The sequence below is a fragment of the Podarcis bocagei genome, assembly GCF_964188305.1.
Source record: "Podarcis bocagei genome assembly, chromosome: 2".
NCBI lineage: Eukaryota > Metazoa > Chordata > Lepidosauria > Squamata > Lacertidae > Podarcis > Podarcis bocagei.
This window is the reverse complement of record NC_138126.1, coordinates 7161976-7416146: the sequence shown is the minus strand read 5'-3', so window position 1 is coordinate 7416146 and position 254171 is coordinate 7161976. Positions and strand designations below refer to the sequence as shown.

General features: G+C 45.2%; 10 protein-coding genes and 3 long non-coding RNA genes across 26 annotated transcripts in view; 7 read left to right on the top strand and 6 right to left on the bottom strand.

The window, feature by feature from the left end:
- Window positions 1–20498: 20498 nt before the first annotated feature.
- LOC308581432 (uncharacterized protein) lies at window positions 20499–31928 on the top strand. 3 transcript variants are annotated; one of them, XM_081183801.1, is made up of 7 exons: window positions 20499–20661; window positions 24919–26591; window positions 27366–27492; window positions 27612–27715; window positions 27824–27950; window positions 29284–29373; window positions 30329–31928. In XM_081183801.1, exons 2-7 carry the CDS (start codon window positions 24969–24971, stop codon window positions 30904–30906), a joined length of 2649 nt encoding a protein of 882 aa, XP_081039927.1. In that variant the 5' UTR covers window positions 20499–20661; window positions 24919–24968; the 3' UTR covers window positions 30907–31928. The 3 variants fall into 3 exon arrangements, with proteins under 3 accessions (XP_081039927.1, XP_081039928.1, XP_081039929.1); XM_081183802.1 differs by lacking the exon at window positions 20499–20661 and adding an exon at window positions 21803–21918; XM_081183803.1 differs by lacking the exon at window positions 20499–20661 and adding an exon at window positions 21851–21939.
- Window positions 31929–52868: 20940 nt separating this feature from the next.
- LOC308580345 (alpha-2-macroglobulin-like) lies at window positions 52869–112673 on the top strand. The gene is made up of 36 exons (XM_081181737.1): window positions 52869–53026; window positions 54182–54365; window positions 55113–55278; window positions 57461–57513; window positions 59102–59122; window positions 61569–61737; window positions 62242–62326; window positions 64226–64373; window positions 65688–65802; window positions 69724–69833; window positions 70611–70772; window positions 71644–71868; window positions 74336–74399; window positions 75925–76067; window positions 76616–76765; window positions 78121–78294; window positions 79426–79495; window positions 80574–80733; window positions 82411–82696; window positions 85702–85825; window positions 88531–88640; window positions 90071–90122; window positions 91090–91176; window positions 92672–92848; window positions 94424–94508; window positions 98268–98424; window positions 99837–99911; window positions 102448–102613; window positions 103932–104164; window positions 105061–105279; window positions 106664–106791; window positions 108170–108260; window positions 110456–110524; window positions 110677–110779; window positions 111918–111959; window positions 112374–112673. The coding sequence occupies exons 1-36, from the start codon at window positions 52935–52937 to the stop codon at window positions 112397–112399; spliced, it is 4521 nt and encodes a 1506-aa protein (XP_081037863.1). The 5' UTR covers window positions 52869–52934; the 3' UTR covers window positions 112400–112673.
- A 9290-nt stretch (window positions 112674–121963) lies between these two features.
- LOC308581374 lies at window positions 121964–123086 on the bottom strand. Its single transcript, XR_014005027.1, has 2 exons — window positions 122742–123086; window positions 121964–122599 (listed from the first exon to the last, which is right to left on the bottom strand). It is a non-coding gene; the product is annotated as an uncharacterized lncRNA (long non-coding RNA).
- Window positions 123087–123254: 168 nt separating this feature from the next.
- LOC308580900 (uncharacterized protein) lies at window positions 123255–129881 on the bottom strand. Its single transcript, XM_081183184.1, has 3 exons — window positions 129821–129881; window positions 126488–126651; window positions 123255–124583 (listed from the first exon to the last, which is right to left on the bottom strand). Exons 2-3 carry the CDS (start codon window positions 126618–126620, stop codon window positions 123436–123438), a joined length of 1281 nt encoding a protein of 426 aa, XP_081039310.1. The 5' UTR covers window positions 126621–126651; window positions 129821–129881; the 3' UTR covers window positions 123255–123435.
- Window positions 129882–130173: 292 nt separating this feature from the next.
- Window positions 130174–136140, top strand: LOC308580748 (uncharacterized protein). Of its 3 annotated transcripts, none has more exons than XM_081182879.1 (3): window positions 130176–130439; window positions 132432–132514; window positions 133805–136140. In XM_081182879.1, the coding sequence occupies exons 2-3, from the start codon at window positions 132481–132483 to the stop codon at window positions 135256–135258; spliced, it is 1488 nt and encodes a 495-aa protein (XP_081039005.1). In that variant the 5' UTR covers window positions 130176–130439; window positions 132432–132480; the 3' UTR covers window positions 135259–136140. The 3 variants fall into 3 exon arrangements, with proteins under 3 accessions (XP_081039003.1, XP_081039005.1, XP_081039004.1); XM_081182878.1 differs by having other exon boundaries at window positions 132393–132514; XM_081182877.1 differs by lacking the exon at window positions 132432–132514 and having other exon boundaries at window positions 130174–130439.
- Window positions 136141–136908: 768 nt separating this feature from the next.
- LOC308579930 lies at window positions 136909–138650 on the top strand. The gene is made up of 3 exons (XR_014004644.1): window positions 136909–137172; window positions 137666–137764; window positions 138597–138650. It is a non-coding gene; the product is annotated as an uncharacterized lncRNA (long non-coding RNA).
- Window positions 138651–145644: 6994 nt separating this feature from the next.
- Window positions 145645–149716, top strand: LOC308580853 (uncharacterized protein). Of its 3 annotated transcripts, XM_081183085.1 has the most exons (3): window positions 145645–145834; window positions 147818–147880; window positions 148439–149716. In XM_081183085.1, the coding sequence occupies exons 1-3, from the start codon at window positions 145735–145737 to the stop codon at window positions 149665–149667; spliced, it is 1392 nt and encodes a 463-aa protein (XP_081039211.1). In that variant the 5' UTR covers window positions 145645–145734; the 3' UTR covers window positions 149668–149716. The 3 variants fall into 3 exon arrangements, with proteins under 3 accessions (XP_081039211.1, XP_081039213.1, XP_081039212.1); XM_081183087.1 differs by lacking the exon at window positions 147818–147880; XM_081183086.1 differs by lacking the exon at window positions 147818–147880 and having other exon boundaries at window positions 148436–149716.
- Window positions 149717–158095: 8379 nt separating this feature from the next.
- LOC308580444 (vomeronasal type-2 receptor 26-like) lies at window positions 158096–170773 on the top strand. The gene is made up of 6 exons (XM_081182096.1): window positions 158096–158350; window positions 158549–159963; window positions 160802–161596; window positions 164109–164336; window positions 166121–166247; window positions 168633–170773. The coding sequence occupies exons 2-6, from the start codon at window positions 159646–159648 to the stop codon at window positions 169532–169534; spliced, it is 2370 nt and encodes a 789-aa protein (XP_081038222.1). The 5' UTR covers window positions 158096–158350; window positions 158549–159645; the 3' UTR covers window positions 169535–170773.
- A 5838-nt stretch (window positions 170774–176611) lies between these two features.
- LOC308580562 (uncharacterized protein) lies at window positions 176612–185824 on the bottom strand (the record flags this gene model as incomplete). Its single annotated transcript, XM_081182395.1, has 5 exons — window positions 176612–177879; window positions 181650–181776; window positions 183662–183744; window positions 184201–184306; window positions 185435–185824. The coding sequence occupies 5 exons, from the start codon at window positions 185822–185824 to the stop codon at window positions 176612–176614; spliced, it is 1974 nt and encodes a 657-aa protein (XP_081038521.1).
- Window positions 185825–199885: 14061 nt separating this feature from the next.
- Window positions 199886–202720, bottom strand: LOC308580962 (vomeronasal type-2 receptor 26-like). The gene is made up of 3 exons (XM_081183316.1): window positions 201778–202720; window positions 200421–200648; window positions 199886–200165 (listed from the first exon to the last, which is right to left on the bottom strand). The coding sequence occupies exons 1-3, from the start codon at window positions 202513–202515 to the stop codon at window positions 200031–200033; spliced, it is 1101 nt and encodes a 366-aa protein (XP_081039442.1). The 5' UTR covers window positions 202516–202720; the 3' UTR covers window positions 199886–200030.
- A 6117-nt stretch (window positions 202721–208837) lies between these two features.
- On the bottom strand, window positions 208838–242798 carry LOC308580415 (vomeronasal type-2 receptor 26-like). 6 transcript variants are annotated; one of them, XM_081181996.1, is made up of 9 exons: window positions 238282–238389; window positions 236177–236409; window positions 234737–234863; window positions 219049–219164; window positions 217207–217498; window positions 215507–216301; window positions 214069–214296; window positions 211908–212034; window positions 208838–210270 (listed from the first exon to the last, which is right to left on the bottom strand). In XM_081181996.1, the coding sequence occupies exons 3-9, from the start codon at window positions 234818–234820 to the stop codon at window positions 209360–209362; spliced, it is 2553 nt and encodes an 850-aa protein (XP_081038122.1). In that variant the 5' UTR covers window positions 234821–234863; window positions 236177–236409; window positions 238282–238389; the 3' UTR covers window positions 208838–209359. The 6 variants fall into 6 exon arrangements, with proteins under 6 accessions (XP_081038122.1, XP_081038123.1, XP_081038124.1 ...); XM_081181997.1 differs by lacking the exons at window positions 234737–234863; window positions 236177–236409; window positions 238282–238389 and adding exons at window positions 217983–218123; window positions 228375–228504; XM_081181998.1 differs by lacking the exons at window positions 234737–234863; window positions 236177–236409; window positions 238282–238389 and adding exons at window positions 217983–218123; window positions 228156–228496.
- On the top strand, window positions 229511–231507 carry LOC308581428. Its single transcript, XR_014005081.1, has 2 exons — window positions 229511–229747; window positions 230800–231507. It is a non-coding gene; the product is annotated as an uncharacterized lncRNA (long non-coding RNA).
- Window positions 242799–247723: 4925 nt separating the features above from the next.
- LOC308580883 (vomeronasal type-2 receptor 26-like) overlaps window positions 247724–254171 on the bottom strand; it is a 7155-nt gene continuing 707 nt past the window's right edge. Inside the window, exons 2-6 of one of the 3 annotated variants that reach the window (XM_081183153.1) lie at window positions 252669–252960; window positions 251420–252222; window positions 250661–250893; window positions 249758–249884; window positions 247724–248647 (exon numbers count right to left, since the gene is read on the bottom strand). In XM_081183153.1, coding sequence (XP_081039279.1) covers window positions 247746–248647; window positions 249758–249884; window positions 250661–250893; window positions 251420–251426 — 1269 coding nt within the window. In that variant the 5' untranslated portion in view covers window positions 251427–252222; window positions 252669–252960 and the 3' untranslated portion in view covers window positions 247724–247745. Of the gene's footprint in view, window positions 248648–249757; window positions 249885–250660; window positions 250894–251419; window positions 252223–252668; window positions 252961–254171 lie in introns of those variants that run through there. The other 2 variants (XM_081183152.1, XR_014004854.1) reach the window with 2 other exon arrangements.

Sequence of the window (254171 nt, the reverse complement as noted above, 5' to 3'; positions counted from 1 at the left end):
GCGAAAGGATTTTCTCTTCTTCTTTTTTTATAAATATTTTATTAAGGTTTCAAATACAAAGTTAGAAACATACACTGAAGAAAAAAGTAAAAGAACAAGAAAAAGAAAAAAAGAAAAAGAAGAAAAGAAAACCAACCATTCAACACATTTTTTATATAACTAACTGGACTTCCTCGCATCTCCCTTACCCTGCATTCTTTATAATAAAGATATCAGCAAATTATTACCTTGTTTCGTACCTTATTTTGTACTTTTCAAATACTATACCTCTAAATTTAACATACTTTTCATCAGTTACTTATATCTTAAATTAAACATAGTATTACCTTAGATTTTGACCTTTTCTTACTTAAAATATAATTTCCTGTTTCCCAAATCTAATTGCTGAAGCTATAGTTTCCGAATCGTGTAAATTTTTAACATTCATACAACTTATATTGTTTTTGTAAATAGTCCTTAAATTTTTCCCAGTCCTCTTCCGTTGTTTCTTCTCCCAAATCTCGGATTCTGCCAGTCATTTCAGCCAGTTCCATGTAGTCCATCAATTGCGTCTGCCACTCTTCCAGTGTGGGCAAATCTTGTGTCTTCCAATATTTTGCGATAAGTATTCTTGCTGCTGTAGTTGCATACATAAAGAAAGTTCTATCCTTCTTTAACACTTTCTGGCCAACAATGCCCAAGAGGAAGGCCTCTGGTTTCTTGGGAAAGGTATACTTAAATACCTTTTTTAACTCATTATAGATCATTTCCCAGAAGGCCTTCACTTTTGGACAAGTCCACCAGAGGTGAAAGAATGTCCCTTCAGCCTCCTTACATTTCCAACATTTATTATCAGACAGGTGATATATTTTTGCAAGCTTGACTGGGGTCATGTACCACCTATAAATCATTTTCATAATATTTTCCTTCAAGGCATTACATGCCGTGAATTTCATTCCGGTGGTCCATAACCTTTCCCAGTCCTCAAACATGATGTTATACCCAATATCCTGAGCCCATTTTATCATGGCTGATTTGACTGTCTCATCCTGAGTGATTTTCTCTTCAACCTGCCCTCCATCCTCTTGCAGAAAACTCTTTGCCTGCCCTGCCCGTATCTCGTTTTTGCTTTTTAATTCCACACACGCACCCTTCGGACTTCGTGGCAATCGGGCGCGCGGGTGCGTTTCCTAAGAGAGTGAGGACCCCCGCCTCCTCCCCACCTGCTCCCTCGCCAGCCAGCCAGCCGCGCGCCCTAGCCGGAGAGCCCCGGCCGTCCCCATCGCGCAATCGGCTGGATCTCCCTTCAGCAGGCCGTGCTCACAACTCGGCCCAGGGACCCCCCAGCAGCGGATCTCCGGCCCAGCTGAAGAATCCGGCAACAAGCCCCCTCCTCCCCAATCGCTCCGCCGAAATACGCTCCAAAACCCCCCAGATAGGCCGCCGGCCGCCAAGTCTAGTGGCGCCCTGAGCGAGGGTCTCTCCCCAACACCGCCACCTCGAACTGCGTTCTCCCGGCTACCCGAGCGAACCAGCGGCAGGACCCCGGTATGGGCCCCCCCAATATTTTTTATAAGTCGGCGCCCCTGCATTGCTTTAAACAAATGTGCAGGAATCAATGTAGGCTTATGTGGTTCTCCTAGAGGACATAGGACCTTACCTCAGGTTCAGTACTTAATTCGTTCCCGAGGTCCATTCTTAACCTGAAACTGCTCTTAACTTGAAGCACCACTTTAGCTAATGGGGCCTCCTGCTGCCGCTGCGCTACCATTTCTACCATTTCTTTGCCTCATCCTGGGGCAAAGTTCTTAACCCGAGGTAATATTTCTGGGTTAGCGGAGTCTGTAACCTGAAGCGTATGTAACCTGAAGCGTGTGTAACCTGAGGTACCACTGTACTTCTTCAAAAGTGAAAGCTGCTGCTGCTTTGGTGAGCACTCATAGTTGAGTAAGATTGTCTTCCATAAACACGGTTCTAACAGTGGGTCTGTAAGTGACTGTGGAGGCCAATTCTGGATCCACACGTCCTTCCACAGTGGGGACATAGGTTTCTGGGCGGGAGTTGATCATGGTGAGGCTTTGCCAAGCGTGCCTTCCTCTTGGCACGTTTCTCCCTTTCGTCCTGAGTTCGAGCATCTTCAAAGTCCAGGTACCTTTGGTAAAGGCTGTTCTCCAATTGCTGTGCTCAAAGGCCAGTATTTCACAATTGTTGGTGTTTATACTACATTTTTTTAAAGATTTGCCTTGAGAGAGTCTTTGCACCTCTTTTGTTGACCACCGGCATTACACTTTCCATTTTAAAGTTCAGAATAGAGTAGTTGCTTTGGAAGATGATAGGCACAACATGACCAGTCCAACGAAGTTGATTTTGAAGAATCATTGCTTTGACAATGGTGACCTTTGCTTCTTCCAGTACACTGGCATTAATTCGCCTGTCTTCCCCAGTCATGTGTAAAAATTATTGGGGTCACCATTGGTGGAACCTTTCGAGGACTTGGAGATGGCGTTTATAAGTGATCCATGTTTCACAGGCATACAGTAATGTTGATGGTACAATAGCTTTGTAAACAAGCATTTTGGTTTCCCTGAGAATGTCCCAGTCCTCAAACACTGCACTTCAATCAGGAGAAAGCCGCACTCGCAGAGCTCTGGCGATGCTGGATTTCGGCATCAGTGTCAGCCCTTGTGGAAACATAACTGCCCAGGGAGGAGAAGTGATTGACACTTTCCAATGTAACACTATTGAGTTGTTTTGTGCTTGTTGGTGCAGCACTTTGGTTTTTTGGATGTTGAGCGATAGGCCAAGCTTTTCATAAGCTTCTGTGAAGATATTTAGTTTAGTACTTTAATAATGAAAGCTAAGAGTCTCTTTCCCCTGCTAGTGCTGCAAATACTGCTCCCCCTCTAATTTGCCACCTTGGACCATGACCCCATTGCTCCACTCATAAATACACTTCTGCTGGTGAGTGTATGTTTGCAAACACACCTAGCAGTAGAAAGGCACTGGAAATGTATGTGACAATTGTCAGGTTTTGCAAGACTGGGTTACTGCAATGCACTCTGTATGGGAGTGCCCTTGCGCTCAGCCATATTAGCCAAATGGAGGATGTGTTTGCAATTGCAACAGGTTTGTAAATGGGTTGCTGGCAGCTTGGCTCAAAGTTAGCAGTGCCAGCAGCCCAAAGGCATCCAACTGTGCAGAGACAAGACAAGGAAGATCATCTTTTTGGCTAGAACTCAAGGCCCGGAGATTCTAATCTCAAACAGTAGGAAAATCAACTGTTGCCTTTGTAATAATTCCATCTCACCTACTCCCAGAATGAAACATTGCGTCCAATGCTTTCAAACACAGAAACACCTGTTGGCTTTTTGCAGTATAGTAACGCTGCAGAGAGCTTGCTGGGGAGACCATGCATTAAAAAGAAAGGACTCAAAAAGTACTTAAAGAAGGTTTTAATAAGAAAAAGAAAAACTCCATTTACACTAAATATATTAACAAACAAACATGACCCAACCACCAACCCATCCCCCAGGGTAATGGGAGAGCTAGGTGCTGCTCCTTATATACTACACCCAGATGCTGACACGCCTTAATCAAATACAACTCAGCAGCACCTGCTATGTTTCACAGCTGTAAAGCTGGGTCTCATTAGTTTGCTCTGGCCCTTGCTCTGGCCCCTTAAAGACATACACATGGAGTGGAACAATGATGAACCTTTACATTTAAAGAAACCATTCAACATTTCCCCTGTGGTTCATCATTGTGGAACAAAAACAAAAAGCATACTTTGTACATGTTTTTCATGTGTAACCTTTGGAAGTGCTTTTGTAAAAATGTCCGGAATTTGATTGTCACCTGGAACATGTTTAAATACAACCATTTCATCAGCAATTAGTTTCTTTACAAACTCTAAACGTAATCTTAAGACTCTAGTGCGCTGCGTATTGGTCTCTGAACACAGGATAGTAAGTCCACTCTGTGAATCAAGGCAAACTTTTACTGGTAGTGTTACTTGCATCTGAAGGTCTGCAAATACTTGCAGATACCATTCTACATCACAAGTGGCCTGAACGCATGCACATAATTCACTCTCTGTTGTGGAGAGACAAATAACGGTTTGTGTCTGGGACTTCCATTCAAATGGACAACCGTTGTAATAAAACACCATACCATACACACCCCTGCAATTATTTTGTTCCACTGCATGAGATGCATCGCAGAAAATTTCAAAACCTTTGTCAATACATGTTGTAAACTGCAACCTATAATGTTTGGTATGTTTAAGGTACATTACCACTCTCTTAAGAGCAGAGAAACATTGCGTAGTGGGCTTTTCCACAAATTTTGCAAGAAAGTAAAAAGCATAAGTTATATCTGGTCTTGAGATTCTTTGAATGAAATTTAGCTTGCCTATAGCAGAACGATACAAAGTTTTGTTAGGAAATGGCTTATCTTCACCTGTAAAGGTGAAACCACACACCATAGGTGTTTCCTTCCCATTTGCATTTTCTAAACGTAGTATTTCAACTAGATCATCAATTTTTGCAGTTTGATGAACCAGAAAAGATCCATTTTTGCCTTTCTCAATTTGCATGGATAAGTAATTTTTAGCTATGCCTAATTCCACCACATCAAATTTCTTCTGTAACTGTGAAACTACCTGTTCATATTCCTGTTTAGTTTTTGTAGAAATTAACACGTCATCTACATACACACATATTTTTGTTACAGAGTTTGCCCTTTCCTTTATAAACACACAATTGTCTGCCTTTCCTTGTGAAAAACCAATATCTAGCAATTCTTTTGCTAAAGTTTGGTGCCAATTCCTTCCACTTTGGTGCAGACCATAAAGGGATTTATTTAATTTGCATACCAAACCTTCAGCAGCGTCTATGCCTTCAGGGACACGCATAAAAATTTGTTCTTTTAAATCTGCAAACAAATATGCAGTTTTTATATCTAGATGATAAACAGAATGTCCACGTTGTGATGCATCTTTTAACAAAAGCTTAACTGTTTCATATTTTACACTGCGGAGGGAAGCCGCGCTGCCATGGCCGGAGAGCGCTGACTTTTTCCTGTGAATTGGACTCTAAAACTACAACCCGTGAGTAGAATGGAATTGGATTTGGAAAAAGTTTAACTTTGAATTAGGCACGATCGGGGAAGACGTAAGCAGGAAGTCCGTCTCCCCGTCCTGTAAACAATCTGAAGCAAGGACCTATTAACTAAGGTCGAGAGAAATTTCTTCTCATTTATTGGGTTAAAGTTATTAATTTCACGACATGGCATGATAAGAATTTTACCGGAGGATAAGAGCTAATTTTGGGAGCTGAAGTTTTCCCTCCCCCCAGACCCGGGAGTGATCTGCGAGAAAGCCTGGTGAAAAGGTATTGAAGATCTTGACAGCTGTCAAATTAGCTGTCAAGACGGAAAAAGAGAACTTTGTTTCTGCTGTTTCTGCTGGCTGTATTTGCTACAATTTGATTATATTCTGTGGAAAATAAGGAGAACTGATACAAATTAACTTGACTTTTGGATTTGAACTGGAAGGAATACTAAGTAACCAAAATCCCTCTAGAGGGGGCTTTGGGACACTACAAGAATGGCTGAAGGAGGAAGTATTCAAGCTAAACTGGACAAAAATTTTGTTCTCTTGGGAAAGATACAAGGCCAAATGGATGTTTTGGCTACAAATACTGAAATTCTGGACTTAACAGTAAACAAACCTATTGAATTGGATAAGGATCTGACGCAGGAAGCCTACGCAGCTGGTAAAGAAGAGAAACTAGAGAGCTTGGAGAATGTGGAGAAAGAGATACACGCTGTCTCCGAGGATAAGGAAGGAGGAGTTGTAATGCTACAGGAAACAGAGGAGGACCAGAGGCCTAACAAATTGGCTATAAAGGGCAATAAGAACTTGATGGTGAAAATTGGGTTTAATCTCGAGACTGAAAGATGGGGGGATCTCCTTATGAGGAGATGTAAAGACCTAAGGATTACAAATTTGATTAAAGTGGAAATTGGAGCTTTGGAGACATTTGGACTTGAAAGAAGTAAGAAATGAGATCTTGGCTCCACTCCTAAGTATGGAGCTCTGGCTGGAAGAAACATGGACCCCATCGGGCTTGAACTTCTCGGAGAGATGGCGTTTAATATCAAAGACTATCAAAAAAACTGGCAGAGAGGAATTGAGAGAGATTTAAGGGCCTCGGATGTGAGGTCTCCAGGCTGATAGTAAACCGATTGTTATGGGTTGGGGATTGAAACCGGGAAAAGGGGGGATGGAGTTTGGGAATCCAAAGGCTATACAATTATAACTTGTTTTTGTTTTTTTTGTTTTGTTTTGCCTTTTGTATGAAAAGTGGGGAAATCGTGGAAGGGAAATTAGGCCGACTTTAGAAATAAGGTGTAAAGAATAAGAAAGAAAGAAAGATTAATTAATAATTAAGACATATGTATTGATGTATAAATATTGCTGTTTAGAAGGTAAGAAAAGAAGAACAAAAGAAAAAGAAAAAGAGGAACTAAATATAAGGAGGTTAATAAGAACTAGATATACAAGATATTGAACTAGAATACACAATATGTGTGGGGAAGTCAGGGAAATAAGTTTTAGAAAATAAGGGTTGTGATGAAAATTGGTGTGTGTTTTGTAGTGTCTGTTTGTTTATTTTTTGTTCTTTGTATGTTTGTCTCTTTGTCTTTATGTGTATTTTAAAATTTTCAATAAATATTTCATAAAAAATAAAATAAAATACATATTAAGAAGTAAACTACAACCATCAAATACAGTAAGGCTAAAATGTTTTCCTCTCCTAGCCTTCCTCATAGGAAAATCTTCATCAAAATTTGTTTGTCTAAGTTTGTCACTTTCAGTGTACAGAATGCTCAGTGCGGACAACCTTTCTTGAGACATTGTGGCCCTTAATTCATTTTTAATTCTTTTGAGTCTTGAAAAAAATCCTCTCTCCTGAGCAGCTAGTGACCATAGGGCTAAGAAATAACTGCAAGATTGCTTCCACATTAGGAAAGGACATCTGGTGTTTTCCCTTGTATATAATTTTATAAAGATGAGACAGAGACTTCTCTGCTGTTTACAATCCAGGGGTATATAAGATTTCTGAAATAAAGTTTCCTGCAATGCAGGAATCAGAACACAATCCTTTGCAGCCCTTTCAACTCTGCAGTTCTGTAATTCTGTGCAATATATATATATATATATATATATATATATATATATATATATATATATATCCCTCACTATCTGCGAGGAACTTAAATCTTCCCCTTACTTTCTCACTATAAAGATCCACCTTCCAAAGACCAAAAGCCCATGGTTGATAACTACAGTATATCTGCCTCCAGCAATTAATGATTCCGACCGTAATGAAAGGTGGTCTGAACTTTCGTCTTGGCTTCATGACCTTCAAACAACTAACCCAGGACTTCCTCAAATCCTCTTAGGTGACTTTAATGCAAGAATAGGTCCCAACGACGATGCTATATTATCTTCCGCAGCACTTCTGGACAATCCCCTGCAGCACCCCTGGGGATATAGATGCTCTCTTGATCCCATAACAAATGCGTCGGGGAGGCTGATGGCCCAATTGGCCATCGAAAACGATCTTTGCATCGCAAATGGCAACGTCACTCCCTTGTCCTCGCAGCAGTTAACGTGCATCTCTTCCCGGGGGACCAGTGTTGTCGACTACATTCTATTGACGCCGGAGCTATTCTCAATTTCTACAAAAATGGAAGTGGCTGAATATTTTGTTGGTGACCACCTTCCATTGACTTTAATGTTAAGCCTAATAGAGCCATTCTCAGTCCCCTCGAACTATAGTTCCACCGTACAAAGCTACCCTGTATATAAAACAAAGAAATGGACAAGCCTCAGCTCCTCTCTTGCCCTGGACATACAAAAATCACTTGATATGCCTACAGTTCTTTCTGACTCAATTCCGCCCGCTGACCAATACCGGAAATTAATTGATGCTTTTTCAACAACTTACATAACCATTACCTCGCCTACCCACCAACGCTTCTTCTCCGAATCACCCTGGTTTGACAAGGAATGTAAAGTCCTAAGAAGGCGAATTAGGAAAATGGTCAGAATCATCAAATTTTCCAACGACCCCCAAACCCGTGCAGAGCTTCTAGTTACTAAAAGGACATACAGAAACATGATTCATTGCAAGAAACAGCAACACATCCTTGAGGCTTGGTCCACTCTTCGTTCAGCTGTAGAGAGGCATGACTCCCGCTCCTTTTGGCGCTTAGTTAGGCCTTCGGCACCACCCAATTCAGCTATCCTGATTTCCGCTGACGAATGGATCGCTTATTATTCGGCCAGTTTCGCTTCTCCAAATAATCTTACAGATCACCTTCAATCCCCGTCGGACCTCTGTTCCCGTTCTCCTAGCTCCACCTCCTCAGTAAATTTTACCTCAACCCGCATCTTCAACATCATAATGTCCATGCGTAGGAATAAGGCCCCCGGCCCAGACATGGTCCCGTTGGACCTTTTCCTGACTGATCCTCTTTGGTGGAGTGAACAGCTGACTTCTGTATTCACCGCTATCTCCTCCGCCTTAGACATCCCCGACTCCTGGAGAGAAGCTACAATAGTCCCGATTTTCAAAGGCGGCCAGCCAAACATCCCTAGGAACTATCGCCCCATCAGCTTACTATCTATTCCGGGGAAAATATTTGCCGCTGTCTTACTGGAAGAAATTCTTTCATGGGTCCATGAGAGAAACATTCTACCGCCAGAACAGATTGGCTTCCGGAAGTCAGCATCAACCATGGACCACTGTCTAACTCTTTATCACCTTGCCAGTAAATACACTGCACCAAGGCAAGGCCACCTGTTTGCCGCTTTCATGGACCTGGAGGCCGCCTTTGATTCCATTCCTAGACAGAGATTATGGTCCAAACTTGCCCATTTGGGAATTGATCCACACCTCCTTTCCCTAATTATTTCCCTTTATTCAAACACCACAGCTCGCGTTCGAATTGGTCCCAACGGCTACCTTACCACCCCATTCCCAACGGCCAGGGGCGTCCGACAAGGTTGTCTCTTGGCCCCTTTACTGTTTAATCTTTATCTTCATGACGCCCTTTCCCCTTTGAAGCTAGCAACTAAGTACCCTCCTCACTTAGCAGGTCACCCCGTTGCTTCCCTTTTCTATGCGGATGATGCCGTCATCTTATCCAGAACAGCTGCGGACCTAGCAAATGCAGTTAATGCATTTATCGCCTATTGTAAGGTGGAAGCTCTTAATATTAATTATAAAAAATCGAAAGTTCTCCACTTCACTCGTTCCCGCAAACTCAAGCTGGAGCCGCTTAAGATCACAGGTGGCTACTTAGAAAAGGTAAAAGCCTTTAAATATCTAGGCTTAATATTTACTTATAATCTCTCCTGGACCACCCATCTACAATCTGCCTCTCTTGCTGCAACTACAACCTCTAATGCCATTGTCCGATTTTATCACCAGAAGGGCGGCAAACACCTTCCAGCAGCAATTCAAATGTTTAATGCCAAAGTTGTCCCTAAACTATTATATGGCTGCGAAGTATGGACTACAGCAATATCAGGTAACTTGGATCGCCCACTTCATATGTTTCTGAGATCTCTTTCCGGCGTCCCAAGATGTGTCTCAGGTGCAGCCTTACGTCTTGAGTTCGCCCAGCCCTCAATTGTAAAACGAGCATGGAGTCGAGCCATTTCCTACAGCTCCCACCTACTACCATCGGATGCTCGAATTAGAGGTGGTTTCTCCAATCTGATCCTAAGAGATACTCATAATTCTCCTTGGAAAACTACAATTAATCTCAAATTCCGCTCTCTTCTCAATTTGAACCGCAAAACTGTTTTTAATTTAGAGTGTATAAGCCCGGCAGCCCTACCTCTAATCAAAAAGAAGCTGCAGCAACTTGACTTCTCTAACACAGCTTCCCATGCAAGAGGGCCGTGTTCAGGCTTAGCCCTAGCTATTCCTCCCCCTGAAGGGATCCCTCTATACTGCTTCACAATTTCTTCGGAGGCTAAACGAAGGGCCTTTACCTGTGCCCGTCTCAACTGTTTTCCTACAGCAGTTCTGTCGGGTCGTTACTCCAGAGTTCCCAGCGCAAATAGAACATGCTCCTGCAATGACACGGTTCTGGAGACTATGGAACATGTAATGCTCTTCTGTCCCAACTGGACAGATGAAAGATCTCGGTTCCTAACTCCTCTCGTGAACAAGCTTCATCTCCCAATCCAGCCTTGGATAGTGTCCCTTCTTCTGCAGGATTCTGACCGTTGGATTACCGAGATGACAGCTAATTTCCTGCTTAGTGTGATGAAGAGGAAAGCGGCACCAACTCCTTCCTCAATACCACAGATGTAGTCGATACGCCACACAATCGAACCTGTTTTTTGTATTCTCTGTCACTCAATGTTTTAAATCTCCCGTTACCTTTGTTATCCCCATTTTCTCAAAGTATTCGCCCAGAACGGCATACACTTTTATCTCCCCACCCACATTTTATGTTGTTATTTCTATGTATATTATGCTATGGCCGCATGGCTAATGCAATAAAATCATTACTATATAAGGTTATTTTTTATCTGTTGAATTTGCAAATAAACTTTTTTTTTTAATGAAACAAAATTGTGTGACCAGAGGCCTGCCTTTTTCTTTTAGCTAGTGATTGAAACTCCACAACTTAAAGCCTTTGAAAAGCACAGCAGCTTGAGGCAGCTGTAGTTCTGAATCACAGTTTCTTGGATTCACGGGTGGGGAGGGTTGTTCTTGCATTCAGGTCCTGCAATGGGCTTCCCATTAAAGGGATAGCTCCCATTCACACCATACCTTTAAAGCACTATTACAAAGTTGGAAGCGACCCCAGGGAATCTCAGCTAAAGCATCCATGACAGAACTCTTTAGTTCAGACTCCTTTACTTCACATTGCTTTAAACAAATGTGCAGGAATCAATGTAGGCTTATATGGTTTCTCCTGGAGGACATAGGACCTTACTACGGTGGTACCTCAGGTTCAATACTTAATTCGTTCCGGAGGTCCATTCTTAACCTGAAACTGTTCTTAACTTGAAGCACCATTTTAGCTAATGGGGCCTCCCGCTGCTGCCGCTGCGCTACCATTTCTACCATTTCTTTGCCTCATCCTGGGGCAAAGTTCTTAACCCCAGGTAATATTTCTGGGTTAGCAGAGTCTGTAACCTGAAGCGTATGTAACCTGAAGCGTGTGTAACCTGAGGTACCACTGTACTTCTTTAAAAGTGAAAGCTGCTGCTGCTGCTTTGGTGAGCACTCATAGTTGAGTAAAAATAAAAAAAATTCCTTCCAGTAGCACCTTAAAGACCAACTAAGTTAGTTCTTGGTATGAGCTTTCGTGTGCATGCACACTTCTTTAGATACACAGATAGTTGAGTAAGATTGTCTTCCATAAACACGGTTCTAACAGTGGGCCTGTAAGTGACTGTGGAGGCCAATTCTGGGTCCACACGTCCTTCCACAGTGGGGACATAGGTTTCCGGGCGGGAGTTGATCATGGTGAGGGTTTGCCAAGCGTGCCTTCCTCTTGGCACGTTTCCCCCTTTCGTCCTGAGTTCGAGCATCTTCAAAGTCCAGGTACCTTTGGTAAAGGCTGTTCTCCAACTGGAGCGCTCGAAGGCCAGTATTTCACAATTGTTGGTGTTTATACTACATTTTTTTAAAGATTTGCCTTGAGACAGTCTTTACACCTCTAGTTTCCGGGTCACCTTCAAAGGTAGCCCCACATAGAGCACATTGCAGTAGTCCAAGCGGGAGATAACCAGAGCATGCACCACTCTGGTGAGACGGTCCATAGGCTAGATTCTCTTGCAACACATTCTCTTGCCCTTCAGAAGAGAAGGACATCCCTTCCTTCTCTATCCCTTCCCCTTTGAGCTTCCTTATCTCCTGGAAACCTTGCCCTTGGTCTTCAGGATTGCCTGTTACCGACACTCCTATCTCTCAGTTGCTGGATCAAAACCATTTTAAATGTAATCACTCTATTTTGGGGTTGTTATTATATTTACTGCATTTGTCAGACACTTTTTCTCAGTGGAAAAAAAAAGTCTCAAAGCGACCTAACCAGATAAACTAAAACAGATAAAACCAGATAATTAAAAACACCTAAAATGCTCATCCGGCAACATCCATGCTTTTTCTTGTATTTATTTTGTTGTTGTTTAGTCATTTAGTTGTGTCCGACTCTTCGTGACCCCATGGACCAGAGCAAACCAGGCACTCCTATCTTCCACTGCCTCCCGCAGTTTGGTCAGACTCATGTTTGTAGCTTCGAGAACACCGTCCAACCATCTCATTCTCTGTCGCCCCCTTCTCCTTGTGCCCTCCATCTTTCCCAACATCAGGGTCTTTTCCAGGGAGTCTTCTCTTCTCATGAGGTGGCCAAAGTACTGGAGCCTCCGCTTCAGGATCTGTCCTTCCAGTGAGCACTCAGGGCTGATTTCCTTAAGAATGGATAGGTTTGATCTTCTTGCAGTCCATGGGACTCTCAAGAGTCTCCTCCAGCACCATAATTCAAAAGCATCAATTCTTTGGCGATCAGCCTTCTTTATGGATCTTGTATTTATAGTTTGCTTTTATTTTTATTTTATCCCAGAACTGCCCTGAGATCTTTTGATGAGAGATGGCATATAAATCTAATTGAAAAATATAAAAAATAAAATTGGTTACAAAAAATCCTACCCCACCTGATTAAAAGATGAGCAGTACCATAGAAGGCACTGGCTTGGGGGGGGAAAGTCCTTTGGTGCCTAAAATACTTTCATCACATGATGAAAGGTTAGCTACTAGAGATAAAGCTATCAGTTAATCAGTTAATTTAGAAGAAGAGAGGCCCTGGGCTACTCCACTTGTGAGGCCCCTCCCTACCCTCACAGCTAGAAGAAAATGAAAGAGTGTTATAAACAGAACTGAGTGTAGACAAGGATGCTGAAGGGTATTTAAAATTCTGCAATTCTCAATTTCTCCTCCAAAGGACATAAGATGTTATTGTTAAACACCATGGTGATTTTAAAATAATGCATAAAACTAACACTGAAAAACTTTTGCAGTAACTGAACTTCGTACACCTTTTGTGGAAGAAGCATTATTTTTTAGGAAAATGAAGTTGTAATGTTATTCTTTTTTTAAAAACACACACATTGAGTTTACAAATTATATTGCCTGGGAAGTGTAAATAATATGATCATGATTACCTGACAGTGTGGCACTTCTAGAATTTACTTTATGTTGTCATTAAAAAGTCAGTTTTAAAATACATATTAAGAAGTAAACTGCAACCATCAAATACAGTAAGGCTAAAATGTTTTCCCCTCCTAGCCTTCCTCATAGGAAAATTATCCAAAACTTCATCAAAATTTGTTTGTCACTTTCAATGTACAGAATGCTCAGTGTGGACAACCTTTCTTGAGACATTGTGGCCCTTAATTCATTTTTAATTCTTTTGAGTCTTGAAAAAATCCTCTCTCCTGAGCAGGGCTAAGAAATAGCTGCAAGACTGTTTCCACATTAGGAAAGGACATCTGATGTTTTTCCTTGTATATAATTTGATAAAGGTTTATATGAAACAGAGAGTGCTCTGCTGTAAGCCTATGGCTTTGTCTCACATACAGGTGAATGTGCAAAAGTTCATCAATAGGTTTCAGGTCAATATCTTCTGGGTATGCTTCCATCAACAGTTCAACACCTTGCTGAATTTCTTGCTTAGTTGTTGTCAAATTATCAAGAATGGCAAACAATTGTGCAACATCACTGCACACAGTACTTCTTTTTAAATTGGCTTCAAGTGCATCTAATATAGAAATAAAGGATTTTATCCTAAACCTATCACTTGTAGAAAGTGCATCTAAGGCATCAGGTCCACTCCTGCCATTTCTTTGCCATTCCCTCCCTCTTTGTCTTCATGTTTTGTAGTTGACATTTGGCAAGGTGGCTTTTGCTTGTTTCTCAAGCTCATCAAAATCACCTCTAATTTTCCTTTAAAAATCCAGAAGTGACTTGTACAAACTTGCACAAGAACTCGGTAACAGGTCTGATTTTCGAAGGGCTTTGCTGACCTTGTGCAAATGACCTAGCGCACAGGTCCAAAAATGCAGCATAAACACAAATCCCAGTTCTTCCATTTTCTGCAAAAGATTGTTAGCTTAGAGCCTGGTCTCTCCCTTCCCATTAACGTCAGAGTCAGGATGAGGTCCAGTTACCAACCTGCAGCCTGGCCTCCTGCCTTCTACAGGTAGTTCTGGACAGTCAACAGTGCAAAGGCTCATTGTCCCGGGTTTTGAGGGAGGAGAGGACAAAACTGATTTCCAATAAGTGCCCCCCCCTTTATTTCCATTGCAAGTCCTTGAGTCTGTACCCTGAATAGTGACACCAGGGACCAACCCCTACACAGTCTCATCAGAGCTGGCCTTAAGGCAATTGGAGCAATTGGGCCAAATTGCGCCCTGCGGGCCGCACCAGGGCAATCTAGATGGATTTTATTTATATCTCTAAGATTCCAAGTTGGGCCCCAGAGCTTCAAATTGGGCCCCACTGGCTAGCCCTGAGTTTCATAGCTGCTGGGCCCGAGTTGCCCTGCCCTTGCATGATGTCTTGGGTTTGCAATTTTGGGAGAGGAGAGACTGAGGCGAGGGAACCTCCTGAAGGCCCTCGGAGCTGGACCTCAGTGTCCAGACTGAATGATGGGGGTGGAGATGCTCCTTCAGGTATACAGGACTGTGGCAGTGTAAGGCAGCTTCCTGCCTTCCTAAAAAATGTGTTCAACAGACAGGGGGCCACCACTGAGGAAGTCGGTTCTCATGTGGTTGTCTTCATCATCTCCCTCAATTGAGACACATACTGTAGGACCTCTGGTGTAGGCCACAAGGTCTGGGCTGGCACTGTCCTTTGTCTTAGTGACATAAGAACAAACTTTTTTATAAAGAAACAAAATAAAAAAAATTCCTTCCAGTAGCACCTTAGAGACCAACTAAGTTTGTTATTGGTATGCGCTTTCGTGTGCATGCACAGGACATAAGAACCTGAATCAGGCCAGGGGTTAATCTATTCCAGCATCACAGCTGCCACTGAGATGCCTGTGGGAAACCCCGGAGCAAGGCCCAAGTGCAAGACCCAGTATTCCCTCCTGCAGTTTACAGCAACTGGTATTCACCCCTTGCCCGTAGTTCACTGTATTGTTTGTTTAAAACAACCAGTCGTGTCCCAGGTCTGTCTCCATTCATAGGTAAAACATGTACAGGTTGATGCTACACGGGGGAAATTTTCCTAGCAGGTGATGGGAATGCTTCCTCCAAGGATATTTTCAAATGTGGGGAATGAACCATTGTGAAACCCCTCCCAGCTGGCCTTCGGGCAACCTGGCACCCCAAGGAATATACGCTTTTTTGTTGCTGCTGCGCATTTGAGGGTGGGGTCCCAATCATTAAACTGGGATTTGTGGTGTGCTCTCTTCCCCAGTCTTAGTCCAGTACTATAATCACTACACCAAACTGCCAGGTATATGCAGTAGGCTCCTCTTTTCAGTGCCTGCTAGAAACATTTTTGTTTAGGCTAGCCTACCCAGTATATAGGGACATGGGTGGCGCTGTGGGTTAAACCACTTGCCAGTCAGAAGGTCGGTGGTTCGAATCCCCGCGACGGGGTGAGCTCCCGTTGCTCGGTCCCTGCTCCTGCCCACCTAGCAGTTCGAAAACATGTCAAAGTGCAAGTAGATAAATAGGTACCGCTCCAGCGGGAAGGTAAACGGCGTTTCCATGTACTGCTCTGGTTTGCCAGAAGCGGCTTAGTCATGCTGGCCACATGACGTGGAAGCTATATGCAGGCTCCCTCGGCCAATAAAGAGAGATGAGTGCCGCAACCCCAGAGTTGGCCATGACTGGACCTAATGGTCAGGGGTCCTTTTACCTTTACCCAGAACATCGTGGCGAAGGGGCTTGAATAACTCAGAGAAGCTATGAGCTATGCTGTGCAGGGCCACCCAAGACAGACAGGTCATAGCCGAGAGTTTAGACTAAATGTGATCCACCTGGAGAAGGAACTGACAACCCACTCCAGTATTTTGCCATGAAAACTCCATGGACATAAAACAGGAGAAGCTTTGAGAAGAAAGTAAGAGTTTCCAAGGCATGCTCTGGGTCAAATAACGACGACCCAGAATATGCAGGATGTTGATGTGTCTTTTAAACTGTCTCCCCCTTATTGTTGCTTATAATTAATTTATTAATGTTTTAAACAGCTGGTTTCAAGTGCTTTTACTGATTATTTCATTGTTTCATTCTCTCTGTAAACCCCTCTGAACTTGTTTACAATCCAGCGGTATATAAGATTTGTGAAATAAAGTTTCCTGCAATGCAGGAATCAGAACGTGATCCTTTGCAGCCCTTTCAACTCCGCAGTTCTATAATTCTGTGCAATATATATATATATATATGGCATTGCATATATACATTGCAATTTCAGCTGAATTTGGGGAAACCACTTGAAGCATCCCTTGTGTTGAGCCATTTCCATTGCATTTGTTTATTTGCTCATTGCAAACAGCTGAAAGTCTGTAAATGTTGATAATCAACTTGATTTTCAGTGGGTGGTTGAATAATTTCAATTGCTACTGTAGATACATGCATATAGATTGCATAGGTTTTGCCAGCCTTGGCTTCTTTCCTTTCCCCACCCCACGCCTTTTACATTTGCAAATGAAGCCCATCAAGCCAGGCAATTGCCCAGGACATTCCCCATTGTTAAGCAGATTAAGGTGAGGTTGGTGACCTACTTTTCTGCCCTCAAGACTTGTTGCCATCCAGACCCCCAGGGGTCAAGTTAGTGATTAATTGGATTAGTTCAGTTTCACAGCTACACCCTCATAGCTTTTGCCAACCTGGGATGTCCTTTTAAGTTTAGTCAGGAGTGTGTCTGGATATAACTGAAGATTCTTTCTACCCTCTGCAAGGCAGGGCATGTTTGAAGTTTCAACACTCCAGGTGTTACAGGTCATGAGAACATTATTTTATTCTTCTTGTAAACCACTCTGTGAGGTTTTTGTGTCAAACAAGCAGTATATAAATTTTGAGAAATGAATCATTTTGCCATTTCTGGGGCTTACAGACTGCCTTTCATACATCAGTGTAGAGGTATACAAATTAAAAATGAAATGAAATATTTCCTATTGGGAAATGATATATAATGAACTGATGAAAATATTGAAAATAACTTTTGTAAAAAAAACCCAGAAGCTTTCTTACTACGTATTTTTGGCCAAGACATACCAAAAGAAAAGAGGACTTTATTTATGTATGCCACTACAGCAGCAAGAATGTTGATTGTACAAAACTGGAAGACTGGAGAAATACCAACTAAAGAACAATGGCAAGAGAAGTTGATGAACTATGCAGAACTGGCAAAAACAACAGATAGATTAAGAGAAAAAGACAACAGAGACTATGAAAAAGAATGGGAACCATTTATATTATACTTGCAGAAACAAAGAAAGTCGAAAGACTTGATGGCAGGATTTAAACATTCACACTATTAGTGTTAGAAAACGTGTAGAAGATAGAGAAATATTATGGTGTATTTATTTTTAATTTTATGTTTTTAGGTTTGATGTTATGTTATTAATAACTTTTTCCGTAAGGAGGTAGCAAAGTGGGTGAAAGAAGAAGCAAACCAGAAGCGGAAGTTGGGGGAAGCCCTGGAGGGGATGGAGGAAGGAATACATAGTAAATGTAAAGAATTTGAATGAAAAAGAAAAATGAATAAAAAAATGAATAAAATTTTTATATATAAAAAAAGACGTTTCAACATTCCAGGTGTTATTGGGCTACAGGTCATCAGAACATTATTTTATTCTTCTTGTAAACCACTCTGTGAGGTTTTTGTGTCAAACAAGTGGTATATAAATTTTTGAGAAATGAATCATTTTGCCATTTCTGGGGCTTATAGACTGCCTTTCATACATCAGCGTAGAAGTATACAAATTAAAAATGAAATGAAATTTTTCCTTTTAGTTTTGTGAAGGAATGTTAACAGAGAATATTTATTCAACACACACATTAAATAAGCAATGGCATTTTTCACTGACCTGGCTGCATTTTGAAATATTTAACATAGAGGTCAATTTCATGTAGGTGCATATATGGGCAGATTAGAGGGCTTGTATTTATGCTTGCTGTATCCATAATGTGAACTGATGGTGACATTCCATTATTCAGGTAGCATTATTATTTCTTTGTGGAATTTGCAATTATTTATTTTTCATGCAAATAAATCACCTTCCTGAGAAATTGTATGAACGGAGGCAATAAATATACAAACAAACACCAGAAGCACAAACACACATAAGAAGGTAGGAAGAATCATAGAATTGTAGAGTTGGAAGAGACCCCAGGGGGTCATCTAGTCCAACCCCCTGCAATGCTGGAATGCCGGCTGGATCAGGCCAGTGGCCCATCTACTTTTCACAGTGGTAGCCCGCAACCAGGAACTAAGTTTGTTTGTCATTGGCATCCGTCTAACTCCAAAGACAATGGAGTGTGCTTGCAGGGCTGAAGTCAAACTGCTGCAAAGCAGTACTGAAGTGACCTCCCAAAGCAGCAGAATATAGCGGACGCTCGGGTTGCGAACATGATCCATGCGCGTTCGCAACCCGCATCTGTGCATCTGTGCACATATGATTTTGCGCTTCTGCGCATGCGCAAAGTGCGATTTAGCGTTTCTGTGCACGCACGACCGCCGAAACCCGGAAGTAACCCGTTCCGGTACTTCCAGGTTTCGGTGGTCCGCAACCCGAAAAAACGCAACCTGAAGCGGCTGTAACCCGAGGTATGACTATAATAACAATATCATTCTATGATTCTAAGGTTTGCCCACCGTGTGAGCTATTTTATGCTTAGTGACAGAGTCATTGTGCCTGAAGTTTCTGGCTAAACATCAGCTTAGTTGGTAGAGCTCCAAGGGTCAGCAAACTTTTTCAGCAGGGGGCTGGTCCACTGTCCCTCAGACCTTGTGGGGGGCCAGACTATATTTTAGGGGGGAAAATATGAACAAATTCCTATCCCCCACAAATACCCCAGAGATGCATTTTAAATAAAAGCACACATTCTACTCATGTAAAAACACGCTGATTCCCAGGCCGGATTTAGAAGGCGATGGGGCCTGATCCAGCCCCCGGGCCTTAGTTTGCCTACCCATGCTCTAGACTCTTAATCTCAGGGTTTGGGGTTCAAGCTCCATCTTGGGCAAAAGATTCCTGCTTGGCAGGGGGCTGGACTAGATGACCCTTGGGTCCCTTCCAACTCTGCAATTCTTAGTAAGAGCAGTTCAGCAGTGGACTACCTGGGAAGGTTGTGGATTGCTTCCATGGAGGTTTACAAGCAGAGGCTGGATGGCCCACTGTCATGGATGCTTCAGATGTAAAGGTAAAGGGTAAAGGGACCCCTGACTGTTAGGTCCAGTCATGACCGACTCTGGGGTTGTGGCGTTCATCTCGCTTTATTGGCCGAGGGAGCTGGCGTACAGCTTCCGGGTCATGTGGCCAGCATGACTAAGCTGCTTCTGGTGAGCCAGAGCAGCGCACGGAAATGCCGTTTACCTTCCCGCTGGATTGGTACCTATTTATCTACTTGCACTTTGACATGCTTTCAAACTGCTAGGTTGGCAGGAGCAGGGACCGAGCAACGGGAGCTCACCCCGTCACGGGGATTCGAACTGCCAACCTTCTGATCGGCAAGCCTTGGCCTCAGTGGTTTTTAGACCACAGCTGAGATTCCTACATTGCAGTGGGTTGGACTAGATGACCCTTGGTGACCCCTTAGAACTCTATGATTCTATGATTGAAAGAGCCAGGGGGTAGTGCAGGACCTGGGTTCAAATCCTCACTCTCAGCCCTACCTACTTCACAGGGTTTGTTGTTGGAGATTAAATGAGAAAAGCCATGCATGCCAACTTTTTTGCTTCTTGGAGGAAAAGGCAGGAAATAAATACAATAAGTAAATAAATAAATAAATAAATAAATAAATAAAGACTCCCCCTCCCCGTGCGGTCTGCAAATGGTACCTGAGCCCAACACCCCTCTCCCCATCTGCAATTCCTGGCAACTGATATTCACAGAATCATCGGATTGCAGCGTTGGAACCAAAGGCTCATCTAATTCACCCCCCCCCCTACAAGAAGCTCCTTGGATGGAAAAAAAAAGAGAGAAGTGAATTAGATAAATGCAATAAACAAACAGTACCCCTATTTTTCAAAAAGCGTGCTCAGGATCTGAAAACTAGCCGGAGGCGTTAAACTCTCTCGATTCTCCCGCTTTGATCCGAACAAGGTCAAAGCTCTCCATTCTGTGGTTGGGTGGGGGTAGGAGAGGGGACGACGGCTTGGGAGGTCGCCACGCCTCCTGCCCTGGACGACCCCACCCTGCACGACCCCACCCTTCTTTTCGGCAGCCGTGACTATTTATACCCTTAGTTTGCAAAGCTTTCTCACAAGCGTTTCCAGGGTCGTGGAGAGATCGCTGTCTTTTCTTCTCTGGGGAACGTGTGGATTACTGTACTGGAAATCATCTTTCGTCCAGCTTCCAGCAGCGCCCCTTTGGCTACAGAGAGTAGGATCGTCTGCCTAAAACCCTGAGGTTAGTTCCTTTTTACAATTGCTATGAAGTCTTTTTTTCCAAATTGCCCACGCAGCCAGATTTAGCTTAAACCGCTCGGTTGTGCTGGGTTTAAGCGACACATGGCTGCAGCGGCGGTTTGAGAAACACAATTGCGCACTGTAAACACGTTAACGCATTGGCAGGATTTTAAGAACACTTGTAATTTTAGTAATAACAAATTTAGTTGGTCTCTAAGGTGCTACTACTGGAAGGATTTGTTTTTATTACTTTGCTTCGACTACGGCAGACCAACACGGCTACCTACCTGTAACTTGTAATTTTAGGGACACTGTAGAAAAACTGAAGGAAAAATAAGATACTGTATGCAGTAGAAAAAAATATGGTAAAGGAACCAGGAGAGGGGATGGAGGAAAGTCACGGGATTCGGGGAATACCGGGGGGCGGGCGGTTTAATATTGCTTTAGTATATTTTTGTATTTTTCATTTTTGTTACTGTGTGTTTTTATTCTTGTGATATTTGTATAAAACCTAGTAAAGTGTTATATATTTTCGCGTTACGAAAGGTAGTCCAAAACATCCAGAGGGCAAGCCGATGCAGTTATGTTCTGCAAATAACAGCATCGGCTTGCCCTTTCGATGATTGCGACTACCTTTCGTAATGCGAAACCTCCAGAGGTCTAGCAACTTGGTGTGCGCTCCCGTTGAAGCAGGGATTTGCTCCCGGGAAAAGCGGAGTGTGTGTGGCTCTGTCCCAATTGATAGAACCGATCTTTAAAAATCAAATAGAGATGGGAGTAGCGGGATTGGGGGTCCAGAGCGGGCGGGCCTGGACAGAGAGGGGAGTTTTCTGAAAACTTTTGCCGGCAACCAGAAACTCTTTCCTCTCTCTCCCGACACCGCCGTCGCCAAAAAGGGATGTTTTGCACGTTGGGGAATCAGGGGCGGACTGCACTGCAAGAAGGGTCAGTGGCGCAGCATATGCCGTCGCTGCCCAGGGCAGGCGCGTTCCCAAGGGGCGCGGAGAGTGCGCTCCCAGGCGCGGGATAGCCGCGCGCGCGCACCCACCGATCCGGCTTCCTTCCCTGCTTGCCTGCCTCCTCCAGCCCTGAGCGCGGGGCAGTTGCGCACGGCCTGCCCGTGACTCCCGCGCCTACAGTCAGGGGAAGGCGAGAGCTGCTGCTGCGCGCTCCCGGCTGGAGAAGGCAGGCAAGCAAGCAGGGGAGAGGACGGGAAGGAGACGGGCAAAGCGGCACAGCAGCAAGAAGCTGTAAAAATGTGTGTTTGGAAAGCGGGGAGGTTTTGTGTGTGAGTGCACACAAATGCGAAAGCCCTGGGAAAAAAATTGTCTGCACTCACGGGCGTAGTCAGGATTTTTGTTTGCTATGCATTTTTATTGCTTGGATTCGGGCAGCTGCCCCCTCGCCGGCCTCGCCCATGCATGCAAATGCAACAGATTGTGGGGTTGAAAAGGAAATGCTTCGGGGAAACTTCTGCATAACGACAGCCCTTCGCCCCCCCCCTCGCTCATGCACGCGACCTATCTAGGCTCTGTTTCTCGCTCTTTGAAATCTTAAGACATGGGTAGGCAAACTTAAGGCCCAATTGCCTTCTAAATGCGGCCCGCGGACGGTCGCGGAATCGGCGTATGTTTACATGAGTAGAATGTGCAGTTTTATTTAAAATGCATCTCTGGGTTATTTGTGGGGCATAGGAATTCGTTCATTCCCTCCCCCCCCAATATAGTCTCCCCCCCAGGGTCTGAGGGACAGTGGACCAGTCCCCTGGTGAAAAGGTTTGCTGACCGCTCTCTTAAGATGTTCTGCCCTTGAACACTGAGAAACCCCTTTTGCATCCCGTTGGGAGAAAACTGAATGGGCAACTTTCAGTTAGAAGCAGGGAAGATCTTTGCTCCCACCCCCCTTTAGAGCTCCCACCCCCCTCGATCAAAGGCGTGAACCCTTCTCATGATATTATATTCCCATCCTGACTTTTAAACCTGCTAGCGTCCATTTTTATTACTCCAGTTTCTATCCAACTAAGAACAAGTAGTTCATAGGTTTCTTAATTTCAGCAGGTCTCCTCTGAGACAACCTGCTGAAATTAAGAAACCTATGAACTTCTGTGGGGCCTACTCTGAGTAGGACTAGCATTGGGCACAACGCCATATTTTTACGTTAGTTGCAAATTGCTTTGGCACTATTATTATTTATTGTGTAATGGGAGGTTATGTGTGCCTGTGTGTGTAAGTGTAAACACAAAATATATACACAGCTCGAGTGTGTGAAACAAACAAACTTGTAGTGGTACCTTGGTTTGCAACCATAATCTGTTCCGGAGGTCTGTTTGTAAACCAAAACAGGTTGTAACCCAAGGCATGCTTTCGCCAATGTGGCCTCCAATTTTTTTCTCTCTTGTAATAATAAAAAAAGGGTTGTAATCCAAAAAAAGGTTGCAAGCTGGGACACGCACTTCTGGGTTTGACGTGTTTGTAATCCAAAACGTATGCAAACCAGACTGTTTGCAAACCCAGGTACCACTGTAGTTAAAAGCAAATATTGAAAACATTCCAAAGATTAAAATCCAGGGCAGTTAGTAAGAAAGGACACACTTCTACATGTCAGTATTACATGGTGTGTTACAGAAATTAATGGAAATTTGTTGGTTTTTCCCCCCGCTGAATGCATTACACATAAAGTTAAGGGTGGAAAAAAAGATGTTCAACAAATGGTTTTCCTCTGAGGTAAAGTTAAATTAGCTCTAGAAATGTACTGCAAAAAACCAGTCATTTTTATCTTTCTTTATTAAAAAAAATAAATGTCTGGATAGGCTTGCCTAAACAAAAATGTTTTAAGTGGGTGCTGAAAATAATACAGCAAGGATGCCTGTTTGATGTCAATAGACAGGCAGTTCCAAAGTTTAGGTGTTTCCACACACTGCATCAATTTAGCACCTCTTTTTGCTCACCTGTATTTAAATTGTTCTATGTATATTTTTGGGAGGAGCCATTGGTCAGTCTCATCTGGGGTGGGGTGCAGTTGTCTGGGGTTGCAGGGGGCGAGTGGGTGGTAGACCCATTACGTTTTGGGGAGCAGGGTCCCCAAGACAGCATCCTAGGAACCCCAGCACCCCAAAAGCGACTTCTGCCTCACCACTGCAAAGTGCTGGTGCTATTTGCCCTCTTAGTAGCTAAATAGGTGCTTATACGCAGACTCACTGCCCTGGAGCTTCATTAACTGCAAACCCTGAAATTTGGGGGCCCCTCCAAACTGGTGCCAAAGTTTTGCAATCCTTTCGCACTGGCCCTGAACCGTGTAATTGACTTGCCCCTGGTTCATAGTAATACATCAAACTGGGATCGCTAGAACAGGCATAGGCAAACTCGGCCCTCCAGATGTTTTGGACATTGGGTTTATTTGGTTAGATTTACAGATTATAGCCATCATCCCTGACCACTGGTCTTGCTAACTAGGGATCATGGGAGTTATAAGTTCTGTGTTTTTAAAAAATGTTCTTTTTTCACATCCAGACATTTAATAATGTTACGCCATTCTAAATTTCAATCACACCACAGTTGCCTGTTCTGTAATGTGAAAGGAAGGTTAGAAATATAGATCCTGCCTTGTTTAGTGTTGCAGCACCTACTCTACTTGCCTTCTGATCAAGCGCTTTTACGGCTTAGAAGTTGAGGGAATTTTAATAAGTTTTAGTTTTTTCAAAAAAATGTTTCAAAATACAATGGGGTTCCCTCCCTTGATGTTACAGTATTATCTTTTTTAAATTGATTTGAGGCTTTTAAAAAGCACACACAAAAAACCCCAAGCAGCATAGAAATTCTATGAAATAAATTAATGCTATATTTCCAATAGTTTCTGAAACAGTGCCATGACCACACATGTTTCCTATTTCTGATGTGAGGCTTTTGCTTGTGGAAGAAAGTGCAGCAACAGTGCAGGCTAAGGGAAAAATTGGGGGGGGGGAACACATGGTTTGGAGAAGAGTAAGTGACAAACTTGCAGAGAATAAAATCAACTTTTCTGCAAATCATCTGCACCTTGTTGTGAGTTGCAATCACTATGAGGTCCAAAAGACCTTGGGGATCAGTACAGAACGTGCAGGTTCTGTCTTGGGAAATAAGGAGCTTCCAGCAACTTGGATGAATCCAAAAACTACAGTGCACATTTAAGCTCATACAAATTGCCTTCCATTAAATTTCAATGGGTGCTTCTATTGAAAAGCAGTGATTGATTGATTTTCTCTCTCTTTCTCTCCCACCAGAAAAAAACTAGACTCTGCTCAATTGCTTCACAGTGTTTGCCTCTTGCACAATGGTCAACCTGCAGAATAAGATGGAGAGGACAAACGAAAGGAACTGGTTGGGACCACAGTTCAGCATAAAAGAGGCATGGAGTGGTTCCCAAAACCCTATGGAAGAATCTCGACTGGAGCCTTCCCAAGAGGATCTTTTTGAGTTGGATGATGAGAATTTCGTTCTGGCATTGGAGAGCAGCATGGAGGAAGAGAAGGAACAGTCCAGTTCTGACGTGCTGAACTTGCCACGTCCAGCGCGAGCAGAAGCACATTGTGTCCAAGTTCCCCTGAACAGCACCCCAGGCGAGGTCCCAAAGCTGCGTAGAAGCAAGCGCCTCCTAAAACAGTCCTCCTCCACGTCCCTTGAGCCAGAGGACACCACCACTATGGAACCACCAGCAAAAAGGCAGAGGATCTCTTTCGTGTGGAGATACTTCACGGCAACAAGCAAATTTGTGGTCCAGTGCCGTGTCTGCCATAGGGCCGTTCGCCTTGGGAGGCCTGATGGTTGCCAACTGGTGGGAACCACTGCAATGCACAGTCACATGATGAGAAAGCACAGGGACGTCCTTGACAAGGCGTCAGAAAGGGGCAAGACTGCATCTTCCAGGCCTCGAACGCGGTCTGTCTCAGGCACCTTGGGGTCTCACTCCGCTCTTAACGAGGTAGCAGGAAGTGGCCAGATGACACCCTCCAGGCCTCACACTCGGTCCATGTCAGGCAGGTCTCGATTGCCGTCCACTCCGCTGACCTGTGTGGCATGCCAGCCAATGGAATTCACTTTGCTAGAAAGCAACAGCAGCCAAGATTCTGAGTCCAGAGATGGCAACGCTGTGCTGGTACAGGAGGACTGTGCAAAGGAAAGGGCACTACCAGGACTCAAGGAAGGAGGAGCCTCTGGCATCAAAAGGCTCCAAAAGAACCCACTTCAAAAGGTTGCCGCCACCATGGAACCATCAGCCCATCGTGGGAAAACGTCTTTTGTGTGGAAACTCTTCGCCAAGGATGCCAATAGCAGATTTGCGGCCCGTTCCAGTCAAACTGTTAGTCTTGGGAAGCCCAGCGGCTGCCAGCAGGTGGGAACCACCACAATGCACAGTCACCTCATGAAATGGCACAGAGATGTGGCTGACAAGGCCGAAAGAAGCAGCAATACAACACGCTCCTTCCCTCCTCGGCAGAAAGAAAAGGCAAATGACCGGCTCTGTGGAGGAAAGATGGAAGAGCTAGACTCTGTGGCAACTGACGCAGGGAAAAGAGCAGGGGTACCTCCTCACTTCGTCCAGGCGAGGGGCAGTGTGACAGCCTCAAAGAGAACCGCACAGGAGATCCTGGGTGAGGAGGACGTCCTTGGCTCTGACGCTCGGCGCCAACGTTTCAGGCATTTCCGCTACCAGGAGGCCGAGGGGCCCCGAGGGGTTTGCAGCCAATTCCACCGCCTCTGCCAACAGTGGCTGAAGCCGAAGAGACGCACCAAGGCTCAGATGCTGGACCTGGTGATCCTGGAGCAGTTCCTGGCTGCCCTCCCCCCGGAGATGGAGAACTGGGTCAGAGATTGTGGGCCGGAGACCTGCACCGAGGCAGTGGCCCTGGCTGAAGGTTTTCTCATGAGCCAAGCGGAAGACCAGAAGGAGGCTGAGGTGAGAGACTGTTTTGCTTTGGTAATCCCAAGGCCCCAATCCCTGGTTGTATTTGGATTCACTGCCTCAGGAAGTGCTGATCAATCTTCTAGCTGATAAATTAGACCCTCTCAGGTGCTGAGATCAGCAGATGGGGCCCTCTTGGTAGTTCCTGCACCCTCAGAGATTTGGTGGGTGGCAGAAGGCCTTCTCTGTGGTGGCCCCTAAGCTGTGGCACTCCTTCCCCACAGAGGTACATCTGGTACCTACATTATACGGCTTCCAGCGAATGCTGATGACACTCATTTTTACCCTGGCTTTTGAGGTGCATGGTTTTAGGACTCGCCTTACTTGTTTGAATCCAATTTTTGAATTGTTTTTAGTATTGTGTTTTAATGCTGCAACCTGTCCTGGGACCTTAGAGTGAAAGGGAGGGTAAATAATAATTATTAATAAGGATGATGATACCGTATTGGCCCGAATATAAGCTTTCTCCCTTCCCCGCTTTCTCCCTTCCCGGCCTTGGGGGAGAGGACGGGGGACTACGCGTGGGACAGGCACCACTTTGCTGTGCTCCTGGCTACATACTGGATAAGCTGAATATAAGCTGCACTTTAACTTTTCACGGCCGGAATTGGGGGGGAAAGTGCGGGTTATATACGGGCCAATAAGGTAATAATAACTTAGTACTTGAACATTTATTCATCTTGTGTTATTTAATGGCACCCCTGGCCTTTGCCTGACCTGTTTCCTGTCTCCCCCCCCTCCTCTTTCTTGCATGGGTTCCTATCTCAGGCGCAGGAGATGTCATCCAAAGCAACCTCGCATTTCATAGAGGCAGAGAACACCCTGCCAGATGCCACCGAGAGGCCACTGTTCAGGGAGATCAAGCAGGAGTCTGACATGGCCACCACCTCTCTGGGTAAGCACCATAACGGAGCAGGCTTCAACATAGTCTCTCCTTCTCTTGAATATGCCTGGATCCTGTGGTTAAATTACGGAGCCTAAAATGCCTCCCCATTTTCTTTGCCTTCCCCATAGGATGTCGAACAACGTTTGGAGACAGCAAGATGGCCCCAGAAGTTCCTTCTAGGCCTCCTCCTCTTTGTGGTGGACTGGAAATGGCTTCTGCCCAGTTGGAACAGGTACGGGGTGGGCGGAAGTGTTGGGGAGATGGGCAGGGGACCACCCAGGTTCCTTTTTCAGACCCAGCGAGAGGTGTGGGATTTGATGGCCGGCCATCCTTCTTCCAGGCTCCCGTGTCCCTTGAGGAGGTGGCAGTGCATTTCAAAGAGGAGGAATGGTTCCTGCTGGATCCGGACCAGAGAGCGCTGCACAAAGAAGTCACGGAGGAGAATTATGCGAGTCTGGTATTTCTAGGTAAGGCTCCTCCTTGGTTTTGGCCGATAGATCCTGAAAGCAGGAAGAGTTGCTGCTCTTTGTATGCGGCAGTGCATTGTGGGAAACGTCACGGCGTGTGACAGTAGCTGACAGGGCCTTTAGTGTGGCAGTCTCCACCCTGCGGAACTCCCTGCCTTCTTTCAGACATCTACATAGCTGTCAACATTTCCTTTTTATTGTGAGGAATCCTATTCGGAATAAGGGAATTTCCCTTTAAAAAAGGGAAACGATGACAGCTATGTCTCTCTTAAAAACTTTACTTTTTAGTTACATCTTTACGATATGGATTCCCCCCACCCTTCAGCCAGCTAGTATCTGTTGCTGTTTTACTGATGTTTGTAAACACGTTATACAGATATTTATTTTCATTATTTTAAAGTTTATTTATACTTTTCAAATTCATACATTTCATTAATTTCACAATCATTTTAACATTTCAAAGTTTGGCTTCCTCCGCCCCCGCCCCCTTTCTGCCGTTCCTTAAATTTATTTTTTAATATCTTCTGCATATCCAAATTCATTTAATTTGCTCATTTAATTATCTACGTTAAATATAAACTCGTATGAAACTGCAGGTTATTGCAGTAATCCTGCCAATGTTTTTATCTGTTTGCAATTTATCTGTAAATATTCACTAAGCCATTTCCATTCTTTTATAAAAAGTTTATTTTGATTTCTTATTCTTCCGGTAAATTTCGCCATTTCTGCATATTCCATAAGTTTTTGCATCCATTCTCCCTTTGCTGGGACTTCTGCTTCTTTCCATTTTGGGACGAGTAACATGCTTGCTGTTGCAGTCGCACACATAAATAAATTTCTATGCAATTTAGGTAGTTCTGTCCCTAAATTCCCCAAAGAAAAGTTTCTGGGGTTTTTTTTTTAAAAATTAAGATTATTTTGAACATCCTTTTCAATTCATTATTTATCATTTCCCAGTAAGCTTACTGGCGTACCATTTTACAGATATTTATTGACTGATTTAATTGAATTTATGCCACAAGCTGCCTTGATATATGCTATGAAAGTGCAAATCAAAAAAATTCAAATAAATAGTCAGTTAAATAAGCTCTGGCCCCATCCGAGCTATACATTTAAGGCAGCGTTATAACATTACCCAGGCCTATGGCTATTAATTAATCTATGACCTGTTAAAGTGTGGGGACTATTATTATAATTAGGTTGTCCGTCAGTATGCTCTTTACTATGTTTTTGTCATTGATGCTGTGTAATGTGTTTCAACGTTGTACGACGCCCTGATAAAGGGCAGTATATAAATTTAATAAATAATAACATCTTCTTTCTCTCAAAAAAGGACTACCAATTTCCAGATCTGATATCGCTTTGCAGAAAGAATGGGAAAATGCATTCACTGAGGGCTCTGAAGAAGAGGAGAAATTAGCAGGTAGGTGTTGAATTGACATGGGACTCCCTGCATTCTTGGCTTAGCAAGCTATGCAGACACCTGGCAGACATTTTGATTTCTGTGTGGCCAGACTCCCATGCCCTCCTTAATTAAACTGGTGGGCACCAGAGGCAGACAGGACCTTTTTGGTAGTGTCTCCTGCACTTTGGAATTCATTTCTGAAAGATATACAACGGGGGCTCCCCTCAGTTTAAGAAAGTTTATAAAAGCTTACCTGTTTTCTCTTACCTGTAACTGAATGCTGAAGAGGTAGCTCTCTACCCTGGCCTTGAGACCTGAGACATGTTTTAAGAGCCTGCCCCTTTCCCAGGACTGTAATTTTTAAAATTCTTTTTAAAATTACAAATTTCAGATTGTTGTAAACCACCCCAGGACTTGCTTGGCAGAGGGTGCGTAATAGATTTACTAATGCTAGTAATTTATGCTTCTTATTTCACACACAAAAATACTTAGCACATAGAAAAACCTCAAAGCAAGGCACATGTTGTATCATCGAACTACAGCTATTTCCTTGCAGGATTTGGGTTGTGCTTCAGAGTTAAAACAGAAATCAAGGGTAAATTCAAATAATTAAAAATGGTAATAAACTACAAGCACATCAGTATTCTAGATATCTGGGTACACTTGCCTGAGCAAAAACGTTTTTAGCAGGCACCAAAAAGAGTAGAGTGAAGGCACTTGTCTCGTATCAATATGCAAGGAGTTCAAAAATATAGAGACTGCCATACTAAAATACCAATTTCCTACAAATGCGGAACACATGTGGCATGTGCAACAGTATCAGTTATTATTTCCTTTTCACCATCAGAGGCTGTTTGATGGAATAGAAAGGGATCTGCCTCCCCACTTACCGTATTTTCTGCTTTCTTTGATTTCATTGAGTTTCCTTCCTGATTTGAGGACCTGTTCCTGATTTCTCTCTCGATTCTTTCAGGTGATGGGAGTGAGAGTGATGAAGAAAACAGTCCTCAAAGAAAGAAAACTGAACAAAAGCAGAAGAAGCGCTTGACTTCTGTAGGGGCTGGCTTCCGTGAAGTTCCAATACTGGCAGAACGTCATGCAGGAAACAACAGGAATATTGAGAATGGAGAGAGACTGTTGATGTGCTCAGAGTGTGGAAAGGGTTTCATTGGCTGGATGAACCTTACTAAACATCAGAGAATCCACATGGGAGAAAAACCACATGAATGTTCAGAGAACAGGAAGCCATTCTCTCGCAGCTCAGACCAGAGATTCCATGTTGGCACAAAGCCCTATAAATGCTCAGAGTGTGGAAAGAGCTTTGTTCAGAGCACATACCTGAGAGTGCACAAAAGAATTCACACAGGGGAGAAGCCGTACAAATGCTTCGAGTGCGGAAAGAGCTTCGGCTGGAGTGGAAACCTGAACAGGCACCACAGAATCCACACAGGGGAGAAGCCGTATCAATGTTCCCAGTGTCAGAAGAGTTTCCGTCACGGATCAAGCCTTAAACTTCACCAGAGAAATCATGGAGGTGAATGCACTTTATAAACATCGAGGTGGAATACATACGTTAATTCGCATTACAAAACTTGCACTTGGGAGAAACTCCAGCTGTTTTGGGACTACACTTCCCATCATCCCTGACCACTGGTCCTGTTAACTAGGGATGATGGGAGTTGTAGTTCCAAAATACCGGGGGGGGGGCGCAAGTTTGCCTATGCCTGGATAGTGGAGCGTGGATATTCTGGTATCCCTTCAGGAGAAAGCACATGAACAATTAACAGCAACCTTCACAATCTGGTACCCTCCAAATGTTTTGGACTACAATTCTCATCGGCCGTGTGCATCACAGCCACTGGGTTCCCCCAAAGAACATGGGTGGTGTTTTGTATTTTGTAGCAAAAATCCACCTTCTCGCCAAAATACAGAACAGCCACATAGGATTTGCACCAGCCTGGAGCTACGATACTTTTGAATATTCATTTGTCACTGTCCCGTTGTGTTTGAAAGGAACTATTGGACAGCACTTTGATTGACTTGTTTATTTCTAGAGTCACGTTTTCCCCTCATTATGACTTACTGGCATTGCATTGCAGTAGGATGTGAGGTTTTTCATTGTTTCTGCGGCTACTGGGCTGCCTCGATGTGTAGCGGTGCAAAAAGGCGAGCCTACTAAACCACAAATGCAATGCAATGAGCTATTTCTGCTTAGTTTTGTACACAGCACACACATTTTGATAAATAACAACCTTTTGCATTGCCTTGGCGACATTTGAAAATATGTCTTGGAGATGCCAGTTTTGTGCTGGTGCCTTTTGGATATCTAGACTGGATTTGAACACATCAAAGAAGAGTTTCAGTTAAACGTGTTGTAAATTTAAACAGGGAAATCCGGGAGGGAAAGATGGGACTTCACAGCGCCATCTGGTGGCACAGTGTTATATTGCACACACAACACTTTCTTCACCAGCCTAGCTGAGTCCTTAATGTGATGAGCACTATGTATGTAATGTGTTGTGTGTATTTTTATTTTGTTACTATTTGTATTTGTTATATAAGGTTATTTTTTATCTGTTGAATTTGCAAATAAACTTTTTTTTTAATGAAACAAAATTTTGTGACCAGAGGCCTGCCTTTTTCTTTTAGCTAGTGATTGAAACTCCACAACTTAAAGCCTTTGAAAAGCACAGCAGCTTGAGGCAGCCGTAGTTCTGAATCACAGTTTCTTGGCGATTCAGTTTCCCTTGGTGGGGAGGGTTGTTCTTGCATTCAGGTCCTGCAATGGGCTTCCCATTAAAGGGATAGCTCCCATTCACACCATACCTTTAAAGCACTATTACAAAGTTGGAAGGGACTCCAGGGAATCTCAGCTAAAGCATCCATGACAGAACTCTTTAGTTCAGTTACAGATGGGTAGCCGTGTTGGTCTGCCATAGTCCAAATAAAAAAAATTCCTTCCAGTAGCACCTTAAAGACCAACTAAGTTAGTTCTTGGTATGAGCTTTCGTGTACATGCACACTTCTTCAGATACACAGATAGTTGAGTAAGATTGTCTTCCATAAACACGGTTCTAACAGTGGGTCTGTAAGTGACCGTGGAGGCCAATTCTGGATCCACACGTCCTTCCACAGTGGGGACATAGGTTTCCGGGCGGGAGTTGATCATGGTGAGGCTTTGCCAAGTGTGCCTTCCTCTTAGCACGTTTCTCCCTTTCGTCCTGAGTTCGAGCATCTTCAAAGTCCAGGTACCTTTGGTAAAGGCTGTTCTCCAATTGCTGTGCTCGAAGGCCAGTATTTCACAATTGTTGGTGTTTATACTACATTTTTTTAAAGATTTGCCTTGAGAGAGTCTTTACACCTCTTTTGTTGACCACCGGCATTACGCTTTCCATTTTAAAGTTCAGAATAGAGTAGTTGTTTTGGAAGATGATACGCACAACATGACCAGTCCAACGAAGTTGATTTTGAAGAATCATTGCTTTGACAATGGTGACCTTTGCTTCTTCCAGTACACTGGCATTAATTCGCCTGTCTTCCCCAGTCATGTGTAAAAATTATTGGGGTCACCATTGGTGGAACCCTTCGAGGAGTTGGAGATGGCGTTTATAAGTGATCCATGTTTCACAGGCATACAGTAATGTTGATGGTACAATAGCTTTGTAAACAAGCATTTTGGTTTCCCTGCGAATGTCCCAGTCCTCAAACACTGCACTTCAATCAGGAGAAAGCCGCACTCGCAGAGCTCTGGCGATGCTGGATTTCGGCATCAGTGTCAGCCCTTGTGGAAACATAACTGCCCAGGGAGGAGAAGTGATTGACACTTTCCAATGTAACACTATTGAGTTGTTTTGTGCTTGTTGGTGCAGCACTTTGGTTTTTTGGATGTGTGATAGGCCAAGCTTTTCATAAGCTTCTGTGAAGGTACTTAAGATGGTACTTTAAAAATGAAAGCTAAGAGTCTCTTTCCCCTGCTAGTGCTGCAAATACTGCTCCCCCTCTAATTTGCCACCTTGGACCATGACCCCATTGCTCCACTCATAAATACACTTCTGCTGGTGAGTGTATGTTTGCAAACACACCTAGCAGTAGAAAGGCACTGGAAATGTATGTGACAATTGTCAGGTTTTGCAAGACTGGGTTACTGCAATGCACTCTGTATGGGAGTGCCCTTGTGTTCAGCCATATTAGCCAAACAGAGGATGTGTTTGCAATTGCAACAGGTTTGTAAATGGGTTTCTGGCAGCTTGGCTCAAAGTTAGCAGTGCCAGCAGCCCAAAGGCATCCAACTGTGCGTAGACAAGACAAGGATGATCTTCTTTTTGGCTAGAACTCAAGGCCCGGAGATTCTAATCTCAAACAGTAGGAAAATCAACTGTTGCCTTTGTAATAATTCCATCTCACCTACTCCCAGAATGAAACATTGTGTCCAATGCTTTCAAACACAGAAACACCTGTTGGCTTTTCGCAGTATAGTAACGCTGCAGAGAGCTTGCTGGGGAGACCATGCATTAAAAAGAAAGGACTCAAAAAGTACTTAAAGAAGGTTTTAATCAGAAAAACAAAAACTCCATTTACACTAAATATATTAACAAACAAACATGACCCAACCACCAACCCATCCCCCAGGGTAATGGGAGAGCTAGGTGCTGCTCCTTATATACTACACCCAGATGCTGACACGCCTTAATCAAGTACAACTCAGCAGCACCTGCTATCTTTCACAGCTGTAAAGCTGGGTCTCATTAGTTTGCTCTGGCCCTTGCTCCGGCCCCTTAAAGACATACACATGGAGTGGAACAATGATGAACCTTTACATTTAAAGAAACCAGTCAACATTTCCCCTGCGGTTCATCATTGTGGAACAAAAACAAAAAGCATACTTTGTACATGTTTTTCCTGTGTAACCTTTGGAAGTGCTTTTGTAAAAATGTCCGCAATTTGATTGTCACCTGGAACATATTTAAATACAACCATTTCATCAGCAATTAGTTTCTTTACAAACTCTAAACGTAACCTTAAGACTCTAGTGCGCTGCGTATTGGTCTCTGAACACAGGATAGTAAGTCCATTCTGGGAATCAAGGTAAACTTTTACTGGTAGTGTTACTTGCATCTGTAGGTCTGCAAATACTTGCAGATACCATTCCACATCACGAGTGGCCTGAACGCATGCACATAATTCACTCTCTGTTGTGGAGAGACAAATAACGGTTTGTGTCTGGGACTTCCATTCAAATGGACAACCGTTATAATAAAACACCATACCAGACACACCCCTGCAATTATTTTGTTCCACTGCATGAGATGCATCGCAGAAAATTTCAAAACCTTTGTCAATACATGTTGTAAACTGCAACCTATAATGTTTGGTATGTTTAAGGTACATTACCACTCTCTTAAGAGCACAGAAACATTGCGTAGTGGGCTTTTCCACAAATTTTGCAAGAAAGTAAAAAGCATAAGTTATATCTGGTCTTGAGATTCTTTGAATGAAATTTAGCTTGCCTATAGCAGAACGATACAAAGTTTTGTTAGGAAATGGCTTATCTTCACCTGTAAAGGTGAAACCACACACCATAGGTGTTTCCTTCCCATTTGCATTTTCTAAACGTAGTATTTCAACTAGATCATCAATTTTTGCAGTTTGATGAACCAGAAAAGATCCACTTTTGCCTTTCTCAATTTGCATGGATAAGTAATTTTTAGCTGTGCCTAATTCCACCACATCAAATTTCTTCTGTAACTGTGAAACTACCTGTTCATATTCCTGTTTAGTTTTTGTAGAAATTAACACATCATCTACATACACACATATTTTTGTTACAGAGTTTGCCCTTTCCTTTATAAACACACAATTGTCTGCCTTTCCTTGTGAAAAACCAATATCTAGCAATTCTTTTGCTAAAGTTTGGTGCCAATTCCTTCCACTTTGGTGCAGACCATAAAGGGATTTATTTAATTTGCATACCAAACCTTCAGCAGCGTCTATGCCTTCAGGGACACGCATAAAAATTTGTTCTTTTAAATCTGCAAACAAATATGCAGTTTTTATATCTAGGTGATAAACAGAATGTCCACGTTGTGATGCATCTTTTAACAAAAGCTTAACTGTTTCATATTTTACACTTGGTGAATAGCACAAATCATAACCTTCGCCTGGAATTTGTTGAAAACCCCTAGCAACTAGTCTTGCCTTGTACCTTACAACTTCATTTTTGTCATTCATTTTAACTCTATAAACCCATTTTGAATCAATAAGTCTCATATCTGGGGTTTGTGGTACAAGAGACCAAGTGTTATGTTCTTTTAAAGAAGCTATCTCAGAGTTCATAGCTTTATACCAATTTACAGCTTGATGCTTAGGTAAATTCTGAACATCATTGTAGCTTTTTGGCTCAAAAACCGCCTTATTGGCATACACAGTATTAAAATGTTCATCTGCAAATCGTTGTGGCTTCTGTTTCTTTCTATCTGAACGTCTCAGTCCGGAAGGAGAGTCAGACTCCTCAGACTTAATGGGACTATGTAAACTACTAGTTTCAGATTGTAAATCATCATTGTCAGACTGAAGAGGTGCCTGTAGGCTAAGCTCACAGTCAGAAAACTCAAGAGAATCTAACCTCCCCTCAGGTGCCTGTGACTTTAAATCATCAAACAAATTATCAGATTCAACAGGCTTTTTGTCTTTTTCTATTAATTCAGAAGCACCATTTTCTCCTGCTGCTGCTGCTGCTTCTCCCTCTTCTTCCTCAGTATCATTTATACCATCAGTATCTTGGAAAACAGCAACTCCATTCCAATTTACAGTTTGTATCATGCTTCTGGTAATATGAAATTTGCCAGTTGCTGGTATGTAAATTCTGTACGCCCCCTGCTGGTAGCCCATTAATTTCCCCTGAACACTACGTTCACCCAATTTCTGCTTAGCGGGATAATGCATAATTACATCTGAACCCCAAATGCGTAGGTATTTCAGATTAGGGCGTTTTTTAAACAGCTTCTCATAGGGGGTGACATCTAAACCAGAATGATAACTGCGATTTCTAACATGGCAAAAAGCATTAAGCGCTTCAGCCCAAAAGACTTTGGGCAGATTAGCATTGTGCAGATAAGTTTTAACCCCTGCCTGCAAGTCACGCTGCACAACTTCAACAAGCCCATTTTGCCAGGGACTTCGGGCGCAAGATAACTCATGAGTAGTCCCCTGCACTTCCAGGAATTTCTCAAAATCCTCAGAAACAAATTCCCCGCCCCGGTCAGAAAACAGGTTCTTAATAGGTTTGTTAAAGTGCGTTTTTACCCAGTTGCAAAAAACCTTGTACTTCTCAAATGCTTGGGACTTCTCAGCTATTGCATAAGTCCAACAATATCTACTATACTGGTCTATCAGGGTAAGCCAGTACTTTGAACCTCCTAATGATGGTGGGAGTGGCCCAACTAAATCACAATGTACACGCTCAAATGGCTCAGTTTCTTTCCTATCTGTGCTGAGATGCTCCTGAGTCGATAACAAAAGACTTCCACTTGGCGTCTTTAATTCTTTTACAATCTGTAGTCCGAGCGTGAAAAGCTCGCGGCTCGTTTCTGTCTCTACTATACGATGCCGGCTGTTGGGCTGACGACCGTGATTGACGAACAGAAACAGGCTTGGGAGAACTTTGCTTTCTTTTGGATCTGCCGTCCCTTGCAAAATGTCCTTGCTTATTGCAGAACCAACAACGCTTTGCAGCTTTAAATGCAGTTGTATCACCACAGGTTTGCATATGGCGTTCCTCATTCTTTCTGGAAACAGGAGTGCTTATGGCACAAGCCTCCCTTCTATCCAATTCGCCCATTAATCTTGCCGTTACCCCTTCCACAGTTAATTGTGCTGGTGGAACGGCAGTTATCTGGCTAGCTATACCATCAAAGTCCTCATTAAGGGAACATAGAATGATAAAAATATACTGAATATCAGGTATCTCCATGTCCCTTTGAATTAACTCGCCGCGTATCAAGTGTGCTGCCAAATCACCACCAGGCTGCAACTTCGTCTGGTACAACTGCTTGAAAAACGTCAATGCAGACGCTGACTCTTTTCTAACATGCACTGCTGCAAGACTGTCCCACATTTCTTTGGCAGTTTTCTTATTTCTTATATAGACTACTTGCTGGTCGCTGACTGCCAAATTAATTATCGCCCTGGCTTTTGCATCTCCTTTCGACCAAGCATTAGTTACAGGGTTAGGAGGGTCATCAGTTACATAGGTCCATACTTCTCTAGAGGTCAAAAGCGCCTCCACCCGAAAAGACTATAAACTATAGTTCTCATCTGTCAGCTGTGGGAAGACCAGAGCCTTCTCAGCTTCAGAAACCCGGTCAACCATTCTGGAACTCTTCCAGACCCACAAAAACTACGCTAACAGGAGAAGGAGTTTTCAAACCTTTGAGTCCAAAAATATGCAGTCATCCACTCAGCAGCTAGGCCCATAACCAAAGATGTTGGCTTTTCGCAGTATAGTAACGCTGCAGAGAGCTTGCTGGGGAGACCATGCATTAAAAAGAAAGGACTCAAAAAGTACTTAAAGAAGGTTTTAATAAGAAAAACAAAAACTCCATTTACACTAAATATATTAACAAACAAACATGACCCAACCACCAACCCATCCCCCAGGGTAATGGGAGAGCTAGGTGCTGCTCCTTATATACTACACCCAGATGCTGACACACCTTAATCAAATACAACTCAGCAGCACCTGCTATGTTTCACAGCTGTAAAGCTGGGTCTCATTAGTTTGCTCTGGCCCTTGCTCCGGCCCCTTAAAGACATACACATGGAGTGGAACAATGATGAACCTTTACATTTAAAGAAACCATTCAACAACACCCAAAATATTTGTGCCACTTCACCTGTTTGGGTAAAAGCTCTGGAATGAACCACCTCAATAGCATACTGTTTTTCAACAGTTAGTCTGCGAGCACTTAGAATAGGACACTGTGATTACTAAGACCCAGAATAGGTTTCTCAAAAGCAAATCCGATCTCTATTTCTTTTCTGGTAATGATACAAGATAAAGATAATGTTAAGAAAAGTTTGAATCAACTTACAATCATAGGAAATTGGTAGCGCTATGGATGTTCCTGGCCTGAAATCCTGGTGTAGATCTACACTTAGGGTTTTTAATGCTAAAAAGGAGTTAAGGAATTATTCTGATAACAATATAACCATGCAACTTTTTTAAATAAAACATTCATGATGTGTTATTAAAATGTGACACCAGAGGGCGCTGCAGAGCAACCAGAAACCAGGGAGGGAAACGAAACCAAAGGGGACTTTTGCTGCCTTGACGTTTTACAATGATATTTCTAATATCGTTCTAATAACTTTTAAAAGGTGAGTGTAGTTCCAGCTCTAGACAGCCACTGCCAGTCAGTCCAGAAAATACTGAGCTGGACAGATGGATAGTATAAGGCACTTTGCTATGTTCCTATTAAAGCAGAGGGCCAAAGCTCAGTGCCTGGGCATCTGGTTTGGCATGGTCCCCACTTCTGCATAGACCAGGGGTTGGAAGCCTCTGGCCGGTGAGCCAGACTTGGTTTGCCAGGCCTTCTCCTGTGGGCCACAAGTCCATTTTGGGCAAGTCACAAAACATCTGATGTGGGCAGGGCAGGGTTTCAAAGAAACAACCAAGAGCTTAAATTGAGTCCCTGATGGTTGGATTTCTCCCACCACCCATCAGCTGTAACTGCTGCTATAATAATAATAATAATAATAATAATAATAATAATAATAATAATAATAATAATAATAATAATAATTTATTTATACCCCGCCCATCTAGCTGGGTTTCCCTAGCCACTCTGGCCAGCTCCTAACAGAATATTAAAAGCACAATAAAACATCAAACATTAAAAACTTCCCTAAACACACCTGCTTTCAGATGTCTTCTAAAAGACAGATAGTTGTTTACTTCATTGACATCTGATGGGAGGGCATTCCACAGGGAGGGTGCTACTACCAAAAAGGCCCTCTGCCTGGTTCCCTGTTACCTCACTTCTTGCAGTGAGGGAATCGCCAGAAGGCCCTCGGAGCTGGACCTCAGTGTCCAGGTTGAACAATGGGGGAGGAGACGCTCCTTCAGGTATACAGGGCCGAGGCAGTTTAGGGCTTTAAAGGTCAGCACCAACACATTGAATTGTGCTTGGAAACGTACTGGGAGCCAATGAAGGTGTTTCAGGACTGTTGTTATATGGTCTTGGTGGCCACTCCCAGTCAAAACTGCTCAGAAGACTGAGCAAAGATTTGACTTCCCAGATCGGATCAGAGACCTACCCAGTGCTATTTTTCCAGAAAAAGAGGTAGAAGAAGAAGAAGAGTTTGGATTTGATATCTCGCTTTATCACTACCCGAAGGAGTCTCAAAGCGGCTAACATTCACCTTTCCCTTCCTCCCCCACAACAAACACTCTGTGAGGTGAGTGGGGCTGAGAGACTTCAGAGAAGTGTGACTGGCCCAAGGTCACCCAGCAGCTGCAGGTGGAGGAGCAGAGACGCGAACCCGGTTCACCAGATTATGGGTCTACTGCTCTTAACCACTACACCACACTGGTGCCGGAACTCACCATGAACGCCTCCCTTTTTGTCTTAGAATGGCAATGGCACCCACATAAGAGGTGCTGGAACTCACCTGAGAGGTTCCAGAACCTACCCGAGAGGCGCCGGAACTTAGTTCTGGTGGGTTTCCCCCAGGAAAAAAGCCCTGGACCTACCCAACAACAACAGGCAGTATGGACCAGAGCACATTTTCCTATTGGCTGAATTATTTCTCCTTTCAGCCACTCCTGATCTGTCTTGGGTGGTTGCCAGGAGTAAATGCAGTGTAAGCCGTCAGTGGAGACTTAAGGAAGCTGGAGAGGCTCCAGAAGTAATTTGCATTATCTCACCATGGATCATAGAGAGAAGTAGAGTTCGTATGTCCTCCATTCCCCGCTCCACCGTGGAGCACAGCAGAGACCCCTAGCCGACCCCAATCCTCTCTGACGCATGCACATCCTGTACATATCCGGTGCCATTAGCCAATTTGCTTCTCTGGCTCAGAGAGCAGAGTTTTAGCAAAGTGCACACAGGCATGAACATTTTGAGCATCACAACACTGGCGATGGTAAGAGGACTTTGGTTGTTCCCAGCAATGTTATGTTAGCTCTCTGAAATTTGGAATGCCTCCAGGTAGAATGGTATAAAGATAAGCCCAATGGCAGCTGAAGGGCAGAAATCACCCAAGCTGCTGTCTGTAGGCTAATTTTGCTCACACAACTGGACTTTTGTCGTTTTCCTACTCCTTTCTCCATGTAGTCCTGCCTACCTGAACTCTGGGAAGTTGCAGGGAAACAGCATATCAGGGTGGGGTGCCTGATGTGACTGACTGCTGGGTCCAGTCCCGCCACAGCAGATTGGAATTACCGTATTTTTTGCTCTATGAGACTCACTTTTTACCTCCTAAAAAATAAGGGGAAATGTGTGTGCGTCTTATGGAGCGAATGCAGGCTGCGCAGCTATCACAGAAGCAATAACAAACCTAATAGATGTGTTTAGTTAACCATTACAATGCACATGTGGGTAGATTTACAGACCTGTGACTATGGTTACAATTTCTTATAACCATTTGTCTCCAGATAATTTATGCCTTTTCACGCTAAATGCCAAAAATGATTAGGCATGATATCAGTTCATAATGGAGGGTGGAGATTCAGGGTGGGGCAAGATAGGGCAGCTCCCTGTTGTCACAAAACAAATGCAACAAATGAAAACCAAATAACTGAAAATGACACTTTAGATATAAATTGTCTGTTATACTCCATGACTTTTACTGCGACTGGTCTAAACCACTGAGCCTAGGGCTTGCCAATCAGAAGGTTGGCGGTTCGAATCCCTGCAACGAAGCGAGCGCCCATTGTTCTGTCCCAGCTCCTGCCCACCTAGCAGTTTGAAAGCACGTCAAAGTGCAAGTAGATAAATAGGTACCACTCCAGCAGGAAGGTAAACGGCATTTCCATGCGCTGCTCTGGTTCACCAGAAGAGGCTTCATCATGCTGGCCACAGGACCCGGAAGCTGTCTGTGGACAAACGCTGGCTCCCTTGGCCTAAAGAGCGAGATGAGCACACAACCCCAGAGTCGTCCGCGACTGGACCTAACAGTCAGGGGTCCTTTACCTTTACCTTTACACTTGCCATTCCTTATTCCACCATCCCTTTAGACTGCAATGTCCAGTGCTAGGCCCATTTCAGCCATGCAACTGTTGCTGTTTGGCAGGGTTTTAGTTTTTAATTCTTGTATCCCGATCTTTCATTTGCTTTCAGTTCTGCTACCCTTTTTCCTTTCTCCTTCCTTGCCCCTCTCTCTTTCACAACCCACCTCTTAGCGAAAGCTGCATCTTCATCCTCAGGTGATGCCCAAGAAAAGGCACGTACCTGGCTGACTCAGTGACCTTTCCCCACAAATGCCAGGAAGGCTGAAGTCAGAGCCAGTTAACTCCCTTGTATCTGTCACTAAGGCATTAAGCAGTTTATGTTTAAAGCATTTATTGCCCTTCCCTTCCTCCTGAGGCTGGTAAGGAGCTTTTGTAATAAGTCTAATATATACATTTATATATTGTTTTGCAAGATTGTTTTGCAAGACCTACGTACCCTTCAAATTCAACACAACCTAATCAAGTATTTTGCATAGGATTGCACTTGAAGAATTCCAGAGTTTGTTTAGCGGAAAAGCATCAGCATCCACGCATTACAGAAAACGTAAGTTTCCAAAATCCATAATTATCAGGGCATCAACTTTTTCAAAACGACCAGTCTTCTTTAAACAGATATTCTTCTTGTTCTCTTATTCTGTAAGTTAAATCTGTGAGCTGCCTGTATTCCATCAGTTTAAGTTGCCATTATTCTTTAGCTGGGACCTCGCTCGTTTTCCATTTTGGGGCTAACAAAACACGGACCACAGTAGTAGCATACATAAATAGTCTTTTTTGACACCTGGGAATTTCCCTCTGAATTATCCCTAACAAAAAGGACTCCTATCAAAAAGAAGACTGGAAAATGTTCCCTGAATATATGGGTGAAAATTGTATTTATTTAAAAACGCTGGTAGCATTAAGATAAATTCAACAGTGTAAATAAGTTTTGATGGATGTAACAATGGATTCCGGAACGGTTTAGTTCATGTAAAATATGCAGGGATGTATGGTATGCAAAATGAACCATGAAAAGAGAAGAAGGTAAGTCATTGATTTAAGGTTGTTTAAATGAATACTTTGAAATATATATATACCTTTTCAGAACAACCAAAATGTTACTAAAGAGTATGCAAGCTTTTGGTTGCACCAAATCTCTTCATCAGGCTAAAATCAGGCTGGAGTTTATTTACTTAAGAGATCGCCTTACCCCTTTTGTACTTGCACCTCTATAATTGCCTGCCTTATCTCCATTCTGTGATTGAAGGGGGTTGGACTAGAATCATTGTACTGTTTTAGACGCCTCCTGAAAGCGTTTCTCCTTTGGCAGGTCTGGCCAGACACATGATTTGGTTACCCTGATGGAGAAAATAAGAATTTCACAAACTGTACCATTTTGATCAAACTCATGTTGGTAGCTTCGAGAACACTGTCCAGCCATCTCGTCCTCTGTCGTCCCCTTCTCCTTGTGCCCTCCATCTTTCCCAACATCAGGGTCTTTTCCAGGGAGTCTTCTCTTCTCATGAGGTGGCCAAAGTCTTGGAGCCTCAGCTTCAGGATCTGTCCTTCCAGTGAGCACTCAGGGCTGATTTCCTTAAGAATGGATAGGTTTGATCTTCTTGCACTCCATGGGACTCTCAAGAGTCTCCTCCAGCACCAGAATTCAAAAGCATCAGTTCTTCGGCGTGCTCTGGTTCATGGGGTCACAAAGAGTCGGACATGACTAAATGACTGAACAACAACAACCATTTTGATTATTCCATTTTCTTTTGAGCCTATGGCCTAGCTAAATCGAAACGCCTGGCACATTCCTGCCTGCTTTCAGAACTAGCTGCTTTTAGGTACTGCAGGTAGCAAATGTCCATTCCAGAACACTGAAAAGAACAATCTGTTGGGATCTATGGTGACCGCTGTATGCATGGAAGGAGAATCGGCTAGGCATGGCAATTACGATTCATCTTGAATTGTTTTGTAGACAGATGAAAGAGGATATTGGGAGGCATTTAATGAATAGGAAAATTAGTCAAAGTCTAAAGAAAGAAAGAATAAGTGGTTATATGTCATAGAATCATAGAATCTTAGAATCATAGAGTTGGAATAGACCACAAGGGCCATCGAGTCCAACTCCCTGCCAAGCAGGAAACACCATCAGAGCACCCCTGACATATGGTTGTCAAGCCTCTGCTTAAAGACCTCCAAAGTAGGAGACTCCACCACACTCCTTGGCAGCAAATTCCACTGTCGAACAGCTCCTACTGTCAGGAAGTTCTTCCTAATGTTTAGGTGGAATCTTCTTTCTTGTAGTTTGGATCCATTGCTCCGTGTCCGCTTCTCTGGAGCAGCAGAAAACAACCTTTCTCCCTCCTCTATCTGACATCCTTTTATATATTTGAACATGGCTATCATATCACCCCTTAACCTCCTCTTCTCCAGGCTAAACATGCCCAGCTCCCTTAGCCTTTCCTCATAAGGCATCGTTTCCAGGCCTTTGACCATTTTGGTTGCCCTCCTCTGGACACGTTCCAGTTTGTCATCGCATGATATTATGGTAAGGGCTGATCTAAAGAGCCAGGTGATTTTGGTTGGTTCAAGGAGATGACATTGGGTTGCATCTATTAGGAATGCTGTGATCTTTTGATTGGTGAATAGTAATCACGTGTGTGATCTGGAAGTGTATAAAAACATTGCTTTGGATGGGATTCTTTACAGCCTCCTCTGTATTTTTGAGGCTGTCCCTACGCACCTTTGTATTTCAATAAAGACCTAACTTTTCACTTGGAGCCTGCATCCTTTTTGTTTGGGTTTCTGGGAAGGATACCCCCAGTCTAGGAACCCCCTTTCAATTTCTCCAACCACACCTGCTCTTAAATTTCATTTTTGTTGCTTGACCGTTTTTATAAAACGTAAAATGTTTTACATATGATGATGATGAATATATTTGTTTACTGCTTTGGGCTCCTTTGGGAGGAAGGGCAGGATATAGATTTAATTAATTAATTGGGTAATTAATTGAACAAAGCAGGGGCATACACAATGGCTACTTCTATTGAATTAATGCTGCGGAAATTATTTAGCCTCGTCAAATTTAGTCTATTGGTCACACAAGCATCCTCAACCAGAGGTGGCCATTGCCAGGAAATACTGATGGGGAAGTCCATTCAGAGCATTTGCAAAACCTTGTGGTCAAAGGATGGGACATTTCTCTGGCAAAGTAAAGTTCCGCAATCTCAAACTCATTGGTTTCAGCACTTAGGCTTGCATTCACACAGCAGCTACCGTATTTTTTGCTCTATAAGACTCACTTTTCCACTCCTAAAAAGTAAGGGGAAATGTGTGTGCGTCTTATGGAGCGAATGCAGGCTGCGCAGCTATCCCAGAAGCCAGAACAGCAAGAGGGATCGCTGCTTTCGCAGCGCCGCGATCCCTCTTGCTGTTCTGGCTTCTGCGATTCAGAATATTTTGTTTCTTGTTTTCCTCCTCCAAAAACTAGGTGCGTCTTGTGGTCTGGTGCGTCTTATAGAGCGAAAATACGGTAATTCTGTTTTCTCAACGTTTGGCTCACAGTTAATTTCCATACTATATTTGAACTTCCTCACGACATAAAAAACCACTTCTGGAAATATAGGGGAATATAGCACAAGTTCAGCGCTCAAAGGCATGTTCTTTGTTTCCATGGCAGAAAAAACCCATTGGCAAATAACGTGGAGATGAACATGCACATTTAACTTGTCTGATTTCAGCTATATGCAACTGTAGGCGGGCTAGCTGAAATTGCGCGCGTTAAATGCAAGCAAGACGGAGAGCTAAAAAGCGCTTTTTGCACCAGATCCACCAGGTACGTAAAGAGCTTTTAAGCTCTCCACTTTCCTAGGCGGGCAAGGCCCACTCAGCACACTAACTCTGGGGTGCTCTCATGAGACATCGTGGCACAATCTCATACCCTTCAACATTTCTTGGATGGAAATAGGCACGACTATATACACAGGTCCCAAAAGATCTACTGTGGTTCCCTGTACATTTCCAAGCACAATTTGAAGTGTTGGTACTGACCTTTAAAGCCCCAAATGTCCCTGGCCCTGTATACCTGAAGAAGCACCTTTACTCCCATTGTTCAGCCCAGACACTGAGATCCAGCTCTGAGTGTCTTCTGCTGGTTCCCTCGAAGCCAGGTTACAGGGAACCAGGCACCTGCCCAGTGGAACATCTTCCTGTCAGATGTCAAGGAAACAAACAGCTTTCTGACTTTTAGAAGACATCTGAAGGCAGCCCAGTACAGGGAAGTTATTACTGTTTAATGTTTTTACTGTGCTTGATGTTTTAATTTGTTGGAAGCCACCAGTCAGGTAGGTGGCATATAAATAACAATTTCTTCTTCTTCTTCTTCTTCTTCTCCTCCTCCTCCTCCTCCTCCTCCTCCTCCTCCTCCTCCTCCTCCTCCCTTTGTGGCTTAGGGCCATCGTATTTATGGGACCGCCTCTCCTGGTCTGCCCCGCAGAGGCCCTTAAGGTCCATGATTAATCATAGTTTGGGCCCTAAGGAAGTCAGATTATCCTCCACCAGGGCCAGGGCCTTCTTAGTGATGGCTCCGACCTGGTGGAATGCTCTGTCCCATGAGACTAAGACCCTTCAGGATTTAACCTCTTTCCATCGGGCCTGTAAGACAGAGCTATTCTGCATGGCTTTCAATTTGAACTTAGCCTGATCTTTTATTCCTCTTCCTACCCTCCCCCTCCCCTTTTTATGAAGATTACCCGCTCTGGGATCCCACAGCTAATTCTCCCCTGGTCTCCAGCTAGCCCTGGTGATCATCCAATGTTTATTGGATGGATTCCCTCCCTAAACTGATTTTTGAATTCTGAATTTATTGTTATTCACGTTTTATACTGCATTTTATGCTGTTTTTGGTTGCATCAATTAAATGTTTTAAATTTGTTGTTAGCCACCCTGATCCCAGTTTTCTGAACTGGGAAGGGTGAGGCACAAATAAAACTTTAGTTATTATTATTATTATTATTATTATTATTATTATTATTATTATTATTATTAACTATTGTTATTATTAATTATTATTTAATAATAATAATAATAATAATAATAATAATAATAATAATAATAACAACAACAACAATTTTATTTATATCCCGCCCTCCCCAGCCGAGGCCGGGCTCAGGGCAGCTAACAACAATTAAACAGTACAAAACAGTACAAAAGTATACTATATCATTCATTATAAAATTAATTAATTCAGGCCACTGGCAACCATTGGGCCAGAGCTCCGCGAAGATTGCCGAGGGAGGGAGTCAGGCTGTGCCCTGGCCAAAGGCCTGGTGGAACAGCTCTGTCTTGCAGGCCCTGCGGAAAGATGTCAAGTCCCACAGGGCCCTGGTCTCTTGTGACAGAGCGTTCCACCAGATCGGAGCCACAGCCGAAAAAGCCCTGGCTCTAGTTAAGGCCAGCCTAACTTCTCTGTGGCCTGGGACCTTCAAGATGTTTTTATTTGTAGACCGTAGGTTTCTCTGTGGGGCATACCAGGAGAGGCGGTCCCGTAGGTACGAGGGTCCTAGGCCATATAGGGCTTTAAAGGTTAAAACCAGCACCTTAAACCTGATCCTGTACTCCACCGGGAGCCAGTGCAGCTGGTATAGCACCGGGTGAATGTGATCTCGCAGCGAAGACCTCGTAAGGAGTCTCGCCACGGCATTCTGCACCCGCTGGAGTTTCTGGGTCAGTCTCAAGGGCAGCCCCACGTAGAGCGAGTTACAATAATCCAGTCTGGAGGTGACCGTCGCGTGGATCACAGGGGCTAGGTCAGGGCGAGAGAGGATGTTATGCTCCCAACCCCTTCCTGCTTAGCCATGGGGCAATTCCAAAAGTTTGGGTATATGGAATTTCCATGTATACAGTACATGATACACAAAACCCATGGAACCAAATCCCCATGTAAGACGTGGCTGTGCTCTATTCCCAGGTGCCTCTCAGGAATGAACCTGGGACCTTGTCCTGCCACCAAGCTCTTCACCTTGAACGGAGGGTTGGCTTGGGAACTTCAACCAGCCGGCTGATACGGGTTGAGAGGCCATGATAAAGTTTGATGCAGGCCCAGAAAGAACACAGGTGTGTGTGTGAGAGGTTGCGAGGGTGGAGTAGGGGGGGGGAGAGAAAGAGAAAGAAATTCATTGGGACAGACAAGCGCTCCAAGTCCCTTTATCACTCTCAAGGACTGCCAGGGCTCAAGGCTACAGAAAGTCCAATGGATGTACAGTAAATACAGCCCACACAAGTTTGCTAAGACAATTTCGCAACTTCCACAGTTTTGGAAGCACAAGATGGTCACAAAGTCCAGTCATTTTGGATTTGGCTCTGTTGCAAGGGAGGGCTTTGCAGCACGTTCAGCGATTTTTTATTGCCTCATTCATTCCACCCCCCTCCCAGGATTTGTCAGATGAAAATTGCTCCTTTACCCACATATGGTGGGACTGCCCATAGGTGTTTAAATTCTGGACAGCAGTTTGGCAAGAAGCGACCCAAAACCGAAAATATCCTGTTACATATCCCCTTAGGAGCCAGTGTGGTGTAGTGGTTAAGAGCGGTAGTCTCGTAATCTGGGGAACTGGGTTCGCGTCTCCGCTCCTCCACATGCAGCTGCTGGGTGACCTTGGGCCAGTCACACTTCTCTGAAGTCTCTCAGCCCCACTCACCTCACAGAGTGTTTGTTGAGGGGGAGGAAGGGAAAGGAGAATGTTAGCCGCTTTGAGACTCCTGAAGGGGGGTGAAAGGCGGGGTATCAAATCCAAACTCCTCCTCCTCCTCTTCTTCTTCTTCTTCTTCTTCTTCTTCTTCTTCTTCTTCTTCTTCTTCTTCTTCTTCTCTACTCTCCCAATTAAATCAGGATATCCCGTTTTAGGGCTCTGCACTCTCACGTGGGTCACTTGACTCGCCTGGGACCGCATCATGGAAGACGCACAGCCCAGATTTTGGCCATTCTCTTGACATGGATGCTGGTGGCTGTCAGAATGTGCCATAGATTTGCATAGCAGCATTATGATAGCAGTTTTAATTCATTAAAGATCCCTAGCATAAAGGTAAAGGTAAAGGTAAAGGTAAAGGAACCCCTGACCATTAGGTCCAGTCGTGACCAACATCTCGCTTTATTGGCTGAAGGAGCCGGCGTGCAGCTTCCGGGTCATGTGGCCAGCATGACTAAGCCGCTTCTGGCGGACCAGAGCAGCACACGGAAATGCCATTTACCTTCCCGCCAGAGTGGTACCTATTTATCTACTTGCACTTTGATGTGCTTTCAAATTGCTAGGTTGGCAGGAGCAGGGACCGAGCAATGGGAGCTCACCCCGTCGTGGAGATTCGAACCACCGACCTTCTGATCAGCAAGTCCTACGCTTTGTGGTTTAACCCACAGCGCCACCCGCATCCCTATCCCTAGCATGGAATTTGCCTTTTTCACAGTGGCCACACACTGGGTCGACATCTTCATTGATCTATCCGCTATGACTCCAAGCTCTTGTTCCTGGTCAGTCACAGCCAGTTCAAGCCCCATGAATGTATATGTGAAATTAAATTATTATTTTTGCACTGGCATGCATCTCTTTACACTTGCTCATACCCAATTGCATTGGCCATTTTACTGCAGCTTGGAGAGGTCCTTCACAATCTCGTTTTCTTTTAATGACCCACATCCGCAAACCTGGCCACCTCACTGCGCACACACCAATGTCCCTTTGGGTGCTGAGATGTTTGCTTGAACCTTCATGAGATGTACTTCACAAATGGAGCACAATGCAAATGAAAGTCCCTTAAGCTGCGTGCTCCAAAGGGCATGTTAAAGCAACACAGCCTTATGCTTTGTTTGGCAAACAGCACCTGGCCAAACCCCGCAGAGGCATCCAAATTGGAGAAATACCTGGCACTTGCCATTTCCCCCAGTCCATCCTTTGTGGGAATGAGGAAATGTTCTCTTTTGATGGACATGTTCAACTGTTTGCATTCTTCTCTCAGCTGCACCAGGAAAGACAGATGGCAGATTTCTTTGATATCATGTTTCGTTCATTTAACAACTTATTCAAAAACATCTTAAACCTCCATTTGGCCAAATTTGGCTGCCCACCTGTAGTTACACCTGTTGAGACATCTGGATGGTTTATATTGAGTTATATGGGTGTGTTGATTATTGTTGTATCCTTCATGTGAGCTGTTGATGTTCTTTTTTCTCCTTCACTTTCCCCCTCTTCCTCTACTTTCATTGTTTCTTCTTTGATTCTATGAATCACCATCATCCCAGAACATTTGCTGTATAAAAAGCTGCAGGATTTCAGCAGAAAGTTATGGGATGCTCACTAATTGGAAATGAAACTGTTAGCTCAGCCCTGACACTGTTAGCAGGTTCAATGATCCCCACATTAAAATGTCTAACCTTAGGAAAACTTATCACTTTGGATAGAGAACTCAGACAGTGGGAGAGAATCACATGCCCACCTCATCTAGGCTGAGGGTGTGTGCAGAGGATGCCTTATTTGAGAGTCCCCTTCCATCCCAAAACTGGTCGCTATGGCACTCCAGCTATTATTGGACTCTCCTCTGCCCCAGGCAACATGGCCAATGGTCCAACTGCCTTCTGTGAGCTGCTCATGAGGCAGAAACAGTGACAAGCTATCTTCTTCTTCTTTGGTGATCACTTGTAGCTGAGTAAGATTGTCTTCCATAAACACGGTTTTAACAGTGGGCCTGTAAGTGACTGTGGAGGCCAATTCTGGATCCACATGTCTTCCACAGTGGGGACATAGGTTTCCGAGCAGGAGTTGATCACAGTCAGGGTTTGCCAAGTGTGCTTTCTTCTTTTTTTTCTCCCTTTCGTCCTGAGTTCGAGTGTCTTCAAAGTCCAGGACACCTTTGGTAAAGGCTGTTCTCCAACTGGAGCACTCAAAGGCCAGTGTTTCCCAGTTGTCAGTGTTTATACTACATTTTTTTAGATTTGCCTTGAGAAAGTCTTTAAACCTCTTTTGTTGACCGCCAGCATTACGCTTTCCATTTTAAAGTTTGGAATAGAGTAGTTGCTTTGGAAGACGATCATCAGCCATCTGCACAACATGACCAGTCCAATGAAGTTGGTGTTGAAGAATCATCACTTCAACACTGGTGATCTTTTCTTCTTCTAATACACTGGCATTAGTTCACCTGTCTTCCCAAGTGATGTAAACATCTCCTTAAAGACCTATCTATTTAGGCAGGTGTTCCCAGGCTCACAAGATTCATTACATTGTCCTGTTATTTATTGATATTTATCAAATGTTTTATTGATGGCCTCTCTGTTTTTACTAATGTATTCCTTTGTAATTTTTTGGATTTGAGTGTGGCATTTTGTTTTTGTTTTCCCAAGTAGGTTGCTGCAATTTAGGCAAACTGCTTTGGGGTTCTACATACTGAGAGGTACATAATATGCATGGGAGGTCCAGAGGGTGGCAGCATGGGAACCAGCCTTTTCAGTAGGGGTTACCTTGTTGTGAAATGCTCTCTTCAGGAAGGCTCACCTGGTGCCTACAGGATAAATATTGACCTCCTGTATCCAGAATGCTTAGCTCTAGTTAATGCATGAAGGAGTTAAGACCACAGTTTTGCAGGTTTAACTTGGTCATAGCCCCTCACCTTGAGAGGAAGGGCTGTCAAAGCTTTTTATTCCCTCTCTTCCACCATGTGAATCCTAAGCAGGAAATTGTCCAGTAGCGCCTTAGAGACCAACTAAGTTTGTTCTGGGTATAAGCTTTCGTGTGCATGCAAACTTCTTCAGATGCATGCACACGAAAGCTTATACCCAGAACAAACTTAGTTGGTCTCTAAGGTGCTGCTGGACAATTTTTAATTTGTTTTATTTATTTCGACTAAGCAGGAAAGTTAGCTTTCTTGCTGAGAAGGACTGGGGTGAAATAATCAAATCATCTGCAAATGCCAAAACATAAGAAACTTGTTCGGTTTTGCACTTGGTGTGCAAGGACTTGTCTGCATGATTTTGTGTGTACCTCAGCTGTGTGAGCAAGTCGTGTAGCTTCCCACTCCATGCTCAAATTGCTTGTATTAATCCAGAAAGCCCCTTCTGAAGTCCTAACCTCCAACATTTCTCTGATGAAATTAGGGGCCTCCTAGCTTGCATAGTTTGACCAAAGTTTGACCAAACTGCGGGAGGCAGTGGAAGACAGAAGTGCCTGGCGTGCTCTGGTCCATGGGGTCACGAAGAGTCGGACACGACTAAACGACTAAACAACAAAGCTTGCATACTTCCTTTGGTTTGATGAAACCTTAGGGCTGTTTTGTATAGATCTCTTCCAAGATCGGCCCATAAAAAAATGCCACTATGAGTTTCATTTGTTTAGAAAATAATACTCTCTTGGTGAGAGAGCCCCAGACCTGGATCTAGGCATCCAGGGAATTCTTATTTTACTATTTTAAACCAAATTACCATGAAAACACCCACAGTGCCATCATCATATATCTTTAGGCACCAGGCAAAAACTTTTCTCTTTAACTGTGGCCTTGTAGAGTAGGTGTGATTTGATCTGATTGTTTTACTCTATCTATGTGGGGTTTTTGTTCGTTTGTTGGTTTGCTTGCTTCCTTGCTTGTACGTCACCATGAGTTGAGCAAGAAAAAGCCACTAATAAATTTAATAAATAATAATAGTTTATAAATAATTAGCAATGATGACAACAGAAACCGGATCACGTCTAACTGCTCTGACACCACCACAAGCACAAATCGTCATGAGTGCACAATAAGTTAAAGATGTCTGCTGTGGGGGGCAAGTCCTGTCCCTCAGGATAGCCTTGAGACAAGCTGGGAAAGAGGGGGGGATTGGATTCCGTACCTGAGTGGCCTGCGGGGAATTTCAAGGCAGGACTGTGATGGAAGGGAGGCAAGTTTTTCTCATTGAAGCGGACCAGATGTTTGGAGCAACGGCCAACGACTGAATAAAATGTGTGATGCTCTGCCAGCCAGTTTGTGCCAAGTGGACAACAATAGCGTTATGGAATGCCTGGGCCTGAAATAAATCTTCTTCCCAGCACCCAGGGTGGCTTCCTCCTTCCCTTCCCTCTGGGTGAAACACAGGACAGTGCCTTGCATAACAAACACTGCCAGTGACCTCTTTTCTCTCTCTCTGTCTCTCTCCCCTGTTTGCTTGCCAGGGGACATTCTGTGTGCTCTTTGTGACTCAAGAGCTGCCCACACTTCCAGCACCTCCTCCCTGGGGCCTGTTTGTAGAGGACGAGAGTCAGTTATAAAGAGACGGGCTGGACTGGCGAAGGCAGGAGCAGCACAGGGTGCAAAGAACCAGCCTCCACCTCGCCTGCCCATCGCCTGTATCCTGACCACCATGGGGAAGGGCCGGACCCTTGTGGGACCCAGCTTCTTTCTCCTGCTGCTGTTCCTCCTTCCTGGGGACACCTCGACGTCCGTCGCAGAACCGTAAGCTGCTTGCTGGAGGGGTTATCCCACCACACACACACACACACACTTCCTTGCTTTCTGCAAAGTCCACCTCTGCCTCTATCCCCCAGAGAGCAACTCTCTTAAATCCCCATGCACAGCTTTGCGAAGGCAGAAGGTAGGGAGGCCGACAGCAGGGGGTGCTAGAGCCAGCACTTACCTGATGCCTGAATGCTGGTTTTGCTGCAACTTACAGAGAGGGGAAGGGGCAAGGCAATGGGGAGGTCAGCACAGTGTGGGTGCCCTGGCAGGAGCAGTGGAGTAGCATCAAGGAGGTCGGCGCAGTGCGGACACACCTGCAGAAGCTCCATGGGTGCGTATGCTCTCTGCCAAACTCCCCACTGCGTCACCCGTACTTCTGCATAAGTGGCAGTGATACAGGTACCTATTAAAATAGCACTGGCTTTTCCTATAGCTAGATAGAAAGGTAAAGGGACCCCTGAACATTAGGTCCAGTCGTGGCTGACCCTGGGGTTGCGGCGCTCATCTTGCTTTATTGGCTGAGGGAGCCGGCGTACAGCTTCCGGGTCATGTGGCCAGCATGACTAAGCTGATTCTGGCGAACCAGAGCAGTGCACGGAAACGCCCTTTACCTTCCCGTCAGAGCGGTACCTATTTATCTACTTCCACTTTGACATGCTTTCGAACTGCTGGGTTTGGCAGGAGCAGGGACTGAGCAACGGGAGCTCACCCCGTCGCGGGGATTAGAACCGCCAACCTTCTGATTGGCAAGTCCTAGGCTCTGTGGTTTAACCAATGGCACCAACAGCTAGATAGTCATAGTGTGAAGCGGGTGACGCTGTGGGTTAAATCACAGAGCCTAGGACTTGCCGATAGCTAGATAGTCACGGGGGGAAACAACAGTTGGGAGGAATTCCACCAAGGCTTTTAATGGGCCATAACTATAGTTGGGGCTTTTTTTCAGCCAGAACTTGCTGGACCTCAGTTCCGGCAACCTCTCAAGTTGGCGCCATTGCCATTCTAAGAGAACAAGGGCGGCGTTTATGGTGACTTCCAGCACCTATTTTTCTAGAAAAAATAGCCCTGGCTATAATGAGGAACCAAAAACAACGAGCCCCCGGTGTTGTCCTCACTTCCCGGTCCCCCTGACCTTTCCTGCCCACCTCCTCCCAGGCAATACTTGGTTCTGGTGCCCTACTTGATCCACACAGAGACGCCCGAGAAGATCTGTATCCAGCTGAACCACCTGAATGAGTCGGTGACGTTGAGCATCACTCTGGAGCATGGAGGGCAGAACAGGACCCTGCTCACTGACTTGGTGACCAAGAAGGATATGTTCGGGTGCTTCCCATTCCAGGTGAGAGTTTATTGCTTGCCATTTTGCTCTACGCTCCTAAATCGAGGTTGCCATGCTCTTCACATTGCAGCAGGCACCCTCATGCCAGCCGCTATGGTGCTCATATTCACGAGGGCTGGTTCCTCTGCTGCCACAAGAGGAGCACTGGGCCATGCTGCGCTGGGGGGGGCACCCGCATGGGGGTTGAAGTGTAGGTGGGTTCCCACGAGGCAAGACACAGTGATAACAGCAAGAACTAACAGAACTGGACAACAGGGGCAAAGCAACTGCCTATATACATTTCCGAAGGCCTGGGTCACTCCTACTCTCAACGTGATTGACTGTCTAAAGCTCCAAGCTGTGAATCATGACTCAGAGTTTAAGGGCCAATGACGGAGGCCCAAAACCTGAAATGTTCTGTGATTGAATATCAGAACGCAGGGGCTCATAATCCTTTGTCCAGACCCAAGCTCAGGCAAACACAGACTACTGAATACATAATAGGGGTGCCTGCTTCAAAGCCCCTCAAAAATTCACACCTGAAGCCATGGCCCCTCCAGCACCTCCTCTCCTCTCTTCGAAAAAGATGCACAAAGCACATCAAAATGCAGTATTTCCTATATTAAGAAAAGGATAGGTGTGGATTAAGAATGTCACGTGTACACACGGCTTTCCAAACCAGCAGTGGGAGCCCCCTAGATTCCAGGTAAATGAGAGTCTATACACAGACCAAGCCTGCTCCTCTATTCCTTTTCCTTCCTCCTCCAGGTTCCCAAATTGAGCGGTTCTTCTAGCTCCACAGAGGCGTTCCTCACAGTGGAGGTAAAAGGGGATACGCTGCGCTTCAAGAGCTGGAAAGCTGTGCTGGTCAAAGACCTGGACACCCTGCTCTTCATCCAGACAGACAAGCCCATCTACAAGCCAGGGGAGACTGGTAAGTGAGAGGCTGGGGTTACGGGAAGGGAGAACCACTAGATAAATACCACATCCCCTTTGTAAACAAGGCTCTCTACAGACTATGTTCAGCCTTCGAACAAGAAGATGGAGAGAGGGGACATGAGAGCCATCTTCAAATACCTGAAGGGCTGTCGTCACATGGAAGAGGGAGCAATCTTGCTTTCTGCTGCTGTTTCAGAGGGGTAGGGTGTGAACCAACGGGTTCAAAATGCAAGGAAGGAGATTCTGGGAAAAAGAAACAGTGGAATGGACTCTCTCAGAAGGTGGAGAACAGAAGCCTTTCATAGTTTGGACAGAACTGAGTATACATTACATCTGGGAAATGAGCCCAGTGGTGTAGCGTGGGGGCTGTGGCTCCGGGTGCAATTTTGTGAGGGTGGTGCAAGCAGGCGCCCCCACAACAGGCTTCTCCTTTGGGGCCTAGATCCATGCAAGAAGAAGCTGCTCCTAGGTTGTGGCGCTTATGCCGGGCTACAGCTCTGCCTCTGGGGTCAGGCCAGATCCGGCGGCAGAGAGCAAGAGGGTGGGCGACAACGCTGCCGCTGCCCTTCCTCAGCTGCGAGATGCCTTGTGCCCGACTGCAGCAGCTCAGTCGCAGAGTCAGGCCTGACCTGGTGGTGGAGAGCAGGAGGAATGTGGGCAGCAGTTTCCCCGCTCCTCTTCTCCCCTGGACTGTAGCGCAAGGGAGGGGTGCCCTCCATGCCCCTTGGGGTTGTGCCCTGCATGCCCACCCCGGACAGCACGGACATATGCTCCGCTGCTGAAATGAGCCACAATTTGTGTCCTGGGTATGCCTAGGCGATGTATTGACACATTGCCCAGGGCCTGTTTGGGGGACAGAGCATGACAGCGGCTTCACCTGGCAGTATATTGTTGGTGGGGCTTACCTGCAGCTGACTCCAATGCCCAGTGGGAGGGACAAGCTGCCTCGGCCCCAGCCCCACAAGGGGCTGAGGCAGCTTGTTCCTCCCTCCACTTTTCGACATCTATGATGCATTACCATATAGGGAGCGGGTGGCGCTGTGGTCTAAACCACAGAGCCTCTTGGGCTTGCCAATCAGAAGGTCGGCGGTTCGAATCCTCATGGTGGTGTGAGCTCCCGTTGCTCTGTCCCAGCTCCTGCCAACCTAGCAGTTCGAGAGCATGCCAGTGCAAGTAGATAAATAAGTACCACTCTGGCGAGAAGGTAAATGGCGTTTCCATGCACTCATGGTGTTCCGTTGTGCCAGAAGCAGTTTAGTCATGCTGGACACATGACCTGGAAAGCTGTCTGTAGACAAACGCTGGCTCCCTTGGCCTGAAAGCGAGATGAACATCACAACCCCATAGTCACCTTTGACTGGACTTAACTAGCCCTGGACTCTTTAGATTTGTCTGCCCATGCACAGAGCCAGTGTGGTGTAGTGGTTAAGAGAGGTAGACTTGTAATCTGGTGAACCGGGTTCGCGTCTCCGCTCCTCCACATGCAGCTGCTGGGTGACCTTGGGCCAGTCACACTTCTCTGAAGTCTCTCAGCCCCACTCACCTCACAGAGTGTTTGTTGTGGGGGAGGAAGGGAAGGGAGAATGTTAGCCGCTTTGAGACTCCTTCGGGTAGTGATAAAGCAGGATATCAAATCCAAACTCTTCTTCTTCTATCTGAAACCCAAGGGGTGCATTGGTTGCCAGATGCGAAATAAATCAGCATGATTTTCAGTTCTTGTAGCAGCTCTACGTGGACACACCAGAGACTGAGCATGTCCTCTTCCATTGAATACTCTGTGCTTGCTAGGGGCAACAGAACGGGGCTTCAAAGGGCACTTACCAGATTATCACTACATTGGGGTTTGAATTGCACACCAGCAAGTTCAAGTTATGTAATGATAGTTGATTGGGAAGTCTTGCATAAGAAACCTGCTTCCTCAAAAGGTCTCACTTTGATGTCATCTGTTCTCCCTACAAACCAATCAGAATGAATGCACATTAAGCAGGTTTTATGGGAACCCATGAAGAATGGGCCCCTTTTGTATTTGTGTTGAGTAATGCCTGCATTTTGGGGATTCCTTTTATATACATATTTATCTGCACGTAGAGCACCCATGCTACAAATCAGTCACAAGCCATCAGGACAGAACTGCAATCGAACATGCTTTTTTAAAAAAAATCTTATTTCCTTTCCAGTTCAATTTCGTGTTGCCACCCTGGATGAAAGTTTCCGACCTGTTACTGAAAAAGTGAGTTTTTCTCAGTGCCAAAGTATGATATGCAGATGGGTGATCAGAGGGTAATACCCATTTATTTAATTATTTAATGTTAATTAAAGCATCAGTTCAGACCAAAAAGAGCACCACTAGGACACTTGATGCTGGGAGCTAAACCCTGTACTAACATAACTCTGGAAGCTAAATTCTAAAGGTAGAAACTCTGTTTTTTAAAAACCAAACCAAACCAAACCAGTTTTCAGCTCTGTGGAAGGAGTAAAAAGAAAAGCCCACTATATTATAGTTCCACACAGTACAAATCTGGTTAATGGAAAAGTCAGTTTAGATTTATTTATTTTTTAAAAAAGATAGGCTTCCTCTTTTTTCAAGAAGTTCATTTGGAATTTCAATCTTCCTAGGTTAAAAAGGTTAGGTGGTGGTTTTTTATGGTGAAAAATGACTCAGCTGAAAGTTTCAACTTTCAGTTCAGTTGAAAACCAGCTTAAAAAACTGATCCAGCTTAGCAAAGTGAGAATATAAGTGGGAAAACAGTTAAAGTCGAAAACCAACTTTGCTGCCTCCTTAATATCACTGAATAGCTGGCCAGCAGAGCTTTTCTCTGTGCTGAGGGGACTGCCGACACCTGTCCCTGAAAACAGGCTGTTGGAACGATCAGGCACCTGCCGTGACACGTTTGTCAGGCAATTTGAGGAAAAGCTCCCTCAACTTCACATTGAGTGGAATGCTGTCATTATTGCAGCGGCAGGTGAAGCATTTGACATGCTACCTTGCCAATCCTGCAGAATTGGTTTCAGTCAAAGAGGCCAGAGGAGGTGGACAAGAATGGGCCCTCTTTTACTTGTTAGAATTGCTGCTTCATTTGCTTTTATATAGTTGTTTTACTGGATTTCGGTTTCATTTAAAAAAAAAGTTTCAAAATAAGATTTGCAAACGCAATAAACAAAACATTGAACTAAAATACATCATAAAAGCAACCATAACGGCAAGAGGAGTAAAAAGGCGTCATTATCATCATCATCAAGCTTCAAAAAGAATGAATAGTGTGATGAATGAATGTTGGGATACAACATTCATATTTATACAAAATATATCAGGTATTCATAAGTGTTGCCAGATAAAATTGTATTGAGTAGGAACATGCCAAACACAAGATTGTTTGGTCATATGAATCGCAAACAGCCTCAAAACACGTGCAAAGTCTGAGGGGGCCACATTGCCGCTGCCAGCACCTTATTCTATGGGTCAGTTTTTCAGAGATGGGAATAAACTCAATTTTTTCAAACCATAAGTTCCACGAGTGAAAAAGATGAGTGCTTCTACCCTTGAGAGAACATTAGGTGAGTCGGGACCAGCAGATATCAAATTAATAGTTGACGGAGTTTTCCTTCTTTTTCTTTAATGGATATTGCTTCCATGTTGTCCATAGTATACACCACTAGGGTCCTCCCCCCTGTATTAAGCTGTTTAGAAAAGCTTTAAAAGGAATAAATAAGCATAAATTACTGCTGGGGAGGTTGTGGGGTGGGATTTGCCTTTGAGGTAGTTTCTCATTCATTGTCATCTTCGATTTCTCTCCCCCTTCTACCTTTTGCTTCCACAGGTCCCATTGATTTACCTCCAGGTAAGTGGCCAGTTCATCTTCACCTCTTATCATAATAACCTATAGCTAGTTTGGGGGCAGAGAAACAACGTGCAAAGCAGAATGCAGCTATCCTTTGACGTTTGCATTTATCTGAATTTTGCCATGCAGTTCTCCAGCCGATGTTACCTTGGATAATCTCAGGCAAATATTTGCTACAAACAGAAAAAAGGGGGCTTAGCTATTAACTGTGGCTACAATCATCCAACTACCTGTCAGCAAGTTCTGTTTAACTCAGCAGGGCTTGCTTTAGAGTTAAACAACTATGTGTCTTTTTGTCAACACCTGAGTAAAGGTAAAGGCACCCCTGACCATTAGGTCCAGTCGTGACCGACTCTGGGGTTGCGGCGCTCATCTTGCTTTATTGGCCGAGGGAGCCGGCATACAGCTTCCGGGCCATGTGGCCAGCATGACTAAACTGCTTCTGGCGTACCAGAGCAGCGCATGGAAACACCATTTACCTCCCTGCCAGAGTGGTACCTCTTTATCTACTTGCACTTTGACGTGCTTTTGAACTGCTAGGTTGGCAGAAGCAGGGACTGAGCAACGGGAGCTCACTCTGTCATGGGGATTTGAACTGCCAACCTGATCAGCAAGTCCTAGGCTCTGTGGTTTAACCCACAGCGCCACCCCTGTCAACACCTGAAGGCAGCTTTTAATGTTTGAGGCATTCCCCCCAGCCCCCCCCTCTGTATTTTGTCAGAAGCTGCCCAGAGTGGCTAGGGTAAACCGGTCAGATGGGTGGGATTCAAGAACTGTTGTTGTTGTTGTTTAGAGTACAGATGCTTAGGAGGTTGTGCCGAATGAAAAAGGACATGAGGAAGGATTTATCTTCTCCCTGGCCCCCTTGCAAAAATAAAAATCTATTAATCAGCTCGTTTTAAAATAAAGAAAAGTCAGGTCCTGGATAGAATCAACTCAGCTGAAAACTAGCTTAGCCCCATTGCTTTGGGTTCGAGATCCTCTGGAAGGAGAGGAGAGAACTGCACACATTATCTGCAATTTCTTTAAATCAGTATATCCTAGGCGTAGGCAAGCTCGGCCCTCCAGATGTTTTGGAACTACAATTCCCATCATCCCTAGCCAACAGAACAAGTGGTCAGGGATGATGGGAGTTGTAGTCCCAAAACATCTGGAGGGCCGAGTTTGCCTATGCCTGGTATATCCTATAACACATCCAGCTTCCAGACTTGGTAGGTGGCCTTGTTGTAACTTGTCCTGGCAAAGGGCAGGTAAGAAATGATGGTGATGATGGGGTGATGAGGAGGAGTCTAGCTGTGAGGCTGTGAGGTTCTCTTTGCCTGCCTGCCAAAGGTTCTCTTTGCCTGCTGTGAGGTTCTCTTTGCCTGCCTGCCTCCCCTTCTCCCAGCCCCTCAGGAGTGAATTTGTTTGCATGGTTCCTCAAACAAACCCTCTGACTGTTGAAATTGCTGGTTAATTGTCAACGAAGCCCCTCTTTGGAGGGTTTGAAGTAGGGCTGTGTGCAAGCCTGTTGATCTGCCCCCGATTTGCAGCCCCTGGATCAGGCCAATGCTCCCTGTGGCTAGAAAACTCCCCTGCTGGGCTGACAGAGCAGCTCTGGGATCCTAGAAGCCAACTCCACGCCCAATAAAATATCTGAGGCGGCTGGGCTCCCCAAAGTTGATACGCATTCTAATGGTGTGCGTGTGGCATGTCTTCTGGTCAGTTATGTGGGGCAGAGCTTACCTGGGCCTCCCCAATATTTATGCATTGGCACCCCTTTCTGAGCTGCTGCAGAATCCCTACTGCAAACATAGTAGCAGCAGACCCTCCAAACGTCCCTGTTTTCCAGGGACAGCCCTAATTTAGAGAAGCCGTCCCAGTTTCTGGTTTCATCCTGGAATGTCCCTCTTTTCCTTAGGACGTCTCTCTTTTCATTGGAGAAAAGTTGGGGGGTATGGAGTTATCCTACCCCCGAGCTATATAAAGGCAATCCTGTATTTCTTAAGAAAGGGTAGTTTCTTAAATGTTTAATTTTTATTATTATTTTTATATATGTTGGAAGTTGCCCAGAGTGTCTAGGGCAACCCAGTAAGATTTGTGGGGTATAAATAGTAAAAATTATCATTATGGAATGGGACACCCATATTTTCATCGGAGAAATGTTGGAGGGTATGTAGCAGGTGTTTGACCACCTGCGATCCTGAATGCTGGTGGCATCTCATAGTTTATGTTCTGAACTGTTGACCCCAATACTCCCCTTTCATGCCTATTGCCTAGGGCTCTGGAGACAGGGACCTTGCGTGGTCCCTGCTGCAGAAATAGCAATTGCTTTCCAATTCACCTACCCCAGACCATTACACCACTGGATATGTCCCAGCCTTGTCCTCTTCTGGAGCCAGAAACAGCAGTCCCTCCTTTTAACCTGTGTGATTCCCTCCACCCTTAACTTTCTTGTGACTTCCAGGATCCCAAGAACAACCGCTTGATGCAGTGGACCGAAGTGGAGCTGAAAGGGGGCCTGGTTCAGCTCGCCTTCCCTCTCGGCTCTGAGCCCCCCCAAGGCACCTACAGACTGAAGGTGCAGAAAGTCACCAATGCATGGGAGGAGAGAGCCTTTGAAGTGTCTGAATATGGTGAGGAGGATGGAAAGGTCCCAATTGGGCTGCAGGGAATTGGGCACCCAGGACGCTGAGCAGAAGGGGGTTGGGGTTCGTGATGTATCTATCCCTTCATTTATTTTTCCTGCTGCCTTGTGGAGTTCGCACCTAACAGGGGCAAATAATAATGAGAAGTGAGGTCACAGGGAACCAGGCAGAGGGCCTTCTCGGTAGTGGTGCCCGCCCTTCCATCAGATGTCAAGGAAATAAGCAACTATCTGACTTTTTGAAGACATCTGAAGGCAGCCCTGTTTAGGGAAGTTTTTTATGTTTGATGTTTTGTCGTGTTTTTAATATTCTGTTGGGAGCCGCCCAGAGTGGCTGGGGAAACTCAGCCAGATGGGCAGGGTAATAATAATAATAATAATAATAATACAGTGGAGGAACAGGCAACAGACTGTTTTGGAATCTTAGAGAGGTGAGGTTTGCAAGTCCAGCCAAAGCTTTCCTTCACCTCCCCTCTTCTTTCCCCTTCTGTAGTATTGCCCAAATACAAAGTTGTGGTGAAGGCACCTGAGGTCATCACGATTCTGGCCGAGGAACTGGAAGTGACTGTTTGTGGAGTGTAAGTGGGACTTCTCGGTGGGACAAGGGTGTTGTTGTTGTTGTTGTTTAGTCGTGTCCGACTCTTCGTGACCCCATGGACCAGAGCACGCCAGGGACTTCTGTCTTCCACTGCCTCCCGCAGCTTGGTCAGACTCATGTTTGTAGCTTTGAGAACACTGTCCAACCATCTCGTCCTCTGTCGTCCCCTTCTTCTTGTGCCCTCCATCTTTCCCAACATCAGGGTCTTTTCCAGGGAGTCTTCTCTTCTCATGAGGTGGCCAAAGTATTGGAGCCTCAGCTTCACGATCTGTCCTTCCAGTGAGCACTCAGGGCTAATTTCCTTAAGAATGGATGTGTTTGATCTTCTTGCAGTCCATGGGACTCTCAAGAGTCTCCTCCAGCACCATAATTCAAAAGCATCAATTCTTCGGCGATCAGCCTTCTTTATGGTCCAGCTCTCACTTCCATACATCACTACTGGGAAAACCATAGCTTTAACTATACGGACCTTTGTTGGCAAGTTGATATCTCTTCTTTTTAAGATGGTGTCTAGGTTTGCCATCGCCTTTCTCCCAAGGAGCAGGCATCTTTTAATTTCGTGACTGCTGTCACTATCTGCAGTGATGAGGGTGGTGGTTCCCAAAGTGAGCAGTACAGCCCCCTGGAGGGTGGTGGGATTACGGAGATCTTTGGAGGCAACGGGGTGGTGATGGTGTTGGTGGTGGGTGCTGCAGGTGGTGAGTCAGGACTCCTGCTAAGTGACTTTAAACCAGAAGTTGGGAAACTGGCATCACTTCAAGTCCATCCATCACATTCAGAATTTACTTCATTGTGGTTACTAAATGTGGTATCTGTCAGGAGTTCAGCCTGCACTCGAGGAGGACGCTGGCAGAGACACATGCCCGACAGGCATGTTCCCTCCCTCCTGGAGCTTCAAAAGCTTTCTTCTGCCCGAACATCACAGCGACCGATGCCAACCGACACCGGCACACTTAGGGATCCGCAGAGTTTGCACACCTTGCGTGACAGACCTCAGCAACTCAGCATTTTGGCTAATCTACTTTATTTACATATAAACACACACGGAGCACTGCAGCATGGCTCCCTCTCTCTCTAGCATCAGACAGCAAAGAGAAAAAGGACAAAGGACAATAGTCCCACTTCACGGAAGACAGTAACACAAACATCCTGTCTCCGTCACTTCCCAACATATACCGTCATGTGAAAGACAACAATCCCATGACTGCAATCATGGAGCAGGAATTCTAACAGTATCTAAGACCCTTTCTCTACCACAGACCCTGGAGAGAAGCTGCTACAAGTCAGAGTAGACAATATTGGTCTAGAGGGATGGAAAGTCCTATCTAGTACATATTCTCCTGTGTTCCTGTGAAAACCTCTTCACCAAACTCCGGACAATAAGCACCCACGAAAAATATACATATAAAGATATTTTTTTTAAAAGGCAGTCTTGTCAATGTTCCCTATATATCTGTATCCCTTCTGAGGGCTTCACCACACTAACTTTCACACAACCAAGGCCGTCTTTAGCATATGTGGCACTGGGGTGCAAAAAACTGCCCAGCACCCGGGTGCCCCACACCCCTAGTGCCTATGGGTAAGCTGACCCGGCACACAACTCTGTGTCGGAGCAGTTTTTCTTACACCCCAGAGTTTCCCCCAGAAAAACCTGCTCTTTAAAGCTGAAATGCAACAAATCTGGATTTTCTGTGGTTTGCCATTTGCTCTGATTCAGCGGTAGAGAGTGGGTTTTCACGGGGAAAGCTCTAGAGAAAAAATAACCCGCAAAATGAGCACTCAGAGATTTAAAGCATAGATCCTGCCTGCAAAGCACGGAGGAAAAGTAAGTGTAAATAAGCCCTTGATCAATGCTATCTATGACTGTTTCTGTCTCCAGGTACACCTATGGGATGCCCGTTCCTGGACAGGTGAAGATACGCGTTTGCCGGAAATACAACGATGCCGCAAACCGACGGTACAGCGGTTACACAAGCTCATGTTCCTGGGCAGAGCTGGGGGGTGTATGTGAAGAGTTCAGTGGAGAGGTGAGTCTCCAAAATAAAACTTAGGCTCAATACAGATTTACAGTCTTAGCTGGGAAGGGTTGCAGCTCAGTAGAAGAACATCTCCTTTGTATGCAGGAGGTCTCAGGTCTGATTCTCAGCGTCCCCAGTTAGGGCTGGGAGTTAAAGGAAGCTAAAGGAAGGCTTGGACAGCCAAAGCCTTCTCAGTGGTGACAACGTGCTGGACTTTTAGTCCTGCAGCTCCATCCATCTGGACTAAGTTACCAGTTGAAATTAGACAGCTACCCATCATCATGACATTCGGGCAGCTATTTCACCCCCCCCCCAAACAACAGCAACAACAAGTCTTCTCCTGGAGTGAGAGTCTGCCATTCTACATATAGCATATAGATGACCCTTGGGGTCCATTCCAGCTCTTCACTTCTATGATTCCATGTTCTTTGAATTCTATAAATGGGTTTGTTGTTGTTGTTTTTGTTGTTTTTTTAATTTGGGATGATGTTGTTTATTTATTTAAATGACTTTTACAGCTTGCTTTCGCCCCACAGAAACCTCAGAAGTGGCTTGCTTGCTCAAAAATAAAGTTCACTAATAAAAATAACTATAGTACTTAAAATATAAAACACAGCAGCATTAATACCAACATTTAAAAATAATAATTACACAGTGCTCTATGAAACAAAATAAAAAGGGGGTGGGGAGGGAGAGAGACTTTCAGCATCTGTCTAAAGATGGGAAGGGAAAGATTTGGATAAGTTTCCCAGAGAAAATTCCAGAGTTATAGTGCCACCGTCAACCAGGCTCTGTTGCTAGGACCCATCTATCAGATATCTGCTAACAACGGGCTAGAGAGCAGGTCCTCTGATGCCAAGCTGAAGACCCAGGCAGGGTCATATATTTCAAGGTGGTCCTTTAAAAAATCTGGTTCTGGGCCATTAAAGGCTTTAAAGGCTTGCAGCAGCACTTCCACACTGTGGTGTTGCGGAGAGAACCAGTTGACTTGGGTAGGTCTGGGTTGCAGAAGTAGACTCAGAATGTGTTTCTGTCATGGGCAGGGCTGGAATTCAGAGTCAACTTTGTTGTTTTTAGAATTTGTAAAGATGGTTTTACTGTTCAGTTGCTTCCAGAGTTTGAAACACTGGCATGGTTTGCAGAGCTTACGTTCTTGTGTTTTATCCTACTTTTATCTCGTAAACAGCTTCAGCGGCTTCTAGCTATGGTTTATAATTTTGTTTTATAGTAGTATAGCGATAATAACACTAGGACAAGAAAAGAAAGAAAGAAATTGTCGTTGTCATTGTTAACAACCTTGCAAATCTCTGGCTTCCCAAATAGGCAGATGCAAACGGCTGCTTCTCTCAGGTGGTGAAAACGAAAGTTTTTCAGATGAAGAGGGATTCGTCTGAGATGAAACTTGAAGTGGAGGGCAAGATCGCTGAGGAAGGCACCGGTGGGTTTTGTGGAACAGAAGGGCTGGGTGTGCTGATCAGAACCAGGTTGGGGGCAGCGTGGCCACAGAAAGTCCATGTTGGGGCATGTGCAGAGTGTCCATTCAACACAACAGTAGGTTGTGCTGACCAGTGGCTGAACATTCACTTTCCATTCAGAAGGACACAGGTTCAGCAGCCAGCCTCGGACAGCTTTTTTCCAATCCTGAGGGCTGGTTAGAGAATCCTTTCTGGAGCTCTGGAGAGCCTCTTCCAGTCAGTGTAGAGTCTGACTCAGCGCAAGGCAGCTTGCGTGGCGAGTCTCGCCTCCCCCCTTGGAAAATAAAGACACAGGACACAGAAAAGGCCACAACTTTATTGATTGCAGGAATTGAGCAGTATTGGCTTAGGCATTGGTCCTATCGACTAACCAGCTTCAGCCTGATTGCATGAAGGCCGGCAAGGGTCAGTGGCGTACCGTGGGGGGTGCAGGGGGGGCCGGCCGCACCGGGCGCAACATCTGGGGGTTAGGGTTAGGGGGCGCAAATCCATGGGTTAGGGGGCGCAAATCCACGGGTTAGGGGGCGCAAATTACTTGCCTTGCCCCGGGTGCTGACAACCCACACTACGCCACTGGCAAGGGTTAACCACCATTAGGGGGAGTCAATGCTGATGTACATCAAATAGGAGTTCCCCCGGGGTCACTGCTCGGGGGCGTGCCTTAGGCCCACACCTCCATAGGCTTCGGACAGGGCAACACCCCCCGGAATCCTTTACCGGACTACCCTTCGCTTTGGGGGAAGGTGATGGCGCTTCCTTCCCCCCTCTCCTTTGCATAACAATACCCCTACCAATGCCTAACCCCCAATGCCAAGAAAGTTGTGACGATTTGCTACGAGGTAGGCGAAAAACCAAATGGCTGGTGCCAATTTGCCAAGTGGAAAAAAATCCTATCAGGCCCCTTGATGGCGACCGACCGAAGTCCATAGCAATGTCAGAGAGCCAAACCTAAGGGCGGGAGGGGTGGGAAACCGGAGCAGCTGGAACGAAGAAGAGAGGGAAATCCTCGGCCGCGCCAGCCCTAAATAGCCCGGGCCACGCCTCCCTGGCCAGCCGATTGGCTGGACAGGGAGATGACGCGCCCGAGGATTCCCTCATTCTCGCGGGGCCTGTGAGTCAGCCCCTGCATGCGTGGGGAGGGCGTGGGCCTGTAACCCCACCTCCTCTCCAGCTCGGAAGTGGCTTTCCTACATTCCTGTTTAAATAGAGAGCCATAGCTCAGGGTTAGAGCATTCGCCTCGCATGCGAAAAGATCGCCAGCTCAACATCTCCAGGCTGAGCTGGGAAATGTCCCTGTCCAGAAGCACTGCTACCAGCCAGTGTTGACAAAACTGGGTTTGATGGACCATGAATCTGACTTATTGTATTTTTTTATTTTTCGAAACAGAAATTTATTTATTTGATTTTCCATATTAAAATTTACATTCACACCACAACCGATTATATAAAAAGCAAGATTCCCAAGAATCTCCTGGACTTCCCTCCTCCCCTTTGTGGATCTCATTGTTAAACTTTTCCTACTGCATCTTTTATAACAGTCCAGATTTTTATATCTCCATTATATCCATTGTTGTCGTTACATTACAAGTGTTATTGCAATCCCGCTAATGATTTTAACTGTTTGCAATGGTTTTTAAGATAAATTATAAATTCCCCCCATTCCTTATTAAAAATTTGGTCTTCCTGATTTCTGATTTTTCCATTTCAGCCTAGTCCATCAACTTGATCTGCCATTCTCTTGCGTGGCGAGTTCCTGCCCCCCCCCCAGTGGAAATAAAGACATATGACACAAATATTAAGGTTAATGGGCTAAATAAGGCCACAACTTTATTGGTTACAGGTGATGAGTGGTATTGGCTTAGGCATTGGTCCTAACCAACTATATCCAACTTCAGCCCATCCGCTTAAAGTCCGGGAAGGGTTAACCACGAGTAGGGGGAGTCTTGCTGATGCACATCAACTAGGAACTCCCCCGGGGTCACCGCTCGGGGGCGTGCCTTGGGCCCTCGCCTCCATAGGCTTTGGACAGGGCCACGCCCCCCGGAATCCTTTAGAATAGAATAGAATAGAATAGATTCTTTATTGTCATTACACAAGTGCAACATTGCACAAAGTGCAACGAAATTGGATGCCATCCCTTAAAACAACAAAAGCAAAACAACAACAACAACCAAACAAACCACATTCCAGCCACACCCACACCACACCCATCAAACTCCCAGGTCACACTATCGAGTTACAGCATTCAAAAAGGCCACAGCTCTTGGATAGAAACTGTTTTTCAGTCTATTTGTCTTTGACTTGATGTTTCTATATCTCCTGCCAGAAGGCAGTAGTGCAAACAGACCGTGTCCCGGGTGAGATGAATCCTGCAGGATGTTATTTGCTTTCCTAAGACAACGGGAACCGTACAGTTCTTCCAAGGATGGGAGAGGATGACCAATAATCCTTTGGGCTGTGGTTATGACCTTCTGGAGCACCTTCCTCTCCCTAGCTGTACAACCGGAGAACCAAGCACAAATACAGTATGTAAGAATGCTCTCTATGGAGCCTCGGTAGAAGGACACCAGCAGTCTCTCACTCAGATTGTTCTTCTTTAAAAGTCTGAGGAAATAAATTCTCTGCTGGGCCTTCTTCACCAGAGCAGTGGTATGTGCGCTCCAAGTCATGCCCTGATCGATAGCTACTCCCAAAAACCTGAATTCCGCCACCCTCTCCACCCGTTCCCCGTTGATATACAAGGGCTGAATGTCCGCCTTTTTTTTCCTGTAGTCCACCACCAATTCCTTGGTCTTAGCCGTATTAAGAGCCAGATTGTTCTCTCCACACCAAACACAGAGCCGCTCCACCTCGTCCCGATAGGCGGACTCATCCCCTCCTGAAATGAGCCCTACCACCGTAGTGTCATCAGCAAACTTGATGATTTTGTTGCTGGAATAGATGGCTGTACAGTCATACGTATAGAGAGTGTAGAGCAGGGGACTCAACACACAACCCTGTGGTGAGCCGGTGTTAAGGCTAAGGGCTGTGGACATGTGTGACCCTACTCTAACCCTCTGGGAACGTTCTGACAAAAAATCCAAAACCCAGAGACAGGTGGAGTTGGAGAGTCCAATCGCCTCTAGCTTGGACACCAGTCTATGGGGGAGGATAGTGTTAAAAGCAGAGCTAAAATCCACAAACAGCAGCCTCACATAACTCCCCGGCTGCTCCAGATGGGACAGAGCAGCATGGAGAGTGGTATTGATGGCTTTATCGGACTACCCTTCAATATGTGGGGCAGGTGATGGCACTTCCTCCCCTCTTCCAACTACAGAACAATCCCAATGCCTAACCGCCAATACCAAGAAAGTTGTGGTTTGCTACGAGGTAGGTGAAAACCAAGTGGCTAGTGCCAAATTTCCAAGTGGAAAAATTCCTACCAGGCCCCACAACGGTGACTAACCGAAGCCCATAGCAAGGTCAAGGAACGAAAACCTTATAGGGCGGGAGGGTGGGAAAAACTAGAACAGCTGGCAGGCAGCAAAGAGGAAGATCCTCAGCCGCGTCCTGCCTTAAATAGGGCAGGCCATGCCCCCAGAGCCTGCCGATTGGCTGGCCAGGGGATGACACTGCCGGGAATCCCCCAATTGCACGAGGCTGGGCCTTCAACTCCACCTCCTTCGAAGGGCGGAAGTGGCTTTCTGGTAAGGATTTTGTCTTCTTTCCATCTCTGGGCAAATAGCATCCACACAGCTGTCCTCACATACATAAACAGTATTTTCTGTTCCCTTGGGATCTCAGCACCTAAAAGAAAAGCTTCTGGCTTTTTTGTAAATGAATCTGACTTATTGTAAGGCCCCTCCCCACCTCTCCCACTAAATTTGTTGTTTCATTTTTCGCAGGGGTGGAACTGACCGGAAATGCTTTCTCCACAATTACTGCAACTCTCAGCACAGTTACCTTTGAAACGGTGGACACTTACTACAAGCCTGGTATCCCACTTTTTGGCCAGGTATTATTATTATTATTATTATTATTATTATTATTATTATTATTATTATTATTATTATTATTACTATCAATAAATTAAATTGGTATACTACCCTATACCCAGTGGCATAGCGTGGGGGGTGCCAGGGGTGCCGGCCGCACCGGGCGCAACATTTGGGGGGGCGCGTTTGGCCGGCCCTCCTGGAGGAAGCAGGAACCCCACTGTCCTCGGACCTCCTCCGAAGGCTGGCGGTGGGGCGGAGAGACCTTCTCCCCGCGCCAGCCTTCGGAAGGCTGCTCCGAAGGCTGGCGGCGGGAGGAGGGCTCTCCGCCCCACCGCCAGCCTTCGGAAGGCTGCTCCGAAGCCTGGCGGCAGCTTCGGATGGCTGTCCTGAAGACTTGTGGTGGGAGCAGTGGCGTAGCGTGGGGGGTGTAGGGGGGCCTGCTGCACCTGGCGCAACATCTGGGGGGCGCACGGAAGAGACTCGAGTGCTAAAATCCACGGGTTAGCGGGTGCAAATTACTTGCCTTGCCCCGGGTGCTGAGAACCCACGCTACGCCACTGCCTATACCCATAGATCTCAGGGTGGTTCACAAGATAAAATAGCAATATAAAAACCACAAAATACATAATAAAGCTAAAGACAACCCAATAATCCCCCTGTACAATGGAATTTAATGGGAAATGCAACTTAAGCTATTCTGAAATAAGACACCGCAGTGCTCCCAATTTATTTGCCAGTGTAGCTCCCTGTCTGAAATAAAAGTCTTTGCTGTGTATTGGCTTCTGCCCATCCAGGCGAAGCTCGTGGATGGTGCCAGTGTTCCGATGGCCAACAAAACCGTTGAGATCCGTGTTGATCAATCAGGACACAGAATCAACTACACAACTGACCACCGGGGGATTTTCCAGTTTTCCGTTAACACGACCGGCCTCACAGATAGTTCCATCAGGATCCAGGTGAGTGTTCCTGGGGACTGGAGGGGAAACAAGGGAGAGCTTCCACATTAACTGAGCCTGATGAGGAACAACTGAGGGAGTCTGGCATGTTTAGCCTGGAGAAGAGGAGACCAAGAGGAGATAGCCATCTTCAGATATCTGAAGGACCATCGGCACATGGAAGATGGAGCCAGTTTGTTTGCTGCTGCTGCTCCAGAGGGTAGTTAGAAAGGAGATTCTGGCTAAACATTAGGAAGAAGGATAAGAGCTGTTTGGCAGTGGAAGAGAGGACCCTGCAATGTGGTGGACTTCCCTTCCTTGGAGGTTTTAAAGCAGAGATCGGATGGTCACCTCTGCTGATCTCTTTATAATCTTCGGGCATGATTTATCTTTTAATCTGCTTCTTTGTTGATTTTAATTACTTTCTTCCAATGTTTTTAAATAGGTGGTTTTGATTTTATTTTATTTTTACTGTTGATTTCATTATTTTATTCTTTTGCTAAACTGTTTTGAGTGTGGGTTTTGTTTTTGTTTTTTACAGTCAAGCGGTATGTGAATTTTATGAAATAAAGAAAATTATTACTGTCGTACCTCGGTTGTCGAATGGAATCCATCCGACTTCCGAAAACATTTGACAACCAAGACGCGGCTTCTGATTGGCTGCTGGAGCTTCCTGCAGCCAATTGGAAGCCGCATTGGACATTTGGCTTCCAAAGAACGTTCACAACCCGGAACACTCGCTTCCGGGTTTGCGGTGTTCGGGAGCCAAAACATTCGACTCACAAGACGTTTGGGATCCAACTACGACTGTATTGCATTTTGTTGTACACTAACGTCATTGAGGCATCCGTGCCTTTCCACTCCCCTCTTTTTGTTTTTGTTTTTAAACCAGGCAATTTATAATTCAGGCTTGGTGTGCCATGAATGGGGCTGGCTCAATCCCCAACACCAGGGCGCCTCTCATTCAGCCTCACGCTTTTATTCACCAAGCGAAAGCTACCTCCACATTGAGCCCGTTCCTGGGACTTTAAGCTGCGGTCATACTCAGCCAGTCCGAGTACATTACAGCCTGAAGCCTGAGCTGGTGGAAGATAAGAAGATTCACTTTCATTACCTGGTAAGCCCAAATGGAGAGATCTTTATTTCAGTGCCTTGGGCTAGAACAGTGAGGGACCACCCAGGGGGGCTGACTCTTAGGTCGTACAGCAGGGAAGGACCTCTGCCATTGACCAGTGCCATCGCTGTGTGTTGGTTGCTGCACGTGCAAATAGGTCAGAGAGGAAGCTGGGCATTGGTCTGATAACTGTTGATAAGACGGGGCTAGGTGGCTTGGAGCTGAAACGATCGATATTATAGCAGCCATATTTGCCTTATACATATAAAGTCCCTGACATTGTCAGGTGGGCACTATGGGCAACTTCTGAGATTTGGTTCGCCTCTGCCAGGGGCTGAACCTTAGGGTGGCAGAGACTAGGGCTGCCATACTTCCAAAATTTCCCAGACCCAGCTGGGATTTAGGCCCCGTAAACAGTGTCTGGGTGCAGTGGCGTAGCGTGGGGGGTGCAGAGGGGGCGGGCTGCACCGGGCGCAACATCTGGGGGTTAGGGTTAGTGGGCGCAAATCCACGGGTTAGGGGGCGCAAATCCACGGGTTAGGGGGCGCAAATTACTTGCCTTGCCCCGGGTGCTGACAACCCATGCTACGCCACTGTCTGGGTGGGAAATTGCTGAAATGTCTGGGAAAATCCAGACATATAGCAACTCATGTCGGAAGTGTAGATTGTGGCGAATTTCCTTCAAATTTTTTTGGCCAGAAAAGCTTGGCGACATGCCTGGATTTTCACTTTTTGAACTATGTCCTGGCAAAGTCCTTGCCCACAGAGGCTCTGCTTTCTTTCAGACATCCTTTAAAAAACTGCATTGTTCAAGCAAGCCCTTAGAACATGAGGTTTTTCTCCTACCAGTTAGCTTCTGTCAAAGCTTTTACTGTTCTTATCGTACTACTACTGTGTTCCTCGTGTTGTACCTCACCTTACTATATTCCCAATGGAAAATACATATTCCCAGAGTGTTTTTAGCAATCAAGCCCTCTTCCCAGAGAACTCTGAGGATTGTATCTCTGTGACGAGAATGGGGCTTTATCTTAATAGCTTGCAGCATGTGTAGAACCACGAGTTTAGTTAGGGGGGAAGGCCTTTCGTTGGGGGGGGGGCGGCAGAACCTCAGCTAGTTATTTTATATTGACTTTTATTGATGGGGGGGGAGTTGCCCCTCCCTGCCCCGCCATTGGCTATGCTCATGGATTTCAGCACCCTTAACAAACCAGTTTCCAGAATTCTTCAGGGGAAGCCACAGCTGTTTAAAGTGGTATGAAAACTGCTTTAAAGGTAAAGTGCAGATGGGGTCTCTTGTAAAACACAGCAGAGAGATCCTGGAGGAGGGCATGCTCCTAGTGGGGCATGCTCTAGTTATCTCCCGCTTGGACTACTGCAATGTGCTCTATGTGGGGCTACCTTTGAAGGTGACCCAGAATTACAACGAATCCAGAATGCAGCAGCTAGACTGGTGACTGGGAGCGGCCGCCGAGACCATATAACACCGGTCCTGAAAGACCTACATTGGCTCCCAGTACGTTTCCAAGCACAATTCAAAGTGTTGGTGTTGACCTTGAAAGCCCTAAATGGCCTTGGCCCAGTATACCTGAAGGAGCGTGTCCACCTCCATCGTCCAGCCCGGACACTGGGTCCACCTCCAAGGGCCTTCCACTAGACAGAGGGCCTTCTCGGTAGTGGCGCCCGCCCTGTGGAATGCCCTCCCATCAGATGTCAAGGAAATAAAACAAGTATCTGACTTCTAGAAGACATCTGAAGGCAGCTCTGTTTAGGGAAGTTTTTAATGTTTGATGTTTTGTCATGTTTTTAATATTCTGTTGGGAGCCACCCAGAGTGGCTGGGGAGACCTGGCCAGATGGGCAGGGTATAAGTCATCATAAATTATTATTCGCGTGGCGAGTTCCCGACCCCCCCCCCAGTGGATATAAAGACACATAGCACAATTATTAAGGTTAATGTGCTAAATAAGGCCACAACTTTATTGGTTACAGCAGGAACAGCTGGCAGGCGGGGAAAGAGGGAGATCCCCGGCCGCGTCCCAGAGCCAGCCGATTGGCTGGCCAGAGTGTGACGCAGCCGGGAATCCCCCCAATTGTGCGGGGCTGTGAAGCCCGCGACCCCACCTCCTTTGTCGGGCAGAAGTGGCTTCTTCTCAACCTCATCCAGACCCCATCTACCTACTTTCTTCCTTAGAACCAGTCCAGGGCTTGTCACTGCTTGTCGCCTTCCTTCTACTTAGTTTAAGTGTTGCCCTTAGTCACAGCATGGCAAAGTACAGGGCAGATTTATAACCAGCAGGTTCCATCTGCCATTGCCTCTGTCGCCCCCTACTGTTGGGCTCCCCACGTTCCACCCTGCCAGTTGCAAGGGCCACCAGCCACCATTGCCGCTGGTGCAGGAGTCGCTAATGTATCAGTGCCGCTAGACATTCGCCTCGTCCGCCCTCATCAGGGGTCTTCCTCCTTCCTTGCAGGTGATGGCTAAAGGGGGCGTCGTACATTCGGGGATCCATGTTCAGCCTGTGGAACATAGGGAAGGTAAATGCCACCTCCTTTCCATTTCTCTACTTGAATGCCAACCTGGTGGGAGTCAGCCACATGCCATTTCCGTTCCAATTGCTGTCCCACCTGGAATGGTTTTGCTTCTTCTTCTTCTGTCTGTTTTTAAAAATGTGCATTGTGTTGCTGTAACCCCCACACCCCTCTTGGGCCTCATGAGGAAGGCCAGGTAAGAAATCATACAAATCAATAAATAATGAAGATTTGACGTTTTCTCCCCCCCCCCCCGCAAACATTTTTTGATCTGGGCTTCCACTGAAATGAGGCTGCATTTTAAGTTGTACTTTAATCCTGTTTTTAAGTTTTATTTTAATCAATTGTTTTTATACCTGATGTTAGCCGCCCTGAGCCCGGTCTTGGCCGGGGAGGGCGTGGTTTCTTACCCCCATCACCAGAAGTTTAAAGGTTTTAATAAATTCCACGGAACCAACTTAGCATCAATATTACATTCAAATATTACTGCCATTTGTTTGTTTTGCCATATATGCATTATTGTACTAATACTGGTTATTGCTGTTTAATCTGGCATGCAAGACAGTAAAGGTAAAGGTAAAGGGACCCCTGACCATTAGGTCCAGTCATGGCCGACTCTGAGGTTGCGGCGCTTATCTCGCTTTATTGGCCGAGGGAGCCGGCGTACAGCTTCCGGGTCATGTGGCCAGCATGACTAAGCCGCTTCTGGCGAACCAGAGCAGCACACGGAAATGCCATTTACCTTCCTGCTGGAGCGGTACCTGTTTATCTACTTGCACTTTGACGTGCTTTCGAACTGCTAGGTTGGCAGGAGCAGGGACCGAGCAACGGGAGCTCACCCCGTCACGGGGATTCGAACTGCCGACCTTCTGATCGGCAAGTCCTAGGCTCTGTGGTTTAACTCACAGCGCCACCCGCGTCCCTTTATGCAAGACAGTAGCCATAGATAATGAATTATTTTCCATATTGAAGTGCAAGGGGAGGTTATTGGGTTGTTTTTATTTTGATTATGTATTTTGCGGTTTTATATTCTTATTTTATCCTGTGAACCACCCTGAGACCTGCAGGTATAGGGTAGTATATAAATTTAATTAAAATAATAATAATAATAATAATAATAATAATAATAATAATAATAATAATATGGGCCAGTGGTCCATCGTGTCCAGCATCTTATTCTCACAGAGGCCAACCAGAGGACAGTTATGGGAAGCCCACAAACAGGATTTGAACTCAAGATCCCTCTCCCCTCCTGCTGCTTCCAGCTACTAGCCTTCAGGAGCATCACTGCCTCGTTACAAGAAAATAACATGCTATGCAAATGCCCTCCAGAGTGTTGCTAGAGTTATGAGTGCCACATGGAACTGAGGGCTTTTGACTTCTGGTTCTCATGCCGACTCCTTCAATGTTTCCTCAGTTTTATCCTCGTTGGTTGTCTTGAGAGCTGAAGCTCGGGCAAAGAGACCACATTGGAATTAATTCTCGTAACCTCTCTCTCCTCTGCCTGCTTTTGTGATTCTCTGCTTACCAGCCAAAGGGGTATTCTCTCTGGACCTCCCTGTGGACGCAGACATTGCTCCCTTGGCCCGCTTGCTTCTGTACACAGTCTTGCCCAGCGGAGAACTTGTTGCTCACTCGGCAGACTTCCCTGTTGAAAACTGCTTCAGAAACAAGGTAAGGCTGTGGGGACTCTCTGAGGCCTGTTGGTTTCTGTTTCCCTCACTGAGCAGCTGCTGCAAGTCACAGGACTATGTTTATCATTCCACAGTCCAGATACTGTTGGATTCCCACAGGAAAGGGAGACTGGATGTGACGTTTACTGGTTTCCTGTTTCCTTCGTACTGTCGTTTCTTTGTTGGAGTTGCTCTCTGCTTCTCACAGAGACAAGATGTATATTTGTATGCTCTCTGCATAGAGTAGTAATAAAGCTTAGCAATGTAGCCATACCTGCCTCATCCTTTCGTTGCGGACTCTGGGTGTTTATACTCTGCTGGGCTCAAGCCAAGATGAGCCGTATCAGCTCGGAGGCCAATAGCTGGTTCATTCTCCAGGACATCACCGAAGATGTCATTTTGTTCACCGAATAGAGCATCGCCTTTACAGTAAATATCAGCTCGTTGGCAATGGCAGAGGGCAACCTAATGAAACAAAAACAAAGAGGGATTACTCCATGCTGTTGTGTACATGAACAAATTCAACAAAGGCTTTTTTTATGTGTCCAGGTGGAATTGTGGTTCACTGAGCCCAAAGGGCTCCCTGGCAGCCAAACTCGACTCGTTCTTGCATCCGCCAAAGACTCCCTCTGTGGCATCCATGCTGTTGATAAGAGTGTCTATCTCTTGAAACCCGAAGCTGAGCTCTCCCCTCGGACTGTGAGTCTCGAGCTGCCTTTAAAACTGTCTTCAGGTAGAACATTTCCAGAGCTGTTTTCTCTCCTGCTCCACCATCACCCATACTGCCTCTTTGGTGCCATTCTTACTACTATCATTACTATTGAGAGCCAGTTGGTGTAGTGGTTAAGAGCGGTAGACTCCTAATCTGGGGAACCGGGTTCGCGTCTCCACTCCTCCACATGCGGCTGCTGGGTGACCTTGGGCCAGTCACACTTCTTTGAAGTCTCTCAGCCCCACTGACCTCACAGAGTGTTTGTTGTGGGGGAGGAAGGGAAAGGAGAATGTTAGCCGCTTTGAGACTCCTTAGGGTAGTGATAAAGCGGGATATCAAATCCAAACTCTTCTTCTTCTTATAATAATAATTATTTCAATTCATTACTCATCCTTCTTCTTAAGGTCCCAGGGAGGGCTACAACAATTAAAACACATATTTGATATTAAAACAATATACAGTGGTGCTTCGGTTTTTTGAACGTCTCCGCCGACAAACGTTTTGGAACTCAAAAGCTGTAAACCCAGAAGTAAATTCTTCCATTTTCGAACGCACCTCAGAAGTCGAACTTCTGAGGTGGCTTCCTGTTTGAGTTTTCCATACGTTTTGAGGCTTCCGTATTTCAAACATTTCGGAAGTCGAACGGTCTTCTCGAACAGATTACGTTCAAAAACCAAGGCGCCACCGTATTGCACAATATTTTTAAAAGGTTAAAACAACTTAAAATTACAAAAGAAAATAAGGTAGCAGAGGCAGAAACATCTGGAAAGCCAAACAAACTTTGGAGAAACAAGCAATGGTTGGTTTGGTGAAATGTGGAACAGCCTGTGGTTAACTTGTGGTTTGTTAAACACACCATGGCTTCAGCTCAAACCAGGCCAATATAAGTCAGGCAGTTTGAACACCCTAAGGTGCTCTTGTACATACCTTACCTGGGAGTAAGTCCCAATGAACGTAGTGTGACTGAAATCTGAATAGACGTGTCCAAGATTGCACTGTAGGTTCCATATAAAAAGGCTAAGCGTTATTCTGATTATAAGATGAGCTGAGGATGAGGGATTAGTAGAACCGAAGAGCATTTCCACTTTTGAAAATGTGTGGGAAAACATGGAGCAGACCTATTTCCCTGTGCCAAAAGTCAGCAATAGATGGTGGCACCTGGAATCAATTTGGCAATAGTGTAGAATTATGTAGCTACACAATTTGGCAATTAGTGTAGAATTTTCCCCTCCCCTCCCTAGATAGGACAAGTGCTGGGTATAACGGACTGGGGGATGACCACCAGTATCGGAAGTATCGAAGCATTTTGGGTCGTGCTGAATTGTGACTACTTCATTTTCAGATTTATGACTTGCTTCCTGTGAAGAACCTCAAAGGCTATCCACATGATAACCCTCATTTGAACGAAATGACTGCTCGTCCCTGTGTGACAAGGAAAACAATTATTGTGGGTGGCATCCGCTACAACCCTGATTCTTATACTTACGGTGAAGGGGACGCCTATGAAATTCTCAAGGTGAGCACTAAAGGTCACTGAAATACAGTGGTACCTCGGTTTCTGATAGTCTCCTTTGACAAACGTTTCGGAATTTGAACGCCGAAACATCACCTTGCCAACAAAGGTCCGTATAGTTAAAACAATGGTTTTCCCAGTAGTGATGTATGGAAGTGAGAGCTGGACCATAAAGGAGGCTGATCGCCGAAGAATGGATGCTTTTGAATTCTGGTGCTGGAGGAGACTCTTGAGAGTCCCATGGACTGCAAGAAGATCAAACCTCTCCATTCTTAAGGAAATCAGCCCTGAGTGCTCACTGGAAGGACAGATCCTGAAGCTGAGGCTCCAAGACTTTGGCCACCTCATGAGAAGAGAAGACTACCTGGAAAAGACCCTGATGTTGGGAAAGATGGAGGGCACAAGGAGAAGGGGACGACAGAGGACAAGATGGTTGGACGGTGTTCTCGAAGCTACCAGCATGAGTTTGACCAAACTGTGGGAGGCAGTGGAAGACAGGAGTGCCTGGTGTGCTCTGGTCCATGGGGTCACGAAGAGTCGGACACGACTAAACAACAACACAATGTATTGCCACTTCTGGGGTTGGGCTTTTTCCTACTCAAAAGATTTCAATGACTGTGGCAAAGCGCTGGACTTTCTAGCTAGCTAGAAAGAGAGAAAGAGCAAGTCAGAATTCCACCTCACTACCATGCCTCTGAGAGACGTGGGTGGCGCTGTGGGTTGAACCACAGAGCCTAGGGCTTGCCGATCAGAAGGTCAGCGGTTCGAATCCCCGCAATGGGGTGAGCTCCCGTTGCTCGGTCCCTGCTCCTGCCTACCTAGCAGTTCGAAAGCACGTCAAAGTGCAAGTAGATAAATAGGTACCGCTCTGGCGGAAAGGTAAGCAGTGTTTCTGTGTGCAGCTCTGGTTCGCCAGGATCGGCTTAGTCCTGCTGGCCACATGACCTGGAAGCTGTATGCCTGCTCCCTCGGCCAATAAAGCGAGATGAGCGCCGCAACCCCAGAGTCGGCCACGACTGGACCTAATGATTAGGGGTCCCTTTACCTTTTCACCTTGACTTTACATATATCACACCTTTTGATGTCTATGCGCTATAAAATGTTTCATAATGGCTCCTTGGCTTTTTTTTACAGGACTTTGGCTTGAAAGTTTTCACGAGCACCAAGATACACAAGCCTCAGATATGTCAAGCCCAAAGACAGAGTAAGAACTGGCACTGGGATGAGGGGGCCGAACTGCAATGATGATGAAAATACACTGGTCTTGCTATGTAAAGCCCTGCGCAGCTTGAGACCAGGATCTCTGAACGATCACCTTGCCGTTTCTATCACTGTTTTCCAGATTTAAAGTTTCCGTTGTGTATATTTTAACTGTAGCTTGTTAAGGGTGCTGAGAGGTGGCCCCTATTCCCCACGCGGACGTACAGTTCACAGGGAGGGGGATGTAACAGTAAACCCCTCTTCGCAGGGAACACTCGGAAGCTCTGCGAGGGGAATAAGGATGTCCTAACAAGTCTCAGAATGCTTAACAAACTACACTTCCCAGGAGGCTGTGGGGTGGGGGTGGAGGCACCATGGCTGTTTAAAGTGCTTTACGCATAAACTTAACATGTTTTCATAACCTTCCTGGGACCTTAGGGTGAAGGGTAGGCAATAAATTAAATCAAAATAACAACATTCATCGCAATCATTAAGCAGTATGAATTATAAATTAAATAACTGATATTATCAGTAGCGGTACAGTGGTACCTCGGTTTTCCAATGTAATCCATTCTGGAAGACCGTTCGAAAACTGAGACGCAAAGGGTGGTCTGCAATTTCAATTGAGGAAATTGAGGGGAAAGCACTCAGCGGAATCCATTCGACTTCCAAGGCACGTTCAAAAATGGACGCGTTTACTTCTTGGTTCTCAGCATTCGAAAACCAAAACGTTCAGCTTCCGAGATGCTCGAAAATCAAGGTACCATTGTACTGATTGTTTTGTTAGTTATTATTATTTCTTAATTTTTACTTTAACACTGGGGGGTAGGCGCTAAGTAGTGGCACAGAGCTGAATCACACATTCATGTTCCATCTGACAGAAAAATGAAGGGATGGCCAACATGACTGAGTAGGGAGAATGCCTCCCGTGCTTTTTAGCGACGATAAGCGTGCGCAAGTCACTGCGCAGTTCAGAAGTCGGAACAGAGCTTGAGTGGATAGTTGTGGGCAATTTCCCCCTGAAAGGCTGGCAATGTGTTTTGACACCAATTAATAATGTAAATAATATCCTCTCCTCTTAGGCTCCTATGAACCTCAAGCTGGCTATGAGTCAAGATATGCCCAGCCGATGGCATATCTTAGTGGTGTTGGTGGTGGTGCCTTCCACGATTCCCCTGAAGCTACGAAGCCTGTCAGGAGTTTCTTCCCTGAGACGTGGCTGTGGCAACTGGTCGTATTGGAGTAAGTGGTATTAAGTAGTGGGTTGACAAAGCAGACGACACAGAGATTTCTCCAAGTGGTTCTTTATAGTAAGCTGGAACTGAACTGAACAGCAAACAGCTCAGCCGGCCTGCTTTTATAGGCAGCCGGCTGTCAACATTGTAACAACAACACCCCAGGGTTTCCCGCTTAAATTAACTGACGTGGACCTGAGTGAAAACTATATACACAACACCCCTGGTGGCCAGGGTGAGCGCTTCAATACATAACACCCCTCCCCACCGAGATAAGGCATTAGTTACAATCATAGTGGTTCCGTTATATACAGCAATACCCTTATTGTTTTCAGTAAGGCACATAAACATATTAATTGACCCTATTCACCATACATCTTTACATGTGCAGTTTGTCCGGTGAACATAGTCTTTTAAATAAGCTGGGTGCTTGGAAACCCTGCCAGACCGCCGAGGGCCAGTACCAGAGTCCGGGTGGCCGCCCGATTCTGGCTGCAACTGTGGTGCGACCAAATGTGGCGTTGAACCCGAGTTCACTGGCTCCGCTACTGTCGAAGGAACCGCCGCAAGCGGACTCAGCGGACAGTCAGGCACGGCGGTGGTCCGAGTCTCTGGAGAGCCAGGCAGACCCACAGAAATGGCTCGGCTCGGCTCCATGTGAGGAAGTTTGTGAGGAAGGTGTAGGTGGAGCCTCGCCTTCCATTAGCAACCCCTCTTTGAGCCTTGGGGAGAGATGGGGACAAATGATGTGGCAGAGGGCGTAGGAAAGAGGTTTTCAGGCCTTGTACCTGCAGGTCTCAGGGAGGTTCACAGCATAAAAATCAAAATGCAGAAACCCCCTCCTCAACACCTTTTAAAAGGGCACTGGGTGTCAATCAGCTATTAGACTAGCTCTTTAGCTACTAAGACACCATCAGATGTCAATCAACCAAAGAGGAATGCTTTTGCCTGGCTCTTGAAGGTGTATAATGAAGGTGCCAGCCGAACCTCCCTGGGGAGAGCATCCCGGAGACAGGGGGCCACTGCAGAACAGGCCCATTCCCATGTTGCCACCCTAGGGCACGCCTATTTTCACTGCAGGGTCATACTGCCCAACGTACTCAGGCTCGCGCTTCCTTCCCCAAGCACGGGAAGCGTTTGCCCAGCTTAGGGAAGGAGGAGTGATGCTCTGAAGGGATCTGAGAGCCCTCCCACCTCCTTCCCAAAGAAAAGGTGGAGGAACTGCATTCCGGCGCATTCCACCAGAAAACCCCCACTTCATACAGGTTCTCCATCAAAGCATATACAGTGGTACCTCTGGATGCAAATGGGATCCATTCCGGAGCAGAACGCAATCCGCGTCTATGGGTCGTGATTTGCCACTTTTGCGCATGCGCGTGACGTCATTTTGAGCGTCTGCGCATGCGCGAGCGGCGAAACCCGGAAGTAACCCATTCCATTACTTCCGGGTCGCCACGGAACGCAACCTGAAAATGCTCAACCTGAAGCTACTTTAACCCGAGGTATGACTGTACTATAATTCCCACTACATTAGTCTGACACGGTACCCCCAACAGCACCCTGGGGCTCTTGCAGCGGTAAACCCCTCCAGGGAGGCTACCCACCCACCCCAACCGCTTGCTGAAAGGTGCTGTGGTGATCCACACTAACTCCCCCCTCTCTTTTGTTCACCTGTGTCCTTCAGCGGCGATTACTCAGGTACAGGGGACCTCTTTGGCCACTCAGAGAAAGAGGGTGGCATCGTTCCAGGAGAAGTGATTATGCCCGTGACCATACCAGACACCATCACGGAATGGCAAGTGGGAGCTTTCTGCTTGTCTTCAGACCACGGCATTGGCATTGCCCCGGTCGCCACCGTCAACGCCTTCCAGTTGTTCTTCACTGAGGTCACCCTGCCCTACTCTGTGGTGAGGGGTGAAGCATTCATGATGAAGGCCACAGCCTTCTCCTACCAGAAAAACATGATGAAGGTGAGGAATACCCAAACTTGTCTTCCAATTTCGGGGGGGGGGGCTCTTTCCTCTTTCCTTGGCATAGGATTGGGATCTTGTGGGCATAGAATATATAATAATAATTGTTGTTATTGTAATCTGGAGGGTTTTTTGTAAAAAATATACATTTATTTAATTTGTATAATATTAATATTAATATTAATAATAATAATAATAATAATAATAATAATAATAATAATAAATTATGTATACCCCACCCATCTGGCTGGGCTACCCCAGCCACTCTGGGCGGCTTCCAACAAAATATTAAAATACAGTAGTCTGTTAAACATTAAAAGCTTCCCTAAAGAGGGCTGCCTTCAGATGTCTTCTAAAAGTCTGGTAGTTGTTGTTCTGCTTGACATCTGGTGGGAGGGCGTTCCACAGGGCGGGTGGCACTACCGAGAAGGCCCTCTGTATGGTTCCCTGTAACTTGGCTTCTCACAGTGAGGGAACCGCCAGAAGGCCCTTGGCACTGGACCTCAGTGTCCAGGCAGAACAATGGGGGTGGAGATGCTCCTTTACAAACAATCAACAAGCAAACTAATAAAACAATTCCCTTGGACTCCCCCCTCCGCTTTGTGGGTCCTTATGTTAACTTTTTCTCTTGCATCTTCCCTGTTAATCCAGTTCTATTAAATCTCCGATAAAACCATAGTCCAGTGTTTGAGTGCAAGCGTCATTCCAGTCCTCCTAATAATTTTGATTGTTTATAATTATTTTTTAGGTAAATTACGTATTTTCCCCATTCCCTTTTGAAATTTTTGTCTTCCTGATTCCTAATTCTTCCAGTCAGTTTTGCCATTTCTGCATAGTCCATCAGTTTAATCTGCCATTCTTCTCTAGTAGGGACTGCGCCTTCTTTCCATCTCTGGGCTAAAAGTGTCCAGGCAGCAGTAGTCCTATGCATGAAAAGTCTCTTCCAGTCACTTGGAATATCGGCACCTACGATTCCTAAAAGAAAAGCTTCTGGTTTTTTAGAAAATGTTATTTTAAACATATTTTTTTTAAAAAATCATTGTATATCATCTCCCAAAATTCTAGTGCCAGTGTGGTGTAGTGGTTAAGAGCGGTAGTCTCGCAATCTGGGGAGCCGGGTTCGCGTCTCCGCTCCTCCACATGCAGCTGCTGGGTGACCTTGGGCCAGTCACACTTCTTTGAAGTCTCTCAGCCCCACTCACCTCACAGAGTGTTTGTTGTGGGGGAGGAAGGGAAAGGAGAATGTTAGCCGCTTTGAGACTCCTTAAAGGGAGTGAAAGGCGGGATATCAAATCCAAACTCTTCTTCTTCTTCTATTACTACTTTACAAGACCACCACATATGATTGAAGGTGTCTTCTTTTTCCTTACATTTCCAGCATATATTTTTCTTAATTTATTAGGAATTAAATACTATCAAGACATCATTTTCATATAACTTTATTTCAAAGAATACCATGCTGTATACTTTAAATCCCAATGCCATAACCTATCCCATGCTGCTAATTGTATAGGTAAAGGTAAAGGGACCCCTGACCATTAGGTCCAGTCGTGGACGACTCTGGGGTTGCACGCTTATCTCACTTTATAGGCCGAGGGAGCCGGTGTTTGTCTGTAGACAGCTTCCAGGTCATGTGGCCAGCATGACTAATCCGATTCTGGCGAACCAGAGCAGCGCATGGAAACACTGTTTACCTTCCTGCCAGAGTGGTACCTATTTATCTACTTGCACTTTGACGTGCTTTTGAACTGCTAGGTTGGCAGGAGCTGGGACCAAGCAACAGGAGCTCACCCCGTCACTGGGATTTGAACAGCCAACCTTCTGATCGGCAAGCCCCAGGCTCTGTGGTTTAGACCACAGCGCCAACCGCGTCCCTAATTGTATATTATATCCAAAATCCCTCACCCAGTGTATCATTACTGATTTGACCTTTTGTATGCCATTCTAATAATAATTTATACATTTTTGATAGTAATTTAGTCTTATTTTTTATCAGCTCCTTTTTAAATTTAGAGGTTTCACTAAAGAAACCTTTCTTTTTGTCCATCTTAAATATATCATTAATCTCAAGGTATTGTAACCAATCAGTAGCAATCCTCTTATATCTTCAAACCTCTTTAGTTTCAACTCATGATCTTCTTCCATTAATAGTTCATTAAAAGATGCCCAGTCATTTCTCATGTTTATTTTCCACCCAGAGATATCGCCTCCAGTGGGGAAAGGCACCATGGTGTTTTTTGTTCTAATATCCCCCCCCCCCCCACATACTTCATAAACCACTTTCCTTACTACATGGTTTAGGAAAGCTCTATGTACTTTAACCTTCTCGTACCACAGATACGCATGCCAGCCAAATCTGTTATCTTGGGCTAGTCTGGTGTGAGAGAGTGAGAGAATTTGTTAAGAGGAGTCAGTCAAACAGTTGAGATAATCAGTCAGAAGGTATTAGGAAGGTATAGGCCAGTAAAGAAACAAAAGTTAAGATACTGACAGGAATATTATCTGAGAAACCATAAGCTTGTTAATGTTTGTAAAATAAACTTGTTTTTGGGTTCACTTTTAACAACTGACTAGACTCAGTGTTTTACCAGAGAGTAACTGGTTGGTGGCAGCGGGGAAGCGAGCACAGTGGTGGCACAGGGTTCAATAGACCGTTAAACGTCCGGGGACCCTTTGTGATCACTACAATGACCTTCAAGATCTAAAACACAGAGTTGTGTCTGCCTCCTTCATTGTACAGCTTTTGAAGTACAGTGAAGATGCAGCCCTTTGCCCAGGCTTCTGGGCAGCTTTTAGGACCCACCTTGTTTTTATGGCTCTAAGTGGTTTCAGATTGTTTTCTAATATCATTTTTAATGCTATAATCCACTCTGAGACCTTATGGGTCATCTGACACCTCTCGTGGCTTTCTGAGTGTCACCTTGATCTCTTCCTGCTCCTCCTTTGAATTCTGTTTGTGGTGTTCTGCTTCCTTCCCACCGTGACTTCTTTCCGTCCATGGACAGGTCACCATGTCTCTGGCTCCGTCCCCTGACTTTGAGGCCATCCCTGTGGAGGAAGAGGCACCTTCTTGTCTGCCTGAAAATGGGAGGAAAACCGTCTCCTGGTTGGTGACGCCCAAGTCTCTGGGTAAGCAGCAACGCTTCACATCTTGGATTTGGTGGACGGGGTGATGGGGTGGTGGTGGTGAGGGTGAGAGGAAGAGGAGCAAGCCTGTCCCATCTTCATGTGGTAGGAAGACTATCTTCCTTCACCTTGGATCAGGGATATAGGTGGATGGAGGGGACATTATGCCTAAAGCAGAGTACAGTGTTACCTCGGGTAAGAACTTAATTTGTTCCAGAGGTCCATTCTTAACGGTTCTTAACACTGAGGTCCAGTGCTGAGGGCCTTCTGGTTGTTCCCTCGCTGCGAGAAGTGAGGTTACACGGAACCAGGCAGAGAGCCTTCTCGGTAGTGGCACCTGCCCTGTGGAAAGCCCTCCCAGCAGATGTCAAGGAAATAAACAACTATTTTACTTTTTAAAGACCACTGAAGGCGGCCTTGTTTAGGGAAGTTTTTAATGTCTGACGCTGTATTGTTTTTAATATTTGGTTGGAAGCCACCCAGAGTGGCTGGGGAAGCCCAGCCAGATGGGCGGGGTATGTATGTATGTATGTATGTATGTATGTATAAACAAACAAACAAACAAACAAACAAACAAACAAATAATAACTACTACTACTACTACCAGAGGCGTGCTTTTGCTAATGAGGCCTGCCGCTGCACCACTGGCAGCGATTTCCATTCTTATCCTGGGGCAAAGTTCTTAACCTGGAGCAACCACTTCCTGGTTAGTGGAGTTTGTAACCCAAAGCGTCTGTAACCCAAAGCGTCAGTAACCCGAGGTACCACTGTAATAATATTTATTTATTTATTTATTTATTTATTTATACATACATACATACATACATACATACATACATACATACATACCCTGCCCATCTGGCTGGGTTTCCCCAGCCACTCTGGGCAGCTTCCAACAAAAAATTAAAAATACAATAAAACATCAAACGTTAAAAACTTCCCTAAAGAGGGCTGCCTTCAGATGTCTTCTAAAAGTCAGATAGCTGTTTATTTCCTTGACATCTGACGGGAGGGCGTTCCACAGGGTGGGTGCCACCACTGAGAAGGCCCTCTGCCTGGTTCCCTGTAATCTCACTTTTCTCAGGGAGGGAACTGCCGGAAGGCCCTCGGAGCTGGACCTCAGTGTCTGGGCTGAACGATGGGGGTGGAGACGCTCCTTCAGGTATACTGGGCCGAGGCCATTGAGGGCTTTAAAGGTCAGCACCATCACTTGGAATTGTGCTCGGAAATGTACTGCGAGCCAATGTAGGTCTTTCAGGACGGGTGTTATACGGTCTCGGTGGCATTCCTAGTCACCAGTCTAGCTGCCGCATTCTGGATTAGTTATAGTTTCCGAGCCACCTTCAAAGGTAGCCCCACGTAGAGTGCATTGCAGTAGTCCAAGCAGGAGATAAACAGAGCATGCACCACTGTGGCGAGGGAAGGTAGGGTCTCAGCCTGCGTACCAGATGGAGCTGGTAGACAGCTGCCCTGGACGCAGAATTGACCTGTGCTTCCATGGACAGCTGTGAGTCCAAAATGACTCCCAGGCTGTGCACCTGCTCCTTCAGGGACACAGTTGCCCCATTCAGGACCAGGGACTCCTCCACACCTGCCCGCCTCTTGTCCCCCAAAAACAGTACTTCTGTCTTGTCAGGATTCATCCTCAATCTGTTAGCTGCCATCCATCCTTGAGGTATAATCCACAAGCCACACAGTGTTCTCAGGCCACTCTTATGCAAGGGGACAGGGCTTAGGGACACCCTGGAGGCTGCCTGGTTGGTGGTGACCCATAACAGGGTCTTTTCAGGGGTTGCTCCCCAGTTCTGGAATGCCCTCCACAACTGGTCTCCTGTCGCCATCATTATTAACTTTCAGGAGACATTTGAAAACATTCATGTTTACCCAAACATTTGATGGCTGAAGAATACTGTTGTAAGCTGCTTTAGGATTGTAATAATAATAATAATAATAATAATAATAATAATAATAATAATAATAATAATAATTCTGCCTTTTCCCCTGACAGGGACTCAATGAGACATACAGATAAAACAGAAACAGCTAAAAATATAGGAGGAAAAAAAACAATAATTATAAAACAGTTAAACATTAATGGAATTAAAACAATATTACATATATAAAAGGTAAAGGTACCCCTGACCATTAGGCCCAGTCGTGACCGACTCTGGGGTTGCGGCGCTCATCTCGCTTTACTGGCCGAGGGAGCCAGCATACAGCTTCTGGGTCATGTGGCCAGCATGACTAAGCCGCTTCTGGCGAACCAGAGCAGCGCACGGAAACGCCGTTTACCTTCCCGCCGGAGTGGCACCTATTTATATACTTGCACTTTGACGTGCTTTCAAACTGCTAGGTTGGCAGGCGCTGGGACCGAGCAATGGGAGCTCATCCCGTCGCGGGGATTTGAACCGCCGACCTCCTGATCGGCAAGTCCTAGGCTCTGTGGTTTAACTCACAGCGCCACCCGCGTCCCTCATTACATATATAAAACATTCATAAAACATATGGATAATAACAATAAAAAAACTGCAACTCCAGCCCTTTCGTTTAAAACAGTGTTGGTATCAGGAAGTCTTCAATAGTTGCCTAGGAATATTTTAAGACAGCTGATGCTAAATAGCTCCATAAATGGCTTGAGGAGAAGAAAAGGCTACAGAAAGAGAGAGAGAGAAATGAGCAGGATGACAAGATGGACATTTTTGTTCTAGGGGAAGTGAACTTCACAGTCAGTGCCAAGGCCGAGCCCTGTGGGAATGCAATAGAGGTGGCGAATATCCAAGAACAGCAGGACACTGTGATCAAATCTGTTTTAGTGGAGGTAGGAGAGTTGCTTTGATCTCGGTGATGGTGGGGGCTTGCATGCATGCAATTGCACATATTTATGCTGGGAAAACGACACCTTAAAGATGGCAAAGTCCTGCCTCAGGAGGTTACCCTCCATGTCTTCCAAGAGCACATGTGGGCTGCCTCGGGAGATGATGGACTTTCTTTCCCTGGAGGTTTTTAAGCAGAGGCTGGATGGCCATCTGCCATGGATGCTTTAGCTGAGATTCTGGCTTGCTGGGGGTTGGACTAGATAGGCCTCAGAGTCCCTTCCAACTCTACAACTCTGTGATTGTATGATCATACAGCCAGCGTGGTGTAGTGGTTAAGAGCGGTAGACTCGTAATCTGGGTAACCGGGTTCGCGTCTCCGCTCCTCCACATGCAGCTGCTGGGTGACCTTGGGCCAGTCACACTTCTCTCTGAAGTCTCTCAGCCCCACTCACCTCACAGAGTGTTTGTTGTGGGGGGGGGGGAAAGGAGAATGTTAGCCGCTTTGGGACTCCTTTGGGTACTGATAAAGCGGGATATCAAATCCAAACAACTCCTCCTCCTCCTCTTCTTCTTCTTCTTCTTCTTCTTCTTCTTCTTCTTCTTCTTCTTCTTCTTCAGCAATGATGGTTGCAACCTCCTTTTGATGCTTAAGGCAGTACAGTGTTCAACTAAAGAGTTGCACAGGTGCAATGGGAATGAGATTCTCCCTCCCCCCTCTTCTCCTCCATCCCCAAATCTGCTCTGGGGGGATTTAGCAGCACACTGGGAGAGGAGAGGGGAAGAATATTATATCGCACAAAGAGAAGAATATTATATCGCACAAAGAGAAATCCTTGTGCAGATGGATCAGTGAAAACAACCCTTAAGGTGAACGGATTATACCCAACTAACTCCTAATTAGAGAAGACCTATTACAGTTAATGAACACAGGTTTGGTCATGTCCATTAACTTCAATGAGCCCTGGCCACATTCATACCATACATTTAAAGTGCTACGATGCCACTTTAAACAGCTCCAAATAATTTGAAGAGCTGTAGTTGGTTAGGCTGAGAGGATGCTGAGAGTTGCTAGGTGACCCCTATTCCCCTTGCAGAGCTGCAATTCCCATTGTGGTTTAATAATCAATTCCTCTTCTGGGAATTGTAGCTTTGTAAGGGGAGTAGAACTCCTCGCAACTCTCAGCAGAGTCCCTAACAACCTACAATTTCTGGTATCCTTTGGGTGAAGCCAGGACTCTTTAAAGGTGTGTGATCCTATTTCAAATGTATGGTGTAGATGGGGCCTGTCCCATACCCTCCCTCACATAGTGCATTCATTTATTCTTCAAATTTAGATCTTATTTCCTTCTCAAGGTAGGCATTAACTATTTCCGTTATCTCCTCAGAGTCTCTCGTTCTAACCTTTCCCCTTTCCCATTCTGTCTCCACAAAGCCTGAAGGGATTGAGAAAGACGTGGTCTTCAGCAGCCTCTTGTGTCCAGCTGGTAAGTGCCTGGTGGTAGGGCCTTCTGCAGAAAGCTCACACTCTTGGTGAGATGACAGTACCAAAGCTGATCTACAGCCTGTTGCAGATATTAATACTGTGACTCCTTTTGGAAGAAATCATTGTCCAGGCCCATAAGAACATTTTTAATTTTTTTACTTTCCGAAATCTTCAGAAACAGAACATAGGCATCAAAACTACAAGCAAAATATCCATACAATGTTTTGTGCTGTCCAGCACAGGTTCTGCATCTTACAAAATATACAATAATTCAAACAGACCTAGAAGCAGAGGTCTTTCTCTTCCCACAGCATCCATTTTTTGCCTGGAGCTGTTTTTCTCTCAGTCAGAGAGGGATTTTTACACATCCTTACTTCACAAAGCCTTGAGAGAAAAGACACAAAGGCAACTCCCTTCAAAACGGAGGTTTGCAATCCAATACCTTCATCACATGATCTAAGGTTACAACACACACATGTTAGCTACTAGAGAACAACAATCAGTTAGCTACCGTATTTTTCGCTCTATAACACGCACCCGACCATAACACGCACGTAGTTTTTAGAGGAGGAAAATCCGTAGGCATGCCACTCGTAGGCATTCCCTCCATAACACGCACAGACATTTCCCCTTACTTTTTAGGAGGAAAAAAGTGAGTGTTATGGTGCAAAAAATATGGTAATTATCTACTCCGCAAGAGCTCAGAGTGCTCTCCTTGGCTTTAATAGAGCCCTATGGAAAATCACCATGTTAAACCTTCAGCAATATACATGTAGCCATTTTTCATTTCTGTGTCAATTAAACCAGTTATACTTCACAAGGCCTTTTATCCTGATCAGCTGGATACTTCATTGAAGAGTAAGGAGCTGGAGCATCTGTAAGGGGCATTTCCTGGTCTTTCAGAAGCTGCCCATGAGATTGATGGGCAAAGGCATGATCAAAACTCTCTCTTTCTCTCCTGCTTGCAGAAAAGTCACAATCATCAGCACCTATAGCTTTAGCGCTGCCAGCCAATGTGGTGGAGGGCTCAGCCAGGGCTTCAGTCTGTGCACTGGGTAAGTGGGGCAACCTTGGAGGGGCCCATGCTAGGGCTCCGGTTACTCTTGTAACCCCCCCCCCCAAAAAAAAACAGGCCCAAGGAGGACTGAGGATGCTCAAAGGTTGTGTTACACTGAGGGTGCCTCTATACTAGTTTCTGATGGGATTCAAACACTTACCTTCAAATTCAGGTTGCTGTGCAATTATAGGTGATTGGTAGGTCTCTTGTGCAGCAAACCTAGTTCCCCAAAAGATCAGACTTATTTGTGATAAATAAAAGTGAATCACTGGAAAGCACGGGATGACAACTGCTTTGATGCAGCACAATCTAACCTCCCCGAAAACAAATCAGAACAAATGCTCCTTCAATGGCCAAGATCACCTAACCTCCCTGAAATCAAATCAACATCAACATCAACAGACTGGAGGCACCCTGAGTGTCTGTTAGGGTGGGGGGGAAGTGGTGGATGGCAAATGGAGTGGAGTGTCTTGAAAAGGGGCTTGCTGGAAGCCTGGATGGGAGCTCTCTGCACAATTCCACTTGCTAGTCGTCAACAACAACAACAACAACAACAACAATTTATTATTTGTACCCCGCCCATCTGGCTGGATTTCCCCAGCCACTCTGGGCGGCTTCCAACAAAGATTAAAAATACATAAAAATGTCACACTTTAAAAACTTCCCTGAACAGGGCTGCCTTCAGGTGTCTTCTAAATGTCAGGTAGTTGTTTATCTCTTTGACATCTGGTGGGAGGGCGTTCCACAGGGCGGGTGCCACTACCGAGAAGGCCCTTTGCCCTGTTGCCTGTAACTTGGCTTCTCGCACCGAGGGAACTGCCAGAAGGCCCTGGGCACTGGACATCAGCGTCCGGGCAGAACGATGGGGGTGGAGACACTCCTTCAGGTAGACTGGGCTGAGGCCGTTTAGGGCTTTAAAGGTCAACACCAACACTTTGAATTGTGCTCGGAAACGTAGCTTTCTTCCCAATTCCAAACAGTGCCTGGCTCTTCCGTCTCCTCTCCTTGCATACCCAAGCACCCCCCTGCCCTATGGACTGCCGGAGTACAATGAATAACGAGACACGACAGTCAAATCAGGGCACAATTTTATCAACTACAGGTGTAAGAGGTTTGGTATAGCCACCCGCTTCTGACCAGCCCGCCGGAAGGACTTAAATTTGGGATCAACCATAAGTGAGGGAGTTCCTGACCTACATCGAGGAATAACCCCACCCCCCTGGGTTGCACCTGGGGAGTGCTGTGGCCCTAGTCCCCTTCTGGACGTCAATAAAGAAGCATCTCTCCTAGATCCCTTTAATGGGATAACCGCTTTTTCAGAGGGGCAGGCAGAGGCTACAACCTCCAATCTGACCAAGACAATGCCTACGCAATGCCTAAACCCCCCACTCAAGCAAATGCTCACCAAAGCTCCAAAATGTGGCCTGATCTTTTTTTCCCCTCTCCCCCTTCTATTTCTCTCCCTCACCTCCCCTTCTCGTACCACATCCCAGGAGACATCATGGGAACAGCCATAGAGAACCTCCACCAGCTTCTCCAGCTGCCCTACGGCTGTGGGGAACAGAACATGGCCCGCTTTGTCCCCAACATCTACATCCTGCAGTACCTGAATAACACAGGGCAGCTGACGGAAGAGGTCAAGTCCAAGGCCATTGGATATTTAGTGGCTGGTGAGGAAGACTCGTAGTTCTGCGGGGAAAATTCTACTCTTGTTTTCCTTGAAGCTTTGGGGTGGGCAGGGAATGAAGTATCTGGCAGCTTCTGTCACTTTCTCATTTTCCCAATCTAAAATTCAGTTCTGTATGTTTTGCAACAATTTGCACTCTCTCGCTCTCGCTCATCCTTAAAAATTTGTCAGCGTTTTCATGTGAATGTCTCTAAATCAGCCTTTCCCAACCAGTGGGTCCCCAGATGTTGTTGAACTACAACTCCCATCACCCCTAGCTAGCAAGGCCAGAGCTCAGGGATGATGGGAGTTGTAGTCCAACAACATCTGGGGACCCACAGGTTGAGAACCGCTGCTCTAAATAATATACCTATATGCAGTTTTTTTGCAATCAATTTCCCTGAATACAATGCATTTTTTGTATGATGCTTTCACTAATAGCTTATTTTTATGCTCTCTCTCTCTCTCTCTCTCTCTCTCTCTCTCTCTCTCTCTCTGTCTGTCTTTCCCTGGCAGGACTCAAGGCAGCATTTTTATGATTAATTATATAATTAACAATAATATAGTAATTCTAGGAATTAAAATATAATGCATTTCTGCAAACATTGATTGGTGAACTGCATTCCAAAATTCAGATAAGTGCTAACTTTGAAGGGTTATTCATTCATTTATTTGAAGGGTTATTGTCAGGTTCAGGGAACTGGCTTTCTCCCAGCTTTGGCAGCAGATAAGCAGAACAAAGGGAAAGGAGTCTTCTTACCAGTTAGAACTTTCATGATCACAGCAAGAGAACAAAGAATCCATTTCCAAGAATGAAGGTGCTCCCAATTAAGGGTTCCACCCACTTCCTCCCTAGTTACCCATGTCACTACCGCGCCTTGTAACCACTGTGCTTTCTGTGCTGCCACCTTATCTGCTCTTCTTGACCTTGGGCTGAGCAGATGAATGCTTTCCAGTGACAGCGAGTCTGTTAATTCTCTCCCTCCCGATTCTTCTCCTCCTAGCTGTTCCCCATCCAGTACTTCCCAGCTTCTGCCTTCTGAAGTATGTCCCTCTGCAAACCACTGTTCCAAATCTATACAGCCCTCCTCAGCACGGTCCCTGACAGTTACTCATTTATTTTTATATCCCACCTTTCCTCAAAGGAGTTCAAGGTGGCGTACTTCCTCTTTCCTGCTTTACCCTCACAATAACCTTGTGAGGCAGGTGACTTAAAGAAAATGCAATCCGTTGTGAAAATGTAGAGTACTGAAGATAATAAGACTGGAAGAAGAAAAAAGAAAAAAACCCAAAACTAACAGCACCCATCCATTTTCAACTACAGCATTAGTTGTTTCATTTCTAGGGGCCAGATTCATCACGGGGGCTGTGAATTCAGGGAATCATTTGAAGTCAAATAAGCGTAAAGGGGAGTGAAAAAGAAAACCATGAAACCTGACCTTTCAAACAGTGCGCAAGACCTTTATTAAGCAATATGTTGCCTTGCCACTTCCTTCCCAACGAGACACCTCCGTTGAAGTTAGGGTGAGATGCAAAGGTATTCCGACAGATGAAATTAAAATTTTGCCTTCCATTTTAGGCTACCAGCAGCAGCTGAACTACAAGCACTCTGATGGCTCCTTCAGCACCTTTGGACGAAATAACTGGGAGCCAGGAAACACCTGGTGAGATTGACAGTGCCAGAGTCATAATTTCAGCGGTGTGTGTGTGTGTATGGTGGGATTTGGCAGGATGTCTGAAAAGTTGCAGTAGTGAGGTAGGAAAGCTGTGGAAGGGGGAATCTCATCCGGCAACCTTGGGTTTCAGATAGTACATGGGTAGACAAGTGTAAAAAGCCCTGGACACAAATATTCATGGCCCTCTAGTGGTTCATTTACCAGAGGTACAGTCATAACTTGTGTTGCATCCGCTTCATGTTGCATCTTTTCGGGTTACGAACGTGTCAAACCCAGAACTGTTTACTTCCGGGTTTGATGTGTGCTCACGCGCAGAAGTGGCGCTCTAGTTGTGGACTTTTTGGGGTGCAAACAGCACCCCAGAACAGATCGAGCTTGCAACTAGAGGTACCACTGTAATGTGTTTTGAGTTAACTCTGGAAGTGTGCATTCAATTCTGATCAAAGAGCGCAACATACCATATTTTTCACTCCATAAGACACACCTGTCCATAAGACGCACCTAGTTTTTAGAGGAGGAAAACAAGAAAAAAATATTCTGAACGAAACAGTGGGTGTATGATTTTTGTGGTTCAATACTGTGGCCACAGACATGTGATTTGATGGTGAATTTGGGATGACCCAATGCAAAAATCCTGAGGATCCATGTGGATCTGTGCTTTGTAACCACATTTTTGTGCCATTGCGGCCCCACGCAACAGTGGGTGAGTGATTTTTTTGGTGTAGGCTGTAGCCATGGACATGCTATGCAATCTGATGGTGAATTTGGGGTCACCCAATGCAAAAATCCTGCGGATCCATGGGCTTTTACCTCCCCCTCCTAGGCAGCACCCTTTATCGCTAGCCTCCCTTATCTCTCTCTCAATCCCTTACCGATCAGCTGCTTCCTTTCAACACCCCCTTCCCTCTTGTTTGCCTTAGTATCTTTTCCTTAGCTGGAGCAGTTTTTTGCTCCTCCTTTTCTTCTAATTTCTCTCCTCATTGCTTTAGTCTTCCTGTCTCCTCTCCTTGCCAGTTCGCTGTCTTTACCTCCCCCCTCCCAGGCAGCCTCCTTTATTGCTAGCGACTCTTATCTCTCTCCCTGATCGCTTGATGATCAGCGGCTTTGTTTCAACACCCACTTTCCTCTTTCAAAAAACAAACAAACAAAAATTATCTGCTTTTCGCCCCTGGGCAATTCAGCTCCAGGGACCACACATTCGCTCCATAAGACGCATAGACATTTCCCCTTACTTTTTGTTGGGATTTTTATCTCACCAGCTGCTCAGCAAGTAGCACTATGGTTGTTTATATCATGTGAGTGTCTGAGAGCGTGAGACAGGACGTCTCAGTGCTGTTGGAGGATTGTTGGAAGTTAGTTTCACTTCTGATTGTGATGTCTGTTCTGTACTGCTGCTGAGAGAGAGCAGACATGCTGGTGGGTTCTCTGTATATATGGACTGGAAATAAAGTAGTTTATAGCTACTTGTTAAGGGTATCGGGTGGTTGCTCGAGAGCAATCAGGCAAGATGCCTCACTGGTTTGTTCTAAAGCTTTATTATTGGTGCTAAAAACCTTTACAATGCAGAGCGCCTCTATTCCATGTCTTGCTCATTCACTGGCAGAATCTGAGAGTGGGCGGTCCTTAAATCTTCCCCAGCAGAGCAGTCTCTTGACCCCCAGTCTACGTCTCCCCTCTCTGCGCACAAGCCTACTGCGCAAGGAAGGCTTGGGTAACGGGGAACCTCCCTCCTCCCCGCTTTGCTCAGGCAAGGTGTCCTGGCACTGCCTTGCATCCTCCGAGCCCTGCATCTCCTCCTCACCAGAGGCGTGGCTTCCTTCCTCCGCTGATGAAGTGCTGCTTCCCGCGATCTTTGGGGGCTCTCTGTAATCCATCCACCCTTTCCCCTCTCGTCCCTGAGCCGATGGCAGTTCCCTGACACTACTGATTGTCTCTCTCTTCTGAAATGAGATGCCAGAAGACGGGTGTGCTCCTCTTAGGAGGGAAGGGTCGCTTATCACTGGTCTCTCTGGTCTGAGGAAGATTTACAGCCAGAGGGTGACCACCAGAGAGACGCCCCGGTGTCTTGGGAAGCTGGTGGCCTTCCTGGGCGTTTTCCCAACACTTTTTAGGAAGAAGAAAGTGTGTCTTATGGAGTGAAAAATACGGTATACCAGGAGACTTAGTTTGGTCAGGCAGAGCTCCTGAGAAGGGTGACCAAGAGGATAAAGCAATCCAGAAACCAACCCTTATGAGGAACGCTTGAGGGAGTTTGGTATGTTTAGCCTGTAAAAAAGAGACTGAGAGAAGATAGGATAGCCATCTTCAAATATCTCAAGGGCTGTCACATGGAAGATGGAGCAAGCTCGTTTTATTGTGCTCTGAAGGGTAGGACTCTAACCAAGGGCTTCAAGTCCCAAGAAACACTGACTAAACACTAGGTGAAACTTCGGTAAGAGCTGTTGGGCAGTGGAATAGACTCCCTCTAAATGTGGTGGGCGCTCTTTCATAGGCGGTTTTAAAGCAGAGGTTAGATGGCTACCTGCCAGGGATGCTTTAATTGAGATTGCTGCATTGCAAGGGGTTGGAATAGAGGACCTCAGGGGTCCCTTCCAACTCTATGCTTCGTGAAAGCGGTATGCATCTACATTGGCTCCCAGTACGTTTCCGAGCACAATTCAAAGTAACCTTTAAAGCCCTAAACGGCCTCAGCCCAGTATACCTAAAGGAGCATCTCCACCCCATCGTTCATCCCGGACTCTGAGGTCCAGCTCTGAGGGCCTTCTGGCCATTCCCTCACTGCGAGAAGTGAGGTTACAGGGAACCAGGCAGAGGGCCTTCTCGGTGGTGGCGCCCGCCCTGTGGAACGCCCTCCCACCATATGTCAAAGAGAAGAGGACCCTCGTACCTACGGGACCGCCTCTCCTGGTATGTCCCACAGAGAAATTTACGGTCTGCAAATAAAAACATCCTGAAGATCCCAGGCCACAGAGAGGTTAGGCTGGCCTCAACTAGAGCCAGGGCCTTCTCGGCTGCGGCTCCAATCTGGTGGAACGTTCCGTCACAAGAGACTAGGGCCCTGCGGGACCTGACATCTTTCCGCAGGGCCTGCAAGACAGAGCTGTTCCACCAGGCCTTTGGTCAGGGCGCAGCCTGACCCCCTCCTCTGGCAATCTGCACAGAATTTTGCTTAATGGTTGCCATCAATTTGATTTTAATTAATTTTATAATGAATGTTTTTAGAATGTTGGATTATTTTGATTGTTGTTAGCCGCCCTGAGCCCAGCTTCGGCTGGGGAGGGCGGGATATAAATAAAAATTTATTATTATTATTATTAAGAACAACTACCAGACTTTTAAAAGACATCTGAAGGCAGCCCTGTTTAGGAAAGCTTTTAATGTTTAACAGACCACTGTACAGTGGATGCTCGGGTTGCAAACGTGATCAGTGCGGGATGCACGTTCGCAACCCACAGCGTTCGCAACCTGCGTCTGCGTGTCTGCTCACACACGGGTTGCGATTCAGCACATGCGCAATTGCCGAAACCCTTAAGTAACCCGTTCCAGTGCTTCCTGAAGCATCTGTAACCCGAGGTATGACTGTATTTTAATACTTTGTTGGAAACCGCCCAGAGTGGCTGGGGAAACCCAGCCAGATGGGTGGGGTATAAATAATAAATGGTTGTTGTTGTTGTTGTATAATCAAGAACAAAAAAGCATACTGCAGTTTGTTTGCTTTGATCGACTCTGCTCTGGGCTCACTTTCAGGCTGACAGCATTTACACTTGTATCCTTTGCCCGGACCAAGTCTATCATCTTCGTGGAAGAGAAGCACATCACCGACGCTCAGGCCTTTCTGGCTTCCAGGCAAAAAGAGAACGGCTGCTTCCATAGCACCGGGACCCTCCTCAACAACGCCCTGAAGGTACAGAGGGTTGGAGGGAGACTCTATGGTGAAACATCAGCACAATCATAGGGCAAAACTTCTCAGCTTGTTTGGGTTGGCCAATGGGACTTGGGGTTAAGTTGGAGAAACTTGTTCTGTTTTGCTGAGTTTTACTTCCATTTTTGGTCCTGAGCCTTCAGAGTGGGGATTGCTCTAGATATTGCTGGAGCGACAATCTTGCAACTTAGCATTCCAACAGTTTTGGTGCAGCTTAGCTGCTGCCACAGCTAATAATAATAATAATAATAATAATAATAATAATAATAAGAAGAAGAAGAAGAAGAAGAAGAAGAAGAAGAAGAAGAAGAAGAAGAAGAAGACACTGTGCCTTCTGAGGGAAGTGGGCTATTCCTCTTTTCCCCGCTTCTTCTCACAAGCGTATCTTTTAAAAAGCCTTTCTCAGTATCAACCGCCTGTGGCCCTGAGATTTGCAGTTGAGGCCTTCAATCACCAGGAGGTGTTCAGAGGGTGCTGACCCATGGCAGGGCCTTCTCAGTGGTGGTACCCTGCTTATGGAATTTATTTCATAAAATGTATATACTGCTTGCTGTTGCTGGGAACCGTCTTGTCTTGGGAGACAATGGAAGAATGCGACTTCACAATGGCGTGAAGTCAAAATGCTGGATTGTAAGAAAGAAAGAAAAACATTTCAAAGTGGTTTACAAAAAGAATGGTTTGCGCCTTCCTTCCTCTTTACTGAGTTTCATGAGCGGTTGGAAAATGTCCCTGTTTATTCTTGCGTTTGATGGCTGAATGACACTGTTCCTGGCAACTCTTTCTTTCTTTCTTTCTTTCTTTCTTTCTTTCTTTCTTTCTTTCTTTCTTTCTATGTTTTTGCCATACTGGGCTCCTTTAGGAGGAAGGGTTGGATATAAAATTCAGCAATCAATAATGAATAATATTTGGAGAGCTGTAGATTGATCTCGCCGAAGAAATGATGCTTTTGAATTATGGTGCTGGAGGAGACTCTTGAGAGTCCCATGGACTGCAAGAAGATCAAACCTATCCAATGTGAAGGAAATCAGCCCTGAGTGCTCACTGGAAGGACAGATCGTGAAGCTCAGGCTCCAATACTTTGGCCACTTCATGAGAAGAGAAGACTCCTGATCCACCTTTGGAGGGCACAAGGAGAAGGGGACGACAGAGGACGAGATGGTTGGACAGTGTTCTTGAAGCGACAAACATGAGTCTGACCAAGCTGCGGGAGGCAGTGGAAGACAGGAGTGCCTGGCGTGCTCTGGTCCATGGGGTCACGAAGAGTCGGACACGACTAAACGACTAAACAACAACAACAACAGATTGATCTTGGGGTGGGGGGAGTTCCCTGGAGATGGCAAAGGGCTTTCCTGTACCACATGGGGCCTGAGCAATTCCCATCTTTTTTCTTACAGGGCGGGGTTGATGATGAGGTCACTCTGTCTGCCTATATCACCATCGCCTTCCTGGAGATTCCTCTGCCTGTCACTGTAAGTAGCCATCTTTTCCCTTCCACAACTCATCAGGGACAACCATTCAGGATGGGTAGAGAGTATTATACCCTGAGATAACTTCCCATGAAGCTAAACACTCTAGCAAAGAACCAATAACCAATCACGCTCTTATTGGGCCAAAGTCTTGAATCCATTTAGCCTAATTCAGAAAAGATTTTTCCAAAATAATTAGTTGATGGACTCTGCTTTTAAATGTTACCTTTTTAAAAAAATATAGATAGATAGATAGATAGATAGATAGATAGATAGATAGATGATAGATAGAAAGATGTAGATGTTGCTGTTAACCTATTTGGGATTTAAAAAAAACAATATATTGTCATACCTTGGATCCTGAATGCCGTGCAACTTGAACATTTTGGCTACCGATCGCCGCAAACCTGGAAGTGAGTGTTCCGGTTTGTGTCCAACGTGGCTTCCGAAGCTTCTGGTTGTGTGCAGGAAGCTCCTGCAGCTAATCAGAAGCTGCGCCTTGGTTGTCCAACCTTTTCAGAAGTCAAATGGAGTTCCAGAATGGATTCCGTTCGACAACCAAGGTACAACTATATATATTTAAAAACAAACAGGATGCTGGGCAAGATGGGCTCTGTTCTGTTCTGGTCCAGCATGCTCTTACGAGCCCTTTTGAGAGGGATGTTACTGAAGCTGAGCCCAATTCCCTATTCGAGCTCCTTGGCGTGCTGAGAGTACAGTATATATGGCTTGTGAATTTGGCCAGAAAAGCAGATTTTTCCCTGTTCCAGTCACACACAGAGAGATGCTTCTAGAGGAGCATCTCCACTCCCATCGTTCTGCCCGGACACTGAGGTCCAGCTCCGAGGGCCTTCTGGCGGTTCCCTCCCTGTGAGAAGCAAAGTTACTGGGAACCAGGCAGAGGGCCTTCTCGGTGGTGGCGCCCGCACTGTGGAATGCCCTTCCATCAGATGTCAAGGAGATAAACAACTCTCCAACTTTTAGAAGGCATCAGAAGACAGCATTGTTTAGGGAAGTTTTTAATGCTTGATGTTTTATTGTGTTTTTAATATTCTGCTGGGAGCTGCACAGGGTGGCTGGGGAAACCCAGCCAGATGAGTGGGGTATAAATAATAAATGATGATGATGATGGTTTGATGATGATGATGAGGTTTCCAGTTCTAACCTAACTAATGCAGAGAAGACAAAGACAGCCATGCTTTCTAACTGGGAAGATAGATCCCTCTCACCTTTAGGTCCAAAGAGAAGTGAGATGAGCAGGAGGAAGCTGTAAACAGGATGCAACTTAAGACATTTCAGTCAGTGGCGTAGCGTGGGGGGTGCCAGGGGTGCCAGCCGCACCGGGCGCAACATTTTGGGGGGCGCGTTTGGCCGGCCCCCCTCAAGGAAGCGGGAACCTCTCCAAGGCACAGCGTGCCGTCGGTAGAGGAAAAAAGCCGAGCAGCAGCAGCAGCAAAGTCGGGAGGAGGAGGAGGTGGAGCGAGCCTGCTAATTCCTTGCAAAGTCGGGAGGAGGAGGAGGTGGAGCGAGCCTGCTAAGAATTCCTCGCAGCTGGCCATCCAACCTCCAGCGAAGGAGGGCCCCGCTCCACCTTCCGAGGGAGCCTGCTAGGACCCCCGGCTCCCTGCAGGTGGCTCACAACCCCCGCTAGCCCGGCCGGGGCTCGGGGAGGATGGGAGCCGCCTGCTGGGCTGGCACAGCTGCGTGTGAAGGCGCGGAGGGAGGCGCTCCCAGGGCTGCCGGCGGCCTTTCCCCGCACGCGAAGGAGCAAGGGCGGCGGCGGCGAGGCTGCGCAACAGCCGCTGCGTGAGAACGAGCCCTTGCCCAGCCCGGGGGACGATCCGGAGGCCCTCTCCGAGCGTGTCGCGTGTAGCCAGCCTGCCAGCCTGCCTGCCAGGGTGGAGCAAAGCGGCGGAGTGGGGAGAGGTTGCCCTTCTTCGCACGCACCCCCCCCGTCACGCCTTAAATCCACCCTCCCACAAACTAGGAGCGAGCAGCTGAGAGGGAACAGCTGAGAGCCACGAGCAGCTTTTTCTGAAAATGCCCTTTAAAAAAAAAAAATCCTAAAATTTATAAACCGCTTGACAGCTACAAAAGCGGTTTGCCAAGAGAATAAAACTGCCAGGAAACAGTGGTGTAGCGTGGGGGGTGCAGGGGGGGGCCGGGGGTTAGGGTTAGGGGGCGCAAATCCACGGGTTAGGGGGCGCAAATTACTTGCCTTGCCCCGGGTGCTGACAAGCCACGCTACGCCACTGATTTCAGTAGAAACATCAAAGCGTCAGGGAGGTCAGCAGAGAGGTTGAAGTTATAGGGATAGTCTGGGAATCTGGAGGTCTCTTTCTCCGTTCTTTTACCCCACACAAACCCATCTCAATGAACTGAGTTGCACCCAAACTCCCAGTGGTTGTGCTGAGACTTTGCTTTCCCCAGCAATATGTGGCCAGAAGGCCTGATCCTGCCACCTCCAGTAGCCTCCTGTCAGGTCTCTGGAAATGGCTGCAGTGGCTTGAGACAAGCCTCTCCTTCCTTCTCTCCCCAGCACTCCGTGGTGCGCAACGCCCTGTTCTGTTTGGAGACGGCGACGCAGGCGAAAGAGATCAACACTTACACCAAAGCCCTGCTGGCTTTCGCCTTTGCCTTGGCGGGGAAAGAGGACAAGAAGCAGGAAATGCTGCGTTTGCTTGATGGGGAAGCTGTGGCAGAAGGTGAGAAGAAGAAGAGGAGTTTGGATTTGATATCCCGCTTTATCACTACCCAAAGGAGTCTTAATCTCCTTTCCCTTCCTCCCCCACAACAGACACTCTGTAAGGTAAGTGGGGCTGAGAGACTTCAGAGAAGTGTGACTAGTCCAAGGTCACCCAGCAGCTGCAGGTGGAGGAGCGGGGAAGCAAACCCAGTTCACCAGATTACGAGTCCACCGCTCTTAACCACCACACCATGTGACATCTTTTCCTTCTCCCCTTTCTGCCCCTTTCTGGTTTCCTTGGGGGGGGGGTCTGTCAACTGCTTCTCCATTTAGAAGAAAACTGCATTGCAGAATACGGATACAGAGGTTCCTCGGGTTACAGACGCTTCAGGTTACAGACTCCGCTAACCCAGAAATAGTACCTCGGGTTAAGAACTTTGCTTCAGGGTGAGAACAGAAATCGTGCTCCGGCGGCGCAGCGGCAGTGGGAGGCCCCATTAGCTAAATTGATGCTTCAGGTTAAGAACAGTTTCAGGTTAAGAACGGACCTCCGGAATGAATTAAGTACTTAACCCAAGGTACCATGCTGCATAAAATTTACAGCATGTTATGGTTTAAGAGAAAATGATATGAAAATGATATATCGTTGGTATCTAACACCAAGTAAACTGGCAAAAATGTATAAATCTAAACCAAACAAATGTAAAGATAAAGAATGTTCTTTTTATCAAATGTGGTGGTCTTGTAGGAAGGTTAAAGCTTACTGGGAAATGATATATAATGAATTGAGAAGGATGTTCAAAATAACTTATATTTTTTTTAAAAAACAGTAGTTTTTCTTTTGAGAATTATAGGGACAGAACTACCTAAATTGTATAGAAACTTATTCATGTATGCTACTACAGGAATTCAAGGATTCAAGGATTCAAGAATGCTACTTGCTCAAAAATGGAAAGAAGCAGAAGTCCCAGCAAAGGAAGAATGGATACAAAAACTTACAGAATATGCAGAAATAGTGAAACTTACCGAAAGAATAAGGAATCAAGATAACAAACTTTTTAAATAAAATAATGGAAATGGTTTATTGAGTATTTACAGATAAATTGTAAACATTAGCAGGATTAGTGCAATAACCTGCAGTTTTATAAGAGTATCTATTTACAGTAGGAAATTAAATGAGCAACTGAGAAACTGACTGAAAATTGAGGCTTATATTAGTTTGATACTTGTTTTAGAAAATGCTTTTGGAGCCACTGGTAAGCCTCGTTTATTAAAATGCCTGTAGTGGTGCCAGGATCGTCTGACTCGCATGCTAATTCACCTCTCCCTTTTTGAAGCTGATGGCTCTCTTCACTGGCAGCGGCCTGGAAAGCAAGAGGCGGACGCTGACCTTCCATTCCATCGCTTGCCCCGTGCGCCTTCTGCAGAGGTGGAGATGACAGCCTACGCCCTCCTAGCGTACCTGACCAAGCAGCCGGCGCCATCGCAGGAAGACCTGGCGAAATGTGCCCGCATTGTCAAGTGGCTCGTCAAGCAACAGAACCCCACTGGCGGATTCTCTTCTACTCAGGTAAAGTTCCTCCCTCCTTTCCGGGGACCCAGGAGCGGAGGATGTTGGGAGGGACACAATCAGGCTGTTTTGGTTCATTAGAGACAAAGAGTCCCATCAGGGCAAAAACTCATCGGAAAGACATAGGCCGAGAGAAAAATAAAGGTCAGAGAAAGTTGAAAATGTTGCTGACGTTTAGGTTCCTTGGCTCTAGATACGAGCTTCTCAGACTCCATATTCCCACCGTAATTCCCCGACTTACCTTAGTCACATGTTAATTTATCATTAATAGCTATATCCCACGAGGGACGTGGGTGGTGCTGTGGGTTAAACCACAGAGCCTAGGACTTGCCGATCAGAAGGTCGGTAGTTCAAATCCCCACGGCGGGGTGAGCTCCCGTTGCTCAGTCCCTGCTCCTGCCCACCTAGCAGTTCAAAAGTGCAAGTAGATAAACGGCGTTTCCGTACGCTGCTCTGGTTGGCCAGAAGCGGCTTAGTCATGCTGGCCACATGACCCGGAAGCTGTACGCCGGCTCCCTCGGCCAATAAAGCGAGATGAGCGCCGCAACCCCAGAGTCAGCCACAACTGGACCTAATGGTCAGGGGTCCCTTCACCCTTTACCTTTAGCTATTTCCCACACCTCTTTATACCATTCTTCCATTTTATATTCTGCTTGCCCCTTCCACTTCCTAGCTATCATAATGCGTGTAGCTGTCAATAAATTGGTGAGCAAGTCCTTGGATGTTTTTTTTAAGGAATGGGAGTTTAACCATGCTTTACTGTTTATATAAGTACAGCTGGAGAATGTTGGATCTGGGCCAATATCTTGGACCAGGAAGCCCTTCAAAGGGAGGGTTGTCCTCTTCCAGAGAAAGACATATGGCTCACCTGCCCCTCCCCGTGGTCTCTGTTGCAGGACACTGTGGTGGCGCTCCAGGCCCTCTCTCTGTATGGGGCTTTAACCTATTCCAGAAGTAGCACAGGCACAGACTTGTCTGTGCACTCCGGAGCGAATGCCCTGGGAACTTTCCATGTGGACAACACCAACCGCCTGCTTCTCCAGTGCCGATCTCTGCCCCAAGTGCCAGGAGACTACAATGCTGAAGCGACAGGAGATCGCTGTGTCTATATCCAGGTGGGTAAGTGCCCAGGCAGGGTACCTGGGAGAGACAGAGCGTGTGATGGTGTCAGGCTTCGAGGAATCAGCTTCCTTCCCTGTGGCAGTAAATAAGAAGATCAAACGAAAGGAACGTCTTACCAGTTAGATTCTTTAATAATCAGTGAGAGACAAAGATTGTGTCTCGATAGAATGGTGGTGCTCCCAATTAAGGCTCACTCCCCCCTCCGTCTCAATTAATCTATGTCACTCCTACGTCTTGTGCTTTCTGTGCCCTCTGTGCTTTCTGTTCTGAGACTGTCTGAGCTGTTCTCGACTTTGGGGAGGGCGGTGGAGGAATGCTGTCCAACAACTGTGAATCTGTTGACCCTCTCCCCCCCCCCTGGTGTTTCTTCTTCTTCTAGCTGTTCCCCATTCAGTATTTCTCAGCTTCTGCCTTCTGAACTGTGCCCCTCTGCAAACCAATGTTCCAAATCTACGTTGTCCTCCTATTCCTGGGAAGATTCAGGATCAGGGGGAGGGGGTGGCTCCCACCATTCCTCCTCAATGCAGCCCACCACAGCACGGTCACTAACAGATGGTTTCCAAGCCACCATATGGTCCCAAGTCATATGAGAGAAGAGAGTTCCTGGCTAAAGCAGAGCGTACCTCTCTGCTTAATTCACCCTTCTACTTTTTTCTTCTTCAACAAAATCATTTTTATTGATTTTCCGATAAAAAACATCCAATTAATATATCCAATCATAATACTCCAATTAAAATAAAAAAAGACCAAATTATAGTCCAGATTATAATTATTAATTTTTGGGAGCTCCCCATGGTCTGGATCTCTGAAGCATATCTCCACATCTCAGTCCTGCCTATCTTCGTTGTTTCCATATTTTCCGCATCTCAGTTTTAACGCTTTATAATTCTATGTCCCTGAGTCCAGGATTCTCGATCATGTCAAACATCATATACTTTCATCCCTCGAATACAGCTTTATTAGTATATATTTTTCCAACTGTCTTTTTATCAGCGCAGCTTCCTCTGGCTCCATTCCAATCCGTGATGTTGTCCAAATCTGTTAGCTGAAGTTTAATGGCGCAGCAACTCCCAATCATTTGCTCACCCTTCTACTTTTAAGAACTTTCTGCCACCAGATCATAGAATTGTAGAGTTGCAAGAGATCACAAGGGTTCTCTGGTCCAACCCTCTGCAATTCAGGAATCTCAACTAAAGCATCTTCAGCATTTAGCCGAGTTTCCTGCATTGCAGGGGGTTGAATTAGATGACCCTTGCGGTCCCTTCCCACTCTACAATTCTATGATCCATGACAGATGACCACCCAACTGTTTAAAAACCTCCAGGGTGTCCTGCTGCCAGAAACGTCTCACATACCTGAGTGCTGTTTCCCTTCCAGACCACCTTGAAGTACAACGTGCATCCGCGCCCGGAGGACTCGCCTTTCAAGCTGGACGTGTACACGGTCCCTGAGTCTTGTGTTGGACCCAAAGCTCACAAAACATTTGACGTTGCTGTAAATGTCAGGTAATCCCTTCACAGGCCGGCTAGCTAGCTGCAGGAGCACAGCATCTCTGGTCCTTGGTTCGGTTGATATTTTGCTCTGTTTCTTGAACTGTCTTACAAATTGTTTGATAATCGAGTTGTGTTGTTGTACTATGTTCTGGGATAGCTAGTGGAGTCCTAGCCATTACACAAGGCCAGTTATTCATAAGGATGAAGCGTAAAAAAATATTCTTAATAAAAAACCAGGCATTTGGAATAGGCCCCATCTAAGCCCCTACAAACACTGTGGGGCAAACCATGGTGGAAATCTATATATCTATATATCTATATCTGTACAGTATATATACTGTTCGATCGTAAAAAAAACCCCCACAAAATGAAACCTCAAAAAATGATAAAATTATCAATTAGAGGAAAAGAATGCAACCTGCATCTGTGAGTCTGCACATGCGCGGGTCGGGATTCGCCGCTTCTGTGCATGCACGTGATGTCATTTTGCGTGTTTGCACATGCGCAAGCGGTGAAATAATAATAATAATAATAATAATAATAATAATAATAATAATAATAATAATAATAATAATAAATTATTTATACCCCGCCCATCTGGCTGGGTTTCCCCAGCCATTCTGGGCGGCTTCCAAAAGAATATTAAAATACTGTGATACATCAAACATTAAATGCTTCCCTAAACAGGGCTGCCTTCAGATGTCTTCTAAAAGTCTGGTAGTTGTTGTTCTCTTTGACATCTGGTGGGAGGGCGTTCCACAGGGAGGGCGCCACTACCGAGAAGGCCCTCTGCCTGGTTCCCTGTAACTTGGCTTCTCGCAGTGAGGAAACTGCCAGAAGGCCCTCGGTGCTGGACCTCAGTGTCTGGGTAGAACGATGGAGGTGGAGACGCTCCTTCAGGTATACTGGACCGAGGCCGTTTAGGGCTTTAAAGGTCAGCACCAACACTTTGAATTGTGCTCGGAAACGTACTGGGAGCCAATGTAGGTCTTTCGAGACCGGTGTTATATGGTCTCGGCGGCCATTCCCAGTCACCAGTCTAGCTGCCGCATTCTGGATTAGTTGTAGTTTCCGAGTCACCTTCAAAGGTAGCCCCAAGTAGAGTGCATTGCAGTAGTCCAAGCGGGAGATAACCAGAGCATGCACCACTCTGGTGAGGCAGTCCACAGGTAGATAGGGTCTCAGCCTACGTACCAGATGGAGCACATTCCATTACTTCCAGGTTGCCGTGGGACGCAACCTGAAAACACGCAACCTGAAGCAAACGTAACATGAGGTATGACAGTATTAGAAGCCAGATTGGGTGGCTGTGGGAGGTCTGGTGGTCAAGGATGACAAGCATTGGAGTTCTGGTGTGAGAATGTTTTCCTTACCCTCTTTGATCTCTCAGTTACATTGGCAAGTGGCCGACCTCTAACATGGTGATCCTTGATGTGAAGATGCTCTCAGGATTCATCCCAGTAAAATCGTCTGTAAGACAGGTAATGGCTGTTTGAGTGGCAGTGCCCCCACCCCCAAAACTCCCTTGGCTATGTTGTTGTTGGCACCCGTCTGACTTGAGAGATAGTGCAGTGCTCCTCTGGGGATGAAGTCAAACAGTTGCATTAGCACAGGGGTCCCCAAACTAAGACCCACGGGCCGGATAAGGCCCGAGGGACTCGTTTATCCAGCCCACGGTGACCCCCGCTGCCCGCTGCCACCACCCGCTCTTACCGGTGCTACGCTGCTGCTCATTTCCGGGTCGGAGGAGCACCGGAAATAGCTTGTGCACATGCACAAGCGTTATTTGTGTATGCACAAACATTATTTCTGGTGCACATCCGGGTCGGAGGAGGCCCATGCACATGCACACATGCTATTTCTGGTGCTCCTCCGACCCAGAGGTGCGTCGGAAATAGTGTGTGTGCACGCGTATGGGCATGCGCTCCCCCGCCCTCTGGTCCACAGCGCGATCGGCGGCTGGTGACCCCAGCTCGAGGCGCAGTAAGTTTGCTGATCCCTGCATTAGCAGCACCAAAGTGATCTTCCTGAGGCGCAAGCCTGGTCAGTGTGTATAGAGATCCTGGGCTGCCCAGAAGACAAGAGCCCCTCTTGGCCTCGCTGATGTGGTTCAATGGAAAGCAGAGCAATACATTTGGCACCAGCTTGGCCGCAGGAGTTGCCTGAAGGAGGTGTACTGTTCACTGTCCGTCCTCGCAGTGGCCAACCATATGTCTGTGTGAAACCTGCAAGCAGGATCCATGCACAAGAGCGCACTCCTCTGATGTAGCTTCCAGCAACTGGTATTCAGAAGCATTATTTCCCAAAGCCATGGACACAAAGCATAGCCGTCCTGGCCGGAAGCACTAACAGTAATCCTTGCACTGACAGGCAACTGATTTCTTTCTTCTTTGGTGATCCCTTGTAGCCGAGTAAGATTGCCTTCCATAAACATGGTTTTAAAAGTGAATCCATAAGTAACTGTGGAGGCCAGTTCTGGATCCGCACGTCCTTCCACAGTGGGGACACAGGTTTCCGGACAGGAATTGATCACAGTGAGGGTTTGCTAAACATGCCTTCCTCTTAGCGTATTTCTCTCCTTCATCCTGACTTCGAGTGTCTTCAAAACCTATGACACCTTTGGTAAAGGCTGTTCTCCAACTGGAGCGCTTGCAGGCCAGTGTTTCCCAGTTGTCGGTGTTTATATGACTTTTTTAAAGATTTGCCTTGAGTCTTTGAACCTCTTTTGTTGACCACCAGCATTACACTTTCCATTTTAAAGTTCAGAATAGAGTAGTTGCTTTGGAAGACGATAATCAGGCATCTGCACAACATGACCAGTCCAACGAAGTTGATGTTGAAGAATCATTGCTTCAAGACTGGTGATCTTTGCTTCTTCCAGTACACTGGCATTAGTTCACCTGTCTTCCCAAGTGATGTAAACACCTCCTTAAAGACCTATCTACAGTGGTGCCTCGCAAGACGAAATGAATTCGTTCCGCGAGTTTTTTCGTCTTGCGATTTTTTCGTCTTGCGAAGCACGGTGTCGGAAAAGTTTTGGAAAAGCTTCAAAAATCACCAAAGTCTTCAAAAACCTCAAAAAAGGCTGCCACACCGCGTGCTATGAGTTGCTCCTCGAAGTCAAGTCGCAACTGTATTAACGGTTTTAAGAAAAAGGAAACAAACTTGCAAGACGTTTCGTCTTGCGAAGCAAGCCCATAGGGAAAATCGTCTTGCGAAGCAACTCAAAAAACCAAAAACCCTTTCGTCTTGTGAGTTTTCCGTCTCGCGAGGCATTCGTCTTGCGAGGTACCACTGTATTTAGGCAGGCATTCACATGCTCACAAGATTCGTCACATTGCTCTGTTTCGTTATTTATTGATATTTATCAAATGTTTTATTGATGGCCTCTCTGTTTTCACTTATGTATTTCTTTGTATTTTTTGGATTTGAGTGCTGCATTTTGTTGGTGATGTTGGCATTAGTTCACCTGCCTTCCCAGGTGATGTGTAAAATTGTTTGGAGACACTGTTGATGGAATCTTTCAAGGAGCTGAAGCTTGATTTAGCACTATGTTTAATACAATATTTACACTCCTTGGGGCTTCAGGCAGAAGCAGGGATTTTGGCTTGTCACAATTACTCAGGAATAATAAATCTCTCTCTTCTCCCACCCACCCCCCAATCCTCACCTCCAGCTAATCGGTAAAGCACAGGTCAAGCGGACGGAAGTGAGCACCAGCCACGTCCTTTTGTATTTGGAAAAGGTGAGTGAGGGGATGGGAGAGCAAGAAATGCATCCTTTGGGGAATGCCAACAGCTAGAACCCTCTGCCTGCCTGATGGCACACTCTTGCGAGGTCTTGCTTTGCTGGGTGTGTGATGGCTTATAACAGCTTACCCAACTGGCTTGCCCACAGGTGGACAATGTGACCCAGAGCCTATCCTTCACGGTGGAGCAGGATGTCCCTGTCCAGCACCTGAAGCCTGCCCTGGTGAAAGTCTACGATTACTATGAAACAGGTAAGAATGGGCTCTGGTACCACACTCGAGAGCCAGTGTGGTGTAGTGGTTAAGAGCGGTAGTCTCATAATCTGGGGAACCGGGTTCGCGTCTCCGCTCCTCCACTTGCAGCTGCTGGGTGACCTTGGGCCAGTCACACTTCTCTGAAGTCTCTCAGCCCCACTCACCTCACAGAGTGTTCGTTGTGGGGGAGGAAGGGAAAGGAGAACGTTAGCCGCTTTGAGACTCCTTAAAAGGGAGTGAAAGGCGGGATATCAAATCCAAAACTCTTCTCTCTCTCTTGGTACTACAGAACTGCTCAGTATATAGTAGCGTTACAAGCCACCCAAACTCTGAGCAGTGAGAGATTACAGGGGTTCCAACCACTTCTCCAGGGTTCAGTTACCTTGCAATGAAGGCCAACACAGGCTGTGGTTTCTTTAGGATATGTTGTTTTCCCTACACACATATATACAACCTAAGCCTAAGCTGGAGGGGCTCACAACATTAATCCCCCCACCCCCAAAAAATATTACTTCTCCATCACTCATAGCTTGGGATCCAGCACAGAGCAAGCATGTCTCTTGTGTCTCCATCTTCCAGCCAGCTTCCAGCCCAGTTCACAAACACCACACTGGCTATTGTCCTCTTACCTAGGTGAAGTCCACCCATTACCCTGGAGGGCATGATCAGTTAGTTGTATCTCTCACAGCCTGCCTCATTCTTTTGGGATTCTGAGGAGGACACTTAAGTGGCCAGCTAAGTCATTGTTTTACAGACTTGTCTGATTAGTTCAGCAATAGAATCCTCTATTAGAGTTTAACTCCCACTGGGTACAGGACCCCAAGATTTGGAAAAGACTCAGACTGACCTTCCGAACCCACAACAGTATTGTCATTAAGGTTCATCTCACGCTTCTTAGTTAGCTCTCAAACTGCCTTCCCCCAAAAAACTGTAAATCCGCCATGTTGTTGTTTAGTCGTTTAGTCATGTCCGACTCTTCATGACCCCATGGCCATACAAAAGTAATAGTTCTAAATGTTCTAAAGCCATCCCACCAAAAAAATCCACCAGACCAAAAATCTGGTGGCAGTTGGCACTGATGCAGGAAGTTGGAGGAGCCAGAGTCTTTCCTGACCATCTTTCATTGTATTTCCAGGTGACAGTGCCATTGCAAAGTACAGCACCCCCTGCAGTACAGGTAAAGTATGAACAGAGATTGCCTCTCACCAACCCTACATGTGAAGCAGATCGAAACCACAAAAGGCCTCTCTAGGCCAGCACCCATATTTCTTCTGTGTCCAGTCCAGATGCCTTTGTGGAGGCCCATAATCAGGACATGATTTAGGGTCCTGCACTAAAGTCTCTAACACTGGCAGCTACATCAAATGAAACAGCTGGTGGAATGGAGGACTGGACTCCCAATTTTCAGGATGAGGGGTCCCCAACCTGGGCTGATAGAGTTGGGAGAGGGACATGAAAGGGGGACAAACTGTAAATTCTCTGGCTTATGGGGTGGCTGGTCACCATATGGATGTTCTGTCTCTGACTCTTGGGCCATTTCTGGTCGAATGCTTGGCCAAAGGAGATTCCTGTGTTTTTTCCTCTACTGCAGATGACATTAAACAGGGGAATGCGTGAGGAATGAAGCCCATCACCCCCAGTAGACTCTGTTGGCGTCTTCCTTCCACCATCAGACACAAGTGGACAGAGCAACCAGGACAGCAACACAGAGAGGGAAGCATTTGTCCCGACACAGCCAACAAAAATCTTCTCTGCTTTGCTTGCTTATTCCACCATTTGAATAAGTCCTGTGTCCACCTTTTCTCATTTTGAGATCCTTTTCTACATCTGCTACTACTTCCCTCTACTGGATGAAAAAGAAAATAAAAGGAATCCATTCATTTCTTGTTAACCTGTCTGGCCTCATATTTTCTTCTGGCCCAAATCCAATACAAAATTAGGGCTTGTGCTACATGTTTAGCAGCAAACTCATGTCTTAGAATGATGCTGAATGGCTGCAAAGTGGGGGGGGGTAAGAAGGATCTGTCAATTTTGTTTCTCTCGGGTTCTCATTTTTTCAGTCTTAAATCCAGTTCTCCAAATTTCTGCAGCAATTCACAAATTTTCTTTTATAAACAAATCATCATGAAGGTGTTGGAATGCCAAGAAAATAAGGAGGTGCTCTGTAATGAGCTGTCAAGATGGTATACATCTAAACCAACTTTCCAGGATGCAATCCCTATGGGGTGAAGGGGGTCTTGTCTCTTGAGGAGAGAGGGGTCAGCTGACATTTCCCCACACCTAGAAGGACCCACAGAGTCCCAGTCAACTTCTTTACTGCCTCCAGCTGAATGAAACCAGCTGTCCAGATAACTCCTGCCACCCCAAAGTACAGCTTCTCCAATGTCCCATACACAGCAGAATCTCATGACACAGTGCCTTGACTTCCTGACCTAGATGTTCTGATCATTAGTTCCCAAAACTGGGTATTTGTAAGTCCAGGGTACAGAGTGTAGCACAAGAGAGTTTGGGTCTCAGGTTGGCAGAATCCAAAATTCCCAAGTCCGTTTGACTCCTCCCCCCCCCGCCCCAGTCATATCCACAATCCCATATTTAAGATAGTGGTGCAACTCCTCTTCTCCACGAGAGGGATTGCCTGAGAACAGTCTCCAGGGTCTGGGCAGACACCCAGCTCAGGATCAGCTCCAGCAGTTCCTCTGGCACAGAGTCCCACAGAACAAGACTGGTATTCAATAAAGAGAATTATCAGGTATCTTAAAGGTACTATTGCTTACAAGCTGAAATTGTCAGCACAAGGTTCAGGTGAACTGGAGGTATATGCTAATGCAGACTAGGCACCAGATCTTAGTGATTGTAAATCTACTTATGACACACTATTTCTTTACTAGTTACAGGTAGGTAGCTGTGTTGGTCTGCCATAGTCGAAAGCTCATACCAATAACAAAATTAGTTGGTCTCTAAGGTGCTACTGGAAGGAATTTTTTTATTTTATTTCTTTACTATAAAGCTACAGTTGAACAATATTGCAGTAAGCAGAATATTTTGTCTGTTTCAGCTTTTGAAGCTGAATATATTAGTTTATCTACAGCTTTTAATGAGAGAATCTGGTTTAAGCAAATATTATTTGAAATGAATTTGAACATGCAGAAAGCTGTCATAATATCTGAGGATTATCCAGCTCGTATAAGTATGGCAGAATCTGAAAAGATTAGCAAAAGGACAACACATATAGACATCAAATTTCATCATGTAAAGGACGGACGTGATCAAGGAGTAGTAAAAAAATTCAGTATACTCCAACTGTAGATATGCTTGCAGATATTATGACTAAACTACTGGCAAGACATAAACGTGTGGATTACTTATTGTAACTAGAATTGAAGACTGTTCTGCAGTAAAGCTTTGAAGTGCATTCTTGTAACGGAGAGATTTCATTTCTTTCTTTTCCTTTTTTCTTTTTTTTAAGCTTTATACATTAAAAGTTACACATAATAAAACACATTGAAACACATTGATCTATTATACAATAAAAAAAGAAAAAGGAAGGAAAAATAGAAAGAAAAAAGAATAAAAAAGAGCATTCAACAAATCATCTTGTCAAGTACATACAGTAATTTGAGGAATGCAAACCGTCATTGTCATTAATTATGAACACATATTTCAATATGAGATTCTTTTCACATTACCTTATATTTTTCTCCTTGCGACTCTCACTTTCCTATCTATGTCTAATCTCTCGTTTCATTCCCGTGATTTATTTGATGACTTCCTTCTGCCTCCATGCGGTTCTTAATTTTTCATATCTTAAAATTTCTGCATCCATTTTAACATGGTGGAGAACCATTCTGTTATCTCTGTGGAATTTAGTCTGTGCTCAACCAATTGTGATCGCTGGAACCATAATTTTTAAAAACATCCCATTCTTTTCTGGTATTGTCTCCAGATTGATTTCTTATTACTCCTGTTGATTTTGCCAACTCAAGATACTCACATAACTTTAGGTGCCATTCTTCTTTTGTCAGTATTACATTACTTTTCCAGTACTTTGCTATCAGAATCCTGGCAGCCGTAATTGCATAAAGAAATACTCTTTTATTAATTTCTGGGATATTTGTTATAAAGATACCTAATAAAAATAATTCTGGTTTTTTAGGAAATGTGTATAAATAATTTATTTTTATTATTATTATTATTATTATTATTATTATTATTATTATTATTATTATTTTGTCATGTGTACATTTTGGTGTCCATTATACATCCAACCAGCCAATGCACTCTGCAGGGAGGGTTCCTTATGAACCCAGGGCCTTTAGCGTGGTGGCACCTTCAATATGGAACTTGATGCTTTTGAATTATGGTGCTGGAGGAGACTATTGAGAGTCCCATGGACTGCAAGAAGATCAAACCTCTCCGTTCTGAAGGAAATCAGCCCTGAGTGCTCACTGGAAGGACAGATCGTGAAGCTGAGGCTCCAATACTTTGGCCACCTCATGAGAAGAGAAGACTCCCTGGAAAAGACTCTGATGTTGGGAAAGATGGAGGGCACAAGGAGAAGGGGACGACAGAGGACGAGATGGTTGGACAGTAGGAAGAAATTCGTAAGTGAAATGAACAAATAAGAGGAAGTTTCTTGTGTGCATACTCTTCAGAAATGACCGCACCATGCTGAGTGTGTAACTGAAGTCCATCCTGGTTATCACGACCCTTTGGACAGTGAGTTCTCACAGATTTAAGGGGCACACTAAATGAGGAGGGGGGGAAGCTCCATCACATGAGGGATTGTTGCATCCATGTATGCAACAAGTTCATTGAATCCCACCCAATGAACCAAAGTTAATCATGCATATTCATTTCAATGGGTCTACTCTGAGTAGGACAAACATTGGTAACACCCTAAAATAATACCTCACTCTAATGAAAGTGTTTTGTCAGGAAAGGCCAGGCCAAGCTTACATGTCCTCCCCACCCTCCCAAACTGACCCATGTTGAGACCAGAGAGCCACCTTCTGCAAGTTCTCATAAACATGTTTTCCTCCAACTTTGCACTTGGGCCTTAAGCCCCACAGAGACTCCAGGATGTTGCCAAGGTGATGCTTCTCCCCCTTATTATTATTATTCTTCTTCCTGCCACAGCTCCGGGGATTTAACTAGAGATCGCCTTTGAAAACAATCAACTAAACATCAGACTCAAGAGCAATATGAGGTAACTTCTTGCACTGGACCTGAATGGTTTCCTGCCTAAACATATGTGCTCTTGAGAGTCTGTCTTCCAGATTCCCAAGTGCCATAACTTCCATGATATTGTCTGAGCACCTGAGGTCTTTCCTAGTCCTAGGATTTCAGTAATAGTAGTCATAGCTATTTAAGTGCTACCTTTCTTCTGACATGCCCTCACAGCCTCAGTTGGTTCGTGCACCCAAGAGGGCATCTCCCATTATTCCTCCACATCAGCCCTCCATTCCTCCTTCTAACTGCCTCCAACTGTCACTTTCCCAGAGTTCCAATTTCCTTGGCAACCATTGTCAAGAATGCCTAAAACTATTCTGACTAGATGACTTCCCTCCACCTTTCCCTGAGTTCCATATTTGTCCTTTTCTACTGCGTAATTTATATCAATCAGATATTCCATTTGTTCATTATATGCCAAGTCTTTGTTACCTTCAAGTGCTAGATAAGCCCTGTTAAAGGGTTCAGTTGTTTAGAGTGGTCTTCCAAATACACTATAAATTTCCCCCACTCTTTATTAAAGTCTTGATCTTCCTGGTTTCTGATTTTCCCAGTCATTTTTTGACATTTCAGCCTAGTCCATCAATTTAATTTGCCATTCCTCTATGGTAGGGACCTTGTTGTCTTTCCATGTCTGGGCCACAAGCATTCTAGCAGCTGCCATTGGGTACATAAACAGCCTTTTTCTGCTGCTTCAGTATTTCTGCACCTATAATTCCTAATAAGAAAGCTTTTTTTAACAACATTATCTTAAACTTTTTTTCCCAATTCATTATAAATCATTTCCCAGAGTTCTTTCATTATTTTACAATTCCACCACATATGATAAAAGGTAGGGAAGGCCAATTTCTAAGTCCTGTGTCTGGTTGGGGGATAATTTTGCTTTGCTCTATGCTCATAAAGGAGCCCTGAGCTGTGATAAAGCGATATGTTTTAGACACAACTATGTGTGTTTGAGTTCTGTAGTACTGGATATAATCAATTTTGAATATTTTAAAATATAAATGGCATCTTGATCTTTTGTTGTCAGGTGCTCCTTTGTATTCAGATCAGGCCTCAGAAAAATAATGCAGCATTTGGGAATGAAGATGCAGCCCAGAAGCCCAGCACTGGAGGCCAAGATGGAGAAGACCTGAACGGCTACCATGTACTTCCCCTTTGTGCTCAGGTAGGTGGGCACAAAGGACACCCAGACACTGCAGAAGACCAGCATGCTGAAGGTGATCAGCTTGGCTTCATTGAAGGCCCCAGGCAGCTTCCTGGCTAGGAAAGCCACTGTGAAGCAGATGGAGGCCAGGAAGCCCATGTAGCCAAGGGAACCATAAAACATGGCAGCAGACCCTACATTACATTGCAGGATAATCTCTGCAGGTTGGGAGTGCATGTCGGAGTCTGGGAATGGGGGAGAAGTCCCCAGCCAGATGGTGCAGATGACAACTTGGACACCGGATCAGGAAATGACAATGGAGTTGGCTAGACCCCAACCATCTCCTCACCCTGCTTCTGGGCTTGGTGACCAGGAAGGCCAGCACCACAGTGATATTTTTTGCTAATACAGAAGAAACAGCAGCTGAGAAGATAAGGCTGAAGACTGTCTGAGAAGGCAGGCCACTTTCCTTGGCCAGCGTATTAAGAGACAAGAGGATAAAAAGGAAAGCAGGAGGAAGACTAAGAGGATGTAGGAGAGGTCCCAGTTGTTGGCTTTGACTATTGGAGTTTGCTTGTATTTAATGAAGATTCCTAACACCATGTCTGGCATTACAGACAGGAATAGGGCAATGAAAGCTAAGCTGATCCCCAGGTGTTCTTCATAAGCCAGGAAGCTGATAATCTTGAGAACACATTGATCTTGGTCCTTATTTGGATGCTGATCTTCTGGGCATTTTGTGCAATGTTCGCCATCTGAAGAGGACCAGTTTGGAATGCCTTCACCCATTTTTATGCGAAGGGTCCAAATTGCACCGCTTTAGATGCATCTGTAGATCTTGGCCTTGGTGGCTCCATGTTCTGACACAGAAGGTGCTGATGTACGCAACCATATCTGCTATCACTTTGGTGCCTATTTAAAACCTTACTTTCTGAACATGGGTTGTAAGTAGAGACAGCTCTGGGTCAAGACATTTTGATGACTGAGCTGAAGGACAAGTTGATGCCCAGATGTCTCAGAGGGCACATGCAGAAGCCAATCAGAATGACAATTGAATCTTATTCCCAATACTGGTGAACGTAGCGTATCTTCCACTGCACTTGCGGGCAGCCAGCTAGTGTAGGGGGTACAGGGCAGGACAGCTGGCTCTCACAGCTCTGTCCTGTCTCTGCCCCATGGCATCTGCCACCTTAGGCAGCTGCCTCATTTTTGTGGTGACCTTGAGTGGAGATCTTTCAAACAGTCTGCCTATGTATTGAATGTGAAATTGCTTTTCTATATGGAATTGCTTTAATATAGGAAATGGTCCTACTATATATTTATTATTGTTTCATAAGAAGAGTTCACAAATGAAAGGAAGTGAATAAATGAAAGGAAGTTTCATGTGCTCATGATGTTCAGAAGTAACAACCCCATGTTGTGTTTATATTCAGATACAGCCCAGATATTGTAAAAGCGAGTTTTCACAGATTTAGGATGTGTGTTTATGGGGGAGAAGCGGAAGGTCCTGTCACATGAGTATACTTTGCTTCATGCATGCAACAAGCTATGTTCTCGTGTTCTCATGTTAGTCGAATCCCACCCAATGAACCCAAGTTACTCATATCTATTAATATCAATGGGTCTACTCTGAGTAGAAATAAGGTTGGTTACAACCCTAACACTCCATATTGTGCATGTATATTCATACATGCTCTAAAATAATACAGTGGTACCTTGGGTTAAGAACATAATTCGTTCCGGAGGTCCGTTCTTAACCTGAGGTACCACTTTAGCTAATGGGGCCTCCTGCTGCCGCCGTGCGATTTCTGGTCTCATCCTTAAGTAGAGTTCTTAACCCAAGGTACTACTTCCGGGTTAGCTGAGTCTGTAACCTGAAGTGTTTGTAACCCGAAGTGTTTGTAACCCGAGGTACCACTGTATATTGGTCTCTTATGATGCTGTTTTGTCAGTAAAGGCCAGTCGAAGTTCGCCTTTCCCCTCACATTGACCCATGTCAAGATCAGAGAGATACTTCTGCAAGTTCTCGTAAACATGTTTTCCTCCAGCACTGCACCTGCTCCTCAAACCACACAGAGACTCCAGGACTCCACTGCCTAGCCAATGCTACTCCCCCTTATAATTTTTCTTCTTCTACTCAGGGATTTAACCAAAGATGGACTGTGGAAAAAAATCAACTAAACAGCATTTCAAAGCGCAAGGTGATATAACTTCTCCTTGCGCTGGGCCTGAAATGTTTGCTATTCAGAGTCTATGTTTTGCATTCCCCAGTGCAATAACTTCCATATTGTTTGAGCACCTGAGGTCTAAGCCGCTAAAGTTCATGTCACTTTTTGTCTGTTTTTTCCCCATGTACAATGACAATGAACAACTTCCTATTCCCAGGATTTTGGTCATAGTAGTCATAGCTTTTTTCATGCTCTTTTTCTTCTGACGTGCCCTCGCAGCCTCAACTAGTTGGCAAACCTAAGAAGGCATCTCCCACCCTTCTTCACTAGCCCTCCATTCCTTTTTCATCTGCCCTGAAAAACTGCCCCCTGCCCCAATTGTCCCTTCCTCAGCATTCAAATCCTTGGCAACCATCACCAAGGCTGCCCAAAACTATCTCGCCTTGGTTAGATGGTTATGTTTCTTTTTAATTTAAGATATAAAGGCCACAGAAGAGTGTGTCATGAGTTGCCTTCTTCATTCAGTGAGAAAGAACACAGAACTCTTAAATCAGCCTTTCTCAACCTGTGGGCCCCCAGATGTTGTTGAACTACAACTCCCATCGCCCCTAGCTAGCAAGGCCAGAGCTCGGGGATGATGGGAGTTGTAGTCCAACAACATCTGGGGACCCACAGGTTGAGAACCGCTGTCTTAAAGTAACCAAAGGTCTTGTGGCATCTTAAAGTCTGAACAATTATATTATAGAGCAAACTTTCATTGACTATAGTATGGCTCTTCAGTTCTACGAAATGTTGAACTGGTTCCTTGTTTGCGGGTGGGGGGTAGTTCTCATTTATATTTTAATTCTTGTTTGGTATAGAGGCAGCTCTTCTCCTTGCACTGCACTTTTAGACCTACATAGCTGCCTTGGATAACACAGCTCTAGATGAGCAAAAAGAACAAGCGTGCCCACCTCTACCTTCATTTAATGAACACCTTCAGACTGCTGTTTTATTGAGGGTCTATTCTGCAACATGTTCTTGACACAGTATTAGGGGGAAGGTGCATTCTGCATTAGTTTGTCCTGTGATGCTTACCCAATGCTCCTCCATTGCTTGAGAAGGCTATAGCAGGATAAAAATATACTATCCACTGAATACATTGCAAGCACATCTAAATCTCTCTAAGAGTCACGGCTTCAAATAAACCTGGATACTGTAGTTTATACTCCAGAGAGCTGTGAGTCTGGCCAACTCCACTGTCATTTCCTGTTCCAGTGTCCAAGTTGTCATCATGTTCAAATATATAAAAGGATGTCATATAGAGGAGGGAGAAAGGTTGTTTTCTGCTGCTCCAGAGAAGCGGACACGGAGCAATGGATCCAAACTACAAGAAAGAAGATTCCACCTAAACATTAGGAAGAACTTCCTGACAGTAAGAGCTGTTTGACAGTGGAATTTGCTGCCAAGGAGTGTGGTGGAGTCTCCTTCTTTGGAGGTCTTTAAGCAGAGGCTTGACAACCATATGTCAGGAGTGCTCTGATGGTGTTTCCTGCTTGGCAGGGGGTTGGACTCGATGGCCCTTGTGGTCTATTCCAACTCTATGATTCTATGATCTGCACCATCTGGCAGGCAATTTCTTCCTCATTCCCAGAGTCTGATATCATCATCATCATCATCATCATACCTTTTATTGGCATCACATATAAGATCCAAAACAAATCAATACAGAATTACCACTTCCCCAGTGGCACATTTGCTAAAAGAAAGGAGGCAGAGCTGTTTATCGTCACATCTCTTGGTCTCCAGGGAGATCAGATGTCTGCAGTGTATTTCAATGACAAAAATCCTTGCCTGGACTAATCACCCTGCAGTGCAATGAAGGGTCTGTTGCCATGTTTTATTGTGCTCTTGGTTACATGGGCTTCCTGGAAGCCATCTGATTAAACAGTGGTTTTCCCAGCCAGCGCCCTTTCCTAGTCTGTGCCTATCAATGAGGCCAAGCTGATCACCTTCAGCATGCTGGTCTTCTGCAGTGTTTGGGTGTCATTTGTGCCCACCTACCTGAGCACCAAGGGGAAGGACATGGTAACTGTGCAGGTCTTTTCTATCTTGGCCTCCGATGCTAAGCTACTGGGCTGAATCATTATTCATCAAATGATACGCTGAGGCCTGATCTGAGTACATTTGCCTGAGTTCCTGTCATCTTTACCTGTGATTGGAGGTTAGATTAGCACCACCACCACCCCATCCCGCTGACCCTTTGTACTAGCAATAAATTCAACAGATAATAATACAGTGGTGCCCCACAAGACGAATGCCTCGCAAGACGGAAAACTCGCTAGATGAAAGAGTTTTCCGTTTTGGAGGTGCTTCGCAAAACGAATTTCCTATGGGCTTGCTTCGCAAGACGACAATGTCTTGCGAGTTCCTGCTCTTCCCCCCCTCCCCCCTTTTTCTAAGCCACTAAGCCGCTTATCAGCTGATCCGATCAGCAGATAAGCCGCTAAAAGCCGCTAATAGCGCTAATCCGTCAATGGGCTTGCTTTGCATGATGAAAAAACCACTAGACGAAGAGAATCACAGAATGGATTCTTTTCGTCTTGCGAGGCACCACTGTAATAATAATAATAATAATAATAATAATAATAATAATAATAATAATAATAATATTTATACCCCACCCTCCCCAGCCAAGGCTGGGCTCAGGGCGGCTAACAAGCAATAATAAAAACAAGTTGAATGAATACAACTTAAAAACAAGAATTAAAATACAACATTAAAATATAGAAACATTAAAATATTAAAATGCAGCCTCATCACAGGAGGAGAAAGGAAAAAGGAAAAGGATCTGTGGCGTGAATGTTGTTCCTTAAAACTAGCATTGTAATGCATTTCTTGTTTTTCCACATAAATAAGGAAAGAAATCACTCCTTAATAATAAACTGTGAGAAACTGAATTTTCAATGGTTTCATTTCTTTGGGGTTGGGATGCATGCGAAGAATTTTTCCTCTTCTGGAAAAAAGCCAAATAAAGGTTATGGGAGTCTGAGGTATAAAAGGTCCTCGAGAGATCCAGCAGAACTAGGAAACAGCTCTCACCTTTGTCCCTAGCACACTGGAGATCATCGACCAGCGTGACCAAGGCAGTTTCTGTCCCATTACGAGGCCTGAATCCCGACTGGCATTCCTACCAAGGAAAAACCAGAACAAGTGTCGAGAGGATCCCAATCCTGCACAGAAGCGCCAGATTTGGGGGCTCGGTTAAAATACAGCCTTGCTTGAGGATAGGTGCTCTAATGCAGTGTTCCCCAACCTTGGGCCTCCAGCTGTTTTTGGACTACAATTCCCATCATCCTTGACCACTGGTCTTGCTAGCGAGGGATGATGGGAGTTGTAGTCCAAAAACAGCTGGAGGCCCAAGGTTGGGGAACACTGCTCTAATGGACACCCTCCTGTGGCGTTTGCCTCCTAGGTAGGTCATAAGGAAAGGGTTAAAACGGGTATGATGTGATTGGCCAGTGAGAATGCAAGGGGAGAGTAAAAGAGTGGGAGGGTTTTGAAAGTCAGTTGAGGTTTGGGAGTTGAGAGTTGAGTTCAGTTGGGTTGAGGTTTGGGAGTTGAAGAAGGAAGAGGGAGGATTAGGTGTGGGTTGGTAGAGTTGTATTGTGAGAGAGTGAGAGGAATTGTTAGGTGGAGTCAGATAGATAGTTGGAATAATCAATTTGGAGCTGTTAGGAACTAAGAATAAGAAACTGACAAGAGAAAAAATAACTGAAACCATAAGATAACTGAAATATAACTGAAAAATAACTGAAACCATGTATCTGAAGAAGTGTGCATGCACACAAAAGCTCATACCAAGAACTAACTTAGTTGGTCTTTAAGGTGCTACTGGAAGGAATTTTTTTATTTTGACTATGGCAGACCAACACGGCTACCTATCTGCAACTGAAACCATAAGCTTGTTCCTGCATTTAAAAATAAACTTGAATATTTGTTTATGTTAACAACTGACTGGACTCCGTGTGTCCCCGTAAGATTCGGGGTGGTGGCAGCGGAAAAAGCAATGGCAGAGGTGTGATTACTAGCTGAAGCACTTTCCACACTGCACACGTTTAAATGCTTTTTCATCCTGTGTGAGTTTGCTGATGTTTTCTAAGTCTTCCTCTTTGACTGAAGCTCTTCCCACACTCCACACATTTAAATGGTTTCTCCCCTGTGTGAATTCGTAGATGGTTTTTAAGGTTTCCACTGTGAGTGAAGCAGTTTCCGCACTCCATACATGTAAATGATTTTTCTCCTGTGTGAATTCGTAGATGTTTGATGTGGGATCCTTTATCTGCAGAAGTCTTCCCACACTCCACACATTTAAATGGTTTATCCCTTGTGTGAATTTGTAGGTGTTTTTTAAGGTTTCCACCTTGATTGAAGCACCTTCCACACTCATTACATTTAAATGGTTTTTCTCCTGTGTGAATTCGTAGATGTTGTGTATGGGATACACTATCTGAGGAAGTCTTTCCACACTCCATACACTTAAATGGCTTCTCCCCTGTGTGAATTCGTAGATGTTTGGCATAAGATCCACTATCTGCGAAAGTCTTCCCACACTCCATGCATTTAAATGGCTTCTCCCCTGTGTGAATTCGCTGGTGTGTAGTAAGGTCTTGCTTCCACCTGAAACATTTTCCACACTCCATGCATTCATATGGTTTCTCCCCTGTGTGAGTTCGCTGGTGTAAAGTAAGGCGTTGCTTCCACCTGAAACTCCTTCCACACTCCATACATTCAAATAGCTTCTCCCCTGTGTGAGTTCGTTTGTGTTTTGCATGGGTTCCACTATCAGTGAAAGTCTTTCCACACTCCATACATTCATATGGTTTCTCCCCTGTGTGAGTTCGCTGGTGTGTAGTAAGGTAATGCTTCCACCTGAAACACTTTCCACACTCCATACATTCAAATAGCTTCTCCCCTGTGTGAGTTCGCTGGTGTGTAGTAAGGTAATGCTTCCACCTGAAACATTTTCCGCACTCCACACATTTGAATGGCTTCTCCCCTGTGTGAATTCTTTGATGCGAACTAAGGGATGCATGTTTAATGAAGCACTTTCCGCACTCCAAACATTTAAATGGTTTTTCTCCTGTGTGAATCCGTTGATGTGTTCTATGGCTTCCAGAATTAGCAAATGTTTTTCCACACTCCATACATTTAAATGGTTTCTTCAATGAAATTCCAGGTGAATTCTTGGAATTCTGACTATTGTTTACATCAGCTGCTTGGGAAGGAAAGAAAATCCTGTTAGGCTTCCAAGAAAGAGGAATAAGTAGCATAACACACATCTGGCAAAAATAGCACCTCTTATTTCTCTTATGTTCTCCCTTTTCATGCACCAATTTTTTAAGAATACACCTAACATAATGCCAAAATATAGTAATGCCAGGTGTTACAATATGGGATGCAAATGAAAACTTCTTTCCACGAGCGCCTCCTTCCCCGTTCTATCTCATTCTTCCTCGCTCGGCAAAGCCCACAGCAGAAGAGCCCGTCCGAGCACTGTGGACTCTCCCGGCTGGACTCCAACTCTCCTCCCCGGACACTCAGGCTGGCGCCCTTGAGACCATGGTGCCCTGGTGAGCCGCGCCAGTTGCACCACCAGGTAGAGACAGGCCTGCACACATCTAGTGAAAATAGCACCTCTTATTTCAATATATCTTACGTTCTCCCTTTTCCTTTTCCAATTTTTTTTAGGAATGCAGCTATAATAATGTCAAATTATTATAATGCCAGGTGTTCCTTTTTAGGCAGCAAATAAAAACTTCCCTCTTTTCCCAGGCCTTTGCCTAATTAAATCGTCTCTTTAAATTGGGGGAGGGGTTCCGTTTCGGTTGTTACAATGTTTTGCATTTTTCTATTTTCTGTGATGCTTAGTTGAAGGGTGGTATATGAACAATTCTATGTACACTTGGAAGAGACCACAAGGGTCATCTTGTTCAATATCTTCTGCAGTGCAGCAATCTCGACTCTGCATCCAACCTCTGCTTAACAGGCTCCAAGGAAGGAGAGTCCACCACCTTCAGAGGGTGTCTACTGTCAAACAACTTTTACCACCAGAAAATTCTTTCCGACGTTTAATTGGATTCACATTTCTTGTACCGTATTTTCCGCCCTATAGGACGCACTTTTTCCCCTCCAAAAATGAAGGGGAAATCTGGGTGCGTCCTATGGGGCGAATGCAGGCTTTTGCTGAAGCTTGGAGAGCGAGAGGGGTCGGTGCGCACCGACCCCTCGCGCTCTCCAGGCTTCGGGAACACATCCACAGCCTAGGCAGCCCTCCGAGAGGTCCGGCAGGGATGTCTAGGCTGCGGATAGCAGCCTGCCGCCCGGCGGGCGGGGCGCCCTGAAGCAGAGCGCCCCCCTCGCCAGGCAGACATCCGCAGCGTGGGGAGCCTTGCCGGACTTCCTGGCAAGGTTCCCCACGCTGCGGATAGCAGCCTGCCGGCCCCGCAGGGGGGGGGGCGCCCTGATGCAGAGTGCCCCTCGCGCGGGGCAGACATCAGCCAGCCCCACAAGCTCGGGGGACAGCAGGGAGGCGCAGCGCCGCCATCCCGCTGTTCCTCGACCTGGTTCTGTTTCCCCGACCTGCTTTTGGGGGGGAAATAAAGGGATTTCCCCCCCTTTATTTCCCCCCCCAAAAAAACTAGGTGCGTCCTATGGGGCGAAAAATACGGTAATCTGAATCCATTGCTTCAGGTCCTACTCTCCAGAGATGAAGAAAACAAGCTTGCTCCATCTTCACATGACAGCACTTTAGATATGTGAAGACAGATATGTGAAGGTGGCATATCTCTTCTCAGTCTCCTTTTATCTAGACTAAGCATACCCAGCTTCCTCAGCCATTCCTCATAAGGCTTGGTTTCCTGACCCTTGACCATGTTAAGCTTGTCGTCTACTAAGGCCCTGAGACATGTACTACTGCCAAGCCACGTTTTCTGTTTTTATATTGCAAGCTGTACAGTGATGCTTAGATGAAGGGTAGTATATGAGCAATTCTATGTAAACTTGGAAGAGACCCTCTTGTGCAACCCCCTGCAGTGGAAATAGCACCTAAAATTCAAAAGCCTGGGGAAAGGTTTTCCTCTTCACCATCTATGTCCCCATCTCCATTCCCCTGGAACTCACCAGATGTCTCTGAGGGCCCTGGGAGAAAATGCCCAGAGGTTTTGGGGAGGGATGCAGGAGGCAGTCTGACAAGGTCATCTGTCCATCTTCCTCCTTCCATCCTTGCTAGGTTTGTAGGATCAGCCTCTTCCATCCTTCCTGAGGAGCTCAGAAGCTGCAGGTTCCTGGGAGGGAGGAAGAAGCAAAGGGAGCCTCAGAGGCCCTGCAGGGATTCTCCTGCCCAAAACATTCTGCGGCCTCTGGAAAAGGAGAAGGAGAAGGGGGAGAAAGAGAAGGAGAAAAAGAGGAGGAGGAAGAGTTTGGACTTGATATCCAAGGAGTCTCAAAGTGGCTAACCATCTCCTTTCCCCTCCTCCCCCACAACAAACACTCTGTGAGGTGAGTGAGGCTGAGAGACTTCAGAGAAGTGTGACTGGCCCAAGGTCACCCAGCAGCTGCATGTGGAGGAGCAGAGACACGAACCCAGTTCCCCAGATTACGAGACTACCGCTCTTAACCACTGCACCACACAGACTCTCCAAATGGGGAACTGTCCCAACAAGAGCCCCATTTTTAAAGTTTCTTTGGTGATACCAATTCAATCTGTGCTCTCCCTGTCAGGGCTTGCTTGTGAGTAAATCTGCACAGGGCTGCTCTGCATATTCCTCCTCTTCGGACACTCAAAACATGCACCAGGTGAGGGACTTTGGAGAAGACTGCTCCACTCCCTTCCTCCAGCCAGGGCTTTCTTGATTTTTCTGCTTACTTGGGGGGGCTGCTTTCCCTTCCAGCCTCCACCCATCCATTTCTCCTTCTTCACCCACAGTCCCTTGGAAATCAGAACACCTCTCCCAGCCTCGGATAGTGATGATGATTTCTGGATTGCAGATGCAGCCTCTTTTAAACCATCACGCAGAGCCCAAAGTTTAAACAAGTTGTGATGTTCTGGGAGTGGGGGAGAAAAGTCAAGGCAGCCCCAAACCCCTGCAGAGATTTCTTTCCCTAAGTGGCACCCCAGCAACTCCTCCTACAGGAAAAGAAGGGTGACTTCCTCCTGAACCCCAGCAGAGTCATGCCTGAAAAAGAAACTTCTTCACTTCCCCATTAAAAAACACTCGTTTCCTTTCCAGTCTACCTTTTCTCTCTGCCATCTTGGAACTCTGGCACTGCAGTCTCCCTCCCTCCTTCTCCCCCCACCCATTTAGGAGAAGGGGGAGCAACTTTTAAGAACATCACCAGAAATGCAAATCCAAAGATGGGGATCTCTATCATATGTGGTGGGAGTGCGAAAAAATGAAAAAAATTTGGGACTTAATATATAATGAATTTCAAGTATACGTTTCCTAAAAAACCTGAAATCTTTTTATTAGGGATAATAGGGTAGGAAATAAAAAAGGAAGACCATAAACTATTTCAATATGCTACTGCAGCAGCTAGAATACTTGTAGCTCAAAAATGGAAACTACAAGAGACTCCCACAGTAATGGAATGGCAGGCTAAATTTTTCGAATATACAGAATTAGCTAAAATGACATATAGAATAAGAGACCAAAAAGGGAGAAAGTTCGATGAAGAATGGGGTAAATTTGTGGCATATATAAGAATAAACTGCAGAAGCCTAAAAACTATGGCAGGGTTAACATAATTCCTGTGATGTGTATAGGAGAATAAGAATCTACAGGAGGGGATATACTTCCAAGAAAACCAAAGCAGAGAAGGAAGTCGAATCGTGAGGATACGCAGTGTAAATAAGATGACTTAAAATGTTGACTGTAAAAGATTGTTTTATTCTTTTTGTTTGTTTGTGGAAAACTCAATAAAAAACAAATAAAATAAAAAAGAACATCACCAGAGTCCTCCTGGATCAGGCCAAGGACCCACCTAGTCCTCCTGTTCTCAGGGTGACCAACCAGATTTAGGTGGGAAGCTTCTTTGCATGCCTAAAATTCCCAGGATCAATCCCCAGCCAGGTAGGGCGGAGAGGAACTCCCTGCCTGTGAAACCCCAAAGAAACATTGTTGCCAGTCAAGAGTCAGCAACACTGACCCAGGTGGACCAATGGTCTAATTTGGTGTCATGAAGCATCCGACCTTGGGAGTCCCGGTCCTAGAGGGAGATGCAGTTTCCACGTAGGAACGGGGAAAAGGGGAATTGGGACCCCCCTTCCCCCCGTTTATGGATGTGACTTTAAGGAGGCTCCTGGATAGGAGGGAGAAGCCAAGGCACCCCCTCCGGAGATTTCCTCGTCCAAGATGGAGCGCCTTCTCTCAAGCCCCGCCCCACATATCTGATCACGTGACACAAGCCCCCTCAAGTGTTTTATTGTGGTTAAGGCTTTCTGGGAAATGATATATAATGAAATGAAAAAGGTACTTAAATGTACCTTCCCTAAGAAACCAGAAGCCTTTCTCCTGGGCATTGTCGGCCAATTGGTGTCAAAGAAAGATAGAACATTTTTTATGTATGCCACAACAGCAGCAAGAATACTCATCGCAAAGCATTGGAAGACTCAAGATCTACCCACTCTGGAAGAATGGCAGATGAAGGTGATAGACTATATGGGACTGGCTGAAATGACCGGCAGAATCCGTGATCAGGGGAAAGAGACGGCGGAAGAAGATTGGAAGAAATTCAAAGCTTATCTTAAGAAACACTGTAAAATTAATGAGTGCTAAAATGTCGAGATTTTAGGGAAAAAAGGGGTTTACAGCTGTAAAAGATTAAGTAAAAGAAAAGAATAAGGGGAAAATTTGATAAAACCAAGTTTTAGGATTTGCTGAAATAAGTTTGGAAATTGGGATGTAGAAAGGGGAGGTATGGGGAAGTCGGCGAAGTAAGATTTATGAAAAAGGGATATGAAATTATACATGTTTGTTTGTGTGTTTGTTTGTTTGTATTTTGTATTGTTTGTGTTTATAAAAACTGTGGAAAACCAATATTTTTTTTTTAAAAAAGTGTTTTATTGTGGTGGCCAAAGCCCTCACGGCCCCATGGATTTGGCTTCTATGCTCCACCCCCCAGAACTGTGGAGCTGGAAGGGACCCCTAGGGTCATCTAGACCATCCCCGCGCAATGCAGGGGTCGCAAGGAAAGCGTCTGCCAAAGATGGAGGCCCACCCTCTTTCCCCACTTGGAGCCCCTCCTTCTCAAGGGGCGCCCGCTTCCGAGCCCCCCAAACAACCCCCTACTCCCTCCCCCGGGGTCATGGGTGGGTGGGGTGTGCTGGGGCCTCAGAGGCCTTGCGTCCCATGGCTTCCCTTAACCCCACCCACCCAGGGGATCCTCCCATTCATCTCTCAGCCCCCCAACTGCTTACTCTGCACCCCACAGCCTCCCTTCGCCCAAAGGACTCACCGCCCCAGAGGCCTCCGAAGACAAGCGGAAAGAGGAGGCGAGGCGGAAGGACGGAGAGAGGGGCCTTTCCCAGGCCGCTCTAGGCAACCGGGCTCTCTCGCTCTCCTTAACCCTTACGTGGCCGCCCCTTCTGATCTCGCCACTTACTAGCTTTTGCAGAATAAAAAATTCCTTCCAGTAGCACCTTAAAGACCAACTAAGTTAGTTCTTGGTATGAGCTTTCGTGTGCATGCACACTTCTTCAGATACCACGTGTGCATGCACACGAAAGCTCATACCAAGAACTAGGAATTTTTTTATTTTGACTATGGCAGACCAACACGGCTACCTATCTGTAACTAGCTTTTGCAGAGTGCGCTTCGGGAGGTTTTTGCGCGCAGACGACGCAGCAGATCTGGCAAGAAGGGAACAGGCTACACTTCCCAGAAACCTCTTTGTCTTTCTTTTTTTTTATAAGGTAACAAGAGACTACAATTCCCAGCAGCTCTTTATCTCCCAGGCTCCCTTGCAGCTGCAATGCGGGTGGTCGTCTGCCTCTGTTGGATGGGCAGGAAGGATTTGGAAGATTTGCAGCGTGGTCGGCGCGCAAAAGCCTGTGGTGTCCACTTTGCAAAAGCTGGTAAGGGTGGGATCAGAAGGGACCCCTTTATTTCTTGGGGTGTGTGTGCGATAGGGTCTTTACAAATTATCAAGGAGTGGGGTAGGGAGGTGGGGCTCGACGGAGGGAGATTCGCCTCTTGCTAAGGTGGAAGAGACAGGAAGTGAACGGTGGCGAGCTGCAAGGCGTTTTGCATTTTCTGATCTAGCAAACTTTTTGAAATGTTTAATGGTTTTGTTTAAGTTTGCTGCGTCAAATGTGCAGTCTGTATTTGACCTCCTTTGTAATGTTTTCTTTTGAAAATTTTAAAGATAATATACGTTGCTTTGAATGTGTATTTTATATACAGTATTACTTTACCCAGTAATGATTTATTCTGAATTTAAGGTGTTGCAACCCGCTCTGAGATTTTTTTTCTTTTAAAAATATATAAATCAGTATGACAATGACATGAATTACAGTAATAATTCTATTATGCCCATATTTTAAAGAAAGATCCTTTGGGCCTCTCCAAATAATTTTATATACACATGCAATCGAAATTATTCAATCCCCATTGCAAATCAGGTTTATTATCAAGGTTTACAGACTTTCAGCTGTTTGCAATGAGCAAATCAAACAAAAGCAATTGAAATAACTCAATGCAACTACGGTTGTACCTTGGAAGTCAAATGGAATCCATTCCGGAAGTCCATTTGACTTCCAAAACATTAGGAAAGCAAAGCGCGGCTTCTGATTGGCTGTGCGTAGCTTTTAGAAGACATCTGAAGGCAGCCCTGTATCGGGAGGTTTGTAATGTTTACTGTTTTTGTTATATTGTTTATAACATTGTTTATATATTGTAAGGTATCCAGAGTGGCTGGGGAAATCCAGCCAGGTGGGTGGGGTATAATAATAATAACAACAACTAATTATTATTATTTATGTACTTTATTGCATTTATGATCCTATTTTTTCCTCCAAGGACCTCAAGGTGTGATACATGATTCTCCCTCTCCCCATTTCTTCCTCACAATGTTCCTGTGAGGTACCCTTAGGCTGAGAGAGAGTGGATTTTGTCTAGCACTGTCGCAGGAACCCCACCCCCCAGTCATTCAGTTTGTACAAACTTCACACACACACACACTCACACACTACATATGCTACGCTTCTGTTATAAATTCATAGAAAATCAACCATACATCGGATTTGCACTGTTCCACTTTTATTTGACTCCATGAAGGAAGGACTACAAAATGGGGAAGGTTTGATACACGGCAGCCATAATCCCTTGAACATCCCAGCACATCCACAGGAGCCCTGCCCAGTTGCTATGCCAACCCTGATGGTCCTAGACAGAAGACAATCAAGATCACAAAGATCTTCCATATGGGAGTGGATTCAGCATGGACTGGAACAAAGGACAATGATCAGATCTTCCCTCTCGGGGCAGGAAACTGTGACTACCTTTTGTCTTCAGAAAATGACTCATGGGGAGGGGGAAAGGGGGAACCAGCCAGGTGACAGGACACTCAGGTTACCACCACAACTCCTCCCTCAACCCCTCCTTTCTGTGATGTAGGTGTGATGTTTCTGGGGGTGGTCTTGATCTACAGGGTGGCAATTTCAAAAGTCTTTATAAGGCCTTGCACACCATTTTTCTGGGTCCTTCCTCTCTCCTGCAAGTGAGGGGAGCACCCTGTTGCAACAGATCAATAAAGGCCAAGCCTACAGGCTGCTGTTTTGCTCCAAGTTATCCTGGTTGGTGTCTTTGTTTTTGTCCAAGGGAGCCCTCGGATTTTCCTGTTAACAGCACTCTTACAACTACCATGACACCATTCTACCCCATACTGGTAATCTGCACCCCCCCTCCAGGCCTTAAATCTGAAGATAATGTACTCCAAACCCCACCTTCTTCCTGATTACTGGCTTTGAGCTGTTTATTCGGGGGAATATGGGGATTCAGCAAGTTGTCTCTGTTTCCTTCTTTCGTAGTGTCCAATGACCTTGCAAGATGTTGATTGGCTTTTTCAGAGATGAGGAGGGATTGCTGCTGCTAAACTGAGCCTTGCATGGGAGCGTCATGGAGGAAAACGACGAGAACATGAGCTGCCTAGGTAATATATACATATATATATATATATATATAATAAAAATGGCACAACAAGGAAAAGGAAAAAGCATCCTCAGTTCTTACACGAGCTGGTATAAAAACAGCCCACAGCAATAACACATTTTGGGTCTTTCAGTAGAATGGATGGAATGAGTCGTTGCTTCCCATATCTATCTACCATGGGGGCAATGACAAGGATCATCATAATGGAGCGAATTAACAAGGACACACTGTGCCTGTCTCTCCCCTGACACAGGTCATCATACAGGGTGACAAAAGCAGGAAAACCAGTTTCGTCCAAGAGCACCTGGATCTGTTCAAAGATATATATCGTATTTTCCTCAAATTCATTTTGTCCTTAAGGCAGCATACATTTTTTTTAAAAAAAAAAATATTAAGTACTGCACTGACGTAGTCGTGATACAATTAAAATTTAGTTACCACATTTTTCTGTGAAAAAGATGGTGCTTTTTAAGGGGGTTTTCTTATACACAGATATTGAAGAGGGGGGACACATGATTGGTGGCAGTCGCAAGCAGGAGATTGTCAGCAGCAATTAGGCATGTGATTGGTGGCTGCAGCAAGGCCTGCTGGCGATTGGCTGGTGCGACAATTTGGTGGGCGATTAGTGGCTGCTGGCTGCGAGCGTGCTTGGGATTGGTGGCTTCGGAGAGGCGTGTGATTGGCAGTGGCGGTCAGGCGGATGAGTGATTGTCGGGAATCCCCCTCCCCCAAAATAGCCTAACAACTCTGGGCAATCTCCCACTTCCTTTATTTGTGGTCCCTAAAAATAGGGGTTCTCTTATACACGGGGGCGTCTTATGCACTGAAAAATACAGTATCTGTGTAATGCTAAATATCTAATGATTAACAGTTCATTTAACATACATACCAGATTTTAAGTCGGCAAGAAACTGGCCAAAAGGTAGGGTAAGTGCAGTTTTTCTAGAGCTCACCATGAACACCTCCCTTGTTCTCTTAGAATGGCAATGGCACCCACCTGAAAGGTGCTGGAACTGAATTCTGGCTGGAAAAAGGCATTAGTGCATGGGAGCTCCGCCCCTCCTTAAAATAACATGTATTATACTTCTCAGTTCTTTTGGCCGTAGCTCTTAAAGGCCCCCTCTTAAAGGTTCAGAGAACTGGGGGTTGGGCAAGTCAGGTGATTCCAGCCCCTTGCATACACACACCCTTTCTTATCTTTGTGCAGCGCTGAGTTCCATAGATGAACGACACAAATATTCATTGTTTCCAAAGTTCACGTTCTCATTTTCCTGTTTACCATTTGTCCCAGGAAATGGCATCGGGGAGAAGAACATTTGTAGTTCTTCTGGGAAGTGTTTTACTGGGAAACTTGATCTTGTCAAACACCAGAGACGCAAGCCGCACAAATGCCTGCAATGTGAGAAACAGTTTGCTCTACGGTGTCAACTAGTGAGACACAAGAGGATCCACAAGGAAGAGAAGGAATACGAATGCCCTGAGTGCAAGAAGACGTTTACCTGCTCAGAAAACCTTATGATCCATCAGAGAGTCCACACTGAGGAGAAACCTTATGAATGCAGGGAGTGTGGCAAATACTTTTCCCAAAAATATAACCTTGTGATCCACCAGAGATCCCACAATGGAGAGAAACCTTATGGGTGTGGGGAGTGTGGCAAATGTTTTTCTCAAAAAGCTTACCTTGTGATCCACCAGAGATCCCACACTGGGGAGAAACCTTACGGATGTGGGGAGTGTGGCAAATGTTTTTCTCAAAAAGCTCTCCTTGTGATCCACCAGAGATCCCACACTGGAGAGAAACCTTACGAGTGCATCGAGTGTGGGAAATGGTTTGCTGGACCATCTACTTTCAGGCTTCACCAGAAAGACCACACTGGAGAGAAACCTTACGAGTGCATAGAGTGTGGCAAATGTTTTTCTCGTAAAGTTCACCTTGTGCGGCATCAAAGATCCCACACTGGAGAGAAACCTTATGAGTGCACCGTGTGTGGAAAACGGTTTGCCGAACAATATCCTCTCAGGCGCCACCAGAAAGTCCACACTGGGGAGAAACCTTACGAGTGCATAGAGTGTGGCAAATGTTTTTCTCAAAACACTAACCTCGTGTCTCACCACCGGAGAGTCCACATGGGAGAAAAACCTTACAAATGTATGGACTGTGGGAAGGACTTTGCTGAAAAAGGTGATTTGATGAACCACCAGAGAGTCCACACAAGAGAGAAACCATACAAATGCATGGAATGTGGGAAAAGTTATGCTTCCCACTCGGCCGCTTTGTTACACAATAAAATCCACACTGGAGAGAAACCCTATAAATGCACAGCGTGTGGGAAATGCTTTGCCAACCAATCTTCCCTCAGGCAACACCAGAAATTCCACACTGGAGAGAAACCTTACGAGTGCATGGACTGTGGGAAGTGTTTTGTTGCTAACTCTACATTGGTGATCCACCAGAGATCCCACACTGGGGAGAAACCCTATAAATGCACCGAGTGTGGGAAATGTTTTCAACGCGACTCACACCGCATGAAACATCGGTTAATCCATACAGAGGAGAGAAATCATAAGTGCCCTGAGTGTGGGAAATGTTATCCTGACAAGTCTACCTTGGTCGTCCACCAGAGAGCACACACGGAGAAGCCATATAAATGCACCGTGTGTGGGAAATGTTTTACTTACAGTGCGAGTTACAGAAAGCACCAGATAATTCACACTGGAAAGAAATGTGAGAACACCGTCTCTTGAGAATGGGGCATATACTATCCGGCATAAGGTCCAGTGTTCTCCCCCACCACCCATAACAGTAAATTTTAGAAAGTACTAGGGATTAAGGTGGGGGTTAATTTTCTCACTGATAACACCATTTTTAACAAAGGGATACAGGGTGGATTCAGGAAATTACAGGTGGGTTCCCAGAATGTCTGTACATGGAAAACTGCTGGTAAGTTTTAAAAATAAAACAACTTTGCATACAGTAAGAGAGCTCAAGAGACTCTTTTGAGGCTCAAGTTTTATTTCTTGATGAGCATGGGCCACACAAACTTTTCTTTTTAATGCATTACAAACACACATTGCAGGATGGGGGTACCTTGAAAGAAGTTACTGCTATTCCCACCTTGTATGTTACTCAGATGTAGATCCCATGGAGTTTAATGGAGCTTTTCCCCCGAGAGCTGTACAAATGATGAAAATAAAAATTTTATAAAACTATCTTTTTGATGATTCCATTTTCTTTTGAGTCATTGCCCTGCCACATTGAAAAGGCCCATTGATAGGCATGATGGTTGTGATTCATCTTGAATTGTTATTTAGGTAGATGAAAGAAAATATTGGGAGACATTTAATGAATAGGAAAATCAATGTCTCAACAAACAAAAGACATATTATGATGAGGGCTGAAGAGCTATGTCATATTTGATTGGTTCAGGATGGTGACAGTGGGTTGCTGTAACAGTGGGTTGGTGACTACTCAGATTGCTACAATCCTTTGATGGTCAAATGAAATCACATATGTAATCTAGAAGTGTATATTGAACATAGCTTTCGATGTGTTTCTTCACATCCCCATTTTTGAGGCTGTCCCTTTGTGCATTTGTAGTTCAATAAAGGCCTGTCTTTTCACTTGGAGCCTGCACTCTTTTCTTTTTATTTTCTGGGTGGGAGACCTTCATTCGAGGAACCCCTTTTAAATTTCTCCAGCACAGCAATCCTGAGATCTACGCTGCTTCCAGACACATCAAAAAAGTTTCAGGAAAACTTGTTGTAAAATGTTCATAATGGGAAATCACGTTGGCGAAAGATGGAACTCCACAGCGCCATCGGGTGTCACAGTGTTATAACACATTTAACAGGCTTAAAAAAAACAACTATTGTACCTGAGTCCCAGGTATAGTGCTTCATTTGTCTAGGGGCAAGCGCAGCATTTGTAACGTTCTAAAGACTAGGTGCATTTTGCAACTTGCCACGATCCAGTTGCTACCGGTTTTGGATACGTGGGCACATATATCGCGACTGAGCCCCGTCACCATTTGGCATATGGTATTAGAGCATATACCTAAGACTGCATAAAGGTAAAGAGTAAAGGGGACCCCTGACCATTAGGTCCAGTCGTGGTCGACTCTGGGGTTGCAGTGCTCATCTCACTTTATTGGCCAAGGGAGCCGGCGAACATGACAAAGCTGCTTCTGGCGAACCAGAGCAGTGCACGGAAACGCCGTTTACCTTCCCGCCGGAGCGGTACCTATTTATCTACTTGCACTTTGGCGTGCTTTCGAACTGCTAGGTTGGCAGGAGCAGGGACTACGCAACAGGAGCTCACCCCGTCGCAGGGATTCAAACCGCCGACCTTCTGATCGGCAAGTCCTAGCCTCTGTCATTTAACCCACAGCGCCTTACAGACCCGCAAATCCTGCTTGGCCTCGGAATCACTACTGCCCTTTCCTGTCAGAATATTCCCTCTGAGGACCCTTTTTCCTGTAAACACCGTGTGGGACTGTGTCTTTTCTATTTTAACAGTGTTCTGTGATTCTGACCCTGAGAGCATATATACTGAGAGTCCTCAGCTCTACCTCCTGTCAGGAGGAACCCCTCACAGACAATATGAATCTCTCACCCAGTCTCTCACTCCATTCCAACTGTCTCCCTTGGAACTCTAGCCCAGTGTTTCCCAACCTTTTTTGGGCAAAGGCACACTTGTTTGATGAAAAAAATCTCGAGGCACACCACCATTACAGCCCCGTGACGTCAGCGCGCAGCGTCACGCCGGGAGGGACGCACGAAAGTGTAAGTTTCCATTTTTTTCCACCCCTTGCCGGGGAACCTCCAAGCTTTGGGGGTGGGGGGGGGAGGAGGCAGCAAAGCGAGGCAGGAAGGAGAGCGCGGCTTGGCTGGGTGAGCTTTGGCAGGGGCAGGGAATGAGAGCCGCGAGGCGGGCGCTGCGGACGGAGGCGCTGCCCACCGAGCTCGCAGGCAGCCAGGCAGGCATACGGCGAGAGCCCCGCGCTGGGCGGCCTCTCCTCGCTGCCGCCGCCCCGCCTCTCGCCGCCCCACTCGCCCACCTCCCTCCAGGCAACATCTCGCGGCACACCAGGCAACATCTCGCGGCACACTAGTGTGCCGCGGAACAGTGGTTGGGAAACACTGCTCTAGCCAGTCAGGAGCTCTTGCTAGTTAACTGTTTGCTGGCAGTGACTCAACCTGCTCAGTAAACAAACTTCCATCACATGTCCCACACCTGAAAATCATTGCGTAGGCTTGTGGTGGGGATGAGGGTTGCTGTGTTGCCGGGGATGTTGCTTTTGTGTCAAAAAGTGCAAGTTTTGGATGGGAGGGATTGTTTCAGGAGGTGGCAGAGGGATGTTTTTGGAGTTGTTTGGCAGGGCAGGAAGCCTCCAGTAAAACGTAAGATATTGACGGATGCTAAAGAAGGAGGTGGAGCTGACCTGCCAGACACCTAAACTTTGTTGTGAATCATCTGCTTTTTGCTGGTTGAGAGAATGGCTGTCTTTTAAAAGCACTGAAGTGTTGGATAATGGCAGATGAAGTTGATGGACTAGACGGAATTGGCGGAAAAGACTGGCAAGATCCGAGACCAGGGAGAAGAGTCGGTGGAAGAAGACTGGGAAAAGTTTAAAGACTATTTATAGAAATATTGTAAAATTAATGAATGTTAGAATAATGTTGGAATGGAATTATATGGCTTCAGTAGAAATGTTATAAGGAATTAAGTATAAATAGATTAATAGAGTATTAAAGGAAAACAAGGTTAAAAGGTGTTAAGATAATTATATGATAGAAAACAGGGGAAGATGGTAAGGAATTGCTGAAATAATTAATAGAAGTGGAATACAAAAAGGGAGGTGTGAGGAGGCCATGGAAATATGGGAAAGAAAGATAAGATATTGGAAGTTTTTTCTTTTTTCTTCTTCTTTCTTTTGATGTGTTTTTAAAGTGTTTTTGTTTCATTTTGTTAATTTTTATGTAGTGTTTTTGTATTGCAATGTATTGTTTTTTCTTTTGTAAGTGTTTAAATTGTTGTAAAAGTAATATTATTATAAAAAAAGAAGAAAAAAATCATTGCGTAGGCAAGGTTGCATATGCCAGCCTCAGTGCAGCGATGGGCAGGAATTGTAAAAAGGCCCAATATGGAGGCCTACTGGCCAAAATATTGGGAATTAATTGAAAGAGTTGGAGACAATTGGAAGCTCCAAAGCCAGGACAAATTAAAAAGTAAGGTGCGAGATTGGTTACATTATGCTCAAATTCAAGAGGTATTTAAAATGGATAAAAAAGTGGGCTTCCAGATGGAGAAATCGAAACTCGAGACGGAGTTACTAGAACCCAAAACTAAGGTACTTTCGAGAATGTATAACTTGCTGCTTAAGTGGAGTACACAGGATGAGACAGTTAAATCTGCTATGATAAAATGGGCACAGGATGTAGGACATAACATTATGTCTGTGGACTGGGAAAGGCTATGGAACACCGGTATGAAATTTACGGCATGTAGTGCCCTGAAAGAGAACATTATGAAAATGGTATACCGGTGGTACATGACCCCAGTCAAGTTGGCTAAAATATATCACCTGTCTAATAATAAGTGTTGGAAATGTAAGGAGGCAGAAGGGACATTCTTTCACCTCTGGTGGACCTGCCCGAAAGTAAAGGCCTTCTGGGAAATGATTTATAATGAGCTGAAAAAGGTATTTAAATATACTTTCCCCAAGAAACCAGAGGCCTTTCTCCTGGGCATGGTGGACCGGAAGGTGTCAAAGAAGGACAGAACCTTGTTTATGTATGCAACTACAGCAGCAAGGATCCTTATCGCAAAGCACTGGAAGACACCAGAGTTACCCACACTGGAGGACTGGCAGACGCAGTTGATGGATTACATGGAGTTGGCAGAAATGACTGGCAGAATCCGAGATCTGAGCGAAGAAACAATGGAGGAGGACTGGAAAAAATTTAAGGACTATCTGCAAAAATATTATAAGTTATTTGAATGTTAAGATTGTGCACGATTAGGAAACGCTATGCTTCTGCAATTTATTTAGGTAAATGATAAAGTAAGTTATGATGAAAAAACGAAACAAATTAGAAACAAATATATTATGTTTATTATAAAAGTGTTAAAATTAAACTACAAATTTTTGAAATTGGCAACATAATAAATTCAAAGGTACAATAAAGTTTGAAACAAGGTAACAAATTGCTGACTTGGTTAGAATAAGGAATGCAATGATGGGAGGACGCGAGGAGGTCCAATAGAAAGTAAGCCGTTGAAAGATGATGTGAAATGTTCTTAACTTTTTTCTTCTTTTTCTGTTTTTCTTCTTGTATAAAAAAAAAATGTTTCTTGCATGTTGTTATGTAAATTAATCTGTGAACCTATGAAAAGAAACGCAATAAAATTTTTTATAAAAAAAATTAAAAAATAAAAAAGTATTCTGGGGTACCTGTTTCAATACACAAATATACGTGTATCGTACACACAGTACCTTATATACTTTGTAATACGTTTAAGCTATAAACACTATAAAGTTCTAAACATAACTATATAGCATAACACTTGACTATATTCTTTTACATCTTTAGATAAGCATTGCACTTTAAAAACACAGGATCTAAATACATTTTAACCACTTTTAAATTTGCATTTTAACTAACTGCATTTCAAGCAATTACATCTCATCAAATAAACATATATACAGCATGATTGCCCCTGTACTTATCTAAATGTTTCATTGTGACAGGGCATCTGCAATCACATTATCCTTCCCTCTGATGTGGGAGACATCAAAATTGTAGTCTTGCAGTTGCAGACTCCACCTTATTAGTTTGCTATTGGTACCTTTCATAGAATCATAGAATCATAGAATCATAGAATCCTAGAGTTGGAAGAGACCACAAGGGCCATCGAGTCCAACCCCCTGCCAAGCAGGAAACACCATCAGAGCACTCCTGACATATGGTTGTCAAGCCTCTGCTTAAAGACCTCCAAAGTAGGAGACTCCACCACACTCCTTGGCAGCAAATTCCACTGTCGAACAGCTCTTACTGTCAGGAAGTTCTTCCTCATGTTTAGGTGGAATCTTCTTTCTTGTAGTTTGGATCCATTGCTCCGTGTCCGCTTCTCTGGAGCAGCAGAAAACAACCTTTCTCCCTCCTCTATGTGACATCCTTTTATATATTTGAACATGGCTATCATATCACCCCTTAACCTCCTCTTCTCCAGGCTAAACATGCCCAGCTCCCTTAGCCGTTCCTCATAAGGCATCGTTTCCAGGCCTTTGACCATTTTGGTTGCCCTCCTCTGGACACGTTCCAGTTTGTCAGTGTCCTTCTTGAACTGTGGTGCCCAGAACTGGACACAGTACTCCAGGTGAGGTCTGACCAGAGCAGAATACAGTGGCACTATTACTTCCCTTGATCTAGATGCTATACTCCTATTGATGCAGCCCAGAATTGCATTGGCTTTTTTAGCTGCTGCGTCACACTGTTGGCTCATGTCAAGTTTGTGGTCAACCAAGACTCCTAGATCCTTTTCACATGTACTGCTCTCAAGCCAGGTGTCACCCATCTTGTATTTGTGCCTCTCATTTTTTTTGCCCAAGTGCAATACTTTACATTTCTCCCTGTTAAAATTCATCTTGTTTGTTTTGGCCCAGTTCTCTAATCTGTCAAGGTCGTTTTGAAGTGTGATCCTGTCCTCTGGGGTGTTAGCTGTTTGCGTTAGGGGGTGGGTGACACCGCTTTGCCCAAAGTAAGCAAAAAAGTCAAGAAAGACCTGGCTACAGGGAGGGAGGGGAGCAGTCTTCTCCAAAGTCTCTCCCCGGTGCATGTTTCTGGGTGTCAGAAAGCAGCCCTGTGCAGATTTACTCATAAGTAAGACCCGGTGGGTTGCTCGGTCCCTGCTCCTGCCAACCTAGCAGTTTGAAAGCACGTCCAAGTGCAAGTAGATAAATAGGTACCGCTCCGGCGGGAAGGTAAACGGCATTTCTGTGCGCTGCTCTGGTTCGCCAGAAGCGGCTTAGTCATGCTGGCCACATGACCCGGAAGCTGTACGCCGGCTCCAATAAAGCGAGATGAGTGCCGCAACCCCAGAGTCGGCCACAACTGGACCTAATGGTCAGGGGTACCTTTACCTTAAGCCCCGGGGGGGGGGACAGATTAAACTGGTATAACAAAAAAAAACCCTTAAAAATGGGGCTCCTGATGGGAAGGGGGAACCCCTTTGGGGCTCTTCTAGGGGCAGCAGAATGTTCTGATCCCTTCCAATCAGGGTTCAGGCCTCATCATGGGACTGAAACTGCCTTGGTCGCACTGGTTGATGATCTCCGGCGAGCTAGGGACAAAGGTGAGAGTTGTTTCCTAGTTCTGCTGGATCTCTCAGCGGCCTTTGATACAATCGACCATAACATCCTTCTGGACCGTCTAGAGGGGTTGGGAGCTGGGGGCACTGTTATACAGTGGTTTCGCTCCTTTCTCCTGGGCCGTGTTCAGAAAGTGGTGGTGGGGGATGAGTGTTCAGACCCTTGGGCCCTCACTTGTGGGGTGCCTCAGGGTTCCGTCCTCTCCCCCATGCTTTTTAACATCTATATGAAGCCGCTGGGAGAGATCATCAGGGGGTTTGGGCTGGGTGTCCATCAATATGCAGATGATACCCAGCTCTACCTTTCTTTCAAATCAGAACCAGTGAAGGCGGTGAAGGTCCTGTGTGAGTGCCTGGAGGCGGTTGGAGGATGGATGGCGGCTAATGGATTGAAGTTGAATCCTGACAAGACAGAAGTACTGTTTTTGGGGGACAGGGGGCGGGCTGGTGTGGAGAACTCCCTGGTCCTGAATGGGGTAACTGTGCCCCTGAAGGACCAGGTGCGTAGCCTGGGAGTCATTTTGGACTCACAGCTGTCCATGGAGGCGCAGGTCAATTCTGTATCCAAGGCAGCTGTCTACCAACTCCACCTGGTACGCAGGCTGAGACCCTACCTGCCCGCTGACTGTCTGGCCAGAGTGGTGCATGCTCTAGTTATCTCCCACTTGGACTACTGCAATGCGCTCTACGTGGGGCTACCTTTGAAGGTGACTCGGAAACTACAACTAATCCAGAATGCGGCAGCTAGACTGGTGACTGGGGGCGGCCGCCGAGACCACATAACACCGGTCTTGAAAGACCTACATTGGCTCCCAGTACGTTTCCGAGCACAATTCAAAGTGTTGGTGTTGACCTTTAAAGCCCTAAACGGCTTCGGCCCAGTATACCTGAAGGAGCGTCTCCACCCCCATCGTTCTGCCCGGACACTGAGGTCCAGCGCCGAGGGCCTTCTGGCGGTTCCCTCATTGCGAGAAGCGAAGCTACAGGGAACCAGGCAGAGGGCCTTTTCGGTGGTGGCGCCCGCCCTGTGGAATGCCCTCCCATCGGATGTCAAGGTGATGGACAACTACCTGACATTCAGAAAACATCTTAAGGCGGCCCTATTCAGGGAAGCTTTTAATATATGATATTTTAGTGTTTTTTTGTTTCTGTGGAAGCCGCCCAGAGTGGCTGGGGAAACCCAGCCAGATGGGCGGGGTACAAATAATAAATTATTATTATTATTATTATTATTCTGGGCAGCAGAATCCCTGCAGGGCCTTTGAGGCTCCCTTTGCTTCTTCCTCCCTCCCTCCCAGGAACCTGCATCTTCCGAGCTCCTCAGGAAGGACGAAAGCGCCTGAACCTGCAAACCTAGCAAGGATGGAAGGAGGAAGATGGACAGTTGACCTTATCAGACTGCCTCCTGCATCCCTCCCCAAAACCTCTGGGCGTTTTCTCCCAGGACCCTCAGAGACATCTGGTGAGTTCCAGGGGAATTGAGATGGGGACATAGATGGATCAATAGATGGTGAAGAGGAAAACCTTCACCCAGGCTTTTGAATTTTAGGTGCTATTTCCACTGCAGGACTCCTGGCTAGTTGCTGATCTCCCCTTCTTGGGCAAGGTTCTTGACCGCGTGGTTGCAGACATGATCCAGCTTGTTTTGGAGGAAGCTGATTTTCTAGATCCATTGTCATTGGGTTTTGGCCCAGAAACTGCTTTGGTTGCCCTGTATATGATGACCTCTGTTAGGAAAGAGACAGCAGAACTGTGTTTCTACTAATTCTTGACCTTTCAGCGGCTTTCGATTCCATCTACCATGGTATCCTTGTAGAGCAGCTGTTTGCGTTAGGGGGTGGGTGACACCGCTTTGCCCAAAGTAAGCAAAAAAGTCAAGAAAGACCTGGCTACAGGGAGGGAGGGGAGCAGTCTTCTCCAAAGTCTCTCCCCGGTGCATGTTTCTGGGTGTCAGAAAGCAGCCCTGTGCAGATTTACTCATAAGTAAGACCCGGTGGGTTGCTCGGTCCCTGCTCCTGCCAACCTAGCAGTTTGAAAGCACGTCCAAGTGCAAGTAGATAAATAGGTACCGCTCCGGCGGGAAGGTAAACGGCATTTCTGTGCGCTGCTCTGGTTCGCCAGAAGCGGCTTAGTCATGCTGGCCACATGACCCGGAAGCTGTACGCCGGCTCCAATAAAGCGAGATGAGTGCCGCAACCCCAGAGTCGGCCACAACTGGACCTAATGGTCAGGGGTACCTTTACCTTAAGCCCCGGGGGGGGGGGACAGATTAAACTGGTATAACAAAAAAAAACCCTTAAAAATGGGGCTCCTGATGGGAAGGGGGAACCCCTTTGGGGCTCTTCTAGGGGCAGCAGAATGTTCTGATCCCTTCCAATCAGGGTTCAGGCCTCATCATGGGACTGAAACTGCCTTGGTCGCACTGGTTGATGATCTCCGGCGAGCTAGGGACAAAGGTGAGAGTTGTTTCCTAGTTCTGCTGGATCTCTCAGCGGCCTTTGATACAATCGACCATAACATCCTTCTGGACCGTCTAGAGGGGTTGGGAGCTGGGGGCACTGTTATACAGTGGTTTCGCTCCTTTCTCCTGGGCCGTGTTCAGAAAGTGGTGGTGGGGGATGAGTGTTCAGACCCTTGGGCCCTCACTTGTGGGGTGCCTCAGGGTTCCGTCCTCTCCCCCATGCTTTTTAACATCTATATGAAGCCGCTGGGAGAGATCATCAGGGGGTTTGGGCTGGGTGTCCATCAATATGCAGATGATACCCAGCTCTACCTTTCTTTCAAATCAGAACCAGTGAAGGCGGTGAAGGTCCTGTGTGAGTGCCTGGAGGCGGTTGGAGGATGGATGGCGGCTAATGGATTGAAGTTGAATCCTGACAAGACAGAAGTACTGTTTTTGGGGGACAGGGGGCGGGCTGGTGTGGAGAACTCCCTGGTCCTGAATGGGGTAACTGTGCCCCTGAAGGACCAGGTGCGTAGCCTGGGAGTCATTTTGGACTCACAGCTGTCCATGGAGGCGCAGGTCAATTCTGTATCCAAGGCAGCTGTCTACCAACTCCACCTGGTACGCAGGCTGAGACCCTACCTGCCCGCTGACTGTCTGGCCAGAGTGGTGCATGCTCTAGTTATCTCCCGCTTGGACTACTGCAATGCGCTCTACGTGGGGCTACCTTTGAAGGTGACTCGGAAACTACAACTAATCCAGAATGCGGCAGCTAGACTGGTGACTGGGGGCGGCCGCCGAGACCACATAACACCGGTCTTGAAAGACCTACATTGGCTCCCAGTACGTTTCCGAGCACAATTCAAAGTGTTGGTGTTGACCTTTAAAGCCCTAAACGGCTTCGGCCCAGTATACCTGAAGGAGCGTCTCCACCCCCATCGTTCTGCCCGGACACTGAGGTCCAGCGCCGAGGGCCTTCTGGCGGTTCCCTCATTGCGAGAAGCGAAGCTACAGGGAACCAGGCAGAGGGCCTTTTCGGTGGTGGCGCCCGCCCTGTGGAATGCCCTCCCATCGGATGTCAAGGTGATGGACAACTACCTGACATTCAGAAAACATCTTAAGGCGGCCCTATTCAGGGAAGCTTTTAATATATGATATTTTAGTGTTTTTTTGTTTCTGTGGAAGCCGCCCAGAGTGGCTGGGGAAACCCAGCCAGATGGGCGGGGTACAAATAATAAATTATTATTATTATTATTATTATTATTATTATTATTATTATTCTGGGCAGCAGAATCCCTGCAGGGCCTTTGAGGCTCCCTTTGCTTCTTCCTCCCTCCCTCCCAGGAACCTGCATCTTCCGAGCTCCTCAGGAAGGACGAAAGCGCCTGAACCTGCAAACCTAGCAAGGATGGAAGGAGGAAGATGGACAGTTGACCTTATCAGACTGCCTCCTGCATCCCTCCCCAAAACCTCTGGGCGTTTTCTCCCAGGACCCTCAGAGACATCTGGTGAGTTCCAGGGGAATTGAGATGGGGACATAGATGGATCAATAGATGGTGAAGAGGAAAACCTTCACCCAGGCTTTTGAATTTTAGGTGCTATTTCCACTGCAGGACTCCTGGCTAGTTGCTGATCTCCCCTTCTTGGGCAAGGTTCTTGACCGCGTGGTTGCAGACATGATCCAGCTTGTTTTGGAGGAAGCTGATTTTCTAGATCCATTGTCATTGGGTTTTGGCCCAGAAACTGCTTTGGTTGCCCTGTATATGATGACCTCTGTTAGGAAAGAGACAGCAGAACTGTGTTTCTACTAATTCTTGACCTTTCAGCGGCTTTCGATTCCATCTACCATGGTATCCTTGTAGAGCAGCTGTTTGCGTTAGGGGGTGGGTGACACCGCTTTGCCGTGGTTCCTATCTTACTTGGAAGGTTGTTTCCAGAGGGTGTTGCTTGGAGAGTATCCTTCAGCCCTGTGGAACCTTCAATGTGGGATTCCTCAGGGTTCAGTTTTATCCCCTATGCTGTATAACATCTATATGATACCACTATGTGGAGTTACCCAGAGGTTTAGAGTATGTTGTCAGCAATATGCTGATGACACTCAGCTCTAGTTCTCAGTTGGATCTACAGGTGAGGCAGCAGGTGTGTTAGACCATTGTCTTGCCTCGGTAATAGACTGGATGAGAGGCAACAAACTGAAGCTGAATCCAGCTAAGACAGAGGCCCAGTTAATGGGTGGTTCCCTAGACTGGATGGCTGGGAGGTTGCCTGCTCTTGATGGGATTACACACCATCTGAAAGAGGAGGCATGTTGCTTGGTGGGACTTCTGCATCCATTGCTGGCTCAGGTGGCCATAGCGGCGTGGCTTCAGTTGGCGGCCCCAGTTGCACCCCTATCCTATTCCAACAAGAAAGACAAGTGGGAGGTACATAAAGAAGCACATGTGGCTGCATAAGGAGCTTTCGGATGAGCTGAAATTTAAGAAAGGCGGGCATAAGAAATGGAAGAAAGGGGAAATCATGAAGGAAGAGTATAAATGAGTAGCCAGCAGTAACAAGGATAAGATCATGCAGACGAAAGATAAGAATGAGCTTGGGCGTACAAGAGAGGTAAAAAACAATAAAAGTCCTGAGTCTGTTGTTGTTCGACATCTTTATAAACAACTTAGATGAAGGAATTGAGGGGATGGCTACTCATCCAATGTGCAGATTATGCCAAAGCGGGAGATTCAATATTACCATAACAGATTGGAGTACTGGGCAAAAATGAATTTCAGTGGGGACTGAATATCAGATTCTACAATGAGGCCAGAAGAACCAACTGCACATATATAAGATGGAGGACACCTGGGTTGCCAGTAGTACCTGTCTCAGGGCCTTAGTAGACCACAAGCTTAACATGATCAAACGACTGGAAACCAAGCCTTACGAAGAATAGCTGAGGAAGCTGGGTTTGCTAAGCCTGAATGAAAGGAAACTAGGAAGAGCTATGCCATCTTCCTCGTACACCTCGTACACCTCGTACCTATGGGACTGCCTCTCCCGGTATGCCCCACAGAGACCCTCAAGGTCCATAAATAGCAACACCCTAGTGGTCCCGGGCCCTAAGGAAGTTAGATTGGCTTCAATCAGAGCCAGGGCCTTTTCAACTCTGGCTCTGGCCTGGTGGAACGCTCTGCCTCATGAGATCAGGGCCCTGCAGGATCTGATTTCTTTCCGCAGGGCTTGCAAGACAGAGTTGTTCCGCCTGGCCTTTGGCTTGGAGCCAATTTGATTCCCTCCCCCTCTTTCTTTTTTCTTTTCCTTTCTCCACCTGCGATGAGGCTACATCTTAATATTTTAATGTTTTCAATGTTTTAATGTATTTTAATTTTGTTTTTAAGTTGTATTTATTCAACTTATTTTTATTATTGCTTGTTAGCTGCCCTGAGCCCAGCCTTGGCTGGGGAGGGCGGGGTATAAATAAAAATTATTATTATTATTATTATCTTCAGATATCTTATCTAAAGTGCTGTCACGTGAAGATGGAGCAAGCTTGTTATCTTCATCTCTGGAGGGTAGGACCTGATCCAATGGATTTAGATTACAAGAAATGGGAATCCAGCTAAACAGTAGTACAGACACCCTCTGAAGGTGGTGGTCTCTCCTTCCTTGGAGGTTTTTAAGCAGAGGTTGGATGCTTAAGTCGAGATTGCTGCATTGCAGAAGTTTGGACAAGAGGACCCTCGGGGTCTCTTCCAAGTCTAGATAGAATTGTTCATATACCACCCTTCATCTAAGCATCACTGCACGGTTTACAATATTAATGAAGAAAAATACGTAACATCGTAACAACCAAAACAGTACAACCACACACACAATTTAAAGAGGCAGAGATGATTTAATTAGGCACAGGCAAGGGAAAAGAGGAAAGTTTTCATTTGCTGCCCAGATTGTAACACCTGGCATTACTATATTTTGACATTATTTTAGGTGTATTCCTAAAAAAATGGAACATGAAAAGGGAGAACATAAGAGATATTGAAATAAGAGGCGCTATTTGCACCAGATGTGTGTTATGTTACTTCTTCCTCTTCCTTGGAAGCCTAACAGGATTTTCTTTCCTCCCCAAGCAGGTGATGGAAACAATAGTCAGAATTCACCTGGAATTTCATTGAAGAAACCATTTAAATGCATGGTGTGCGGAAAGTGCTTCATCCAGAAGACAAAGTTTACTTTACACCAGCGAACTCACACAGGGGAGAAACCATATGAATGTATGGAGTGTGGAAAGTCGTTCAGCCGGAAGGAATACCTTACTTTACACCAGCGAACTCACACAGGGGAGAAGCCATTTCAGTGTATGGAGTGCGGAAAGACATTTGCTGATCGTGCAAGCCATGCAAGACATCAACGGATTCACACAGGAGAAAAACCATTTAAATGTTTGGAGTGCGGAAAGTGCTTCAGTGTAAGTGGAAACTGTACAAAGCATCAACGCACTCACACAGGGGAGAAGCCTTTTAAATGTTTGGAGTGCGGAAAGTGCTTCATTGATCATACATCCCTTAGTTCACATCAAATAATTCACACAGGGGAGAAGCCATTCAAATGTATGGAGTGCGGGAAATGTTTCAGGTGGAAGAAATACCTTACTACACACCAGCGAACTCACACAGTGGAGAAACCATATGAATGTATGGAGTGTGGAAAGAGTTTCAAGTGGAAGCAATACCTTACTGCACACCAGCGAACTCACACAGGGGAGAAACCATATGAATGTATGGAGTGTGGAAAGTGTTTCAGCAGGAAGCATTCCCTTACTACACACCAGCAAACTCACACAGGGGAGAAACCATATGAATGTATGGAGTGTGGAAAGAGTTTCAGGTGGAAGTATTACCTTACTACACACCAGCAAATTCACATAGGGGAGAAACCATATGAATGTATGGAGTGTGGAAAGTGTTTCAGCAGGAAGCATTCCCTTACTACACACCAACAAACTCACACAGGGGAGAAACCATTTAAATGTATGGAGTGTGGGAAGACTTCCGTAGATAGAGGATCCCATATAAAACATCTACGAATTCACACAGGAGAAAAACCGTTTAAATGTGTGGAGTGTGGAAAGACTTCCGTAGATAGAGGAACCCATATAAAACATCTACGAATTCACACAGGAGAGAAACCATTTAAATGTAACGAGTGTGGAAGCTGCTTCAATCAAAGTGGAAACCTTAAAAACCATCTACGAATTCACACAGGGGAGAAACCCTTTAAATGCACAGAGTGTGGGAAGAGCTTCACACGGAAGACAACCCTTACTTTACACCAGAGAACTCACACGGGAGAAGCAATTTAAATGTATGGAGTGTGGGAAGAGCTTCAGTCAAAGAGGAAGACTTAGAAAACATCAACAAACTCACACAGGATGAAAAAGCATTTAAATGTGTGCAGTGTGGAAAGTGCTTCAGCTAGTAATCACACCTTCACATCAACAAATTCACACTGGGAAGAAACCATTTAAATGCTCAGAGTGTGGAAAGAGCTTCAGTGAAAGTGGAATGTTCATATTCATCAGGGAATTCACATAAGAGAAACAATTTAAATATATGGAATGTGGAACAATTTTCACTCACATTTCACTCTTATCACACAAAATATAGAGCCATAAAATTGTAGAATGGGAAGGGCCCCAGGGAACATCTAGTCCAACCTCCAAGAGAAAGAGTGTACAGGAGCAGAGATTTAGTAAAATCTAAACGAATGGCCTTTGGAGTATTTTAATCAATGAAGGGGAGTCCACAACCCATCAAAGGAGTTTGTTCCCCTGTTGAAAAGATCTTATCGTCAGAAAGCTCTTCCTGATGTTTAGTCAGAATCCACACTTTAATCAATTTGCTAACCCTCATCTTCTTAAAATAAGAGCTAATCTGATCATGTGTCGCTTTGCATTTTGAACTTCGTAAGTTTCACGATCAATAATACTGGCTGATGTACAGTATTAAATATATGTGTTTAGGAAGTTTGCATTAGACAGGATAGGTTTGTCTGCAACAAATTGTGGGATGTTTCTGTTTTGAAGGTTTCGGCTAAATCAGGGTTTCCCAGACTTGGGTCTCCAGTTGTTTTTGGACTACAGCTCCCATCATTCCTGACCACTGGTCCTGCTAGCTAGGGATGGTGGGAGTTGTAGTCCATAAACAGCTGGAGAACCAAGTTTGGAAAACCCTGGGCTAAGTGATGACTCATTGCTGGAAACCCGAGTGGTCTCTTTTGAAGAAAATGGAACCCAAGAACTCAGTGGAGCAATGCATTACTTTGTATCTTTGCAAGCTTTATTTTCAACTCTTTTAAAACTCTTCTGCAATAAATCTTTGAAACTCATCCTTTGTAGTGGAGACTAATTGTTTTCTACTCTACACACGGTCTGTATCAGAGCAACTGTCACCCTTTCTCAGTCCAAACCACCTCACAGGGTTGTTGCAGTGATAAAATGGAGAGGCGGGAGAAGTGTGTCAATCTTTCACAAGAGCATTTGATGACTGTCAGGATACTCAGATCTGGTGCTTCTGTGGGGGATCGGGATCCTCGCCACACCTTATCTGGTTTTTTCTTGGCAGGAATTCCAGTTGGGATTCAGGCCTCATCATGGGACAGAAACTGCCTTGGTTGCGCTGGTCAGCCACATCACGCCGATCTAGAAAGACCTCCATTGGCTCCCAGTACAATTCCAAGCAGAATTCAAAGTGTTGGTGCTGACCTTTCAAGACTTAAACGGCCTCAGCCCAGTATACCTGAAGGAGTGTCTCCACCCCCATCGTTCAGCCCGGACACACTGGTTCAGCTCTGGGGGCCTTCTGGCGGTTCCCAACCCTGCGAGAAGTGAGGTTACAGGGAACCAGGCAGAGGGCCTTCTTGGTAGTGGCGCCCACCCTGTGGAACGCCTTTCCATCAGATATCAAGGAAGTAAAAAACTGGAGAGAAATCCTATAAATGCACCGAGTGTGGAAAATGTTTTCAACGCGACTCACACCTCGTGAAACATCGGTTAATCCATACAGAGGAGAGAAATCATAAGTGCCCTGAGTGTGGGAAATGTTATCCTGACAAGTCTACCTTGGTCGTCCACCAGAGAGCCCACGTGGGGGAGAAGCCATATAAATGCACCGTGTGTGGGAAATGCTTTACTTACAATGCGAGTTATAGAAAGCACCAGATAATTCACACTGGAAAGAAATGTGAGAACACTGTCTCTTGAGAATGGGGCATATACTATCTGGCATAAGGTCCAGTGCTCTCCCCACCCGCCATAGCAGTAAATTTTAGAAAGTACGGGGGATTAATTTCTCACTGATAACACCATTTTTTAACAGTGTGGATCCTGGATATTAAAGGTGGGTTTTCGAAATATCGGTCCATGGAAAAGTTTGCTGGAAAGTTTTAAAAACAAAACAACTTTTGCATACAGTAAGAGAGCTCAAGAGCAAGCTGATTGGTGGTTTGGGATTCAGGACCCAAAAGATACGAAGCATCCCAATACTTTTTTTGTTGATGGGAGCAGCATAGAGTCTTTTGAGGCTCAAGTTTTATTTCTTGATGAGCATGGGCCACACAAACTTTTCTTTTTAAGGCATTACAAACACACATTGCAGGATGGAGGTACCTTGAAAGAAGTTACTGCTATTTCCACCTTGTACGGAGGTGCAACAGAAGGGCTGATACAACCCTGTCGCCTGTTCACATTGCAGGTCAGAGCTGGGGCTGATGGAGCCATCCTTGCATGGTTACTCATATGTAGATCCCATGGAGTTTAATGGCGCTTTCCCCCTGAGAGCTGTAGAAATGATGGAGAAAATAATAATTTCATAAAACTATCGTTTAGTTGATTCCATTTTCTTTTGAATCATTGCCTAGGCACACTGATAAAGCCCATGGCTAGGCATGATGATTGTGATTCATCTTGAATTGTTATTTAGGTAGATGAAAGAGGATATTGGGAGCCATTTAATGAATAGGAAAATCAGTGTCTCAACAAACAAAGACATGATATTATGATGAGGGCTGATCGGAAGAGCTATGTGATACTTGGTTCAGGATGATGACCATGGGTTGAAACCGATTCTTGGAATCCTTTGATGGTGAAATGAAATCACGAATGTAATCTAGAAGTGTATATTGAACATAGCTTTAGATGTGCTTCTTCACATCCTCATTTGTGAAGCTGTCCCTGTCTGCCTTTGTATTTCCATAAAGGCCTGTCTTTTCACTCCATTATTTTCTTCTTGGTTTCTGGGCGGGAGACCTTCAGTCTAGGAACCCCTTTTAAATTTCTACAGCACAGCAGTCCTGGGATCTAGTCTAGTGCTAGACTAGAGGGATCTAGAGAGCCAGTGTGGTGTAATGGATAAGAATCTGGTGAACTGGGTTTGCGTCTCCGCTCCTCCACCTGCAGCTGCTGGGTGACCTTGGGCCAGTCACACTTCTTTGAAGTGTCTCAGCCTCACTCACCTCACAGTGTTTGTTGTGGGGGAGGAAGGGAAAGGAGAATGTTAGCCGCTTTGAGACTCCTGAGGGTAGTGATAAAGCGGGATATCAAATCCAAACTCTTCCTCTTCTTCTTCTTCATCAAGTCTCACTCGCTGAGAGCCAGTGTGGAGTAGTGGTTAAGAGCGGTAGTCTTGCAATCTGGGGAACCGGGTTCGCGTCTCCGCTCCTCCACATGCAGCTGCTGGGTGACCTTGGGCCAGTCACACTTCTGTGAAGTCTCTCAGCCCCACTCACCTCACAGAGTGTTTGTTGTGGGGGAGGAAGGGAAAGGAGAATGTTAGCCGCTTTGAGACTCCTGAGGGTAGTGATAAAGCGGGATATCAAATCCAAACTCCTCCTCCTCCTCCTCTTCCTCCTCCTCCTCCTCTTCTTCTTCTTCTTCATCATCTGTGCAGGGGACAGAGAGCAAGCAAAGCCAGTAGTTTTGGATTCAAGAGATAGGAAGCATCCCCATACTTTCTCTTGAAGGGAGAAGTATAGACTCTGGCTCAGGTTTTATTTCCTGATGTGCATGGTCCACACTTACTTCTTTTTTGGCATTGCAGACACACATTGCAGTATGGGGATATCTTGAAAAAGCCACTGTTAATTGCCACATTGCATGCAGGAGTGAGGAGAGGACTTATGCAATCCTGATACAGGTTCTCTCCCCGCCCCGGCCCACAGGTGTTGAAATGACTTGAAAGCAATCCATTGCAACCTATTGCAACCTAACCGGATGTCCCCTCTGGAATTTGCCACATGCAGGCGCATGCACATGAATTTGTACATCTGTCTGTGCTTTGCTACCCAGAGCTGAAATACATGATCCTTTCACACATATGCAGTACTGTACAGAAATACATGCAGTCCAAGGTAAAAATAAAATAGGCATATTCTGATGAGGGGATGAGCTTTGTTTGGCATGTTAAGTTTCTGAAGGAGAGAAAAAAATATTAGGGAGCAAGGGGAGGGCAAGACTTGGGGGAGGCTATTTCTCTCCCACCCTCCTCTGTCAAATATCATGGAAGAAGAAGAGTTTGGATTTGATAATAACATTCATTCATTCATTCATTTATACCCCACCCATCTGGCTGGGTTTCCCCAGCCACTCTGGGCGGCTCCCAATCGAGTGTTAAAAACAATACAGCATTAAATATTAAAAACGTCCCTAAATAGGGCTGCCTTCAGATGTCTTTTAAAGATAGGATAGCTGCTTATTTCCTTCACATCTGGTGGGAGGGCGTTCCACAGGACGGGTGCCACTACTGAGAAGGCCCTCTGTGTGGTTCCCTGTAACCTCACTTCTCGCAATGAGGGAACCGCCAGAAGGCTGTCGGCGCTGGACCTCAGCGTCCGGGCAGAACGATGGGGGTGGAGATGCTCCTTCAGGTATACAGGACCAAGGCCGTTTAGGACTTTCAAGGTCAGCACCAACACTTTGAATTGTGCTCGGAAACGTACTGGGAGCCAATGCAGATCTCCTACTTTATCACTACCCTTAGGAGTCTCAAAGCGGCTAACATTCTCCTTTCCCTTTCTCCCCCACAACAAACACTCTGTGAGGTGAGTGAGGCTGAGAGACTTCAGAAAAGTGTGACTAGCCCAACGTCACCCAGCAGCTGCATGTGGAGGAGTGGGGAAGCGAACCCGGTTCACCAGATTATGAGTCCACCACTCAACCACTACACCACACTAGTTGTTGGAGACAACTTTGTTCAGGATTGGGGCTTCTGGGCTACACTGACACAAAACAGCTTGTTTCTAGAGACTTAGTCTCCCGTTGTCCTCTGAGGGACAGGGCCCAGGCAGATGGCCGCCTAAACCTGAGAGGGAGCAAGGGGGGCGGGAGGAAATGAAAGAAGCGAGAGGCAGTTTCTCCAGCCAAGCTGGCAGTGGCTTCCCCCTAGAAAAGAGGGGGGGGGCATTGGGAGAGGATCCTTAACTTGGCCGAGAGAAAGAGTGTACAGGAGCAGAGCGGAAATAGGGGAAATACAGGACAAACTGTCCTGTATTGAATCAATACAGGACACAACATTTTACATAAAAATGGGACGTGGGTGGCGCTGTGGGTTAAACCACAGAGCCTAGGACTTGCTGATCAGAAGGTCGGGAGTTCGAATCCCCGCACTCTCTCTACTTGGGACTGGTCTTCTGAGATGTCCTTCCAGAGAAGGCTGAATGAATTATCTGGTCAGGGGTGCTTTATGTCCCCAAACCTAAATTCCCTTGCGTGGTGCCTTCTGAGGTAGAAATTCTGCTGGACCCATTATCGGTAAGGTGAGTCTCACGTATGCAAGGGTACGGCTTGACTGCAAAGCTTGCAGGAACTAGTTTAAGAGGAACCTAACAATGTTATGGGACGCGGGTGGCGCTGGTGGTCTAAACCACAGAGCCTAGGGCTTGCCGATCAGAAGGTCGGTGGTTCGAATCTCCACGATGGGGTGAGCTCCCGTTGCTCGGTCCCTGCTCCTGCCAACCTAGCAGTTCGAAAGCACGTCAAAGTGCAAGTAGATAAATAGGTACCGCTCCAGCAGAAAGGTAAACGGTGTTTCTGTGCGCTGCTCTGGTTCACCAGAAGCGGCTTAGTCATGCTGGCCACATGACCCGGAAGCTGTACGCTGGCTCCCTCAGCCAATAAAGCGAGATGAGTGCCGCAGCCCCAGAGTTGGCCACGACTGGACCTAATGGTCAGGGTATCCTTTACCTTTAAGGGACAATCCTAGAATCATAGAATCATAGAGTTGGAAGAGACCACAAGGGCCATCGAATCCAACCCCCTGCCAAGCAGGAAACACCATCAGAGCACTCCTGACATATGGTTGTCAAGCCTCTGCTTAAAGACCTCCAAAGAAGGAGACTCCACCACACTCCTTGGCAGCAAATTCCACTGTCAAACAGCTCTTACTGTCAGGAAGTTCTTCCTAATGTTTAGGTGGAATCTTCTTTCTTGTCCTGTTTTATACAAGATGGGTGGCAGCCCTAAACCTGACCCTTTTAAGCTTTGCTTTATTATGGGTCCGATCAGCCCTTTTTCCTAGGGAAAAAGGTGCCAGAAATGCCCCTCCCCACAAGTTTTCAGAACTTTGGACTTTCCACAAGGATACCTGCTCAATGAGAACACATCAAGACTGTTGAAATTAGGGATGCACAAGTTATCAATGAAAAAAATATATATACGGCTGCCTTTCCCAGCGCTTCTAATATTGGAAACCTCCATCTCATTGCCTCTCTGTGTCTGTCTGAGACTAGCTTCCCCTGCCTTTTGCAGTCAACCAGCATTTTTATTATATTATTATTTTTATTCTTTAAAAATCTTTCACAGGTGGGCTAGTTTTCCGTATTCCCCGCCCCCCATTCAGTTCCAGTAAACTCTTGCTAAACTTCCCTATGCTCTCCCCCACCCAAAAATTGTACAGTGGAAAAGTTTAGAGCTCACTGCTGAGTTTTCACAAACATGTTTTCCTCCTGTCAGGCATCTGTGTATGGAGCCGCAGAGATTTAACACAGGTAATTCTTCCAATTCGTAATTACGGAAATCATGGTGATTTATTCCTCTTCCTGCCAAAGCCCAAGGGTCACATTTGATGCTGGTAACAGAAACCAGAATTGGAAGCAATTTTCTTGCACCAAAATAGCAGAGAATGGTGCATAAATATATCCTGTACCTCCAAGAACTTAGGCTGGGGTTTGAGGCAGGCAGGGATGCTGCCACTGCAGTTTAATATCAGATTTAATATCAGAAGCTTCGGCTAGACTCCATCTGAATTAGCACTGGCCACAACTTTGGTCTTGTGAGTCTCTTTTGACTTCTTCGTAGAGAACAGGACAAAGAGAGGTGGGCGATTGTAGCAAAAATGCCCACCCCAATATTGCTGCTGCTCCTGCTCCCCTGTGTAGCCTGTGGGGTGCTGCAGGTAAAATGCCCATTGAATTTAGTGACAGATCAATACGATCCTTTGAATTATTACAGAGCAGGTGACCACCTCATCGGCGGGATCACATCTACGGTCAATCCTATTGTCCAGCCAAGCAATTTCTCCCAGACTCCTGTGATCCACATTAAAATGTAAGTAACAATGCAGTGATGGAAGGGAGCATGGCTATTTCCTGACAGGTGTCCCTGATAAATCCAAGTTTCTCCCGATGTTCCCCCTGATTTGCCAACCAGGTATGATTCTAAACACTCACAGACATCATAGAATAGAATAGAATCATAGAGTTGGAAGAGACCACAAGGGCCATCGAGTCCAACCCCCTGCCAAGCAGGAAACACCATCAGAGCACTCCTGACATATGGTTGTCAAGCCTCTGCTTAAAGACCTCCAAAGTAGGAGACTCCACCACACTCCTTGGCAGCAAATTCCACTGTCAAACAGCTCTTACTGTCAGGAAGTTCTTCCTAATCTTTAGGTGGAATCTTCTTTCTTGTAGTTTGGATCCATTGCTCCGTGTCCGCTTCTCTGGAGCAGCAGAAAACAACCTTTCTCCCTCCTCTATATGACATCCTTTTATATATTTGAACATGGATATCATATCACCCCTTAACCTCCTCTTCTCCAGGCTAAACATGCCCAGCTCCCTTAGCCGTTCCTCATAAGGCATCGTTTCCAGGCCTTTGACCATCATCTAGTTCCAACCATGCTTTTTTCACCAGCTGGCAAGGTTTATTTAAACAGTATACTATGATAACAGATTAAAAAAAGAATTAGACTATTCCCCGCCCCCAGGATAATTTTAATATAAAGGAGTAAAAAACAACAACAAGACTTCTGGCTTTCAAACAATGTAATCCAAGACAGACTAAAGTGGTTTGTCTTTAGTTAAACTGCATGTAACTGCCTAGTAAAATATTCCTGAGTCTGTTTTGATTGCAGCTGTAGGGACTGCCTTCTACCAGGTAAGAGTCCTTGGTCTATATCACCTGTGACAGTCTACTCTCACTGGCAGAAACTGTTTGGGGTCTCCTACAGTTGTAATCTTTTACATCGCCTTCCACCCAGTTCTTTTTAAGTGGAAGTGCTGTGGACGCAGCCTGGCACCTTCTGCATGGAAAAACTTGTGCTTTGCCACTGATGGTCCCTCCAAATGGGTGCATTCTGCAACATGTCACTGATACAGTATTAGTGCTTCTCTAATGATGTTGTGTGGGATTAAACCACAGAGCCTAAGGGCTTGTCGATCAGAAGGTCAGCAGTTCGAATCTCCGTGACGTGGTGAGCTCCCGTTGCTCGGTCCCTGCTCCTGCCAACCTAGCAGTTCGAAAGCACATCAGAGTGCAAGTAGATAAATAAGTACTGCTCCGGCGAGAAGGTAAACAGTGTTTCTGTGCGCTGCTCTGGTTCGCCAGAAGTGGCTTAGTCATGCTGACCACATGACCCGGAAGCTGTATGCCAGCTCCCTCGGCCAGTAAAGCGAGATGAGCACCACGACTCCAGAGTTGGCCACGACTGGACCTAATGGTCAGGGGTCCCTTTACCTTTAATGATGTTGCATTATTGCCATCATACCTGAAGGTATGACAGTAAGAGCTGTTTGACAGTGGAATTTGCTGCCAAGGAGTGTGGTGGAGTCTCCTTCTTTGGAGGTCTTTAAGCAGAGGCTTGACAACCATATGTCAGGAGTGCTCTGATGGTGTTTCCTGCTTGGCAGGGGGTTGCACTCGATGGCCCTTGTGGTCTATTCCAACTCTATGATTCTATGATTCTATGAAGGAGCGTCTCCACCCTCACCGTTCTGCCTGGACACTGAGGTCCAGCTCCAAGGGCCTTCTGGCGGTTCCCTCATTGCAAGAAGTGATGTTACAGGGAACCAGGCAGAGGGCCTTCTCGGTAGTGGCACCTGCCCTGTGGAATGCCCTCCCATCAGATATCAAGAAAGTAAACAACTATCTGACTTTTAGAAGACATCTGAAGGCAGCCCTGTTTAGGGAAATTTTTAATGTTTGATGTATTTATCGTGTTTTTAATATTCTATTGGGAGCTGCCCAGAGCAGCTGGGGAAACCCAGCCAGATGGGCAGGGTATAAATAAATAAATTATCATCATCATCATCATTATTATTATCTCTTTTTTACAATAATATTTATTATTTTCCATACACAAACATAACAGAAGAAAGAACCAACAATAATAAAGAAAAAAGAATGAAACGGAAAAAGGAAAAAGAAAAAAGAAATATAACATAAAATACATCAAATCACCACATAAACAAAAACTTAATTAATTAATCAAAATCCATCTTTATAAACATATTACTTGACTTCCTCAAATCTCTTCCATCTGTGTTTCTTATAAATTATATATAGCAGTTTCCAATATCGTTATTTCATAAAAGCATATCAAAGTCATTGTCCTATTTCCTAACTTTTCTTATCATACATTTTCTTATTTATTTATTTAATCCCAATTTAATCCTAGGCCTAACTGATTCTTTCAAGTGATTACATATCTTTAATATTTATTATTATTATCTCGATGGGCACCCTTGCACTATATAGCACATCAAATGTGAGATTAAATAATAACACAACACACACACGCACGATTTGCGGCAAGGACGTTACAGGGTTTCAGCAGGAAGTGACAGGACATGCAGCGACTGGAATGGAAACAGTATGTGTACCCCCAAAACGTTACCAGTCACAAGAAGTATTGAAGGGCATTACGTACCAATGTAAAGCTATAGGGCTTCTGACTCTAATGGATCATGAGCATCATTCTAAGATAAATCTCAAGAGGTTTCCAATCGCCTGGAAATACCCTTCAAGTTGCAGAATAAAGAATAGTTTCATTAAATAGAGGGTGATACTATGATGCCGTGTATTCTTCCTTGCAGAAGACGGGAAACAAATTTACTCGACAATCTGGCATTCCTTTTTGCCATTCATGAGATCAACCAGGATCCCAGGATCTTGCCCAACATCACCCTGGGTTACAACATATTTGAGAACTATTACAATGCAAGAATCACATACGATGCCATGGCAGACCTATTATCTACTGGGAATGCAAATATTCCAAACTACAGGTGTGGAAGGCAGAATGACCTGCTGGCTGTCCTTGAAGGGGCCGACTCTGAGCTATCTGTCCATATTTCAAACATGTTGGGCATCTACAAAATTCCACAGGTGTGAATTGTGTTACATTTTGCTTTAAAAGGCCCTTGGCTGTAAAGGAGATAAAACTTCTGCTCGCCTCTCTAGCGCTTTCTCTCTCTCTCTCTCTCTCTCTCTCTCTCTCTCTCTCTCTCTCTCTCTGTGTGTGTGTTATAGTATTTTAGCAGTTTATAGGTTGTGTTGAATTTCCCTCCCCTCACAGTATTGAGGTACAGGAGTTGCTAAGTCTTCTTTATCAACTCAAATATGCACCAGTGTGGACTAATGAGAGTAAATCCAAAATGATAATATGTGGACAAGGGAGAAAACAGCCACACTTTGTCTGATGTGATGATCTTGGCTTCTTATCCTTGCAGTGTAATAACAATAACAATAACAATAATAATATTTATACCCTGCCCATCTGGCTGGGTTTCCCCAGCCACTCTAGGCGGCTTCCAACAGAACACTAAAATACAATAACCTATTAAACATTAAAAGCTTCCCTAAACAGGGCTGCCTTCAGATGTCTTCTAAAAGTTTGGTAGTTATTTTTCTCTTTGACATCTGGTGGGAGGGCATTCCACAGGGCGGGCGCCACTACCGAGAAGGCCCCCTTCCTGGTTCCCTGTAACTTGGCTTCTAGTAGCGAGGAAACCGCCAGAAGGCCCTCGGCGCTGGACCTCAGTGTCCAGGCAGAACGATGGAGGTGGAGACGCTCCTTCAGGTATACTTCAGGCATATGAATATTAAGTATTCGTTCACCCTAATCACATGCACTCTTCAGTTTATTAGTGAGTTTAGCTCAACAGGTTTCTGAGCTTTGCCCTGAAAACAAAGCAAAACATTCATCTCTTACGTTCCTTACCAGGTTAGTTACAGTTTTGTCTCCCATGACCGCAATGATAAAACTCAGTTCCCTTTTTTCTACCGGATGCTCCCAAAAGATGAATACCAATACACAGGGATTGTCAAGTTGCTCCTGCATTTCAGATGGACGTGGGTCAGTCTCTTTGCCCCAGAAAATGACAACGGAGAAAAGTTCCTGAGTGCCTTGACACCTATACTTGCCTCAAATGATATTTGTGTTGCCGTCTCACAGAGATTCCCAGAACTGATTGTGCCTGACTTGTCAATGACCCTTGATTCAGCTCTCCCATGGAAAGAAGTCAACGTATTTGTTTATTATGCAGAAATCCGCTCTTTCTACAATGGGATATACCTCATAAATATAATACTCAAACTGTTTATACAGCCTATTGACGGGAAGGTTTGGATCACAACAGCTTTGTGGGACCTCACCTCAACATTGTCTGACAGCAAGTTTCTCTTCCAGCACAGCCATTGGTTTTTTTCCTTCTTAATCCAGACAAAGTATATTCCAAAACATGACAATTTCAAGCCGAGTCACGTCACTCCTTACTTGAAGAAGGCGTTCCATTGCTTCTTTAAGAAGCATGTGTTGTCTGTGAAAGAACGGGAAAGATGTGAACAGAAATTGCCCCTGGATATGCTCGCGCCAGCTCTCTCCCAAGACAACTACAATGCTTACAGGAGTATCCATGCCCTGGCGCATGCCTTAAATGCTGCATACTCATCCAGATTCAAGTGGGTGATGTTGGTTGAAGGAAGCAAGCTGGGACTTCAGAAGCTGCAAGCATGGCAGGTATGCCCTTTTATCTCCACTGAAAACGATAAAATAGCTCCAATATGCACTTTGTTTTTTAAAAAAAGATATTTATTGAGATTTTCAAAATATTACCGCCTGTGATTTTTAAGTGGGTCCCCGCTTCGCCGTAGCGGAGAAGACCCGTTTTCCGCGGAGCTAGTCCCTCCAATTCAGAGGTAGTCCGCCATTGCCGGTGGCGCCACCCCGGAAGTCCTAGGACTCTTGCACTTTGGAGGAAACTCAGATTGAGAGCATTCCCCACAGATGGTGGTCCAGTCTCACCTTGAAGACCTCGGGAGAATCTGGCAACTCTCCCAGACTCCCGGACTGTTTACCGGTTGATCTACTCTGGCTGCAATCCCAGACAGTCCAGGCAGACCTTGATAGGCGACATTTCCCAGCGTGGAAAATGCACACCCCCTTCTCCCCCTTCGCAGGGGAAAGAAGAATAGTCAGAAAGTCCTTTACATCTTGTTTATTTCTGACATTACAGCTCTACAATAAACACATCCGTTTAGTTCAGTCTCCTTCAAGCAAGTGGCAAAGACTTCCTTTACATACGCAACAGGAAGGTCTCATATTACACACAGAACACAGCTTTGAGTAGCCTGTGAACTTCCGGGAAGATTCTTTCCCACAGCTAGTCACATCATGTGATGTTTTCACCAAGCTGCCAGTCTGCAGCTGCGTTGTATCCATATCGTAACAGGGAGAGCCAGCAGTTGTAATATACAGTTACTGGCTCACACTTGTGTCCATGACAGGGCTAACCTGGGCCCTCAGCCCGTTAGCAGAGTGAGTGTGGCTTTTCAGGCTCTCAGCAGACTCTGCTTCCCCCTTTCTCAGTCTCTTTTGTCTTTGTGCTTCCTGGATCCAGAAGGAGCCATGTGGACATGGCTACCTGTAAATGGATGGAATCTCTCTAAAATGAGATTTTATAGCCCACATCTTTGCTAACCCAAGTATTGCATGATCCGTTTGTAAGGAATAATAATGAATAATAAATTTATTATTTATACCCCACCCATCTGGCAGGAAACAACGTGCTTTCCTTTTAGTTGTTTGGAACCTTTCTCATCTTCATTTTACTGCCAGTAGTCATTTCTTGTAGCTTCAAGAAACCCTAGGAGTAAAATATCCACCTAATTGCAAAGCTAAGTCTCTGTGATTTATTCTGTTCTAGGTTTTTGTGTGGGGATTTGTTTAAAGGTGGGTGGGGGCAGATGTAAATCTAACCATGTTTTAATATGCTTGCAGCTATCACCATGTGCTAACTCTGCTATGAGAGAGTAATAATCTTTCAGACCTCTCTCTTAAGCTCCTCCTAATGTTCACCTCCTAATGTTCAACCAAACCTCCCTCTGTGTAACTATAGTCCTGCCCTTTGGGTATGCCCTATCAATTACCTCATCATTGTGGAGAATGGTACCTATGTCACATCACCACCATGCTCACTCATAGGCAAAGGCTCTTTACACCTTTCCTCTGTTCATAATATAAGGGAAGCTGGGTGTTTGTCAGGCTTCAGGGAATTGACTTCCTCCCCACTTTGGCAGTAGATAAGCAGAACAAAGGAAGGGGAGTCTTCTTACCAGTTAGAAGCTGTAATGATCACAGCAAGAGAACAAAGAATCCATTTCCTAGGAATGAAGGTGCTCCCAATTAAGGTTTCTACCCACTTCCTCCCTAGTCACCCATGTCACTACCACATCTTGTAACCTGATCCCTCAACCACTGTGCTTTCTGTGCTGCCACCTTATCAGCTCTTCTTGTCCTTGGGCTGAGTGGATGAACGCTTTCTAGAGAAAGTGATCCTGTTAACTCTCTCTCGCCCAGTGCTTCTCCCCCTTGTTGTTGTTTAGTCGTTTAGTCGTGTCCGACTCTTCGTGACCCCATGGACCAGAGCACGCCAGGCACTCCTGTCTTCCACTGCCTCCCGCAGTTTGGTCAGGCTCATGTTTGTAGCTTCGAGAACACTGTCCAACCAGCTTCTCCTTCTAGCTATTCCCCATCCAGTACTTCCCAGCTTCTGCCTTCTGAACTATGCCCTCTGCAAACCACTGTTTCAAATCTATACTGTCCTCCTGCTCCTGGGAACATTTGGAATCCTGATCAGGAGCGGGGGGGGGGAGGCTCCCACCATTCCCCCTCAGTGCAGCCCTCAGCACGGTCCCTGACAGTGTCCCCTCTTGGCACCCAATGAAGTGTTGGCAAGTTTAAGCATTAATGTTCTGCATAAGAGAGGCCTGGCCTGTACAAACAGGAAGAGTCTTGTGTAAACTTTTGTGGGGATATTTACAGAGATATTTAATGGGCATCATAGGAAGTATTAGTAAACACCCATAGGTGCCATTGATTTGAATGTCAGCCTTTCCCAAAATGCCAATGCAGAATGTAGGGATTCAAAAATGGACCGTGGGTTGTTGTTTTAATAGATGCCTATAAGCAAAACTAAAGATGGAGTACAATTCCAGAAGGATAGGACACTCACTTCTCTCTGTCATTCTAGTTTCACCATTTTTTGAGAAGCTTTGGATCTTACAATACTTCCCTGGATGGAGTGTATTTGGATGGAGACGGGGAACTGTCAGCCAATTTCGATATTTTGAACTGGGTTGTGTGGCCCAATACTTCAGTAGCTTCACAGAGAATTGGGAGTCTAGAGCGACAGGCATTCCCAGACAAAAGTTTCAGTGTTGATGAAGATGCGGCCATGTGGTTGAGGGGGCTTAACCGGGTGAGGAAAGCCATAGAATTTAGAAATATAGATTACAGTGGTACCTCGGGTTACTTAATTTGTTCCGGAGGTCCGTTCTTAACCTGAAACTTTTCTTAACCTGAAGCACCACTTTAGCTAATGGCGCCTCCTGTTGCCGCCGCGATCCTGGAGCCCGATTTCTGTTCTTATCCTGAAGCAAAGTTCTTAACCTGAAGCACTATTTCTGGGTTAGCGGAGTGTGTAACCTGAAGCTTATGTAACCTGAAGCGTATGTAACCTGAGGTACCACTGTACTGTATAAAATATGTTTGGGAAGGTTTCTTTGCCCCTTAACTACATGTACTACATGCCATCAGAACACTGTCTCTTATTTGCAATGACACCTTGTGACACCATCACTCTACAGAAGTAAAGATCAGGGGTCGTCTCATCCTTAGACACATTATAGGTACCTTGATGGCAACATTATGCTACTGACACCCTCCACCAATGTTCTACAAAATACTGGGTTTTATGCCCTGTTGCAGGGTGGATTTGATTTAAATCAAATTGATCTAAATCATGATTTAAATCACTATTTAAATCACTAGTCAGTAACACTTGATTTAAATCTTTTTTTTTTTTTTTTACAGAAAAACTCATTCTTGCTGGTATAATCTTAATATTTACAACCAGATGAAGGTTTCATTTTTGGAATAATAAATTTTCAGAGTAGTTTATACAGTTATATAAAAATTACTGATTTGGTTATACTATTAGAAATACATAGACAGTTATGAAATTATTGTGAAGTTTAATAAGTTAACTGTTTGTATTTGGACAACATTCTGCTGTAATTTATTGGAAGGGGGAAAAATAATCATTTCCTTAATAACAATTTATTTAACTAAAACAATAACATTATAGCATATGTATCTATGTTTGTTAACTGATGTGGTTAAACAATTAAAGAAACAATTTAGACAGTTTTAGCTAAAAGGTGCAAGGAGATAGAATAATAATATATTAAGGATGGAATAACAAATAAAGTGAATAACGCAACAATAACAAAAATAATAGTAAAAATAAAAAAAATCCTTCCAGTAGCACCTTAAAGACCAACTAAGTTAGTTCTTGGTATGAGCTTTCGTGTGCATGCACACTTCTTCAGATGCACACGAAAGCTCATACCAAGAACTAACTTAGTTGGTCTTTAAGGTGCTACTGGAAGGAATTTTTTTATTTTGACTATGGCAGACCAACACGGCTACCTATCTGTAACTAAAAATAATAGTAGGCAAAGAAGATCACACATGGGTGGAGGGAAGTACTGGGCTGTGGGGGAGGGAGGTGAAGGGATTAATTGAAATTGTTAAAGATTGGTATAGGATTTAAGAGATTTAATTTTTTATAAAGATTCTATAAGGAAAGCAGGAAGAAATAGCAAGTAAAGGTATCAGAGAGGAGATCAGTGTAAATGAAAACACGAGACTTACGGTTTTGTTGCATATGCTTTTATTTTGGAGTTGCCTGTTTATTTTGGAGTTGTTTGTTGTAAAGAATGCATATTATGTGAATAAAATAATACAGGATTAAGGAAGCGGGACCCAAAAACAAACCATAGGGCTAAATGTTACCTATCAACGATTCTGGGGATGGTGCTAAATAGACACGGTTAAAAGAAGGGACAAGTCACCGCCATTTGCTCATGAAAGCAGGCCTGGAAGCAGAGGGGTTTGGTTTCCAAGTCTCTGACTCAGTTTTGTAGCTTTCCAGCACACCCCAAACATTTCCCCCTCGATGTTCCTTCTCTTTATGGTCAGCCGCTGCCCCCTTCAAGGTGCAGCAGAAGCTGCCCTCCTGGGTACGTCAAAGTGATTCAAGAAGGGAAGCCGGTTTGCTGCTATGCATGTGCTCTGTGTCCTGAAGGGACCATCTCCGCTCAAGAAGGTAAAGAGGGGATTATTTACAGATTGTTCTCTTTTGAAAGAAAACTACATGAAAATGACGTATAGATGGTATGTAACACCAGTACAGATAGCAAAAATGTATAAAACTGGATCAAATATATGTTGGAAATGTGAAGAAAAGGAAGGGACCTTTGACCATATGTGGTGGGAATGCAGAGAAATTAAAATTTTTAAAAAAATTGGGAAATGATATATAATGAGTTGAAGAAAATGTTTTAAATGGCATTTGTAAAAAACAACAACAACAACCAGAAGCATTTTTGTTAGGGATTGTAGGACAAGAACTTTTTACAAATTACTTAAAAAGACAACAAAATGAACTGGACTCATTGGCAGGTTTTGAATAAACATTCACAAATTTAGTGAGGGTCAACAAATTAGATAGATAATACAAGGATGCATACAATTTTACAATATGCAGAGAACAACATGAGTTGAGAAATCAGAGAGGAGCTGAGGGAAGTCTTGGGGGGAGGAGGAAGGGTTTGTTGGGGAGGTGGGAGGGGGGGAAAGGGGGAAAATAATGTTTTGATAATTTGTTATGTTGAAATTGTGTGTGTGTGTGTGTGTATATATATATACACACAAATATATATATGGAAGGTAAGGGGGGATTGCAGAGGAAAACGTATGTAAGAAGCTGCCTTCCAGTATATCAGATCATTGGCCCATCTTGCTGCGTACTGACTGACAACTGCTCTCCAAGCCACGTGTGGAGATGCTGAGGACTGAATTGGGGCCTTTCTTCATGCAGAGTGGATACCAGGCCACTGAACTATGGCCCTCACTCCCCAAATAAGCAGAACCAGCATGTGCTAACTGTCAGTGTTGTCTAAAAACAGACTTGAAATGATCCTTGTGTAGTTTTTATTATTTTATTATTTAATTTCTATACTGCCCTATACCCGAAGGTCTCAGGGCAGTTCACACAAAAGACCACACACATCAAAGTAACAACCCAACAACCCCCCCTCCAGCCCCCAAAAGAGGCAGCATTCAAAAAAGGGTATGATAATGATGATGATGATGATGATGATGATGATGATAATAATAATAATAATAATAATAATAATAATAATAATAATAATAATATTTACCAAGAGGGCCTTCTCGGTAGTGGCGCCCGCCCTGTGGAACGCCCTCCCATCAGATGTCAAAGCGATAAACATCTACCTGACATTCAGAAGACATCTGAAGGCAGCCCTGTTCAGCGAAGTTTTTAATATGTGACATTTTAGTGTATCTTTCATCTTTGTTGCAAGCTGCCCAGAGTGGCTGGGGAAACCCAGCCAGATGGGCGGGGTACAAATAATATATTAATAATAATAATAATAATAATAATAATAATAATAATAATAATAATAATAATAATAATATTTATTTATACCCCGCCCTCCCCGGCCAGAGCCAGGCTCAGGGCGGCTAACAACAGTAAAATTACAGTAAAAACATAATAGGGGAAAAAACCAATTTAAAATACAGGTTAAAATGCAATTTAAAATGCAGCCTCATCAAAACCATAAGGGGGGAGGGAACATAAGGTTCAGACGGAGTCCAAACCAAAGGCCAGGCAGAACAGCTCTGTCTCACAGGCCTTGCGGAAAGATGTCAAGTCCCGCAGGGCCCTGGTCTCTTGTGACAGAGCGTTCCACCAAGTTGGGGCCAGTACTGAAAAGGCCCTGGCTCTAGTTGAGACCAATCTAACCACCTTGCGACTTGGGACCTCCAAAATGTTGTCATTTGTGGACCTTCAGGTCCTCCGTGGGGCATACCAGGAGAGGCGGTCCCGTAGGTACGTGGGTATGTAGATCGGGTCAGGCAAAGGCCTGGTTAAAGAGGAATGTTTTTGCCTGGCCCCTAAAGGTGTATCATGAAGGCGCCAGGCGAATCTCCCTGAGGAGAGCATTCCACAGATGGGGAGCCACTGCAGAGAAGGCCCGTTCTCGTGTTGCCACCCTCCGCACCTCTTGAGGAGGCACACGAAGAAGGGGCTCAGATGATGATAGGGTAGGTTCATATGGAAAGAGGCAGTCCTTGAGGTATTGTGGTCCTGAGCTGTTTAAGGCTTTATAGGTCAAAACTAGCACTTTGAATTAAGCCTGGGAAATAATTGGTAGCCAGTGCTCCCTCCCCAAATAGAAGAACCAGCACGTGCTGTTAAGTGTTGTCTAAAAATAGACTTGAAATGATCCTTGTATAATTTTTCACCTAGCAACAAGCTTTGTCCCAGAAAAAGGTCTTCCCCAGCAACAGTTTCCTTAGCAACAGACATCTTTATTAGACATGCTCTGAAAGAGAGAGCGATTGATAACTGATGTGACATAAAGTATGTGTTTGGGAGATTGAAGTCACTTGCTCTTTTCAGATGCAAACCACTGCACTGAATGTTCAGAAGATCAGTATCCAAACAAGGATCAAGATCAATGTGTGCCCAAGATTATCACCTTCCTATCCTTCAACAAATATTTGGGGATTCTCTTGGCTTCTGTTGCAATATACTTGACCTTTACCACAGGATTTATTTTAGGAATCTTCATTAAGTACAAAGAAACTCCTATTGTCAAAGCCAACAACCGGGACCTCTCCTACATTCTCCTCATCTCCCTCCTGCTTTCCTTTTTGTCCTCCTTCCTCTTCATCGGCCGGCCAAGAAGAGCAACCTGCCTTCTCCGACAAACAGCCTTCAGCATCATCTTCTCTGTTGCTGTCTCTTCTGTGTTGGCCAAAACCATCACTGTGGTGCTGGCCTTCCTGGCCACAAAGCCAGGGAACAAGGTGAGGAGATGGCTGGGGAAAAGTCTGGCCAACGCTGTTGTCATTTCCTGTTCCAGTGTCCAAGTTCTCATCTGCACGACCTGGCTAAGTACCTCTCCCCCATTCCCAGAGTCTGACATGCACTCCCAGCCCCGAGAGATTATCCTGCAATGCAATGAAGGGTCTGTGGCCATGTTTTATGGTGCCCTTGGCTACATGGGCTTCCTGGCTGCTATCTGCTTCGTGGTGGCTTTCTTAGCCAGGAAGCTGCCTGGGGCCTTCAATGAGGCCAAGCTGATCACCTTCAGCATGCTGGTCTTCTGCAGTGTTTGGGTGTCCTTTGTTCCCACCTACCTGAGCACCAAGGGAAAATACATGGTAGCCGTGCAGGTCTTCTCTATGTTGGCCTCCAGTGCTGGGCTTCTGGGCTGCATCTTCCTTCCCAAGTGCTACATCATTATATTGAGACCTGATCTGAACATGAAGGAGCATCTGACCACAAAAATGAAATAAGGCATCTGATTTTGTATTTTTTTTCTATAAATGAACTGTCATTGAATCTTTGTTTCAAGAAAGATAAACAGATAAAGATGCCAAAATGATATTCACATTGAGAACCAGCATGGATAGTCAGACATACTGCTTCTGTAGAACATAGTTATCATGACTAGCAGTGACTATTTGCTTAATTTCCTTCTGAAGCCATACTGTCTGTCTGTCTGTCTGTCTGTCTATCTATCTATCTATCTATCTATCTATCTATCTATCTATCTATCTATCTGTTGTATAGCAAAAAGAAGAGAGATTATCTGGTGATATTCAATTAAGCTTTACTCAGAGTTTACTCATTGAAATTAACAGATGTAACTTAGTCACACTCATTAATTTCAATGAGTTGCACATTAGCTTAAAACACCTGAAATTTCAGATATACCAAATAAACCGTATCCTGTTTCTTTTTATCTTAAACAATAATTTAACCAGAAGTAGCTATCCTCTTAAATTTTCATGATTAATATCCAGCCCAGTAGCAAAACCCCCCAACCCACTTGCCTTGTGAGTAAAGGCAATGGGCAACGGGAGTGAAGCCAAACCATTGGAGAGTTACAGCGCCTGCTGTGGCTGCAGAGACCAATACAGGAGAGACGTGTTTTGTTGCAGCTGGGGCAGATGCAGGCATCAGGTTGCGCTGATGCCCAGGTCACAAGAGAACACAGAAACCTTGTAAGATGCAGGATGCTGCTGGAGTTGGCCAAATGCAGGAGACAAAAAGCCCAACACCCCTCGTGACAACCAAATGAAAGTGATTATTGGGACATGAACAACTCTGCTTGCAAACATATATAAAAATTACAAAACAGAAGTTGTCCAAGGTTGTGGCCAGTGAAACGCCTACTGAAGAAAATTAAACCATACTGAGGACCTATCTATGCTATAAACCTACAGCACTATTTAACCATCCAGTTTTCTGGCTGGCTGGCTAGAATCCAGAAAACTGCAGCATTCTGTTGACCATCAGTCAAATTACCTATATGAATTGTGAATAATCATTCCACCCACATATTTGTGAGGCCTTCACGGGTGAGTCTCATCGGATGCCGTGATCCTCTCTTCATGGTCTGGATTACTTGCACCTACCAGGACCTTTTAGTAGTTGCATGAGCTTGTCCTTCAGTTGCTTCTGCTGAGGGAGGTTTGCGACAAGCCACAGGGCCTTTTCAGTTGTGGCTCCCCACTTGTAGAATGCTCCCATTGAAGATCAAGGGAAGTAATAGTGCCACTGTATTCTGCTCTGGTCAGACCTCACCTAGAGTACTGTGTCCAGTTCTGGGCACCACAGTTCAAGAAGGACACTGACAAACTGGAACGTGTCCAGAGGAGGGCAACCAAAATGGTCAAAGGCCTGGAAACAATGCCTTATGAGGAACGGCTAAGGGAGCTGGGCATGTTTAGCCTGGAGAAGAGGAGGTTAAGGGGTGATATGATAGCCATGTTCAAATATATAAAAGGATGCCACATAGAGGAGGGAGAAAGGTTGTTTTCTGCTGCTCCAGAGAAGCGGACACGGAGCAATGGATCCAAACTACAAGAAAGAAGATTCCACCTAAACATTAGGAAGAACTTCCTGACAGTAAGAGCTGTTCGACAGTGGAATTTGCTGCCAAGGAGTGTGGTGGAGTCTCCTACTTTGGAGGTCTTTAAGCAGAGGCTTGACAACCATATGTCAGGAGTGCTCTGATGGTGTTTCCTGCTTGGCAGGGGGTTGCACTCGATGGCCCTTGTGGTCTATTCCAACTCTATGATTCTATGATTCTAAGTCCACCTGGCACCATTTTACTGCCTGGCAAGACTTTTCTGTATTTGATGGATTAGGATGATTTGTCTACTTACGGTATTTTTGTTGCTCTTTCACTGGGCTTCACGTTACTTTTTTATTGTGATGCTTTTCAGATCTTATGCTTTCAAATTCTGTAAGTCACTTGGATATATATTTTTAATGTGTCAGGTGATCAGTACATTGAGTGGATAATAAAAAATCCCCCCCATCAATTGTTCATTCCCCCCCCCCCTTCCCAACACATCTTAGCTTTGGCCTTCCATATTTGCTCTTCAACAGGGGCACCACTGACACCCCAAGCTTGACTAAGATATTAATTCCAGAGTCAGGGAAGCAGCAAAAAGGAAGTGGCAGGTGTTGGGATATTCCGTTCCACCTTAAGGGGCAGGCATGAGACTGTTGTGTGTCACATGTCTGTTTACACTCCAGCACAGCTTGCTGGGAACTTCTGTTTGTGTATAGCTATTGCTTATGCCGGCTTGCTTTGGACACGAAGGGGAGCAGACATGTTTTTCCTTTTGTCCTGATGCTGAATAAACTGCTTGTAAAATGCTCACACATACTCTCCCGGCACTTCTGTTGCGTAGCATTATCTCTGCTGATTAGAGCGTGCCCTAGCTTTTGAAGTTCGGGTTGCTGATTCATGCGGCACCAAGGACTGGAGTTCATCCGGTATACTGGCCGGTGGGATGGAGCCAGCTGGGGACCTGCCAATTGCCCCCGCTTCCTTGGTTGTATGCCAACAGCAGGGCCCTCCCTATTGTTACGGTTACTAAGAAGTGAAGTCCAGTGCCCTCCTTGGCAAGCGCACCAGGGAGTCATACACACAAGTAGAGGTAACTACCGTATTTTTTGCACCACAACACTCACTTTTTTCCTCCTAAAAAGTAAGGGGAAAGGTCTGTGCGTGTTTTGGAGGGAATGCCTACGGGTGGCATGCCTGCGGATTTTCCTCCTCTAAAAACTACGTGCGTGTTATGGTCGGGTGCGTGTTATAGAGCGAAAAATACGGTACTATTTCTTTATTTTCATACACCCACACCTGCACACATCAGGCAGTGGAACCCATAGATCCACATACAGAGCAAAAAGACATGAACTTGCCTTGTGAGTAGGGGCAGGGACAGCTCTGTTTGTTCCTCTGGGCTTCTTTTCTCAACAACCTTCACCCTCTCCTGGGCCAGTTTCTACAGTCTGTTGCAAAGTAAAAGGTAAAGGTACCCCTGCCCGTACGGGCCAGTCTTGCCAGACTCTAGGGTTGTGTGCCCATCTCACTCAAGAGGCCGGGGGCCAGCGCTGTCCGAAGACACTTCCGGGTCACGTGGCCAGCGTGACATTGCTGCTCTGGCGAACCAGAGCCGCACACGGAAACGCCGTTTACCTTCCCGCTTGTAAGCAGTCCCTATTTATCTACTTGCACCCGGGGGTGCTTTCGAACTGCTAGGTTGGCAGGCGCTGGGACCGAACGACGGGAGCGCACCCCGCCGCAGGGATTCGAACCGCCGACCTTTCGATCGGCAAGCCCTAGGTGCTGAGGCTTTTACCCACAGCGCCACCTGCGTCCCTGCCTGTTGCAAAGTATAGCTGTCCAAATCAGGCTAACCTCATTTATTAGAAGCTCAAAGGTAAACTGCAGTCACATCCATAGTGAAGATTTAAAGCACAGAACTTTCCCCAAAGAATCCTGGGAAGTTTAGTTTGTTATGGGTACCGGGAATTGTAGCTCTGGGAGGGGACAACGACAGTAGCCAAGATTCTTGGGGGGAGAACATGGCTGTTGAAGTGGAATAAATGTGCTTTAAATGTCTCTTTATTTCATTAACATTTAAAAAGAACCCCTCAATGTGGTTTACAAAAATAATAAAACCACGATAATACCATTTTAAAACAAGTTAAAAGCAACAGTTCAAACCCTTCAAGAATAATTGAGATCATGTATAGTGTATATGTGTGGCTCCCAATTGCTGGTCTGCGTAACCAACCCAAAATCGTGTCTGTCCGTCCCCAACCCAAGATCAGGTGCCTGGTTGGAAGATGTACACCCCAGTTTTGCATGGGGAAATGTTGGAGGGTATGGTGGCACCATTCACATAACGAAAACTACCACAAAAATACCAACATTTTAAAAAGCAGGAGGTCCGTGGCTTGGCTTTTGAAAAACGGGGGCCACAGCACTTCTCTAATTGGGAACCACCACTGTATAGGTAAAGGTGAAGGGACCCCTGACCATTAGGTCCAGTCGTGGCTGACTCTGGGGTTGCGGCGCTCATCTCGCTTTACTGGCTAAGGGAGCTTCCGGGTCATGTGGCCAGCATGACTAAGCTGCTTCTGGCGAACCAGAGCAGCGCACGGAAACGTCGTTTGCCTTCCTGCCAGAGCGATACCTATTTATCTACTTGCACTTCGTGCTTTCAAACTGCTAGGTAGGCAGGAGCAGGGGCCGAACAACGGGAGCTCACCCCATCACGGGGATTCGAACCACCAACCTTCTGATCGGCAATTCCTAGGCTCAGTGGTTTAACCCACAGCGCCACCTGCATTGAAATCAGTTAGCTGTTGATAACTTTCATGTTAGTGTCCCAGATGTGGCTCACCTTATGTAGAGATTTTTTTAAAAAAATGATATATGCAACCTTGATCTAGCAATCTATACTCTGCTAAGGAGAAGGCAGTACAGACTGAAGATTTCTTCTCTGGTGCCAAGCATAAACCCACCACATCCTTAACACATCCCCCTCACTGCTGCGGCTGTGAGCCAATATATCGTGTATATATTGAGCCAATATATATATCTTGAGCCAATATATCGTGTTGATGCGACCTTGGGCTCAGACCAAAACCTTCCCCCACCCCCAGAAGTGGTTTTAGAGTTTGCCTTCCATGTTGCAAGCCCTATTGCCCCAATCTCTTTTCAAGCTTGGGTCCCTAGATGCTGTTCTGCAACTCCCACCATCCCCAGCTATCTTGGTCAGAGATGATGGGAGTTGTCATCAAAGGCTGAAGAGCATGGCTTACTGACGCGAGAGGTTTCAGTAACTTATTTCCATATTCCGTTTCCACAGTGAGGATCTTTAGGCATACAGACAGATACAAAGGATTTCTCCAGTGAACGAGATGAGCCCTCGATTTATAAATACATATATATATATGATGGAAGGCAGCACCAAAATTTGCTACGTGGCCCTGGATTTTAAGTATTGGCCTCACTGTTACCTTCTAAGTAAAATCTTCAACTTTCCTATATACACAGTATGAGCATATACCAATTTTAAGCATTTGGCCCCATCTCCAAGAATGCATACATACATGAGTCAAACTACAACCCATTATTATGTTTAAACTAGGAGATCTGTGAGACCGATGGGGTGATCGCTGTACAGTGGTGCCCTGCAAGACGAATGCCTCACAAGACGGAAAACACGCTAGACGAAACAGTTTTCCGTTTTGGAGGTGCTTCGCAAAACGAATTTCCTATGGGCTTGCTTTGCAAGACGACAATGTCTTGCGAGTTCCTGCTGGTTTTTTCCCCTCCCCCCCTTTTTCTAAGCTGCTAAGCCGCTTATCAGCTGATCTGATCAGCAGATAAGCCGCTAAAAGCGCTAATAGTGCTAATCCGCTAACCCGTCAATGGGCTTGCTTCGCAAGACGAAAAAACCGCTAGACGAAGAGAATCACAGAACGGATTCTTTTCGTCTTGCGAGGCAGCACTGTACCATGAGTCAAAATATGCTGAGAGATCACACTCACTTCCATTATCTTGGGCTGATTCCAAGATCTTGGGATGCATCCCCCAAAACTTCTGATGTCCTCTTGGAGATGCAGGGACCAGAAATGTATATGGTTCTCCAAAGGGTGTATATTGAAGAGGCCCGTTTCTCCCTGTACAATTGGAGGGCTCACCAACAGCAGCTGCAGTCCCTAAAACTCACTGAAGATGCTTGCCCAGTAAGCTTTCGACAGCTGAAAGAATCTTCGCCAAACCAAAACATAGCTGGAGACTAGAACACAAAATACAGTTTCTCACAAGAGGAGCAGCTTTGCTGGGTCTGGTGTTGTGGCAATTGTCCATTGGACCAGATGCTCATCTGATCTTTCTCCATGCTCTGTATTTATCTGCAAACGGTACACAAAAAACGCCAGGAGTGCCCCAAGCAAAACAATGTGTTAGAAGTTCAAACACTGTTGGGTGGGAGTCAACTCAATGACAGTCCGTAGATTGACAAAGTTTCTTTTCTTTGCCCAGGACGGATTATCCTTGTGGTGGAAGGGCTCCACCCACCACAGGTGATTAAGTTTATTCAACAGAGGTAACCTTGAGAGAGCCTGTCCACAAATTATTTATTCAGTTTCAATCCTGCTCTTCTTCTCTGCGTAAACTGCCCTTCGCTTACCACCCAGATGCATTCCGTCCACCAATAAACTTTGATGCTATGACGAAATATTCCGACATTTTAGGGAATTTGCATGTGTAGATTCTTTGTCGTTTAGCAGGGCCTGTTTAGTTAGGAAAAAGCTCTAGTCTAATTCACTTATTACTACAGTTATTTATACGCCATATCTCTCTGTATGCAAGGCAGTTTACAAATAACATCAAAATACATTAAAAAAAAGAAAACCCACAGCAAACAATATACAGTGATACCTCAGGTTACAGACGCTTCAGGTTACAGACTCCGCTAACCCAGATATAGTACCTTGGGTTAAGAGCTTCAGGATGAGAGCAGAAATTGTGTGGCGGCGGCGAGGCGGCAGTGGGAGGCCCCATTAGCTAAAGTGGTGCTTTAGGCTAAGAACAGATTCAGGTTAAGAACGGACCTCCAGAATGAATTAAGTTCTTAACCCGAGGTACAACTGTAAACATATCGTAAGTCACCAGGATCCTTCCCTGGGGTCCATCAAACGCAGAAGAAGCTGGTCCTGAGGTCTTCTCCTCCCTCCCTCTCTCCTGGGACTCTTCTAGAGGGAAGAAGATGCTAGAGGATGATGGCATATTTATATATATATATATATATGTATATGATGTTGTTTGGATGTGAATCATCTGAAATGAAATTTGGGCAACTCCTCTCAAGTCCTTTCTCCACTGCAAACACCTCTAGCATCCAAAGCATCCTTCTGTAGCGAATTCTTTACTTTGGGAAAGAACCATTCCCACCCGGTTTTCAAATGGCTTCTACACTTCAGTGGATTCTATGGTACAAGAAACCGGCGCTCTTGAGTGGAGATCCTTCCACACGTTTCGAGCATTTGCGTCAGGGGTGGGACATGTTTTCCAGCCAGAGGGTCATATCCCCTCCCGGGCAGCCTTCCGGCAGGGGTGTCATGGGGCCAGAGGCAAAAGCAACCAGAGGAACGGACGGTTTCACTTCGTTGTGGGTTCTCTGATGATAAGTAAGGCTATTGCTGTGACTGAAGGTCCTTTCACACTCTGAGCATTTGTATGGTTTCTCCCCTGTGTGTATTCTTTCGTGTCTAGTAAGGGTTGTCCACTGACTAAAGCTCTTGCCACACTTGGAACATTCATATGGCTTCTCCCCCGTGTGGGTTCTTTGGTGGCTCGTAACGTGAATCTTCTGGCTGAAGCTTTTCCCGCACTCTGGGCATTTGTACGGTTTCTCTCCGGTGTGGATTCTGAGGTGTATAGCGAGGGTTTGGCTGCAACTGAAGCTTTTCCCACACTCAGAGCATTTATAGGGTCTCTCGCCGGTGTGGGTTCTTTGATGGTGGGTAAGACCGGTACTGTAGGTGAAGCTCTTTCCACACTCGGAGCATGTAAATGGTTTTTCGCCCGTGTGGGTTCTTTGATGATTTATCACGTGTATCTTCTGGCTGAAGCTCTTCCCGCACTCGGGACATTTGTACGGTTTCTCCCCAGTGTGGATTCTGTGGTGCAAAGCAAGGGTTTGGCTGCAATTGAAGTTCTTCCCACACTCCGAGCATTTGTACGGTTTCTCGCCCGTGTGGGTTCTTCGGTGATAAGTAAGGCCGGTGCTATGACTGAAGCTCTTCCCGCACTCTGAGCACGAAAACGGTTTTTCTCCCGTGTGGGTCCTCTGATGGTCTGTGACGTGTGTCTTCCGCTTGAAGCTCTTTCCACACTCCAAACATCTATATGGCTTCTCGTCGGTTTGGAATGTTTGATGATAAAGAAGGTCCTCGCTGTCGCAGAAACCCTTTTCGGGGGAGAAACATTTAAATGGTTTCTCCCCTGTGTGGATTCTCTGATGATCAGTAAGGCGGCTGCTCTGACTGAAGCTCTTCCCGCACACTGAGCATTTGTATGGCTCCTCCGCTATTTGCACTCTTTGAGATGCGCTAAGACTCAGTATCTCGCTTGCAATCGTTGCGTGTTGAGGGGAGGTGTTCCTTGTGTTTTTCGCTGTGTCACCTTCATCTTTTAGTTTTGGGATTTCACACACGTCTGCGTCTTCAGAGATGAAAGATTTTTCCCTCAGCTTCTGTCTTGTCTCAGGTTTCCTCCTCTGCTGTTCAGGCTCCTTCTCGCTCCAACTTCCATAACCTGAAATAACAAAGAAGGGGGCCTGATTAGGGTGGAACAGATTCTCAGATCAGAGAATACAAGAACCAATATATTAAGTGAATACAAGAACCATATAGAGTGGTACCTTGGTTCTTGAACTTAATCCGTTCCGGGAGTCCGGTCGACTCCCGAAACCATTCCAAAACCAAGGCACGGCTTCCAATTGGCTGCAGGAGCTTCCTGCACTCAAATGGAAACTGCATCAGAAGTTCGGCTTCCGAAAAACGTTTGCAAACCAGAACACTTACTTCCGGGTTTGGGGTGTTCGGTAGCCGATTTGTTTGGGAGCTAAGCTGTTCAAGTACCAAGGTATGAGTGTATTAAGCTTTCTGCTGTCCATCAGGCAATGGTTTTCCCCCCCACTGCCTTGCCCCCACCCTCTAGCCCTAGGCCATGACTTTGAGCACAGCAGAAGCAGCTGACAAGAGAGGAGTTCAGGGATATTAAAAAATAATTTCATAAGTTGTGTGTCCTTGTTTCTCAATTTGATCCTTTTACATGGTGTTGTATATTTTGAGGTATTTTATGCACTGACTTGCTATTATTTTCATTGATTATAGTTTAGCAATTCTTTATTGTAATTGTTGTTACACGTAGGTAGCCATGTTGGTCTGCCGTAGTCAAAAAAAAATTACAAAATTCCTTCCAGTAGCACCTACTGGAAGGAATTTTTATCTTATAGTAATTGATAAGTGTAAACTGTTTAATTATTATTTGCTGATATTTAACTTCACTGTTTACTGTTACAGTCTAATGGGTGATTGAATATCGCTTTATTCGATATAAGTTGTTCATTTCAAGGTTATTGTGGCTTTTTTTGGTATCAGATCAGATTGTTATTACATGTGTGATGTTCTCTGTCTGTTTTGTTGTCTGCTTGTAAGCCACCTTGGATATAGTAATAGGGTGGTACCTCGGGTTAAGTACTTCATTCGTTCTGGAGGTCCATTCTTAACCTGAAACTGTTCTTAACCTGAAGCACCACTTTAGCTAATGGGGCCTCCTGCTGCCGCCGCGCCGCCGGACCCCAATTTCTGTTCTCATCCTGAAGCAAAGTTCTTACCCCGAGGTACTATTTCTGGGTTAGCGGAGTCTGTAACCTGAAGCATCTGTAACCCAAGGTACCACTGTATAGAAAAGCAGGGCACAAATTAAAAGTGAAATGAAATGAACTATTAAGTAGCCCCTGTTGACTAGCATTAACCGGAAATTGAAGTGCATAGAGAAAGTATGAGGAATACTGCTGGGTACAGTGGTGCCTCGCAAGACGGAAAACTCGCTAGACGAAAGGGTTTTCCGTTTCTGAGCTGCTTCGCAAGACGAATTTCCTTATGGGCTTGCTTCGCAAGACGAAAACGTCTTGCAAGTTTGTTTCCTTTTTCTTAACACCGTTAATACAGTTGCGACTTGACTTCAAGGAGCAACTCATAGAACGCAGTGTACATAGTAGCCTTTTTTGAGGTTTTTAAAGACTTTGGTGATTTTTGAAGCTTTTCCAAAACTTCTTTTGCAGCCATTTGGTAAGTTAAGCTTTTAAAACTTTTTTTTTGGGGGGGGGGTTGGATTTTGGGTTGGGGTGTTTGGAATTCAAGGACTTGGTGTTGGGAAGGGGTTTGCAAGAATCTGGAAGCTTGTGTGTTTTTTTCTGCATTTTTATGATTTTCTGTGACCATTGGGCCACTCTGCTGTTTTTTTTAAAAAAAAATCTGGATTTGAATTTCTGTGTGCTGGGTGGCTGGGGGAACAGTTGGGGAGGGGTTTGCAAGAATCTAGAAGCTTGTCCCCCCCCCCCTGCATTTTCATGATTTTCTGTGACCACTGGGCCACTGCTGTTTTTTTAAAAAAATTCTGGATTTGAATTTTGAAATGCTCTTTACAGTATGTGTGACTTTAAAGAGCACTTAATAAACTCTTGTTGTACCAAATTTGGCTTTGTTTGGACTTTTTTTGACCATAGGAACGCATTAATTGATTTTCAATGCATTCCTATGGGAAACCGTGCTTCGCAAGACGAAAAATTTGCTAGACAAAGAAATTCGCGGAACGAATTAATTTCGTCTTGCGAGGCACCACTGTATTCTCACACCTGCTTTGAGATAGTCATAGAATCAGAGTTGGAACAGAACCTGAGGATCATCTAGTACAACCCCCCCTCCAACACAGGAATATGCAGCTGCCCTATATGGGAATCAAGCCTCCAACCTTGGTGTTATCAGTACCACGTTCTAACCAACTGAGCTATCCAGGCTTGATGCTGGGGATCTAAACAGGGATCCTGAGAGCAGATACTTTTCCACTGAGCTAGAAAAGCTACCTTATTTATGCACACCTGGTCAGACGATACAATACAATAATCTTTATTGTCATTGTCCCATACAGAACGAAACTGAAAAAATCTACATCAGACACTCAAAAACCAACAAGCCTGCTATCTCAGCTATCCCAGCCTGGTTAGCCCCCTAAAAACTCTGACACCCCATAATTAAATACAATATACTCCCATAAGTAAAGGGACCATTAGGTCCAGTCGTGGCCGACTCTGGGGTTGCGGCGCTCATCTCGCTTTACTGGCCGAGAGACCTGGCGTACAGCTTCCGGGTCATGTGGCCAGCATGACTAAGGTGCTTATGGCGAACCAGAGCAGTGCACGGAAACGCCGTTTACCTTCCTGCCCGAAGTATTTATCTACTTGCACTTTGACGTGCTTTCGAACTGCTAGGTTGGCAGGAGCAGGGACCGAGCAATGGGAGCTCACCCCGTTGTGGGGATTCGAACCGCCAACCTTCTGATCGGCAAGTCCTAGGCTCTGTGGTTTAACCCACAGCGCCACCCGCGTCCCTATATACTCCCATAGAGACCACCTTACACTGCATTTAAAACCAAAGTCGCATTTGGATAGAAACTGTTTCTCAGACAGCTAGTCCTTGTCTTTATAACCCTGTACCTTCTTCCAGAAGGCAGAAGCTGAAAGAGATCATTTCCGGGGTGCGCACTATCCTGCACTATCTCTGCAGCTTTCTTATGACACCTGGCAGCATAGATTTGATCCAAGGTGGGAAGAGTGCACCCAACTATTTTCTCTGCAGTCTTTACAACCCGGGACAGCATTGTTTTTCCCCTGACCATTGGTCAGTCCCGCTCAGTGCTCTCTAAACCAGTGTTTCCCAACCTTTTTTGGGCAAAGGCACACTTGTTTGATGAAAAAAATCTCGAGGCACACCACCATTACAGCCCCGTGACGTCAGCGCGCAGCGTCACGCCGGGAGGGACGCACGAAAGTGTAAGTTTCAATTTCTTCCCCTCCCCCTTGCCGGGGAACCTCCAAGCTTTGGGGTGGGGGGGGAGGAGGCAGCAAAGCGAGGCAGGAAGGAGAGCGCAGCTTGGCTGGGTGAGCTTTGGCAGGGGCAGGGAATGAGAGCCGCGAGGCGGGCGCTGCGGACGGAGGTGCTGCCCACCGAGCTCGCAGGCAGCCAGGCAGGCAGACGGCGAGAGCCCCGCGCTGGGCGGCCTCTCCTCGCCGCCGCCGCCCCGCCTCTCGCCGCCCGACTCGCCCGACTCCCTCCAGGCAACATCTCGCGGCACACTAGGGTGCCGCGGAACAGTGGTTGAAAAACACTGCCTAAACTGACTGGCAATGGCTACTGTTGAGTTACGAGCTTTCCTGGACAGATGGGCATAAATATAGATGAAGAGCTGCAGCAATTCCTGCATCCCGGACCTATCAGGCAAGGCCAAAGGGGGAACCTTACCCAGAGATGCCAGGTTCCAGTAGTTCTCCTCCATGACTTCTCTGTGCAGAGCTCTCTGGCTTGGATCCAACAGAGCCCACTCCTCCTCTGTAAAATGCACAGCCACCGCCTCAAAGGGCACTGGGTCCTGGAAGAAAAATAATAATAATAATAATAATTTTTTATTTATACCCCGCCCTTCCTGGTTCAGAAAACTGGGCTCAGGGCGGCTAGCAACAAATCTAAAACACTTAATTGATGCAACAAAATACAGCATAAAATGTGAATCACAATAAATTCAGAATTCAAAATTCAATTTAAGGGAAAAATCCATCCATTAAACATTAGATGATCACCAGGGCTAGCTGGCTAAATTAGTCCTATTTGGGCCAGCGAGGAGACCAGGGGAGAATTAGCTGTGGGATCCTAGAGCGGGTAATCTTTATAAAAAAGGAAGGGGGAGGGAAGGAAGGGGAATAAAAGATCAGGCTAAGTTCAAATTGAAAGCCAGGCAGAAAAGTCTTACAGGCCCTGCGGAAGGAAGTTAAATCCTGCAGGGCCCTAGTCTCATGGGACAGAGCATTCCACCAGGTCGGAGCCATCACTGAGAAGGCCCTGGCCCTGGTGGAGGATAATCTGGCTTCCTTAGGGCCTGGGACCTCTAAACTATGGTTCTTCATGGTCCTTAAAAACAGTTACCGTATTTTTCGGACTATTGGACGCACCGGTCCATAGGACGCACCTAGATTTGGGGGGGGGGGAATAAAGGCAAAAAAAATTTATTCCCCCCCCCCCGCCAGGCGCGGGGAAGCCCGAGCTTCCCCCTCCCCCAGAACAGGACCCAGAGCCATGCCGAAGCTGCGCGCAGCTTTGGCATCGCTCTGGGAGCTTGCGGGGCTGGGGGAGGAGGAAGCCTTCCGCCAGCCTCCAAACCATGTCGGGAGACAGCGGGATGGCGCGCTGCGCCTCTCCCGCTGTCCCCCGAGTTTGCGGGGCTGGGCCAGCCTTCTAACCAAGTCGGGGGACAGCGGGAAGGGCGCGCTGCGCCCCTGCCGCTGTCTCCCGAGTTTGCGGGGCTGGCGACGGGGAGGAGCAGGCTTCTCCCCCCGCCAGCCTTCTAGCCAAGTCGGGGGACAGCGGGAAGGGCGCGCTGCGCCTCTCCCATTGTTCCCCGAGCTTGTGGGGCTGGCGGTGGGGCTCTCCTGAAGCCTGGAGGTTGTGGGGATGGTGGGGGGGAGAAGCAGGCTTGCTTCTCCCACCCCCAGCCTCCAGATCAGGTCGGGGAATAGCGGGATGGCGGAGCGCCGCCATCCCGCTATTCCCCGACCTGATCTGGAGGTTGTGGGGATGGTGGGGGGGAGAAGCAGGCTTGCTTCTCCCACCCCCAGCCTCCAGATCAGGTCGGGGAATAGCGGGATGGTGGCGCTTCGCCATCCCCCTATCCCCCGAGCTTGTGGGGCTGGGGGGGGGGGAGAAGCAGGCTTGCTTCTCCCCCCGCCAGCCTCCAGATCAGGTCGGGGAATAGCGGGGTGGCGGCTCTGCGCCTCCCCGCTTTCCCCAGCTTTTGGGTGCAGGCTGCTGCCCGCAAGCCTTGCGAGCCCGCGGGACATCCTGCCGGGCTTGCAAGACTTGGGATAGCTTCCTGAAGCCTGGAGAGCGAGAGGGGTCGGTGCGCACGGACCCCTCTCGCTCTCCAGGCTTCAGCAAAAGCCTGCATTCGCCCCATAGGACGCACCCAGATTTCCCCTTCATTTTTGGAGGAGAAAAAGTGCGTCTTATGGGGCGAAAAATACGGTACTATGCACAGCTAAGGCAGCAATCCGAAAAAAGAGAAGAAAAAAGACTGCAGAAACTGGAGGCTCTGCTGCAAAACCCAGAGCTTTCCTTGTGGTGTTCAGAGCCTTCAAGATGGGGGGGGGGGCATCTTAAACACAAGTGATGGGGGAAGGCAGGTTCTTTCAGGACCACGGAGAGCTGCAGAGGAGTCGCCTGGGTTGTGCCTGGCTCAGTTCTCTGGTGATTCCATCTCCTACCTGATCAAGTGACTGTGAAGGAACTGTTTCCACTCCATCACAATAAGAAGGCCTAATTGACATCTCCATGGTGGTTCTGCCACCTGTGAGGGAGACAAAAGAAGCAGGGAGGCAGGGTGGATAAAAATCAATGATTTTTTAAAATTGATTTGATTTAAAATATCATCTTACATTACAAATAGTTACAGCAAAATTAAACACAAAAATATAAAAGAGAAAAGATAAAGAAAATAAAAATAACAAAGCAAAGAAGAATTAATAATAAGAGATGAACATTGGCTATAACATCCTGTAAATAGGATTTTAAAAAAATAAAATGTTTTGGAGGAAAAATCCTTCCAAAGATAGTTTTCTGTTTAAGATACATTATAGCACAAAAGCTATTCATCAGGAAATAAGGTTTTATTTTTAATTATGTGGCATGAGGCTTTATATGCAATATTTAATTTTTTGGGTAAACGAATTACATCAATCCACTCACAATTTCAGAGGGACTAAAGAGCGACCAAGTGGAAATAATATTTTGCATTTGTTCTTACCCAATAAGGTTTCAGCAACTGGCGGTGCGCCGTTAAATGGTAACATCCCAAGTCTGCTGCCCATTGCAGCTCCCTCACCCTTCGTGGCTCCTCCCGCTAACAGCTCCTGAATCCAAAATAAATAATAATAATAATAATAATAATAATAATAATAATAATAATAATAATTTACTTACACCCTGCCCATCTGGCTGGGATTCCGCAGCCACTCTGGGCTGCTTCCAACAAAATATTAAAATACAATAGTCCGTCAAACATTAAAAGCTTCCCTAAACAGCTGCCTTCAGGTGAAACAACAAGAAGTAGCAAAGGAAGTAGAGGACAATGGAGCAGGGGAAAGGGGTGGATTCCTAAAAATACAATGGCCCGTCTAGTCCAGCCTCCTGGTCTCACAATGCACAGATGACCCAAGAGCAACAGCACTCTCTCTACTTGGGACGGGTCTTCCGAGATGTCCTTCCATAGAAGGCTGAATGAAGTATCTGGTCAGGGGTGCTTTATGTCCCCAGACCTAAATTCCCCTGTGTAGTGCCTTCTGAGGTAGAAATTCTGCTGGACCCACTATCAGTAAGGTGAGACTCACGTATGTAAGGGTACAGCTTGACTGCAAGGCTTGCAGGAACTAGTTTAAGAGGAACCTAACAATGTTATGGGAGGTGGGTGGTGCTGGTGGTCTAAACCACAGAGCCTAGGGCTTGCCGATCAGAAGGTGGGCGGTTTGAATCCCTGCGCCAGGGTGAGCTCCCATTGCTCAGTCCCTGCTCCTGCCAACCTAGCAGTTCAAAAGCAGCAAGTAGATAAATAGGTACCGCTCTAGCAGGAAGGTAAACGGTGTTTCCGTGCGCTGCTCTGGTTCACCAGAAGCGGCTTAGTCATGCTGGCCACATGACCCGGAAGCTGTACGCCGGCTCCCTCGGCCAATAAAGCGAGATGAGCGTCGCAACCCCAAAGTCGTCCGTGACTGGACCTAATGGTCAGGGGTCCCTTTACCTTTACCTAACCATATTCCCCAACAATGTTAAGAGTGAAAACCAATTCCAGATAAGGTGGTGGCACCTTCCCATCAGATGTCAAGGAGATAAAACAACTATATGACTTTTAGAAGACTGAAGGCAGACCTGTTTTTTGTGTTTGGTGTTTTATTGTGTTTTTATATTTTGCCGGAAGCCGCCCGGAGTGACTGCGGCAACCCAGTCGATGGGCAGCGCATAATAAAATTGTTGCTGTGGCTCACCCGTTGCTCTGCCTCCTGGCTCAGGAGGAAACCTTCGGCCAGGGCCACCGCCTGGGAACAGGTCTCCGCTCCGCACTCCCTCACCCAGTTCTCCATCTCCGGGGGGAGGACAGCCAGGAACTTCTCCAGGACCACCAGGTCCAGCATCTGAGCCTTGGTGTGCCTTTCCGGCTTCAGCCACTGACGGCAAAGATGGTGGAGTCGGCTGCAAACCTCCCGGGGCCCCTCGGCTTCCTGGTAGCAGAACTGGCGAAAGTGCCATTGCTGTTCGTCTGAGCTGCTGTAGGCCTCACTCAGGAGCTTGCACACTGTTTTTCCCCAGAAGGCTCCACTGCCTCTGGCCTGGCGGTCTCTTTGGGCTTTGGTCCCAGCTGAATCATCCTCGTCCATCTCCAATTTGTACTCAAAGGAAGGGACTCTTTGCTCCGAGTTGGTCTAAGGCAGGGGTCTGCAACCTTTAAGACAAAAAGAGCCACTTGGACCCGTTTCCGAAGGGGGAAAAAACGGTGAGCCGCAAAACTCATCATTATAAAAATAACTTTTTTGTCACTTTTTATTATTTCTTTGTTTGACCCCTCGGAATTACTCCTCCTCATAAACGTTAAATTAACAAGTTACCTTTTTTTGTGTGTGTGTTCTTCACTCCCCTTCAAAACAGTGACCAGCGTACATGCCCCCTTTCAATGCAGTGACCAGCGTACGTGCCCCTTACAATGTAGCGGGCGGGAAGGTGACGTCGGGACGGTGCGTGACTAACGCACGCACCGCCCCCATGCGACGTCACAGCCAGTACAGCGCCTGCCACAGTGGGGAGTGTCGGGGCGCACAATGCGCCTCCTCCCCTCGCTAGTATCCGTCCCGGAGCCGTGGCAAAGGTGTAAAAGAGCCACATGCGGCTCCGGAGCCGCGGGTTGCAGACCCCTCGTCTAAGGCCACTTTGGCCCGCAGGTGCTATTGAATTGAGTGGCGGCCGCCCTGCTTAGCCACCCAAAGGCTAATACGTCTTTCTTGTTTCAAGAAGAGGCTTTCGGAGCAAAAAAGTGGGTGTTCCCTGCAATCTACCAGAGCTTCACCTGTGGGGAAAAGTGAAATGAGATGAGACCTTAAGAATCAGAGACAGCCAAGAAAAGATGGCCATTCTGAGTTGTTTCAACCACATCCTACTCAAATCAGTCCTACTGGAATCAAAAGTCTGTCGTGTCCATTGACTTCAACAGGCTACTATGAAAGCTTGTCGTTCTAAAACACCTTCTGACATGGATGGTAGCTGCAGCTAGGATTTGAATAGCCGAACAGTGGAAAACCCTGTAAAATCTACTTTTGTCTTTGTAGATGTCTCTGGACTTGAGAGCCAGTGTGGTGTAGTGGTTAAGAGCGGTAGTCTTGTAACCTGGGGAACCGGGTTCGCATCTCTGCTCCTCCACATGCAGCTGCTGGGTGACCTTGGGCCAGTCACACTTCTCTGAAGTCTCTCAGCCCTACTCACTTCACAGAGTGTTTGTTGTGGGGGAGGAAGGGAAAGGAGAATGTTAGCTGCTTTGAGACTCCTTCGGGTAGTGATAAAGTGGGATATCAAATCCAAACTCTTCTTCTACTGTAGAAAATGCTATACTTCTGGTTGACCTTTTCTGAACCCCTTCAATACCCTTTTTTTGCGGCGAGGAACATACACAGTACAGTGGTACCTTGGGTTAAGAACTTAATTTGTTCCGGAGGTCTGTTCTTAACCTGAAACTGTTCTTAACCTGAGGTACCACTTTAGCTAATGGGGCCTCCCGCTGCCGCCGCGCCACCACCACACGATTTCTGTTCTCATCCTGAAGCAAAGTTCTTAACCCAAGGTACTATTTCTGCGTTAGCAGAGTCTGTAACCTGAAGCGTCTGTAACCTGAGGTACCACTGTATTCCAAATATGGCCACACCATAGATTTGTATAATGGGCATTATGGTATTGGCTGTTTTATTTTCAATTTCTTTCCTAATGATCCCCAGCACCAAATTCACCATTTTCACAGCTGCTGCGCCCTTCCGCAGGACCCCCTTAAAACGTCTGTTCACTTCGGTCAAGGATAGATCGTTACTGCTTTGTAAAATCCAGATATTTATATAAACATCAAAGCCTGTACGCTGCAGCTTGGAACCCTACCCAAAGGCCAAATGCAATAAGTAGTTAAACTTAATTAAACAACTATGTTAAAGAGGGATCCAACTGTAGTTTATTCCTCACAGCACTACAATTCACAGCACAAACTACAGTTCCCTGTGTAGATGCAGATGAAGGTTGCACAGGCTGAAGAAGCCTCTGCAAAGTGCTAGAGGCATCAGGTCGCACACCTAGGGTTCTGGGGCAAAGAAGAAATGGCCTCTCCCGATATTGGAAAGCTATAAACCCCGGCTGATGCCCATCTCAAGCCTTAAGCCTGGAGGGCTCAATTTGTTAAAGCGTGGTGGTGGAAATGCCCAGGCTGCAGGTACGATCCCTATAGGATAGCTACAACTAATCCAGAATGCGGCAGCTAGACAGGTGATTGGGAATGGTTGCCTAGACCAGTGTTTCCCAACCTTTTTTGGGCAAAGGCACACTTGTTTCATGGAAAAAATCTCGAGGCAAGCCACGCCCCCTCCAGCCAGCCGATTGGCTGGCCAGGAGGCGTGGCCGGATGGGATTCCCCTGCTCTCGCGGGGGCTGAGATGGGATTCCCCGCTCACGTGGGGGCGGATGGGATTCCCCGCTCACGTGGGGAAGGGCGTGATGCCCGCAACCCCACCTCCTGGGGCAGGCCCAGTAGCGAGCGGATGCGCAGGCCAAGTAGCGAGCGGCGATGGGATGTGGGAGCTCGCTCGCTCGCCGCCCCGCGTGTGCTCGCCGCCGCCGCCCCGCCTCTCACCGCCCGACTCGCCCGCCTCCACGGAACACAAGGCAAAGTTCCACGGCACACTACTGTGCCGCGGAACACCGGTTGGGAAACACTGGCCTAGACCATATCACATCGGTCCTGAAAGACCTACATTGGCTCCCAGTACGTTTCCAGCACAATTCGAAGTTTTGGTGCTGACCTTTAAAGTAAGGTTACCAGACGTCACCAGATTTACACATCAGTCCCCATACATAATCCACTGAAGTTGAAAAGTGTCCCCGGATTCTTTGAAAAGAATCTGGTAACCTTACCTTAAAGCCCTAAACGGCCTCGGCCCTCAACCCCATCGTTCAGCCCCGATACTGCGGTCCAGCTCCGAGGGCCTTCTGGCGGTTCCCTCTCTGTGAGAAGTGATGTTACAGAGAACCAGGATGAGGGTCTTCTTGGTAGTGGCGCCTGCCCTGTGGAACGCCGTCCCATCAGATATCAAGGAGATAAACAACTATCTGACTTTTAGAAGACATCTGAAGGCAGCCCTGTTTAGGGAAGTTTTTAATGTTTGATCTTTTATTGTGTTTTTAATCTTTTGTTGGGAGCCTCCCAGAGTGGCTGGGGAAACCCAGCGAGGTGAGTGGGGCATAAATAATAAATTCTTCTTATTATTATTCCTGCACTGCAGGGTGTTTAACTATACGATCCTCAGGGTCCCTTCAAACTCTGATTCTATGGCGCAGGTTCCTCCTTGGCAGAAATAAAATATAAAGACGGCAAACCGTATGCCAAGACAGATCATTGGTCCACCATATGACTTACTCTGACTTGCAGTGGCTCTGCAGAGTTCCAGACAGGTAGGGGACATTTGCAGACCTACCGAAATTAAAAGACATCTGCTTCTTGGGAGAAAAGCAATGACAAACCTAGACAGCATCTTAAAAAGCAGAGACATCACCTTGCCAACAAAGGTCCGTATAGTTAAAGCCATGGTTTTCCCAGTAGTGATGTATGGAAGTGAGAGCTGGACCATAAAGAAGGCTGATCGCCAAAGAATTGATGCTTTTGAATTCTGGTGCTGGAGGAGACTCTTGAGAGTCCCATGGACTGCAAGAAGATCCAACCTCTCCATTCTGAAGGAAATGAGCCCTGAGCGCTCACTGGAAGAGCAGATCCTGAAGCAGAGGACGAGATGGTTGGACAGTGTTCTCGAAGCTACCAACATGAGTTTGACCAAACTGCGGGAGAAGGGGACGACAGAGGACGAGATGGTTGGACAGTGTTCTCGAAGCTACCAGCATGAGTCTGACCAAACTGCGGGAGGCAGTGGAAGACACGAGTGCCTGGCGTGCTCTGGTCCAGGGGGTCACGAAGAGTCAGACACGACTAAATGACTAAACAACAACAACTGGAGAAGTCGGGGATTGAACCAGGGACCTTGTGCATGCAAAACAAGATGCTCTGGCTTCTCAGATTACATAGGAACATATTCCTTTTTCAAAGCAAACCACTGGCCTGTTTAGCTTAAGATTCAAGGTGGGCAAAATTATTCTGCATCCAACAGTACTAGCCATGAAGACTATGCTCTGCCTGCACAGCTGGAAGCAGAAATGCTTCTGAGTTGCTGGAAACTGCAGGAGTCGGGCTGCTCTCTGGTGCTTGCATCCTGCTTGCGGGTTTCCCATCATAATGATCAGCCGCTGTGTTATCAGGATGCGGGACTTAGGTGGGCCATTGGCCCGATCCAGCAACCTCGTCTTACGTGGCTGGGAGGCAGGCAGTGCAACCCAGCAGGATAGCCGGGGGGAAGGAATCGGGGGTCTTTAGCAACCAAAGGAGCCCCTCCCTGGCATCTCTTGACGTACCTAAAAGCAAAATTCGCTCTCTTTCCCCCCGGATTCTGGTGCACCGCTGTCTCCCCCTTGCACCCACCCGAATCCCCGCAGCTTCTAATTTTTGCAAAAAACTGAGATGCCTCCCCCTTCAGACTCCGGCCTGGCTTGCAATTGCAAAGGGTGGTGCAATGCAAAGAATGCAACCCCGGGCGTAGTATTCTGCCCCCCCCCCCGTTCCCTATTCCATTTTTGCAAACCCGAATTCTCTCCAGCTCCTCACCTGGGCGGGGGCGGGGGACTTACGAGAAGGCCGTTTTCCCACGTGCATTCGTTACGGGGTCGTAGAGATAGGAAAGGGCAGCGAGGTACCGAGTTCACTTCCGGTTCCCATTCAAACGCCCGACCTCCACCGCCACCCCTCCAAGTCTGGGTGGCTGGGTGGGCAGGGGGAGATCGGCTGTATTTGCAGCCGTAGCTCTATGGCCGCGTTCGAAAGGGAACCCGAAGTGTCGTTGTAGGTGGTCTGCATTTTGCAGCAATGCAAATAAGGAGCGCAGCTTAATTGAAGGCAATTTTGCAAGGGAAAGGGGGGGGCACTCGGTGGTCCTCCAGTGGACTTGAGCTCAGTTTCCTAGAGAGGAAGGATATTCAAAAGGCTGTGGGAGGGGGAAATTACAGAATAGATCATAGAATTGTAGTATTTTTTTTTGGGGGGGGGGGTGTCCTAAGGATCAACGCAGGACTATGCGGCTGTCCCATACGGGGATCGAACCTGCAACCTTGACATTATCAGCACCATAGTTCTCGGTCTCGTGGGATCGCCTGGCCAAAAAGGGTGGGCGGTTGAGGCTGGTGCAATATTGGGGAGGAGCAATATTGCAAGGAGGAGATAGGGATTTGCTTTTGGGGCATAGCTGTCAACTTTTTCCTTTTTTTAAAAGGGAAATTCCCTTATTCCGAATAGGATTCCTTGCAAGAAAAGGGAAAAGCTGACAGCTATGTTTTGGTGTAAAAAAAGAGTAAAGAGGCACACACACACACCTCGATTCCATGTCAGATATTTTGCAAATTGTGCGCGCGCACACACAATAACAATAACCAGATGCAAGGTTTCCATAGAACCATGGGTGGAGTTCAAATGATCTGAGATCTGGTTCTTAAGGGAGAGGCACACATTTTTTTTAAAAAAAAAAGTGGGAAAGGGGATACTATTGTAAACAAAACTGCCCTTTCCCCCTAATGGGGTGTCCAAAAACCGGTATAGAGTCCTTACGTGGGTTCCCTATTGGTAGGAGAAAATAACAGAGGCCAACCAGAGAATATTGAGAAGCAAAGCAGCTAGTAAGCTTGATCTTTATTGAACTGTTGCAACAGGGTGCTCCCCTCACACGCAGAAGGACGGAGGAGGACCCAGAACCAAGGTGTGCCTGCCCTTATATAAACATTTTTAAATTCCCTGCCCTGAAGCTCAAGACCACCCCCCAGAAACATCATACATACATCACAGAAGGGGTGTAAACCAAGACCACCCCCCACAAACACCATACCTACATCACAGGAAAGGTGGTCTACAACAGAAATTTGAACGTTGTTGTTTTTCCTGTCTGCCAGGTTATCTGATAATGCCTTATCTGATTGCCTTTCCTGGTAGTCTGGCCATTCCATTGAGATGGTGATTTCCCAATTCCTGAGACAATGGGAAGGTTCCCTCACCCCCTCCCTCCTTGCAGAGAAAACATTTGGTCAGTTTGGGAGTCAAAATGGTTTCAGGGCGGTCTTCCTGTGCTGCTCCAGACATGTGGTCCACATGTATGTTTGGTTGGTACATTTATGAACATTTCTTTTATAGTGGTACCTCGGGTTAAGTACTAAATTTGTTCCGGAGGTCCGTACTTAACCTGAAACTGTTCTTAACCTGAAGCACCACTTTAGCTAATGGGGCCTCCTGCTGCTGCCACGCTGCCGGAGCACGATTTCTGTTCTCATCCTGAAGCAAAGTTCTTAACCTGAAGCACTATTTCTGGGTTAGCGGAGTCTGTAACCTGAAGCGCATGTAACCCGAGGTACCACTGTATGTAAGACCTTAATTTTTTTATTACAATACAAAATAGATAGAAGTGCCTTCTCCTATATTCCTGCATTGCAGGGGGTTACACTAGATGACTCTTCCAACTCTACAATTCTGCGATACTGTGATACAAATGTAACAAATAAATACAAATAACTTTTGGGGTTTGGGATGGGTTTTTGGAAGACGCCTGTGCGTGAATTAACTTTATGTGTGTAGATCAGTGCATGCTGACCAACGCACAGTCTTTGCAGTAAGGCTCTGTTCCGATCGACCAGTAGATTCTTATCTGCTGCAGTCTTCATCCGCCTTCACAGCCGATGTAACATGCCACTTGTTGTCTTCCACCTGTTCTGCCGTTGAGGACTTCTTGGATCATTCTTTGTGTAGCTCCTCCCCTTTGACCTTACTAACTTGGGTGACTCTGCTGGGAATACAAGATATCTGACGCCTTTGCTCACAAGGGTCATTGGAATGTGCAAGCCCATTGAAGGTGATGATCCAGCGAGTGAGACTTGATCCAATGACATGGTTCAGTACACCAAGCATGCAAAAACTAGTATTTTTATTTTTATTCTTTATTATTTTTTAATACACAGCTTTTAAAAAAATTATTTATTATTAATGTTGCAATACATATATGAAATCTTTACATAATGATACATATACATTATATTCGTAAATTCACATTTTCACATTTCATTATGTACCAACATTTATCCATTTCTTATTTATACTTAACTTTGTGAAATCAGTCTACAGTCATACCTCAGGTTGAATGTGCTTCGGGATGAGCGCGTTCGAGTTGCGTTCCGCGGCAACCCGGAAGTAACGGAGTGCATTACTTCCAGGTTTCGCCGCTTGTGCATGCGCTCAAAATGACATCTCGTGCATGTGCAGAAGCGGCAAAAAATGACGTGCGTGTGCGCAGACATGCCATCGCTGGTTAGGTTTGCTTCTAGATGAAAATGGGGGCTCCTGAATGGATCCCGTTCACATCTAGAGGTACCACTGTATGCATATCAGTAAATTATTGTTGGAGTATCTTTTGGTCATATATTCTTCTACACATTTCCATTCCTGTTTGAGATTTTGATTAGATTGCATTCTAATTGTTGCCATCGTTTTTGCTAATTCAATCATTTCAAAAAAATTATGTTGCCAATCTTTCAATGTTGGTATTTCTTCTGATTTCCATTTTTTGTGCATGGTTCAGTACACCAAGCCTGCAAAAACTAGTATTTTTAATTGTGCTTTCGGAAGGCAGCTACACATTAGAGGAAATATGGAACTGTGGGAATCAGGCTATGATAAAGCAATATGTAAAAAACATCAAAGCAAAGTCATTCGTGATTTATGTGAAAGGAGGAGATTTAAATCTAAGAAGCTACATTGTGTAAGCAAATATATGGGTTTCATTACTGGTGTGCTGGGCATCTCTTGCCAAAACTGAAAATAATAGTTCAACGTTCAGGTACCATTTTTTGTTTTTGTTGTGAGGTGCTCCTTTCTATTCAGATCAGGCCTCAGTACAATAATGTAGCACTTGGAGATGAAGATGCAGCCCAGAAGCCCAGCACTGGAGGCCAAGATGGAGAAGACCTGAACGGCTACCATGTATTTCCCCTTGGTGCTCAGGTAGGTGGGAACAAAGGACACCCAAACACTGCAGAAGACCAGCATGCTGAAGGTGATCAGCTTGGCTTCATTGAAGGCCCCAGGAAGCTTCCTGGCTAGGAAAGCCACTGTAAGGCAGATGGCAGCCAGGAAGCCCATGTAGCCCAGGGCACCATAAAACATGGCCACAGACCCTTCATTGCACTGCAGGGTGATCTCTCCAGGCTGGGAGTGCATGTCAGACTCTGGGAATGGGGGAGACATGCCCAGCCAGATGGTACAGATGAGAACTTGGACACTGGAACAGGAAAGGACAATGGAGTTGGCCAAACTCTTTCTCAGCCATCTCCTCACTGAGTTCCCTGGCTTGGTGGCCAGGAAGGCCAGAACCACAGTGATGGTTTTGGCCAACACAGAAGAGACTGCAACCGAGAAGATGATGCTGAAGGCTGTTTGTCGGAGGAGGCAGGTCCCTTTCCTTGGCCGGCCAATGAAGAGGAAGGAGGACAAAAAGGAAAGCAGGAGGGAGATGAGGAGGATGTAGGAGAGGTCCCGGTTGTTGGCTTTGACAATAGGAGTTTCTTTGTATTTAATGAAGGTTCCTAAGATGATGCCTGTTGAGAAGGACAAGAAGAGGGAAATAGAAGCCAAGAGGATCCCCAAATGGTCTTCATAGGATAGGAAACTGGTAGCCTTGGGGATACATTTTTCTTGGTCCTTGTTTGGATGATGATCTCCTGGGCATTTTGTGCAATGTTCGCCATCTGAAGGGAAGAGGAGATGCTTTGGTAGCTATAATAATAATAATAATAATAATAATAATAATAATAATAATAACAACAACTTATTTATACCCCGCCCATCTGGCTGGGTTTCCCCAGCCACTCTGGGCGGCTTCCAACTGAATATTAAAAACAGTACAGCATCAGACATTAAAAACTTCCCTAAAGAGGGCTGCCTTCAGTTGTCTTTTAAAAGTAAAATAGTTGTTTATTGCCTTGACATCTGCTGGGAGGGTGTTCCACAGGGCAGGCGCCACTACCAAGAAGGCCCTCTGTTTAGTTCCCTGTAACCTTACTTCTTGCAATGAGGGAACTGCCAGAAAGCCCTCGGCGCTGGATCTCAGTGTCCGGGCTGAACGATGGGGGTGGATACGCTCCTTCAGGTATACAGGACCGAGGCCGTTTAGGGCTTTAAAGGTCAGCACCAACACTTTTAATTGTGCTCGGAAACGTACTGGGAGCCAATGCAGATCTCTAGCTATCATAAAGCTTGTAATTATGGGTGCTAGTCTGGATTTTTTATATGCTTTATCTTCATGGATCAGCACAGCTGACAAAAGTTTAATTTTGCATCCCTCATGAGCTATGTTTAACCTCAGTGCATCTCCCATCCCATTTGTGATCTGATGAAATAGGTAACATCCTGAACCTAACAGCTATAGAAGCTCTTATCCTTGTATTTGCTAGGAAGATCTGGTTATTAGCCCCTGTAAGCAGGAATCAGTCTTCAGATAGCCAATGAAGGTCATTTATAAGACAAGTTTATGATTCAAGAACTTATATTCTTAACTTAGAACATTGGTGTTCTATGAACCAACCATAAACCATTGGGATAAGTGAGCTGATAGCAGATACCTGGAATTCCTCGGGAGTTTGCACTGTGTCATTCCTTAATTTATTTTTTCCCCATTTATTTATTTATTTAATTTACACCCCACATTTATCTCCATGTCACTCCACAACAACCCTGTGAGGTAGGGTTAGGCTAAGAGGCAGTGTTGGCCCAGGGTCACCCAATGAGTTTCATTGTAGAGTGGGGATTTGAACCCCAGTCTCTCCCAGCTCCTAGTCCAATACTCTAACCACAACAACCAGCTTCCTTTCCCAAGGATACCTGTGCACTGTGAGCGCAGGGAGCTTCTGCTGCCTGGTGTTCGTTCATCTGATAGGCAAACGGAACATCATAATAATAATAATAAATTTTATTTATATCCCGCCCTCCCCAGCCGAAGCCGGGCTCAGGGCAGCTAACAACAATCAAATAATCAAACAGTCAAATAGTCACACAATCTAAAAATATTTCATTATAAAAATTAATTAAATCAAATTGATGGCAACCAATTAAGCAAAATTCTGTGCAGGTTGCCAGAGGAGGGAGTCAGGCTGCGCCCTGACCAAAGGCCTGGCGGAACAACTCTGTCTTGCAGGCCCTGCGGAAAGATGTCAGGTCCCGCAGGGCCCTAGTCTCTTGTGACAGAGCGTTCCACCAGATTGGAGCCGCAGCCGAAAAAGCCCTGGCTCTAGTTGAGGCCAGCCTAACCTCTCTGAGGCCTCGGACCTTGAGGATGTTATTATTTGCAGACCGTAGGTTTCTCTGTGGGGCATACCAGGAGAGGTTGTCCCGTAGGTACGAGGGTCCTAGGCCGTATAGGGCTTTAAAGGTTAAAACCAGCACCTTAAACCTGATCCTGTACTCCACCGGGAGCCAGAGCAGCTGGTATAGTACCGGATGAATGTGATCTCGCAGCGAAGACCCATAAGGAGTCTTGCCGCGGCATTCTGCACCCGCTGGAGTTTCTGGGTCAGTCTCAAGGGCAGCCCCACGTAGAGCGAGTTACAATAATCCAGTCTGGAGGTGACCGTCGCATGGATCACAGTGGCTAGGTCAGGGCGAGAGAGATAAGGGGCCAACTGCTTAGCTTGGCAGAGATGAAAAAATGCCGCCTTTGTTATAGCTGTAATCTGCGCCTCCATAGAGAGGGAGGTATAGAAGATTACACCCAAACTCTTAACGGACGGTGCTGGCATTAATTGCACCCCCGCAAGAGATGGGCATTTGCCCCCTCGATCCCATATCGTCCCGCCCCAGCCAGAGGACCTCTGTCTTCGAAGGATTTAACTTCAACCGGCTCCCACGTAACCATCCAGCCACAGCTTCCAGACATCTGGTCAGTGTGTCTGGGGCCGAGTCAGGATGGCCATCCATCAACAGATAGAGTTGGGTGTCATCAGCATACTGATGGCAACCCAGCCCAAAACTCCGGACAAGCTGGGCGAGGGGGCGCATAAAGATGTTAAAAAGCATTGGGGAGAGAATCGCACCCTGAGGCACTCCACACACCAAGGAGTGGCGCGATGACAATTCCCCCCCAAGCGCCGCCCTCTGTCCCTGACCAGAGAGAAACGAGCGCAGCCATTGAAGGACTGTGCCCTGGATCCCCACATCGGCAAGGCGGTGGTCCAGGAGTTCGTGATCGACCATGTCAAAGGCTGCTGACAGATCTAGAAGAATCAGCAGCCCCGACCCGCCTCGATCCAGCTGCCTGCGGAGATCATCTGTTAGGGCGACCAGAGCCGTCTTGGTCCCATGACCAGCGTGGAAGCCGGACTGGAATGGATCCAAAGCAGATGTTTCATCCAGAAACCTACCAAGCTGTTCAGCAACTGCTCTCTCAATCACCTTACCCAGGAATGGAAGATTCGAGACTGGGCGGTAATTGGATAGATCTGAGGGATCTAATGATGTTTTCTTTAAGAGCGGACGCACCACCGCCTCCTTCAGTTCCCCTGGGAATATCCCGGTGCCAAGGGACAAATTGATGATATCCCCCAGGGGGGCCCGCACCTCGTCTGGACACGCTCTAATCAGCCATGACGGGCACGGGTCAAGAGGACAGGTGGTGGGCTTTCCAGCTTGGAGGAATCTGTCCACATCGGCTGGAGATATCCGGTCAAAGTGGTCCAATACTGGACCCGAGGACAGTCGAGGGGCCTCCAGTTCCTTTATTGTATCCAAATTGGCAGGGAGGTCATGGCGGAGCAACAGGACCTTCTCCGCAAAAAAGCTCGCAAATGCCTCACAGCTGTATGTCAGATTGTTATTTAAATTTGGCTGTCCTTCAAGGGACGTTAAAGACCGAATTATACTAAATAATAAATAATTGCGCCGGGCGAGAGCTAGCAGATGCAATGGAGGCTGAGAAGTAAGACTTCTTAGCGGCTTTCACTGCCATCTCATAGGTTTTCATAAAAACCCTATAAGATGTTCTTGAGGCTCCGTCACGGGCACCCCGCCATACTCGCTCTAGCCGTCTGAGGTCCCGCTTCATTTTCCGAAGCTCCTCGGTAAACCAGGGAGCCCGGTTTCTGCGGGGTCGCAGAGGGCGCTTAGGTGTGATCTCATCAATGGCTGCCAGGAGCTGGGTATTCCAGCCCTCAACAAGCTCAGTCAATGAGTCGCCAGGGGGAGAAAGGTCCCGCAAGGCTTTGCGGAATCTATCAGGGTCCATCAGCCTCTGCGGGCGAGCCCAAATCGGCTCGCCACCTAAGCAAGGTGGGGGTGGAAAGTCAATCCTGGCTTTCAGAGCGTAGTGATCAGACCATGGCACCTTCATTGAAGGAGACATGATCACATCTATACTGGTGCCAAAGATCAAATCCAGCGTGTGGCCTGCTTGATGTGTGGGGCCCGAAACAAACTGGGAGAGCCCTAGTGTCGCCATGGAAGACACCAGGTCCAGAGCCTGTGAGGAGGGAGTGGCATCAGCGTGGAAGTTGAAGTCTCCCAATACCAATAGGTTAGGGAACTCCAAGGCCCAGCCGGCCACCGCCTCCAGCAGGCCTGACAGGGTGGCTGCTGGTGCGCTAGGTGGCCGGTACACCAGCCAGACAGCCAAGCTCTCCTCGGAGCCCCACACTAGGCCAACACATTCAATGCCGGGGATCGATGGCGATGGTAGAGCCCTGAAAGAACAATCTTCCCAGATTAATACTGCCACCCCTCCCCCCCGGCCCACAGTCCGTGACTGGTGGAGGACGGAGAAACCCGGGGGCGCCATCTCTCGTAAGGTAACAGTATCCCCTTCGTGCACCCAGGTCTCCGTCACACAAGCCAGGTCGACCCCCTGCGAGGTAAAGAAGTCTCACAGGGTAGCGGTTTTGTTGCCTATAGACCTGGCATTGCACAACACCAGTGAAGGAGGTGAGTAATCCTTGCTCACCCTACCCTCGTCCCTCGGGATGGGGCGCAGATTGGAAGGGGTACGAGCATATCCGTATCTCGATCCCCTTCGCCTATAACATCTGCCCCCACCGCCATACCTCCCTCGCCCCTCCACGGTAGCAATCCCAAGCCTCATACTAACCTCCATTTACAAAATAGAAAACAAAACAACCAAAAACAATTATGCCCAAACAAAACCAATCCCCACCCCACTCAATGTCCAACCCCAAAAACAAAACAAGACGGAACAAACAAAAATACATAGATAAAAACCACCATTCACAGTGGTACAACAAAATAAACAATAAAAACACCTTTAACACACACACACACACACACACACACACACACACACACACACACACATATCCAGAGGAAAGGCTGCAGTGTGAAGCCCACTGTTTGAGAAATGCTGAGTTATGGGGCTTAACATTACAGAAGCCAATGGTGGTCTTGTAGTAAGGTGAAAGCCTACTGGGAAATGATATATAATGAAATGAAAAGGATGTTTAAAACAACCTTTGTAAAAAAAACCCAGAAGCTTTTCTTTTGGGAATTATAGGGACAGAACTACCTAAACTATAAAGGTAAAAGGTAAAGGACCCCTAGACAGTTAAGTCCAGTCAAAGGCGACTATGGGGTTGCGGTGCTCATCTCACTTAACTGTATAGAAACTTATTCATGTATGCTACTACAGCAGCCGAGAATGCTACTTGGCACTAAATGGAAAGAAGCAGAAGTCCCAGCAAAGGAAGAATGGAATACAAAAATGTATGGAATATGCAGAAATGGAGAAACTTACTGGAAGAATAAGAAATCAAGATAAACTTTTTTTTATAAAAGAATGGAAATGGTTTACTGAATATTTACAGATAAGAACATTGGTAGGATTATTGTAACAGTCTGCAGTTTCATAAGAGTATATACTTTAAGAAGATGGATAAATGAGCAAATTAAGTTAATTTGGATATGCAGAAGATATTAAAAATAAATTTAAGGAAACGCAGAAAGAGGGGGAAGGAAGTCAGGTTATGAAATGTCAAAATGACTGTTAAATTAGTGAATTGTATACCTGCAAAGTATAAATATTTTTTTAAAAAAACATTACAGAAGCCAAGCAAGGGTCCATATTCTGAAAAATGTCTTTAGGGTCTTCATAGTATGTGCCTGAGTGAAGCTTGCTCTGTTTATGTTCTCCCAATGAATTTCCTTTTCTCCTGAAATCACCCACCTTCCAAAATGGAGAATGTCCCTTCTGCACAACGAACACAAGAATAACAGCAAACCGGCCGTCCTTCTTGAGCCACCTTGACGTATCCAGGGCTACAGCTGTTGGAACATCTGGAGCGAGGCACGGTCTAGCCATCCGGAGAAGGTGCATCAAGAAAAAGTGTTAGGGGTCTGGGAGTGAACTGGGTCCCCAGGAAGATAATTGTCCCCCACCCCACACCTGTATGCTGTTTGAGCTTCAGCTTTCAGGTGTTTGGTGTGAACTTGCCCCTCCTTCCAAAGCAAATGGATTGAAGAAGAAGAAGAAGAAGAAGAAGAAGAAGAAGAAGAAGAAGAAGAAGAAGAAGGATGATGACGACGACACAGATGATAATATGCTCTACCTCATTAAACCACAAGGGCCACTCAATGGCTTCCGGGTTAATGGTGAATTTTAAATAAGAGGATGCCTGTTCCTCTACACTCCCGATTTTCACTCTGCCGCGAGACCCGTTGGGAAACAGCACCCAGTTTACAATGTCATAGTCGGCTGCCAGCTCCCCATTCTCATCCAGATGCAGTCCACCCTTGGTGGTGTTAAACGACTGGGCTTTTCTTAAGTAGGGATGAAGCTGGAACGATAAAGAAAATATGGAGGAAGAAGAAGAGGAGGAGGAGGAGTTTGGATTTGATATCCTGCTTTATCACTACCCGAAGGAGTCTCAAAGCGGCTAACATTCTCCTTTCCCTTCCTCCCCCACAACAAACACTCTGTGAGGCGAGTGGGGCTGAGAGACTTCAGAGAAGTGTGACTAGCCCAAGGTCACCCAGCAGCTGCATGTGGAGGAGCGGACACGCGAACCCGGTTCACCAGATTACGTGTCTACCGCTCTTAACCACTACACCACACTGGCTCTACACCTCACTGGCTCTCACCACACTGGAAGCCTATTGAATATCTCAACCCTGCTCATTTTGCTGTCTAATCGCCTATGAATTGGGCCCCTGCACTTCTGGACTCAAAGGAGCTTAGATTTGCAGAACTATCACATTGTGGTTTCGTGTGGGAACCCCTGTCCTTTGGAACTCCCTGCTTGTTGATATTTGGTGGGTGTGTTTGCTGTATTTCTTTTTTGTTCTAGTTAGTAAGCAGTATATAAATTTTGTAAATTAATAAATATCTTGTTAGAGAGAAGAAATGTGAGAATTATGTGCAGATGCACCTTTCCGTCAATGCGGAAAGCCTATGGCGTGGGACCCAGGAGAGTCAGAGGGTGAACATTAATTTCACTTAAGAAATTTGGATCTCTTAGGACACCAGGGAAGACAACTGAACAGAGAGGTGAGCGTCTTCTGGTGTCACCAGTGCAAGCTAAATGCTTGACCTGCAACAGGAGACTTACAAACTGAATTTGCCTCAGCAACGAGCAAACATTTTGCTAGGGCTGCCATATCTCCAGGTTTTCCCTGACACGTCCGGGAATGACTCAGAAAAATGGCATTCAGGCGGATTTCTGCTGAATCAGCAAAATGGGAAAACCTGGACATATGGCAAGTTTATATATATATATATAGAAATTCTGAAAAAAATCAAAGGAAACCCCCAAAATGATTTTTTTTGGGGGGAGGGGGAGATGTTCCTTCAAAAAGCCCAACTACTCTGTCCAGATTTTCACCTCTGGGAACATGGCAACCCTACATTTTGCATACGGGACAACAGATTGCAATTTGCAGTGCTGTTGCAAAAGGAAAGGGGAATACCTGCCATGGCTGCAGCTTTTGAAGTCCCAAACTGTTTGTCCTACCCGCCGTCAACATCTGTTTGGATCTGGAGGAATATGCCGAGTTTAAGGCAAGCGCCACAGCCTGGACACCGTTGTAAGTAATGTAATTGTCTTGAGACACAACTCTTTCGATCTCCTCTTGGGGGAGAACCTCCAGTTTCTCCTTCTCTGTGCATCTTGTCCATACTTCAGTTGACAGCACATCCTCTGAACATGAACAACGGAAAGAATTATCCCAAAACTCGTTTGTTTCACTGGACCATACCTCATAGAAGTCATGCTTTGCCCCCTTTCTGGCCTTCCTTACTAAGGACAAAGAACCATGGATTTGCATGAAGGAATCGGTATCGTAAGAGAAAATGATGTTCGTGTTCCTAAAAACTGTAGTGATCCAAACTTTCCTCCTAGCTAGCTTCCGTTGCAACACAATGATTGGGCTAAATTCATAATCAGAGCCCCCACAATAAACAAACACACTGACTTGTTGCCACATGGCAGGTAGCTCATGCCGTAAGTACTTCTTCTCTAGAGTCTTTTGTAGTATTCTTTCCACAAAGGCAACACAAATCCCACTGCGGATCATCGGAGGTGTGAAGGCATTCATGAAGCTTTCTCCAGCATCGTTGTCCGGAGCAAATATTCCGATCCACGTCCATCCAAAATGCAGGAGCAGATTGATAATCCCCACGTACTGGGTTACTTCCTTTGGGGCCATCCGGTAGACAAAGGGGAACTGGATTTGATCATGAAGAGCAAAGCCATGACTTATCTGGTTAGGTAAGGAAGTGAAAGTTTGTTTTCAGGGGAATTGTGGCACTTTTGTTCACCTAGAAGTATTAAGAGCCAGGAAGAAGCTGGAAGAGATTGATCTTTGTCAAATCCTTGTCAATATGAGGGAGGGTGGAGAAAATCTCCAGAAGTGGACTAAGCCCCAAATTGACCCATAGTTTGCTTGTTTATGTGAAGTGGTCTTGCTTACAGCAAGTTTCTGTGGATCAGCCTGCTAAAATGTGCATTCACTCAACTGTAGGTATTTCTACTAGGTCTTCCTATATGAGAGATGTGTTTGAATTACCTTAATACCTACCATAATAAGGAGAAAATCCAAAACTATGGTTATGAAGCAATGGGAGTTCTTAAATGATTATTTACAAAACCAGGGCTCGACTACAAAAATCTGGTTGTGTTTAGAATAATCTTGTGCGTAATATAAAAAATACAAAGTGAGACATTAAGGAAATCCAAAGGGAAAATATGAAGAACAGAGGATCTGATGAACAGATTATTAAAAACGCGTGAGGTAATCGGTGGAAGTCTTTTTTTAAAAAAAAAAACACACCACACTTTATTTAAGGTAGATAAGGACAAGATGAAATTATACAAGTGAATATAAATATAGATGGGAAACATCTATGTATTGTGAGTACTTATCTACTTTAAAAAATTTTCACCTATGATATTTTTCTTTTACTTCTTTATTTTTTCTTTGTTCTTTTTTTCTTTTTTCTGATATCTTATCTTTCATTTCACTCCTTTATTGTGAATAGCATTTTATAGAGGTATAAATAATTGTAAATATGAAAAGAGACAAAATATTCTCTAATTTTTTCCCCTTGGTTATATGTATTTTCTTTTTCTTTTGTATTTTCTTTTGTTGTAAATATGTATGTTTTCTAATTTGTACTTAATAAATATTTAAAAAATTAAATTAAAAAAATTAAAAAAGAAAAAATGAATTACCTTAAAAGACTGAACAAAACAAGACCACATCAGGAGTCCTGTGTCCAGTTCTGGACTTTTTGCTGTGTCTAGAAACTGTCACCTTATGGTGCTGTGATACCACCATGTTTCATCAGAGCAATCTTTGCTTCATAACAGACGAATGCTCCATGAAACCATCTTTTCTGTAATGGACTCTGCACATGTGCTGAAAACCAAGGCTCTGCTCAAGCATGTAAAATTAAACCACTTTTTGATGTTTATTAAAGTCTTGGATCTTGTGCCTTGCCCTTCTCTACCCCCTACCCTGAAACTCAAAGTCTTTTTACTAAATAAACTCCCTTTACATAAAATTACAATGGACTTCATTCTTTTCAGAGAGGCATTTCTCTAGCATTTCTCCCCAGAATCCTTTAACGTGTGCGGGATTGTCCCTTGCAGTCAATGAAGTATTGTTGTTCCGTATCCTCTGGGCTTTAGGAAAGTAAAACTGAATCCCCTTCTTACTAATTTTAGAGTAGTCCTGGAGAAAAGAAGTAGAACCTGCCCCTCCCCAGCAAAAGCTAGACAACCTAGGTCAGGTATAGGCAAACTCGGCCCTCCAGATGTTTTGAGACTACAATTCCCATCATCCCTGACCACTGGTCCTGTTAGCTAGGGATGATGGGAGTTGTAGTCCCAAAACATCTGGAGGGCCGAGTTTGCCTATGCCTGACCTAGGGTGCCCCAAGACAGATTTAGCCTTTTAAAAAACATTTTCTGGGAAACTTTTCAAAGAGTTGGAAGGGAGCTCAAAGATCATCTGTTCTAACCCTCTTCAAATGTATATAAGTTATGACTGTAGCATCCTTCACAACAGGTGATCCTAGTTCCTACCTGTGGGGTTTTGTAGATGTCTGACATGCTTGCAATCTGGATGAAGATATCCGATTCAGCCCCTTCAATAACAGCCAAGAGGTTCTTCTGTTGTCCACAGTTATAGTTTGGAATATTCTTTACACCTCCAGAATGGCCATCAAGGATGGCATCAGAAGTAAGTCTGCCATCATAGAAGCTGTCAAAGAGGTTGTATCCCAGGGTGATGTTGGGTAAAACTGTGGGATTTTGATTGATCTCCTGAACAGTTAGCAAGAAGGACAGGATATGCCAATATCTCGTAGAACCGAACCTGCAAGCAAAGAAACCAATAGTACTGATAGACTGCCGTTCTCCTTTCAGTGAACACAAAATATCACATTATTTCCCTTATCAATCTAAAGGCCTTTACACAAATCTTAAAACAGCTTGTCCCCAAATATTGGTCTGTATTGTTTTTATGGGGCGTGTACTGTTGTTGCAAGTTAGATATTACTTTGCCATTTAAGAGAAAATGGAGAGTTTACTGTTTCTGATGGGAAGCCCATTGCCTTCAAAGATCAAAATCAAACGCAATTTAAAGAGATTTGAAATGTTAGGAAACTGCTCATCTCGGCTGCTTCCAAGTGGGAAAATACCTAAACACCCAGCAAGCAAATCAGCATGAATATAGATATAATAAATGTTCATAGTTGTCCACCACGATGAAGACATAATATAACAGCAAGCTAAGCTTTCTACAGGCAAATGAAGGCGAACGCTAAGTAACAAGGTTGCCTGAAGGAGCTGTTGGAATCAAAATAAGGACAGAATTTGATCAGATGGACCAGAAAATAGAGGTTGTCCCTTGTACTTGGGGACAGCCAGGATACAGATATGGCAGCATAAAATCCATCAATACATACATCAATACCTACAGAATAAACCTGGTTAAGGGGTGCTGGGAGAAGATGTATGGTTCAACTAAACCACCTTTTGATGAGATTATTCCACTAATGAGATGGTTTCCTGTCCTGTAATAATTTGCAGGCTGATTTGGATAACGAGGCAGGAATACTTGGCAGTACTCTGTCCTGTGTCCGTGAACTGCCTGGGGCATTAGCAGCAGCAGCAACAACAGCAGCAGCAGCAGAGATGCCATTCTAGCAGTGCCTGTGCCGGTCGACTTCATCATGGCAGCAATGACGTCAAGGACACAGCTGGATTCCTGCCATGGATTCATATCTAAAGTCAGGAAGAGAAAGCTTCCCAATGGCCCAGTCCCTGCCTTTCCTCGATCTCAGATCAGACTCCCACTGGCACAGGACTTAATCTTTCCCCCCAAGAAATTTGCTGGAAGAACTGAACATGGAGGAAGGGGGTTAGCCAAGCAAGCCAGTTGCTAATGTCAGCTTGTTAGTCAGCGAGGGAGTCTTGTGAAATGACTCAAAGTCTGGGTTATGTCATGGAATTGCTGGAGCAATAGAATTACTTTGTACTTGTATATATCTGTATCTGCAAACACCACAAGCTGTATGTAAATATCAGTGTCTGCAACTGCATTGCTGAAGCCTGATCTTCTGCAGCAATAAACTAATGGGGACCTACAGCTGCCTCTGTAGGGCAACTTCCGCAGCATGGGTACCTCACCCTTAGAATTTCAACAGTATTTATGTCACAGTTCTTCTTTCTGGCTTGCTGCAGGAAGTCGCCACATGTTGTTCTGGATTCAGATGTTTGTATTATTGGTCTCAGGGGAAATCCCCGGAGCTTTGGTGTGTGAGGGGAAGAATACATCATTATGATTTTCGTAATTATAAAGGGGAAGAAGGTCCACCTCTGCAACCTGCCAGCCTCTCTCCATGGCTCAAGGAAGAGGTGCAGAGCTGGAGGAAAAACATGTTTGCCACTCGATGGCCCTTGTGGTCTCTTCCAACTCTATGAGATATCACTGATGGGGCTCCATAGCTGGAGATGGGCCAGCCAGCGAGCAGCTGAACTTGGCACACTTTGTATTGAAGAAATCATTTCCAAATGCTCATTTTCAGCAGCATAGCTAGCTGCTTGGGTGCATGGGGGTGGGGCAAGGCCCCCATGGGGTGGGGCAGGGCACACCAGAATCCCAGTGCCCGAGCCCTCTTCTGCTCTGGCCCCCTGCAGGCCTGCGTTGCTTTTTCGAGCTGTGAAGAGCCTGCAGGGAGACTGTCTGCTGCCTCCCCCTCAACTGTAGAGTGGCTCAGGGGGTGGCAGTGGGCAGAAGCAGGCCCCACACTTCCCTTTTGGGCATTGTGGAGCCTACAGGTGCCTGAGCCACTGTGTCACTCCCAGGAGAGACACTTGGCTTGGGCACAAGAAGTGCTGTCCCCTGCGGTGTGGTGCCCAGTGGCCCCCACCCCTCCTAGTTACGGCTCTGCTCATTCTTTTAGGCTCCATTTGAACTACCACATACCTGCATTGTGTGGTGTGCTCATCCCTCTTCCCTCCCCAAGCAAGCAGTAATGCCTTCCTTCTTCTGAGGTCCAGCTCCGAGGGCCTTCTGGCGGTTCCCTCCCTGCGAGAAGTGAGGGTTACAGGGAACCAGGCAGAGGGCCTTCTCGGTAGTGGCGCCTGCCCTGTGGAACACCCTCCCATCAGATGTCAAGGCAATAAACAACTATTTTACTTTTAAAAGACAACTGAAGGCGGCCCTGTTTAGGAAAAATAAAAAAAATCCTTCCAGTAGCACCTTAAAGACCAACTAAGTTAGTTCTTGGTATGAGCTTTCGTGTGCATGCACACTTCTTCAGATACACAGTGTGCATGCACATGAAAGCTCATACCAAGAACTAACTTAGTTGGTCTTTAAGGTGCTACTGGAAGGAATTTTTTTATTTTGACTATGGCAGACCAACACGGCTACCTATCTGTAACTGTTTAGGAAAGTTTTTAATGTCTGATGCTGTATTGTTTTTAATATTCAGTGGAAGCCACCCAGAGTGGCTGGGGAAACCTAGCCAGATGGACAGGGTATAAATAAATTATTATTATTATTATTATTATTATTATTATTATTATTATGTGCACAAGGAGGGAGATTTCATTGTCCTATTGATCAGAGTAAATCCACCATTTTTGTTGATTATCTAGATTCAATCACAAACCATGGATGTTCTGCAGGATATTATCCTGAATATTTTGCAGGTCTGAGGTTGCCTCCTTCTGAATCAGAATATTGCTCCGACTCACCCAGTATTCTTTACCCTAACAGGAAAAGAAATCAAACTTGTCCCTCAAAGCCATAGAACGCACAGTCTCTATGAACAGACGTTGCCTGACTGAAGGAGCAGAGTTAATTGCTGCTTTGTTGTGAATTTTAAGAAAAATCAATGTACAGCTGAGGCATCTGATCAAGGCTTGTATTTTAAAATGAGCTTAAAAGATATATTTGCAGATGCTTGTGTGTTTCATGCCAGGCATAAAGCAGCTGGCTGGGTGCTTTGGCAGTTGTTTGTCTTCCTGCTCAGAGGCCCCTCTGATTTATAGCAGTAGCAGGAGACACGTTTCTCAAAGTTGTAAAAGGAAATTACAGGCTGGGAGCAAAAGGTCATACTGACCATACATATTACAGAATACAATCAAGCTGCAAAAACACAATTAAGAGTTGGTAAATAGTGAGATTTATTGTTTAACAGAAAATAATACTAGGTGCCTCCCATTAGACGAGCCATATTTTCATAACGTTAAAGGGCAAGAGCTAATAGGAACAGCAGCTGGCTGGGGAAAGGGGGGTTGTAAACCGAAGAGGCTTCTCTCTGAAGCTGTTTCCTTTTTACTAAGTTCCTTTTCTTCTAAAAAGCTATATATGTTAATGTATGAAATATATTGGCTTAAATGTAAGTATGCAAAGGATTTAGAAAATAAGAAATGTTAGATTCTTATGTTAGATTCTTATTTCATTGATGGTGTGTGAGAAGGTGAACCCAAGATCTCTGTTACCATGAGCCATCTGTTTTAGCCATCTGTTTTGGAGTGAATAGGGCAATAGGGCAAAGATGATCTGGTAATTAAGGTGCCTTGTCGAGGCAAATGTAAGATATATGGCTACTTGTCTGCCATTTATGGATAGAAGGAAATATAGCTCTTTGTCTCCCATAAAAGGTAATAGGAAATGGGTGTATCTTTTATGATTGGTTCTAGCAAACAGCCAATAGGAATTTCAACCAGGCTGATTGGACAGAGGCAGCCAAAGGAGGAGCAAGGGGGCTGGGCTGAGGAAATATAAGTGCTTGCCATCAGGGCTGGAGTGGGCAGAGCTTTGGTATCCATATACCACTGTGTCTCTCATTTATTTGTCTGACAAATAAATTATTATTTTAATTTCTCTATTGCTGCGTTGAATATTTCATTCCAGCTAAGCGTTAACCACAAGCAGGGTGCTACACAGCCAAATATTAGTAGATCTGCCTCATCTAAATGTATACCCCCCCCCCAGACAATCAGTATGTCAGCATATTTCGCAGTGAATCTGTTGAGATTTTAGTAGGCCTGAGAACACTGAAATAGGTTCAGGGTTTACCCTACCAAAGAGGGTCTAGGCTACGCCACTTCTTCGAGCCAATGAGGACAACAGTGTGTGGAAAAAGCACAGGTTTATTCAAGCTGCAACTCAAATTGGCCCAGTGGAATTTCTCCAAATAGTGAGCAAAAAGCATACCTTTCAAGGCACTTTCATAGCATTATTTACATGATTACTTCATGCATGATCCTTTCTACAGGGCTGCCGTCACATGTCTTCTAAAAGTTGTATAGTTATTTATCTCCTTGACATCTGATGGGAGGGCGTTCCGCAGGATGGGTGCCACTACTGAGAAGGCATGTGGTATGGAAAAAGAACAGGGAACCTGAAAATCTTTTAGGAAGCAGGAGGTTCTGTATCTTTTTGAGAATTTTGTTTGCCTCCAATGGAAGCCAGGATTCTGGACCCTTTCCTTTCCTTAGAAAACGGTCCCTTTCTTTAGAACTAAGTATCAGATGCCATCTTTTGTTTTTGTTGAGAGGTGCTCTTTTGTATTCAGATCAGGCCTCAGTACAATAATGTAGCATTTGGGGATGAAGATGCAGCCCAGAAGCCCAGCACTGGAGGCCAATATAGAGAAGACCTGCACAGCTACCATGTATTTCCCCTTTGTGCTCAGGTAGGTGGGCACAAAGGACACCCAAACACTGCAGAAGACCAGCATGCTGAAGGTGATCAGCTTGGCTTCATTGAAGGCCCCAGGCAACTTCCTGGCCAGGAAAGCCGCTGTGAAGCAGATGGCAGCCAGGAAGCCCATGTAGCCAAGGGCAGTGTAAAACATGGCAACAGATCCTTCGTTACATTGCAGGATGATCTCCCCAGGCTGGGAGTGCTTATCAGACTCCGGGAAAGGAGGAGAGATCCCTAGCCAGATGGTGCAGATGACAAGTTGGACACTGGAACAGGAAATGACAATGGCGTTGGCAAAGGTCTTCCCCAGCCATCTCCTCACCCTGTTTCCTGGCTTAGTGGCCAGGAAGGCCAGCACCACGGTGATGGTTTTGGCCAAGAGAGAAGACACAGCAACTGAGAAGATGATGCTGAAGGCCGTTTGTCGGAGGAGGCAGGTTGTGTTCATTGGCTGACCAATGAACAGGAATGAAGATGAAAAAGAGAGTACGAGGAAGATGAGGAGGATGTAGGAGAGGTCCTGGTTGTTGGCTTTGACTATCGGGGTTTCCTTGTATTTAATGAAGATTCCTAAAACAAATACTGTGGTTATGGACAAGAACAGGGCAAAGGAAGCTAGGATGAGGCCCAAAGGTTCGGTGTAGGCAAGGAAAGTGGTGATCTTGGGGACACATTGATCTTGGTCCTTGTTTGGATGCTGATCATCTGGACATTTGGTGCAATAGCCTGCATCTGAAAGGAAGGGGAGCAAATTTAGTAGCCGTAACATAAATAAGAGAATCAGGCTTGTATCTTTAGAGATTAGCATGTCCAAATCACATTTAAAACAGAGGGAGATTAGAATCACAAAAGGTTATATTTGCTGTGGGCAAATCCCCCAAACTATCTCTCCTGCAGTGTGCATCCCAAGGCAATTAAAAAGAAAAAAACTAACATAATAATAATAAATTTTATTTATACCCTGCCCACCCTGGCCAGAGCCAGGTTCAGGGAGGCTAACACCAGTAAAAACACAGTAAAAACATAATAAGGGAGAAAGAGAGGGGGGGTGAAGGAAAAGGGGGGGAAACCAATTTAAAATACAGGTTAAAATGCAATTTAAAATGCTGCCTCATTTTAAAGTAGCTGATAAATCAAGACCATAAGGGGAGGGAAACATAATGGTCAGACGGAGTCCAAACCAAAGGCCAGGCGGAACACCTCTGTCTTGCAGGCCCTGCAGAAAGATGTCAAGTCCTGTAGGGCCCTAGTTTCTTGTCACAGAGCGTTCCACCACATCGGGGCCAGTGCTGAAAAGGCCCTGGCCCTAGTTGAAACCATGTAATTCATTGTGGCAGGGGTTCTCACACGTTATCTCCCTAGGGCCGATTAAAAATGGCTAGAAACTACTACAGTCATGATTCAACAGTCATGATTTAGATGCAAACTATGACATTCTTTCCACGTTGCAGGAGCTTCCATAGTTCAGCCTTTCTCAAACTCAGCATAAGCACTGGTTCTCTAGGCATTGTGATTCCACCTCCCCCTTTTGTGCAGAATATATTGATCTAATAACTCTAAACGGAGAAGCACACACACACCTTCTCTCCTCTACATGCCTCTTGGCATTTTTATTAATAGCCTACCATTTCTTTTTGCCTTTCTCCTTTCACACTCAGTGTGCATTGCAGGGCTTTAGACTAGATGACCCTTGGAATCCCTTCCAACCATGTTTCTACTATTCTATGTGTACTCTGCTACCTCCCCCAAGTGCCTGTTTCTCTCCACCTCTCCTCCATGCATTCTTTGATGTGCACAGTTTCCCTCTCTGTTGTTGTTTAGTCATTTAGTCGTGTCCGACTCTTCGTGACCCCATGGACCAGAGCACACCAGACACTTCTGTCTTCATTTCCCTCTCTACCTTTCTCTTTTTTCTCTTAATGTTTTCCTTGTCAGCCTTTTATTGGGTCTCTGCCCTATCTCAGTTCTCCCAAAGAATGCTGTTATGTACTGAGTTGAATAGGATCCAAACTGCAGCAGTCTGATTGGTCCTAGAACAATAGGATCCAAAATGCAGCAGTCTGATTGGTCCTAGAACAATAGGATTCAGAATGCAGCAGTCTGATTGGTCCTAGAACAATGCAGCAGTATGATTGGTCTGCAGGACCAATCCAGCTCCAGATAGAAGTGAATCCACAACCTGATTGGCCTACAGGAGAATTCCGGAATTAGCCAATCACGTGCAGCCCATTGTCTAAATAATGTATATAAAGCAGATACTTTGAGGGGACTTCCATTCCCTCCTCACCACTATGAGCTGAATAAAGAGCATGAAATCCATTCTTGACTCTAAGTATATTTCAAATGCCCTCTCCCCTGGAGTCACCCACCTTCCTGGGTGGAGATTGTCCCTTCCGTACATGAAGCACAAGCATAGCAGCAAATGGGCTCTCCTTCTTGAACCACCTTGGCATATCCAGGTCGACAGCTTTTGGTACACCTGGAGCGAGGCATTGTCTAACCATAAAGTAAAGGAGCATCGAAGGGAAATTGTTAGGGTATGGAAGTGAGTCATAGGGTTTGGAATGACCCTAATGGATTCCCCTACCTCCCCCCCCTCTTTTAGGTAAATATTGTTGATGCTCTAGTGGATGGCTTAGAAAGTACTTTGGCGTACATAATTTTGCTGCTCCAGTTATCTCAGAGCAGAGGGCCAAGGAAAGATCATACGTCTGATACTAAGCTAGGAGAGGAAATAGTTGTTAAGAAAAGGGAATATGTCTGATCATAGAATCATAGAATCATAGAATCATAGAATCATAGAATCATTTGATTGATTGCCAAATGACTGATATACAGTGGTACCTCGGGTTAAGTACTTAATTCGTTCCGAAGGTCCGTTCTTAACCTGAAACTGTTCTTAACCTGAAGCACCACTTTAGCTAATGGGGCCTCCTGCTGCTGCCACGCCGCCGGAGCACGATTTCTGTTCTCTTCCCGAAGCAAAGTTCTTAACCTGAGGTACTATTTCTGGGTTAGCGGAGTCTGTAACCTGAAGCGGATGTAACCCGAGGTACCACTGTACTGCAATACAGCAAACAGTCTGCTTAATAATTATGAAGCACAATTCAATAAGGTGGAAGGTACTGTATTTCTAAATCTTAAAAGGAAGGTTTGGACAACAACTTGGATGGGAAGGATTAACAATTTGGGAGTTGCCATGACATTAATTTTCAGAGAGTTGGATAACAGCCCAGATTGGAATGGAGCCAGATGAAGCTGTGCTAGTGTGTGTGTGTGTGTGTGTGTGTGTGTGTGTATACAGTTGAAAAAGTATATTACATAAACAAATCTGTATTCGACAGATGAAAGGTTATATGATTTCTGACATGATTGAGGATCGCAGAGCCAGAGACAAAGAAGTTTGGAGTGTTAAAATCGAGATGTGGAAATATGGAAATATCGACGAGAGGCAGGACTGAGATTTGGACATGCTTCAAGGTTCAGACTATGGGAAGCCGTAAAATTAAAATTTTACAATTCGGAAGAGAATTTGACCTTTTTTATTCAGTTTATCATTTTTATTGGATTATGATTTGATATGTTAGTTGGATGTCTTTTACTGGAAAATTACCGTATTTTTTGCACCATAACACTCACTATTTTCCTCCTAGAAAGTAAGGGGAAATGTCTGTGCGTGTTATGGAGGAAATGCCTACGGGTGGCATGCCTACGGATTTTCCTCCTCTAAAAACTATGTGCGTGTTATGGTCGGGTGCGTGTTATAGAGCGAAAAATACGGTAATTAAAATGATCTAACAAAAGAAAGAAAGAAAAGGGAATATGTGGCAGTTTTATTGGCACTGGAAGGAGGGCACTGAGCCAAAGGGTGACTGGCGACTTTTGGAATCCAGTGTCCAGTTGCCACTCAGATTATGCATATATTACATTAAAGAAGCACAGCTCATACAACTCTGTACGCAACTATATAGAAATTTCCAAAGACAAAATGTAAAAACAAGTTTCTGTTTCTTTAAATATAGCTTTTACATAATGTATGCAATACCAAAATCAGGTTCAAGTGCAATATGTGATGTCTCAAAACCAAAGTTCCATCCAAACGTTCCTTCATTCAATAAAGAGAAACGAATGTCTACAAGTGTACTTGCTGCTGAAGGATAATCCACAGGCTGGAAAAAACTGCCCACATTACCGGGAGTGTTGATGCATTGCTCTCCATCACTCAAACCATAGTGGCAGTGATCCAGTCATGTGAAATCCCAAATGGGACAATGAGATCACTGGATGGAAATCCCTGTTTCGAATGTGTTCATCCGGTCGGTCCAGACATCAGAACGCATGCTAAAGTAGATAACTCAGCTGCATAAACTTGAAAAGGCTCTCTGCTCTTTCTATAATCCCTGAGATCAGCCCTAGACTAGTGAGAAAATCAATCGGATAGGAATAAGTTCATTTTCTGAATACACCCTGTAAGTTATTTGAGCTTAATAGATGTCACAAAGGGACAGGCACACAATTCATTCTGCCTACCTTGTTAAAATGTGAAGGCCAGACAATGGCTTCTGGGTTAATAGTGAGCTTTAAATGTGAGGCTGCCTGTCTCTCTACACTCCCGACTTTCACTCTGCCACGAGACTCGTTGGGAAACATCACCCAGTTCACAATGTCATAGTCGGCTGCCAGCTCCCCATTCTCATCTGAATACAATCCGCCCCTGGAGGTGTTAAACAGCTGGACGTTTCTTAAGAAATGGTGAAGCTGGGATGACAGAGAAAATACCAGCATTAAGAAAGTACTGAAGCCTATTGTATATTGCATTCTTCCCCCCTCCATCATCATCATCATCATCATCATCATCATTATTATTATTATTATTATTATTATTATTATTATTATTATTAAATTAATTAATTTAACATAATTATTACAAAATATAAGCAAAACATACATATATATTTCAGATAAGCACACATATATAAAAAAGAAGAAAAGAAAAAAGAAGAAAAGAAAAAAGAAGAAAAAAGAAAGAGAGAAAAGAAAGAAAGTTGGAAGAATTTCTTCCAATTTTTTTCTACAAAATCTCAATATGAAAATATTGATAACATTTCATTGATTGACTTCCATTGCTTACACTGCACTTCCTATATACATTTTAAGCAAGATTGTATCTATTATTCCATATTTTTTCCATACAATCTCACACAAATATTCTAAACTATGTTTTTAAAATCTTTCATAAATCTATTCTAAACACAACAAATACTTTACATTTAATCTTTGTCTACATAAATAATCATTTAAACATTTCCATTGCTTCTGGCTTATATTTTTTGGTTTTTGTCTTATCAAATCAGTCAACTTTGCTAATTCCAAGTATTCACATAATTTATTCAGCCATTCTTCTTTAGTTGGAACGTAATTTCCTTTCCAATTATTGACTATTAACATTCTCGCTGCTGTTGTCGTGTACAAGAAAATATTAATTTTGTCATTCGGGATGTCTCCATTCAAAATTCCTAATGAATATGATTCTGCTATTTTATTATGTTTTTATTAGCTTTTTAATTTCCTCATGTATCGTATTCCAATATTTCTTAATTTCTGGACATGGCCACCACATATGGTATAAGGTTCCAGTCATTCTATTACACCTCCAACACTCTAATCTCCTATGAATTGGGACCTGTGTCACATTTGGACGCATAGTGGTTGACTGCTGTTGGCTTTCCACAATCAAATCTGAGATTCATTCTTAAGTCATTGCCCACCCACTTTCTCCTTCAATATTTTGGAGATCAGCATAGCCAGCTTCATCACGTATAAAAACTCAGTGTGAACCCTAAGGTCAAATTCTAATATCAGGTAGGGTGAAGTCATCCACTTGAATCAACACATTTGGGGCACCATTTAAGTGAAGGACAATGATTCCAGAATTAGACAGTAGGTTGCAATTAACAAAAGGGAATACCTGCCATGGCTGCAGTCTTCCACGTCCCCAACTTTCTCCTCTACTTATCATCAGCATCTGTTTGGATCTGGATGAATATGCCGAGTTTAAGGCAAGTGCCACAGTTTGGATGCTGCTGTAAGTAACGTAGCTGTCTTGAGACAGGGCTCTTTCAATCTCCTCTTGGGGAAGAATCTCCAGTTTCTCTTTCTCTGTGCATCTTGTCCAGCCTTTCATGGGCAGCACATTCTCTGGACATGAACAGTGAAATGACTTCTCCCAAAATTGTTGTATTTTGTCAGAGAATGGCTCATAGTGGTCACATTTTGTCCATTTTCTAGTCTTCATGGTGAAGGACAAAGAACCATGGGTGTACATGAAGAAATCAATATCGTAACTCAAATTCATGTTGATGTCTGGAAAAGCTGTTGTGATCCAGACTTTACCCCCAGCTTGTAAATTTTCAAATATTTCTTGTAGGTGGAATATTGGCACAAAATCATAAGACGAGTCCCCATAATAAACATATACATTGACTTGTTTCCACCTGGCAGGTAGTTCATTCATTTGGTACGCTGTCATGTGTTGTATTCTTTCTGAGAAGGCAAAACAAATTCCACTGCTAGTCATCAACGGTGTCAAGGCATCCAAGAACCTTTCTCCATTGTCATTGTCTGGAGCAAAGATTCCAATCCACGTCCATCCAAACTGCAGGAGAAGTTGGATAACCCCCCTGTACTGGATTTCTTCCTTTGGGATCATCCGGTAGACAAAAGGGAACTGAGTTTTATCATCAAGAGCAAAGCCGTAACTGACCTAGTGAGGAAAGAAAGGATACCAGGTATCTGTTCATAAGAAACAAAAACCTAAAAGAGCTCAACCTATCAGCTGAGGATGAGTAATTGATAACCTTTCACTTCAACAACAGATCAAGTGGAAGTATCTTTGAGGACACCACTATGAGGGCTGAACCTCCTCCTTACCTTCACTGAGCCCAGCGTAAATGGTGGTTTTAAGCCTATATATTGTTCTTCTTCAGCACACTAGGTTGTGTGTGTGTGTGTGTGTGTGTGTGTCCAGAGAGAAGGGGGGAAAGTGTCTTGAATACTTAGGAGAAAAAACATCACTTTCATGAGACGGTATTGAATATAATTGAAAATCTGCTAAACTAAGGCATAGACTTGTGGATGGATAGAGACTTTGTGCCGGTGTTTCAAGTGGTGTTGATTATCATTCAGAATCAAGTGGGAGTATTATAAAACATGTAACTTTATTTATACAAGCTTTATTTCAACTCCTAACTCTCTCTGACCCTCCTGGTCTGTCTATATATACTTTTTGTGTTGAGTAACTTCCTGGTTGTGTCAAGGCACAGTCTGACCCCCTCTCTCCTTCTGTAATCCTCATAGAACTCTAGCCCAGTGGTTAGGGTTAGGTCATTAATTTGATTCTGAATTGATTTTAGAATGTATTTTAATTAATTGACTGTGATTTGATGTAAATTGTGCTATTTTTACTTTTGTTAGCTGCTCTGAGCCCGGCTTTGTTATCTCTGGGCTTCTCTCTTCGTCTGCTGTCCTCACCCTCTTACTTAGTTCCACATATGTTTATGCAGGGTGGACAAGATACAGACAATTCCATCAAGAAATAAAAGTGGGAGGCATTGAAAGAAACCATCCACTATTATGGAATCTCCAATAGGTGGTCATCCAAGTCCATACCTGTGGGATTTTGTAAATGCCTGCCATGCTTGAAATCTGGATGGAGATGTCAGATTCAGCCCTTTCAATGACAGTCAATGCATTCTTCCTTGTTCCACAGAAATAGTTTGGAATACTCTTTTCTCCAGTAGAACGCAGGTTTAGCATGGCAGCGGAAACCAGTCTGCCATCAAAATAGGTGTCAAAGAGGTTGTATCCGAGGGTGATGTTGGGTAAGAGATTGGGCTCCTGATTGATTTCATGAATGGCAAATAAGAAGGACAGGACATGCCAGTATCTTGTAGGAGACGTTCTGCAAATAAGCAAGCAAGCAAACAAACAGTTACGACAACCTCCCATTGTTCTCTCAGTGAAAACAAGATGCCACGTTCTTTCTTTAATAAAGGGAGAGTATAATGGAATATATGCTGTTTTGCTTTATTAGAGAAGCGAAGAAAGCAAGTACAAGAATTAGGACATGATAATAAGGAGGCTGACATTGCAGGACATTGTGGAAGGACGTGTGGATCCAGAATTGGCCTCCACAGTCACTTATGGACTCATTGTTAAAATCGTGTTTATGGAAGACAATCTTACTCGGCTACGAGTGATTGCCAAAGAATAATAATAATATAAAACCTTTCAAAATTAACCTTTATATCATTGCAATTTATACGTTATCCAGTTCTAATTACACTCATTACAAAATATCTCAAAAAATTAAATTAATATAGAAAGATAGAAAATTTCTCATTACAAGCCTTCAGACAACCTTGCTAGTGATGTTAATTGCTTACAATGATCTTTCAGATATCGTATAAATTTACTCCAGTCCTTTAGAAATACTTGATCGTGCTGGTTTCAGATTTTTCCTGTCAGCTTCGCCAGTTCTGAAAAGTCCATCATCTTCATCTGCCACTCTTCATTCATTGGTACTTCTTGTTTCCATTTTTGGGATAAAAGAATTATTGCTGCAGTTGTTGCATACATAAACGGTCTTTTATTTTCCCTTGGTATCTTGTCACCCACTATGCCCAATAGAAAGGCTTCAGTTTTTTTAACAAAAGTATTTTTAAACATTTTATATAACTCATTATATACCATTTCCCAGAAAGCCTTTACCTCTTTGCAAGTCCACATGTGGTAGAAGATACCTTCCCTTTCTTTACATTCCCAACACTTATTGGTTCTTGTCTTGTACATTTTAGCAAGTTTAGCGGGTGTTAAATATCAACCTAGAGCCTGTTTCTAGCTTCTGGCTCAAACACCTCAACCTGGGCTTTCATCTTTCTACCTACCAGCCAGTTGTTTTCTGGCATGAAGCCTCCTCCTTTGTTACCTGAACGAGCCATACTTAGCGGGTCATTATCAAGAAACTAGAGGCACGTGGTTGGTGCTGTGGGTTAAACCACAGAGCCTAGGACTTGCCGATCAGAAGGTTGATGGTTCAAATCCCTGCGACGGGATGAGCTCCCGTTGCTCGGTCCCTGCTCCTGCCAACCCAGCAGTTTCAAAGCACGTCAAGTGCAAGTAGATAAATAGGTACTGCTCCAGCAGGAAGGTAAACGGCGTTTCCGTGTGCTGCTCTGGTTTGCCAGAAAGCGGCTTAGTCATGCTGGCCATGTGACCCAGAAGCTGTACGCCGGCTCCCTCGGCCAATAAAGTGAGATGAGCACCGCAACCCCAGAGTCGGCCACGACTGGACCTAATGGTCAGGGGTCCCTTTACCTACCAAGAAACTGGCCTGGCTGCCTAACACCTTTTCCCCAACTCACACCAATATAGTCTGTCACCCCCTGTTAGCTGAGGTCAGTCACAATGCAGGTGGGGCAGAATTAACTCCTTCAGCATGTAGTTACTTACTCAAGAATCCCAATGAAAGGTGGCTGGGAGAAGGCATAGGGTTCCAATACAACAAGTTTTGGAGAGATGACTCCACTCACAAGGTAGTCTCCTAACCTATAATAATTCACTGGTTCCTGTAAATACAAGGAGAGATTGAACGAGCATTTTGCCTTCTGCATCCCCCAGACTGCCTGGCACAGGAGCAGTGATATCATTCTAGCAGCACAAGAGACAGTCACCGCCATTCAGACCAGCCATGAATTCAGATTTAAAGGCAGTGAAATAAACTGGCATAGACCCAGCCTGCCCAAAATCTCACCTCAGGCTTATTAATAAGCAATATCTATTTATAATTTTGAGGAGGATTTATGTTACTTTGCTATCCATGTGATAAGCTGCATCATACGACCCTTGATGGTGATGTTTAGATTACTGAGCTCTGGAGAAATCCCTGGAGTTTTGGCTTCAGGAGAAGAATAAATCACTATAATTTTCATAATTATATGAGAAATAAAGTTTACCACTGCAACTCCCGCGTCTGTCTGTGTGGTTCATTGAACAGGAAAAACATGTTTGCAAGAAATCGATGACGTCGTTTCAGAGTTTGGGCCAGCGACAGGTTGTGTGACTGAACTTTGCAAACTTTGAAATGAAGAAACAGTTGCAGAAGAGGCATGATTGAAATGGTCTTACTTTTAGGCTATATATGAACGGGGAAGGGGGATTCATCCCTCTCCTGCTACCCTGCCCGGCCACTATGCAGAAACACTTCTCATGTCTGTTGGGTAGCCCCATTTCACTGTCCTGCCTGTCAGCATAAGACCAGCTTTTTCTTGTGGGATGATGAGCGTATTGGTTGGAAGTCTGGCCAACTGTGTGCAGGCCTTACTGGTGTTTATTGTAGCTCCTTCTTCGGCAATCACTCATAGCCAAGTAAGATTGTCTTCTATGTGTCCGTAAGTGACGGTGGAGGCCAATCAAGTTCCCCAATGAAACATACAGCTTCTATAATTAAGTAACCCAAGAAAGAGAAACCTGAGGAACAAAGGCAAGGCTTGTACCAACTCACAAACGGTGTCTAAAAGGGGAAATTATCATGTATGAAGGAGGAAGATGATTTCCTTCAACTGTTTCCTTTTCAAATCCCTTCCCCCGCTATTTCTGTCCAGTTTCTCCCTCTTCTGTCAAGGAAAAGCGTGCATCTTTCTTGTGAGCTGGCTGACCTCACCCCTTTCCTTTAATCAATGGCAGAGGCCCACATCCTGAGAGAGCCCACATCCCCTCCCTCCCTCCAAACTTGGAGGTCCAAGCGTGTCAGAGTGAGGCATCAGGCATAAGCCTGCATTTTATTAATGTTTGATCAGGACTTGTATATTAAAGAGTGAGCTTAAAAGATTTTCAAACGATTCATGCCAGGCAAGAAGGCTAGCTGCTTAAGAAAACCTTGGCCATTCTCCTAAGACAAGGGGCCCCTTTTGATTTATAGCAGAAAACAATTCTCAAAGTCGTAAAAGCTGAAAATACAGACAAAGAGCAGGACATTGACCCTACATGTTACAGAAGATAACAAAGGCAGAGATAAATATAATTAGGAATGGGCAAATAGTAAAATGATACCATGGGCCTCTCTTAAACCTTGAGCTGTATTTTCCAAGGCCAGAGGCAAATGGGAGAAAAAACATCTAGCTGGCAGAAAGAGAGGCTTTTTGGGAAGTCTTTTTAAAGCATCTAGCTGGGAAGTCTTTTTAAAGCTGTTTCTTCCTTAAACAGATAATGGGAAAAGCAGCTTGCTGAAGGGGGGGGGGGATGTAAACTGAAGAGCCTTCTTCTGAAACTGTTTTAAACTGAGTTCTTCTTTTTTTTTTTTCTCTTTCTCTCTCTACTTTAAAAAGGCCTTATTCCTTTTAAAAGGTTACCTATGATAATGTATGAAATATATTAGCTTAAATATATTGGCTTAAATGTAACTATGCAAAGGATTTAGAAAGTAACAGATTTAGATGTTAGATTCTTATTTCATAGAATCATAGAGTCCTAGAGTTGGAATAGACTACAGGGGCCATTGAGCCCAGCCTCTTGCCAGACAAGAAGACGCCATCAAATGCTGTCCTGATATATGGCTGTCAGACATTTGTTTAGAAACCTTCAAATGAAGGATATCTTTCAATGTTGATGTGAAACTCAAGATCCTTGACATATGTTTAAGATAAAAATTTAAGATTAACCATTTGTTTTAGAAGGCAATAGGGCAGGGAGGGCAAGAGGTGAGCTGGTAATTAAGATTCCTTGTTGAGACACATGTAAGATATATTACTACTTATTTGTCATTTATAGATGTAACAATATATAGCTCTTTGTGTTCCTTATAAGGACAGGAGGATGTGGGTGTATCTTTTAGGATTGGATATAGCAATCAGCCAATAGGAAATCCAACCAGGCTGATTGGACAGAGGCAGCCACAGGAGGAGCAAAGGGGGCTGGATTAAGGGAATATAAGGGCTGGCCATAATGGCAGGAGCCAGGCCAGAGCTTGGTAACCATATACCACTGTGCCTCTCATTTATTTGTCTGACAAATAAATAATTATTTTAATTTCTCTATTGCTGCGTTGAATATTTCATTCCAGCTAAGCGTTAACCACAAGCAGGGTGCTACATTTTATGGTGCCTGCGACTCGGATAAGTGGTCTGCTGGAACGCAGCGCCTTCGCCTCACTGGACGGGGTACAAGAGAGAGGACAACTGTGCCTACCCAGCGCGCACTGGAAAAATTTTTTCCAGGGGAACGCAGCAGTCTCGTCTGTCTGATACCCTGCTCACTGGCGGCGACGGACCGGGGGGAAACGGAACCAACCAAGGGTAAGTGCACAAAGGGATTTTTGGCCCTCCAATTAACTGGGAGGAAGAGAAGTCTTGATCAAACTTCTGCGTCTCAGTAAGTGGGAACTGAGTACGCTAGGTGGTTGGATACATCAGATGGTGATCTGGTGGGGGAAAAGGGAAGAATGGGAGGTAGTGTGTGGTGAAGTATCTAACGCATTGTATGTGTGAGAAAGTACAGAGCAATCTGTAGCTGACCTGAGTGTGGAGTGGGTAGTACTTCGGTTCCCAGTGAGGCGACTCCATCTGGGCAAGGAAACCCACGAAGCGTGTGTGTGAGTGACTGAGTGGATACTTCACAGGGCCATACAATGGGAGTTGGGGGTTCAAAAGGGGAAAATACACCTCTTGAATGTATGTTAAATAATTTTAAGAAAGCCTTCTCAGGGGCGTATGGAGTCAAAATGACGCCAGAGCGCCTGAGAACGTTATGTGAATTAGAGTGGCCGAAGCAAAATACTGGATGGCCATCTCAGGGAACTTTTGATATAAATTTAGTAAGCAAACTTTGGCCTAACATCGCCAAAGAAATTGGAGGGTGCCCAGAACAATTTTCATATATAGATTCCTGGCTGAGCACATTAAATAAAAATCCTCCATGGATAAGGGAATGCAAAGTCCAACGATGCAAATTATTGGCTGTAAAAGCCGAAGCTAGGAAAGGAATCTTGCCAAATAAACTCAAACCCATTTTTGAGGGACCAGAGGAAGAGCTGCTTCCACCTCCACCTTATGCTCCACATCGAAGGGAGCCTAATCCAAACACTCCACCAGTTGTAACCCCAAGGCAAGAAAGTGGAATGAATAATGGGGCTGGAGTCACAGAACTTGATTCCTTGATAGATTATGAAAAATATTTTCAGGAGGCATTGGAGTCCTATAATAAAGCCCAAGCAGAAGTGGTTATTCCACCTGTGAGTCCCAGTAGAACTCCATCTACAGTCTCTTTTAGTGAAACAACTGATTGCCTACCCCAAACTCCTGTACATCCAAGTCCTAGAGAATTATTACAGAAGTTACAGGGAGACCTTAATCGGTCAGCAAGCAATACAGCCAGGCGTATAAAGCTGCTAAAAGAACGCCTTGGGACAAATACCATCCCCTATGATTTGAGGCCTCTAGAGCAAAGCGAAGAGAAAGATCACGTAGTAGCCCCTCTCAGAAGAGTATTTGATGCACTTGAGGAGCCTGTGCTGGTTAACGGGCAACTCGGACCACGGCCACCTCGAACTTCGACCCTGCAATATATTCCATTCACGACTACAGATCTGATGAATTGGAAAACACACACCCCATCTTTTGCAGAAAAACCTCAGGCTATGATGGACTTGGTGACTTCAATAATAAATACTCATAGTCCTACTTGGACAGATTGCCGCCAGCTCCTGAATACTCTGTTCACCACTGAGGAAAGGAGAGACATAATTGAAAAGGCACAGATATATTTGCGTGAGCAGGCCAGAGTGGGAAATATTTATAATATTGACCGTCATCTCCAAGACAACTTTCCCTTGGAAGATCCTAATTGGGATCCAAACAATGTAATTCACCTGGCCAGACTTACCACCTACCGCCAGACGCTTGTGCAAGGTATCCGCAGGGCATGCCAGAAGCCCACTAATATGTCTAAAGTCTCAGAAGTAGAACAGAAACCAAATGAGAGTCCAGGAGACTTTTTAGAGAGGCTGCAAGAAGCCTATCGTATATGGACTCCTTTTGACCCTGAAGCCCCTGAAAACAGCAGAATGATTACTGCTACATTTGTGGCCCAGTGCGCTTCTGACATTCGTAAGAAAATTCAGAAATCAGAAGGATGGGAAGGGATGCTGATGAGCCAAATTATGGCCATTGCACGCCGAGTTTATCGGAATAGGGATGAGGCTGAGAAACAAGAGAAGAAGAAGTGGCAGAAGGAAAAGATGGTGATGCTAGCCACAGCAGTGATGTGTTACCCATAACACACTGTTTCGTGTTCGGTGCACACCCACAAAAAGACTTAAGTTGTCACCTTTTGAGCTCCTGTATGGGAGACCGCCCTCCTTTGTTCAGGATATTCCAACTGACCTCAAACAAATAGGAGACCATGCGATACAGGGACAAGTGCAATCTCTCTCCCGTGTTTTTGTCTCTCTCCCGTGTTTGTTTGTTTCTCTTAACAGGTGGGTCCTCGAGCGCACGCCGTGCAGCATTGCCGTGCCGATTCATCAGCTCCAGGCTGGCATAGCATATGGGTGAAAGAGTGGAAACGTGATCCACTTGCACCTAAGTGGCGTGGACCTTACACCGTCTTGCTCTCTACTCCAACAGCGGTGAAGGTAGCTGAGGTGACCCCCTGGATTCATCACTCCCGTTTGAAGAAGTCCGAAGGCAGTTGGACGTGCAAAGGTGACCCCTCTAATCCTCTTAAACTGACTCTCTCCAAAAACCCCTGTATCTAGCCCTACCGGGAACGGGCTAGGTCACGGGCAACATTAGACGACCGGCCTGCTGCAGCCACAACCTGGAAGCTGGCTGACCTGCGCACGCCTGAAGCTTGAGGAGCGTCTGAACCAGAGACTGTGAGCGGGAAGATTCTCTTATACAATTGATTGACTGCCCCCTTGTGGAACAATTATCAGGGATATTACACATTGGGGATCCTCGGGATATATGTTTTGGTCTTGGTGGTTCCCCATTCCTGTCACTGGGGGAATTATATTGGGACTAATATTTATTTGCTATCACTATAAGGTAATCTTTTGTGGAAGGAATGCATATGCTAGACATCAACATGATTCTATTATTAATCCTGATCCCTTGGGAAGGGGAAGGGTCCTTGAATCTGGCCAAATTGACTAAATATGGATTCCGCCATGACCACAATATGTGGGTAGGTTTAGCTGAAATGGTAGCCAATGTTGCAAATAGGACCAATTGCCTTGTTTGCTCTCTCGGGCCAGATGATTCAGAGGGAGGTATGCCCTTATTACCGATACCATTAGATGCCATTGGTATGGTAAGCGAAATACCACACCAAACAGAAGTACAGAATTTCCCCGGATGGAACTCAACTAAACCATTACGAGTTATACCTGTACAAGGGGAATTCTGTGTACATAAATCATCAGATGCAGCTGATTCTACCATGATAGGCTCTTCTCATTGTCACTATACTTGGGATAATATTAAGAATACCTGGGCACACGATACTACCTATCGAACTCGGGATGCCTTGCCCTGTGCACCTCCTTTTATTCATGCATGGAAAGTAGTATGGAACATAACTGTGACAGAAAAAGGCAATCTAACATACTGCATTGTGAACTCTCTACCTCTTTTGCTATTTCGCCTTCTGTACTCCACGTACCAAAGACCTCAGACACGATGGTTGTGGTGGATATGTGGAGAATGGGCATACAAGAAACTCCCCTCCAAATGGAGTGGGACTTGTTTCCTGGGATGGGTATTACCACCAATGTGAATTATGCCCACTAGTTCGCCCAAGCGAACACGAAGAAACGCTGATATTTCTCATATAGCAGGAGGAAGTACCCAAAGTTGGAGCGGTACTGATGATTGGCCACCAGAGCGCATTATAGCCTATTATGATCCTGCCTCCTGGAATCCTGGTGAGCTCATACAAGGGGCACGGGATCCTATTTATAATCTAAACAGAATAATTCGATTGCAAGCAGTAGTGGAACTTGTAACCAATGCAACGGCCCGGAGTTTGAGACTTATTGCACAACAGTTGGATGAAAGTAGAGCCGCCATTTTGCAGCTGAAAATGGGAATGGATTATGTACTTGCCAAGCAGGGAGGCCTATGTGGAGTCTTGAACTTGACAGGGAATGCCTGTTGCTTTAACATTTCAGATAATGGTGAGGCAATCCGTGTGTTGGCCACAAAGATGGAGAATATAGCACATGTCCCAGTACAAACATGGGAAGGATGGGATATGGGATGGCTCACCAATTGGTTACCTAATGTCACAGGACTCAAAGGGATACTATTGTCTTGCTTGTTTTTCTTGACAGTAGTGGTAATGGTTTTATGTATGATGCCATGTATCATTTCATGTTTTAGAAGTACAATTAGCAAGATGGTTTCAAATGAAACTCTACCTCATATCATGGCCCTATACAGAGCTTTACCTCAGGAATATGATGAAGGTCAAGCTATCAAGGACACTTGGGACGAAGGTCCTTGAGCTTGAAAGGGGGGAATGAGGCATCAGGCATAAGCCTGCATTTTATTAATGTTTGATCAGGACTTGTATATTAAAGAGTGAGCTTAAAAGATTTTCAAACGATTCATGCCAGGCAAGAAGGCTAGCTGCTTAAGAAAACCTTGGCCATTCTCCTAAGACAAGGGGCCCCTTTTGATTTATAGCAGAAAACAATTCTCAAAGTCGTAAAAGCTGAAAATACAGACTAAGAGCAGGACATTGACCCTACATGTTACAGAAGATAACAAAGGCAGAGATAAATATAATTAGGAATGGGCAAATAGTAAAATGATACCATGGGCCTCTCTTAAACCTTGAGCTGTATTTTCCAAGGCCAGAGGCAAATGGGAGAAAAAACATCTAGCTGGCAGAAAGAGAGGCTTTTTGGGAAGTCTTTTTAAAGCATCTAGCTGGGAAGTCTTTTTAAAGCTGTTTCTTCCTTAAACAGATAATGGGAAAAGCAGCTTGCTGAAGGGGGGGGGATGTAAACTGAAGAGCCTTCTTCTGAAACTGTTTTAAACTGAGTTCTTCTTTTTTTTTTCTCTCTCTTTCTCTCTCTACTTTAAAAAGGCCTTATTCCTTTTAAAAGGTTACCTATGATAATGTATGAAATATATTAGCTTAAATATATTGGCTTAAATGTAACTATGCAAAGGATTTAGAAAGTAACAGATTTAGATGTTAGATTCTTATTTCATAGAATCATAGAGTCCTAGAGTTGGAATAGACTACAGGGGCCATTGAGCCCAGCCTCTTGCCAGACAAGAAGACGCCATCAAATGCTGTCCTGATATATGGCTGTCAGACATTTGTTTAGAAACCTTCAAATGAAGGATATCTTTCAATGTTGATGTGAAACTCAAGATCCTTGACATATGTTTAAGATAAAAATTTAAGATTAACCATTTGTTTTAGAAGGCAATAGGGCAGGGAGGGCAAGAGGTGAGCTGGTAATTAAGATTCCTTGTTGAGACACATGTAAGATATATTACTACTTATTTGTCATTTATAGATGTAACAATATATAGCTCTTTGTGTTCCTTATAAGGACAGGAGGATGTGGGTGTATCTTTTAGGATTGGATATAGCAATCAGCCAATAGGAAATCCAACCAGGCTGATTGGACAGAGGCAGCCACAGGAGGAGCAAAGGGGGCTGGATTAAGGGAATATAAGGGCTGGCCATAATGGCAGGAGCCAGGCCAGAGCTTGGTAACCATATACCACTGTGCCTCTCATTTATTTGTCTGACAAATAAATAATTATTTTAATTTCTCTATTGCTGCGTTGAATATTTCATTCCAGCTAAGCGTTAACCACAAGCAGGGTGCTACAAGAGAACAAAGGAGACGAGTGGGGTGGGGAGGGACTTCCCGCTGGCGTGCTTCTTGCTGTGGAAGTGAGGAGTCAGAGTAAGCAACTGATATCCTTACAGAGGATTGCCTGTTTGTGCTTACAACATAATGCTGTAATAAAAGGAAAATAAATCTACCAAATGTTCATTAATTCTTATCGGTGACCTACCAGAAGGAAGAGGGGAACTCCCGTACTTGACAACAGACCTCATTTCAGACCTCTTCCAACTGGATTCTCTTTATTTATTCCTCACTTCGCCCCTACTTTTCTGGCTATATCCATCCTCCCTCCCCTTTAATTTATCCTGTGTTGCGTTCCAAAAGCAAGGAAGGATTGCACCCTGATTAATAAAATACACACGAGGCTTGACCAGCAAGACTGTGGGAGGAGTACCAATAATAATCTCTCCACCCCTTGGCCCAGGTCGTTTTTACACAGTGTTCGTAAGAACCAATCAGATTTCCTTTGAACATTTCAAAAAAAACCACATGGGACAAAGTCAGATCAGAAGAAATCCTTTTAACTACAAAGAAATTATTTCCTACTTGAGCATGCATACGTGGTTAAGCTAAATAAACAGGAACCAAGGACGAATGCATTTACCATCTCCGTGTAAACTGTGTTTCTGGCCCTTAAGATCTATCTAAAGATTAACAAAACTAACAAAAGCTAAACCAAAGCTACCTTCTATCTTTATGGCTCAGGATGCCTGGTGAACAACTGGCCTGTGTTTAGAATGCTTATACGTCCCTGTCAGGCGTAGAGAAAGAAAATGGCAGAGGTGCAGAGGCTTGTGGGATTCAGTCAGAAATGATTGTCAATGACTCAAACCCAGTTAAGCAATGCTTTCATTGCGACACAATGGCTTGTTCCATTTTTCATAATCCCTCATAGCAATCCCACCTGACCGCCACAATCCTGGTCCTTTTCTCCTTGAGTCTTCCACCATGTTGCTGCCAGCAGAGTGTGACTGAGGCCCAGTCTGCAATGTGAGCCCTTCTCTCTGATTCTAATTCCTCCTCCTCACTCACAGTTGCAGAGGAAAATTGGCCCCTGGCGTTACCATGGAGGCGACCTAAGCTAGAGATACAAGCTTAGGCGACCTAAGCTTAGAGATACAAACAGTTCAAAAAGGACACTGACAAACTGGAACGTGTCCAGAGGAGGGCAACCAAAATGGTCAAAGGCCTGGAAACGATGCCTTATGAGGAACGGCTAAGGGAGCTGGGCATGTTTAGCCTGGAGAAGAGGAGGTTAAGGGGTGATATGTTAGCCATGTTCAAATATATAAAAGGATGTCACATAGAGGAGGGAGAAAGGTTGTTTTCTGCTGCTCCAGAGAAGCGGACACGGAGCAATGAATCCAAACTACAAGAAAGAAGATTCCACCTAAACATTAGGAAGAACTTCCTGACAGTAAGAGCTGTTTGACAGTGGAATTTGCTGCCAAGGAGTGTGGTGGAATCTCCTACTTTGGAGGTCTTTAAGCAGAGGCTTGACAACCATATGTCAGGAGTGCTCTGACGGTGTTTCCTGCTTGGCAGGGGGTTGGACTCAATGGCCCTTGTGGTCTCTTCCAACTGTATGATTCTATGATTCTATGATTCTACGTCCCTGTCAGGCATAGAGAAAGAAAATGGCAGAGGTGCAGAGGCTTGTGGGATTCGGTCAGAAATGATTGTCAATGACTCAAACCCAGTTAAGCAATGCTTTCATTGCGACACAATGGCTTGTTCCATTTTTCATAATCCCTCATAGCAACCCCACCTGACCACCACAATCCTGGTCCTTTTCTCCTTGAGTCTTCCACCATGTTGCTGCCAGCAGAGCGTGACTGAGGCCCAGTCTGCAATGTGAGCCCTTCTCTCTGATTCTAATTCCTCCTCCTCACTCACAGTTGCAGAGGAAAATTGGCCCCTGGCGTTACCATGGAGGCGACCTAAGCTAGAGAAACAAGCTCATCATTATGCCATAATGTATGATGTCACAAGCACCATAAGCTCTGCTCATGTTCTCAGAAATAAAAGCTGCCACTTTTCTTGCTGGCAGAGCTCTTGTGCGGCTAGTGAGTGCCTCAGAGGCATCCTTACTCGCAGGCAATCATCATTAGATTTGCACGCTATGAGAAGGTTCCTCCGGAGAACTGCTCTCTGTCAGTCAGCCACTAAAACTACAGGAGGCTAACAAGAAAGAAAGAAAACGAAGGAGCACAGCAGACCACAGTTTATATATCCATTGACGGCCTTGTGGTCAATTTGGCATTTCTGCACCACCAGGTTGTATTTTGAACTTGGCAGAAAATGCAAAGAGCAAAACTGAAAGCCATTTGAAACTTGAGATAAGGGTCATGATTCCTGACTGGCTCTCTCCTCTCCTATTTCTGTCCTATAGATTCTCTCCTGTGCCTGTCTGATTTGACCAGTTTGCCTGCCTTTTCACCATCATTAACTGCAATGCTACTGGATTATAAGGCAGGGTAGGGTTATGTGGGACTAAGTGGTTAGGGGACAATGAAAGACAATAGTTTGTGATGAATGTTAATGTCCAGTTTTACTGTTTCCCCATCATGACTCCCAGGCTAGCTGCTTGGAGAAATCAGAGACACAGAGAGCTTCTGCTAGCTCTTTTATTTAAATCATCAGGACACACATAGAGACTATGGATTATACTCTCTTAAGTCTCGAGACATTGCTCAGAGTGCCTGCTCCAACCCTCCTGTGGCACTTCCTGGCTTCCAAAACCATCCTTACTGTCTACGGTGGCTAGCAATGGAATATTTCTGTCTCTGTTTAGCCTTCTGCTCTAAGATATGAAGGAATCACCTGGTCTGTGGAGAAATAGGAGGTTCCACCAGGCTTTCAAGTGATGTAGTGTCCACTGTCTGAGTACTGCTTCTCTGACTTCTGAGTCCTGTCCCTGTTCAGAACTAGAGCATCTGGTGGTTCCTCATCTCCCATTATTTCTCAGCTCTTTGTTTCTTCTGGGGTGTGTCCTGTTTGTCACCACCACCAATCTGGGTCCATTGTATCCCCATTTTCCTCCTGCTTGGAGGCTTCTTGAGGTGGAAGTCTCCACCACTACTCCTCATCTGCCCAGTCCCTGACACCCCTGAAATTCCCACAGAAACATGCAGAACTTTCTCCTCTGGCATTTAAGTCAATCCAGTTCAGTCAACTGAACCTCAGGATTTCCCCTCCAAAATGTATCCTCAGAGCATGGGCATCCTACTTCCGGACTGGTTCTTTCTCCTCTCAGCTGCTCTCCATTCGGCTTATCTCACCCATTTGTTATTATTTTATTTAAAATATTTCTCACCCTCCATTTCCAGCGCCCGAGTCTTCAAAGAAAGAACTCTGCACTAACAAAACAGTAGAAGAAGGGAAGGCCATGTCCTCTGCAGAAGGTACTTTGACTGCAGGAATGTAGAAATGGAGCCCTCAGAAAAATTGAACGAAGGTTCTTCCTCCCCAGCAACTAGTCCAGGCAGAAGACATGAGAGGGATCCGGAGAGGGAAGAGAAAGTATTTAGAAATGTCAGTTGGCCTCTCTTGTCTTGGCACAGAAGACTAAGATAAATTTGCACAGGACCTAGAAAGTGGGGGTAATTTTCTTAGGAACATAGGAAGCTGCCGTGTACTGTTGAATCATTAGTCCATCTAGGTCTATTGTGTCTACACAGGTGGACAGCGGTTCTTTTCAGCCAGGGGACATTCACCCAGCCCAACCTGAAATGCCAAGGATTCAACCTGGACCCACTGTTCAACCACTGAGCTACAGCCCTTCCCTGTTGGAAGGGATTGTTGAGAATTCCATTCCTCCCGTGCTGCAGATGTGTGGATATTGTTACATGTCACATGTCTGTTTACATTCCAGCACTGATTACTGGAGTCTTGTGAGCGGAAATTGAGAAACGCTGTTCAGTTTTGTATTGCTATTGCTTTTGCAGTTCTTTCTCCGAGGAAGAACGAGAGAAGCCACATTTTTCTTTGTTCTGCTATGTTTGATTTAATTTGCAATAAATTAGGCTTAGATGTTACTCCTCAAGGCTAAGCTTCAGTTTGAACTCTGCTTGTCATGTGCTCATGTTCTTGGATATGGGCCACATCAGCATGATGGAAGACCGGAGTGATGAATCCCAGGTGACACTGCATTGGGGGCAGTGGCACTGGCCTTGGCATTATCACCCAACAGGGATATCAGTTTCCTCTTCTGAACTGTGACATCTTTTTGGTTTATGCTTCAATTCTTTCCTCCATGCAGAAGTTCAGAGAATCCCTAGAATTACTTAACACCAGATGGAGACACCTTCCAAGAAAAAGTAAGATCAGTACCTATTCACAAACTATATCTGGTGGAGAAGAAGGGTGCATTCAGTAGCATTACACATAGTATTATCCTCCTTCCTAAATATTTTACGAATTAGATGCCTCATTTAATTTTCATTGTGAGATGCTCCTTTGTATTCAGATCAGGTCTCAGCACAATAATGTAGCACTTGGGGAGGAAGATGCAGCCCAGAAGTCCAGCACTGGAGGCCAAGATGGAGAAGACCTGCACGGCTACCATGTACTTCCCCTTGGTGCTCAGGTAGGTGGGCACAAAGGACACCCAAACACTGCAGAAGACCAGCATGCTGAAGGTGATCAGCTTGGCTTCATTGAAGGCCCCAGGCAGCTTCCTGGCCAGGAAAGCCACTGTGAAGCAGATGGCAGCCAGGAAGCCCATGTAGCCAAGAGCACCATAAAACATGGCCACAGACCCTTCGTTGCATTGGAGGATGATCTCTCCAGGCTGGGAGTCCATGTCAGAGTCTGGGAATGGAGGAGAGATGCCCAGCCAGATGGTGCAGAGGAGAATTTGTACACTGGAACAGGAAATGATAATGGAGTTGGCCAGACTTTTCCCCAGCCATCTTCTAACCTTGTTCCCTGGCTTTGTAGCCAGGAAGGCCAGCACCACTGTGATGGTTTTTGCTAACACAGATGAAACAGCAACTGAGAAGATGATGCTGAAGGCCGTTTGTCGGAGAAGGCAGGTCACTTTCCTTGGGCGGCCGATGAAAAGGAAGGAGGACAAAAAGGAAAGCAAGAGAGATACAAGAAGTATGTAGGAGAGGTCTCGGTTATTGGCTTTGACTATGGAAGTTTCCATGTATTTAGTAAAGATGGCAAAAACAAAACCCGTGGTTAAGGAGAGGAATAGGGCAAAAGATGCCAATGTGATCCCTAAAGAGTCTTCATAGGCAAGAAAGGTGATAACCTTGGGGATACATTGATTTTGGTGCTTGTTTGGGTGCTGATCTTCTGCACATGTGGTGCAATAGTCTGCATCTGAAAGGAAGATAAGAGAATTCAGTGGTCCTAACAGGAAGCTTAGAACGGTAATATTATGTATTCTGTTACATTCCATAATATATATGTTTCAGCATGATAGCTTATACTCCAGAATATTCATCTGTCCCAATCATATATAAAGTAGGGTGGGAATGAAATCAGCAGCATCCATAAGACCAACTCTGTGCTTTCTGTCCTGAAGTTATTTCTTTCATCTCACATTATCCAATTCATCGAGAAACAAGTTATCACACTTTCTTTCTGCAGGACCTATGTCAGGAGTCCAGGTTCCCAGCTTGATAACATAGTAAGCATAGGTAATTAAAAAGCAGGATTTATTGCAAAAACAAACAGATAGCTCCGAGCAGCTCTAACGAAGCCACTGACATTACCATTCAAGATGACCCTTCTGAAGACTCCTTCCTATGTCTACAGAAAATATTGAACCGTCGCCCCTTACATCTCTTGTTTTGCTTCCTGTCTAGCAGCCCTCCCATTCATAGAATCATAGAGTTGGAAGAGACCACAAGGGCCATCGAGTCCAACCCCCTGCCAAGCAGGAACTGTTTGCCACGGACTTGGACTTATTGGATCAGCTCCAGCCTCTTCCTTTTCCAACAAACTATCTCTGTGTCTGTTCATGCTTGTTTGAGCTTCCTGAGAGGTTTGGCTGTGTTCCAGCCTGCTCTCAGTCGTTCCCTTGGCAACTGGCATTCCAATGTCCGAAGGAGGTGCACTGGGCACTGGCCGCTGTTCAGCCTGCATCAGATCTAACCCTCTCTGTTCTGCAGCCGGCTGTAAAGTTCCACTAGGAGCTGGCTCATTCCTGACAACCTATTTGAGATAGCTGGAAATGCCTGAGAACAACAACCACACACTCTTTCTAGGCATTGTGATTCAGACTTCCCATTTTGGGCAAAAGATACTGATCCAATTGTGTCAGTCGCCTGCACTGAAGATGGGTACTGGGTAACATGACCAAATTTATTCATGTGTTAATAGATACACCTCTCACTGTTATTAACACAGGAGAGTGCTAGAATTAACTCTTTGTGGTAGTGCTTATGATTAAGCAGCAGTAAAATATAGTACTTCTGTGAACACTGTCCAGTGTCCACTCATTCCCTACCCAGAGGTTCAATGTATGAGGAAGCACCTCTTAAATAAAACTAATTTGTTTATTTGTCTACACTCCATCATGGTTTATTTTTTATTTTTTTTAAATTTAACATAATTGTTACAAAATATAAGCAAAACACAAGTACATACACACATATACACTTCAAATAAGCACATATACATGAAAATAGGAACAAAAGAGAAAAAGAAGAAACGAAAAAAGAAGAAAAAAAGAAGTAGAAAAGTTGGAAGAATTTCTTCCAAATTTATTCTACAAATATCTCAATATGAAAATAATAAAATTTCATTGATTGACTTCCGTCGCTTACACTGCACTTCCTATATACATTTTAAGCAAGATTGTATCTGTTATTCCGTATTTTTCCCATACAATTTCGATCATGGTTTAAAGCACGATGGTTTCACAACTGAGGAACAAAATTTAGAACTCGCCCAGAATTCATTTTGTTCCACATTTCTACACTCCCCCCCCATCCCTGTGCTTTCCGTGAGGAAACCTGCATTTTAGCATTGAATCAGAGATAATAATAATAATAATAATAATAATAATAATAATAATAATAATAATAATAATTTATTATTTATACCCCACCCATCTGGCTGGGCTTCCACAGCCACTCTGGGCTGCTTCCAAAAGAATATTAAAATACTATAATACATCAAACATTAAAAGCTTCCCGAAACAGGGCTGACTTCAGATGTCTTGACAATTGCCGCCTGGGAAAGTGTGGACATGTGCATAAGAAAGCATGGGGCAAAAAAGTAAATGTAGACAAGCCCTGAGTCACCCACCTTCCTGAGTGGAGATTGTCCCTGCAGCACACGGATCGCAAACATAACAGCAAACCGGTTGTCCTTCTTGAACCAACTTGGCATATCCAGGGCGACAGCTTTCGGTACACCTGGCGCGAGGCACGGTCTGCCAATTAAGTGAAGGAGCATCAAGAGGAAAGGGTTTGAGATGTGAACGTGAGTCATAAGGTGTAGATGGACCCTACTCCCTCCATTATAGGCAAATACTGTTGATGCACAAGTTTCTAGTTTGAAACAACTCTGGTGTATATAATTTTGCTGCTCCAGCAATGGCAGAGCAGCAGAAAGATCACAGGCCTGATGATAAACTAGGACAGGAAACAGCTGTTAAGAAAAGGGAATCTGCAGAGTTTTTCTTGGCACTGGGTGAATGGCACAGTACCAGAGGGTGATTGGTGACATTATGGAGATGAATGTCAGGATGTCAGTCAGATCATGGAAACTTTCCATTAAAGATGTTAAACAAGGATGGTTGGTTGGATGGATGGACTGATATGTGTTATCATATTATTGTTGTTATATAAAGGTAAAGGTAAAGGACGCCTGGATGGTTAAGACCAGTCAAAGGCGACTATGGGGTTGTGGTGCTCATATCGCTTTCAGGCCAAGGGAGCCAGTGTTGGTCCTCAGACATTTTTCTGAATCATGTGGCCAGCATGACTAAACCGCTTCTGGAGCAACGGGACACTGCGACGAGTGCCAGAGCGCACGGAAACACCATTTACCTTCCCGCCGCAAAGGTACCTATTTATCTACTTGCACTGGCATGCTTTCAAACTGATAGTTTGGCAGGAACTGGGACAGAGCAACGGGAGCTCACCCCATCGCGGGGATTCGAACCGCCAACCTTCTGATCGGCAAGTCCAATGCCACCCGCGTTGTTATATATTCCAGCACCAATCAAGCCAGGATGCCATTTGGTTTTATGCAATTTTGCATTATATTATATATGTATAATATACTGCTCACTCACTTAAACATTATTCACATATTTAAAATGCATACTTTAAAAGGCTGGGTTTTCTTAAAAGTGACTAATGGGGGGGGGGGGACTGTTGGGGACATTGTATAGGACCCCACTCGAGCATGCAGTTTCTGCTCTACTTTCAAGGATGTGTGTGTAGGGAGTGATAGAAAATGACCACATTTTATATATTTATTTCATTAAGTATTTATTTATTTTGTAAAATGTGTACACCTCTTAAATGTAAAACCCCACCACCACCCTCAAAGTGGTTTTCCAATTCAAATTAATTTTCTGTTTATGCTGAGAATTGGGGAGGGAGGCCTTTGAAATCACCCCTAGATTAGACTGCAAACGAATTGCGTAGGAATAATTTCCTGTATAATATAGAGTAAATTATTTGAGTTTAACAAATGTCACAGGGTAATAAAGCACACATAAATCTTTCCCCCTACCTCTTTAAACTGCAAGGGCCACACGATGGCTTCTGGGTTAATGGTGAGCTTTAAATGTGAGGCTGCCTGTCTCTCTACGCTCCCGACTTTCACTCTGCCACGAGACTTGTTGGGAAACATCACCCAGTTCACAATGTCATAGTCAGCTGCCAGCTCCCCATTCTCATCTGAATAGAGTCCACCCCTGGAGGTGTTAAACAACTGGACGTTTCTTAAGAAAGGGTGGAGCTGGACTGACAGGAGAAAAAGAAGAATGAATTATACCTGGAAGCTTATGAAGAATTCATAATACCTGGAAGCTTATGAATTAGGTTCACAGAATCAAAGAATCATAGAATTGTAAGGTTGGAAGGGATCCTAAGGGTCATCTAGCCCAACCCCCTGCAATGCAGGAATCTCAGCTAAAGCATCCATGACAAATGGGCACCCAACCTCTGCTTAAAAACCTCCAAGGAACGTGAGTCCACAACCTCCTGGGGGAGACCACTCCACTGCCAAACAGTTCTTACTGTTAGGAAGTTTTTTCTTGATGTTTCGTTGGAATCTCCTTTCTTGTAGCTTGAAGCCATTGGTTCAAGTCCTACCCTACAGGAGAAAACAAGCCAGCTCCCTATTCCATGATGGGACAGCCCTTGAGATACTTGAAACTGGCTCTCGTATCTCCTCTCAGCCTCCTCTTTCCCAGGCTAAACTGACCCAGCTCCATCCATTGCTCCTTATAAGGCACGGTTTCCAAACCAATGGTCATCTTGGTTGTCCTCATCTTGGGTCAGTGCACTTCTGGACTCATAGGAATCGATTGCTGTTGGCTTTCCGCAGTCACAGCTGATATGCATTCTTAAGTCCTCCCTTTTCTCCTGCCCGACTTTGTAAATGAGCAGAGCTAGGATCATTACATGCACAAGCACATTGTGTATCCTTAGGAGAATGATGCAAGCAGAGCCATACCTTGCAGTTAGACAAAGTGAGGTGGGTCATTTGAAGCAGAAGATTTGGGGCACAGCAACTTCACAGTACTCTTATTGATCCAGAAGGCCACTGGATCTTTAAGAATACTGTGAAGTTGCTGTGCCCCCAATCTTTTGCTTCAAGTGGTCCTCTCTTCCTTTGTCTGCTGCTTCTGCCTACTCTGTAAGAGCATAAGATAAGAAGAGCCTTGGCCTCTCTTATAGGTGTTCCTTTGGGTAGGCTGGATCTGTTTGTGCTGCTGCTGTTGGTGACCATTCTGAGGTCCAGCGCCGAGGGCCTTCTGGCGGTTCCCTCACTGCGAGAAGCTAAGCTACAGGGAACGCCCTGTGGAACGCCCTCCCATCAGATGTCAAAGAGATAAACAACTACCTGACATTTAGAAGACATCTGAAGGCAACCTTGTTCAGGGAAGTTTTTAATGTGTGACATTTTAATGTATTTTTAATCTTTGTTGGAAGCCGCCCAGAGAAGCTGGGGAGACCCAGCCAGATGGGTGGGGTACAAATAAATTATCATTATCATTATCATTATCATTATCATTATCATTATCATTATCATTATCATTATTAGCTGAGCCCAACTCAGTCCCTCTGTCTCTCCTTCTGTCTTGGATTCAGCTGGCCCTGAAAATTGGCTGCCCACCTCCTCAGTTACCAAAGGAACTGCACACTCAGAAGATGGAATAGTGGCTGATTCACATGATTCTCCCCTTCTGTGACATCTGGCAACAATGGGGGCTGGACCCTCTCATAATTCACTGCTTGGGCCCTCCTGATGACTTCCTTTCCTCCCCCCCACCTTTGTTCTGAAATTCCTCTAATCTTGATTTCACCCTCTGAACTGCCCTTGAACCATCTCATAATACACGTAATTTTATACTTGCTTAGAATGAATTGAATTTGCCATTTTTCTGCCCATTCATTCCATTTGGAAAAAAATTCTTTTTGAAGTTCTTCACAATCCCTCTTCCTTTTAACCACCCAGAACAATTGGGTATCATCAGTACATTTAGTTTGCTCACTTTTCACGCACAACTCTAGATGATTTATGAACAAGTTAAAAAGAAGGGCACATAAAACTGATCTGTGAGGAGACACCACTTTCTACATTCATGTTGCAAAAGGAGAATACTGTACCTGCCAGGGCTGTAGTCTTCCATGTCCCCAACTGTCTCCTCTACCCATCATCAGCATCTGTTTGGATCTGGATGAATAGGCAGAACTTAAGGCAAGTGCCACAGTTTGGATGCTGCTATAAGTAACGTAGCTGTCTTGAGACAGGGCCCTTTCAATCTCCTCTTGGGGAAGAATCTCCAGTTTTTCTTTCTCTGTGCATCTTGTCCAGCCTTTCATGGGCAACACATTCTCTGGACATAAACAGTGAAATGATTTGTCCCAGAACCATAGTGTTCTGCCAGACTGTGGCTTATAATAGTCATATTTTGTCCGTTTTCTAGTCTTCATTATGAAGGACAAAGAACCATGGGTGTACATGAAAGTACTCATATCATGAGACAAGTTCATGTTGATGTCTGGAAAGGCTGTTGTGATCCAAACTTTCCCCCCAGGTTGTATCTTTTCAAATACGCTTTGGACCTTAATGATGATGCCAAATTTATTGGAAGAGTCTCCATTGTAGACAAATACATTGACTTTTCTCCACATGATAGGTGGTTCATTCAGCATAGCGATTTGGTATAGATTCTGATAAACTATTTTTTCTGAGAAGGCAACACAAATTCCACTGGTGAGCATCAGAGGTATTATGGAGCTTATGAACCTTTCTCCATTATAATTGTCTGGAGCAAATATTCCAATCCACGTCCATCCAAAATGCAGGAGGAGTTGGACAATCCCCAGGTGTTGGGTTTTCTCCTTTGGGATCATCCGATAGGCAAAAGGGAACTGAGTTTTATCATGAAGAGGAAAGCCATAACTCACCTAGTGAGAAAAAGGAAGAATATCAGATGTATGTTAATAACAAGCAAAAAGAGGCCATGTCAGTGCGGGGAATGCATCACACGCCATCAAAAGAATGTTCAAGACAGTGCTTTACTTTCTACTCATAAATGAGGTCACGTTGGGAAGCTTAATAAAAATATTCCCAGCACAGTGGTACCTCAGGTTACATACGCTTCAGGTTGCAGACTCCGCTAACCCAGAAATAGTGCTTCAGGATGAGAACAGAAATTGGGCTCTGGTGGCGTGGTGGCAGCAGGAGGCCCCATTAGCTAAAGTGGTACCTCAGGTTAAGAACAGTTTCAGGTTAAGTACGGACCTCCGGAATGATTTAAGTTCTTAACCTGAGGTACCACTGTATGCAGCTGTTGTGCAAATGACCAACTTCATGTTGGGCATTTTTATGGAAGGATTCAAAATCAAAACTGTCAACATCATAATGCATATAGGTAGCTGTGTTGGTCTGCCATAGTCAAAATAAAAAAATTCCTTCCAGTAGCACCTTAAAGACCAACTAAGTTAGTTCTTGGTATGAGCTTTCGTGTGCATGCTTTTCGTGTGTGTATCTGAAGAAGTGTGCATGCACACGAAAGCTCATACCAAGAACTAACTTAGTTGGTCTTTAAGGTGCTACTGGAAGGAATTTTTTTATCATAATGCATTTTATTCCTATGCCTCAAGAAGGTTATTGTAGAATTAGGAAAAGCGCTAAAAAGGTGAACAAAAATGATCTAAGGTTTGGAGCAGCGTTTCCCAAACTTGGGTCTCCAGCTCTTTTTGGACAACAATTTCCATTATCCCTAGCTAGCAGGACCAGTGGTCAGGGATGATGGGAACTGTGGTCCAAAAAAAAAAGTTGGAGACCCAGGCTTGGGAAATCCTGGTTTGGAGCAACTCTCCTATGGGGAAAGGTTACAATTTTCTGGATCTTTTTAGTTTAGAGAGCAAAAGAGACATGATAGAGTTGTAAAAGTATTCATGGTATGGAGAAAGGATAAAAAGACCCTTTTCTCTGTATCCCATAAAACTAGGACTTAAGGCCATCCAATGAACCTGAATGTTGGAGGATTTAGAATGCTTCTTCACAGGGCATAGTCAAACTGTGGGCTTGCCCCCACAAGACGTAAATATGTCCACAAATTGCATGGCCTTCAGAGAGGAGTAGGTAGACTCAGGGAGGATAAGACTACCAATGATCCCTAGCCAGAGGGCAGTCTACCTCTGAATTCCAGTTGTTGGGAATCAAAAGTAGGGAGAGTGATGTTGGACTCGGGTCCATTTGCGGGCTTCCTGAAAGTGGCATCTGGTAGGCTACTCTGAAAGCAGGATGCTGGAATAGATGGTGCAGAATGCTTATGCTCTTAAGGCATCTTCAGGCAAGATTGAGCCTATTGTAAATAGTTTTAAGGGAATCCTTCAAAAAACGGAGAATCCTAGAGTAGGAAGGGAGCTCGCGGTTCACATAGTCTAATCGATCCACTACTGTTGCATCCCTGGCTGCTAGCCATCCCAATCCCTACCTGTGGGATTTTGTAGATGCCCAACATGCTAGAAACATGGGTAGAAATGTCCGATTCAGCCCCTTCAATAACAGCCAAGAGGTTCTTGCGTCTTCCACAGTTGTAGTTTGGAATATTCTTTCCCCCACCAGAATGCCCATCCAGCAGTGCACTGGAAACCACTCTGCCATCGAAATAGGTTTCAAAGAGGTTGTAGCCCAAGGTGATGTTGGTTAAGATCAAGGGATCCTGATTAATCTCCTGAACAGCAAACAAGAAGGACAGAATGTGCCAGTACTTCTCTTCAGAGATACTGCAAAGCATCAAATAAAACACAGTGAAAACAAAATGCCATATTCTTTCTAAAGGCCTTCTCGGGTACATACACCTCAAAACAGGGTATCTCCAGGTAATTGTTTCTATGTTTTTATTGGCGGAGAGATACAGATCCTGGCTGCAAGTTGGATAGTTATTTGCCACTTTTGAAAAAGAACAGAGAGGTTATTGTTCACAGTCTTTAAAGAACAAAATCAACTTTTTTTTAGAGGTTTGTGGTTTGGAAGCTGATCAAAGGGTGTGCATCTACCTATGTTGAAAATGAATGTTCATCCTTTACACTGGGTAAGAGAAACAGGCACTTGTTAACTTGTTCATATACAATCTAGAGTTAGGACTGAGCAGTGAAGTGGCCAAGTTTGCTGGTGATGGTAGATTCTTCAGGGTCAGTAACTCAAAAAGAGATTGAGAAGAGCTCCAAAGGAACTAACAAATAAGAAAGAATGCTTGATAAAGCCCAGATATAACCTGAGCATTGCTTAAGCTTTGTACAAGCAAACCACGATGAATGCTGGATAAACAAATCTGAAATGAGGAGCCATCACACTCAATACTGGGAGAGAACCTGACCAGGGGTACCAGAAAATAAGAGCGGTCCTTGGGAACAGTCAAAGCACAGGTGGGGCGGTGTTGGATCCTGGTACATTCTGAAGGAAATCAGCCCTGAGTGCTCACTGGAAGGACAGATCCTGAAGCTGAGGCTCCAATACTTGGGCCACCTCATGAGAAGAGAAGACTCCCTGGAAAAAACCCTGATGCTGGGAAAGATGGAGGGCACAAGGAGAGGGGGACGACAGAGGACAAGATGGTTGGACAGTGTTCTCGAAGCTACCAACATGAGTTTGACCAAGCTGCGGGAGGCCGTGGAAGACAGGAATGCCTGGTGTACTCTGAATCATGGGGTCACGAAGAATAGGACACAACTAAACGACTAAACAACAACAGAAACATTTCTATTAGGAATATTAGGTTATGGAATTAATAAGAAGGATTGGAAGGTATTTTTATACGCAGTAACAGCAGCTAGAATTTTGTTGGCCCAGAAGTGGAAGCAATAAGAAGTGCCTACGATTGAAGAATGGAAAATGAAATTCATGGATTACGCAGAACTGGACAAGTTAACAGGGAGGATCTGGAACTGACGAGACCAGAGATTCACTGAGGACTGGAATAAATTTACAGAATATATCAAAAATATTTGTGATAAGCAGATAACGTTTGTAAGTTTTCAGGAAGCTTTGTGAGAATGTATGGTAGAAATATTGCTTAAATAATATGATAAGGCAAATAATTATATAGTGCAATATTAAATTAAGAAATGTGGAGAAAGTGACAATACGGAGAATTATCAGACATGTTGATGGAAGTCCAAAAGAGGATGTTGGTGATAACTGGATGTTTAATTTTGTATAAATTTATATTGGAAAATGAATAAAAATTATTTACCCCAAAAATAATAATAATAAATGACTAAACAACAACAACAACTTACTCACGAGGCCTGATTACTGGAGGTTGAGAGAAGATGTATTCATCAAACACAGCAGCTTTGGGTGAGATGATTCCGCTAATGAGATGGTCCCCTGCCCTGTAATAATTCACTGGTTCATTCTGAAGCCAGATCAGATCCACAGAGCATCTACCCAGCTGTGTCCCACAGGCAGCCTGTGGCATTAGCAGCAGCAGCTGCAGAAGCAGGAGTGATATCATCCTCGCAATGTCAGTGGCAAGTGTCCTCCCTTATGACATCAGTGACTTCAGTGACACAACTGGACTCAAGACATGGATTCAGACCTAATGGTAGGGAGAGGAAATTTCCCATGTGCATAATCTCTGCCTGCCCACCACCCCAGACCGGGCTCTCAGTGGCACCAGATTTACTTATTATCTTGAGAAGGGTAGGACAGGAGGTATTTATGTCAAAGTTATTCTTCCAAGCTCTTTGCAAGAAGTTACATCACATTGCCCATGATTGTGATGCTTGGAATATAGGTCTCAGGGGAAATTCCTAGAGCTTTGGTGGGAAGAGAGGAATTAATCATTATGATTTTGGTAATTATAAAGGGGAATAAGTTTTCTGTTTGCATCCTCTCGGGCTCTCTCTGCATGGTGCAATGAGCAGGTGCAGAGCTAGAGAGAAAACGTGTTTCTGAGAAATCACCAATGGGGCTCCATTGTCTGACATGGACCAGTGAGGGAGCAGTTGAACTTGGCAAACTTTGTGGTAATGAAACACTTTCACATTAGGCAGTATGAAAATGCTCTTTGTTTTAGACCAGTGGTTCCCAACCTTTTTTTTGGCCATGCCCCACCTAAGCACCTCTAAAATCCTGATCCCCCCCCGATATGTATTTCTTATTATTCAAAAAGTGAATTCCTATTCACGTGGAGGAAGCCTAAAAGGCCATTAACTTGGTGTAACTCATTCTCGAATTGCCCCCCTTAAAAATCAAATAGTCCCCCTGTGGGGTGTGTGCCCCACATTAGGAATCATGGTTTTAGAGTTTATATGAACCATCACCCATATGCTTACCTGGGGGGCAGGCATCCCTCTCCACCATGCAGAAACTCTTTTGTTGTCTGCTGATAGCCCCATTTTCTACCAGTCATTATCAGACCACCAAGTTTGTTAACATTCCTTCTCTTGTAAAGCACATATTGTGAATTAGTTAGCTGCTCCTCAATAACCTGCACATCTGCAGTTGCCTTCTGCTTAATCATGCTGTTTTCTAATAGGGAAAAAATTCTGAAGAAATTTGCAGAGAATGATCACTAGAGCTGGCCAATATATCATCCAATACCGGTTTGAAGTCCATGTCATGATATCAGTTTCATAATTTTTGACGTGGCAATATATCGCAAATCATGGGGTGGGTGTGTGATGCAAAAATCACAATGTAGGAGAAACCGTGAAGCTGGTGGATGCTTCTCTTGAGTTCTGTATCCCCTGTTAAGTCTGCTGGCTCATCTCTCATCTCACCCCTGCCTTCTGCAGTGGACAGCAATTTACAAGAGCAGGCGCTGGCAAAAATCATGATGCGGGAAAAACCATGAAGCCAACCAATGCCTCTGTATAGCTCCATCTTTATTTCAGACATCATGATATATCGCAATGTTTAGCTGGTGATATATTGCAATGTTGAAAACCAGATATCAACCAGCCCTAATGCTCACAAGCTCCTTATCGGTACATCTTGTCAAGGACACTGCAGCTGTTTATACATTTGCGTACCTGTCAGGGGTTCAGGAGCAGAGGCACAGGAAAGGGAGGAAACAGAGAGCGAGGGGGAGGAATCCGAAGGAAATATGAGCGATGACAGCGGCCCGAGATTTCTGAGTCTTTCCAGTGAATCGGAAGATTCATAGAAAGGGGCGCCAGTGGTCAGAGCAAGGGGGGGCTAGGGGGACACCCCAGGAAGAAGGGACCAGAGGGGACTCAGAGAGCAGCAGTTGGAAATCGGGACCAGCTTCCCCACCAGAGCGCAGTAGGGGGGAGGGGTCCCAGGTATCGGGATCTGGCGGCTCGCCGCAAGCGAGAGGGCATGAGTCAGGATTGGCCACACCTCCATCGGGGAGCGAGGAAACGGTCAAGAGGAAGGTTGAAGGCTGGGCGCGCGCGCCAAGTTCAAATGCACAGGAAGGCGGCACAGTAAGCAGCCCGGATAGGGAGCCAGGTCCTAAAGCCCGCCGCAAGGAGGGAGAAGAGTCCGGGGGGTCAGCGTCAGAAGAGTCCAGGAAGGAAGAGACCACGGGGGGTAGAGGGACCCAGAGGAGGAAGGAAAGACGGAAGAGGTGGAGTAAGGCTAGAGTATTAAGTTGGTGTACAGGAGGCGGAGACTCAGATGGAGCTTCGCCGGTCTAGCTTCTAAGACGTAGAGCTGCGCGCTGCGGCTTGGAAATGGAAACTGTAACTCAATAAAGACTTTTGTACAGCACTGCCGGCTAGCGTGGTCCTCTGTGAGCTGGGACCTGGAAGCGGCTCTGACAGTACCCTTCACATATAATGGGTTGTATCCAGTGCAAGTAGACGTATTGAAAAGTATCAACATGACAAAGGTAGAATCATTTATTTTAATGGTTCTACTCTGAGTAGCATTTAGTTGGATACAACCCAATATTCTCCTTGTATTACTATGTATATTTGAATGCAAAGTCCGCATGGTGACAAAACGAGGAAGTCATCATGATGTTCTGTAGGGTCCAAGTCATTTAGGGCTCTGCTTGTTAAGACCAGAACTTCAATGGGAAAATGTAACTATGGGCAAACAATGGACACGGTAGAACATATTGGGGCCATTTGCTCCAGGGGACACAAAACTGCCAGCAGATGCACCTCTACATGTTCTGGAAAACTTCCGAACACTTTTCAAGGACATTCATTCCTATACAAAAGCCATTACAGCCGTCAAGCTCTAAGGTTATGAAGACACGGCAGTGTCCTTGTAAAGAAGGAGGCAATATCAGGTGAAACTTTAAGGAGGTATTGGGAGATAGTTCTTAGAATATTAGAGCTGTAGAGTTAAAAAGGTCCAGTGATTCCATTATGGCACCCCTGAAAATAACCTACCTCCTCAGCTACTTCTATCCAGAAGCTAACTCTTCTGACAGGGTCTTACCTGCCCTGCTTTCATCAATGATCAGCTTTTAAAAAAAAAATTACCTAAATATACATAAGTTTGCAGAACTGAGTATGTTAGGAATCACATGCCTCACTTCATTTTCATCATGAGATTCTCCTTCGTATTCACATGAGGCCTCAGTACGATAATGTAGCACTTGGGCATGAAGATGCAGCCCAGAAGCCCAGCACTGGAGGCCAGCATAGAGAAGACCTGCACGGCTACCATGTATTTCCCCTTGGTGCTCAGGTAGGTGGGCACAAAGGACACCCAAACACTGCAGAAGACCAGCATGCTGAAGGTGATCAGCTTAGCTTCATTGAAGGCCCCAGGCAGCTTCCTGGCTAGGAAAGCCACTGTGAAGCAGATGGCAGCCAGGAAGCCCATGTAGCCAAGGGAACCATAAAACATGGCCACAGACCCTTCATTACATTTCAGGATTAAATGGAGTTGGCCAGACTCTTCCCCAGCCATCTCCTAGTGTTTCTGTGAGCTTTGGCTTCTGTCACAGTGTTCCGTGCGCTGGAAGCAGTTTAGGCATGCTGACCACATGACCTGGAAAGTGGTCTGCAGACAAACGTCCAGGGGTCCTTTACCTACCAGACCACCATAATACTAATTCTGGTGTCAATCACACACCTGTTATTAGGCAGCCATCCTTCAGACCTCTCATGGAGGAGACACACAAAGAAGGGCCTGCTGATACAAAATGTATCTCGTGAAGAAGTATTATTACGTGTTAAGGAGGAGGGCATGCTCAGTATGACTATGAAAATGGGATGCAATTTACTTTTATTTTTATTTTTAGTAGTATAACGTACTTCATCTGTAGATCTCAGGACAGTTCACAACATAAAATTACAATACAAAAAACACGAAATACATAATATCAATAAGAACAAAAACAAATAATCCCCTCTCCCACAACACATTTAAAAGGGCATGGGACATCAATCAGCCCTAGGCCTGGTTGAAGAGGAAAGTTTTTGCCTAGCACCTAAATTATAAATAATGAAGGCGCCAGGCAAACCTCCCTGGGGAGGGTATTCCACAAATGAGGAGCCATCACAGAAAAGGCCCGTTCTCTTGTTGCCACCCTCTGGACCTCTCCTGGAGGAGCCACATGAAGAAGGGCTTCAGATGATGATCTCTGGGTCCGGATAGGTTCATAGGAGAGAGTGGTCCATGAAGTATTGTGATTCTGAGCCGTTTAATGCTCAGTATCATCACTTAATGCTGTAAGTCCTCATCTTTCCTCTCCTCCTCTGATTAAGGGATTCCTTTTCAAATCCCCTGCCGAGCTACTTCTGCCCAGTTTCTCCCTCCTCCGCCAGGGAAAAAGGAGCATCTATCATCATCATCATCATCAAACCTTTTACTGGCATCACATACAAACAAGAGCATCTATCTTCTGACATGCTTGCCGTGAATAAATTGGACAGTGGCCTGACCCCACACGTTTCATCAACAGCCCATCAATTGAACAGGGTTTAAGAAAGAAATATTTTAATGTCAAATCTATCTGCAGAACTGGAAGTTTTGAGAATAAGAGGCTTCATTTAGTTAACATCTTAATTTAATGGTGAATTAAGGCCTTGGGTCCAGTTTGTGGCATCTCAGCTTAACAGAACTGCTTGCTAAAAAGGGCAGCTAACATGAACATCAAAATAAAAAAATTCCTTCCAGTAGCACCTTAAAGACCAACTAAGTTAGTTCTTGGTATGAGCTTTCGTGTGCATGCACACTTCTTCAGATACACTGAAACAGAAGTTGCCAGATCCTTCTATATAGTGAGAAGGTGGGGAGGGGTATTACTCAGAAGGGTGGTGGGAATGGGAGATTGGCAGATAGCTGAGATGAGCCTGTTGACGACTCTTAACGACTGCAATAGGTCTTCCAGGAAAAGGCAAGGGGTGAGAAGGTGAAAAATGGCTTAGTCATGTATAATGAGATAAGAATCCAATGTCTTTGTTCAAACCAGGTCTCTCCATGGTTTTGAGTTTGGTAATGAGTTGCAATTCAGCAGCTTCTCTTTCCAGTCTATTTCTGAAATTCCTTTGTAGTAAAACAGCTACTTTGAGATCTTGTATAGAATGTCCTGGGAGGGGGTTTTTTTGTGTGTTTTTTTAACTATGGCAGACCAACACAGCTACCTACCTGTAACATGAACATCAAAGAATAAGATGTCTCACTTCGATTTCATTGTGAGGTGCTCCTTTGTATTCAGATCAGGCCTCAGGACAATTATGTAGCACTTGGGAAGGAAGATGCAGCCCAGAAGCCCAGCACTGGAGGCCAAGATAGAGAAGACCTGCACGGCTACCATGTACTTCCCCTTGGTGCTCAGGTAGGTGGGCACAAAGGACACCCAAACACTGCAGAAGACCAGCATGCTGAAGGTGATCAGCTTGGCCTCATTGAAGGCCCCAGGCAGCTTCCTGGCTAAGAAAGCCACCGTGAAGCAGATGGCAGCCAGGAAGCCCATGTAGCCAAGAGCACCATAAAACATGGCCACAGACCCTTCGTTGCATTGGAGGATGATCTCTCCAGGCTGGGAGTGCATGTCAGAGTCTGGGAATGGGGGAGAGATGCCCAGCCAGATGGTGCAGATGAGAACTTGGACACTGGAACAGGAAATGATAATGGAGTTGGCCAGACTTTTCCCCAGCCATCTTCTCACCTTGTTCCCTGGCTTTGTAGCCAGGAAGGCCAGCACCACCGTGATGGTTTTTGCCAACACAGAAGAAACAGCAGCTGAGAAGATGACACTAAAGGCTGTTTGCCGGAGAAGGCAGGTCGCTTTCCTTGGGCGGCTGATGAAAAGGAAGGAGGACAAAAAGGAAAGCAAGAGAGATACAAGAAGTATGTAGGAGAGGTCTCGGTTATTGGCTTTGACTATGGGAGTTTCCATGTATTTAATAAAGATGGCAAAAACAAAACCCGTGGTTAAGGAGAGGAATAGGGCAAAAGATGCCAATGTGATCCCCAAAGAGTCTTCATAGGCAAGAAAGGTGATAACCTTGGGGACACATTGATTTCGGTGCTTGTTTGGGTGCTGATCTTCTGCACATGTGGTGCAATAGTCTGCATCTGAAAGGAAGGTAATAGAATTCAGTGGTCCTAATGTGTTCTGCCATTCTATCCATTCTTAAGGAAATCAGCCCTGAGTGCTCACTGGAAGGACAGATCGTGAAGCTGAGGCTCCAATACTTTGGCTACCTCATGAGAAGAGAAGACTCCCTGGAAAAGACCCTGATGTTGGGAAAGATGGAGGGCACAAGGGGAAGGGGACGACAGAGGATGAGATGGTTGAACGGTGTCCTCGAAGCTACAAACATGAGTCTGGCCAAACTGCGGGAGGCAGTGGAAGACAGGAGTGCCTGGCGTGCTCTGATCCACGGAGTCACGAAGAGTCAGACACGACCAAACGACTAAACAACAACAACAATCTGTTCTGCTACATTCCAAAACATCTACGCTTGAAAGTGCAGTTCAACTGTGGAACGAACTCCCCTTTTTTGGAGGTTTTCAAGCAGAGGTTGGATGGCCATCTGTCATGGATGCTTTAGTTGAGATTCCTTTATTGGCAGGTGGTTGGACTTGGCGTCCCTTCTAACCCCGATTCTATGATTCCCCTTGTGCCTTTTTACATTTACATTTTGTTTATACAGTGGTACCTTGGGTTACAGATGCTTCAGGTTACAGACTCCGCTAACCCAGAAATAGTACCTCGGGTTAAGAACTTTGCTTCAGGATGAGAACAGAAATCGTGCGGTGGCAGCGGGAGGCCACATTAGCTAAAGGGGTTCCTCAGGTTAAGAACGGTTTCAGGTTAAGAACGGACCTCCAGAACGAATTAAGTTCTTAGCCCGAGGTACCACCGTATAACACATTCCCTCTCTAACCACCCTTCTCTTTATTCCCTGTATTTTCTGATGGTTTTAACATGCTGGCCTCTTATATTTCTGAGTAAATCTCTATTCAAATTCTTCCAAGAAATGCCTCTACATCACCCACTGGTGCCACCTCCAGGCCTGCAGTTTGAGAAATCCTGCTTTTTGGAACTTAACATCACAGTAGCCAAGAATGGTTTCACGTTCCAAAGACGTATTTAGGATCTTCACAGATAATCTCTGCTGAGAGAATCTTCGGCCTATCTTTGTTTCCCCAAGGAATGCCTTCTCCTCTTGAGTCACGCACCTTCCTGAGTGGAGATTGTCCCTTCAGCACACAGAGCACAAGCGTAGCAGCAAACCGGTTGTCCTTCTTGAACCACCTTGGCGTATCCAGGGCGACAGCTTTCAGTACACCTGGCGCAAGGCACAATCTGACAATAGAGTGAAGGATCATCAAGGGGAAATGGTTAGAGATGTGGAATTGAGTCATGAGGTGTGGAAGGACCCTAACCCCCCCACGCCTTTGTATTTAAATACTGCTGATGCATAAGTATCTAGTTTAGAAACAACTTTTGCTGCCCCAGCAATGGCAGAGCAGAGGAAATATCACAGGCCTGATGATATACTAGGACAGGAAACAGGTGTTAAGAAAAGGGAATCTGTGCAGTTTTCATTGGCACTGGGTCTAGGGCACAGAGCCAGGGGTGATTGATGACTTCAGGCAGACAAATGTCTGGATGTCGGAGCATGGAAACTTTTCATTAAAAATGTTAAACAAGGCTAGTCAGGGATGCATGTTATTAGTTATTGTTGCAGCATTTTTCATCACCAATCAAATCAGGACGCCACTGGGATTTTGCAGATTTATATCATATAGAATTATACTGCTCGCTCACACACAAAAACATTATTTGCCCTAGTTTATTTTCATGTATTTATAAAGCTTTTGGGAGAGTGTATGGGACCCAACCCCACTCCAGCATGCAGTTTGAGCTCCAGCTTGGTGGGAAATTACTAAATTTTCCAATTCAAATCAATTTCCCCAACAGCGTTTATGGTGCGAATTTGGGTGCAGCAGGTGAGGCCTAGATTATAGTCTGCATATGAATTAAATAAAATAATTTCCAGTATCATATAGATAAACCCTGTAAATAATTTGGGTTTAATAAATCTCAGCGGGAAAGAAGCACATAAAAAATTCATTTACCTCTTTAAACTGCAAGGGCCACACGATGGCTTCTGCGTTAATGGTGAGCTTTAAATCAGAGGCTGCCTGTCTCTCTACACTCCCAACTTTCACTCTGCCACGAGACTTGTTGGGAAACATCACCCAGTTCACAATATCATAGTCAGCTGCCAGGTCTCCATTCTCATCCGAATACAATCCGCCCCTGGAGGTGTTAAACAACTGGACGTTTCTTAAGAAAGGGTGGAGCTGGACTGACAGGAGAAAAACAGAATTGCGAAAACATGGAAATTATTGATCTCTTTTCACTTTTCACTCTAGTCTCCTCCAAAGTAGCGCTAGTGCACTTCTGGACTCATAAGAATAATGTTGTTGGCTTTTCACAGTCACTGCTGAGTTCCATTCATATCTATCTATCTATCTATCTATCTATCTATCTATCTATCTATCTATTGGATTTTGCATTTTTATCATATTACAACATATCAGATCATGAAAATCAACAAGATATATTCCCCCCCAAAAAAACACACACCAGAAGAGGAAGTTGAGGGAAGTCAGAGGGAGAGGGGGGAAATTGGGGGAAAGCTGAGTTGCATTCTTAATTTATCACTAGAGAATGGTGACTGAACCATGGAATGTCTTCTGATGCCACCAAAGCAAGCCAAATAGCATTGGAGAATCACACGTTAGATATGCCTTGGAAATGCTATCACGGGTGAGGCAGTTGGATTGGATTCTGGGTGCAGGACAAGGATCCAAGGGGGCGGGGAGGAATACCTGCCATGGCTGCAGTCGTTCAAGTCTCAACCTGTCCCCTCTACCCATCATCAGCATCTGTTTGGATCTGGATGAATAGGCAGAATTTAAGGCAAGTGCCACAGCTTGACACTGCTGTACGTAATGTAGCTGTCTTGTGACAGGGCCCTTTCAATCTCCTCTTGGGGAAGAATCTCCAGTTTCTCTTTCTCTGTGCATCTTATCCAACCTTTCATGGGCAATACAGCCTCCGAACATAAGCAATGAAATGATTCATCCCAAAATCGTAGTGTTGTGCCCGACTGTGGCTTATAGTATTCATATTTTGTCCATTTTCTGGTCTTCATTATGAAAGACAAAGAACCATGGATATACATGAAGGTATTAATACCATAAGATAAGTTTATGTTGATGTCCTGAAAAGCTGTTGTGATCCAGACTTTCCCCCAAGTTTGAACCCTTTCAAGTATCCTTTGTACCATGATGATTGGGTCAAATCGATTGGAAGCATCCCCATAGTAGACAGAGACATTGACTTTTCTCCACATAACAGGTGGCTCCCTCCGTATTGAAATCTGGTACAGAGTCCTTTGTTGTATTTTTTCTGAGAAGGCAACACAGATTCCACTGCTGATCATCATAGGTGTTAAGGAACTTAAGAACCTTTCTCCGCTGTCATTGTCTGGAGCAAAGAGGCCGATCCATGTCCATCCGAAATGCAGGAGCAACTTGACAATCCCCCGGTACTGAATTTCTTCTTTGGGAACCATTTGGTAGGCAAAAGGGAACTGAGTTTTATCAGTAAGAGCAAAACCATAACTGAGCTAGCGAGGAAAGGAAGAATATCAGATATATGTTAATAACAAGCAAAAAAGGGACTGACTAGACAAGGAGGAGAAGGCTATCAATGATTACTAGCCGCAAGGACCATGTTCTTCCTCCACTGTTGAAGGCACCATGGTCTTGAAAGCCAGTTGTTGGGAATCAAAAGTTGTAAGAGTGGCTTTTCACTCAGACCGCACTTGCAGACTTCCCAGAAGTGGTTTCTGTTCGGCTGAAAATGGGATGCTAGACTAGACTGCCTTATAGGCTGAACCAGCTTCAGGGTGTTTCTCATGCTCTTAGGACACCTCAGGCTATTATAAATAATTTTAAGAGAATCCTTATAAAAAATGAAGAGTGCTAGAGTCGAAGGGGAGCTCAGAGGTCTCTCTAATGCAGGAAATCCACCACTGTAGCTTCCCTGACTGGTGACCATCCCAGTCCCTACCTGTGGGATTTTGAAGATGCCCGACATGCAAGAAACATGGGTAGAAATGTCCGATCCAGCCCCTTCAATAACAGCCAAGAGGTTCTTGCGTCTTCCACAGTTGTAGTTTGGAATATTCATTTCCCCACCAGAATGCCCATCCAGCATTGCATTCGAAACCACTCTGTCATCGAAATAGGTTTCAAAGAGGTTGTAGCCCAAAGTGGTGTTGGGTAAAAGTGAAGGTTCCAGATTAAACTCCTGAACAGCAAGCAAGAAAGACAGGATGTGCCAGTACTTCTGTTCTGAGATACTGCAAAACATTAAATGCAGCAGTTGTGACAGGCTGCCGTTCTCCAGTCATTGTGGGTGGGGGATGGGAGGGATGCCAAATTCTTCCTTTTTATAAATCGGAAGCCTTTCCAGGCACCATACGCTTCGAAACAGTGCATCCTCAAATAATTATTCCTATGTTTTTATTGGGGGACCGATACAGACCCTGGTTGCAAGTTGGATATTAATTTGCCACTTTCCTAAAACATTGTAGAATTTATAGTTTGGGATAGAAGGTCCTCAGCCTTCAAAGAACAGAATCAAATTTATTTCAGAAGTTTGTGATATGCTTGGAAGCTGATCAAAGGATGCTATAGATTTGCCGGGTTCCACTTAACTGGGAGTGATCTTCATTTTGCTTATTGGGATTTACTTCTAAGTGGCTGACCACAGAGCAATGTAACTTTCACACTTAGTTATGGGCAATGGAGTCCTAGCCTTTCTCAACCTGTGGGTCCCCAGATGTTGTTGATCTACAACTCCCATCACCCCTAGCTAGCAAGGCCAGAGCTCAGGAATGATGGGAGTTGCAGTCCAACAACATCTGGGGACCCACATGTTGAGAACCTCCGCGGAAATAAACCACCAGAAGGCCTTAAAGACTACTTGAGCCATTTCCCTGCATCTCCCTTCTGGCAGTGAAATTCGCTGACAGCCACAGCAGTGAGGGGGATGTGTTAAGGATGTGGTGGGTTTATGCTTGGCACCAGAGAAGAAATCTTCAGTCTGCACTGCCTTCTCCTTAGCAGAGTATAGATTGCTAGATCAAGGTTGCATATATCATTTTTTCAAAAAAATATCTACATAAGGTGAGCCACATCTGGAACACTAACATGAAAGTTATGAACAGCTAACTGATTTCAATGCAGGTGGCGCTGTGGGTTAAACCACTGAGCCTAGGAATTGCCGATCAGAAGGTTGGTGGTTCGAATCCCCGTGATGGGGTGAGCTCCCGTTGTTCGGCCCCTGCTCCTGCCTACCTAGCAGTTCGAAAGCACGTCAAAGTGCAAGTAGATAAATAGGTACCGCTCCGGCGGGAAGGTAAATGGCATTTCCGTGCGTTGCTCTGGTTCGCCAGAAGAGGCTTAGGCATGCTGGCCACATGACCCAGAAGCTGTACGCCGGCTCCCTCGGCCAATAAAGCGAGATGAGCACCGTAACCCCAGAGTTGGTCACGACTGGACCTAATGG

What these genes read in the sequence shown, in the direction of transcription:
- LOC308581432 (XM_081183801.1), top strand. Translation starts at nt 24,969, where the DNA reads ATGGTCAACCTGCAGAATAAGATGGAGAGGACAAACGAAAGGAACTGG. An exon ending in CATGGCCACCACCTCTCTGG is followed by an intron (nt 27,493 to 27,611) that starts GTAAGCACCATA and finishes CCTTCCCCATAG; the next exon opens with GATGTCGAACAACGTTTGGA. An exon ending in TGCGAGTCTGGTATTTCTAG is followed by an intron (nt 27,951 to 29,283) that starts GTAAGGCTCCTC and finishes CTCTCAAAAAAG; the next exon opens with GACTACCAATTTCCAGATCT.
- LOC308580345 (XM_081181737.1), top strand. Translation starts at nt 52,935, where the DNA reads ATGGGGAAGGGCCGGACCCTTGTGGGACCCAGCTTCTTTCTCCTGCTG. An exon ending in TCCGACCTGTTACTGAAAAA is followed by an intron (nt 57,514 to 59,101) that starts GTGAGTTTTTCT and finishes TTGCTTCCACAG; the next exon opens with GTCCCATTGATTTACCTCCA. An exon ending in CTTTGAAGTGTCTGAATATG is followed by an intron (nt 61,738 to 62,241) that starts GTGAGGAGGATG and finishes CCCCTTCTGTAG; the next exon opens with TATTGCCCAAATACAAAGTT.
- LOC308580900 (XM_081183184.1), bottom strand. Translation starts at nt 126,620, where the DNA reads ATGGAAGAGGCTGATCCTACAAACCTAGCAAGGATGGAAGGAGGAAGA. An exon ending in AGGGCCCTCAGAGACATCTG is followed by an intron (nt 124,584 to 126,487) that starts GTGAGTTCCAGG and finishes TTCCTTCCCAAG; the next exon opens with CAGCTGATGTAAACAATAGT.
- LOC308580748 (XM_081182877.1), top strand. Translation starts at nt 130,337, where the DNA reads ATGCGGGTGGTCGTCTGCCTCTGTTGGATGGGCAGGAAGGATTTGGAA. An exon ending in TGTCCACTTTGCAAAAGCTG is followed by an intron (nt 130,440 to 133,804) that starts GTAAGGGTGGGA and finishes CATTTGTCCCAG; the next exon opens with GAAATGGCATCGGGGAGAAG.
- LOC308580853 (XM_081183085.1), top strand. Translation starts at nt 145,735, where the DNA reads ATGGAAGGAGGAAGATGGACAGTTGACCTTATCAGACTGCCTCCTGCA. An exon ending in AGGACCCTCAGAGACATCTG is followed by an intron (nt 145,835 to 147,817) that starts GTGAGTTCCAGG and finishes TATTATCTTCAG; the next exon opens with ATATCTTATCTAAAGTGCTG. An exon ending in GTTATCTTCATCTCTGGAGG is followed by an intron (nt 147,881 to 148,438) that starts GTAGGACCTGAT and finishes CTCCCCAAGCAG; the next exon opens with GTGATGGAAACAATAGTCAG.
- LOC308580444 (XM_081182096.1), top strand. Translation starts at nt 159,646, where the DNA reads ATGATGCCGTGTATTCTTCCTTGCAGAAGACGGGAAACAAATTTACTC. An exon ending in GGTTGAGGGGGCTTAACCGG is followed by an intron (nt 164,337 to 166,120) that starts GTGAGGAAAGCC and finishes CTTTATGGTCAG; the next exon opens with CCGCTGCCCCCTTCAAGGTG. An exon ending in GACCATCTCCGCTCAAGAAG is followed by an intron (nt 166,248 to 168,632) that starts GTAAAGAGGGGA and finishes TGCTCTTTTCAG; the next exon opens with ATGCAAACCACTGCACTGAA.
- LOC308580962 (XM_081183316.1), bottom strand. Translation starts at nt 202,515, where the DNA reads ATGGCCCCAAAGGAAGTAACCCAGTACGTGGGGATTATCAATCTGCTC. An exon ending in AAAAGCTGCAGCCATGGCAG is followed by an intron (nt 200,649 to 201,777) that starts GTATTCCCCTTT and finishes TTATCGTTCCAG; the next exon opens with CTTCATCCCTACTTAAGAAA. An exon ending in GGCCCTTGTGGTTTAATGAG is followed by an intron (nt 200,166 to 200,420) that starts GTAGAGCATATT and finishes CCGGATGGCTAG; the next exon opens with ACCGTGCCTCGCTCCAGATG.
- LOC308580415 (XM_081181995.1), bottom strand. Translation starts at nt 242,648, where the DNA reads ATGATATCACTCCTGCTTCTGCAGCTGCTGCTGCTAATGCCACAGGCT. An exon ending in GCATCTACAAAATCCCACAG is followed by an intron (nt 239,086 to 240,623) that starts GTAGGGATTGGG and finishes TTTTCTCACTAG; the next exon opens with GTGAGTTATGGCTTTCCTCT. An exon ending in GGCCCTTGCAGTTTAAAGAG is followed by an intron (nt 234,864 to 236,176) that starts GTAGGGGGAAAG and finishes CTTAATTGGCAG; the next exon opens with ACCGTGCCTCGCGCCAGGTG.